Source organism: Chiroxiphia lanceolata, chromosome 2 (genome assembly GCF_009829145.1).
Source record: "Chiroxiphia lanceolata isolate bChiLan1 chromosome 2, bChiLan1.pri, whole genome shotgun sequence".
Classification (NCBI taxonomy): Eukaryota; Metazoa; Chordata; class Aves; order Passeriformes; family Pipridae; genus Chiroxiphia; species Chiroxiphia lanceolata.
In genome coordinates this window covers 50,500,700-50,789,057 of record NC_045638.1, presented here as the reverse complement: position 1 = coordinate 50,789,057, position 288,358 = coordinate 50,500,700, and the positions used below count along the sequence as shown (strand labels likewise).

The window sequence follows — 288,358 nt, the reverse complement described above, 5'->3', positions numbered from 1 at the left end:
TCATGAAAGAATTTCTAAACACAATCAAAACTTAATTCCCCAAACTTAACATTTGAGGCAGTGAAGAATTCAGTTAAAAAATACTTAGCAGTAGCCATAGTCATGGAAGTATCAATAATATTAGAAAGCGCAAGAGAAATTAACCTTTTTCATTTATCAGTATAAGTTCAATTTCAGTGTAAGCACTTCAAAATGCATTGTCAAACCCATCTACAAGAAGGGTCCAAGAGAAGACCCAGGAGATTACAAGCCCATTAGTCTTACTTCTGTCCCTGGGGAAAAAAATGGAATTAGTCCTCCTGGAAACTGATACTCTCCAAGTGAAGCAGGTGATTGGGAAAAATCAGCTCAGATTTACAAAAGGTGAATCATGCAGGAATAACCTGAACACCTTCTACAACAACATAACGTCTTCTGTCGACGTGGGGAGAGCAGTGGATGTTGTTTACCTGGACCTCAGCAAAACATTTGACACTGCTCCCCACAGCTTTCTCCTAGACAAGTGGGCAAGATACAGACTGGATGCGTGATCTGTGAGATGCATAGGAAACCAACTAACAGGCTGCACTCAGAGGGTGGTGATCAATGCTTTTTACTCAGGCTGGCAGTCTATTACAAGCAGGGTCCCTTAGGGATCGATCCTGGGCTCCCTGCTGTTCAACATCTCCATAAATGATCTGGATGGTGGGAAAGCACCCTCACCAAGTTTGCTGATGATGCCAAACTGGATGGTGAGGTGGACTTGTTGGAAGGGAGAGCCCTCTGTTAGAGAGAAATAGACAAACAGGAAGAACGAGCCAGCAAGAACTGTATGAAGTCTAACAAAGGTAAGTGTGAGGTCCTGCATCTGGGGTGATATAATCAAAAAGCCCAGTACAGGCTAGGATCTGTGTGCTGGGAGCAGCCTTTCTGTGAGAGACCTGGGGATCCTGGTAGACAACAAGCTGAATGTGAGCCAAGCAGCAGCAACAAAGGCTAATCAGGTCCTGGACTGCATCCATGAGGACATTAATAGCAAAAATAAAGATGCGGTTGCCCACTGTACTCAGCATATATTAGGCCACACCAGGATTACTGTGTCCAGATCTAGTCCCCACCATTCAAGAAGGATGTGGACAGACTGGATAGAGTCCAAAGGAAGACTGTGAAGATGATCAAAGGGCTGGAGAACCTGCCCTGTGAGGGAAGACTGAAGGAGTTAGGTCTTTTCACCCTGGAGAAGGGAAGGTCAAGGTGGGACCTCGTCATAGTATTCCAGTGCCTAAAGGGTGGCTACAAAGAGAACAGAGGCTCTCTCTTCACAAGGATCTACACGGAGAAGACAAGTGGCAGTGGATACAAGTTGCACCTGTAGAGGTTTCATCTTGACATGAGAAAGAAATGTTTACAGTGAGACCAGTCAGACAGTGTAACAATCTCTGCAGGGATATGATAGTCTTTATCACAGGAGGATTTTTCAAGATGTGATGGGACAGGGTGCTAGACCATCTCATTTAAGTTCCCTTTCCCAGGAATGGCTAAACCAGATAACATTTTGAGTTCCCTTTCTATGACAACCTGTTTCTTTAGTTGTCTTCTATAAAGACCATGTCAAATTATTTCCAGTTATATTGTAGTTGATACTATGTTTACTGTGAGAAATTGAAATACTGTTTTAATTAGATGGTCAGATGAATATCTGAAGTAGTCACCCACTGAGTGAAGATTATATGTTTTTTCCTTCCTTTGTTTTGTGTTGAGCATTTAAAATTTCTATTCAGTATATGGAGAGGCTTTGGAGTTTAGAATAAATGTTGAACATTAGATGCAAAATGAACTAAAACAGCTGCTAAAATACTTTTGTGATCTAATTTAGGGAAGAAATAGAATATTTTCACATTTTGTGATAGGGCAGACATATATATTGAGTCTAATATAGCAAGTGAATTATTTTTATTAGGTTATCTGTAGTAATTCTGTGTCAAAAAATTCTTGGTCAAGGACACTGAACCTTATCATTCTGATCATGGTGGATGCTATAAATCATGAAATCTCATTGACCTCAGTATATTAGAAACCTGAATCTCTCCTGAGAGAAAGGCATTGCCTGGTAATATGAGCTTTTCATTATGAATCAGAAATATCTTTGTTTTGCCTTACCGGACTTCAGTGTGGCCTCCAATTAGCTGGTGTGGAAGCTATCATGAATCAAAAATGGAGCATTTGTCAACAATGAAATGATGCTTTTCATTTTAGAATGTAATGGTAGATAATAGTAGGAGCACCATGTCCTTTGTTGGTCACTGTGTTTTTCTAAAACTTGAGATAAACTGGAAAGTGTTCAGAGGAAATCAAAAGAATGATCAGAGAGTTAGAAAATTTTAACTATGAGGAAAGGCTGAAGAGCTTACTGATACCGCAGTGAGACCTCTCTTTGTTATCTTTGAATGTTCATAGTGACTGAAGGAGGTCTCTGATAACTGGGAAAAAGCAGACGTTATAACCTTTTCAGAAAGTGCGGGGACAATGATACAGTGAACAATACATCAGCCACCCTTCAGTCTCAGAAGATTGTGCAGCTAGACCTCACAGAAATGGTTTTCAAGCACGTGAAGGACAAGAATATGTTTCGGAACAGACAGCATGGATTAACCAAGGCCAAAGTATGCTTGACTGATTGTCTTCTGTGATACTACTGACTCTTTGTATGGGGTGGAGGCAGTGGTATACATCGTTTGCCTTGAATCAAGCAAGGCCTTTGACACATAACAAACATGTAGCCTAGAAGACAAGATGCAGACTGAGTGAACTACAAACTGGATGAAAAACTGTGTGAAACTCCAGGCTTAATGGGCCATAGACAACAAATTGCAGTCTAACTGGCAGTGATATTCCTCAGAATTGTGATTTAACCCCAGATGGCAACTCAGACCCATGCAGCCACTCGCTTACTCCCCCTGTGTTGGTATGCTGGGGAGAATCAAAAGGGTAAAAGAAGACTCATGGATTTAGATAAAGACAGCTAAATAGGCAAAGCAAAACCTGCACATACAAGCAAAGCAAAACAAGGAATTCATTCACTATCTCCCACGGGCAGGCAGGTGTTCAGCCATCTCTAGGAAAGCAGGACTTCTTCATGCCTAACGGTGACTTGGGAAGACAAATTAATTACTCCAAACGTCCCTCTCTTCCTTCTCCTTCCCCCAACTTTATATACTGAGCGTGACGCCATATGGTGTGAGAATATCCCTTTGGTCAGTTGGGGTCAGCTGTCCTGTCTGTGTCCCCTCACAAAAGGACCTTGGGGTGTTGGTGGACAAGAAATTGAATGTGAATCATCAGATTAGAGTGCAGCCAGCAGGTCAAAACAAGTCAAAGAAAGTATTTATTCCCCTTTACCTGGCATTGTGGAGGCCACATCTGGTATACTGAGTCCAGCTTTGTGTGTCCCAGTACTAAAGTTAGTCCAGCAGAGAGGACTGAGTGACTGGGGCACATAATGTATGAGGCTGAATGAACTGGATTTGCTTGATCCAGAGAGGAGAAAGTTAATAGGGGATTACATTTCTGTCTTTGGTGACCTAAAAGGGCCTTACAGAATCAGATTCTTGTAGGAGGTTGTGGTAGTTTGGACTTGGCTCCCCTGCCAAGTGCTCAAGACCACAGCAAAGGGCTTTCCCCCCTCCCCTTTTTATGTACAGAGGGGAAGGAAAGGGAAGGAAAAAAAACTACCAAGAACCGAAATAACAGAACCAAAGCAGTATATATATATTTTACACTTATATACAGTTACAAAAGTTATATATATATAAGAAAGAGAACCCCAACACCCCAAAAAACCAGAAAGACAGATATACGCAGCCAATAATGAACTAGCAAAAAAAAGCTTAATATTTTCCTTAAGAAAGCAGAGGCCACACCACTGGGTCTCTCCTCTCAAATTGGGAAGAAGCAACAGCCTCTCAAAAAACTTACAGGCCTACACTCCCACATGAAGAGTCCAGCCACAGGGAGGTTACTTGCTTCCCCCAACTCCACCAGAAGAGATCTTCCCTCCAACTTCCTCCCCCTGCCTATTTATATTTCTGCTTATGTAAAGAATAGAATGGAATATTGGGATATGGGTACTTAGTTTCGACCTGGTTGCCAGGAAGAGGCCTAAACCAAACCACTACAGTGGTGAACAACAAAAGGATAAAATGTATTGGCCACAGGTTGCAATAAGGAAGGTTGTAACTGAATATAAGGAACAAAATTTCAGGGTGAAAATTGTTAAGCACTAAATAGATTGTCAAAAGATATAAGGAAATTTTCATCCATCGAAGTTTTCCTGAACAACCCAATATAACTATGAGGTTTCACTCTGCTGTTAGTGCTTCTAGAAGGACAAATTGGTCAATATGTTTTTGGTTTAAAAAATAAAACCTGCTCTTCTCCAGGAACACAAGAGAGGATTTTTGAGATTCTTTCCAGAACTTCACTTCTACGAACCTTTTAAGGCTAGCCCTACAAAAAATAAATTGTGTTTCACAGCAGCTAGATGTTGGGTTCTTTGATAAATATTGAAATTTATGCTTGTGACTAAGGCATAAAGAATAGGGCTTTATCTGGAACTCTGGAATATTCAGGTGACTAAAAAAGGGAGTCACAAGAATCAGTGTGTGGATGCACACTGTGAAATGTAAACAAAACATAAACGTATACATGACAGATATATCAGTTTTTAAGTTTAAGGAATTTATCCATCCTTGTCTGAACTTGTGATGTGGTCAGTTTCTGCTCACAGCAGGGATCTATTCCAAGAGTTCCATGCCAATGTAAATATTACAAAGCACATGTAGAAACTAGGTATTGAGGTGGTGTTCTCTTTCACTCTTTTTTCTTTTTTTTTTTTTTTAACGATCTGCTCAATTGTTAGTACACTCAGCAAGATTAGAGAAAATGTTGTGAGAATTAATGCCAAGTCAGCATTTCTTAAGTGCTTTGAAGATAAAAGGCAATATAAAGCACTAATTATCAGTACTAATTAGCATCACACCAAACATGACTCACCGACTGGTTTTTCAAGTCTTTAAAGAGTTGTGAATGATCTTCTGGGGAGCTTGAAAACCTTTTTCTCACAGACAGAAAGTGAGAGCTGGACAGCATTGATATAAAGTTAGTGAACAGCTCTGGGTTATCTGACTCCAATCAGAGTAAATTCAGTGTCAGGTGAATCAGAGGTTGGCCTTTAATTTGGAACCGTTCTCCAAGCCATATGGGTAATCGTTAAACAAATGTAATGAGGCCAGACTCATAATTCATACAATTCTATGAAATTAAGTATTCTATTTTCCAGGATCTATACCTAGTGAGTCTGCTCAGTAGGTACAGTTGGCTCACTGTTACAGTTGGCTCTGCCTCTGTTACTATAGACATATACACATGCTGAGGATATTTTTCTGGTTGTAATGTTGAATCTATGCTCATGCAAGTCCAGTCAGATAAGAGAGTCCTGTCTCTTTTTCATCCTACCTTTTTTATGCAGCTAAGGTAGGATACAACCTATCTCAATTTTGGGGCTGTTGCCTGTGTGTGAACTAGGTGTCTTAGATTTAATTATATTGTATTTAGAGCTAGTTATGATTGATAGCTTATCTGGATCTGGAGATATATTCAGACAATGAAATACGGGTGTGCACCCCAGCATGAGATCAATAACTTTCTAGAGTCCACTGGCTGGACTGATTATCTCTCTGGTAAACTAATAGAAACCTTCAAACTTCTCTTAAATGTAGACCATCTACGTTGCAGAAACTTAGACTTGAGTAGGTTGAATACCGCCTGTGTATATCAGGCAAGTTTATGTTAAGTGTCCCCATCGGCCTAATCAATTACAACTGAACTGAGCAAGCCTAACACACACGAGAAGAATTAATCCCTTCTCAAAATGTGAAGGACTGTAATGAGACAGAGGGTTGTTATGGATGCCTCTCCTTACTGTTTTGGCAGTGTGTGTGTCATGTGATGTTACCTTTCCATGCACTAGAGTAGACGCTGGAGCATTTGGGAAGAAGCAGCTGGTTGGCTTGAATACCATCCTTTCCCTGAGGGATTCAAATTTATACCTCTAGAGAGTCAGACTAAACAGCGGATGGTTTGTTTTGAGAGCAGATGCGTTCCTTCTAATTTCCCAAAGAGGTATCAGCGATTGTAGCAAGAACTTCAAAGTTTATTGCACCATAAAAGGGTAATTGAGTTTCTTCCCAGGCAAACCATATAACCATTAGATTGTCTTACAAGAAATGTCATTCCATTTTGTAAGGAACCTGATCCCATCATTTATTACTGGGCAGGTGTTTTTATCAATTAGCTATTCCCCGACATAACATTTGATAGCCTGCCACTTCCACTGACCTATTTCAAAAGACAGGAATTGCCACACCTGCATTTTGTGCCTGCACCTAGCTTTCATTGCCTTGGAGCCCCTGTCATGGACAAAGGCAGAGGAGAGCTTAATTGCTGGTCACAGTCAGGCTTGGGCCAAATCTGGCCTAAACCTGGCTGTTTTAAGACTGTTGCTCTTGTAGGCACACATTTAAATTCAGAACATGTGGGGAATATGCAGTTTAAACAACTGTGCAGAAACTGAGGGAAAATTATGAGAATCTCAGATTTGGATTTATATGTCCAAGTATATATGCAAGTGCTTTTTAGGCCTCTGCCCAAGATGTTATTGTAACTACTAAAAATAATTAATGACATCTGTCTGCAGGCACAGTTTTAAATTACAGCTGCTTCTCATTCATAAACTTTCACGTGTGTATGTGTGCTCGGGGTAAATATATTCTTCAAACCTTTATTGATTTCTGGGACAAACAAATCTGACAACAACAGGAGGCAGAGCTGCTAACTTCTGCAAGCATCCAAGATTTAATGTACTTTTTATAATCCCTGAGAGTGTGAAACGACCACCTTTAGCCTATTAATTATCAGCATTAACACATAAGATAGAAATGAAATATCACAGATTCACGGAATGGGTCAGATTGGGAGGGGCCATGGTGGGTCATCTGATTAAACCTCCCTGCTTAAGTGGGGTTATTCTAGAGCACAAAATGTAAAACTTAAGATATAAATCAAAACATGTATTTCATTTTTTTGTAGAAAAATAAAACTTTTGGCATTGTTTCTGAAGGACAAAGGGGAAAAAAGTGAACTACTGTAATAGGCAAAGCTCACAAAACAGCTTACAATGTTAAGACTGTACAGGCTTTGAGAGTAATGCTGTTACAGCAAAGGCTGTAGGCAATAAACACCTTAGCTGTTTAAAGTTAGAGGTCTTAGATGCTTTTAGGTATCTGTGCATATAAGCGGTGTACAAGAAAGATGGGCTAGTGGCCTGGGCATCATGCGCTCTGAAAAGAAGGAGTTTGGAGCTTCAGAATAGGAACCAATGGATCTGGCTTTGTGGAGCATGGTACTAGAATGTAGAAGGCATTTAGAAACTACAGTTCAGAAACGTATCTGAATTCCACCCTTCTCTGAGGCTCTGGTGCCTTGCACAGGCTGCATAGAAATGTCTTCTTATGCTAAACGTCTTCTATGCTTGAATTCCATGTAAAAGACAGTGTATATACCGCAGTGTCCTGTGTAGGGCCAGGAGTTGGACTCGATAATCCTTGTGGGTCTCTACCAACTTAGGATATTCTATGATATCTAATTTTTCTTCTAACAATCAAGTAAAAGTCATGTTCTATTTATAAGACGATGTAGCCTGAATTATTTTACTCTGTATTTTTTAACCCATGATTTTGGATGATATCCAAGGCCAGCTGAAACAGGAAAATTTGAGTTGGATGGATTAATCTAATTAGTGTCTTTTTATATATGGTAAAATATATGTATTAGTTTTGGAATGGCCACCAAAATAAAGCTGAGGGGATTCCTGGTTTTTGGAGCTTTTTTGTTTGGTTTTGTGTTTGTTTTGACAGGGGTTGTATTTTATGATACTGTTTTATTGTAGTTTTGAGCATACGTGCTGTATCCAAGAGGCTAATCAAAGAAGGATGAGTGCAGAAGACATGTAATTTACACAACTTCTGAGGGTTAGTGTTAATCCAGATTCCTGACAGGCTTTTTTGGGAACTGCCTGGATCTGCAGTCAGATTCCAATTCGGGATTCTGTTGGAACTTGAACAAGAGTAAAATATCTGTTGAGAAAACTGAAAGGTAAATAAACTACTTGAAAATATAAAACATAAAGTGTTACAAGGAAGGGATGGGTGGAAGGATCCTCCCATTGTCAGTGAGGCTGCAAAAGCTCATTATCAAGTATAACATTTAGGGGCAAAAATCATGATGCTAAAGGATTGTTCATTAGTCACTTGTTGTTTTGAAATAGAAAGTACTGTGTACTATGAATGGCTGCAGTCGTCAGACGTGACCTCTGATTTTATCTGGAAGCAATAACAAGGACTGATCTTATAGCAAAACAAAGCTTCTTTAAGTCATATGGAACTAGGCTGTTAAAGAATCAGTCAAAAAAAAAAATCTATGTTATGAGCTAAAAAACAAGCTAGTTGAGATATGAAAGCTAAAATGAATTTTCAATGGAGAGTGAGCAAACCGTTTACCTTTACTAAAGAAAGGTGAGATTTGAAATGGGGTTGAATCTTACTGCAAAGACCTTATAGTACATATAATGTACTTTTATAAAGAGAAAATGATGATATTTCTTTTTAGTACATTACATTTCTATATCTTAATTTTTCTACTTGGAAAATAGATCTCTTCATCAAGAAATGCATAAAAGATACTATATTGCAAATGCATGTTTATATAATTATATATATGCAATGCACATAAATATCTACCACCAGAAAGGAAGGTGACTCATTTAGGTGCTAGTATTATCACTTCTGAGCAAAAGTTTTAGGCATGTATGTCTTAAAGAATCATCATCAGATTTCACTATCTTAGCTGCTACTGCTGTCTCAAATTTCGTGTTCAGTGACTCACTGATTCAAACCAAGAGTTCCTATTTCTGAGGAGTGACCTCAGTGTCGGGATTTGAGGAGGATGGTGGCAAAAATGTTTCTTTTAAAGCTGCATGATTTACTTGGCAGAAAATAATTCAAGATTTATTATGCTGCTGAGAAATCAATAAAAGAGTGATTTGGAACTTAGTAGACTGGTTAGGACCTTGGAAAGCAGAGACTAGTATTTCAGTTACTGAATTGCTTATGGGTGCTAAATAGATACGGGCTAGTTCTTGCTGTTTATGCAAGTCTAATAGTCTTCTGAGCTGGGAGATAGTGCTGCTTAAAGACAAAGTAGTATTTTGTTCCCTTTTCTGGACTGAAGATAGAGGTATGGAGAGATAACCTACTGTGACTTGAATTAATGTAGTTTGGAAAGTTAGAACTGAGCCCTGTTAGCAGCAGTGTATTCTCCTAAGATTTCTTAAAGTGAAGAAAGTCAGGTTGGCTCCAGTAACCAAGAAACTATAATTCAAGTGTGTTTTCAGATAGCTTTAAACTAACAGCTGAAGGTGGTAACTTCTTAAACCATTGAATTTTTTTCTGTAGGATTGCATATGTCAGTCAGCAAACTTTTACTGCATTTTTATCAAAGAATAGCAAATGGTTTAATATCGAAGAGTACTGACGAAGACTTATTCAAACATCTCTCCTAATCCAGATATTGGAAAATTATCTTTTTCTTTGGTGATACATGTACACCCCAATGAAAATTAAGTTTTTTCATATGGAAAAATTGTCTCCAGGTTTCACTCAATGTGATTGCTACATTGCTTACAGCTAGGTTGGCTGCCTTGGTAATACTGTGTGCTAAGATCAATATACCTTCCTAAATAAAAATATTAACAAGTTCTGTGTCAGTTCTTCATAGGTTACAAAGAGATAAATAATATGCATTGCAAAACAAGAGAAAATACAGGAAATTGTAGTTCCATATGATAGGAAATTTCACCTTTATTAAATACATAACTATTAAATTTTTGGTTCTGAACATTATCAAGTCAAAATATTTTGTAAAACAACATCAGTATTTCAGATATTAAAAAAAGTAACAGTAAGACGCAAAAAAATTCTTTGTCAAAATTCCTTCATCAGTCAGAAAAGATTAAGGCTGCTGACTTAAGATTCCTAAATTTAAATTAAACTAAATGATATAAAAATTTAAAATGTATTGGTTATAAATAAAACAGTTTTTTAATTTTAATGTTAACTTATTTAATAGAGTGGAGTTCTATTTACTTTCTACTTTTCCTTCCTTGCTTTATGATTTTCTTCCTCTCCACTACTGTTTTTGACGTTTCATTTTCCCTTTCAGAGTCTATTTTTGAGAGTATATGTTTTCCTGCCAACCCCTCAACGCTGAGTTTTTGAGAGTACCTTTTGGTGTCATTCAAATTTTTTAATGCAAGACTGTTGCCCAGCTTGCCATTTGTTGTCCTGACTTTATTGTTACTCAGTTCAGTTCTAAACTTCCAATGACCTTGGTATATGCAAAATCAGTTCCTAAAATTAAAAATGTAAACCATAGGCAAGCTAGAACACTGGGAGAGTACAGAATAAAACTTCTCTCTGAGAATAGCAATGAATGAGTGTGATCGTTGGTAAGGAAAGGTAGAAGAAAAAAAAGCACAAGCTCAAAAGAAAAGAGTGAAATACACATTTCTCATTCTTTAAGTCAGTAGAAGGATATACAAAAAAATATGTTTAGTGCAACAATGAAAATTAATGTAGCTCTGAGAACTAGAGAACAGCAATTTCAATAAAGAAATAAAAGACTGTTCATCTGTTGTTAAATTATATTGGTACATTTTTATAATTCTGTCATGGTTTAACCCCAGCCAGCAACCAAGCCCCATGCAGCCACTTGCTCATTCCACCACCAGTAAGATCAGGGAGAGAATTGGAAGGATAAAAGCTAGAAAACTTGTGGTTTGAGATAAAGACAGTTTAATAGGTAAAGCAAAAGACGTGCACACAAGCAAAGCAAAATAAGGAATTAATTTGCTGCTCCCCATGGACAGGCAGGTGTTCAGCCATCTCCGGGAGAACCTGCCTCTGGTTATTTGGGTAGACAAAGGCCATCACTCCAAATGTCCCCCCTTACCTCCTTCTTACCCCATTTTATATTCTGAGCATGATGTCACATGGTCTGGATTATCCCTTTGGTCAGTTTGCATCACCTGTCCTGGCTGTGTCTCCTCCCAGCCTTCCATGCACCCCTAACTTCCTCGCCAGTGGGGCAGTATGAAAAGCAAAAAGGGCCTTGAGCTTGTGTAAGCACTGCTCAGCAGTAACAAAACCATCTCTATATTATCAACACTATATTCAGCATAAATCCAAAATACAACCTCATACCAGCTACTGTGAAGAAAACTAACTGCTCCAGCTGAAACCAGCACAAATTCCTGAAGAGATACTTGGGGAGTTAAATATTTCATGTATTTCATACACAGCTATAAAATAAAAAAAGACAGAAAGTCTGTCAAGCTACATGGAAGTTTGACCTGCTTCAGTTTGCATTCACGAGAATGATGAAAACCGTACATAACTTCAATGTTATGTAAAAACCAAAATTTTCTCCACTTCAGTACTTATCTTTTTAATTGTGTGTTTCTGATAACTGGTGTTCTACAAGATGCTGGTTCTGATTGGAATACTACCTAAAATGGATGTTTTACTATTAGTATATCTTTTTGAACTTTAATGTGAAATTAGTTTTTCATTTCTATTGCCTCTGTTTTCATCAGTCGCACTCTTCGTACTTTCTCACATTCCAAGTAAGACTCAGCAAGTCTTGTGCACATGTTGATAAAAATTGTTAACCAGTACTGGAATACAATAGATGTTCTCATTTATTTTTTCACTTATTTAGCCATGTTATGAGTGGAACTAGTTCACAATGTTATCATAAGTAAGACTCAGATATCTGTCTTCTGCAATTTCAGATTTAGTTTATTTTAAAATTAATACTTTTGTTTCCTCCCAATTTGTGGGAAGTTGACATATTATGTAGTTTTGTTCTTTTCATGGCCAATAGAAAAATAAAGCATGTGTGCAGAACTTCAGCAGAACTCTAAAGAAACACCCATAAATTAGATAAATATGTTGTTGTTGTTCTTGTTGTTTTACTTCCTAATTCTATTTTACTATATATGCAGTTAGGAAGCCCATTCACAGGAATAGGACAAATTGAACTATTGGTAGTTAACATAGTCCCAAATTTTTTAATAATACAACAGAATACATTCGATCTTGCATCATCTAATTGCATGATAGAATTGCATCAGGTCTATACTCTTGTACTAGAATAGGATGAGAACATAAATGAATAAAAGTATATTAAATTTCAAGTCTCTTTTTAATTCTACAAACAAACATGGAAATAGATTGCATTACATTTTTAGTTAGATAAAATTACATGCAAATCAGTGGCTTTTTTTAAAATATTATATGTCATAGCATCATTAGAATAAAAGATCTGCATTTTAATTACAGATAACTAGCACTAGTCTTTGTTGGTCACTTTGTTTTTGCAGTGATAACAGAAATTATTGGTGACAACTCCTGAAAATTAATCAGTTTTATAGATCCTTGATCCATAGAAATAAGATACGGAAAAGACCTTTCATGGTGAAACATCTAGTATAGTTTGCTGTCCATTTGAATGATTTTTTTTTTTTTTTAGCATTTTAGTGTGTTAAGTGAAGGAGTTTATAGCTGGCTCCTTTGGGAGAATATTTCTTAGTTTAAGGGTTTCATTTGGCCTAATACTGCTAATTTTATTGGCACATGTAATATGAATAAAATTATTAGGACAAGATATATTTGCTACCAAGGAGTTTTTCATGAATTCACTGTCATTACTACTCTTCAGTTTCAACTGTTTTTCTTAATCATGCTTGCAAATGGAGATATGCTTCATTAGTTACCACTTAGTGGGCTTTTTCCTTAACACAAGACATTACCTAGGCAAGTTTTGAATTTGCATGGCCTTGTAGGAGGGAGAGGGTTGGGGGGAGCTTATTGTCATTTTCCTAGGGTATGATATAAAAGGTGATTGTACAGTAGTTACTAGCTTTGAAATTATTAATTTCCTTTATTTCTATCCCTTCCCAATTTTCTTTTTCTTAACATTTATTAACAAGTTATCTGACTGCTTTTTGATGTCAATATTTTTCATCTGTACACCCTTTAGAAGCTGTGACTGTATAGATGTCCTATTGTGTAGTGAATATGACTGAAGCGTCTGAGAAAATAAATCTCTCTTGAATATTTTTATTTTTTTCACACATTCATTCTTAATTTTCTATCTAGTTTTCTTTTTGTGCCTCCCCTAGAACCATTGCTGTTTTATCTGTTTGCTCTCCTCCTCAACAAAGTTTGCAGATGACAGTATATTGCAGCAGCAGAATGAGAAGAAAAATGATGTGATAAGGCTACTGATCTGCTATTTAAGACTGATACCTGTATTGATCTCAACAGCTTTGGGAACATGTACCCAGATGACATAGTAAAAGATGAAAAACCAAAATAAAAGAATTGTGAAATAGTGTAAAATAATTTCTGAAAGTTACTTGAATTTTGAAAATATAATGGGTGATTGTGCCCACATGAGAGGTGACCTATTTAAAAAATACAGTAGGGAAAAAAAGCACACTTCAAGTTTGAATTGCTAACAGAGTAAGCTAATGAAAGGAGTTGGCCAAATAAACTCTATAAAAGCATATTTTGAGTCTTATAATTGAGAAATGATAGTTTGTTTAAATGTGGGGTTTTTTTCATTAATTTTTATTGGCATTATATGGATGGATATAATCCATCAGAAATGCATTTGGAAAGGAAAATGCCATGGACATATATCATGCAAAAGTCTAACCATTAGTATTTATGTGGTCATCTTGAGAGCTTTTTTGGAGTTCACTAATGATACTAATCAGATAGTACTCTAAAAATAGAGAATTTAAAGAAATTAGACTGATGAACATCAGCTGAAATGTTAATCTGAAATGTTCAGCTGAAATGTTCAGCTGAAAATCTGAATGAGTATTTATTGCTCCAGTAGTTCTGAGGAAAAAAGTTACAAAAAATCAAGGACTAGCTTTGATTAGCTGGGAAAAAGAGGTACAATCTTGAGGGAAAAGTTCTTGAATAAATCATGTACTATGAGTAGTTACAATCATAACAGAACAGGGAAGTGAGATCCCATTTGGGATGCACATTTACGTGCATCAGATAAAATGAGGAGAATAAATATGATTAAGAGTAGGATGGAGTAGTCAGGTGGGTAACGTTTTTCAAAGTAAGTAGGATATAGTGCTTTTTCAAGGGAGAAGAGAAAGAAAATATGCAGGAACCACAGAATAATAGTGATGGGAAGGCAGATTAATTAATTTACCAAAGTCCTGTCCTTGATAGTCTTATAAGCCCAAGTCATAGGCTGTAAGGATGCTACCAGAAGTGATCTTAGACAGGTAAGTGGCGGCATAGCTCTTGGAGCAAGAATTAAAGCTCAGCTGTAGTTCCATTTGGCACCCGTAGCTATTGATAACAGTCTAGATAGCTATAGAAAGAAAAATTAAATAAAAATGTAGAGTTGCAGATTTGTAGGCAGGGTGACCTTGTCTCATTGCCCGTGAGGACAACTGAACAGAGGTGGGGTTCATTTCTTCCACTGGAGTTTTCACTCAGGTAATACCAAAGATGAAGGAACATTTTTGATGTTACAAAAGGGAAGAATTTTAGACCAGATTAGCAAATGAGGGCAGCATAAGTTTACAGGTCAGTATTAAAAGCCCCAAACTGAAAAGAGGAAAGTTACTATGCCATAATGGTGATAGAAGGAATAAAACTGTATTGTAAACATGATGTATAATCTAATACAGCAGACTAGATTTACATGAGTAATGCAAATGATGGTCTTAGTATACAAGAGAAATAATGATTTAAATTGCTTTACAGAAAATCGGTTCACAGGTTTAGAATACTGATATAGGAAAGTACAGTGTGATTTCGAGCAGAAAAGGAAGAACATCTTGCCCTTCATATATATATATATGTATATACATATATATGTATATACATATATATATATGAAATACATTCAAGTGGTGTCATGGTTTAACCCCGGCTGGCAGCTAAGTCTCACACAATCACTTGCTCACTCTCCCCAGTGGGATGTTGAAGAGAATTGGAAGAGTAAAAGTAGGAAAACTCGTTGGTTGAGATAAAGACATTTTAACAGGTAAAGCAAAAGCTGTATATGCAAGCAGAGCAAAACAAGGAATTCATTCACCTCTTCCATGGGCAGGCAGGTTTTCAGCCATCTCTAGGAAAGCAGGGCTCCATCCTGTGTAACAGTTACTTCCGAAAACAAACATCATCACTCTGGACACACTTAAAGAACATGCCCTCCTTTCTCCTTCTTCCTCCAGCTTTTTATGCTGAGCATGATGCCATATGGTATGGCATATCCCTTTGGTCAGTTGGGATCAGCTGTCCTGACTTTGTTTCCTCTCAAGTCCTTGTGCACCTTCAGCCTCCTCGCTGGTGGAGTGAAGAGCAGAAAAGGCCTTGGCCCTGTATAAGGACTGCTTAGCAATAACTGAAACATCCCTGTGTTATCAACACTGTTTCCAGCACAAATCCAAAACACAGCTCCATACTACCGTGAAGACAATTAACTCTATCCCAGCCAGACCCAACACACTCAGAGGCTATTGACTACAGGTTATTTACTGTTGCGGTCAGGGTCTCCTCTGTAAAATAAATCAATGTTAGATATTTTTGCCTTTTTAAGGGGAACTGCTAATTGAAAAAGGGATTTTTTCGTCAGTGGAAAACTTTCAGATCTTTGGCCATCAACTTGCAAAGAGACAGAACAGATGGTTAAGGTAAGGTGATGGAGAGTAAGACTCATTTGGACTTGGTTGTGGCCAGCCGGGAAGACCTTACAGACAAAGTGAAAGTAGATGGATAAAGGTCAATATGAAATAATGAGTTTTAAAGTTCTTTGCTCTTAAGATGGAGAAAGAGACTAATATGAGTTGTTTTCAGGAAAGCAGACTTCGATGAACTCAGAGAACTGATAGATAAGGAACCATGGAAAGCGAATTTAAAGGAACAGAGACCACAAAGTCTTATAGATTCTTAAAAGCCATTTACGGGCCACAAGTACAGAATACAGCACAAAGAAAGGCTAGAAAGCATACTATGCCATGAGTTTAAATGGGATATGAACTCTTGAGCAACCTCACAGACAAGAAGGGATTTCTCAGAAATTATTAAGGGTGAATATAAAAGAATAGCATGAACTTGTAGAGATGCAATTACAAAAGTATAAAATGACTAATATAGTTATCAGGAGGCAAAAAATATTCTGTAAGCATAATGGTATTTAGAAGAGTAAAGAAAGATCTCTACACAAAAGGATAGGATATCCAATAGTAGAATATCCCGAGAATACTGGAGTGCTTAATGTCTTTACTTTTTTTATTCTTTGGTAAAATGCCTAATTGTTTAACACAATTGAGACCTGTAGAAATAGAGGAAAGAACTATTGTAGTATAAGTAAAAAAAGAGGGAAGAGATTCATGTGTAATTTTCAAATCTGCTCAGCCAAGTAAAATTCCCAGCAGAAGATTCAGCAAACTGAAAGAGACCATCTCAAAGCCGTTAGCATTTATATCTGACAACTCATGCACAATGGATGAAGACTGTAAGAGGACAAAAATAGCACTAATCCTTGAAAACTAGGTGGAAGGAGGTAAACTAAAATACTACATAGACTTAAACAACTGAAATTCCTATAAAAGCACCGTAAAAAATAAACTCATTGAAAGCAGCAAGATGTAAAGTAACAGCCCTCATCAATTTGTCCATTATAGATCATGTCAAACCACATTATTTGTCTTTTTGACAGGGTAATGAACTGATAAAGAAGGAGCAGATATGGTTTATTTTGACTACTGAAAGGTTTCAGGCACCATTTCACATGACAGTTTCATGCAGAAGCTAGGGATCAAGATGATTCCGGTGTAAGGCTGCACAACTAGGTGAAAAATAAAGTTCAGGAAAATTATTTCAATGGTTTACTGCCAAACTGTAGGGATGTATCAAGGAGGGTTGCACAAAAGCCTACTGTGGGCTGGACATGACTTAGTGCTATTCCTAATGTCTTGTATCAAGGACAGAGAGGGTGTTTTCTGCTTTTGCAAGCAATATAAATCTGGCTACAAGCACTAAGGATGGTAGGATCTGAATTCAAAGAGATATTTATTGATAAGAATCAGTCAGACTGAATTAGTTATGGATGAATTATATAATAAACAGTGAAAGGTTTTACACACTGGCAGAAAAAAATCAAGGGTAGAAATTTAAGATGAAGAAGGCTGTATTAGCCTTAATTTTTCTATGAAGCAACTGGTTTGCTGATTTGAAAGCAAATCTAATTTAAAATCATATTTTATCTGTTAATTAATTTTTAAGGCAATCATGTTAGATGGATGATAATCATGATTGGAGAAAGATATCTCTCCATGCTCAGGCTTTTAGTCAGATGCATCCCTTCCCTTCCCTTTTCCCTTCCTTTCCCTTTTCCCTTCCTTTCCCTTCTCCTTCATTTCTCTTTTACCTTCCCTTCCCTTCCCTTCCCTTCCCTTCCCTTCCCTTCCCTTCCCTTCCCTTCCAGAACCTTCCCTTCCCTTCCAGAACCTTCCCTTCCCTTCCAGAACCTTCCCTTCCAGAACCTTCCCTTCCAGAACCTTCCCTTCCCTTCCAGAACCTTCCCTTCCCTTCCCTTCCAGAACCTTCCCTTCCCTTCCAGAATCTTCCCTTCCCTTCCAGAACCTTCCCTTCCAGAACCTTCCCTTCCCTTCCAGAACCTTCCCTTCCCTTCCCTTCCCTTCCCTTCCCTTCCCTTCCCTTCCCTTCCCTTCCCTTCCCTTCCCTTCCCTTCCCTTCCAGAACCTTCCCTTCCCTTCCAGAACCTTCCCTTCCAGAACCTTCCCTTCCAGAACCTTCCCTTCCCTTCCATTCCCTTCCAGAACCTTCCCTTCCAGAACCTTCCCTTCCAGAACCTTCCCTTCCCTTCCCTTCCAGAACCTTCCCTTCCCTTCCAGAACCTTCCCTTCCCCCCCCCCCCCCATTTTCTCATTTAGCAGTGGGTGATCACTTTTTGCAAGAAATATTGTAAAATGTAAATAAGGCTGCAGTTTAATAAGGAGCTTACAAAGAGACTGTTCTTCAGTAATGATTAGACTGAATAGACTAGATAGGCCTTTCTTTAGGAATCTGAGCAAAGTAAAAACTTTGGTTAAATATTTATTTTTCGATGTAATTTTTTTGCATGAGTTACTGTTTGCCTGTGAAAGCCTCAAATTATAAAATATATGTCTATCCAGCTGGATTGGTGCTTTTTCTCTACTCTTTTTGGATTAGATGAGGAGTGGTCCTTAATAAAAATTGGTTGTGTTAATTTTGCTAAATAATTCCCTTTCACCTTTTATTTATGTAAGTTGTAGCTACAAGGAAATTTTAAAGAAAACTAGAATGCAGCAATGTTAAGATAAATTGTTTCTTATAACATCTTGTAGTTGAATAAGACAGAAGAATATAGTTACTCAGTATCTCTCCTCTATATGTCTGTTTTGTTATTTCATGTACAGGGCATATTCCTGCTGGACTAGGAACATAACAGTTAACTAATAACATCACTAATTCTCTTAAAACAATCATGGTATTAGCAGTTAGAAGAACAAGGTATGGGAGTCAGCTTTCAGGTACCCAGCTGGGGTGAAAAAGTCTTCAAGTGCTGAGGCAGGAAATTTGTGGGTTCTCTGAAGCAATTCAAACCTACATCTCCCCTCTTAGGATAACTCTCATAACACCCATCTAGAAGAGTGATCAGACCTGTATCCTGTCATAGCCATCTAACTCCTGACACTGGGTCAGAATTATCTTGCTGGTTAACGACTTGCATTAGGAATCCTTAAATTAGGAGTTTCATAACAACACCAAAGTTTAGGAACAGAGCATGTTTCAGAATATATTTTTATAGCTTCTCAAGACACCACTCCTATAGCTACTTCCTCTGATTAATTAGATAGCAGAACTTCATGAATGACTTAACAGCAGGGTAGCTTGTACCTTCCTCTAGGAAAGAGATTAATAATGCAAAAAATGCAGAAATTACATATATAAGATGATACATATTTATATTTTATGTTTCAAATCTCTGAAAATCTGATGCTCAGTTTCAGTAGAGAAGCTGAATCATGTTATTGAAATAAGACTTGATTCATTTGGCATTCCCTGGTCAAACTAAAAAAAAAAAAAAGTAACTAATAGTAGCTTATATTCAAGTACGTTATTTCCATTCATTTATGTTTAGTGAGAATTTTGTATAAAGTGCAGCTAAAAGCTGATCTTCTTTAATGGAAATCATTGATTTGGTCCCTACAGAGGAGAAACAGAGGAAGGAGGATCTTTTAAAGTGACAGCTGATTTCTCCAATCTGTTAATGATTCCCTTGGAGAGTTTTTGAAAGCATCCTGGAGACAAATGAATAAAAATTGCAGCATCAATATTTTTCTCTGGGAAAGCACTATTGCTGCAAAATTTCTTGTTGCAGGCAGACTGGGAAGTATAATCTGCAAGTACTATTACTCCCTGCTACCAGAGACCACATAATGGGTACCATATTAGCTGACAGAGCATTCACAAATCCTTATGTATTGAGCTCATTTGTCAGCAATTACTTTGTTGCTAGTCCAGTCAAGTTTAGAACATAAGTAAATAAGCAGGTGTAATATTTGTGCTTTATTCAAGCTTGCAACTAGAGGCTACCCTGCTAAGCATCTGATATGGTTTGAAGTTGGCTCCCTGCCAAGTCTCCAAACCTTACCACAAGAAGTCTCCCCCTCCCCCCCAAACCTCAGGGAGAAGAGGGAGAAAAACAACCAAGAAAAACCAAAATGAGAGAGAGACAGCTAAAGCAATATATATATGTAAATATATTTGCACTTATGTTACAGTTATATACAATTGAAATATATATATGATTTCACAAGGGAAAGGGAAGGGGGAAGGGAAAAGGAACAAAACCAAAATAGAATATATATATATCCTGATTAGTAGCCCAGTATCTAGCAACTAAAAGAGTTAGCAAAGAAAATATCCCACCACTCTCCTTGGGACAACCGAGAGTCGCTCCGGGACGATCGCCGGCAACCTCCGCCTCCCAAGGTCGGCAAGGCCTTACCAGGCCTCGCTCCCCAACCCAGCAGACTCAACAGCAGGGAACCTGCACCTCCAAGCCGCCGGAAGGAAAGAGAATGAAGGCCTTTCCTCCTTTCTTCTTATAGTCTGGCTTACGTAAAAATCGTAGGGAATACTGGGTAAATCTGGATCCTTCCTTGGTTACAAACTGGTCACCAAGGAAGGCCTAGACCAAACTACCACAGCATCTTAGAGGGAGATGAGAGAACAAGTGTGGGAGTAACAAATGTGTAATTCTGATATAATGAAAAAGTAAGACTCTTTTTCACATTCAAATGTATTACAAAGCATTTGTAAGATGTTTCAAAGACCCCTGCTAAATTCTAAAGGTCAAAACCTACAAGAATGCAAGGAATGAGATCTCTGGGAGAAAGGTGGAAAAAAAAAGCATGTCTTTGTTGAATACATTCTGGGATACTTCTGGAAGTTAAAATATGCATATTTTTTTTGCTGGAAAATCAAAAGAACTGACTTGATCTAAGAAGACATTTCTTTGCAAGCATTTCTTTCAAAGCTGTCTGTTCCTACAGCAGCAGGTTTCCTCATGCAGAGACAAAATTATAGCATTTAGCAAAAGAGAGACTCACCAGTTTTCCAGAATCTCAGCTGAGAAGAAAGCTCGATTATCCATCCTGGAGCAGAGTAGGAAATTACAGGTGTAAGAGGAGCAGAGGTTGACCACAGCCCAATCGTTGTAGAGAAAGTAGAATCAAAGTACACATGGTTATAGTTCTGTTGCCTTCTCTCTCCTTGATCTTCATGGCCACAATGTGTTTGCAAGGTTTGACTTCATGACCGCATCTATACCGCCAAATGCAGATAACTCTGATTGAAATTGTCTGAGATAATGGGAAGGCTGTGATGGGGCCCAACAACAGGATGTTTTAATGACATGAAATTAAGGTAGGCATGGTGATTCCTAAAGGTTAATAGAGGGGAAGAAAAGGCTTCAAAACCTATGGAGATAGCTTGGGGGATGGTGGGGGAAAATGGGGCCAAACTTGATGCTGCCTCACTATACTGCTTACTATTTATGAACATGGGATTGCAAGGCCCAGAACAGCACCCAGGTGTCCTGGAAAAAATGTCTATTGCTCTTCTTGGCATTTCTTTCTCCTTAACATTTCTGTAACTATAGGTGGAAGTCAGCAAAGCTACAGTATAGCATATTTCACTAGTGTATTCCACTAAGTTCACTTTAGCCTTTTAGACTCACAACAAATAGCTGTAGAGCTATGGTATAAATTGCAAGAAGCTGGAATGAAATTCATAAGTCAATGGATATGCAAATTTTCTAAGTTTAATAAATAGATTATTGCTACATCCCGCTCTTATTCATCTTCATGAAAGGTATTGCAGTCTAGAAACTCATCTGCCCATAACTCAGAGAAATGAATTGTCACCTTAATCTCATCTAGTTTGTCAGAATTAGCCCTGTGGATTTGTTACAAAGTTTTCCAGCATCAGCAATGAAACACTTGCACAGGTTTCTGCATGATGTTTATGCAACAAAAATCACCTTGAATTATGATAGCTAGTGGGTAAGGTACACATAAATAATTTCCATATTATTTTCAGCATCTTTTTCAAAACTTGCAGATGTCTTTCTGTCAGTGTTCTGCAGTCTGTTCTACAGCAAAAATTTGAGACATTTGAGTGCCCAATTTAAAATATTTTCATGTTGACATTGACAAAACTAGTTTTAAAGCTCAGCTGAAATGTTCTTTATAGATCCAAAAATCTGCTTGGGCTATGAGATGATGTGGAACTGTATAATTGAAGTAGACATTCTTACAAAAGTGGTCTTTTGTGCACTTGTATTTGGTACCATAACTCATCTGTGTAGCTTGACCTGTCTTTCCTGTTTTTAGCAGGTCTTGATGAAACCCATGTAGTGATTGCTCCTCATTTTCAGCTAGCAACTTGAACTTAAACCTTATGTAAAATATAATAACTATTTTCCTTTTTTTAATTCAACACAGACAGTAACTAAGACAGAAAACTTCTTTGTGATTGTTACTGGGAGAGGACGTTCATAAATTTATCTATAAACCAACTAACCATCTATTCGTAATTTTTCTTCTAAAGTATAGGTAATATTATTAAACAATTTGTTTATGGTTTAATTTCCAAGCTCTAACTCAACAGAGTACTGGACTTATAAGAAGTTATCAGTAAATTTAAAATATGTTTTAAATATGTAAGTCCTGAGTTGCCCTGGGATTTCAATATTCATATTAAGACTCAAAATGGAAATTATTTCAAATACTTAATTTAGATCTATGAATATTTTAAGAGACTAATTTAACACATAGGATGTAACACAGTACCTAAAGACTGTTTACAAATCAGTGAAGTTAAATGAGGTGGTCTCTATTTTCATTTGAAGTTATTTTAAAATGTAGGTAATTTCTTGGGAGTACCACATGGAGCTTTTCAGCTTATGTTTTGTTAATTATAGCATATGTATAATTTTCAGTAATACAAATTACTTAGCTTTTATTATTTTCTTAACAGACTAAACTGATGAATCATAACGTTCACATTAACTACTGGCATGCTGTTTCAACAAAAAGTGAGCACAAAAGCACAGACAATGCTCATATAAAATATTATAAGTAATCATCCATACAAACCCCCCATTTATTGACATTGACATTTTAGGAAAAGACACAAGAATAGAGGAATTTATTTTAGAATTCTACTATGAAAGCCTCAATCATTCTCCCAAGTTGCTACTCATGCTGTCAATAAATTCATGTTTATCTGTCACAGAAATTGTTAATATTACAGTCCCAAGACTTTCTTTCAAAAAAGTAGCATATAATTACTATGATTGATACACTTATGTAAAAAGAAACAGAAATCTGAAGCAAGAGTTCTGACTTGCAAATATTACAGAAATCATTACAAATTACAGTTATAATAAACAGTAATCCAGGTATTTGACTTTTTTAATCCACAACTGATGAATCCTATCAATCATGCTGGCATCCATGTACTACTGTGAATGCAAGGAAGGAAACAATGATCAGCTATGTAACATCAGCTCTTCCAGCTGCTGAACAGAGAAATTGCTGTATGGTATTTGTATAAACTTAACAATGCAATTGACAGCACTGTGCTGAATACAGCTGTGGTACTGCCTGGCTTTCCTCTCTTGGGCCAGCAAATGCTCTCCCAGAAAACTCATGGGCACAAAATGCATCAGTGCACGGTTATGATCGTGAAAACTGTTATCATGCAGATCGACCACGAGAATGTCTTCAGCTACATCCTATCCTAGTACCTCCTTTCTTTGGTCATAAACCAAACCTGACCATTTTCCGTTGTGTTTATTTTGTTCATAGTTCAAAAGGTCTGAAACCATGAGAGTACTGTATTTTTATAGTATGAAACTGAAAGTATGAATTCAAGCTGTCTTACAGTAGGCATTTCAAAATAAAGCAACTTTCCAAAAGTCTTGTGTTATACATACCAACCCAATGTACATGTGGCGTATGTCATAAAGTATTTAAAATGCTACTAGATGGTGATGATTTGGGTTTCAATTTCAAATTTTCTTTTTCTAGGGGAAAGCATGTCTTCAAAAGTGTGTTCTAAAAACTGACATACTGCACATTCTTGCTGCAATTAAAGAAAAAAAGGAAGTGAGATATCTTTGTCTTTTAAAATAGCAATGCTAACATATTTAGTCAGTTTTTAATTGGATTTGAGATATAAAAAAGAGAAAACTAATAGCTACAACCCAAAATTTGTTACTAGAAACTGCTTCTGATTACTATTTCATTTCCAAATTCCAACTAAACACTTCAAACACGAGTGCTTTAAACCTTGATAGTCTCATACCAAACACTGATTTCCTCTGCCTTTGTATTTGTACTCTAATATGAGAAACCATGAAATGTAGTAAAATTAGTTGCATAAGAATTGAATATTTTTTTGGTATGAACTGGAAAGTATACATAAGTGCACATATGTTATGTTTATTTTTTTACTCCAACTAATTTAGATAAATACTAGGGTACTATATTTACAAGTAAGCCATACATAAGCAATAAATCTTAGGTTATGAGCAGATTTGTGTGTTTGCCTTCTTCTTCCTTTCATTTGCATAAAATTTTCTTGTATCTCACAATATTCAAGACACCCTGTTCTGAAATTACTGTAATTGAAATCCTGTCATTTTTTTTGTGATAAATATGTATCACCCCCCCACCATAAAGCACTTTTAAGTAAAATCTTCCAACCTTTTTTTTTGAAATGTATATGTACTATTGCATATATCTAAACACCTACGTATGTTTTTCCTTACTCCCTAGACTTTCCTGAAACCAGCAGATTAGAAATGGTTTCATTTTAAGATGCAATACATCTAGAAGAATTTATTACTTTAGGGGCCCTAAAAATGGGATCCTTGTGTCTTGAATATCCACCAACAAAAGACTTTGTAGATTTCTGGTGTCTCTCTCTTATTTGTCTCTCCAAAAATATACTTCCTTTCTTTGTCACGTTTGTCACTTGTAACATCCAAAATTTTCAGCTGAAATTCTTCTTTCTTTGGATTTTGAAAAGTTTTGTGCACCAGTCTGAAAGAATACAACATGCTGTAGCTGAAATGTCTGTGCTCGTCCTCTGTGGTTGTCTGTAACAATATACCATGTGTACTGGTGGAATTTAGGCTTAAGCACCACGATTTCACTGTTGAGAACTGCCCTTTATGAGCAGCTTGTCTTCTTCCCACCATCAAAGACTGAGTGAGAACCAAAACCTAGGCATGTCTCTCAGCATCTGAGTCCTTTCAGGAACTCAAATACCAAAGGAGCTTTTGGAGCTGTTCCAACAAATATAATGAATCAGGCTTCTTGGAAAACATAGTTGAAAATGTCTCTTATCCTTACTGAAGGGAACTAGAAGGAAAGAAAAATGTTCTTTTTGCAATAACCTAGAAGGGCTGCCATTCATCCAACCTGTGTAATTCTGATTCAACGGTGTGTTTGAAGGAGGTAAAATCTATGAGTTTTAGGGCAATGTCTTAACAGTAGGCCCTATCTTGCCCCATGTCAAACCTGAAAGCAGTTCAGAGCTTTGGGAAGCAAAAAAATGGCAAAGAAAGTAACATGACAACACAGAAATGCCCAGAATAATCATTGCAGATGCAAAATCTGACTACTGTGCTCTAAGGCTGACATGATTTTACTTTTAGCAGTCACATAAGACGAGTCTTCTTTAGTAGTCATTTGCAGTCATAAAAAGTTCATTGAATTAAAGGATGTGAACCTAGATTTTCAAGAGAACATTATGCAGATCAAAAGGCACTGAGCTCGAGCAGTGGGATTTCAGATGTCTTTTAGTTAAGTTTAGATGTTTGCCAGCCTGTCATCCACTAGCACCCCCAAGTCCTTCTCAGCAGGGCTGCTCTTGGTCCTTTCACCCCCCAGCCTGTATTGATACTGAGGGTTGCCCTGACACAGGTGCAGCACCTCGCACTTGCTCTTGTTAAACCTTCCCATGGGTCCCTTTTCAAGCTTGTCCAGGTCCCTCTGGATGGCATCCTGTCTTTCAGGTGTGCCAACTGCACCACTCAGCTTGGTGTCATCTGCAGATTTGCTGAGGGTGCACTTGATGCCTTTGTCTATGTCAATAATGAAGATATAAATAACACTGATCCCAATATGGATCCCTGAGGGACACTTCTTGTCACTGATGTCCATCAGGACTCTGAGCTGTTGACCACTAGCCTCTAGTTGCTATTAGTTACTATCAAATCTAGTTACTATCTAGTTACTATCAAACACAGTGCAGTTTGGCCATAGATATGTAAAGTCAATTGCCTGAACCTATATTAAGTATAAGTTAATATAAGTTAAGCTCAGCACCCTTTTTAGTACTCTGAGCCATGCCAGACCTCTAGTAATCCTATGATTAAAGAACTAATGTTTTGAAATTGTTTAATTTGCATTACATTTTACCTGCAAAATGGTTATTGCAATACAGTAATGACTCCTTGGGTTTCTTACAGAGTTACTAGGAAGTATGTCATTCTTTTAGCAAGCGATTTGTGACACTGTAGTATTTACAGTGAAATATCACCAGGATAATAAGTTATTTTTCGCTTAAATGTATTACCTCATTTGCAAGTCTTTGTCTGCACTGTGACCTTGTAATGAAAATGGTTAACTGCTGTCTGTCCTCAGTCCAAACAGTTCTTTGAAGAGTAAAGTGTCTAATTTGTACCTCACTATTTATTAGTCTGCTGTATTATGGTCTCAAACTTCTTTCTTCAGTTTGATATGTGTTGTGGTTTAACCCCAGCTGTCAAGTCAGCCCCACACAGCTACTCACTCCCCTCATTTCGGATGGGGGAGAGAAAGAATAAAAGTGAAAAAACTCATGAGTAGACAGTTTAACAGGTAAAGCAAAAGCCACACATGCAAGCAAAGCAAAACAAGAAATTTATTCACTACTTCCCATGGGCAGGCAGGTGTTCAGCCATCTCCAGGAAAGTAGGGCTTCATCATGCCTAACAGTAACTAGGGAAGACAAACACCATCACTCTGAATGTCCCTCCCTTCCTTCTTCCCTCAGCTTTATATCTGACCATGACACCATGTGGTGTGGGATATCCCTTTGGACAATTAGGGTCAGCTGTCCTGGCAGTGATCCCTCTCAACTTCTTGTGCATCCCTGGCCTCCTCACGGGTGGGGTGAGGAGCAAAAAGGCCTTGACTCTCTGTAACCACTGCTCAGGAATAACTAAAACATCATGTTATCTGTCCTGTTTCATCAGAAATCCAAAATATAGCCCCATATCAGCAACTATGAAGAAAATAAACTCTATCCCATCCAAAACCAGCACAATATGTTAAATACAACAGCCAAATCCCAATTTCACCATATTTTTTATGCCTTTCTTCAGTAACTATAAATTTTTCTAGGATCTTTCTTACCGCAAAGTCTGAGTTGCCAGATAATTTATTGGGGTTTTTTCCTACCCTTTTATTAAATGTGACCAGGATTTGAATCTTAGATTCCTATCTTCTAAGGCTCCATTCCCTCAAAGGAGTCTTACTGCCAAATAGAGACAATGTAACAACAAAGCCAAGGCCAGGAGGGTTGTACTGGCAAGGCATTAAAAAAATCAACAACATTAAATCTTCAAGAAGTAAGACCTGAAATATTAATTCAGAAATGCTTGCCAACTTTTGAGCTCTTACTCCTCAATCAGAATTGTGCAGGTATACACGGCACATACACAGGAGTACCGACTCCTGTAGGTAAATGCAGCTGTAAGCCTGATGTCCAAATGCTCAGTAGAGCACCTACAGTTTCTGAGGTTTACATAAATATGCTGCTCCTAATGGGCTCCACTTTTAAAAAAAAATTTGGATTCAGAAATCTGAACATTTTCGCATAGGCAGCAAACAGACAATGATCCTTGCTACAAAGTTAGAAGTGCTTAAAATAGACCACTTTTTTAAAAAAAATACTATAAATATCTATTTAATAATAATAATGATAAAATAATATAATAGTTTATATTATAAATAATGTAAAGTTTAATTACAAAAATATAATTTTGAGACACTATAAATGCAGACAAAACCTGCAAATTTTCTTAAAAACAGTTTCAGTGTTTATTTGTGCTCTGTTAATCTGCATTCCTATCCTGGTTTTCCTCATTTTTTAGTTTCTGTTTGGAACTCAACCCCTTGGTATGATATATAACTTCCCAATATATGACTGTTTTCCTTTCACAGTAATTTCAGTGATATGTAATGCCAATTTAAATTTCTTTTATTAAAAAATAAAGAATGTATAACACTGACCTAGTGAGAATGCTTAATTTTTTTTAATTTTTTTTTTTCAGTAGGAAAGAAAGGTAAAACATAAGTTTAGTGACAGACCAAATAAATGATCAAAGAGAAGCTCCGGAAAGATTCAGCACTGCTGTAAAGGTAAAGATATGCATCATACAATTAGGAATAATTTGGCAGAGTTTCAAGACACTGTGAGGTTTCTGATAAACACAGAAATAGTCTTTTGTACTGTATTTTTCAAATAATCTAAATAAAACCAACAGTAATCTGTCAATGGTGTCCAACCAAAAAAAACCTCTATTAAATATGTTAAAATGACAGGTTAAAGATTAAAATTACATATCAGATCAAAATATATTATTGATTACAGCTGAGTTAATGTTGAGTAATTCATATAACTTGCTGAAGTCATTCGAATGAAAGCAGCTATAAAGGGGTTTCACAAGATAGTTGCATCAATTGTCAAATAATGTGAGACTTCTCATGTTGCATATCAAGTATCAGCGTCTCTCCCTCAGCATCACAGTGGGGTAGAGAGGTGAGCAAACCTTGTCTACATAAAAAGTAAACCACATTGCAAACTGGAAGTTCAGGGATTCAACTAATGGAATAAATTCTGTATGAGAAAGTTTTCTATCTTGTTTGAGACTTGTTTATGTATTGATATATATTGGAATATATTTAAAAAATTGTTAGAGGACTTACTGTTCTACTTCCATCTCAATTGTTCTGTGGAAGCTGAGGATGTTTGTGGTACAAAGCAGCCTAGGAGACACAATTAGAGAGCAGAATCAGGGTCTCATTGTGCTAAACAACCAACAGATTAGTCAAGCTGACAACTGAGAGGCAACTATTTTCATTTGAAAAAAGAGTGCAATGAATTTGTTATACTGAGGTCTTAATCCTTCTACTTCTAATCCTGCAGGTAGCTTAATTCAAGTCAATGGCATCACATGCCTCAGTAAAACAAGCAGGATTTAATTCTTCCTCAGTGCTGTGCACTAATTAAAATGAGGAGCAGAGACCACTAAAGGAGACATACAACAGGTTTGCCTTCAAGTCCTTTGTGTCTGCCTGAGAGGAAGAGAGATACTCAGAATTGCTATTTTTCCTTTCAAAGGGCAGATTGTGCATGCTGTTCTTTTTACATTTCTGTCTTTCATCATGGAGTAATGAAAGACTGCATTTTCTTCTACAAGGCTTGTTTGCACAGGGAAATTCATTAGTGCATTTATAGAAGGGTATAATCAGATCAGTGTAACAACCCATTGCTAATATGGTTATGCCAGAATAGTTGCATCAAAAATTTCTCCATTTTAGACAGCACCTTTGTTCTGAAAGTATGAACATATGACATGTGGTTGCACTGCTATGCCTACAGAAGTCCTCATCCACACTGACCGGGATTATTTCTTACATAATTTAATTGTCCTCCTGCAAACTGGTTGAATCTCTCATTGGAGAAATGCTCAATTTTATATTTTCACAGAGAGCTCCAACAATTGCCATGAAATCCCCTCTAGTTGGGCTTATCACAGGCACCCACAAAGCCTCCCGTCAATACAGTTCAGGGAGTAATCCCAATCTAACAGGGAATTTGGGGTTGCATATGTCCACCATATAATCTGGACAATTATGTGATTAGCTTTGACCTCTCTCCACTGTCATGCTTGTTAGACCTTTGCTCCCTTATTTCCAAAGCCACCACTTCCCTTCTGGCTAAGCACGAGAACTAACTCAAACCTTTTTGGCACGGACGACAAATTTGGCAGAGAAGCACATTTCAAGGAAGCTGGTAGGATCCCATGGGGACAAGAGAGGGTGGAGGAAGATCTGTAGGGCTCTAAGGAAACTACAGACAGGACAAATAAATACCAAGAGAAAAGGGGTATGAAATGCTGTGAAAAGGTAGGTCTTCCTCATTCCTCTCCAAGGCCACTGCTCCCTTTTAGGCCTTTTTCATTCGTGTGGTGGTCTGGACAACTAAGTTGCTTACAGCTTTTCACCGTCCAGAATTTCTCAAATTGTAGAAAAAGTAAAAGAGGCAAGGCTATCCCATTGAAGAAGGAAAGGATGTAAAGCACAGCAAAGCCAGAGCGATACCATACAGCTGTAAGTATATGTTCCTTGGGAGAAATAGAACACTGAATGGAAGAGACACAATTTTTCAGGGTAAAACAGCTCCATCACCAGCTCAGGAACAGACAAACCAGTCCATCTTGCCATAAAATAGCTGCAGCATAATATATCCTGGAAAGCAGCTCTGCGGAGAATGACCTGGGGGTCCTGGTAGACAACAAGCTGCCCATGAGCCAGCAGTGTGCCCTTGTGCCCAAGAAGGCTGATGGTATCCTGGGTTACTTTAGGAAAAGCCTTTCCAGCAGGTTGAGAGAGGAAATCCTGCCCCCCTACTCAGCCCTAATGAGGCCACATGGGGAGTGCTCTGTCTGGTTTGGGGCAAAAGACAAGGACTACTGGAGAGGATCCAGTGGAGGGCTACCAAGCTGTTTAGAGGAATGGAGCATCTCTGTTATGAGGAAAGGCTGAGGGATTTGGGCCTGTTTAACCTGGAGAAGAGATGATTGAGAGGGCATCTTATCAATGCATATAATATCTTAAGGGTGGATGTCAAAAAGATGAGGCCAGGCTCTTTTCAGTGGTGCCCAGTGACAGCACAAGGGGCAGTGGGGATAAACTGCAACACAGGAAGTTCCATCTGAAAATGAGGGAAAAGTTCTTAAATATTAGGATGACAGAGCACTGGAACAGGCTGCCCAGAGAGGTTGTGGAGTCTCTCCCTTGAGACATTTAAAATACTCCTAGGTGTGATCCTGTGAAGCCTACTGTAGGTGAACCTGCTTTAGCAGGGGCATTGGACCAGATGAACTCCAGAGGTCCCTTCAACCCCCAACCATTCTGCCATTCTGTGATATAGGGGAGCCAGTCCCTCCTTGTAACCAGGGGGTAAGAACTTCAAATGCAGTGGTATAAAAAAGAAAGGGAAAAAAACCCATGACACCTTATCTGACCCTTATTTATCTTCTCTACTCAGTCATTTTCCCCATATTATTTTTAACTCTTCATCTGCAAGGCCAAAAAATATCTCCAAGGCAAGCTTCACACCTGCCATCACCATGACTCTCTACCAGCTGCTTTTAATAGTCAGGTTAGGCATAGGTGGAAGAGAAAATTAGAACCACCGTTAACTGTTTCTGGGCTGTTTTGTTATCAGACATGTACATCATATCATATGAGCCTATGTGTAATATTTATTAATTTTCAGTGCTACAGTAACTAGGTTAAAAAAAATGGGCTAGCACACTCAATGCCGTTACCCAATGTGATGTCTCAGCCCTGTAATTCTAGCAAAAGGGAGGGTGAGGGGTATAGTGAGTCATTTTAAGCTGTCCTTAAATAACAGTGAAGATAAAATGCAGATTTTTTTGTCTTGTCTTTTTTGTAGTAAACAACAGAGCAAATGTTCTTATAACTTAAGTGCGAATATAAAATGGGTGCAGTATCATAGCAACAGACAGAGGTTTGTGTCAATATTTGAATGATTATGAACATCGTTGTTCAGTGCATTAGATACTGCTATGTCATAAGGAAAACCTAGTAAAATAATGCTATAAAAGTAAGGTGTTGAAGCTGAATATCTTAGATTCCTTAACGATAGCATTTATTTAGCACTGCAAGAGTAAATTCTTTTTCCCAAGAATCTTTCCTAATGACAGGAAACAGATTGCAAGAGTCCTGATATACCGGGACCAGAAATCCTCAGATATTTTTTGAAACTGTACTTGAAAATTTTCAAATCAATGAGCAAAGTAACATGTTTCAGGAATAAATTTTCATGTTTACTGTTCAAACTGGGTGAATTGTCAACAAAATGTAATGGAAAAGCTTGCTTTATTGAAGTTTATGGCAAAACCAGCATCTTTTGTAACATTGCATCTGTATTTGTCCAGAAACAGGGGTTCCGTGGTAGGCTGGATTTCGTTTTTTTTACATTATTTCCTGCACCAGGTACTTAAAACTATTTTGTCCAATTCTTAAATTTTGTGGGTTGTAACCAAGCAACATGACTAATATTTTGAAAAGCACCGAACTAGGTTCTTACACCAGGGCAAATTCACAGAAAAATGTGCTGTTACAATATGTGCCTTGCAAGGACATTGCTGTGCAGTGAAATCCCTCTGTAGCACCATGACATAAGAGCACCATGCACACTAGGAGAGATATTTATATGCCTATGTGTTTGTGTGTGCCTGTGTGTATAGAGCTAGGGCTTGGAGAATAAACCCCCCACAAGTCAAATAAAGAGCTATTACAGCTGGTTGGTAAGACGTAAGGGAGGAAAGATATCCTAAAAATGACAGTAATATAACCACGGGTTACATAAAGTACCTGCATTAAACTAGGATCCAGAGTAATGAACCTAATTATAGACCAGGCTTCATTTGTGTACTGACATTCCCTGTCACATGTTAATTGTTTTATTCAAAATAAAAAACATTTAGCAGAAAGGGTTGAGGGTATTCCCTCTTTCTGTGCTAACCTTCCTACTGTTTAAAAAATGGAAATGGTTATGAGGAACATAGAGAATGCAGTCAAAATCACCTAACACGGCTCATTAGCCTCCAACTGTATTTTAAGAAACAGGAATGATGTTTGAGACATGTTTTAAATTTGTAGGAATCAGTAAATACTTCCCAGTGGTGAATTCTGACTGGTGAGAGGCACTTGCTCCAGCTGTATAAAAGCCTCTGCTAGTTCAATCAGAAGGACAGCCAAACAAGAGTACTGTTCTTCTTCAGCAGGAAGTTTGGAGGAAGAAAAAGTGTCCCCATACTTTTGCCCTAGTAACTTTATCAGTTTTCCCTAAAAATTCATGAAAACTTGTACTCTGACCACATCAGACTAGTTAGGGCTTGCCAGTACATCCATGGTTAGCCCATGAGCACTAGTTAAGGAAGAGAATCTCAGCACTTCATCCTGGTTTGGCAATGAGTGCCAGTTTTTAAGTTCTAGTCTCTCTGAATATGTCTGTTTTGTAAAATACTGATTGCTGACTTTGGGGGCTTATTGCTGGCCTTGGGACCAAAAGGCATAGAATGGCTGTAAGCCATGCTGCTCAGGGTTAGCTTTCTCTATGGCAAAATGATTTGGGCTAAATATGTCCCATATAGAGTACAGGGAGTAGGTAATGCGTAGTCAGCATGGACAGCTGGGGTCCATGAATTAGCGGTGGGGCTTCAATGGTGTTTTAGTTCCTTCCACCTTCTTAAAATATAGTACTGGCACTTCTAAAGTGCTTTGAAAATTGTATAACTTCCCCTAACAGAGGAGAGACTTTAAATAAGGATCTAGAGTGCTGATTTTGTTTGAGCTACGGTGTCTTGATCTGGTTCTAAACTAAAACGTTGATTTTTCTAGTGATGTGGGCCAAAGTCATCTAATATGCTCCTTTATAGAAACTCTGGCAAATATAGAAAATCCAAGAGAAAGACAATAGAAAGGCTAAATAGGATCTGCATGGAATGCCTTAATTTCACTACAAGCTGGGCTAATTAACTCTAATTCCTTTTAATGAAAGGAGTGATAAATAAAGTAGTATTCAAGCTCTTTTATCCTTTGCTTGCTTCAATGTTAGTATTACTCTATTGTCTTTCTCCCCTGATTTTCATAGATGTAAGAGAAGAATCAGGTCCTTTCTTTTTAAGGAGAAAATTCTTGAAATCAGAACTCTACTCTAGCACTGAAAATCAGGACAGCACAGGAAAGACAACCACATCCCTGAGCTGGTTTCTGGAGGCACCTGAAGATGTCATTCCACTTGGAAACAGCTTGTCTGCACTGCAAGTTGACTTCTTTTGGAAAAATGGGCATGCTCATTTTTCCTCAACATTAAATTTGGCTTGTTTTAGTCAAGTTTCTTTTTCCTGTAACCCTCTAAATTGCTGTTGTAGAGGTAGATTTGTCTTTAAACTAAAATGAAGTTTCAGAGTGCCCCTCTTGTGTAATAGCAATGGATAATGGCCTTGTAGTCCTTTGTAATTGAAAAATATATGATTTCAACTGAAAAGATGCATTTTTCTTATCCTTGGTCTCTCTTCCCAGACACTTTGAAGTCTGAGAAATGATGCAGCAGATGCTGAGCCGAAAACTAGGAGAGATATATGATTTAAGTGTCAGCTGCCTGGTATTTACTGTTCTTTTAGTTCACTATGATAGAAGACCGCAGCTGTGCAAATTAAAATAGAAATCTTAAAAAGATTATAATTTTTATGTCCTTTTTCTTTTTCTGCTAGGTTTTTTTATTTTCAAAGCTATATATTCTCTGTCAATTAAAACCAATATATATTTTATTATATTTTTTTACATATTAGTTTTGTTGTTGCCAAGGGCAACTATAAAAGAAATAAACACAAACAACCAGTGTGTTCCATGCTTGTTTTCTATTTGTTACTGTGTCATGGGTAAAACATTTAAGAAGATAAACTCATCATCATAATTTTTCTCTGTTAAATTAGGTGATTATTGGTTCTATTCATGACAGCCTCAATAGAGAAGGAAGGCACAGGGGCTACTGGACTATGTTCTAGCTTGTCTCCACACGGGAATTTTGGAATGAGATGGGGTTTTGTAGTTGATGACATCACCTATATACCAACACAGCGATCACCTGTATTTTTTAACCATTGGCCATTGGCTATTGCTCAGGAATGTTTCAAAAATAAAAGTCCTAGACAGCATCAGTGTGTGGTTTCTTTTGATACTCGCCCTTCCTTATAAGGGTCACAATATATAAAGGAGTCACACATATATAAAGGAGTCACAATAAATAGTTTGTCTCTACTACAGTTAAACTGTCTGTATGTTGTATGTAAGGGAAGCTTCCCCTATTGTTATGTACTTTGATGTTTGCATTTTCTTTTAATCTGTTCTCCTAAAACTGCTATAATCCCTACACCAATATATCTTCAGTGTCACAACTCAATCTTGTAGCTCAAAAGAGAGAGTCCTAGGAATGATTTATAAAGCTGAAAATTCATGAATTTTCAACAAAATATACTTTCTAGCCATTGCATTTGCTGCTTTCCTCCCTCAGATTCTGTTTTAAGGTATAATCTAACCCAAATGCATTAAAGACAGAGTATTTTCCACACTCAATCCACCTGTTCAGATTTTAAGCTCAAACTCAACTCCAGGAATGAGCAGCCCAATAATATTTTTTGCTGATATCAGAAAAGGTGATGTCTGAAACAGCTACAAAGATCAATGAGGGTACTTTGGAGACATGACTAATGTAAAAATTACACACTATAGAAAGAACTGAAGGTACTGAAGGGAGAAAAACAGACTAAGGATCCAGTGACCTCTAAAACAAAAGGTTCAGCTCCAATTCCATTGAAAATATGTCAAAGTCATTGTGATTTTTCTGTAGGCTACAAAGAAGGCTGAGGTTTCAGTCTGCTACTTTGTAATTAAAAGTCATCCCTTCATGTAAAAATAATCAAATGTTTTAAGAAAGGTGAAATGTTTTGCAATATTTTGGTGCTCTCTTGAGGCACTCTCACATCCTTCATGTGCAGACTGATTTTTCCCTCCTTTTTTCTCATCCAATTGTACCGTGTTTTATCCATTGGGTGGATAAGAGGTTATGTTGTTGTGATGGTTAATCACTTGTAGTCAAAGTTACAAATATTACAGTGGAGCTGGAGGGGTTAAATTTAACAGGTGTGTAACTGACAGGCATGTACAGGATAAGCGCTTTTTATTCTGTACAGTGCCACTCAGTTCACAGTGTGCTCCACAAATATTGGCAAGGAAATATGTCATGTGCCAGGGAATGAGTAATAGAGATTTGTGTGAAATATGGATGCCAGAGAATGTCTAATTATAGCTCATGAAAGACCAAACAATAACTAATAACAAACTCCAACAGAATAATTTCCTCAAACCAAAGGTGGATTAATGATTTCTGACTTGATACAACTGACAATATTAACAGTCACTGAAATTCCTATGTGGTCAAGAGCCCATGGGTAAAGAAATGGCCTAGATCTGTGGAAAAGAAAGTCTGGTCATGACAGAGTGCAGGATGAAATCATCTTTACTTATGCAAATGACATTCCAGCATCTTAAATATAAAACTGTGTGTTAAGCTAGGTTAGAAGCAGAGAAGAAGCAGCTTTTCCCTAACTAAAAAAAATAAATCTGACTTGTACTTCCAACATTCAAAATAAGGCAGCAGATGGAGTTGCTAGGAGACAGAAGGCAAAGAACAAGAGCATGAATGTACTCCAGTGTCTCTACACAATAGCAGAGTATATGAAATGAGCCAGAGCTACAGATCTCACCATCAGCTATGACTGTTACAAGTGATGAAATGTAGTCTTTGTGCTAACCAGGTAAATGATAAATCTGAACAATTTTAATAAGAGGATCTATGAGAATTATATTATGTGATATTTAATGCTGCTCTGTAGGCAATCTTTGTAACCAGAAAATGACTGTATAATTTAGATGGGAAGGACCTCAGGAGGTCTAGTCCAACCTCCTGCTCAAATCACGACCATCTCTAAGGTCAGACCAGGATGCTCAGAGCTTTATCCAGTCATATCTTCCAAGAATAGAGATAGCATAACCTCTCTGGACAACCTGCTCCACCTCCTGACTGCATTCAAAGGAAGGAAGGGTTTTCCCCATATCCTGTCTGAACCACTCTTCTATTAATTCGTGCCTGCTGCCTCCCAGCCTCACACCTTACGCTGCTGTGAAACACATGGCTCCATCTCCTTGCTGACATCCCTGCAGATACCAGGGACTGCTGTTAGGTCCCTCCAGAGCCATCTCTTCTCCAGGCTCCACAAGCCCCAGTCCCACAGCCTCTCTTCATGGGACAAGGAGTTTAGCCATGACCATCCTGGTGGTCCCTTCTGAACCTACCCCATTTTATTGATGCTTCCTGTACTGAAGGCCTAAAACTGGACACAGCATTATTTGTGTGGCTGGCTGTTCTCCTGTTAATACAGTTCTGAATTATGTTATCCATCTTTGGCATTTTTTGCCAAGGTGTACTGCTGGCTTATGCATATCTCATGCTTAATTTTGAACCCCACCAATACAGAAGGTCATCAATAGCTTGCTGCCACTCCAGGGCTTTTACTTTATATTAGAGTTGGTTAAACAACGTAAGAGACAGAAGATGATGTAAGGTGGAAAGAATAATAGAGTTGTATCCAGCAGTGGTGAAATGTGAAGTGAAAGTAAAGCAGCTGTCTTGGGAAAGATGAAATGGATGAGGAATGAAAAAGTTTCAGTGGACTTTGATTATAGCACACTTAAAAAATAAAAAAGATTTAGTAACACAATAATTTTTTTGTAGGAGAATCTCAGGTAATTTGGCCACCACTAGGTAAGAAACTGTCATGGATTGGCTTTGTAAAATAGATTAGAAGTTTAGAATATAAATATTAGAAGTTTAGAATATAAATATTAGAATATTCATTGAATGCTTAAGTTCCTCATCTCCTTCTTTGTGTTGATTCTAATGAGTGAAAAAAATGAAAAAAATTGTATCCAGTTATGGCAAAATACTTACATTTAATAATACAAGAAGAAAAGAATTTATAAATTATAGTATTACAAGACCATCAAATTTTGAGACAGATGTCTGTAAAACAAAGAAATGTCATGAGCAGTATGTAAGTCATGAACTTAATTGGTTCTATGAGTAGAGAAAAATTGCCAACTAAAAAAAAAAGCAATTCCTCTGGCAGACAACAAAAGGCATGTGGTTGTGTCATGGTTTAACCCCAGCCAGCAGCTAAGCACCACTAAGCACACTCTCCCCCCGACAAGCAGTGGGATGGGGGAGACAATAGGAAAACTCAAATTCATGGATTAATGACAGTTTAATGGAACAAAAGAAGAAGAAAATAAGAATAATGATAAAAGAATTAGAATACACAGAACAAATGAGGCACAATGGTCTTGCTCACCAATTTGCTGACTGACGTCCATACAATGACCAATGCTCTGGACTGATGTTCCAGAGCAGAGAGAACTGATCAGTTTTCTCTCTAGTTTCCATACTGAGTATGATGACACATGCTTTTGGATATCCCTTGGGTCAGTTGGGGGTCAGCTGTCTTGGCTTGCTTGGCTCCCAACTTATTGTCCCTGTCCAGCCTCCTTGCTGGCAGGAAAGTATGAAAAGCTGAAAAGTCCTTGACTTAGTAAAAACACTACTCAGCAACAACTAAAACATCAGTGTGTCATCAACCTCATTTTCATACTAAATCCAAAACATGACACTATACCAGCTACTAGGAAGAAAATTAACTCTATCCCAGAAAAAACCAGGACAGCTGTGAATAGTTCTTCATTAAACCTGAGATCTGGGACTACAGTGTAAAATGGCAAGGATTACGAAAAAAGTTGAGAGGAAGTTGCTCAGAGTTTTGAGATAGAGGCAAGGACTACCTCAAAGCTTCCAAATGTACCACCCAAATTCACAAATATTCTAAAAGCAAGAAGGACTTATAAATACGAGTTAAATTAAAAGGTCAAAAGAGTAAGCTACCTCATTAACAAAATTAGAAAAGATTACTTTTTGGTAAAAAAATAAAGATTTTAATAATAACTTCAATTAATTCTGGTTTAACCTCCATTACTAATAGAATTAGTATACAGAATAAATTATACAGATAAAAGAAAATAAAATTATTGTAACAGGGATTTTACATCACACTAATGATTTAAAAAAAAGTTTGCTGGAACAAAACACTGGGTGGAAGGAATAAAGTGGCATAGTTCCTATGTGGATTTTAGTAAACTACTGGATAATTATCCATTATTATTTTAAGTATTTATTCCAAAATCAATTTACAATAAATTCTGTCACTTAAGTTGAAAAATATATAAAAAAACTATGAGGACTGCCAGTTTTGAGCTATGTATTGAATGTAGATGTCTACTAGTCTTCTGTAGAGTTCAGTACAACTACAATCATCTAATTGTAGTTGTTCATGATCTAAAAAAAATCCCCAACCTTTGAACAATGTGTTTATGTTCTTATGCAATAGGGTGTTGCAGGTAATCACAGAGCTGACATAAAGAAAAGCAAAAAAAAAACCCAATTGAAAATAAGAACAGATAAAAATAACAAAACTGTTGTCAGATCCTTGAAAATGCAGGTAAGAAGGCATTTGAGCAGAACCACAAGAAGCGCAGAAAATAGAAACAGGTATTGGGGTGAAAGTGGGCAATGAATCGGGGAGGAGTCACCAAACAAGAAAAAGTTGGCTGTGCAGCGCGGGAATCTGTACACAGCGTGAAGCCCTGGAGCAATGCTGGTTAACCAAACCTGATCTGCAGCATTCAGCACAGGCCCTATCAGTGATTGAAATATAAACAGACACCCCACACACATCCAAAAATAAAAAAAAGTCAAGTAAGCAAAGTAGGTAGGGCATTCAGTGCATGAGTGGCTGACACTAGTTCTCAAGCTAAGACTTAGAAGGACATGAGCTTCAAATAAGCTTCAGTAGCTGGCATTGCCAGACTTCTCTCAGTTGCAACTTCTCTGGTGTTGGCTTGCACACAACCTCTGTAAGGATCTACTGGGAAAAGGATGACTGTGTCTGTGCTCGTCACACCACCTGCTCTAGGGATGGATTCCCAGTTCTCCAACTAGTGAATTGTGTTCTACAACTTGCTGTGCTCCCCCTTGAGCAGCCTGACCGTATCTGTAGCACTTGGATATCACAGATGAAGCAACTGCCCCTTGCAGTCCTACTCAGAGGCAAGTCAAACACTGGTGTATTTGTGTGATGCCAAGGGTGTGTTTGCGTAAGGAGTTATGTATTATGACAGCTCACTGCCTGGTAGGAAGGGGTTCGAAGTCTGGGCTAGGTGGAGGTGATGAGAGCTGGTTTGCTTCCACCCATAATGCTTATTGGAGCAGGCCCTGAGATGGTTTTATCATTGAGTCAGTTCCAGGTTTAGCTGGGTGGATACCAAGTTTTTCCATGAAGGATCCAGCATGTCTACATGGGCAATAGGAGTAGGCTCAACTGACAGCTCAGATGTACCCAGAAATCATGTTTGCCATGTACTTTAGCTCAGTCTTGCCACCTGGCAAGTGTTCAAAGTGAAAATAGGCACATTTCATCTAGGAAAGCAAGTGTTCACTGTCTTCACTGCAGCCTGGAAAACTTTCTGCTAATTTTCAGGTCTCCTCATCCAAAGGACTATAAATATTTACAATGTTTTCCCATGTGCCTATTGAATTTAAATATGTAAACATCAAATCTGTAGAGAAACAATTTAATAAGATTCAGAGCCATGACATGCTTATTTCATCATGGCTGGGCTTCGCGAACGAAGATTTAGGAAGGCTCTATCCACATTTGTTACAAGCACGCTGGTGGCTAATGAGGCCAATACGAGACAGACATATCAGATTGCAACATGCTTATTTAACATCAGTATAAAAAAATAAATAGCTATTAATGTTCCTCATCTTATTTTCCAGTGCCATTATATCTGTTCTTTAAGAGGAAGAATTTTTAGGATGAAATTAGATAAGGAAAAACATGAACTGAGTGGTGAGAGCATTTTGCAGTGTCAGCGTGCATTGTAGATGAAACAAGTTCCCTGAGTGCTCACCAGAAGGTTCACCATGTTAGATGTAAGGGGCAGAACAAGGCTCTGCAACTTCTTTGTGTCTTGGCTGGAGGAAGTACGGGAGGGACTAAAACTCCCCTCTGTGCACGTCAGTTCAAGAGCTCCTTGATGCTTTTGCAGCTGTGCCAAGGTCTCTACCTTGGTGATGTAGGTGATGTAGGTTTTACACTACTTTCCTGAGGGTAGTAGTGATTCCCTGCACTGAATAAGCATTTAAGGCAAGACTGACTAGTACTTCATGATACAGCACCATCAAGCCAAGTACAGTATCTGAATTGGCACAGCATATGGTCTATGAGTCTTTTTGTGCCTTGCTTCTTTTTTCAAAGCTTTTTTCTACTTGTGATGCACTACTAGGAGTCATTTCCTGAAGACAGCTTTTTCCTTCACACTCTTAATTTTAAAGGTTGAAAGGTTCCCTTTGCTTTTTTGTTTTTATCATTTCATCACATGCTCAAACACTGAGAAATTAAGATTCAGATCACTACTCTGCTGAGGGATAGGTCCAACCCACCTTCTCCACACCCTAGATAATTCCTTTCACTACCAGGCTACTCTGGTTTTAGATGCTCCTTCCTCCTATTCCTTGAACTACCCTGCCAGTTGTTCATTTCTCTGCATGACTAATGCCCCCATGTTTAGGTTACCTTTTCAGAGAAGGAAAATGTGGATTTGAGTACCTCCATGAGGCTTGGGAGAAAAGGTGGAATATGTCTCAGATCCTGGTGAGTGCCCTAATATTTATATAATTTGACACAGAGTGGGTAACTCCATCATCATCTTTGCTTTTGGACGTACCTAAAGAAAAGCTACAAAATTCAATTGCTATTTTTATGGAACCTCACTGCAGTCTTATTTTCAGATCAAGTACTTGATTGGTAACTTCGTGGAGGTGAAGCAGATGAAAGGTATCAGGTTATAGTTGGTGTGACACTTGGGATGTGTATGGAAGGTCAATCCGTATAAAGGACATTAAAACCAAACAAGAAAGTGATTGGTGAGTCTATGTGATTTGGGGGATAGGAAGCAGTCAAGCAGATTTGCTGTTGCAATGTTGGATACAGAGCCACACATAATACTGCTTCTAACTCAGATCCTTTTATGTAGAAAGAAAACTGGTTAATTCTGAAGAACGTCTCTCTGTTCATCTTTCGCTTCACATAAACATCTCTGGTGTATCTGTGGTACTTGGCACATTGTAGTCTGCTGTCATTCCACAACTTGACTTCCTGTGGTGTGAAATCATTAGCCGATTTAGACTTGTAAGGATTAGCTCTGCTTAAAGGTGTAGTGGGAAGACGTCCCTGTAGAGCCGAGTTGAAAAGCAGTGTTGCCACCAAGACAGCAGGTGCCATGTTAAGTGATTGGGACATAGACTTTTCTCTCCTCTGACCATCTTATACTCACATTCAGGATATCTCTATCTAATTGACTATTTCTTGTGACTCTTGCTGGAAACAAAATTTGCTTGGAGGCCCCTACATTCCCTAAATCTGCGTATTCTACATGATGTCGTTATGAGTTGTTATATGGGTGTGGCATTTTAATGAAGATGTGGTGAGGAGGCAATGGGTGAAACAATTATTTCATAAGGTGGTAAGGAATGCTTTAAGATATTTTATCTTTCATTAGATCTAGTGTGTTATTCATTAGTGAAAAGGCCAGTGCAGAACAGGTTCATACAGGAAATGAAGAAACTTCAGCGAAAGTAGATGTCAGATAAAATCAGCATTCAATTTATCTCACTCTAAGTAAAAGGAGAATATGTACATCAGTTTGGGCTCAGGGACAAGCAAAATGTTTTCTGGTTTGGTGTTTAAATTAACACCCAACTGAAATTGTTGTTAATATGCTTTAGTGATTCAGTGTACCAAAACTAAATTTACCTTCTAATTAAATCAAATAGTCAAAACCTAGCATTTAATCTATCTCATTGAATTCCTAAAGAAGGGGCAGTGTTTAATAACCTTTTGATTTAGCTGTGGTAAGAGTGATAAAGGAAAGGAATTGATTCTAAAAGAGTTTTTTTCTCCTTTACAGGCACAATTGAAATAATCCTTATTTGTTTCAAAGTAAATTTGAAGGTGATGGAAGCAGATTTTTGACCTGGCCAATTGGATAATCTCAGAAAGGTGTAGTGATATAAAATTACCACTGCCTCTTTCTCCAAAAAAAACCAATTATTAAAATTTGTAAACTTGACTGCTTGAGATTTGATTTGACTTCTTACTTCTGCTTCAGCGGCAGTAAACCTTTCCAGCAAATTCAAATTATTAAAGAGAGTTTGTTTTTGCTACTGAACTTAATGTCAGCTTTGTCTACAGTTAGTAAATCCATTTGAAAAGATTTTAAAGAATAGTGATTTAGTAGATGTGCATTTGCTCCTTTCCAGTCTTGTTGATCAGCCTTTGATACATCACAATAGTTTGTCTAAAAAAAGTGGCAAATTTGAAGGAGTTTACTCAGTGTTTTGAATTTATTACAAAAGTCCATGACATGGAAAGTCTATCTTGGTTTGCCATATTCCAGTAGCTCCTAAAGCTGTTAAAAATAGTTGACCAAGATACAAAGGAACAAAAAAAATTTGTGTCTTGAAAATATTAAATGCATCTGCAAACACCAGGGAATTAAAAAAAAAAAAATCATTGGACTTCTAATGTCAAAAATGTGCTGGGAGGAGCTTATTTCCCCTCTCTCCTCCAAACAGCACATCCATTCACTCTACCTGCTTTCATTCCTACTCAAATCAACATTTGCCCTTAATGACTTACAGGATATAAGCTGTTTTTTCACCTCTCTAGGTCTCCTGGCCTTTCCACAAGAATTATTAATGCTAGGAATCATACTGACTTCATCCCATTCCTAGTAGTAAACACCACAACTCGTCTCATCAACACATGAGACACAAGGGCTATCACTGTTGTTACGACCCACCCTGGAAAAAAAGGGGGGAGGGTAACCCAGGTTCTTATCAATAATTCCCTTGGGGTGGATTAGAGTGAAACGTCACTGAATAATCAGTGTCTGAAAACATATATAGGTAGGGTTTATTTTAACAATTTTTTTTTAACAGGTATGTTAGCATTTTGGGTGTTGTCATCTATATTATCTATCATAGGGATAACCCCTGGGGGGAAAATGCATAAGAGAGAGAAAGGAAAGACAGGATAAGGATAAGGGAGAGTAACGGAAAGAAAAGCTGAGAGTGGACAGATGTATATAGTCATTGCCCATGGGGTCCAGTGATGAAACTTGGTAGTTGCAGCTTCCATGTCTGTCAATCGAAGTGGTGGCCTTGATCTGCTGGGGGTGAATGAGGGAAGCCCCCACACTCCAAGAAGTTATGAGTTATTATACCCATGGTTAGTGTCAAGGGCCATGCCTTGAGCCTCCAAGCTCTCCTGGGCCTGTGCAGAGTTTCTGTGTCTGGCCTGGTTCCCGCCTTTCAAAATTGGCAGAGGGGGGGATGGGCTTTGATTGGCCATCAGAGGTATAATACAAAAGTTCTGCAGAAGCCTGTAAAAGTCCCTTGGCAATCCTAGAATGCATAAATCGTTAACCGTTTCAGTCTCTGACACCTGTACTTGCAAATTCAGCAGTACCAGGATCCATGTTTCAATCCTCTGGCCAGCTGGCACGGACTAACCTTGCTCATGCTACTGAAGTCTCATAAACAAGCTTGCTACATTCCATATGTTGGGAAATAGTGCCTGGCTTTTTCTAACTCTGGATCTATGCTGAGGATTTGTTTGGGAACTTGCTAGCTGGTCAGGGCCAGAACCATACCAGGGACCTGCTGTCCACAGCAGAGAGCGCGAAATCACAGTGTCAGAGTCTGTCTCTCAGTTTACCAATACAGACATAACCAGTTAGACTTCTTTTTAAGATCTTCCTGGATCTCCTCTTGGATCCACAGTCTCCTCTGGAGCTGGTGGGGCACCTACATGTGGGGAATCTTCATCTCTCCCTGCCCAGCCTGGGCAGTGGCAGTACAGATGTGGAGGGGACTCCTCAAAAAGTATCCTTGTCCCATCTGTGAAAAAGGGAGAGAACTCTGGCTTTCGCCGTACAGGGAAAGTATCACTTCTGCTTTTACAGACAGTGGCTTTATTATTTTCTGTCCTTTTTGAGAAATCAAAAATTTCTCAGGGATCAGAGTCTGAAAATTTTTATTTAGAAGGGAAAACAACACTGCAGAGACGTCAATTTTCAGAAGATCCATTTCAACTAACACCTTTGAAAATCTGGCAAAATCTTATGTGTTTAGAAGTAAAATATAGCATTTCCTTTATTTCAGACAGGGCAGGTTAACAGCCTGGTATTTCCAACCCGATGTGAAGAGAAACTTAAGAGAGCTGAGGTGGCACTTCATTCAAGTCCCACACAAATCTGACTCTCCTTTGAGATTTATTTCTGTAAACTGACAGCCACAAGCTCCAAATCATGAAACTGAAGTGTTAAAAAAAAAATTTCCTGTATTACAGAATAACTTGCAGAATATTAAGCTTTCAAGTTTTGTATTTCTAATTTTATCATGGCCTTTTTTTTTCTAAAGTTTTTGTCACACAGCAAGAAGGGCATGGTTACCACATCCTTGCATCTTATGATGAGATATGTAAGTCAGCTGAGTCCTAGTACAAAAAAAAAAATTGTAGTTTGTCCCAAACACTTCTTTTAATTGTAGTTCATTGAATTTACAATGGGCCTGTCAGATTTGAGGCAAGAGAATAAAAAGGTTTTCAGAGATGCTGGTGGCTCTAACTGTGACTCCTTTTTTATTGAAATAGGTTTTAGTTCTGTGTGTTTGCTACAGAGTGTTTTCCTCAGTGTTGTTTTTGTGCTGAACTGAGACTTGGCAATGTTTTCCATTGGAATGAAACACTGTCATGTAAGGTCAAAAGGGAAAATGCTAGTCAGTGTTTCCCAGTGGTTGTACATACATAACATTATGTTGTTTCATTGAACTCAGCTTTTATTCCTGAGAAATAACTGTTATTTTAGCTTGAAACATGGAAGATATTATCAGGCGTAAACGTATGCAGCTTTTTATGTCTTAGGTTCAACAGTCGAAGAAAAATACCTATTAACCTTGTCATAAAATATTATCAATTCTAACTTTCCAGAACCAATTTTCCTTCCTTCCTGCCTTCCTGCCTTCCTTCTTGCGTTCCTCCTTCCTTCCTACCCTTCTTCCTTCCTGCCTTACTCTCCCCCTTCCTTCCTTCCTTCCTTCCTTCCTTCCTTCCTTCCTTCCTTCCTTCCTTCCTTCCTTCCTTCCTTCCTTCCTTCCTTCCTTCCTTCCTTCCTTCCTTCCTTCCTTCCTTCCTTCCTTCCTTCCTTCCTTCCTTCCTTCCTTCCTCTCTCCCTCCCTCTGTCCCCCCGTCCTCTTATAGTGGATTTTTTCAGGGAATGGGCAGAGGTGGAGGGGTGTAATAGAAAGGCCTAGACCTTAGACCACATTTATTCTAAGCTTTGGCAGTGATTGCTTTTCTAACTGGTTCAAGTAAAGTCCTCTCATATCTTTTGTTTCTAAAATTTTGATAAAAAATTTTTACCTTTCTCTGTAAACTCTTTGAAGAGTATCTGTATACAAATCTATTATCATCTCTGCTAGAATCCTTCCAAGTAGTGTTTAGAAGCTTATAGAGAATGAGAGGATAGGAATAATTCATTCTTTGATTTATTTTGAATCTCAGCTTCTTGAATGACAGAAATGCAATGCCCATTACCTTGAAGTTGGACACATCTGCAAATCTGTTAAGTAATAGACTACTGCTTGCACAAGCTGTAATTTAAAGGTTGAAAAATCTTGCATCATCCTTGAAATATAAAACCATAGATGCTCAGTTTCCCAACAGTGTGTTTTACAAAGCTCCAGGCCAACTCCTTAAGTAAGCCCTTACACAGTCCTGTTTAGTCCTTTTGAAAGGAAATTATCTAATTCAATGTATCTCTTTTATTTCAATATGAATTTGTAAATAAAAATAGAGATAAATTAAAAACTAAGAATGCATCTCTCTTGTTATGTTTGATACTGAATCGTCAGTGGAAAATGAATCTTCTTCAGGTCAAAGTAATTTCCCTTTCACATGTTTTACCTAGTGCTATATTACCACAGGTCTCTAGCCTCAATAGCCTGTGGGTTTATACCAGAGGTGAGATGCTATAGGACTCTAACCCTCTGCAATAATTGTGAGGTTTTTAATTCTTTCTGAAATGTCATTTAAATCCTATTAGAGAGAAAGGTCCAGCTACAAAATTGAGTCACACATCTCAATTCTTGATAAATGATCTTGATGTGATTACACTTGGAATTCAATCTCTTAAGCAATTTTTGTTGCAAGTGAAATAAATTTGCTGTAGCAATTTCATTAACCACAAATAAAGGAGTGTTGATTATTGTTTTCATTATGTTACAGTACTATGTTTATACCAAGAAAACTCACAAGTGAGTTTCCAGAAGTGCAATGGACTTGAGATGAGCAGATGTGGTCTAGTAAATAGTAAATGTATACACATTAGCTCTGGTCCTAGAAACAATAGATCTGTGTTAGCATGGCAATGGCCCAGGGTAATTATTTCTACCCCTGAGGAAGGGCTACCTCCCATAAGTGTAGTGTTACTTGACACTGTTATATAGCATTTAGTCTAAATCAAGCTGAAATATCTTTACAAAGTGAAGAATTTCAGATGCATGCATACATAGATACATGCAGCAGATAGAAATAATTGCTCACCACCAAAAGTGTATTTACAGTACAATATTGGTTAACCTTGTGTTTTTCCTAGGTTCCAGCTCCTTGTATTGCAGACACACTATTTCAGTCTGATGTGGAGCAGAGTGGTTCCTTCACAGGGATGGGGGATACAACTGAGAAGCAGTTTGCTCTACAATCCACATTATATAGAATGGACATAGGCCTGTCTATATGTCATCCCTGCAAGATAGGAGTCTTCATTCTTTGATGGGGGTAAGGAAGACAGATAAACCATGTCACTCAGCTCTATAAAATAGCTGTAGTTTGTTTGAAAGATTTCTGGATCAAGCATTAATTTTTCCATGACTTGGCCATTTTAATTTTCCTTCCTCTGCCCAAAATTAAAAAAAAAGAAATTTTTTATTTAGGTACCAAAGCAAGGTGGGTTGTTATAAATACTTTATTGAACAAATTGCAGATGGAATGCAAATTACTTTCATTCATTTGGATGGCAAAGGCTAGGGCTGCGTCTTCTGAAATGTAGCTTACAACTAAATCAGCCTCTCCTTTGCTACATTTTGCAGTGAAGTCATAATTGTGTGTTTGACATTAGTCTGTTGCCATGGATAGTAGAAATCAGGGTAGGATATGATGACATTAAAAGGTCACTTCAATCTCTAATAGCTATGGATCTGGGAATGACTAATGGCATTGTGCTGCTACAAATGTAGAGCTGGAACAACATGATGGACTGTAACTGACTCTTGTATAAGTATAAATACCTCTGAGATTTAGAAGAAAGCATGGCAGGACCGTATTAAATAGCGAATGGGTTTATTTTTCATTTTGTTTCTTTTTGAGAGAGATTGCATGCATGGTCATTGGAGGGGATCATTTCACCTGTACAAAAATGTAAGAGCAGAGTGGATGTATCAATAAATGTTATTTCTAGTATAAATTTATAATTGTATTTAAACAATCAGCCCTAGATAATAGCTTACAGGGGAATTACTTGAACTAATAAACATTACTATTTTGGCATTTTAGAAACATTTCAAGACCATTTTTAAGATGTAGCTCTTCTTGTCTGATCATCGGAAATAAGGGAAAATGTTTGTTTTCAGAAGGGCATATTTGAAGTGTCTAACTGAAACCATGGAGCTCCTGCTTGATGTGGGACAATTGGGTTTGATGTGGCAGAAGATTATGACTGAGTCATTCTGAACTGTTAACACAGCCCTGGTGGTTATGTCTCAAATATTTTAGGGAACGTGAAGGAGATGGAGCACAGATCTCTACTACAGCAAAAACTGTTAAAACAAAAAAGAAACACAGAATATGTCAATTGTGAAGACTGTTTTGTAGAATTCTGTAATGCTCTAATATAAAATTTTTATTTACTCATGCACTTCATGAGGAAAATTTTAAAAAATAATAAAATATAAAGCCTTTTCACGATCCCTCTCCTTTCTTTTTATATTTTCTTCCACTTCTCTTTTCCTTCCTTCCTTCCTTCATTCCTTCCTTCCTTTCTGCCTGCCTGCCTGCCTTCCTCCCTCTCTCTCTACCTTCTTCTCTTCTTTCCTTTCTCCCCTGAATTTTAGAAGTGAATGCATTCTATACTCAGTCCTTCTATTAAGCTATTTGTTTCAGCACTTAGTTGTAACCATTTTCTAGTTGTGGTATATTTATTAATTAACCAGTGTAGACACATATGTGTTGCTCTGTGTTTCAATTTTACATGTAGAGAAGTTCACTGCACATTTTGCATTCTTGAGAATTGTTTGTAGATGGTTTCCTTTGTTCGCAAATCCAAACAATCTACACCAAGCTGCCATTCACTACTGCTGTGAAATGGTGGTATCTCCATCTCCTTGAAACAATACTTACAGCTTCATGATAGGCCTAAACAGCTCTTTGCTTTAATGCCACTTGCCAGTTATGTAATTTCTCATTCACAGTTCTCACGACTTGTACTCCAGAGGAAAATTTCCTTCTGTCTCTGAACCACTGTTTTCCAGGAATATCATAAGAAGACATGGTGTCCAGAAAAGAGTAGAACTTAGACTGAAACCTGGATAACTCACAGTGCTCTTCTCACTGTCAATAAAGACCCTACTTTCAGCAACTGACTCATCCCATACCAATGTACTTCATTTAGGAAACACAAGAAGCTCAAGTATCCTCCAAGCTTTTCCTGGTGCTGAAGTAATCCAGTGCTGATCGTGATGCCAGTGTCAGAGTGTGCTGCCCAGCATGTGCTGACTACAATACCGTTGGCCATTTAACCTAACACATAACCCTTGGCTACGTCTACACTGCTAATAGAAGAGGGCAGGGGACCAATTCCTGACCCTATGGTCACAGACTGGCTTATGTCCCTGCTACCTGTGGCTTTTCATGTGTCTATTAAATTTACCTGGGAGACAGCTAGTTGGTGTGGTCCACAATGCATTCACGTAGAGAAGAAAAATTAAGTAACATGGGTGGTGGAGCATCCCAAGCTGAGCCTGCAGCCTCTCCCTTTCTATTTAGCAGTGAGAAACTACCTTTTGAAACTAATTCAGTGATTGGTCTTAAAATGGTAAGAAAATCAATAGTAAATAAATAAATAAATGAAATACAAATCAACACCGATAAAAAGCCCTCCCAAAATGCTACCTAGCTGTGCTGGCCAGCACATACCACTGTAAGGCTGCCTTTTGAAAACATTTTGGCAGCAAGGGCAGACTTTGCAATGTGGTAACAGCCCTAATTGGATTTTCTTCCAGAAGGCTGGAAAGAGGGCAACGTTGCCTTTATTTTCCCAGTTCTGCAACCAGTGGGAGCCCTTCAGAACCTTTTCCATGTCCCCTGACAACAGCAAGTAGCATGACACCTGCTATTGGCACTGCCTCCTAAGTAGAAGTTTCGGTATGCCATGGTGTATGCCTGTCCACAGCTTCTGCTTTATAAAGTAGTGAAATACTTATGTTTCTAAAGGAGAATTCCAAGATGCTTGAGAATGACCCTTGCAAATAGTAAATAATCATCATGAATTTGCATTTTGTTTTTAAAGCTTCTGATGGAGGTTTACCATCATCAGCTCCACTAAAAAGGAGGAGTAGGGCAACTCACAGTTAGGAGACTTGCCCAGGTGATGATAAAAGATCAGAATAGTAATCCTTTGCATTAATCACACATCTCCCCTCCTCATGATAAGTACGTGGCCATTTGCAGAGGCACTTTGCCTGCAGCAGGAGGAAGCAAAGGAAAAGTAAAACCTTTCTCTAGTCTCAAGGGCAAAGATAATTTTTTCTTCAATAATAAATTTTCTTCTAAGGGTGCACAACTACACCGCTGGAGTATCTGTCTTGTGTCTTGGCACACACTAGAGATGATCAAAGCATCAGCTTTTGTTTAAAGCAATAGAAAAGCAGGGTTTTGGAACATCCAGGGTTGGATATAACACCACAAAGCAAGGGAGAATCACAAGAGCCAAACTACTGAAATTTTTTTTTTAGCAGTTTGCCAGTGTGCAAAATAACAAGGTAGATCAAGTGACACAATTCTGAAATTGTTTAGTCAACATTCTCCCCCTTTTTATTCTCCCACAGATTCCTTGAATAGATTTTGGGCATGTGGATTTTTTTTCAGTCCAGATAATCAGTCCAATCATCAAAATAATGTTGCTATATTCCATGACAGTGAGAAACAGCATTTTTTTACCAGTATTTTTCTTTGTTTGTGAGACAAATATAAACTCTGCTATTAAATGACAATGAATAAACCTAGGCACCCCGTTAATAAGAAAAAATTCTCAAAATGAAGCAGATTTGATTCATACTAGTTCTACTTTTATACAAACATAACATTGAATCAAGCAAAACATTGTCATAGTATTTCTATACCTGATTCATTAATTTCATATCATCAAACAGTACAAAGAAGGCAAACATTCTCAGTACACAAATAATAATTGAAATACATATTTTTAGGCACCTGGTTCTTTTCAGGAACTTGAGCTCTAAAGTATTGGTTGTGAGTAATTATCAGTATCAGTAATCTGATTTACACGATTTATTAATGCCTTGCTAAAAAGCTCTGATGCAACTGTGCGGCACAATTTTCTTTTTTCTATAGGGAGGAGAAAATCCCAAGCTCTGTCATAATCAGCTGGCTTGTCTCCAATAATTCCAAATTCATTTAAGCAGTCAAGAACTGGGTGTTAACTTCTCTTATATGTCAGGAGAATAGGTAAGAAAATAAAAAGACTAATCAGTCAAACTGTAGCAGATCTTTACTCTGTAATAGTGGGAGGAGAGAGTGAGATCAGCGGTTCTGCAAAGGTGAAGTGACCACCTGACTTCTTTGTCTGCTAACCTACATGTTCTCCACTAGCAAAGCAAGAGGCAAGACATTTCTACCTGCTACTTTGTGAATAAGGGGCTTTCCCATGCAGCCACTCTGCACAATGAAGCTGTGTCCTGGTGACAGTCCTCCCGAAGACAGTTCATGCCTCCATAATTTCATTTCTTCTTGCATCACACCTGTGGAAAGAAACAGCTTAGTTAATGACAAGAGTGATGCATAGCTTTAATTCTCATTGTTATGAATATGAGCAAGGTCCCACGAGAACACTGGAAGTAATTACGTTATATTTTCTTCTGCCTTAGCTACTAGGGCTGGCTTTGTTCATAGCAGATTTTACAAGAATTTCTTGCCATTTTTAAGCCTGGCATTTGCCCTTTCTGCCTTGAAATAGTTTAGGATGTGTCATTTCAATGCTGAAGAACAGACAGAGGCATTATTGCTGAGCTACCTTCCATGAAAGAAACAATTCCCACCTCCTGGGAGTTTCAATTTTTTCTGTAGTATTAAGTATCACATGTCCATACTGCATTGTAATGGATTACTTGGTTTTGTAATTTCTTTATTTAAGAACAAAAGCAGTCTATTTCAATTTATATATAATATGTATTTCTATAATTTGAGTTTAGTCTTCTTTAGAGTCATAGAAAGCAAAGTACAGTAGGTTAACACAAAACACTATGAACTGAATTCTGAAAATACAAGTCACATGCTTCTATATATTGTGTGTAGGAAGACAAGATTCCTTTTCCATGTGCCAAATAGGCTTCTATTAAAACACAGTAATGCAAAAATGTGTTATTAGTCAAAATCCAGCTAGTTTTTAGATTGTTAATATAAAAACAATCTAAATTAATTAATCTAAATAAAACAATGAAAGAGAAGTTGTGCCTACTTGTAACTGAAAATCTGTTGTGATTTCCTCAGTACTTTGAGGAAACACCAGTCAATAAGAGTTGTTCAATAGTTCCTTTCATTTCAACCGAAAAAGAAAGCATTTCTAAGTATCTCCAGTTAGAAACTGCAGAGGGGGGCTTAATACACAGTAGTTACTCTGAACCAAGATTAAAATGTTGCTTGATAGCTCCTGGCTTTTTTTACTAGCAATTATTCTGAGTGCATGATAATACTTGTTAGTGACTGCAAGTGCTTTAAGCTCTCGACTCCTTGATATGTTCTTGAACTTCTGCCATTTTGCAAGGGGCACTGACTCAAAAGTTTTGATGGGGTGATGGAGGACTGGAATTATAAAATTAACATGTCCTGAATTACTGTCCAAGAATTACAGACTTGCAGACAGTGTATGTTTTTAGAGTTACACTCATCACTGGCATTAAATACAGTTTTGTCTTATTAAAATGCTGTTAGAGCTGCTGCTTAATGATTCGCTATGATTTTATGATCAAGTATGCTAAAAATTCTAAGAAATTTTTAGTTATGGACTAATTCAATAGGAAAGGATTGTGTCAACCTAATATATTAATGCATAAGTGGTATTTTCAGTACTGTCCATGGATTATTGTCTGACACTGCTCTATTTGATTGTATAGTATAATTGTTGTACTATAGTACAACAACTAGTATAATGCTATCCAAGACTCACAATAAAGTCATTAAGTCCATCAGTCTATTTAAATAACTTAAGACATATAAGATAAAATACTTTTGAACTTCTTAAAGTATCTTACAAACAGCTCTGCATCTAAGGTGTGTACATTTTAATCAAGTACTGTCAAACTTTTTGACAACTAAGGGAGAGACTACTCCTGTTTGCTCAAAGGTCCAATGGTAAATAAATTTTACAGTGTTAAAGGATGATGGAAAACATTCTGGGAACCATTTGAGCATTCTTCCATGCTCTGACAGTTTGATGGCCTAATTTGAGTAATGAACAAATTTTTAATTCCCTGTATACAGATTCTGCAAATACTTGTGCAGCAGATTTAGCTTGCCTGCAAAGATCTAATTTTCTGTTATCTATTATCTAAATAATAAATCTATACTACACTGTCTGATAATTTATGATATAATCCACTTTATTTGAAAAAAAATAAAGCATTCTAATATAAACAAAATTAAGAGCAGTTCAATGGCCTTTACAGGATGTCTCTTTCATGACTGTGATTCTACTATATAATAGGGACAAAACCCCATAAATATATAAGTGAATAAGCAGGTGATATATGTAGCCACTGATGGAGAAATCCTGACTTCATTGGAGTGAGTCTACTTATTTCTTTCTCTCTTCATTTCTCCTTGAATTTTCTTAACAAACATTTTGAAAATTGCTTTTATGTCTGTTTGTTCAGTTTATTGGAGACAGCAGGATTAGGCAGAGACCGCAAGAATATAGTTATATGTATCTATTTCTGTCTATGACCAACTTATTTCTAAATATTTGGAACACAAATTCCTGATGTCCTCTGCTGCAAAAGCACAGTTTCAGTTTGTTATTGAATATATTCCTTTAACATTTCATATATGCAGTTCCATTTTACTGTATCTTCTGTATCTACTGACAGCATCCCGCTGGTCACCTGCTTAAAATCCAGTCTGCCTGCAGAAGATATTTACACTGCCAAGACTTGTGCAATACTAAACCCAGGAAAGCAATTACTATCCTCATGATGTGTAGCACGAAGACATATTCTAAAGAACTGAGGCTGAACGATTCTTGCTTTAAAACAGCTATTCACCCGGAAAAAAAATCAGTGTGTAAAGATTTCAGGTTACCATATTAGCTGGAATGTAACTTGACCAAAACAAACTAGAATATAAAGGCAGCCTCTCTGAGGAAACAGTGGAAACAGGAAGGGATATTTGTCATGAGGGGTTTCCTGGTAGAGAAGGTTGGCTCTAGATGGAGAGGGATTCAAAGAAGTGGCCAGAATATTAAGATGGAAGGGAAGAAAATGGATTCTGTGGGAAGTTTGCTCCAAAGCAGTCTGCAACATCTTGAGACGATGTCATTATTCTGTTGAGATCAATGGGATTTTTCTCTTGGCTTCACAGCAGCCAGGATCTCACTCTTGATGCTTATCACTCATACTTGACCTTGCAGGCAAGGAAGTCATTACAATTTAGAGTGCCTCAAAAAATAACCTGTGTCACATGCCTATTGGGCTGAGTATGAACACAGCCTTTGTGTGTCAGAAAGGCAAATATATTTATTGCATCTAAAGATCATCAAAGTCAGATTTCTGTATCACATCACTGCATTTACAGAGCAGGAGGAAAGCTGGGCATGTCTGGATTTATCCCACGTTGACTCACAACTATCCTCTTCAGAGCCAAAACCACTCCTAGTAACACTTTCAGTCACCACTAGCAACTGCCAACCAGCAAAAGTAGATAACAGCAAACTTTCAGTCTGCTTTAACCTGAAACTTGAATCTTGGTAAAAAAGGGATTTTAGCTGTTGGAACTAGTAACTGGAGGTGCATTAGGCATCCTCTGTTCAGTGGTCAAATCATCAGAGGTTTTACAAGCAGTGGAAGTTTTTGCACCTGGAAAGCTCTCCCAGCCTACACTCTTCAGTGCCAAAATTGGTAAGTCCGTGTTATAGCAATATGCTTATCTGTGGAACTTGGAAATGGGGATTAATTTGAAATTTTAAAAAAGAAAAAAGAACATCTGTGTTTGCTTTTCAGTGTTTTCCATATAACCTCTGCTTAATTTACAAGTAGAATTTCTCCTATGCTCCTGCCATCTGTAATCTAGGCTCTGATTGTCCTGAAAAGTTCTTTTTTTCTTCTTATTTCAGCACTGATATGTTGTTGGCATCAGGAAACTGTTCAGTCATGCAGCTAGGCTGTCCTAAAAAGTCCCATTGATAAAAAATGCAGTTCCTACATACTTAGTAGAGTTGGAATAATAGGACAATTGAAGGACATGCCAGTATCTTCTGACACATTCAAGTAGAGATATTACTGAATGTACACAAGAACCTCTTAAAGATGTGTGTAACAATTGCTATATTTTATTTAGGAGTTCATACCTTTCAATTGTAAGCAAAGGGATGACTGACACTGTTTATTATGTTGCAAGGAGATTTTCTATGCTATTTAATGTGTCTTCTCTAAAAGATGGTTGTAAGGATAAGTATTGGGATAACCATCTTGTGAGGGACAAAGGACTAAATTAGATTCTACTTGTTCTATGGAATTTATTTTTTAAACTGTTTTCAAATAGCTTTGAAGAAATTTACAGTATCCCACTGCATAGGTTTAATTCAATGACAACTGTCACTGAATTCCTCAAAACCTTTCCACAGCCAAAGTTTTAGTTATAATTGCATTTATATCTTGGCCTATCTAACCTACACTGCACCCGTCACACACAAGCATTCTTCAGGAATGTGGACAGTAGGCGTTATGCACCTGATATTTGCACTTTTAGTTTAGTTCAGCATTTGTTCCTACAGAGTTTAGAAAATGTACTCAAAATCATTTAATCTAACTTACTGAATGTTTTTATCTGTTACATAAAAGGTTATATTTACTTGGATCAGGAACAATGGTCTTAGTTGCTCCCCAGGCTTCATCAGGTTTCAAGTTCAGTTCAGACTTTGACCTGCATTCCACCAGTATGAATACTTGTTCTGGCATCTGAGTCAATTGGTTAAGTCACCTCAAGCAGTTGAAATCTGCTTCAGTTTGTAAAACCGGCCTGTGATACAACTGTCTGCCCCCTTGTTGTGTTAAAAGTGGGCAAAGATGCAAGTATGCATAATGAAATAGAACAAGTTACTGGTAATCACCAATGTTTTTACTAAAAAAAAATATTTAGAAGAATTTGGAAGAAGTGAAAAAATTGCAGGAAAGAGAGTAACAGTCACAAATGAAGTAGCATGTCATGAACCCTAATTAAACCAGAGATGCCCCTTGCTCTTATAGTGGCTTCTTAAACCTAGACCTTTCAAGGTCTGCAGACTGTACTGAAGGGGATGAGGATGACTAGATCAGTCTCTGCTGAGGCTGGGTAGCTCATGCTGTATCCTCTCAATGGATGGTCTTACACTAAGACTGATCATTTCTTGGAAGTAAGATGAGAAGGCCTGGATGTCCCATCCTGACCACGCATGCTTGGACCAGCACTGCTGTTGTGCATCTCCTTCTGCTTTGATGTAATGCTACATCATTCCTCCTTATTTCTGTGGGCTTTCGCTGCAGTTTCATTCTGCATACAGATTTCCTGGAGCCAAGTTTTTCACAAGCAACATAATATATAAAATATGGGCTACCATCCAAAGCTAGATATCATTTCAGTTCTCTTTCCTGAGATGGAAAAAAAAGAAATAGAGCTATAATAATGAGGGTTCCTGGAAGTGGTTATACAGAGGAGTGAATGAAAGCTCCGATTTTCTTGCTGCATAAGTAGGTGAAAGAAAGCATTAAATTTTATTTTCTCTATTTTATTTGCTTAGAATCTATGACAATAAAATGGCAGCAGACAAAAGCAGCAGTAAATGTTCAACCTAAAGTTTTCACAACTGCAACAGTAATAGAGGAAAGGTTGTCAATTCAAATACTAATTTCCACTGAAATACTTGAACAACAATCAACAGAAATGTATCTGAGCACTCTCAATACAGGTATCTGAAAATTTAAAGCAAGTCAGCGAGGGAAGAAAATGAAAAAATCAATATGAAGAAGACTAAGGATAATATTTTCTCTTATTCTTGTGCAAAAGAAGTGAGAATGATAGAGGTCCCCCAGTAAAATGAAGCAGATTAAGCTGCCATTTCTTCCTTCTGGGATCTCAGTCATGTATGTGAAAAAAGCTCTTCCATTCGTTGTATTGAAGATTTGATAAGGGATCTTATTTTCATTGCTCTGTTTCCACCTAGTGCTCAAACTGCACATTGCACTAATTTGTACATATGTTCTAGAATCGATAACTGCAAATTGGTATTGGTCTCTGTTTGCAGGGAATTTGCATTATAAATAGGGAAGTTAAGATTAAATATCATTTTTATAAAAGCACTAGCTCCCAGACTAAAGGCTGTCAAGTTTTTGTTGCATGATCTGTTCAGAAACAGGAGTATCAGTTATTTGATTTAACTCTTAGAATCCCTCTTGTGTATGTAACTTTGTGGTAATTCCCTGTTTAACTGAAGACGAATGAATGCATGAGAATAAAAAGGACCCACACCATGGTATTTGAGAGATATTCATTACTCTGACAGGCAAGTGCATGCTCAGGATGAAATCTAGAAAGGGATAGTTAAGTCACCTGGAAATTTGAGGTGGACTTATCCGGATAGTCTTTCCCTATATATCTTGAGTTATACAGTACCTTTCAGATTTTATACAACAATCACATTTTAGTAACAGAACTAGAGAATTCAAAAACTCAAATCATGCTGAAAGAAAAGTAAAGAAAAGGACAGATTTTATGCTAGACTATGAAATTTGTAGTTTTGTCAGGAGGTTGAGGAGAACTAGAAGACACAACTGTGGATTTACCTTATAAAATGTAGCAGGGAGGCTTATGAAGAGATACACAGCATACACAGACAGGACAAGTGATGTTTAAATTTCTTTCATGTTCTAAGACAGATTTTTTTGTTATATATGCGTATAAAAAGTAAAACATGCTAGTATTGCTAATCTCAAACAGTACTTCATACAACACACGCATGGCACTAACTTCAACAGCTTTAAGAAGGGCTTTTTTCATCCATTTTTTGTAGCAAAATTGCAGCAATTCTGTTATTTTCCTGCTGTTGTAAATAGCATAAAATAGCTAAATAACTCTTAGTTGTACCACAGGATGGTTATTTCTCCTAATTCTCCCTAATATGTAGAAAGATGGAAATTCTTGTATCCACAATTTGTAGTTTGGACATTTTCTTTAGGAAAAAGGCTTTAGCTCCTGCTTTTCCCTTGTGCTTTCTCTTTAAGTGTGTGCAAAATATGAGTGAGTTAACGCCCAGCCTAAGAAACTGCAATATCCTTTGCTTAGGAGAGCACACTAACTGCTGGTTTACTAGACAGGAGGCAGCACAGCTGTTGCCACCTGGAAAAAAGCAGGGTACCAATCATAAATGCAACAGCATGTCATGAAGTCTGAATAAAACAAGAGATGCCCCTTGGTACTACACCAGCTGTGATCACATTTATTTTATAATAAAATTTCTGCAGCCACTCTGTTTTTTGAAGTGTCCAGCATTGGACTACTCAGGCAATCCCTGAAACATATATTGCACCAAACTCTTTAAGGTCTTCTGGATACTTCTCACCCAGTTTAGAACATGAAGTAGACACCAGGTTGTTTGCTTCAAACCATGCAGATACCTACACAAAGGCATACATGTACGTCACTACAGAATCCCAAATACAGTGACCTGCCCATGAATTTACATTTTTCCAGATAAAGGCAACAGGTGGGCTGAGGTTTTTTTATAGTTACAGCTTTGGACTTTCAATTTCATTTATCTGAACAATTTGTTTAACCTTCCAACGACTAAGTGCATAGGACGATAGGTCAGCATTTTTTCTAGCAGAACCTCTTGTTAACACACTATTATTTTTACCACTGTGACAATTATTGGAACTCTGAGCTACAGAATGACTCAAGTCTACAGCAGTTCTATTATGAAACTTCTTGCTTGGAATAGTAAAATCAAAATTTATTTACAGTAAAATTTCTCCTTATTTGTGAAATAATATCAATTGAAGTGCTTTTTGTGGAGGAATGCATGGAGTGAGGTTTAAGTGAACAGGCATTATCTACTTATCTATTCGTTGCTACCTGACCCCCCCCCGTTCCTGAAAGAGGGTTTCCTGCGTTGAAGCGTAGGTTTGCTTTGGTTTGAGTCGTTACATCATCCAGCAGGAAACGTAAACTAGGGAAGGGAATGCTGTGGATGTAGCTCTACAGAAAGCAGCCGTTGAAGAGGGTTAGGGTCTGTCTGTGGGGTCTATAGGAAAGTCCCACCCATTTTGAAACAACTGCTCTTGTCTTGGATCTAGTAAGGTGACGTGCTATTTATTCTCTGCAGTTGCCCAGTCAGGTGAAGATTATGTGAGTTTTTTATTACTTCAGACAGAGTGTGACTGAGACAGTGTCCTTCGAGGGGGTGGAAGGTAGGACTTTGAGACAGGAGAAAAAAGTCCTGCCTGTGTCTGACAGCAACAATCAAACTAGTGCAAGCAGAATAAATTATTTTTTTGAAAGTATGGGAAGACTCCGTATTATCCATCTAATTTAAAATTAGTACCATTCACTTCTAAGTAATTTTTTGTAATAATCTATGTAGTATTTCTGCCCTATCATCCTTCAAGATGTGCTCTTGGCAAAATACAAGCTTACTTCCTTAGAGGACTCTATTTATGTTAATACTAATAGATTGTATTAATTTCATTAGCACTATATATCCTCTTCAGACTTGTGTATATTGTCCTGTCTGTGATCCTTTGTGTTAATGAGATTTGGATGAAAATGTTTTGGGTTTTTTGAGAGAGAGTGAGGAAATTTAATCAATTAAATCAAATATTATGGTCAAAAGTGAGAGGGAATCTGGTTTCAGTATTTGTAACATTTCTATGGCAATATCGTATTTTGAATCACTCTTTTCTATTGCAAAGGTTGGTAGAAAAGAGGGCACTTCCGCTTTTAATATTTTCCATTATAGATGCATGGACACACCAGACTAGATCTACCACACCATCCCAGGCCCGTAATTTGTTTATGACAGAGCCCAAAGGAAGACACCTCAGAGGAAGGTGCAAGGACCTGCAGTCAGAAGTAAGGGCACTGCTTTCCCTTAGTATGAAGATAATAAAATCTGTTCATTAGAGCTTGAGCAGCCTCCTGAAGATTCATCTTGTGGTACCAGAAATAAAGAATAAACCCTCACAGATTTTTCTGTCTATTGTACTGAGTGATTCTGAAGTACACCAGAAGCTACTCAAGTCTGATCTTTCCTTAAAGCTTCAGTGTAACCAAATGGAATAACTGCTGTGACTTGGAGGTGCTGCATGGGGCTGGGAGGCAAAGGCAGCAATCCCACGATTCCCAGTCCAAGACCCATAACAATTCACACCTGAACACGCTAAGCAGGTTTCCTGAAAAATCCCTATCTACTGAGAGAGTAAGCAGATACTTCCTTGTGTCGGTTACAACGGAGTAATCTAACCTCTTGTGTTTAGTGCTGTTTTGTGAGGATTTCAGAACTTACACTTGTCTTGGTCTTAAATCTCAAGTTTTCTCCCTAATTTATGGGTAGAATTTACAAAGGTCTCAACAAGGAATTAAAGGAGTTCAGGGAAGGTCAGACATAACCAGAGGATGTGTGCCTCACCACAGCCAGTGAGTATCTGCCACTTACACTTCAAAGCTGAGTCAGTCTGTCTCTGCCTGCCTTAAACTATGCATGGAGCCAGAGAACCCTGAATATGGAGCCACCTGTAATTCGCTTTGTGCAGTCATCTAGGAGTGGTCAATACAGAATTACTGAGGGCAAGGGATGTCTTAAGTCTGGCTTCCAAGTGCCTTATTCTGAGCTCTATCCACCTGGAACCAGAGACAGATGGGTGTCCACTGCTCTCTCTTCAAAGCACTGACTAAGGACCACTCCACTGAATACAAATGAGTAGAAAGTTAATACAGGTGACATGTGGCTACCTTGTGATCAGGACACTCTGCATGAGCAGCCCAGGGGCCAGAACTAGGACTCCTCCTGATTGTACGGCAGCACATTGTACATGGCAACTACAGAGAAAGTTGTCATGTGGAACATAATTTTGTACATGACCCTATTAATATTGTATTATACTTACATGAAATTTACTATGGAATTAAAACTCTATAAAGTAGTGGTTAAAGTTCACTCATCTGTACACTAACTATGAAGTCTGCTTTTACTGTGTGACCATATATTTACCCGAATGCATATTCTGTACCTTGTTGATAAATCAAAGCAGTTAGGTATTTTACCATTCATAGTACTACTGCTAATGAGATACAGTACCTCTGTATTCAGATTAGCTTGAATGTTCATCATGGAGCAACACCTGTAGTACTTACACAAACTGCGAGTGACTAAATACCATTTGACTCAGTGGGAATGTTGCAATATAACACGCCTATTTACTATGTTCATCTCCTTTGCTTCTAATACGAATTTATGTTTACATTTAAACAGCTTCCTGCATATGAATTTTGGATTTTGGGCTTCTACTAGTCCTTCTTTTTGTAAACTTTTTAATAGTAATCTCTGTTGCAACACAAGAATGAAAATAAACCAGTACATTTTAGTAATTACAGTAAGTTATTTAGAAGGCAGAAGTCAGGATAGTTTACATTTAATTGACTTTTTAATTACAAAGTTGCCAATGTATGGGTCATTACCTCCTTCCTTCTTGTTTCTTATTAAATGAAGTGTTCATGGAAGCCCTTAATTTTTTTCTACCTCCCATGGCTGTCAGATATGAGATGTGGCAAGAATGGGAGAAAATGAGGAAGGAAACAGGTTAATGCTGTCCCATGAAAAAAAGACATATATAATTAGACAGAGCATGCACTTCTTTTCAAAGTTATTAATTATAGCTTGGTCTTCCCTGTGGGGAAGAAGCAATTTATAGAGTATACATGCAGCTTAGGGAGAAATCGTCTTTCATTACAAGGAGGATGGTCTGCGCTTTAGATTGTTGAATCTAGTCTAGTGAAGTCATTGGAGGTGTATCCTAGGGCTTAATACTGGGGCCAATGCTGTTCTGCATATTCATTAATGATCTGGACAAAGGAGCACAGTTCACCTTCATCAGGTTCACAGACGACACAAAACTGGGCAGACTGGCAGATGTGCCAGATGGTTATGCCACCATTCAGAGGGACCTCAACAAGCTGGAGAACAGGCCAGAGGGGAATCTCATTGACTTCAACAATGATAAAGGCAAAGCCTTATATGTGCGGAGAATTAACCCCAGGAATCAGCACATGCTGAGGACCCACTGTCAGGAAAGTTGCTTTGCTTAAAAGGTCTTTGGAGTGAAAGTTTCCAGGAAAGGGATAAGATGACCCTGAGCTACCAATGCACCATTCAAGGCAAGAAAAGGACAGCAGCTTCTTGGGCAATGTTAGTAAGAGCATTGCCAGCAAAATGAGGAAGGTGATCCTTTTTCTCTTCAGCATTGATGAGCCCACATCTGGAGTACTGTGTCTAATTCTGGACTACCCAGTATAGAAAAAAAAATATGGACTTACTGGACCAAGTCCAGTGCGGGGATGAGTAAAGTACTGGAACACGTTTGACTACTTTGGAGGTCAGATGACTTCTTTAAAATCTGCAGTTCCTGTCATTCAAATTCCATCCTCAAGTTTTATCCTTCCCAGCAGTGCCTGAAAGATGTCAAAGACCACTAATATGAAAACAAATGTTGAGATCAGAAGAAGTTCTTCCATATGGAAAAGAACATGAATTGGAAATAATTGGCAAATTATCCATATATACCAAATTATGTTGTTAATAGCCTCCCCCATATGTGTATGTGTAGAAATTTGAACAAGGCATGATTTGGAGATGAGAGGAAAGCTAGCGCAGTACTTCAAGAAACTTAGGACATCCTCTGAAAGGCCATAGATAATTCTTTCCAAGTCCTTTCAATTGAAATCCTGTGGGAGGCTTCGCTTGTATTAAAAACCCTGTAGCTGTTAAGGCAGGGAAATTATCGAAGGGAAATCAATAATAACAATATGACTGAATTTACAGAGAGGTTAAAATATTGATTTTGAGGCATGAACTGTTCTTTAGTTCAGTTGTTACTAAATTAAGTAGCTGAATTAAAAAAGCTGGTTTCCTGACTGATGTAAATCACTCAATAGCACGCTATAACAATGGAATGGTCTTAGGCTACCCTGAATATTTTTTGTTTTCCACATACTTTTCTTCATTTCTTTTGATTGTGAGACTTGTAGTGAGTTAGATCTTGATGTTTGCTGCTCTGACCAAGGCAATCTAAGGAAGTAGTTGGAGAGCATCGCCAAGGGCAGGACAGGGAAGGCACAACTGTTACTTTCAGTGGGAATGTGGTACTAGATCAGTTTAAACTGATAAAGAAAAAACCGCACCCTTGCTGTTCACTGCAAAACCTATTGTCATCACCCATTTACTGGATCACTGCACCGTACAGTAAGATAAATGACAGAGATACTCATTGATGACAATCTCTGTGGCATTTCCTGAACAGGTAGTCCCTGCAGTTAGACCTTTGACTGTTTAAGAGGCTGACACTGTAAAACCCTGAGAAAAAATTGTATTGAGAGGCTATAACTGCACTTACCCTTATGCATGAACTTCTGAGGGTTGCTTGTTTGTGGCATTGTCTTCAAATCACTCGGTTCCCTTGTTTGCAACCGAGCAACTCTTTTTTCTCATCCTGTGTACTTGCCTTTATTTGCTCCTTTTGCAGCATAATTCAGATGTTAATCTGTCCCAAACTCAAGCCATGTGGATGGAATAGCTGAGATGCCATGCGTTCTTCATTGTATAGTTCTCATGTAACATCACTGCTTATCCTGTCTCTCTTCATTTGATCACAGTTTTTCTAAAGTGTACGATTTCCAGGCAAAGAATTTTCTGGTTTTTATATGAACACCTCTACCATTGCCTAAAACCAGTAGGATACGTTAATCTTCATTTACAAGAACATCATTCTTGAAACCCTTCATGAACACTGCTCTGCAGGATTTGCATGGTCTGTATATTTCACATATTTCACAGATTTGACAGAATATTCTGAGTTGGAAGGGATCATCAAATCCAGCTCTTAGGTGAACAGCCGATACAGGGATTGAACCCACAACTTTGGTGTTATTACAGCCATGCTCTATCGAAAGTGATCTTTGACCTTTGAGATCCTTTCCTGCCTGTTTCATTGGCTCTTTGACATCTTTTTCCTTAATTTTTATTTCAAATCCTCTTCACTTACTTTGCTATCTACTTCCAAATTTTAGTCTGCCTCCACTCTGTGTCTTTTAAACAGTGGCACTTGCAAGTGACAACTCCACTCTGCTCTTTTGTGGACTATGTTTTGGTCTGGCAAAGAATGATTTCTGTGTGTGTCATGGTACTCCCTTATTACCTTTGTAAGAGGGAATTTAAAAGATGTGTTTATTCAAATAACTGAATACTGAATAGAGTCCCTGGAGAAGCATTCAGAGCATCAAGCCTTCCAGAATTCAAGAAGCATTTGGAAAATGCTCTCAGGCACATGGTGTGGTTCTTGAGGTTGTCCTGTGCAGGGCCAGGAGTGGACTCAATGATCCTGTGGGTCCCTTCCAACTGAGGATATTCTATGATTCTACTGGACTTTTGTGTTGAGTATTTTTACTACATAAAATGTTGAATAGCACTGTAAGTGCTATAGCACAATGCCACAGGAGAGATCCAAAAAATTAACATATTTACCAACACGCAGGGAAAAAAGTGATTTAAAAATGTTACCTATGGAATGAGGTGGAATCCTTCCAAACAAATATTTCAGTGTTACTTGCAATAATGGCAAATAGTTATTTGTATATACAAAAGTTTGAGTGTACATTGTGCTCAGCTAATTCTCTTCTCCTATACTCCTGACCTCTCTTGTTTAAGAAAGTTTGCTCTCATTACAATTGGAATTATCCTTAGTTCCAGTAGGATACCCAGAAGGAGAAAATACCCAGTAGGTCTCCAAGGCTTGAAACCAATTCTATGTGTATAAAAGATTTAAAATTATGTCCATTCTCCATGCAAACTTTCTGAGAAACAAAAAAATTCAGGTTCAAAATCATATGACTTTTGCCAAGGTTCCTGGGAACTTGGAGCCCAGAGTTTGGATTAGAGAGTTTCAGACCTTAAAGTGGTAGCCACAGCAACACTAGCAACTAACTGTTATACCACTCTTAGTGGAGAAATTGTTTGATCCAAATGCTGCTTGTCCCCACTGCAGCTATTTTTGCAGAAAACCACAGATTTTTACTGGTTGAATGCGATGGCATGTGAATTGAGCTCTCCAAGAGTGCAAAGAACAGCAGTTCTGACAGTTTCATTTCCCCACTCATGGCAAAAAAAAAACAAAACCAAACAAAACAAAAGACACAGAGCAAGCAGTGTGACACATAACTGCAACACTGAATTTTGTGGTATCCCTAAACAGAGAGTCAGGGTGCAGCTCAGGTGTTGTAACCACAGAAACAGAAAATGTTATTTGGAAGGAAGGAGGATGTACACCAAACCTACTATGTCTCAAACCTGACAGTGTTTCTTTAAAATGTCCTTAAACCTGTTTAACACACCCCTACTTTTCGCCACTCCCTGGGAACATGCACCACTTATAGCAACTTGTAAATCAAGAAAAACCAAACCCAGTAATTTACTCTCCAGTGTGCACTGGCTATTTTCACACACCCAGCTTGGCCATATAATTAAGCTACAACAGAGCTCACTTGCTCGGAGTTTTCTGCTTCAACCTAAAATGAGTTCAGCACTGTGAGCTTAGATGTTTCAAATATGCTGGAACAGAATCGTATATTTCAAAATTAAAATAAGAAAATTAAGAAAATATTTAGAATACAAAGATTGTGACTTAGGCACAATGCTATGAGGTTCTGCTCACAGATTCATAGAAAATGCCAAACCTCATTGATACTAGTTTGTCTGCAGCTCAGGGATCTGAACAGAGTGAATATAGACATCTACAAGTAAAGCAGCTAAACCCCCAAATTCAAGTCTTACTCTTGCTATAGCTAGAGGATTCAAATCCATAAAAATCTGACATATTCCTTCTAAAAATATAAGGAATATTTCCTTTGTACCTGTGAGTGAAAGGGACAGAACTTCCAGGAAAGCGCAATGATTTTTTTGGTTCTTTCTGTCCTCTCATCTTACAATTTCTTTATGGCAGACTCCAACATGGCCAGATTATAGTTTCCCTGTCACACTTTTGTGTAAGTGGCCACAGTGCAGTAGGGAAGCTGATTTTATAGATACAGTACTGTTGAGGCTGCAGAGTGAGCAGCTTGAATTTTGGCCAGACAGAGAGAGAGAAAGAAAAAAAACCTGCATCCTTATTTCCTTCTCCTTTTAATTTAGCAAGAACTTCTTTCTACAAGAGAAAAAATTTTATTTGAAATCCTGCTATTGCATGGAATTCATCTGATGTCTAGGTGTTTAACAAGGTGCAGATGCTACATCTGACTTGTCATTTTTAGGCTCCCTTTCGAAACAGGGGAGGAAATAGCAACTTTACAGCCCAATCCTCTGACCTACTTTAGTCATCTGCATTAGTGAGATTACATTAGAGGTGTTTTGAGTGACATATTTAGAGGTAGAGCCTAGCTTTTGATGTAGCCTAGCTTTTTGGCTAAATAGGGCCTGGATGGAAAGCCTTGCCTAGTTCTGAGGAAAAAAATGTTTGAAAATAGCTGTCACCAGTTTGGCTTTTCCTTCATGAGTAGAGTTCAAATTATTTGCTAAAAAATTAATTGGCATTTAGCTCTCTCAGGCTAATAGTCTGCATGAGGATCCAGAGCAGCCTGCTCTTGAAATTATTGGGTTCTTCACATTATGCTCTTAAAGCACTGTGGCAAGATCTGGAGCCTGAGGAACTTACTTGGGCCTCTGTGATTAAATCTAGATAATTATAATCATTCTATTCTGACTCTTTCCCTTGTAATCTCACCCAAATTATTTAGAAATCATCCCATTCCAAAGTGCAGCCTTGTTTTGTTTCACTTAACAACAGCAACAAAAACAAATGAAAAAACCCACAGCTCAATTCTTTGTGTACTGAACATTAAAACTCATGTAAAAGATTTTTTTCTGCCAACATTCTTTCCAAAGACTCATAGTTTGGAAAACAATTATTAGAGAATATAATTTACCAAAATAAAAGAAGGAGAAGTTGATATTTAAAGTGCACTAACTTCCACACATTGTAAAAGTCTATTGGCCAGTTTATATCAAAGGACAAGTATTTTGTAAAGGTAAGAAGAGAGCTCAGCTGCTTCTTGCTTCTCAGCTCATAAAGCCCTACTTGCAAATTTGTTAATTTAGGAAATGTATTCTCCTTCTTTCACATACTTTGTGATTGAAATCTGTACCTCAAATTTAGTCCTTGGAAGATGCTTGGAAATGCTACTAAACCCTCTACTTCTGTGGATAAGGGAGGACAAAAAGACAGCTGAATTCTCCAGAGAAGCTGTGAGGGGAATGTGGAGGGAAGATGACATTTCTGTAACACCATTTTCAATTTTACTCCTGCAGATTACCCATTTCAACATATCATAAATCTGCCTCGCTAATTTTTCCTGTTATTTGAACAGGTGAGCAATTTTATTGGTTTGCAAAGGTATTTATGAGTAAAAAGGTCTTAAACATGTGCTAACAAAGTAAAGTTCTCTCCATGTTTACATATATACATCTCCACATTTGTCATGTAACTAGAGAAGAAAATTCTGAAGAAATTAAGATGACAATGCTGAATGACTCTCAGCTGAGCTGAATGACAACTCCATCACTAAGGAGTGATGAAGTTTTTTTGGCTTATTTTTGTCTGAAACATCAACATTCTGAAAAAAAAAGGTATAACCTTGATTGTACTGCTAATTGTTTACTGTTAATCAAAAAATTATGAAATAATTTTAATGCAATGTTAGTTATGTGCCTTATACAAATTTTGACCCCAAAGGTCTACCTAGCCCAATGTTCTGTCTCCAACAGTTGCCAAAAGCAAATGCTCAGGAAAGAGAGGAAGCATCCAAATTGCATTCCCTAAGTGCCCTTACAGTCGATCAATTTGTTTGTCAGGGACTTTCTTAGCCCAGCGCAGTTTCTGTTTATTTAGTAAGCATCAGTGCATTTCTCTTCCACAAGCTTGTCTTGTGTCTCATTGAACTGTTTTATGTATGGGCATACACACATGCATATATAAGTATTTATGTACATGCATGCATACACACACGAGAGCACAAGTACAGATACATACAATATAAATAAACTGTTGCATTTCATAAACTATTGGAAACACATCTTCCTGCAGCAAGGACAGCTTACATAATACTGTAGGAATAAACATTTCCATTTTCTTTTTTCTTTTTCTTTTTCTTTTTCTTTTCTCTTTTTCTTTTTCTTTTTCTTTTTCTTTTTTTTCTTTTTCTTTTTTTCTTTTTTCTTTTTTTCTTTTCTTTTTCTTTTTCTTTTTCTTTTTTTCTTTTTCTTTTTTTTTCTTTTCTTTTTTCTTTTTCTTTTTTTTTTCTTTTTCTTTTTTTCTTTTTCCTTTTTTTTTCTCTTTTTTTTTTTTCTTTTTCTTTTCTTTTTTTTTTTTTCTTTTTTTTTCTTTTTCTTTTTTTTTTTTTTTCTTTTTTTTTCTTTTTTTATTTTTCTCTTTTTTTTCTTTTTATTTTTCTTTTTTTTTTTCCTTCTTCTTTTTTTTTGTCTTTTTCTCTTTTTCTTTCTTTTTCTTTCTACGAACTTAATGCTGATGCTCTTGTACTGGGGAGAATTGAAAACACTTCTCATACTGTTTGTGATGTTTTTACAACCACTTATCTCCTTCACCACACTAAAAGAATCTTAGCTGAGGCATTTTTTCCTGTGTGGAGAAGAATTTTGTATCTTCCATCATCTTTTGTGTTCCTTCTCTGAACCTTTCTAAGTTCAACGTCCATCCCTTTTGATTCCCATTTTTTGCCTTTGTCATATTTCTGCAGTATGGTTGTGGAACCACATTTTCCAAGAACTCTTCGACATAAGCTCTTTTGTGCTAACTGTACCACCAGCCAGCATCTTTCAGGAACAGGAAAAACCCTACCTTTCTTCCATGCTCATATTCAGCTTTGATGTGGTGGAGAACACGATCACAATCTGTAAGATTTGGCTAGCATGTATAGCAGTTATGTGTGCTGATAACCATATGATGCATCTGTCAAGATTTCATTAACTAGGTGGGATATTGGTTCATTGGGGTTTTTGACTGGTATAAAATTTCCATATAAGTTTTTCAAATCACAGTCAGTTCTCAGTCAACTAATTTGAGCCAAATTATAAAGAAAGAATGACCAGAGAAAATGGTGCTTAGTCCTATCAGATAATCCCGCACAATATCCAATTATCCACATAATCTCCCAGCAAGGAGAGGAAACCCAGTCTATCAGATGACTGTAATGTGAAGTTCCTCACACGGATATCATTCTATGGGGCAGATACCTCTCCCTATCTGCACCAACAAAAAGAACAGCCTGGGGAGTTGTCTCCCGTGTATTTACAATGCCTCTGACCAATTCATGCTATAAGAAATTTCAGATAGGGAGCAAGAAAAAAATTCTTTCCCTTTAGCTTCACCTCCTCTAACATGTTTTAAAAACATATCTTCCCTGAGATCAGCACAGTTGGTTCTTTCCCAGAGCTCTGTCAGAGAACATTTTTAGGTGATAGAGATGTTACAAAATCTTTTTTCTATTTTTAATGAAAAAACATCTAATCATAATTCTCACACTCCCTCTACTGATTTTAATTTCTTTACCCTCCCTATGAATATTCTTTGTTAATTCAGATATGTAACAAATTAACAAATAAGCTATTTATCAATAACATAAGCTACAAACTGGTTACAGCCATTCATCTGGTACCACACAGATGTCATTTGACTTTGCTAGATTTTCAGCACAGTTTTCCTTAAATACTGATTTTATCAGTAATCTGTGTTCTTTAGCTAAGACAGTAATGGCAGTGGTGTAAGATCAAGATACTCAAGTTTAGCATGCTATGGACCAGACTTTCAGGGATTTCTGCAAGGTATTTCACTTATTTGCAGAGTAAAGAGCTATTCAAGTTGCAGGAAAATCAGGCCCACTAACACCGTAGACTGTATGTCTATGAAATGTGTTGACACCTGCTATGAATAGAAGACACTGCTCAAGCATTTTCTGTGGCAACTAGAAAACATCAAAAGGTTTAGACATTTTGCATTCTATTTATAGAATTTTTTCTTCCTTCTTTAGTTTATGAACTTTGCCACACCTTTTGGGAGAACGATGAGCTGCAAACATCTGCATTGTGACTAAGGTTTTCTTAGCATTTAAAAATGCACATGAAAAAGCTCTGACAGTGCTCCTTCCGTACTCATAAAGGTGTGGTTTAAAAGGATTGCATGCCTTACTTTAACCTGCTGAAAGGTCTTCCCCAGGAACAGCAACTTGAAACAGCTATAGGAAAGTAGGCTGGGCTGGCAAAAATTAATCAATAAAACAGCATTATCCCTGGTGCATTATGGTATTTCGTATCAGTATTAGTGAAATGTTGTACTCACTTTAGCATAGCATAATCTAGTGAAAGTGTCTTTAGGTTCTCCCGCCCCTGCACAACAGCATGTTGCTACATGATATTATAAAAATACTCTTATATCTAGCTATTTTCACCCAAGTGATAAAATGCTGGTAAATTACAACATAAAAAGAATAAAGAGAATTCCATACATAATATCTCAATACTCATTTAGACAGTGGTGAGACCGATATCTGTGTGCCATAGTAAAAGAGCTGTAGCGTTATTCTCTCTCCAGTGAATATTTAACTTTCAGGAGTAGAAAAACTGTGGTGATTATATTCCCTCAAACAAAAATAGTAACTCAGTGGTAAGGTATCTGCTGGCAAAATGGGCTGCTATCAAAGGAGGAATGATTTGAACTTGGGTTTAGTCATAGGCTAAGTGATTTCCAGTTGGTAAGCTCTTGCTTCCTTGTCCTGATCTTTTAAAGAGTTAAGCATGTGTAATGAGTTAAAGAGCACAGTTGTCTATCTCAAACACTGTCAAGGCCACAGAAGGAACTTGCCATAAGATACCACCACCGTGAAAGCTTGGAGGAGTACAGAAGGGAGGAATTTGTGATGGGAAAGCCCTAATTCCAGGCCTGGCAGAGGTCAGGTGTGGTTAGCACATCCTGGTTAATGCATCCAGACAAAAAGTCCCACCATGGCAAACTGTGTGGAAAGTCACTGGCCAAACAAAGATCACCCCAAGTTATGGGATACATAGCATCCGTGACCACCGACAACCACGGAAGACCCCCTGAATACACCTCTGTGGATACCCAGAACCTGGACTATATAAAGGTGGTACTGTTGTCCGGGTGTTAGGAAGATAAATTACTTGTCTCTAGAACTTACTGAAGTTTAGGGTTTGACATGCTTCAATGATCTCAGACCTAGGGAGAGGTTAAAAAACCTTGGGAAGAAGGATGTACCACTGATAACGGACACAAAGAATGCAGAATTTACAGAACACAAGGACATTTGGCAGAACTCCCCAGATAAGGAAGAAACTAATAAAACCAACTCAGCAACTGTGCTGAATCAGCTCAGAGCGGGTAAAAGGTAGTTCTGGCAGGGCAAGATTGCGAACTCCAACTCACAGCCCTCTGACACAAGAAACCCACTGACTCAAAAGAAGAGAAAGACTGAGCATGCAGACTAATTAACATTAGAGGCAAGGGAATCATTTAACCAATAGAAGATAGAATACTAGTTATTAAGAGAACTATGTAACTTGTACCCAATGAGCATCAATTCCCTTATTTACTAAGTTGTATAAACAGTGAAAAGTTTTGAAAAATCCTGAGACCCCCACCACCAAGAAGAAGGACCAAGAGAACACCACTGGGTCCAGGAGTGGTGACTATCTTCTATTTGATCTCTCTCCCTCCCTCCTCTCTCTTTCTCTCTCTTTCTCCCCTCCCTCTTCTCCCTTTTCTACTTCTTTCTATCTCTCTACCTCACATTCATTGTAAAATAAAATCTATGCTGTAGACCTGGGCATATGGTCTCATTTGCAGAGAGATAAGAGGCAAAGGCACCTCTGACTAATAGGATAGTAACAGCATGTTTGGAGATGAGCCTTGCATGTGGATTAGGCTGAAGAATTCTAATTTTTGAGCATGAAGGAAAGAACAAAGTTGTTACAAAGCATCCCAGGCACCTGGCTCTGCCAGTAGTTGCCCTTTGCAAGGTATCTCAGGACTTTGAACCTTTAAAACCTAAAAATCTTAGTATGATCTAGGATGCTTACGGTGAAAGGGTCTTTCCATCTCACATCAGATCATAGTATTTTTACTTCGAGATGTTCTTCTAGGAGCAAGAGAACCAATCTTCATGGAAAGTTACAGAAATCTCATGGCGTCTAATGATAGAATGACTTGCCCATTGGAAAAAATCATACTCCTTATTTCTCCCCTCCTCTGTGTTGCTGTCATGAGTGCTACTGGGATTCATACGGCCATTTCTAGTCTGGTTCTGAGTCACACTTACCTCTTGGTAAGGTGTACCCATAGGCAATACGTTCCCTTGGTTAATTATTTTGACCAGGGTGAAAATACCTCTGTACAGAGGTATCACAGGTCCCAGGCATCAGCTTATTTTATGTAGGGCTGGACTGGGAATTTAGGGAGCAGACCTCATGTTAGTCACCTTCAAGAGGAAGGTCACCCTAGGCAAGAGCATAATTTCTTTTTCTATTTGCTGCCCTGGGTTCTTTTTTTCTATAAGTGACCCTTGCCATTTTGACTTAACCTGTTAGAACTGCTGCTTATATGTATAGATCTTAGATCAACCCTGAGCATGAAAAATGTGCAGGTGGCACGGATGTGCAACCTACTTCCCAGATAAGGTTACATTAACCAGCCATGTCTGCCTGCTAAATGCTGCCTTGCAGCTGGCCATCATCCACTGCCGTCATTTAGCCATATGTTTCGGAGTGTTTAGTTTTAGTCATCTTGTGTCATGAGTTATATCAAATACAATTAACTTTTGAAAAATCAGGTCCAGTGAGTACGACCATACTAGTTAAATAATTAAGAATAGGATCTGGGCTTGAGAAATATTCTCTGTTTGTCCATACTATTATCGTGCACACTCCTTGACACAGTTTTGTTTCTGCCAATTGGCTATCTCTGAAAAAAGACTTGGGCACAGATCTCTCTAGTACAAGTTCTGGACTGTTTTCAATAAGAGTGTGGATGAGGGCACACAGTTCTTTTTGGAAAGCAAATTTAGTGATACAGGTACAGAACATGCTGTGCCACTTGTCCTCAGGCCAAAGACTGGGCCTTGGTAAGTTTAATTTAATAAGACAAATGTAGCTGCTTTATCTATATCTTGAAAATAAAAAAAAATAATTGAGCAATACTTGCTAGGCTGTCTTCAAATCTTTTGGACACACTAGTTACAATAATAGAATCTTATAACCCAAAACACAGTAGTTAACCAATCCTACTTGGAAAGTCTGAAGTATTAAGGGACTTCTCTTTTGGAGGACTGAGTGTATGAAAAAAATGTATTCAGTAAGTATTCCTCTCCTTTTGGGAGGGAGTCACAGAATCATATTTGTCCAAAAAATTACCCTCTGAATCACTGCTTCATTCCCAGCTCTCTGTTGTGAATCTACATAAAAGCTCAATAGAGCTAGGCTACATGATGATATTTTCCTTATGCTATCTTTTAATCTTAGTAAGGATGTGGAGGTAGGACACTATTTTGCAATACGTTTTGTACTGAAAATGGAAATTCAGCAAAAACTGACAAGAAAGTCATGTAGAGAAAAATGTTATTTTACTAGCAATCAAGGGACAGACTTTGTAGAAAGTGTATAAGCTAAAGCTAAGAACACTGAACACAACCATCTTGTTCAGAAAACTATGAGAATTTAGAAATGTAATAATGTATTGCCACTGTAGGGTGCTATAAGCATTTGACTTTAATAATACTGAATAAACCATTTAAATCTAAATTATGGCATTTCTGAACTCCTTAGGTTCAGTTTTCTGCCAGTGTACTCTACTTTAAAATAAGACAACATCCCCCACTGGCAGCTTCTTAGAGGCCTTGTAAGGAATCAGTGGATGACAATAAGCCTCCACTGTTGATGAGGTATTTAAATGAGTCTGCTCGAAATGTCCTCCAAATGTGTGCTAGAAATCTAAGCAAAAGAGATAGTGCCCTCTGATTACTAATCAGTAATATGTCCCTATTGCTTGTTAATAATAATTATAAAGAAGTTTTAATGTAGGAAGGAATTCTAAGACATTTCTTGCTTTCTCTTATAAATCATGTCAGGTTAAATCAAGCTATCAGAATTATTTTGGTGGAGTTATATACTGCTAAGCTAGGACGTGGCCATTTATGTTTGTATCAATTTTTCAGAGACTCCCTCTTTTTTTTCTTGAGAGAATAGTAAACAAAAGCAGGTATTTACCTAACTTCCAGCCTATAGGTTACTGATAGGTAGATATGAACAAGTTACTTGTCAGCTCCAAAGCACCTTACTGGTTGAACTAAAAAAGATCCAAAATCCTTCAAATCGGATAAATCAATAGTAGAACGCAGCCCAATGCAATGACCAGGTAAATTGTATCTTGATAAAAGTCATTGATTAAAAGCATTGGTTGTCAGTACAGAGGCACATATATATATATATGTATGTATATATACGTATACACACATGCTACTATTCTTGCATTGCTCTTTTTGACACTATGGAAAAATGTGTGTCTAGAATACTGTCTGTTTGTGCTTCAACTTGGCTACTTTCTTGAGAGTGAAAAAACTAAAAGAAAACTGAAACCTGAACGCAGAACAGTTCAAGCAATCTGGGAATGGCTGTATTTGTGATTGATTTCATTTGTTTTACTGAGATCTAGAGGAAATGTTTGAGTTCCTCTCAATTCCTGAAACCTGAATTTCTTTAGAGTATGCAAAGTTTATTAATGGCAAATAGTTACGAGTCATTTTTACTGCATGTTATGCTGAAAATGTTCAATTCCTGATACAGGGCACTGCATCATGTATTCTTTATTCATCAGGAATAATACTTGTATGTGGTTATCATACAGAAAATGAGACAGAATGTTTAGCAGTGAGTTAAATTTACTTTAGTCAAAAAAAAAAAACAACTTGATTTTTTTTTTCCATCTTTGAAATAGTAAGTAATCAGCACAGCTAACATCAAAAATTCACCATGCGTTGAATATCCTGGTTGTTGCACATCAGTCAGTAAAAGAGAGCTGGCCCACTTTATTCTTAAGCTAAGGTCAGTACCATTGTTGGAATTTCTTATATTGTATGCATTTTCCTGTAGATTGCCTATTCTTTCACACCAGATGCCAAAGACTTAGCAAGGACTGCCTTAGAAGAACCCTTGGGCTTATTTTGTGTAGCAGAACTGGCTTGCTCTGTCCCATAATTTCTTCTCTGTGTTCAAAGGCCATAAATACAGGAAAATATCAATTTAATTTCTCCAGACTGTATTGTTTGCATCTCTATGTGTGTTTCTCAAACATTTTGGCTAAAGAAGGCAGTGCTGTGAGACAGGTTAAGTTTATCTCTGATTTACAAGCACAACTTGTCTGGCTAATGTAAAATGATAACAAATTCATATCATGTAGCACCTGGATTATGAAAAAAAAATGTTTCAAAACAAAAAGATATTCCTAGTCTCAGGTGTTGTTACTGTAAATCAAAGTTAGACATCCATTTCAAATTAAAGGGTATATATTTTTTTAAGTTAATTCCCATTTAATGCTAAATGTGCATTTCTTACAAGGAAAGACATCTGTTTCATTTGGGAGGCAACTATAAAATCTCAGTATGTCCCTAAAGAGATATATTCACAAAAATTTCTTCATGATTGCAAAAAGGTGAACATTCCAGGACCGCTTAAAGTATTTTTAACTTTCAGAAACGCCAAAGTTGAAATATACAAAGTTCAGAAATGTTTACTTCCTTGTATTCATTAACTCTGATACTTGTGGTAGTTAGTAGTTTATACTTGGTATTTTCTTGTCTGCTGCACTGCTTCATCAGCTCTATTTCATCAGATATAACTAATGTTTAGACAATAACTTCACCCTCCTAAATACCAAGCCTACGAAGAGGTAAAACATCAACAAAAATAAGGACTAATAATAAATGAATTCATGACAGAGTTTCATTTGTTTTTGAGGCGTTCAAAGAAGTTCCTAACTTTTACAGAAGATAATAGGACTAAAGGTTGCCCAGTATCTTGCTAAATGATCTGCCACATATTTCATTACAAAAATTCCCCAAATATAAAAGAAGCATGAACCTGTATTAGCTACATTAAAACCAGCCTCTGTATCTTAAACAGAAGTATGGAGTTGTATATAGTATTTCTATAAGAAAATTATTGATTCTATACTACTGTATTTACTAATAGTAAGGCAGTTCTTAGTCTACAAACTTATTTGCAGTCATTTTAAAGAGAGAAAAAAAAATAAGCGAAGGTAAGCTCTTCTCTCCTTTCTGTTTGTTGCTGGCTGTACCGCAGGAGAATGCAAACGTACACAGATAAGAGAGTCTTGCAACAAGATCTCATGGGAGGGATTTCCCCCCAGATCTTTTTGCCTCTGCCCACGTACTCAAACAGTGCAAGTATGCTGTGCAGATCAGATTCTAGTGTGTGTTCCCCATGTAACACTTATCCAGAATTTTTCTTTGGTGAAATATAGTGTTCCTTCATGTTCACCTGTGTAAATACCTGAAACCCTGTAGCTGAGAGGCAGCCCTACAGCTCTGCAACGTATATGTGGAAAATCAAAATGACTATAGCATATTTTTCCAAATGGTAATCACTTGGTTTTCTGTTTCAAGGTCTGTTAAAGCAGTTCATTCCGTGAAACCCAGCCCTACTGCACTTGAAAAGCACAGCAAGCACAGAAGCGTAACAACTCACCCATACTTTTAATTGATCTGGTATTTCTACAAGGTGCCACCCTTTTCCACACCTCCTACCTCCTCCTTAAGTGACTCAGCCTCTGAAGGAGAAATCTCTTGAGTTTTCAGACAGCTGGATGGGGAACGACAATTCAGCTCTCTGTCTGCTTTGACTGTGCCTCACTTCCAGCTGTCTCCAGGTTGACTAACCACACTGAGCCACGCTAGGACACTAACTTCTACCATACCTAGGTAAGGATGTTTACTCTTCTGGCTTTATATAACATGTATGGAAAGTCCTACATTTTCAGATGTTCTGTGACTTCCTAGTGTCCAATTCAGGATCCCACTTCAGAGAATCTGATTTTCAAGAAGTGTGGAGAACTTGCCTATGAAAATCCAGGTCTAGAAGTTTTACAGTTTAGGTGCTCGGATTTCCCAGATCTTTCTGACTTCTCCTGGCTCTACGATCTCAATTACTTCATTATTTATGTTATATTGCTAATTGCATTTTATTCTAGTGCTAATTCTCTGATGACAAACTCACTATTCAGACCACTTTCATGAATAGCTATTTAAATGTCAGTTTTGCTCTTTGGCTAATTTTATTTTTGGTTTATTCTTTCTTTGTAATTTTTATCTAAAATTAAAGAGTATTTACTCTTTTCTCCTTTCCTTGAATTTGCTTGAAGTTTACTATTTTGGCAAAAAACAATTAGCAACAGTTTGCTTTCATTTGCACCTTTGCAAAAGAAATAGCATTCTACTTCGATACAATGATTTATCGATACAATTAGCTGAACCCATGTATAGACAGGATGTGTTCTTCACCAAAAATCTAGGAAAATGAATGACATAGTTGAGTAAATAAAATTATTACCTCCTCTTCTACATTCTATTAAAAAAAAAAACCTAAACCACTACATCTAAAGCTGATCATGCATTTCTAATTTGAAAATACATACAGATTTGTGTTCTGACTTTGCAGCTGATTTTAATGACAGTTCCAAAGCTGCTTTCAAAACAGAATCTCCTCCACCCACATCTTGAAAAACCAGTTTTGAGAGCTCTTTCAGCTACAAAGATGAATGATTTCTGTCATACATTCATGTGTTCTCTAGTCCTACCTTGCCCATTCCAACCTTGCTTGTTTTCTCTTTTACACATATATGTTTTTATTTTCTGTGAGAGTTGCTATTAATTCTGTGGCCAAAACTGTAGAGTAAAATAATCATTTAAACCCAATGTATTAATTCCAGAAGTTCACAAATATATTATATGGCTATTGTTCTGATACGTAACTCTTGGGAAAAAAAAATCAATCTAGGAACATAGTTTATTATTCTTTAATGCCTGTAAAATAAATTCAGTTATTTTTAAATGTGATTTCAGCAAAAAGACAAAAAGACTAACTAATGGCAAACAAATAGAATGACCAGTGGCAATTCTGTAGGGAAGAAAGTAGAGAATCAGTTATACATATAGACCTGCACCTCACAGAGTGGACCTTTAATGTTATTTGAAGAGATCATATTCTCATCTGAAATAACACATTTGGATGTATGAAGGATGGCACAGCGTTGACTGGCTCTGGCTGTGATAGTGATTTGCAAAACAACCTTTATCTAGAATCAAGGAACACAAATTCTTACTTGAGTTTATGTATAGGTAGCCAGATTTGATAGCCCAGTCACCCCACTTTGATATCTGAGAGGGGCAATGATGGATGTAGAGAACAGCAAAATTGGTATTGACTTCCAAAGCAGAAAGATTTTACCTCACACACCTATGGATCCCTATCTAGAAGAACAACTATAACGATGTGTCTCCCCAGTGCCTTAGTTTTAAGGCTTGGAGATCTTCATCCTGTATAAAGTCAGAATTACTTTAATCAGTTGCTTGCTCACACTTACTGTACTCAAGAGAAAGGATGGAGAAAATAAAAAATTTGCTGACATGAAAGCTATTAAGTGAAAGCAAGGAAATACTGTTGTGTGTTTCATAACTGTAATTAAGACCAAATGTGCTTTTTTTTTAAAATACCATATTCTCCACAGTCATCTCACATAAAAGAAAGATAAGCCACGTACTATAGAATTAACATTAAGGGTTCAATGGAAAACAAAGCAAATGGAAAAGAAGAGCTGAAGTAAGTCTTCATTTCTAATGGAATAGGTCTAAAATTTTGAGCTCCACTCAAATAAGCTGAATGTTCAGCTTATTTCAGAACAGAATATTTCTTCAAGAAGATGAAATTTTGGTGGCAAGTTTCATATTTGGGATAAACAAAGAAAAAAGTATATACGTCTATTTTCTTTTCCATATGGCAAATATTAGATACTTTTGAAAAGCTGGAACTTGAAGGACATGTAGCAAACAGTAGTCAGCAAGCTGTGGTTGTATAGAGCCACACATATAAGGAACCTGTTAGTTCCAGCTGGTGTTTCATGTGGACACGCCAAACTCATCTGCTTCTTTGCAGTCCAGCCTGCTTTAGCAATGCAGCATGAGAAGTTGGATGTCAGGAAAATTCTGAAACATTTTTGTTTTAAACTGGTTGTTCAGTTACAACTTTTTGTATCACCCAGTTAATTAATAATACTGGGAAGTTTGACATTTTAGGCATTTGCATTTGGCAAAGCTTTATATGAAAAACCTCAGCATAAAAACAAATGTTTTGACTTTTAAGAGAAGAAGGTGTCCCTCTCACATCCCTCCTTCAACATTTACTACGTTGAATTACTTATTATACAGTATATATGCAGTGCTTCTTGTCTCTAAGCTGTGAAAATAAATATTGTTTATTAAAAAAATGCATATAAACAGAATATTTATAAATAAGGTCTTAATCACTGTCTTAGCTAGAAGCCAAAGAACATAGACTAGTTTGTTCCAACTAGTTTGGTCTGATGTGGAAAACATGAATCTTACAGGAGATGCTTGTATCGTTCTTATGTATTTTTTAAATACAACTATGCATATATGTGAAGCCTCATCAAATAGGAAGCTACAGCCAAGAGTAGAAGGGAGGCAAAAGGGATCTGTGAAGGAAGAATGGGTGTGTTCAGACTATCTGAAAACTAGACGATCTAGCTTTCAGAATTTAAGGCAGGCCTGAGGTATTCTGCTGATCAGTCACTGCAGGAGGTGGAAAGGAGATGTAGAAGTGTGAATACAGATATTTGTGATAAAAATAGGATTAGAGACCTGTAACTTCCTTCCAGGTTGAAGGGGCATTTGACTTTCCCTGAAGTTATGCCTGAAGTTTTTTCTGAATTTCTTTGGGATTATATTTGGGTTTCTCAAAAAATTGGTGAGGGTCTGAATCCAGGACTGGCATGTCTTAAAACCATTTGGGAACTGCTCACTGGACTGGCTGGGGCAGTTTTAATTTTCTTTTAAAGTTTCCTGACGCTGTTTTTAAATTCAAATTACACTGGAGCTGCATTCCTGTTTGTTTTTGTTTTGCATTCCAGCTGAGTTGTTTTGCTTCAGTGGTTGAGATCCTATTAAGAATGCCTGAACTAGATTTACTACTATAGTATACTATAGAAACCTATAACTCCTCTTTCTCAGAAGTTAAAAACTTTTTTTTAAATCTGCCTATGGGTTGAAGACAAAATGTTCACTGACCTGTGTGAACAATGTTTCACATCTTTATTAGCCGGAATTTTTAAACTAATGTGATCTTAATATTTTGTCCATTCTCCTTTCCAAATACACAGATACACACAGAGTTCAAAAAATACTTTGATGAGCTGTATCCTGCCTCTTTATGCACGAATCTTTTAATTTCCAAGATCCTAAAATTTAAGTCTTACTCTGATGATTCTTGATTGTCTGTGCTACAGACTGAAGTAGCTTTTAATTTGCATTTTAAATTTTAATGGATCAATCTTTGATATACAACTTGAAAGTTCAGAAGCATGAAGCAAGCCTTGAGGACAATATGGCAGTATTCTGTAGGACTAAAATGCCTAGGTTTAAAATTTCAGAATACCTGGAACATTTTCAGTCCTGACTGTAAAAGGGAGTGTGGCTGGTTTTTATATTCATTTATGTATACTACTTTTGGGTTGGGAGACTAGATAGCAGTTTATTCTGGATGCTGTACACACGTGCAACAGAAATATTGTTTTGCCCTTAAACCATAGTATATGATACTTTCTTGTCAGTTCTGTGAGAAATTTCAGTTTCTATTACAAATATATAGGAAGGAGGGTTTCAGTCTAACATGAAGTCTACATAGAAGTTTCCTGTTATTTTCAGTATTAAATATTTAATTGCAAAATGTGTATTTTAAACAAGATCTTTTAAGTCTTAAAATTATCTCATTTCACTTAATTTTCACAAAAGAAGTCTCCTTTTTCAAAGTTTTACAATTCATTTCCCTTAGCAAATGGCTTTAAATGTACTTACTAGAAAATAAATCCAAATTCCTTCTATACAAACTACTACTTCTTCTTGAGGAGAAGTACTAGTTCTCGTTGCTTACAAAATATTCTGAAATGTCAAACTGCCTATTATCCCAGGACTGACTGACTGCATCAGATGTACAGCTGTTGCTAAGCTGAGAACATAAATAAATCAGAGACCTCTCTACCATCTTGGGACAGTTCAGGAAAATTAATAGTGAGAATGGTCATTATCTAAAACTCATTCTTTAATAACCTACTTGAACAGTTTCTAGGAAATTCAGTGCATATATGTTTTAAACCTTCTTATATAAGTATTTTTAAAAGATATTTTATAACCAATTGCAAAATAAATACGGCTCGCCATAGCCCCGAGCAAATTTTTATTGTGTGGGAATCAGATCCAGCAGTCACATGTTTTCTACATATACTGTGCCAATGCCTGTTTGATACCAACACCTAAACTTAAAAAAAACAAGAATGTGGGTTGGAGCTTTCCAATCAACATGCCAGAATTTTAAACTCCAATGAATATCTGGAATTTCACAACTATGTAAGATACATGTGAACTTTTATACTCAAATATTATTTGCTTTTGCTAGAATCCAAAATCATCTTCTCTTCCCATCCGTAAAGAAAGAGCCACAGGCTCCAGTCTCAATCCACTCTATCTTAGGTGTGGGAGCAATACACTTTACAACTGCAGTAAGAAAAATATAGTAGCTGTGTCACGCAGAGAACTGGGAACGTTTCTGATTTTTAAGGGCTGCTGCTGTCACAAAAACTGTTTTCTAGTGCTTCTGTAAATCTTAGTAGTCTGACAGTGGAATTGGTTGGCAGCTTTCCATCTTAACATTGTTTTCTTGGAAAACACTGCTTTTTGAAAAGGAATCTACTTGCTAAAGAGGGTCAGTTTTGGCCACAGCCTTAAGTTAGTGTCAGCATTGGGGTTTTTTAACTTAGGGGAGAATTTTTTGTCATTGAAATGTCATTATGTTCTGCTTGATGCTTTCTCTAGGAAAGCTGGTATTCACAATCCAGTTTCAAAGGAAAACATGAAATCTTTTGAGTGGTTCAACTCCCAAATAATTGGTTGGGTGGTTTTTTTTGTTGTGGTTTTTTGTTAGGTTTTTTTTTTTTAAATTGGCAGTCTCAGAGGCTCATTTTTTTTAACCTGATTTGAGATAAGGGAAGAAGTCAGTGAATGGAAAACTGTTGCAGAGCAGAACTGTCTCTGTCCTGGCCCCTTGCATTAGCTGCTGATCACTGTTGCTGTTAGACCCATCAGCAGGGCTGGGTGAGCCCACCTGTGCTCCTGGTGCCACTCTGAGCCACTGACTGATACTGTTTTCCCATTAAGCTTATCACCTCACCTCATTCTTCATTACTCAGTGTGGCCCTCTGAAGGCTCTCAGTGTGTTCTCAGGGAAGATGCTCCCAAAAAGGGAAAGGAAGGACGGGCACTGTGAAAGGTAGAGGCACAAGGCAGGAGTACACATAGTCATTACCAGGCAGGGAAAAGCCACCACTGTGCCCCAGATTCGATATGAGCAGGGCTGCAGCCAGCACTAAGCCATTTCACCCTGTCAGACTAAACTTATACAAGGAGGTGGTCGAAGTGGACAACAAACTTGAGCTGGTTTTGGGGCTGATTCCTAATATCTTCTTTTTTTTTTGTCGTGTTTCCTTTTAGATTCCTAGAGAAGGACAACATACCACGGAACAAATGTCAGCTTTCAGTATACAAAAACAGTCTCCAAATCAAAGCGGTAATACCGAGTCTTCTCCATTTTCTGCTCCCAGGGCACTTGGAGGCTGAGGCGTGGCCTTCCTCCTTTCTAAGTATCACCATGCCCATCCCTCAGCTCCCTCACTGGGCACACCGCCACGTTTCAGCAGTGACAGGATGGTTATTAGTCACAGTGCGACCCGCTTCAGATGCCAGACTATTGGTGTTGTGCACAAACTGCTGCTGGCAGGGATTCAGGCCAGAACATCCCACTGAGCAGTGTTGTGTGGTGCAGTGGGGGAGTCAGGTGGTGTGGTGCAAGGTGGTGATTCCCCATGCCAAGGGCTGTGGTTGTTGTGGAAAGCCCACAGGAGCACAGCAGCTGGAAGGGCAGTGGGCAGATTCATTGATCTCAGCACCGCCTCCTTGACTCGCTCAGGGGAAATGAGGAGAAACTGAGGAAAATTAGAACAGGGCAAGGGGAGAGAAAAGCTTTTTAATCATTGTCTGATGGGATTGTTTGTTCCTCTGGAGGGACAAAACTTGAGGAGGGCTGGAGTTTGCTTTCTATGCAGAGAAATGATCAGAGGCAAACTGTAAACATGAGGATATTTTCCATTTTCCTGAAACCTAAAAAATATTTCTGAAGACCGAAAGGTTTTGAAATGCATATGGATCTGGTTTGGGCGGGATGTGCCAGGCCTAAGTACACCAAAATTAGTGCAGCCATGGCAAGGAGCTGCTTGGCTCTATTGTGTTGAGGACATAAACTTTTTACTGTCATATTAAGACAGGGACAAGCTGCATCTGTCTGTAATCATGTGACCTGAACGGTTGTATCAGATCTATGTTTAATTTCTTAGTTGAAGCTCGGGAGAAAATTCATTAGACCAGAAATCAGTACTCTTCAGCAAAGCCAGGGCCTCAGGCAGCAACAAAATGCTTGCAATATTTCTTGACAAGAAAACAGTGTATATCCCTTGGCTACTGCCTTTATAGGAGGTTTCTCAAAATTTTTGCACCAAACAGTTTAAAAAGCCATGATTTCTGTGAAATACAAATGTTTTTTTGGGTAGGTGATAACAGCTTTCTTAAATTGCTATTGGGAAAAGGTCAATATGTCACATACATGGTTAATCTTAATAGTTGGATACTTCTTGATTATATAGAAATGTTTATGTCATGTTCATGTCATTAAGGTTTTTCTTCAAGATTCTGAGGAGGTTATGGCTGACAGCAGAAGAGCACAGATTAAAATGCATTGGAAACAGATCAAAGCATTTTTGGCTAAAACTATTAGAATGAAAAGAATGCTGGAATCATTCCCACCCCTTTAGCTGCCATCAGCTATCCTTACCATGGAGAAATTTTCTCTCTGGAATGCATAAACTTGAGCTCACATTTTTCCTACTTTTGAAAAATTAACTTTTTTTTTTTCCTCCAATACAAATGATTGTACCAAATTAAAAATACCTAAATATTCATGAGAATGGAAACGTATGCATTTTTAGAGCAAACACACTTCATACGATCTTGTTGGCTAATTAAAACTATCTTCATTCTTGCTAGTGACTATGAGACCATGTTATTGTTTAAGCTGGTGAAGGTCCTTCCTCTTTTTGGTTTGCAAGAAGTGTTTATTTTAGCAGATATTCTAATGAACCACTGGAGGTATTCAGACAAGCCTGGGATGCCTTCATTTTTTGAAGTCTTTAAAGTCAGATTTTAACAAATCTTTTAGAGAGAAGAACTAGGTCAATTGGCAGTGAACAGGCTAACGCAGAAATCATGAAGTGAGGATAGAATACTTTTTGTTAATCTACTGTGACTGTTGGCACATTCTTAAAAACAACCCCTTGGATGTCCCTGGTCATTTGTCAAAGGGCTGCATCTATGCTGCTCGAAAAAAGAAAACCAAACCTTGTCATCAAGGCCAAGAAACAGAAGCACATATCTGTGCTATCACAGCTGTGTTTCTTACATCTTTGCCACTTCTCCAGCAACTCAGTCTTGGGAGAGCAAGTCCAACACAGAACCAGAGAACATTTGCAACTAAGCAAACATGATTAATGAGTCCAAGCCTTTCATTCCTTCTCTGGCCTTCTTTCATTTGGCAGTATGGACATATGTACAGTGAATATAAACAGATAAGAGCAGACACAGTTTGAGTTACAGTCAGATATACATTTTTAGACTGAATTTTATCTTTGTACTGCAGTGTTTTTCTTTCATGAGAAAAATGTATTTAAAAAGTCAGTCTTGACAACTGTCACTTAAAATAAATGTTTTGGTGCTTTTTTGTTATTTCATATTCCACTCATTGTAGCCATTTGTCATTTTTTAATGTTATCACTACAGCTGAAGTTCTTGTATTAAAAGTAAGAATTACATAAATTACAGCAGAATGCCAAAACACATCTTTGACAAATGACGTATTACTGACTGCATGTGTTTTCTGTGGAGCTTGGTCTTTCTATACACAATCTTTACAGTCAAATGTCTTTGCTGAACATCAGACAGTAATGTTTCCTGAAATCTGATGGTCTTGCACTCCTTTTGCGTGAATGCTCAGAAAGTGAGGAATTAATGTATAAAATCATGAAGGTGTCTAAAGGAAAACCCGAGAAACTCTGTATTTTTCATCATTAATTTTACTGATTATTTGGATGTATCAATAAAGGTTTTGCATATTTAATTTTTTTACTTCTCTTGACTGGAAAAACTTGGGGTAAATATTGCACTTAAAAAATGGAATTTCTATTTGGTCTGAACTTCTAGCTTTTCATTTTAAAAGGGAACGTTAAAATATCACGACAATATTTCCTCTCACCTCAAACAGGCTGATGATATGAAGCTTAGGTAGGGAATAAAAGAACTGAGAATGCTGGACAGTAGTCATTGCATATTTTTTTCTTGCAAAAAAGGGCCAAAATCCTCATAAAAGGAAACCAAAGGAGATAAACATCAGCTTTCTAATGCAGAGAGGAATTCAAAATTTCCCAAATCAAGTCAGTATCACATTGTTAGTTCTTCAATATACTAAATATTAGCATTGTTGGGCAAAGATATTTTAGGTTGTTTTCATAAGTAAATAAGGCTTCTGTGTTCATAAAGCATGTGAGTGTGCATGTCTGTCTGTCTCTGCCAATAACCCTTGAAACTGTGTACCAATTTTAGTTAAATTTGACGTAAAGATATAGATCTTAAAGGTATTGCTTTTATTAAAGTTCAGTAAAACTAAGTAGCTCATTAGAAAAGAAAGTCTGTTCATTCAGCCATTAAGGAAAAAGCTTCAGAGGGAGTCTGACATTTTGAGAAATGTGAAAATCCACATATGTTGGGCTGGGTGTAGCTGGAGGACCATGTGGTCAACTCAAGATTAGCTTTCATTCAAAATTTGCATCCTGTCACACATCTGCAAATATAAAACCCATAGACAACACCCCAGGAAACAGGATTCGTTAGTTTGACTTTCCTGGGATTACTGTGGTATGCAAATTTCATAATTCCTTTATCAGATCTGTGAAATTTGTTTACATTAAAGATATACAAAACTCTTTCATATTAAGGATGAAACTGATTTAGTTTGGTAAACTGGTTTCTGCAGTCTTTTCAAGGTTGAAGCCACAAACTTACCAAGGAAACAATCTTCACTAAACAGGTGTGATAACTGAAAATTCAATTTGTGCTAAACTTTTACATATTTTAACCTTTGTAATAGTACTTGAGGTTTCCAAAGTTATTCCACATGTTCATTTTCAAGATGTGTTTCTCTCCATTTGCAGATAAGAAGAGCCCCTCTGTTGCAATTAAAAGCAGACAACAGGCTTCTCATGATATCAATAAACGACGGACACTTTTGCAAGACAACAGTTGGATAAAGAAGAGGCCTGAAGAGGAAAGGTATGAAAAATATGAAATGCATTTCTTCTGCATTTCAGTATGCCATGTACATTTCCTTGGAATATCTATTTTTGCATGGATGGTATCAAACAGAATTAGATTAATTAAATAATTCTTATTTATTTATCTTGATGTGGTATTGATTGCCTTTTGAAAGTATTAGTTTGTTGAATATTCATTATGTTTTTCATTGGAACTTTCAACCTCTGAGCATTTAATGAGGTGCCAGGTTTCTGCTCTATGAGAAAAATCCCACATTTCACATATTTAGGCTGTAAGACTATGGTTTGACTTTTTGCAACCATGAAGATTATAAACCTTGGCAAGTTTTTTTAAGGAGCTTTAGTCAGAATCAGATTAAGTTTACTCTAATATGAACTAGGACTTGCATTACAGCAGAAAAAACACCTTGAGACCATGCCCTCATTATACAATCCATGAACAGCTTGTAGGAAGAGATAATCTTTACTCCAAAATGTCTGAAGTCTTCTACTGCAGAAATCTATAGCTGATGCAATCACAGTGGTAGTGGACAGCTGTAAAATCTGATTGAAGACAAATCTTTTCCCAAGAAAAAGTTCTCTATTTTTAATACTTCATTTTTAACTAACCATTGTTTTTCTTTCTCTCGAAGTGCTGATGAAAACTATGGAAGGGCTGTGCTTAATCAGTACAAATCCCAAGATAGCCTACACAGGTATGGTAGAGTATCTTAACACCTTTCTGAAAACATTACCAAAGAAATCTGTCATTATATCCTGTTTATAGCAAGAGCTTGCTTTGTTCAATTTTAGTCACTGTAAATCCAACTCCAGTGTCAATAATTCTTAAGTTGATCACTGCAATGAATGCAGGGTTGGATCTATTGACACCTCGATGGTCAGAAATCCTGTATGATACTTTAATTTGAGACATAGATATTGGTTTTTTGTGATGAGTTGTTTAATAAAAACAATGACCAATGTGACATTTCTAACTTTCTCTTACAGTAGTAGCACAAATGAAAAGGAAGATCAGACAGCTGTACTTGGACGATACAGATCTGATACCACCTTGGACAGGTACAGCTTTTTTCTGGATGTATTATATTTTGTGAGGTCTTAAAAATGAAAGCATGAATGAAATCAGTGGGTCTTTAAAAGTTTTGTTATTTATTAATCATCTAATTAAAAAACTTTGTATGATTCTTGCATGAATTTTCAATGAGGCAAATGGAAATGTAATTTGAGAGAAGGTTCTTTTGACATCTTGTTTTTCTTTTTTCTGTAACAATTTCTGTGTATTCTTGTCCTTATATCTTGTATCTTTCCACAGATGATAACCATTCCTTCCCAATTTTCTGTTTTTCAAACTATAAATCAAAGTCCTGTCTCCAATAGTTAAGCACAACATGGCTAAACCTCTTGTTCTTTGTAAATTCTCTCTGCCACTTCATACCATGATCAGTACAAATATAATAAGCATATGCTTTTCATGTAATTTGAATGTTCTGTTCAGCCCTGACCTCTGTTAAGACATGACCATGTTAGTGTTTGCAGATTCTTTCTGCGTTACATCTTCAAAATCCAGCCCCCTCCATTAACATCTGCAATCCAAAACATGCTGATGCTATGAGTACCTGCACATAAACACACACTGTGGAAAAAGTGCACTTGTTTGGTTGCTTCTTAGCACCATGTTATTTTATTTCATGACTCTTACTACTGCTGTAAGATACAATGCAAAATTGTTAGATAAAATTTACCTTCCCCACAGAAGGCTAGAAAAGAATAGGCTAGAAACCTGTGTGGTATCATACCCCCGTCTATTCTTCTACAGCCCAGTGAATCCTGCTATATTTGTTCATTCATCATGAGGAAGTCATTCTACAACTTCAATTTGCATATTGCTCTTCTCTGTATCTTTTATATTTCCATATTAGTCTTTTTGATCTGGGGATCCAGATCCTGATGCACATATTTAAGATCTATGCGCACCTTGTACGTACACAGAGGAGTATAACGACTTCTGGTTCATTTGCTTTTCCTTTTCTTGTACTACATAACATTGAATTTGCTCTTCACTGCTGAGAATTGAGTTTTGATTTTCATAACATTACCTATATAATTGCAAGATTTCTTTCCTTAGTAATAATAGCTCATTCAGAGATCAATTGCTTTTCTTGGCAGGCATTACTTTGCATCTAAGAAAAGTGAGCGTCATCTGCCATTCTAGAAATCTGACATATTAGCAGATTATTTCTGAAAACTTTGCCAGTTGGGATTTGTTTTGACTACCATGAATCAATGACATTGTCAAGCAACATCATCTCACTCTTCTTCTTTTCCAGATAATTCATGAACATTGGAAAAACACAGGTCTTATACAGCTCTCCTTCCACTCTGAAAACTTGCTGTTTATTTCAAATCTTTCCTACTTTTTAAGCAGTTATTTATGCATGGAAAGACCTTCTCTATTACCAATAGGAGATCAGTTTATTTAAGGGCACTTAAAGCAAATTTCTGTGAAGCTTTTTGGAAATTTGAGTAGAATATATCAGCTATGTCACACTTATTCATATGTTCATTGACTTCAAAACAATTTTTAAGGCTTAATTTTCGTGCATCAAACTCTGATTACAGATTTAGAAGTCATAGGACAGTTCCAGTTTTTACAGTGTCACTGAAGACCATTGTCCTTTCGTACTCTATATCTTTTTGGTTTATGCTGATATATAAAAATGACTGAATTATTTGAGATTGTAAAGTGTCTTTGTGTTTTCATATACACAAATATCTAACATAAAGGGTTCTTAAAATGTAAGTGATGAGAGAGAACACAAAGAAAGGATTATAGGTGTGAATATACAGTTCTGATAATTAGTGCAGAATATGTCCATAAATGGAGTGAATAATGATGCTTCTATCTTGAAATTATCTCAATGAGGAAGTTGCTGTTAAGTTGTTTATTTTTCCTCAGTCATCAATGGTCTTCTTAAAACTGTGAAATACAGCCATTCCAGGATTAATTTGTGCACACCTATTGCCAGAAGGCAGTTCTGTAAGGGGTGACCACATGTTCTGCAACTCCTCAAATTTGCAACCTAAGGCATAACAGGGTGTGGTGATGTGTTTTCACTTAGTACCTTTTTTATGGTTGAATTTGGTACTTCTGCTTCCTCTGTGAAGGATGTTCTCCACTTGGTACAATTCCCTTATTTTCTTATAAATTATTTCTGGCAAGCATAGCCATAGTACAGAAGTCTTTCAAGCTTAGTAGTAACCAGTTTGCAGAACAGCTATATTGTTTATTGCCTCTGTGAAAAAGCAGCATTCTTTTTTTTTTTTCCTTCAAAACTAAAAGACAGAGCTGAAAACAGAGCATTTTTCTGGAATGTAGAAAAAAGTTCAAAGGACTGCTCCTAGTAGGCGCTTCTAGAGAAAAATTACACTGATATTGGAGATCTGTTGGATTGGAGAGCAGTTTACAGAATTATGTCATGTTGTCTTTATGGAAAATTATTTTTGCCTAGCTAAAATTCTGTAAAATGGCAGTCTTCTATTCTGCAAGAGTTCTTTATGAGTTACCTGTTTTCAAGCTAGATACTAGAACATCTTTTCACAATTCTGCTTTGCAATTCTTCTAGCCAAGACAGCAATATTACAAAAGAAAAGGTTTTAAAGAATCTGGATGAATATCTCTTAAATAGCTAGTTTTCAAAATTACAAAATAATAATTGAAATTTGAATTAAGAAAATCTTTGATGACTATAGGAATAATTTTGAGTTCTTCATTACATGTGTAAATGTGCAAGTAAAAACATATCTAAAAGCTGTATTAAGTGCAGCCTTTTGCTTCCTGGATACTGCCATATCCATGTTCAAAAAGCGGGTTTTTTTTATATGAATTTTGCCTAACCCAGTGTTTACAAAATTCAAACATCATTTTCCATATTAAGGACCTGGGAGAGATGTTGCAGGTGACTTTATGCAATTGCACCATTGGCTGCAAACACAAGAAAACATTGAACACGATTAAGTTGTTTTCAGAAATCCGAAGATTGATGACAGTAGATGCCCACGTACTGGCATGTAGATTTACACTGCTTCTAACTCAGACAACAATTGCTTTGCGCAGATGACAACAGACAGACTTTCTGGATGGGTAGAAAAATTTTATTTATCCTTTTATTTCTCTCTCATTATTAGCAACTAACTAAGTATTTGATGAAAGAAGGGAGAAAACTTAAAAGTTAGATAGTGACAAAAATTACATTGCTATTTTTTCGAGTACTAAATCCTAAGTACATTTATAGATATTAGATCTGAATAGATAGGACTGAAGCAAATGAGACACTTTCATTGTACACTTTATTAATAATGTAATGTAATCCTTTGGAATGGTAGAATTTATCAGGAAAGGACTGGAGAGCAAATCGGAAACCACTTTGGTATGTGGTTTGAACCTGCTTTGAATATCTCGAACACTGCATGTATCATTTCACTTATGTGAAGAAACTACAATAGAACCACAAAAAAAATTAAAGAAAAAGGTGACAAAGTATGGAATAGCTTTCATATGCAGAATATCTGAAGAGACAAAGAGTCCTCAGCTTGGAAAAGAGTAATATAGGGAAAGTGAGTGAGGAAGGAGTGTTTTCTGTTGCACTGTAAGAATGGGGAGACACTCTATAAATGTTTGTGTCATGATTTAAGAAAAAAATGAAGAAGATAAGAAAGAGAACATTTGTTTTTCTCTTAATGCATATATTAATCGTGGGAGTCACCACCACAGGATACTGTGGAGGCCAGAAACATAAGCTGGCTCAGAAAAACTTAACATGAGTAAATGGACCATTGATCCAGAGATGTCTGTTGGAGGTGGCATTCTGGGTGCGAACAGAGAATATTCTTCAACTGCCTATCAGAAGCTGAAAGCTTGTAAAAGGAGAAGTTAACACTATACTTGCCAGATAGAATCTTTAATACATTAAAATCAGGAAATACAAAATTACGTAAAGCATGGTGCTGAAATTTTGAAAATACACAACGACGTGTGAAAGAAATGCTGGTTCGTTGGCTAGTTGACAATAAGGAGGAACGCTCAGGTTTTCATCTGCAGCAACACCAGCTTGTTTAGTGAGACCTCTAGTGAGCTTCCGAGTAACTGTAGCTGCCATCAGGGCAGTCAGAATCTGCCCTGACACGAGATTGTCATCTGCACAATTAAATTTAGGTTTTGCAAAAGGCACAGAGCACATGCTGGTGCAGATCGTTTCCCGGAACCCCTTGGAAGGTTTTGAATTAAATACAACAGTATTCCGTCCTGCTTGGCTGAAGGCAGGATACAAAAGGTTTATACATAATGTTAGATTATAGTTCTAGGATTAGTTATTTTGCATCTCTAGCTTCAGTTTATAGATGGGAATAGTAACTGAAATTAAGAAATTTCTATATGTAAATAAATTGTAGCTCAAGACGTGTTTCAGTTGATTTAACCAAATACTTAAGATAACCCTCTCAACTCAGCATTTGTCATCTATTTCAATGTACATCACTTTATATTTGAGTTTTTGGAGTCATTCTATTCTTACTAAAGGATATTCCACTATGGGAAGAAAGTTGGAATAAAATAAGAACTTAGGATTGCTACATGGTGCTTTCTGTGAAAATTCTGAAAGGTTTTAGGCAACAATTGTAGAATCCATAATAGGCTTGAAAAATTATGTGGTTTTTTCTTCATGTAAGTTTCATGGCTTAATGATATCAATTTAAACACAAATAATATAAGTTCTTTGATAGAAGTTATTCCTGTAGGTCATTACAATGCTTTGCCAGGGATTTTAGACCAGAATATTTTCTTACCACATTGATGTCTAAAATCCGTAAAGAAAACGAGACTGTTGCATCTCTCAAGGGATGGTGAAGGAAAGGGAAAGGCGCCAGTTCTGTGTATACTGCTTGACTGAATATTGCTTTCTTTCTAGTATTCTGGTCTAATTCAAAGGAGTTGTAATAAATTGTTAGCAACAGTGAGGCTTAATACAGTATACCTATTATTGTTTGAACATCACCTTTGAAAAGTCTTTTTCAGTGAGGTACTTAGACTCTTCAGATAATGCACTAAATTTATATAATTTCAGCTTCTGTTCTATACCTATTTTGATACTGGGAAATTTTTAATCTATACACAGGGCAAATTGATACTACATCTTTTAATTTTATTGAAAGTGAGTTTAAAAAATATGAGAGTGTCTATTATCAATAATTTTTGTGTTTCTGACAGAATTCCAACCAGAAGTGATACTGATAAAGTAAATAAGTGCCCAAGTCTGAATGATAAGCAAAACAACAGGTATGAGTTTTGGAAACATTGTCATCTAAATATTATGTATTATAATTTATCATTTATCATGCATTATCATAACTTTAGAATACATGTACATACCAAGAATACATAGAGAAATTACTTGTATGGAATATGGCCTAGTGGTTGGCTTCATTTCATCACCTGACAGCTGGAATGTAGACTCTATATTCAGATTACCACAGACTTTTATAGCCAATGAGGAGAAAAAGGGTCTTTTGGAGGACAATTCCTCTGGTGTTTCTCAGATATTTTTTTTAGAGTAAGAGGAATTTTCCTTAAAAAAAGCCTATTTCTCCACACAGATTAAAAGAGAGACCAGCTCATATTATACATTTGCTCAGCATAGTGATTGTTTAAAAATTACAATATTTTAAACACGACAAGAAGAAAGAATCAGAGTGTTTCTAAAAGTGTAGGTATGTTCTAGAGCTCTAGATCTGTCTGCACAAAGTCTATCAAATATAATACATAGTTCTGAGGGAAGACTACATGAAAAAATTCTAATCAATGTTTTCAGTGGAAAATACCATTGTACATTGCCAGTGGAAAACCTGGGTACCAAAACATAAAAAATAATTTTTTGACAGGTTGATTTTTCCAGTAGAAAACTTTTCTTTTGTCAGAATGTCAGTCTTTTTTAAACAAGAGTTTTAATTAAGAATAAGTTAGCACAACATTTTTGACATGTTCTTAAAAAAGTTGTTATGATTCGGAGGTGGTCACTTTATATATGTAATATGATTACACAACACCGAAAAAATATTTTCTAAAGAACTTACAGCTATTAACTAACTGAAATTTTTATTAAAGAAAGTCAGAAGATCAGTCACCATATTTATAAATGCAAAGGGACGAATACATTGCTTTGTGCCTTCATCAATGTCAGCAGAGTTCTATCAGTAATAAGTTACCCAAAATATATTTGCTAAAGAGCACAGCAATTCAAAAAGTCATCTTGTGAAGAGCTGAGATATTGCTCTGAAGAGCAAATGAATACCTCTGGCATTTAAAGTTCAACAGAGGTCATTCTTTCAAATTATGGTTTTGCACCAGTATGTGGTAAATCATGGTGATGATGACACATGAAGCATCATATAAACTGGATTTTATGTTATTTTGTCTGGAGATGGTTTTTTAACAGACCAACCATGAATTCTGAAGTAAGTCTTAAGTGACATTTCAGTTGTATAAATATTTTTTCCTTCCAGAGAGCAATAAAATGATTTGTAAAGCTCTAAAGCTCTATACTTCAATTACTATAATTGAGTTGTAGAGAATAAGACAATAACTTTTTGATCAATTTTATGGGAAAAATCACTGGCTTGGATATTATATAGTTTAGGAGTATGAGGAATACCATCTCCTTTACAGGCATACCATAACACTGAGTAGCTTACTTGAACAAGAAACATAAAATTTAAAGTATGAAAAATAAAGATTTTAAATATTGCAGTGATTGGAGACTAAAGCATAGGTACAGAAGTCAAGATTTTAAGAAGTCAGAAATTACTTTGGTTATCAAGTAAAAATGCAGCTGTTCTCCAAACGTCAGAATCCCTTAGTGTCCCAAGTTCTGTATTCTTTGACGTATTCCCAAAATTTCAGTTGGCATGTAGAAATATAGTTATACGATTTACCATACACAGTTGTATGATTCTGATATTTTATCTTTTAAAATGATACTCCTGTTGAAGATTAATGAATTAAGTATATTTCCTTAACAGGCAATCTTGGACTCCTAATGCAGCACTCACAAACACTGCTGTCACTTCTTCAATCAAGAAAAAGAGGTATTCATTGCCACCATTGCTTGGTTGCTAGAGGATATATAACACTGTATTAAGCCTCAGTAATGTATCACAATTACATAAAAAAACATTACCAACTTCCTCCTCCAGCCCACTCAAATTCCTCAGCAAGCTTCAAGAATTAAACTTTTGCACGCTCTGGCTTTTTCCTTGGGAGTTACAATGTTGTTTTTGTAGAGCCAGTTTTGTGAGCCCAGTGAACACGGCACAATCGGTGCTAACTCTTTGCTGAAGCCCCTAACTCAGCTATTTCAGTGTCATATGCGTTTTCAGCGTCTAAATTGAAAGCATTGTAGCTCACTCTAATTGTGAAATCTCTGATGCCAAACTTGACCCTGTGTTGCTGCAGTAAATATGAACCATGGAGTTCCCTAAATGATACACAGCTACCTTTAAAAATCTGGATTTCAGATAGTATTTTTTTGGGAAGAATAAAAACAGGGTGTAGAACAAAGTAAATTTTTAATTTAAAATACACTGCTGGTGATAGCCATATTTTTCTGCATCTTTCCCAGCTGCAAATTCTGTTAATTTGTGATTTTTTTCATATTTCATGCATAAAAATGTGATCAGTAGAATTATGAATGTAGAAATTAAAATGTGATCGTTTCTATATTAATAGTCCTGCTTATTTGGTGGAAGTTTATAGTGTTTTCAGTCCAGTAGTTCTCTTCAGGCTCTCTGAATATACAGAAGGTCATCAATGAATTGAACTATTCCTGTTGCAATTGTTTTTTCCTCACAAACAATTCCTGGATTGATATTTAGAGCGGGAAAAAAAGAAAAAAAAGGAACAGCTTGTTCTGTTTATGTAACCTGTAATAGTCTGAATTTGTTCCTTGGGTTGATACTTTACACCCTTTCCTTTGTGCACTTTATCTGATTGTCCTTTCCAGGAATGATCCATTTATTTGTACCATTCAGATTGCAGAAAAGATTGACTAGAGTCACAGAATACATTTTTTACAACAATAATAAAAATTAGTGTATTATTTCCTATTCCATTCTGTTGTATGTAAAAAAATAGTCTAAAAAGTATATACATGCAGTGTTTCAAAATGCTGATAATTTAAGGAAAATTCCAGGTATTTTTTACACCACTTCTGACATTCTAACATTCACAGTGTGCTGTTCAGCATTAAATGAATACTCAAAAATTTATTTGTTAACATTGACAGGCAATCTTGGATGCCGCCCCCTGTTTCGAGTACTAAGACCAAAACACAAGCAGTGGACACCAGACAGTAAGTTATTTCCTAATTCTTGGCTAGAGCCAATTTTGAGAGCGAGACAACAGGGCAATTCTTTGATGGACTGAGTTTGATGTCTGAGATGCCCTGCAAAGAGAAGGCATCCCATGCCTAAGTACTTGTTTTTGCTCTTGGCAGCCTTATGCTCAGTGTTGACTGAGGTCTGAGTATATGAAGTGCCAGCAACTTGAGGTTACGTAAATGGCCCCAAAATTATTCTATCATGCTTGCATGTTTTCTTCACGGTTTCCTTTTGAACTATTTTAGTTATTTTGCCTCAAGGCAAATCTGCTAAAGAGAGACTGGCCATAAGGGCAGGAATCTTTTGGTGCCATTAGGGTTGACAGACAGGGGCTAATCTTTGGCCCTTAACAGCATCAACAAAACCTCAAGATCTGCTTAGTCACCTGTCAGTTAAGTGTCTAAGAAATAGTTTAGAAGAAAAGTTCACAATAAAGTTACTTGCAGATGAATGTTTAATATTTATTTCTGAAGTTGTTGTTGCTTTCTGGCAGACTAGAAAGAGAACAGAGAACATTTCTTGGACCTATATCTAAAACCAGAATATGGATGGTTTAAAATATTAATGAATGAACTTCCATGGTATTCTCTGCTTAGGTCCCCTATTGGCTCCAACATGGCCTTCTGTTTCCCTAGTTTTAATCTGGGAAACTTCCAACATGAGTCTTATGCATAGCAATGATGAGAATTAAATGAAACAGAAATGAATGGATACATTGTTGTGTTAGGTATAATCCTTGGTAGATTATTGCCCAGGGAGTTTATGGAATCTCTGTTACTGGAACACTTCAAGGTGAACCCTTAAAACTAAGTTTGTCAATTATTTTTAATCTTATGTGTTTACTACTTTCTATCTCTTCAGCCAAATATTCAAAGTCACTCTCTATCCAGCACAAAGATAGCTCATAGATGCTAAAGTTTATTTTTTTTTAAGTCAGTCTTTACTAGATGTTTTTAATATGCCCACTGTGATGAATTTATCTGGCTTCACTTCAATACCTTGCTAAGGTCATGGTAATTTTGAAAGCTTACAATAAGATGCATCCTCTATATGCCATCCACCCATCTTTCCATAGGAAGCTGGGATTCCTCTGTTCTTCTCAACACTAATTATCCAGTTACTCCTCCAGTCTCATAGTTTAGAGAAGACTGAAATACAGGCATATTCTGTCTGAAGCTTTCATGTCCCTTCCTGGATCCTCTAACAATGATGTCATCAAGGACAGTTGGCTAAAAAGTCATGGACATTTAATGATTAATTGGTTTAACTTCTAAAAGTGCTTTTAAGATATGAAAGCTATTTCAATTGTGAATATTACTAATAATAGCCACTGAAGGAAAGCCTTTTACTTGCCTGTGAGTTCCAGGAAATAAAGTGCCTTGCATAGATGCTAATATGCAGTTTTTAAAGGTCACCATCAGTCTTAAAGACTGAGTAAAGAGTTGTGTCTTATCTTCAAATCTGGGAATGGCTGACTGTTCTGCTGTCCTCAGGAAGGGAGTTCAGCAATCATGGGTATGTGGGTTTTTTGGTCAGGGTTATTTATATACCAACATGATATACATGATAAATGTGATATGTAAACTTCTAGAGTTCTTTGCCTCAGTTCCCAGCTGATTAAGCATCCTTTACAGAACACTTAAAAGAAATTGCAGTTGGAGCTAAGACTATAAGCAGCTCACTGGAATTGACTGTTTTGGTTGTGATTGTTATGCTGAAAACAAAACACTGTGAGTCAGAGTGATTGACCGGAGAATGTCAATTGAGGAATGATTATCTTAGTAACGTGTCAAGAATATGATTAAAACTTGGTATTATGCTACTTGACCTAAACATGTATTCTGCATTAAGAAAAAAGAAAAAATATCATCTTGGAAGGAAGGAAAAGTAAAATTAATTGCTGTTGATTCACCTAAATCTTGCAAAGTGCTTCAATACTAGCATTTTGCATTCCGAAATACTAGCTACTTGGTTTCTGAAATGGTTACTGTGTTCTTTCTCTAGGGTCACTTCAGGAAATTCAGAGGCTCAAACAAGGTACGTCTTGCTTACTTTGCTTCTTAGTAGATTTAGAAATGTAACACACACCTATGCATAAACCTTGAATATTATTTTAGATTTATTTAAAATATAAACACTGTATAATTTACCTGGAAGGGTTCCTCTACAGTCCATGTCACAGAAGTTCATGAAGAAGACTTCCTTGCAGAAAAGCAATTATTTTCATTTGCTTAAAACATTTAGTTGGATATTTATTCAAATTGAAAAAACAACTGTAACTCCATAAAAATTAAAAACTGCTTCACAAATTTAGTTCCAAGGCTACATATGTTGCAAGGCACTATGAATAAAGTGAAGAAAGTGGTAAATTTGCATAAGCAAAAGCTTGTAATAGATGGTATTAACATAAGATGAATTGATGTAAAGTACTCCAACCTTATTTGAGTGTCTAATTTATTTAAATAATTCATTAATTAAATGTATATTTTATATGGTCTAAATTAAGAAAAGATTACTTAACCAACCTGCAATTTCATGGCTTATAATTAAGATGGCTACACAGCTTGCCATGGTTTAGTTGCCACGCTAATAGAAAAATTTTCTGAAGGAGCAGATAGCCCTCATTAACTGCATCAGCCACCTTTCTTATAATTTCTTATAATTTTAGTATTCCTGTGGTGCCCAATCTGATTGTTCACATAAGTAAATAAAAATAGGAAAGTGTAATTGTTTACTTATTTAGCTTTTAAAAAATCAGTACTTTGTTAGTTAAGCAAAAGTTTTGTCTTTACTAAATAAGTAAAATTTATTTATTAGGTAGGAGAAAAGGATTTAGAAGTTCCTTTATTACTAAAATAATTTTGAAACAGTAAAGAAATGGCAGTCAACTCTTACATCCATACTAGCAAAACAGTAACTCTTGGGATGCTAATTATTCAAAAGGCTCAGTGGATGTGGTAATCTAGTGAACTAAAGCCTTACATAGCTCTTTATATATTTATTTTTATATATGTATAATTCTTTATACTCATATTTTATATATATACTATATATTAAAGAAAAAAAGAGAAAAAATGTCTCAAAGAAAATGCAAACTCACTCACAATGATAAACCATTTCATAGAATCATAGAATGGTTTGAGTTGGAAGAGGATCTTGAAGAAACCCCCTGCCATGGGCAGGGACACCTTCCACTAGACCAAGTTGCTCAGAGCCCCATCCAGCCTGGCCTTGAACACCTCCAGGGATGGGGCATCCACAATTTCACTGGGCAACCTGTTCAAGTGCTTCACCACCCTCTCAGTAAAGAATTTTTTCCTAATATATAATCTGAACCCATTCTTTTTCCATTTGAACCCACTTCCCCTTGTCTTGTTACTACAGGCTCTTGGAAATAGTCTTGTACCTTCAGCATGTTTTCACTATTTCTATTGCAGGGCTGCTCTTTCATCAGAACAGATGACCCTTCAGAAATCAAAGACCGATGTGGATGTTCAAGCTATAGCAAGGTAACATAAAAACGATATTTTGATTATCATTGATAAATGTGATAGTAAGTACTCAAATTGTTTTATTACTCTATTTGATATCTCATTTGGACATGTGTGTGATTAATGCAGCATTTATCTAGTCCTAACCATTGACCTGGAAGTACAAACTTTGAGTTCCATTTCATTGACTTGCTGAGTTATTCCAGGTGTTCCATTTTTTAATCTTTTAGTCTGTCTAGCCTTCATCTTGAAAAGCAGAATATAGACAGTTGCTGTAAATGTTTGGAAACAGAAAAAATTAGAGTAGTATGATTATACAGTGTATTTTCTTTGCTCTTCAATACCTTGTGGGAGAGATAATAACTACACATTACTATGTGTATAAAAACACCCCAACTCATGCACTGCAGTGTTAACATTTTAAATAGTAAAATCCCAACATATAGATTTAGTGTGACAAAATTAGTACATTTAAACAGACGGACTTGTTCTTGTGGTATAAGTTAGACGGCATATGTATTAATCTTGGAAAGAGTATAGAATACCAGAAAACTTATTAGTGGAAAAGACAGAGACTCTTTTTAACTAAAGTTTCAGCAAATTGTACTGATGGAGATGTTATGCTTTTCAAAACAATCAGCAATAACTGCCTCACCCCTGGAAATGTTCAAGGCCATGGGACTCTAAGCAACCTGATCTTGTGAAAGCTGCCCCTGTCCATGGCAAAGGGGTTAGAACCAGGTGATCTTTAAGTTCGCTTTCAACCCAAGCCATTCTATGATTCTCTGATTCTATAAGCACTCAAAAATTTTTATTCTGTGACCTTGAACAGAATAAAAGGCCTGAATATGCAATTAAAAATTGAATGAATTAGAAACAGATTTCTAGATATGCACTGAGAATTACAGTAGCTCATTTTGCCATTTTTGCTTAGAAATATTAAATGGTTCAGTCAGTAAAATTAGTTTAAATTACCTAATTTTAATTAGTTTGACTCATAAGGTTCAGTTTAGTTGGGTCTGAAGCTATAGTTTATACTATTTGGAATTGTGTTTCCCTTGCCCAAAGTCCTCAGTACGTAAAATCAGTATAAAATTACTATGAAAGCATCCAAAAGATGCCTGAGAGCGTAATCCCTAGAAAACAAGCAATGTTTCACTGAAACATTTTCCTATTAACAAATGTGGGGCATCTTAGAGAATTAAATATGCCTGGTATTAACCAGGGGAGTCACAACCATTCTTCACTCTTAAAGGCTTTTTTTAATCCTCACCCTCAATCAGTTCACATTCATCACCCCTTGGTTGCTCTCATTACCACATCAAGCTCTGTATTCCTGTCCCTTCATTGGTGAAGAGCTGGAGGAATATTTTACTGGTCTACAAGTTTCTATGGCAACATTGCACTGCTATTTGTGTCAGTATATAAACTGTAAGTAGTCTGTAATCTTAGTGGGTAAAATTCAGCCCTCTCTACTGCTGCTATTAATTCCTTTACATTTGGCTGGTGCTTCAGATGTCATCCATCTGCTGCTGCTGTGTTAACTTCACAAAACTACAGATTTTTGTTAAACCTATGCTAACCAAAAATGTATTAATCAGCTGCCAGCAGAAGCGCTGTTTTTCTATTAAAGATGTCATAAAAATACTACATTGTTTGCAAAAGTGGTTGTGTCACACAGGGGAAGTATATATGAAGAGTATGTATGGTAACATCAATTTTTAGTAGAATACTATTTTAACTTATGCACTTTAGTTTCCTATATTTTTACTTTGAATGGTAACATTTTCAGGTCATGCTTTTAAAACTCATAATTAATTGATTACTTGTTTTCCACTCAGGATTCTGATAGGGATGTTAAAGGAATAATGAATTAATTTCAGTATAAAATAAGCAGAAAATGGTAATTAGCTTTCTATCAAACTGGTCAGTGATACAAGGAAAATCTTTTAGAAGGGATTTAACCTGAAAAGGATGTCAGATACTATCTCTTTTGGCTAAAAGTTTAAGCTTCATTGTGTAGTGTTCCATATAAGGCCTAACATTGATTCTGTTAATGTAAAAAGCAATTTTGCATTGTTTTCATGGACAACAGTTAAACGTGGCATCCATCTAAAAATACAGAGTATACAATAACATATATATCTGTCTCATGTCTAGAGGCATGGACATATGGACCTCCACCTCTTGGATATGATTAACAGAAAGAAAAAAGCATCTCGTGATTAGTTAGGGCATTTACAGATACCCTAGACAGCATAAGTAGGTTAGGACACAGAAAAAGTAAAGATAACTACTGCCTAATAATTGTGCATTTTTCAGAGCATAATAGGTCAAATCAGGTCTATTGGTATCACACAAATGCAGCAGCAGATGAGCACTACACTGCCTACATAGAGACATTTTCCTGAGTTCTTCAACGGGCCTTTTATTCATTGCTTATCAGGTTCTTTTTTGTGTTTTATTTCCACTTCAGTGAAGATCCAACCTTCTCACTCTGCATTTTTCCACTACGTAATTGTAGCAACCATCAACTGCAGGGGTCTAAAAGCCAGACTTTTTTGAAGAACTATGTTCAGTAGAAAATGTTGTTAAACCACTTCCAACACCCTGAGGGTGTTTAAGTCAATCTTTCATTAATGATTACAGTTAGGGTGCAAAAATGTGTATTTCTGTCAAATATTTTTGTAATGGGGTTCATTTGTATTCAACTGCACTGCTTCCTTGTGTATGCACAGAGCCCGTTACAGAAACCAATGTATTTGTCACAGTGGGCCATATTTATCAGGGCATTAACAAAGGTATCACCACCAAAAGATGCAGAATAACCAAAAAGACATATTTCCAAGAGTTCATAAATTATAGAAGTGATGCATTTATCTTTATTTTGCTTAGATACATCAGAATTCATGTTGGACATACTTGAGGAGAAGCTTATGAGCTGATCGTAAGGGTGGCTATATAAGAAATCAGAGAGAGATCCCACTCAGCTTGTAAAAGCATCTGTGGTGAGCGTCTCTGCTATCAGCAAATGACTATTAGTCTGCAGGGACACAAGGTATATTGTAGAAACTTTTACATAAACATATCTTTTTGATATGTCATCTACAGCAGTTAGGTTGAAGAAAATGTTTCAGCTGTGTATTTGTGTGTATGTGGGTGAGAGAGGCAATTTCTAGGGAACAGAAACAAGGAACTAGAATATTTTTTTCTGATATAATTAAGGTAATTCTATATTCTTGCTTCTGTACAGGGTTTTCCTATACTGTATAGAGTAATTAAATATCATTACTCCTGTCAGATAATAGAAAATCTAGACAATGCTGTAAATCTGTTTGTATTTTGCTCCTATTTAATGATATTCACATTTAACCCGAGGTGTGTTGTCAGTTTTCATTGTAATTGATTGTGAAGGAAAGGCAAATTATTTACCTGTGCTTAAATTAACTCTTGTAACAAGGACACACATTTCTATGTCTATCAACATCTGGAACTTTGAAAAGTGGAAAAAAAATAAGAAACAGGATTTTTTTTCCAAATTATTAAGAAAAAGAGTAAACTGTTATCAACTTGGAATTTTCCAAACCAATGGAATTAAACCCATCATGTCAGGTCTCCAAAATGAACATTTATTGATAAAACTTTTTCTGCTCTAGAGTTGCATAAAGCAGAAAAGTGAGAGAACATGTACGTGCATTTTGAGGCATTGGCCAATTATGTGTTCCCATTGCACAAAAAAGAGAAAACTGCTCTAGTGAGAGATAGTTGCTGTCCCTGAAAGTGTTCAAGACCAGGTTTGATGGGGCTCTGAGCAACTTGGTCTAGTGGAAGGTGCCCCTGCACATGGCAGGCGTGTTGGAACTAGACAATTTTTAAGGTCCATTTTCCCTTTCAACCCAAACCATTCTATGAGACAGGCAATTCCAAAGAGCCACTAGAAATGTCCTGAACAATTACCTTAGGTTGAACTAAAGTTTAGATGACCAAAATTTGAAGGCATGGCTCCCATACCAGTAATTCCTGTGTGACTTTTCCTTTGGGATGTCTTTTTATTTGCTTTCACTTTTTATCTAGACCTTCTGGAGACCTCTAAAATGTTCTGAAGGACACCTGTGTCCCTCAAAAAATGCTGGAAGCAAGGATGCTAAAACAGAAGTCATATACACTCACAATTCAGTAGCTTGCTTTGGCTACAATGACAATTGTTTCTTTATGGTGAAGTGGCTTTACACTTTCTAAATTGTTTTTGATAGTAGAAATCAATACAGTCATTTTTGATTATACATTTCAGCAGAGGGCTTCCAAGTGACAGACATCTTCTGTCTCTCAATTCTCACAGATTCAGCATTCACTGGAATGTTGGTTTGCAGCTTTTCTGCATGTTGATACAAACAACTCACTGTTGCATAGCTTATGTGGAGATCCAAGCCCATTATTCCTAACTGAAAAGTTAATACAGTGTTTACAGGGTCATACATACCCTTCAAGCAAAATGGAATAAGTTATTGTCCTTTTTCAGTAATCTTTCCCAGTCTACCTTCTATGAAACATTTTGATCAACAGCTTCTTCCTTTGTATTTAACTCCAAAATCCTCTGGGCTAAGAATTACACTGGTTTTGGCACAGTATAAGCTAGCTTTCACAGCTGACTGCAAGCTTCTTCTGTTCTTTCATCCTCAGCTGTTATTGATGAAAGGTCTGAATGAGGGCTTCTGGCACTGATCAGTGAGCATAGCAATGTGGAAGGAAATGCACCCTGCTTCAGAATAAATGCCAATCTTTTCTCAAAGAACTCCTTTATTCGTCCCCAGTTATATATGACAAAAGCCTGATACAGGGACAGTAACACGGCCATAACAGCAGATCAAAATTCAGCTGGGCCTACGATGTTAAACTTTATCCAGTAAGATGCCTGACATATTTAATATACTCTAGACCAACTCTTTTAGTTCCGAGTTGGAAGGTCCACTTGGCAATCGATTGTTTTTGTCTTCTCCTGTGCGGACATGACTAGGTCAGAAATGCCCTTATGGTTTTAGCCAGACTTGGTTAGTGTGGTCTTTCTATATTCCATCATTTCAGAAGAGGGAACCGTTGACTGGAATTGTTTGTTGGTCAACGGGGAGAGATCACTAAAGAAAAGACAACAGATGTAACTTTTTTGGTTTCACAGTTAAAAACACTATATAATCTTATAATATCATCTCAGTTATCTCAGTAGTTTTTATAATTCAGCGCAGTGCTTTTAATCAGAAAACATATGGACATCTATTAAAAATAATGTGCAAGACACCTTTAATAGTATTCAAATAGTATGCTTTAATATCTGCCTCTGGATTGCTCATGATTATGTTGATGATGACAGAGTGACTACATCTCAAACCTTACTGAGTATCCCGGGATTTGACATGAAGTGTCCAACTCATTAAAGGCAATACAGCAAACCTTCTGCAATACTCATGGTCCTTCAGTTTTCTAGTCCATAAAATGACACCTACAATATTGGTGCTTGGGTATTATGTCAACTATTGGTGTATCAGCAAAGAGGGATGATGAAATTCTAGGTAACTAGGTAAGAATGCCTTCAAGAGTTAGGAAACATTTGGAACTAGATAGAGGCTCAGCAAGACTTTTACAGGTTAAATAAGCATTCACTGAATGACTAGGGAGTTGTGGGCACATACTCCCCTGCATGATCCTTGAGGTACAAGAGCATGGCTGCAGTCTGTTTAAAATTTCCTTTCTCACTTTCTTTAGTACATATTTCCAGGATCAACTTCAATTTCACCTCAGCATTAAGGACAGTTGGAAAAAATGCAATCAAACTTTTTAAAATGTATTTTTATTGACTTTTTCTTCATTGCTCTCAGAATTTGCAAATACAAACATTAGAAAGATTTTCAGTGCTCTCACTGAACAACTACGACATCACTAAAGCTCTTTTGTAGGCATGATTCACGTGTTTCCTGCTTCCATGTCATTTAAAATTTTATCTGAATGTTTTCAAGATTAAAAAAAACCAAACAACTAAAAACCCAAAAAAACCTGTGAGCTGTGCTTGAACGTGTGGATCGGATTCATTTGTGCTTTTCTTTTTGATGGTGATCTGACTTGTCACCAGCTAAACCAGAGTTACTGAACTATTATCCACTGAAATAAGTGAGATTCACAAGCATAGTTCACAGAGCAGAAGGACTGAAAAGTATTAGATCTTTATCTCAAGTGAACTGAGTTAGAAATCAAATGCAGACTGAAAATAAAAGCCAAATGTAGACAACTCAATTTCTCTAACTTTTTGATACAAAGCATAAAAGGGAAAAAACTCATACCTTGTGGTTACATAATACATTAATTTTTACACTTTTAAAAATTACTTACTGAAAATGTTCATAGATCCTTTGTACATTAAATTAAAGAAGACACCAGATACCTAACATTAATGGAATGAGGTAATGCAAAAGATAATTTTTCTGTAAATGAAGAAACATTTGCTGATATTGATACAGGGTCAGAGATACCAAGCTTTTGAAATTTAGCTGTTGAGCTTGTCACACAAGCGTTATATAATTTCCCTTTCTGTTTGTGTCTGAGAGGCACAGGGGTCAAGATATGGCAGAATAAGAGTCCCTGGTTAAACTAAGCCATATATTTTACATGCAGCTTGTTTTGACAGCTTTTTTTAATACCTATTTTTATTTATGTTCTTTGCTAGCCTTTTATTCTACTGCACTCTCTTCATTAATTGTCAGATTTCTAATCCTATTTTACACAAGCAGCTAGAGGCAAAATATCAGATATCAGCAGCAAAATTCATGGTTACTAAGTTTACAGCATGAGGCCCACAGTGGCCTAGTTGCACATAGTTTTTTCTAACCTTCAGAGTGGGGCTTCCTTTTGGATTCACAGTGTTATTTTAAGCATTTTTCTGAAAAGTGATGTTAGAGGCAGAATAGAGTTTTTTCTGAAGGTGCTCACTTACAAACAGAAAAGTAAATGAATCAATAGAATTGTCTTCCATACTTCAGCAATGATGGCAAGCACACCAAGGTCTTAATGCAAGTCTTAATGTTTTTGTTTTAGAATAAATTAATTCATTGTTTCAATACTTGAGATCCTTTTGTACAAAAGGTGATCCAAATTCCTCTCTAGTGCTGTTACAAGTATTTTTTTGCAAAATAAAAAAATACATACTAGTTATCCTGAGTTGGGTGCCCCTAAAAACTTCCAGTCGTGTCCTGAGTTTTTATTAAAATATTTCATTTTATTGAATTTGCACGTAAACTATATATTCTCCTCCTGGCAGGCTGTCTGACCCACCTCATTCTGATCCATTTCAAAAATACTCACCCCAGGCAGAATGTTCACAGAGATGTAATGGCTGTCGCAAAAGATACTATGCTTGGAGGTGGCATCCTTTGGAATGACTTAAGAAAAATGCCAACATCTATTACAAGCCACCTACCATATTTGAAAGATATTTCCTCAAGTTTGTCTAAACCGCTTTGTATAGAAGTTTTATGCTGCTGTTTTCCATCATCATCATCTATATTTTAAAAAATTGTTGACAAATGTAAGCAGTAGGAATTCAATTCAGCCAGCCTTGGACACCAAAATAGTTTGTTTTTTCAAGTGACAGTTATACTTGCAACTGGAAATCCACAGCAGCCTTGCACTGCATCTAATATTCTGATATGCAAGGAGCCTTTTCAGTATATGAATATAGGTTAGTCTCTTTCCCACAGTAATGCTTGTCATCTCTTTTAGAAGTATTAAAAAAGGGATAAATTGTATTGCTGGTTTTTAACAACGTAACAACTGTCAAACAAAACCTAACCTGAAATTCTGTTTAGGCTCTATAATGCACGCTCACTCTAGTTTTTAATGTGAGGCTGGATTATGTGCTGATATCAACACTGGTGCTCACTGTGTGCTAACGCTAAAGTAAACGTAGCTTTGCTAACAGAGAGATTTAAAAAGTCAGCAAAAGATGCCCTGAACATAATCAGACAAATTCTGAGATATGCACCATGTCCTGTAGCTTGCCCTACTTTACATTTTATCCTTTTATAAATAACAGCTCTCAAATTTTAACTTTAGTTGATAATAACCTGAACTGTGCTTGAACCAGTAACTTGAAGTTGTGTATCCTACCACCTCTCCTTTGCACCAGCCAGCCACCTCAAGGCAAGCAACTTGAAAGATGCCAGTCCTCATTACTTGGTGCAGTCATGTAAAGATGTTTCACAAGGCTGAAAGTTTGAGAAGTGTTACGAGTGCAATAAATTAATATCTTCTAAGGGTTGTGTTTTATAGAAGTTTTGTTCCATAGTAACCACAAAGCGTAGTGAACAGGTCAGTCTGTATTGACTTCTGTGCTGTAATCTGCAGCTGCAACTGTTTTTGTTCGCTTATTAGGACTCTTTAGAGTTAAGAGTTCTATAAATCAGTCTGAAGTTGACCAGTAGTGCACATGTAGCCTTGACTTTTATTACTTTTGTTATCCCTTTGGATAACAAGTAAAATCTTCCTTGCAAACCAGTCAGTGTATTGGGACACCCAAAGCACAGAAAATAATGTATAAGGAAGTAAGAAAATGCCGTTGGCTGCAAAGTCATTATAATTTAAAGACTACAGAAGGGAACTAACTCATCTATCCTTTGAGTTGCACCAAGGATTAATATGGGCTGGTACATCCATTTCTGAAGGAATAATTCTTAAATTATTGGAAGTTTGTATTTTTTCCCCCCATTATTTCCAAATAGGCAATAGGTCTAGGCTGAACTGTTTTAGATATTTCCTCACTCTTTTTTTTTGGAAACTCTGTGCAAAGGGAACAGAGCAATTTAAGGTAAAGCAAGTCTGAAGTTATGTGGCAAAATACATGTGAAAACTTAAAAAGAAAATGTTTTAGAGCCAGAATCTTTTCCGCTGATCTTAAGGGAGTTTCTTCCTTCCCTTTTGACAGAAAACTGTTACCTACAAGAACAAGTATATAGGTGGTATAAATTCCCAGTGTTCTAAAACAAATTTCTATAGAATTATTCATTCAATTTTGTTGTATTTGATACAAAACCACTAAGATATTTTAATGTTTGTTACAAAGATTAACACAGAAAGTTCCAGTATTTGGGCCTTGTTGTGGGAGCATATTTTATCTGCATTGTATTGGACTATTTTTATAGGAAAATTTCTTCACTTAATTTATCTAATTCTGAAAGAACACCGAGGAATTATTAAAAAATATGAAATTTAAATTTGTAAAAAAGCTAATAGAATATTTTATATCTACACAGTGAGTAAAATTTTCAAACATATCTGTATTATTGAGTTAAATCTCATTAAAAAAACACATTGGAATTTGGTTCTCCAAATGCTTATATGCCTTTGAAAATCAGACACAGGAGCATACAGACACAGTGGCCTGCAGGGCACAGCTTTGCTACTGTCATAGCTTTTCTATTGCTCCATGCTGTGAAAGTCAGCAGAAATAAGCAGAAAGGCTACTGATAACCGTGCTGAGTATACTGCATGTAATCCCATGACTTCAGCCAGAATGAACAGGAGTCCCAAATCTCCTGTTCTCTATGTTTTGGGTGAATATACAACACTGAGGCTGATATATATGTGCAGGTTGCATAGCACATAAAGATCATCATTGAGGCAGCTGCAATTGCAAAGCTTGGGTAGGCTTCATAGGAGAGTTCGGATGCATATTTAAAATACCTCTAAGAACATAAAAGAATGGAGGATGCAAGAAACAAGAAGTATAATGCATATATTACTCATGTCAGATGTGCATAGCTAGGTTTTTTGGTCGTTTTGTTTGTTTTTAAATAAAATTTGCAAAAATATAAGTTAAAGGAACTACCTGAGCCCTTATTTACACTTACTATAATTTCAGTGTTGCTACCTCCACATACTGAGGAAGCAATTTGCCATCCAGTTAGTTCATAAAGGAAACGATAGTTTTGGATAGTTTTGCAAGGCTACAGTTTCAGAAGGAATACTCTGGAACTGTGAAATCTGCGATAATGTAAAGAGAATTTCCAAAAGCATATAATTTATTAAGGACTGGTTTGGAATCATAGTTAATGGCAGTAGAGTCTTCTTGCACTCTTGATAATCTCATCAAAGGAAACCCCAAAGCTGACAAACATGATCAAGAAGAAACCCGAAAAGGCTGTTGTTTCATGACAGAACAGGTCAGAACGAAAAGTCAGTAAAGAGACACATGGAACATTGTTGATCGCCAGGCTACAGAACAGGTCCTATAGGGTGGCACTGTCATATCATCAAAGGCATCATTCTTTTCCCATTGCTTTCTTTTGAGGAGTAAATATATCATTTTTTTGTAAGGAGTTAAGGTAACTATATGGTAACTTTATAGGTAAAGCTGCTGAAAAATTTTCAGTAGAAGAGTTTGAAAACTTTGAAAATGCATTTTCATGGAAATGAAGTGTTTTATAGAAATGTTAACACCAGCACAATCCTTTGAAGGGAAATAAAGGTAGTCAAAACAACACTCCATGTTTTGACCTGACAACATTAAAAGTTACATTCAAAGAGTATAAAATATGTTAATTTCCATTTCTAATAGTTATGTTACATTAATATATATTGTATCTTTAATGTTAGTATATTGAAAAAAGGAAATTAATTAACTAACAAGTTCTAATTCAAGGAATAATATTTCCCCCTTACAACAGATAATAATAATAATAATAATAATAATAATAATAAAAAATCACATCCTATCTTATGTGCGGAAGTTCAAGAATTAGTGGATGTAACTAGATCTCATCATCCCTCACTTTAAACATGAACTTTCCTGTGAGAAGGGAGAGTTTACTAGGGAGGGAGCTGGTCTAGATAGCCTACCAAACAGACAAATGGACTTTTCCATTACCTCAGGAAGAGTGTGGGCTTATGTGCATATGGTGGGCACGTGGCTGCGACTATGACTATCTTTGAATTACTAAAATGACGTATGCCTGAACTTTTAATCAGTTAATTTTTTTCTTTCATAAAGGTTGTGCCAATTATAATTTTTTAAAATTATTATTTAGTTTGACTACTTGACAGCTTGTTATACTGATTGTGATACGATCTGGGGTTTGTTCTGTTTCTAAAGGAACCAAGACCTCGATAACCTCAGCAAAGTGAATCCAAGTTCTTCCACAACTGACAAGGAGTAAGTCTTCAAAGTTTCTCAGGCCCTACTTTCCTAAAGCAGTGAGTAATTTGCAACTGTGAGAATGTCAGGAAAGGTGATGTTGCAAATCTGGAAAATGTTTTATAGATTAATAAGTAGCATTCCTTATACTGAATGATGAATACAAAAATACAGATGAATTCAGTGGCATGTGCACTATCAGTAATATCACAAGTAATATCTATGGCAAGCTTCCATATGTGCCTTATATGCTTCTGCAATTAAACTGTTAATGACATATTGTGATATAGTTAGAAAAGGGGCAATAAACAAAATACCATAGAACTCACAGATGATAAGGGTTTCCCCAACAAGGTGTAACAAAGCATTTCAGTCAGCAAGGGCAGTGATTCACAGAGAGCAGCTTGAACTTACTTTTTTGAACAATGTGTCAGTTCAATCTGTTTCAGGCCAAGTTTCTTGAGGTCTGCAAGCATCCCTTCAGCATATGGAAGGGGAGGGTACTATGCTAGTAAGAGCTATGTTATGTTTGTCACACCTAACACTGATATTCTGCAGATAAATTTCAAGACTGATGTTCTAAACAGTAACAGCACACAAATGTTGCCAACCTGTGATCATCTATTTTACATTAGACAATCTTACCTATATGCACACACATACATATATATATGTACACTTAGCACTAACCTGTAAGTTGAGTATAATTTTTTTTGGAAATGTTAACTCACAGATAATTTAATAGGATAAAGTACAAGGCTTTGAGACACTACTGAATTGTAGGAGCATCCAAAGTTTTAAGATTAATAAGCCTATCATGGATTGAACTGACCAAGTTATGAGTTTCATAGAGCTAACTGGGCCTTTTGTTTTGCCCCTATTTACCTAAAGAGAATCATGGGTTTTTTTACAGTAGTTAAGAGTGCTTTTCATAGGTCATTCCATCCTCTAATTCATGGAACCATTTTAAAATAATAAAGAATACAGAGGAGAAACTTGCCTCTAGTTTAATTGTATTTATGAAATTTAAAAAATGTTTCCTTATATGTAAACTATGTGAGTCTTTGGATGCTTACATTTTCAGTATAAATACAGACATAATCAATGCTTTAATTGTTCACCATGATGATAAACAGAGGAAATTTCTCATCATTCCAGAAGCAAAGTATGTGGAAATTTGGCCATATTTCTACATGTTGTCTTAAGAAGTAGAAGTTTCTTATTTTAAATAAAAAATTATTCTTGAAAATTATTGATGCAAACACATATTAAGCTATTTGGAGCCTGCAAATTAATTCTAAATTCTTTGAAAGTTCATGTTTCTCCTTCACTGTCTTCACTGGTAAAAACCAGTCTTAAACTATGGCATTGATCCGATTAAAGTATTTTTATTTTCTTGGATATAATAGATAATATTTTTTATTTAATTATACAGAACTTTACCTTGCTAGGGGAAAATTGTAAACATATTTTCTTATTATGTTCAAGAACATAAGTGTTTGCAAATTTTGAACACAAACATAGCTAACAATTTACTTTTTTCCTTTTAAATGTGTGCATAAATATATTTCTTTCTATTATGACACTTTATTCCTTCCTAGATAGGGGGAATATTTTAACAGTTGTATTTGTTTGTTGTTTCAGACAAAAACACCTTCAGGATCTTACTGAAATAAATACTGCTGATCAGAAAAATAAGAGGCGAGCTTGTCATAATCTTTCTCTTATATACTCATAAAATATTGATGGTTGATTGGATATTAGTATTAATAAGTTCTGTTCTGTAAAAATCATTACATTTTAATTTGTGTTCAAATGGGAACCTGGGTGACACTTTTTTAATCTGAAACAGTTTGTCAATGGGTAACATTTTTGTTTAATTACAGGGCAATTAATATACAATATTAATGTAAAATTATATTATTATATACATGACATATGTTAATATATGAAATTTATTATATGACATTGCTTTTTCACAGTAAGTGATTGATGAGCTACTAGTATAAATGTGATGCCATATAGATCTAGAGATTGTATACAATCCTAGATAACAGCAGTTGTAAGAGGAATTTGGTCTGCATATAATAATAAAGCAAATAACATATTTTGGAAGCCATTTCCACAGCTCATGGTATTGATGCCTGTACCAAATGAAATTCTGTTATAAAGTTAAAATGATAGAGCCACGATCAGTTTAGCAGATGTAGGCAGATGTACATGCTTCACCTGTAGCACGGGAACGCAATGTCACATAGTGGTCATAAACTGAAACAAGAGGGATTCTGACTGGATATATGGAGGACTGTCCTGCAGTGGAGCAGGTAGCCTGGAGAGGTTATGCCATCTCTCTCCTTGGAGGTTTTCAAGACCTAATTGACAAAGACTTGAGCAACTTGGTTTGACTTCAGAGCCACCCCTGCTTTAAGCAGAAGGTTGGACTAGAGAGCCCCCGAGGTCCTTGAATTCCAGCCTGAATTATCCTACAAAACTATAATGAACTTGCTGATTTTGAGTTGTTTGTTATTCTTTTATGGTGTCATACTAGAAAGAAACTGAAAAATATTGAAGCCTGAGCAGATAACTACTAACTGTAGTCAGGAAAATTCTCTGTGAAATGCACACAATTTTTTTCTTCTTCAACATAAATAATTCAGCCTGTTTAATATGTTTAGATTAAATAAAATACTTCTATTAATTCTGAGGTCTCTCTCACTTTCAGAAATGAGGACCTTGGTGATAACACTGAAGTAAAGTCTGCTGATGACCAAAGTAAAAAGCGGTGAGACTTAATTGGTAGTTTTCTCTAAAATTTGAAGAGCTAATATCAACTGTTCTGGCTGTTTAGTATGGTACCAGAAATTTGAACTCCTAATACAAGAAAGCAAAATTTGCCCAACATAAGTAAGATATCTGTATTATTTCTAAAATGTGACTGATTAACGAAATGTAACAATAAAACTGCGTGTATTTTGGTAATAATCTCTTGTAAGGAATGAAGATGACTGGTGACAAGATTCTCATAAGTATTTTTGTGCTTATCTGGCTGTTTTGTGAACTCAGCTGCTAGCATCTCAAACAAATATAAGTAAATGCATTCCTAGTACAAGGTTTCATTGCTACTAGGTTTCTTTATTTGCAGAAGCAAGGACCCATTTTGGTCAATTAAAGTGAAATTAGTAATATTTTTTAGCTACCATTCTGATGGTATCTTTTTGAGTCTTCCATTTAGTTGTATATCTAAATGAAGAGGAAGAATTAGCTATCTGTATACATAGGCAGTTTTTCTATTTTTCAATAGAAAATATTTTTGTCCTAGCAGTTTCACTTGACAGTCTGACCAGAGAAGCAGATACTGAGTATCTGTGGTGAATGAGTTTCTCTTTTAGTTCTGAAAGGGGGCATGCCTGGTTAGGAGTCACAACAGAGGGTGCTGCTTCATGCCACATGCTATGCATATAAAACATGACAGCACTAAGTGAGGGTCGTTTGCAGAGCTTTGGTCCTTGGCAAGCTCACTGAAACAAATCAAGCTGCAGCCCAAACATCCAGAGTTAAGGCTTGTAATCATCAAGTTGCTTCAGAACCTTTGGCAGAATCAAATAACAGTAGCATTTATCTGAGCTGCTTCGTAAAATCTTCAAAAACATTATAGCACTTATTCCTTAAATCCTATAATTTGTATGACAAGGTTTATTTTTATGTTTGTTTGACTGTCATGTCTGTGGCAGGCAAAACTGCAGAGGCAAGGTTTCTTTTGCTTGAATAATAATCCTGCTTTTTGAAATGAGTCTATGTATCTGTTTAGCTGGTCATTTCTAAGAAAAACATAACTGTAGTATATCCAAAAGAAAGAAAATTTTGGACTGAAATGCAGTAAGCCTAAGAATACATCATAAAATACTGACAAGAAAAAGTACAGTGCTACCAACCACTGAGACATTATTGTGCAGTTGAAAATCTCAGCGAGTACTTCTAGGAAACTAGAGTTCAATAAAGTTAGATGAAGTTTCTGATATGAATAAATCTGAATATATCAGCATAAACTGGAGGACTTAAAATTATAGGTCAGTGATTGCATTATTTTTCACCAGCAACAGTTTAACAACAGTAAGATAAACAAAAATTTTTTTACCTATTTTTCAAGCCCAAGCTTCTGCATTTATGGCTCTAAGTGTAAATTAAAAGCTGTGTAGATTAAAATGATTTCTGAAAAGTCTTTCTTTTCTTATTGTAAGGTTTCTTCTTTTTTTTTTTTTTTAGGATAACTGAGAAAGCATATGAGAATCCTCCAAGGGCTCCAAATAATCTCCCAGAAACAAACTACTCTAGCGACAGTGAAAGAAAGACCAGGTATTGTGGACAATCAATTGAGCATCATAGCATCTAAAGTGACATTTCTTGCAAAATATTAAGAAAAAAACGTTTTTATGCATGAAATTTCAGGGATGCTTAGAAATCTCACATTGGAGATTTGGAATCATGCCAGCCCTCTTCCAAATCTTCTTCCAGGATCCCAGGCATAGAAGCTCACAAATCATAGCTCTGGTGCACAGAGTGGGGAGCACAAAACATACCCTGTGTAGCTCTAGCCATGTGGCTGAAACATGAAATTGAGGAGAGCAGCTAAGCCAGAATTCATATATAATCAACAGAGGAAAGGCATTTCCTGTGTGTTAGATACACAGTGCTCTTATTTCTTACAAACTTACTTCTTTGTGAGGGTGTAAGGAAAACATTACACTCTTCACTCAGGTGCCTTATTAGGTTCCTAAATGGGATGAATCTGAACCCATGTATCACCAATCCAATCACTGAAACTGTGACATCCTGACTTTTTGACCAGGAACAAGCTCTTTTAAAAACCATTTATCTTGCAATACTCTTGCTCTAGCTGGATTCTGCTTCTGCAAGCACACACATTGCAAATCTGTGTAAAAAATGTGATGTAGAGATATTTAAGAGAACTAGCTATACACCAGGTGTGTTGGTAACAGGAAATAATTGAAACAAAGGAAATTATATCTTGTTCTTCATGGTTAAAATGTATTTTCAGGAAATATGACAAAAAGGTACTATATAATTCCTGAAGGAAAGACATTTTTGGATTAGGAAGAAACCTCTCCTCAGTACCAAATCACTCAGTACCCAATAATTAAACATTAATGTGGGTGGGATTGTTTAAAGACATAGCCCTATATGTAAGGTGTTGCATTGCTGTATAGTAGTTTTGAACTCCCTGAGTCAAGGCTGATGACTTGGCAGGGAAAGGAGTAATCTTCTGTTGAGCCTTACTGACAGGGAAAATAGCAGTCATAGTCTGGTACTTTATGGGAACTACGGCCAATGTCCCCATCCTTAACCTTATGCACACCTGAGCCTTGGTGTGGGTGTGAATGGGCACAGGATCTCTAATCTCTCATTTTCTTGCCTTTGCTCTAGGAGTTTGGAGTACAGTCGAAATTTATGTATTCTGAAACTTCTGCATGGCCTCAAAGGACAAACCCATAAATTGGCTGAGAATAAAGGCAAAGCAAAACAGCATACAATTTAAGACTAAAAATGAATATTCAACAGAAAACTCAATTAGCATTTTCCAGCATTTTGCACACATGCAGATTCTGATTTGTAATATTCTGATTATTTTTGAAAGTTAAAACAGAGACAACAATACAAGAGTGGCAGGGCAAAGAATGTGCTGCAATATGCAATGTTCTCTTACACTTGACAAAATTTATACCGTCTACCTGAACCTCTAATCCTAATTTAATCAATGAAATCTTATTAAATGAATGGTCTTTGTAGGTTATTTCAGGTTTTATGCAATAGATTCTACAGAGTAGTTTGCTGTGTAAACAAGTCACACCATAGCAAGCAAAGCAGTGAGTTATATGAACTGAAAGAGGGAATGTGATCAGATACACAGCTCTCAGGCTACATTGTGACTCAGTTTTCACTTAGTGTCTTGTCAACCTCTCAGACTATGAATTTATTAAAAAAGGTTCCGAGTTTCCTCACACTTTCAGTTGACAAAGTTAGAAACTGATTCTTTGGAAATATTCTTGCTGTAGCTTCATTATTTTTTTCTATACAGTAGTACAGTTATATTTTTTCCTAACTTGTGGTTATATACATTTTTGTGGTTTTCAACATTGCTGTGTTCTATGAAACATACATAAAACATTTCTCATTTAAGCTTATCAGTAATTGCAATTTTAATACAGTTCTGGTGTTGCACAGAAATCAAATAAGAAATATTTACATTAAAAAATGCAGCTGTGTAGAAAAGAGTATCTGGGCTTCATAACACCTTTCACACACGTTATCAGTCTATTTCAGGTAAAGCCTGTAAAAAAAGGTCTTCTGTAAATACACATGATTATAAACAATTGTTCCTAACATTGCTGAATATTATTCAAGAGTGAAATGGAACATGTAATAATTATCATATGCCTTATTAATTTCTGGAGAATAGGATAATTAAATCAGTTAAGAAATGTTCAAAATATGTAGGGCAAGATGACTTCTTCAGCTGTCATATATATGTTCATCCGTTCCATGCAATAAAAACTGACAGTTAAGCAACTTAGAAATGGGACTGTTAAAAAAGGAAGATTAAACTTCCCTGACACTTCAGTATATTGCTTTTTACTTCCTTTTACTCCGATATGAGGAACAATACAGTTATTGTAGTGAACACAAATCATACATTGAACAGCCTGTATTATAATGACCCTCACTCTAATTCTAGGACCACGTAATTTTCTTTGGCTGTTTGAAAGCTCTTTGAGGACAAGTGAAAGAAGCAAAGGAAAAGGAAAAAAATGCAGTCTGTCACCATTTCCTGACACGTATCATTCAGGCTGGGATATCAGCACAGGCAAACCCAATAACATCATATAATTTTGCTCAATGGGCTTGTGTGGATTTAATTTTGAAATGCTGAAGAATCATTCAACAATAAAACACAGTCTAAGGACACCATATTTCTAATTTAGGGTTTTTTTATTTGATATTATTATTCTTTATGGTTGTGAAGGGACAGAAAAAGAACTCATCACCAACTATGATGGTTTTTTCTTCACAAGCATGTTACTTTAGTTTAATTTGCATATTATCATTAGTGTAGGGAAACCTTTAAAAATATAAAGTGCTGTTTAGTAATTGCTATGCACTCTCTGCTTCACAGCAAATCATCATATGGTGCCTATGAAGAAAATATAACTGGAAATACTATTAAAACTGTTTACTCCACTTCTGACCGGTACGTACACATTAATAACATCGTAGAGTACCAAAGGACACAGACATTTGCATAAGCATTCAAGTGTTCAGACAAAAGAGAGCAGTGGAAGTCACCATTAGGCTCGTCAGACAGCTTTTCATACAGAATTCTCTTTCAGTGGGATCTTGCCATCAAATCATTACCACAGCTCAGCAGCCTAATATTATGTCAAGCTTGTCACAGCTGACATTTTAAAATATCTATAGAAACAATAGCCAATGCTTTAAGTGATAGGGTTGGCTTTGTGAGTCTGTAGTTTCTATCTCAGGCAGCTGCTTACTCTACAAAATGTCCTTCCTTTGTGAGAGTGGTTTCTGTAATTACCAACTTTATGACCAGATGTAGAGGAATCAGTTCACAATGACAACACTGTTAAAAACTATGTCATCACAACAATTAAGATATTCCCAAACATAACAAGCATATTTGCTCCATTAGTAATATCTTACCTCATGGGGAAAAAAAAGTTAAAGGATAATTTGAACAGTCCCATTACTTGGAATTACCAAATCAGAAAGACTTGTATCCTTTCCAACATAGCTGTAAGAAACTCTGAGAATGATTAAATATTAGTACGATGTTTTGTCATCGAGTAGAAAGGAGCAAGGCCAGTTGATTTTGTAATGCAAAACCAACAACAATTATATCTAGATACAGACTGATGTCATGTAAGAATGCAATAAGAGCTGAGAAAATTTTTAAAAGTACTATTGTCATAAATACCAGGTAGACTGTTCTATATGCGTGTTCACTATAACTGCCATGAAGGTATAAATTCTGTCTGACATACAGAAAATCAAAAAAGTTTTCAGGCATTTCAACAACACAGCGAATTCTATACCAGATTGATCAAATTATGGCATTTTCAATACAACTACCAATTTATTTTTGTGATTAAAATGTTAAAATTCTTGTCCTCCACTCCATTCCTATTTAGTATACATGCTCCCAGACATTCAGCAGCTTAATTCAGTTCACCAGAGAAGACCATTCTTTCTATGAAGGTGTTTTTGCTATTTGACAATTACATTTAGCAATTCACAGGAGCATGTCTATTACACTTGTCAACTAGAATGGAGGGAATACACACGTGACATTTTTGCATTTATGGCCGTTGTACAGTATACAAATGTCTTTCCCACGCAGCCTACTAAGCTTGTATGCTGAGATTTTTTTCTGGTTGAGATTTCGATGGCAGCTCTTTTTCTGACAGCTGATGTTATATTATATACACAGGAGTATAATTGGAAAAGATATATGTACATACTGCAGGAAGCCCTTGGGCATAGATGCCAAAATGATCTTAGATGCCTTGCAAATTTGCTGTCATTCAACTTGCTTCAAGGTAAGAAGATTTCACCTGGTACTAAGAAATATGATTTGAATGTAATACCTGCATTATACTACACGTATAATAAGACTATTTAAGCCTTAGGCCTTCTCCACCTTGAAGAACAGGAAGGCTTCCCATCAGAGGAAATTAATGTAGGAAATACTATCTCTCTGTTTCTCTCTCTGCTCTACACAGTCCCTTCTTCTTTCTTTCCATTTCTCTCCCTCCTCCCGCTACTCTCCTTCTCCCTGCCTCTCCTCTCTCGCAACCACAAGGAGGATAAAGGATGCAACTGAATGTATCCTGAATGTCCCACACATTTAGAAGCCTTCACTTATACACCCTTCCAGTCTGATAGTGAATTATCTTCAAATTACACTTTCTTTGTATTATAAAATTTTGTTCAATTTCTCTTTTTATGAAGTTTTGTAGATGTTCTTGATTAAGTGACATCTAAAACAGTCTTAATTATTAAAAACTAGGTATTTTTTCCCTGTTTCCATTAAAAATGAAAGCAGAGGAAATTTATTTCTGCTTGCCATTCCAAAACACAAGCCTCAGCCGAAAATTTGCTCTTAAACTTTTCTCAGGGTATGCCTGGCAGTGCTCAGTCTTATGGTCTGTTTTCTTTCTGCCTCATTTGTCTTATTTCTGCTTGCATCTACACACAGAGTTTGCTGTTCTCACAAACAGTACTCTGCAAAATCACTGCATTAGCATAGCTCATTTTTCTGCCCAGTCCTGCATAGGTTTGACTTCTGCTTCTGACAGCAGTTCTTCTACCTATTTACTGCATGAAAATTAACACAAAGCAGAATACAGCAGTAAGGTTGCTCTTAACATGTATGAAGCTACATGTGCTTTTTGTCTCATATTGACTTTCTGAGCTCTTTGAGCACCAGAAACGCAATTTCTTCCCGGGAAACCACTATGTAATACTATTATTGCAGGTAAATATAAGCTCTGGTTTGCTTCCACTCTTTTTAGATGGATCAACCCACACAGAGAGGAATGGCCTTTTCATGCAGTTAAGAGTATCAATAAGTTTGTATAAGCTGAATTATCTGTTAAATATTTATGCTTTTAAAAAAAATTATATTATTTTGCTACCTATTCTCCATTTGGGACCTTTCTGGCCAGCAAAATTCAGCTTAGTTTTTGTGTAACTACACACTTATGAAAGCACTGGCAAAAAAATTAAACAACTGATGTAGGTCTGTGGCTCATGCTTGTAGTTATGTATTTAGCTAAACAGTGCAATTTTTCATCATTAATATTCATTCAGCTCCTTACAAATACCCTGTATCCGTTAGAGATTTGCATGTAGCTGACAGCAGTATAACATCTTCATTTCCTTGTAAAGGTATATACCAAAAGTTGTGAGTAAATAATCCAAATTATAGGGGGTTTTCTCTGTATAAAAATTCTAGCCAATCTTTGTGATCAAAAGATTATGAAGACATGCCCATCCTTTTGTTGATTCAAACAAAGAAACATAAAAAAGAAGCAGATTGTTTTAATAACACCTTAATGTTAATGCTGATTTTCACTTATCAGAGCATAAAATATCCAAAGAAACCAGAATTTACTATTATTTTATTAGATTAAAATAAATAAATAAATAAATAGATAAAATTATCTGAGTATTGAGGTTCTAGTTTATATATCAAATTACCATGTTCCTTGATCCACTGTCAGCTTTCCTTGTGATCTTGGGAAGTAAGCTTCTGTGCGTACCTGTGTATTTTCATATGTGAAATGTGGACAGTGCTTCCCTATCTCAAAAATTAGCTTTTTTTAGACATTTGTGAAAGCAGTGTCCAGATTCTGCAATTGGAGACATAGTTAAGTGTTAAGATAAGTGTCTGAAAATATTTTGAAATAAGTAGGTTTAGTTTCTTTAAGATCTACTCTGAGTTGCATGATTAGGTGTGATCACGCTTCCTTTAGTGGTGAAGAAAGAAAAGGATCTCAAAATAGTGATTCATCTTATTTTAGGATAAACCTCTAAGCTAAGACAGAGAAAGTACCCTTTCAAAATGTCTCAGGGAAGTATGGGGTTGTTAAGTATAATGAGTACCTAGGGAACCAATTGAGACACTGGTATCTGATTTTTAGACGTTTAAAAGTGAGATATTCAGATGTTTAACTTACTGTTCATTAAAGCTACTCTTTCAGAGTTCAGATCTGATGATATTGCAGTCCTAATAAACCCTACTCTGGTCTGGGGCTGCCTGGTTCCTACAGTACAGCATACAGGGAATGAGTATTAGAGAAGGGTTTCATTTTAATTTTTCTTCTTTCTTTGAATTGTATGTTGAAGTGTGAAGTATGTAAGAGACCCCTGGAAGATCTAAAAGCAGGAGACAGCATTTGGATTTACAGACAAACTGTGCATTGTGAGCCTTGCTATTCCAAAGTTAAAGGTAATGTACAAGATGGCACTGAACACAAGGAAAACAATCCTGAGAACTTCATTCAAACAACTTGAATGTACAACACACAGCTGTTGCTTTTCTCATTTCTGCATATTTAAACTTTTTCAAAGCATCTAATTCAGTAAGCTTAGGATGATATCCCAGAGTCTAGATACAATTATTCTGTATCTGTGAGGGAGATTTCTTAAGGTCTCACTGTAACCTGTACAGTCCTACCTACGCAGTCAATGAAGACACCTAGAGTGAGACAATAGCCTCTTGCCCTGGAAGTGAGAAGAATAAATTGCAAGGTCATCTGAGAATCAGGTTGCTCTACTGAAATGACTAAGCCAGGGTCCAGAGGTATTTTCCCCTAGTGGAACAATTGTGACCATTAGAAAAAAGATACAAAATCTATTAAGTCATAATGAAAATATTATACTGTGATTATCATTCTTACCTTTGTGAGGAGCATAGTGAGTAAACAAATGTGCAAGGCAGGGACAAATGAATATTTTATTAATTTTTCTAGAAGTTGCAAATTTTAAATCTTGTGTCTTCACAGCAATTATTATTTCATATAAATCAGTACCTAGTACCTCTGTACCATCTTAAGACAAATGGAAATGGAGAAGAAATGCTCTGATAAGCTGGTTATCAACCACATAATTCCAAGATAAGATCATGTTAACTAAAATTACATTAAAAATTTGTTTGATTAAAATACTTTGTGTTATGCCATTGCAAAATTTGACAGGAAGAATTTTGCAATTAATCAGATTAGAAAATTAATAAGACATTGTAATAGTTACAAAACGGTAAAAAGACATACCAGGATTCTGTATATTAAGCATTATAAATTGACATGTCCTTATTAATCAAATTACAAGATAGGACAGTCAGACTTCAGAAGATATTCTAAAAAAGAAAAAAAAATTAGAGTATACTTCTTTGCTTGGTGTTTCTGACCAATATTTTCTCTCTTGCAGAAAAATGGATCTACTAATTCTGACATACAGAACTCATGATAAAGAAGTTCCACTATTCTTTAATTAAGTGTATTGGCCTGTGTAAAATTATTCATTTGTATTGCTAGGAAAAAATTTCCTAAATGACGTCCTACTGCATGGTTATCAAAGGAATTAATTTATTGGGAATTTAGATGCCCTTTCATACATACATTGCAGGAAGCAAACCGAGACATTGTTCAGTATTTTCATCAGCTCTGTGAAACTGCTAAAGTGTATGCAAAACCAATGATAATTTATTGAAATTTTCTGAATGCCAGAACATACCTACACACTTGTTATGAAGGGGCTGTATTCTCTTTTGTGTAAAACACATCTCCTCCAATATAAAGATCTGTTGGCTTAATATAGCATGAATGCGATTCATCTCATCAAAAATTAGCCATTTAGAGGTCAACTATTTGATTTAAACTAATGTTTTCATACAGAGGGAAGGGGGTTCATGCCGTACCTTTGAGGAGAGACCTCAATTTCCAGAGGAAGGTTCTTCCCAAGTAACTTAAATGGTAGTTTTGAGACAGAACAAATCATCTTTGGAAAATGCATCTCTATTACTGCAGAAGGATTCTAGACAAATATAGTTAGAGGGTTTTAAGTAGAATTATCCCACTCCATGTTTATAATTCTGTTACTATTGTATTACCATTTTTTAAGAGGTGCACACTTAATAGTTGCCATGAAATAATGAAATACATACTTTGCACGATATTATGTTGTTGTATTTATCTTTCCTACTTTATTAAACTACCTAAACACTTTGGATGGATTCCTCTTGCCTAAATTTATATACACTGTAGACATCTATTTCTGAGTTACTTGATCTATTCTGTCTCACACAGAGGAGCAGACTTTTTTAGGAAGCAATTCAATCGGTCAGATTGCAAATGTGTGTTTTACTGTGGTGTTAACCATGCTTTGAATGTATGTCTTATTTGCCATGGTTTGCAAAGGAACCTGGAATTAACAGTTCAGAATTCTACACATCTACATTAGGTCAGATAAACTCCTTCAAGACTACAGTGAAAGCATTTTTTTTCCTTTTGGACAGTGTATGTGTATAAAGTATAGAAACTGAAAGAGAAATTCATGCTTTGTTATAATATGTTGCCTAAAATATTCAATAGTTGAGTAGTTTACTGGACATACAAGGGGTTGACTACTAGTCTTTGCCATGAGACGTTTTATATTATGATTATCCAGAACAGTTTTTTCTTCCTTACACCTCAGCTTAAAAGGACTTCTTGGATATGGCCATGACAGAGTTAGTGTGTTTGGAGGCTGCCAGACCTGAGCAAGAGCTTAGAAGTGTGTGAAATGTCAAAGCCATAGATAAATATTAGACTGGCGAATGGCTGTCCCAGTCAAGCTCTCTCACCTTGACTGCACATTTCATAGTGGAGACAGGAGACATGGATGGATGTCTGTGTAATTTAAACCGTTGGGCCTGCAGCTGAATAATGATGTAATCTGTCTTGTCTGGCTTAAAGGATCTTCAGACTGACATACAAAGAAACCATGAAACAGTAGATATTTTGTTTTGTTAATTTTGTGAAAATTTCTTATGAATTAATGGCAGTAGCTCTAATAAATCTGTAATTATATATTTTTTTTTCTGGTGTGTGTCTCTTGTAGATGACATATCCTAGTTAAACTATACTTATTGTTACTCTGTGCTTCTCCAGGAAAAAATGAGACTTGCACAAGAGGGTGAGAAAAGTAGTGGCAGAATTCTAATGTCACACATTTGGTCCTGTTTGGAGACCAACAGTTATTGCTAAAGCCTGGTTACAATGGAAGATGTTACACGTTTATTTGAGCCAGCACAATTGAATCTAGGACTTCCTAGTGTTTGAGGGGATGAGAGATTTTAGTTCACTCCACTAGAGACCAGGAGCACACTCTGGATCAAAATATCTGCTACTTAAATGCTTACTCACAAAGAAGTAGCAATAGGAAACAATAAATAATAATTCTGTTCTCATTTAGTCATCCGTGCTGAACAGCCCTGGCAATTTTGCCATGTGGTTTTTTTTGTTATTTTTTATTATATGTTGTATAAGTTTCCTGAAAAGAAACACCAGGTTTGTGATTTACCATATAAAAGCTGGCATAGCAGTACTCATTAAGAAAAATCATATTAACATCTCAATATCAATGTATCAAAACTTAAATGTTTTTTGTCCTTTTTGCATATCATTAGCATGTGGTATTTCATTTCCCTCTGACTAGTGCTTCCATGAAACAATCCAAATTAACAGTTCGCTGGCAGCTGTTTTAATGAACATGTTATCTTCAATAATGCCTCAGATTAGACTGAAAAGCTGTATTGAGAGATGATGTACTAAATTATGTGGAGTTTTGTGATTCATCAGGCTCATTTTTTCAGTGTGTAATGGATACATTATTTTACAAAGTTGGGGGCATAGCTCTACAGTGGGGGAATCACACAATAAGAGGAAAGGAGTGAAATAATGCATATAATGTATATTAATGCATTTAGTTGTGTAGACTGTTTCAAAGCTACTGATATTTACAGGAACAAGGAATGTCATAAGAACAGTTTTACTGTGTTGATATATTCTGTTGTATCCTGTGTAGGTTCTTACAGAACACTCAGTCTGTTTGTCACACAGGGTGACAAACGTCTGTAACATTGTCCTTTCGTCCTCTTCCTCTTGAAATAAAAATTCCTGTGAGTTTGACAAAACAGGCTTTCCATTACTTCAAAGAGCCTCCTTAGGTAGGCTTGTAAAAAACTAGACAACATCAAAGGGGCCTTGCATTTATTCAGTGGGTCACCTCTATTCCTTTCTCTTTCGTATGGGGATGAATGTAGTGTTGGGATATAGCTTAATGTGTTCAGTTTATTTACTCGGAACATACCAGGTCAGAACGCTGCTACTCTGCTTGCCTTCCTTGATAGTTTAACATAATCCTGTTGTTTGTACAAATCCTGTTGTTTACAGTGAAAAGTATCTGCTTTCTTCCTTGGTTTTGCTTTCTAATCATACTTGCATATTGCTCATTGTAACCTCTCTGTTACATCAGGACGTGGTTTTAGCTTCCAGTCTAGTTGATGTCAAACTACGAGGGAGAAACGCAGCCTCCTTTTCTTCCTTCTGCTGCACCAAAACACCTCATTTTTCTTCACAGCAGTGTAACAGCAGAAATATCCTTCATTCGATAAAGAGAAAGAGATTTAATACTTAGGTTGGTTTCATGTGCCAAAGTCTGAAATTGTTGACCAAAACAGCTCCGTTTAGTTGCTTAATAGAAAAAGAACTGAATTGAACTGATGAGGTATTTCCTTTTTTGACTTCAAAGGCCTCCTCCCCTGTTTTCTGCTTTGCCTGGTCCGAGCAACTCAGCTCTAATCTCTGGCATCAGTAAAACTAGGACTTACAAACATTTCTTGCATTTCAGGGAGAAGAACCTGTGGATATTTTCAAAATGTGTTTGGCACACTGCTAAAATCAGACCTCCTCAAAAATCTTGGTAACTACCAGCTTTTAAAACCATGGAGATGGTGTTCTCCATCTGAACAGATGAACTTGGCCCAGAAAGCAGGAGCGCCAAGTTCAATTTCTCCCTCAATGTACCTAACCAAATTGCATAACACAGTGGAATAGGCCCTTGAGAGGAACAAACAAGATGCTTCCATTAATGTTTTTGCACCCTCACCTGTGCAGGGTGGATCCTTATGGCCCATGTTCCACAGGATAGCCACAATGCCTGTACATTCACTACGTGGCTCTTAATACCTCATGCATGACTGCTGAATAGAAAACATATAGTCCTGGGAGCAAAGACCAGTCCTGGAATCTCACCATCTCATCTGAGTGGTCTAACTAATAATTAAAAGCAGTGTGAATGAATTTCTGTTTATTTCTGTTAATGCCATGTCCCTTTCTAGCAACATTAGAGGAGTTGTCAATCAGATTTGTCTGGAGCAGGATGGTGAGGGAGTGGAATTCTGGGAGGTTTAATACAAGAGTACTAGAAGTGTTTTCATATGATGAGCTCTTTTAAGCCTTAGTATCTTTGTCTTTCCAGTCTGTGAGCTCTTTTGGACAGCAACTGTCTTCTGCTTGAGCAGTGCCCAGCACAGCAGTGGCCTCTGGGTGGTACTGCTGCACCTGTGTAAGTGACCCAAGAAAAATTTAGATTTCACCTCCCTTTCCAAGCAAGCTGCTTAAAAATGTACTATCTTTTGTGCGGGTTTTATAACTGTGTCAGCTATAAACTGACAACTACAGTCTCGTAGCCTGTGCCAAGATTTAAAACTGACTGGTTTTGTCCTGTTAGAATCAATACCTGAATATAATCATGCCAAAAGCACTTGTCCGAGTCTTGGCATTGCTGTGCAATCATCAGACATCTGTTTAGGGAACTTAGACAGCTATTGCAGTCAAAATAATAGGCAGCCAACATTTTAAAACTACCTACTCAGGAAAAAACCCCCCACATCATAATTTCTGGAATGAAAAGGTAAACTTTTTCTAGCATTCAAGCTATTTTTCCACATGTTCAAATACTAAAAGAAGCAGAAAAGTGAGAAAACATTCAGAAAAAGATGAAAGCATTACGAAAATAAGCCAATTAAGGAATTTTAAAAGTACTAGTGTTGCTGTAAATAATGGTGCCATTGAAATTAATAGTCAAACTTGGCTGTAAGACAAATATTCCAGAAAACATTGGTCTGTCTTCATATTTTCTGGTTCCTCGAGGGAATTTCTACCCATGGAACTTTGAATTATATTATCTCTGTATGTAATTCAAATCTTGGAATTAAGAATGAGAATCCAGCTGACCACATTTGTAGCATTCTAATTTCAAAGAGACAAATATTTAAACAATATTTGGGAAGTATATGACTGATAATGTATTTGAACACTGTTTTTACCTGTTTTTAAAACTGAACAATGATTTTATCCATTTACCAAAGTAACATGCATAAAAGTAACAGTAAAGCCTTTTGTACCAAAACAGCAGTTTTCTCACAGCAAAACTCTCTACGGGAGCAAGCACAGCAATTTTTACATGAATGACATCTGTGGAAAGCTGAAGAAGGAAAGCTGGGAACGAGCAGTATTTTTTCTGCCTCTTTCACTCTAGCGAGAGACATCCCAGATACCCAGTCAGATGAGGGCACATGCTTTGAGAATTCTGATTTCTAGGTTTTAATGCAGAGATCACCAGGACTGTTTAAAAAGGAGGGGAGGGAAGAGAAGAGGAGGAGAAGTGAGGCAAGGGAAGGGAAGGGAACGGTCTAAAGCATTTGAAACTCAGAGTGATTTGATACAGAACTGATTAGCTAAAATAAAATAACAATCCACTGAATTAGAGCTGTCATGTATAATTCTGTCTAGATGGATTTACAAACTAGTAGATCCTAAACTTAATGCACAGACAGTACCTTTTGATTTTCTGGAGCAATTGAGGCTCACCATAATGATGCAATTTTGGATTTGATTCTATAGTAAATCCATTCTAATAGTGACTACAATGTACTTCAATTTAATATTAATTAAATAAGGAAAAAGCCATAAGGAATTATGGTAGTTCAGAAAAGGAAACAGTATAAAAAAGAGAAAGTCAATTAGCATGAAATTAGCAACAGCTAGGAAGTCAAAATGTTTGCAAGAGACATTGAGTATGAAAAATCCATGCTGTAACTCCAAGAAAATGTTTAATTGCTCAAATACTGCAAAGCAAATGTATAATTTAACAATAACAAATTGCTAGGTCTAGGTAGTATCTATGCAAAAACTCTATGAAGCCCAAATGGGACATCGCTGAACTTCTCACAACCATTTACCCTACCATTCAAAGCAGGCTTGGTGCCCAACAAATTGGAAGCATCAGCTGGGACATCAGACTTGAAAAATACATGAAAACTGGTCTGGTGAACTACATTTCAGTTATTCTGATTTTTTATCAAGCCAATTTTTAACAAATTATAATAAATAACAGCATACAGAAGCAACTGGATATGTATGATATATTGGAGGAGAGTCCACACTGATTTTTTAAATCACGCATACTCATGAATATGAGTGTTTCTGAAGAAGTCAATATGCTTTCTGTTAAGCCAATTTCTTTAACTGGGTACACCTGGATTTACAAGAATTTTTTCACAGTCTTTCCCTAAACTATTATGACATAAGAAAACATGGAGTAAGAATAGAAAGAAAACAATGGGTTAGAAAATTCAGTTTTCATTATGGAGACAGGAAACAATGGGAGGTTCAGCCTGACTTCTGTGGGGGCAAGGCTGTATAAATTAGGGCTTGTCAGCTGGGAAGAAAAGTAACTGAGTTTTATATAGTCATGAATGACAAAGAGAAGCTGAATAGGGAATGATTAATCATTCTGTCTTTCTCAGAAAGCCAGAATAAGGGGCACCCAATTAAATTACTAGGCAGCAGATTTTAAGTAGATAACAAGAAGCAGTTTTTATAACAATACATTATTAAATTGCAGCTTTAATTGCCACAGGGTGTTGTAGAGCCCTAATGTTTAAATGGTTTAAAAATGGGACTCAGCAAATGGAATATTATTACACATCAGTGGCTATCAAAAATAAATGATCCAGATGTCCTGATTTGACAGCTTCTGAAAGATGAAGAAAATACCTCAATATTCTTTTTGTTTCTGAGATGTTTTCTTTACAAAGCTACTATCAGCCTTTGCTAGAAGCAGAATACTCGATTAGATGACTTATGCTGGCATGGTAGTGGCTCTATTTTTATAAAACTAGTTTCACAGTGATTTTTCAGACTGAAACTGCACTTTAAAATAATCTCACCAGACTTGGAGTTTACTGTCCATGCTCTGACCTTATTGTTACACATCTTTTGTATAACCCAGACTGGATTACTGCAATTAATTCTTTACTGGCTTGCCTGAAAGGCAGGTCCAGCCTGCAGCTATTGCAGCATAAAGCAACAGGCTTATTATCAGAAAAGAGCAGATGGGATTTGTGGACTTCCTGCTTCTTTGTTCTCTGCATTGGCAGCCTATTAGTAACTATGCTGATTCAGAAATTCTTACTATAGGACACTGTGTAAGTAGCATCCTGTAGTAGATTTAAGGCATATAATTTCTCTGGTCCAGGAATAATAGGTTTCATGGGCACATCATCATGTTTGGGTTTGGTGTTAGACAAATTGTATCAAAGCCTTAAAAAAATGAATGGAACCATCAAGTCTTCAATGTGCTTTGTAAAGTGCTGATGAAGTTCTGGGTTGATCAAACTCATCAGCTACTGCTGGGATACTGAATGGAGCTCATTGACAATTTACTAGTATTGCAAATATTGGGAGGAGAATAATTTGTGTTTGAAAACCCCAAAATTAGGTTAAATATTTTAATGACCAAGGTGTTCAAATCATCTTTGCAGAAGACAAGCAGACCAGCATGAACACCATGAGACAGTGCGTTCATCAACATACATTTTACCTGCCAACACCTCTATGTGAAGCTACAGTATTAGTGGAATTATATGTTAGTGTACTTAAAATAGAGCAACAAATACAACATGGTTAAATGCATTTCTATCCTTTACTAGATCCACCTGTCCAGGTAATGCCTGGAAAAAAGGGGGTTTCTCACACTGGCTGTGAGCATGGTAGTTGAAGCATGCACAAGTTTAAGCTGCTTTCTACCCATACTGCTGGATGGAAATCAGGTTTACAGCGGCCCAGTAAAGAAAGAGCCAATCAATCTTCTGTCCCATTTTCTTGGGGACCAGATGTAATAACACTGTTCCTGCCTATGCTCAATTCATTTGAACTGCCTGGAACAGCTTTTGTACCCATGTTAAGACACTATGCTCAGTCCTAAGCTTTCTCTCTTTGGGAACTCAATTCTGAAACAAGTGTCTGCATGGAGCATTTGCACAGGTGGCACAAACAGTAGATGGCATTTGAAAATTTGCAACTACTTGTACTCACAACTGAGGTAAAGCATTTCCATGGTGACTCTTCAGATCCTATGTCATGATGTTACATGCTCTAGTGTGTCTTCAAATGTGTCTCCTGGTGCATCTCCAAATTGATGTCTGCATCAAGATTTTTTAAATTATGCAATATCCAGACCATACTGTCATATTCCTGTACTGACAACAGAAAACATCAGATATCCATTTCCCATTTTTTTTGCTGGTTCACTAAATGACCTGCTTAGTTCAAAGAAAAAAAGTGATTCCTCCATTCTGAATCTCTTTTGAGTATTCCACAGAATCATCAAACTTGGAAAAGACCTTCAAGATCATCTAGTCTAACCATTAGCCCAGTACCACCATAATCACCCCTAAACCATAAGCCCAAGTGATACATCTTCAACACGTCTCTTGAACACAACCAGAGATGGTGACTCCACCTCCCTGGGCAACTTACTGCAGTGATTAACCACTCTTTCAGTGCAAATTTATTTTATAATATCTAACTGAACCTTCTCACCTCATTGCATCATCCAGCACTACTCTTATTATAAACTTTTTCTTGGTTTTTTTTTCGTTGTACGTTACTGATGTCAATAAACTCCATATCACATATGCTCCTAATTCATCTTTTAAATCACTTTGCAATCTTACTGGATGAACAATGCACTTCCAAGAATTAAGGCTAGTACCATTACTAGTGATAACAATCTTAGCCCATTTTGTCTAGGGCTAAACATATAGAAACTCAACTCTTTTACCTGTGGAAATAAATATTACAGCTACTGCAGCAGTGAAAACTGGATTTTATTACTCACTCTAATGACACACGGCAGAATTAGAGCCAGATGATTTTTACTCTCAACGTTTTTCCATTTCTTCTTCCAAAGGGACAGAGGAGATACCAACAAAAGTTTTAGATTAAGTGCTATCTGGTGGTAAAGTAGTACACTGGGAGCTGTACTTATGAAAGTTACATCATCTGGAAGTCAATGCTTTGTGCTGTGCTCTATCTTCCTTTCCAGTCCTTCTTATAAGACTGGGAGGTATTACTTGCACTGCAAGAGTGCTTGAAAGACTAACAAACAACAGTGCTGTTGCCCTGTGCTTATGCAGAAGAAAGTTTCCAGATTATAAACCAAAGAGAGAGAAGTGTGACAGGTTGGATGACTTCAAAGTTGACTTATGCCCTGAACAGAAAAATAATGTCTGTTTCTATTTGCACAAGAAATCTGAGCCAGCAAAAAAGCATGGGGAAGGCAACAGTGGCTGATAAGACTACTGCTCTGCATAAAGCTCAAGAACTGAGTAGTGACTGAGTAATAGCTATTATTAGTGGGTAGGCAAGCAACTTACGTACTTAGAATCACAGAATCATTTAGAAAAGACCTCTAAAATCATCAAATCTGTTAACCTAGCATTGTCAAGTCCCCACTAAACCATGTCCCTAAGTGCCACATCTACACATCTTTTCAATACTTCCAGGATGGTGACTCAACCACTTCCCTGGGCAGCCTCTTCCAGTGCTTGACAACCCTTTTGGTGAAAACATATTTCATGATATCTAATCTAAACCTCCCCTGGCTTCCTTGAGATTTGTTCCCAGTTTTGTATCAGCGCTTTTGGAAACTTCAAGATGGTTATTTAGGTTATGTCTCCTCTTCATATGGCTAGAGGAAATGAACTCAGTGAGGGTTGTGTGATGGCTGAGCAGTCTTGGGTAACACTGAATCTCGGCTTGCATCCTAGGTGGAAGGAAGGGACACAAGCAATGGTTTCTTACAATGCTAGACAACGAAGGACAATGTAAAGACACTACCGTGAGTGAATGTTACTCACCTCTTTTGCAAAGATTTGCATGTTACAAGTCCACCTATGTATCTGGACTGTGTTAAAGGAAGACATTTCAATACAAAGACATCTTCCCCCTCAGGTGTTCTCCTATACATCAACAATTACATAGTTAATGCAGTTTTCTGCAATGCTTGGTTACGTGTTCTTGCTTCACCAGCAATGCAGCTTCAAAAATACGTTGCCTTCCTCGCTATGAACCAAAACTCCCAGAATCAGCACGTTTCAAACACACGGGTTTTGGCTGAATTAGCTCCTTTCAAGCCCAACAAAGCCGCTACTTGTGATTCCCATTCCCCTCACACTCGATCTGCGTAATTACCATCCTGACACCACCAGGCTCTAATTACACGGCTCACGGGAGGCGCAGCGCTTGGGGCCGGCTCCAGCCCGCGGGCGGGGCGGGGTGCGGTGCGGGGCGCTGGGGGGAAGGCATTTTTGTTTAAAGACCCGGGGCTCCCCGTGGAGGTGGGTCCTGTTGGCTTTTCCACGGCTGGATGGCGGGGGCGCCGGGTGGCTCTTTGTTCCTGCCGAGTGCGTGTGCGCGGCGCTCCGGCTGCCGGAGTGGGAGGGGATCCCGCCCGCGCCCTCGCTGCCGTTAACGGGAGGCGCAGGAGCGGCGGCGGAGCGGGGGCGGGCGGGCAGCGCAGCACCGCAGGGCCGGGCCGGGCCCCCAGCGCTGCGAGCGGCGCTCCCCGGCGCTCCCCGGCGCTCCCGCCTCCCCCGGGGGCCGGGCGCTGCCCTCCGGCGGCGCGGCGGAGCAGGTGCCGGCGGCCGCGGCGGCAGCGGGCTGGCAGGATGGAGGCTGCCTTGTTGAAGCCGGCGATGATGGCGGAGGTGAAAGGGAGCGGCGCCGGCCCCGGCGTGAGCGCCGAGCTGGAGGTGAAGAAGCTGCAGGAACTGGTGCGGAAGCTGGAGAAGCAGAACGAGCAGCTCCGGAGCCGCGCCGCCGCCGCCGCCGTGACCAGCGGCCCGCCCAGCCCGCACCTGCTGCTGGCCCCGCCGCCGGCCCCCGGAGGGCTGCGCCCCGCCAGCCCCCCCGCCCCGGCCGCGCCGTGCATGCCTAGCCCGGTGCCCACCATGCTGTGCCCGCCGGAGCCCCTCGCCTACTTCAAGCCCTCGCCCGGCCTCCCGGCGGCCGGCGGCGGTCTGGAAGGCGGCGGCGGTCCGGGGGCGGCGGCCACGGTGCTGGACGAGGTGGCGGTGCTGGAGCTGGAGGACGGCTGCGGAGAGGACGAGGATACCTGGTATATGCGGCTCGGCCCTGCCCCGCCCCAGCCTGGCTGTGCCCCCCGGACCTGTGTGTCGGTCGACCCCGGCCGGGCCTCCCGCGGCGGTCTCCCGGCACTGCTTAGCATTAGCCCCCAAATCCACTTGATCTCCCTGCTTAGACTGAAATCAGCTCTTTTTTTTTTTTTTTTTTTTTTTTTTTTTTTTTTTTTTTTTTTCTTTTTTCCTCTCCCCTCCTTCTAAACCGTGCCATCGGTGCGGCCTTGCCGAGGGAAGGGGCCCGTGTACGGGACGCGGCTCAGGTCGAGTCTTCAGCCCCCGGCTCGGGGGAACAGTGCTCGTTTTCCACTCTGAGGTAGATGGTTCAGATCTCAGCCTAGTTTCAGCCTCCTGTTTACATAAGGAATTAAAAATAGCCGAATTTTGTTCCGGGAAAGCCTTGATCTGAGCAGCGCTGCCTCCTCATCCTAAAATCTCTGCCCAGTTGTCTCCCATCTTCAGGGATTTGGGAGGGCTTTTGTCTTTTAGACATTGATCTAAATTGTTGTGTATCTTAATGCGCCCACGAAGCTCCAAAAGGCACGGCAGGGTGCTAGTAAATGAAATAAATCGGAAACGCCTAGCGAATGAATAAAGCAGAAAATAAAATCAACCTGGAGGAATGGTTACGTTCACTTAAAAACAAATAGAAGGGGAAATTACAAGCTACAGATAAATAAATAAGTAAGGCAGGTGCCTCAAAACCTGTTTCAGCAACGTGGATGAACATCGTAGGGACAGTGCTGGCATACTATCTTAGCCGTGTAACCACGTTAAATGTAATTGATCCTAAATTGTTTTGAAGTGTCAATAAGAATATGTAAATTATCTATATTTAAATAACTATTTTAAGTATCTGTCAAGGCTTCAATGAAATATTTTTAATGAGACTAGTTTTTGAGTTGAGACAAAGTTTATGTCAACTGAGTGTAAAACAGCTGAAATGTGTTTAAACATTCTTATTTTTGGTAGAAGAGAAAGGGTTCAAAAATTAATCCAAATGCCATAAATGCTTCTGAGTGCTGGTTGTGTTTGCTTTGTGGTACACAATACCACAGTTCTGAAAACTGCTTTTGAGAATCATCTACAAATGGCATGGAGATTTTTGTCAGTGTTGCTTCATTGTGGGTACAATTAGTATATGCAGGGCTGGTTTGGGCTTGTCAGTCCAGACTTAAATCAGATTTTCGATTGGTTCTAACTGCTAGGTTTCTTAGCATTAAGGAATAGCAAATTTGATTGATCATGTCCTGTTAAACAAAATGTTTTCCATGTTTACATTTAAGAATGGTAGAAAGTCATTGTTGCATTGTGCCTTAGTAAAATTCCCAATTCGATTTGCTCTCTGGGAGCAATCCTAAATGCTTTTTGGGCATGAGGACTTACCTTTGTCACACACATGTGTCCACTGGCAGAATTTCATCATAAGGATTTGTTAACAAGTTTATTCCACTAAGAGTGAGTTGTTTTAGCCGCAAACAGCTGTTTGGAAAGCTAAAGCTCACTGCATGTCATAGTTGTTGATTGGTAGTTTTAGGCCTTAAATACCTTTGGTGGTTTTTGGTTTAGGTGTTTTTGTGTGTCTGTGTGTGTTTTGGTTTTTTTTATCTGCAGTTATAAAAAACCATAGAAACATAAAACAGTTGACCCTGTGGAACTGCAGAGATATCAAACCACTTTTTGGCATTGAGCTTTTTACAGGAAGATCTGATCATCAGTTGGATGTTTAGCTTTTGAAGCAGTTCTGCAGGTTAATAATGAAGCCGAAAGCTTTTTTTTCTTTTTGGTTCTTTCAGTATCATTTTTTAAATGTGTGGTCAGGCAGTGCAGGAAGTCTGGGGAAATGAGTCCTCTCCTCAGAGAAATTCCATAGTTGATGTCTGCTGGGATTGCCAAGAGAGCAGTCGCAGTGAGGATATTTATTCTTTGTAAGCTCGATTGGCAGTGCTGATTGACTTGAAAGGCAAAAAACCCCCATGGAGGAGACACTGGAGGGTGCTTGCTCTGGTGGGACTTAGGTAGCTCTTGAGCCAAAACCATGAAAGTGAAAGGCTGCTGCTACCTGCTAGTATCCCTTGAGGAACAAAATCCTGTTTATTTTTTGGTCTTGTCATTTGCCCCTGCTGTGTGCAGGCCAGATTCCTTTGCAGTCTACAGAGTGTTCTGGTGTCTGAGTATCTGCTCTGACTGTAGCCCCATGTATTGGAGGTGGTCAGGCCAGGGAGCTGCAAGATTAGATATTAGGAAGAAATTCTTTACTGTGAGGCGGTGGAACAGGTTGCCCAATGAAGTTGTGGATGCCCCATCCCTGGAAGTGTTCAAGGCCAGAACTGGATGGGGCTCTGAGCAATCTGGTCTAGTGGAAGGTGTTCCTGCCCATGGCGGGAGAGTTGGATCTAGATGATTTTTAAGGTCCCTTCAAGCCATTCCGTTGTCTCCAGCAGCCAAGAATAATTTACTTCCCAGGAGATTTGCGCTCTCCCAGGTGAATTGAGTCTGCTGTGCTTGCTAATCTGCCACAGTTGACAGCAGCAACCCAGATCTCAGCCTCAAGAATTCCCCCATGAAATCTGCTTTGGTACCTGGCTTCCTAATGTACCTGGCCATCTGATTAATTGTCTGCTCCTGTCTGAGAATAAGGCACATACACTAGATTTTTTTGCATATATTTTTTTTCTGCTGGAGTTGAATATTGAAAATGGATTTTCATTGTTCCTCACCAGATGTTTTGTAATCTTTACAAATATGACTGATACAACATTTGATTCATTTGGGAGAAGATATATTATAGAAAATAAGGTGATTATATTATTATATATAATAAGGTGATATTATTATATATAATAAGGTGATTAAATTGTGATAGGTAAAGGTGTGAAATAGTTAACAGTGAAATTGTGATTTAAATATAAAATCAAATATTGAAATTGTCTTCAATAAATATAAGTATAAAAGGGACAAGTGAGAGCACCTTTTTTTGTATGTGTATAGCACCTAATACATTTGAACTTTGGGCGGTGCTGGAATGAAGACAGTGGTAGTGATGAGATGGAAGATTTTAATGTGAAATCTTGTTCTTTGTTTTGTCATGCCAGAGCTGTAAAGTTTGTATTTTGCCACCTAGTTTTCTGAGGAGGGAAGGAAGAAAACTAATGTAACTCTTCTACCCCAGAAAGTCTTTTTTAATTAGATATCTTCTTGCAAGTCTTCGTATGTTATACATTATTAGTAGCTAATAGATAAGAACTTAAAAAAGCAACTTTTAAGTGTTGCATATTTTGCTGAAATTTTTGTGTATTTTGGTTAAGGTTGTACGTCTTGCCTACCAAGACTCACACTTCTCAAGAGAAATCATTGAATCCTCTGCAGTGGTGCAGGCGTGTTCTGGATCATCCAACTCCTGAGACAGAGGCTGCAAAACGTTCCTTATGCTTTAGGTTGGAGCAAGGTAATTTTATTCTTAGATTTTTTTTTTGATAGTTAGGTTGGTATTTTTGGTCTGGTGTTTCACTTGTCTTTGGTGTTTTTCACAATTTAGCAAGCTTTACAAATGGCAGACATGCAGTTTTTTCGTATGTATACCTAAATGTTAACAAATGTTTGAAATTTTTTTTTTCTGATCATGCAGTTTTGAAGATGTTTACCTCCTCCGTTATCAATTTTTTCTTCTGCACAACTTGTTTAAACTTGGCATCCATTGCTTAAAATAGTAGACTAAGAAGAGCCTTAACTTGACTGATAGTACTGCTCTGTTGGGCTCTGGGTTATCTCAAGTACTGGATCCAGTCTGATGGCTGTTCAGTGCCAGTGACCTTGTAGAGTTATATCTGGATGGGCTGAATTTTGCTTTAATTAAATATCAGACAGCATGATTCTTACTTTTTTTTGCCATTTAGGGTCTCATTAAGATGGTACTAAACACTGTTGAAAAATGTGATTGAGAGAATATTGTCTTAAGGTTTATAACTCGCTAGGAAAGAAGATGAAAATGAACAATACAGGAAGCAACAGGAGACGGAAATAAAGCTAATGGCAATGTGAACATATGGCTGTATAAGTTAACTACAGCCATCACTAAGAAAGACTGAACATATTCCTGTGTGCTTTGGAGGATATGGGTAGCTGTGGCTGAGTCTTATCCAAATCAGTCATTTATCTGACTCAGACTCTGAAGTTCTCTCGCTTTGTATTGCCTTTAAAAGATAGTACAATGATTATTACCCTAGCAATATTTTGATGAGCTCATTTGCCTGAAGTTACATGGGTCAAGCTGTGGTTCCTATGTTGGTAATCATCCCACCTAGCTTTAGGGTTGAAGGATGTCCATGCTTGACCACCATTGGGAGCTTTGTCTGTGAAGTCAGAGGAATCATGTGAGCTGCTCCAGTGACGAGCTTTAGGTATTGGCTGTAGAATGAATTCAGTAGCTCTCTTTTAAGTCCACTGACAACAGTGGGTGCTTGGCATTCACCTCATCTGATCACCTAAAGGTATTGTCTGTGTGGTGTTGAGCATCCAGCAGTGGAGCTGAATCTGATATGGAAGCTCCACTTAGATTGCTGCACGTAGGTACCTAGTGCCACTTGAGATGGTCTCATTTAGGCTGATATCTAGTCAGGATACAGACCTTCCATAGGTCTTGTGCCTCACCTGCCATCTTTTCATCATATCTTGGCCTCCCCAAGGGCCTCTCAGGTGGGCAAGCACATCTGAGTATGGACAACTGAATCAAGGCTGAAATGGGAATGTAGAAACAAGTCAGAGGACAGCATGACCTATTTTTTCCCTTATAAGGATTTATCTAAATTTAATAGACAATAAAGATGTCAGATTTGAATCTCTGTGGTTATCAGTTCAGTTGCTGTCTGTGCAGAAGTCACAGGAAGTAACATATATCACAGTTATGTTTACAATGTGTTGCTCTGATCCACGTGTTCTACTCGTGCTCATTTGCTCATGAATTTCCTGAGGTCTGTACAAAGTTTCTGAGAAATTATATGCCATAAATAAAACTCATTATGGGAACAGTACGTTCAGGGATACAATAGACTTGTGTTTGTACTGCAGCAATTCTTTGCTAAAATTGCTTTAATTAATAATTCAGTTAGTCTCTTGATTAACTCTCGTATTTCTTAATGTTTTCTTTAGCACCTGTGCTTTACAAGTAATGTGTAATAAAAAAATGTCATCCTTATTCTAACTTTGTAGAAGTTGGTTTCACAATATTTATTTCTGTCTCAGTTTTGCACCAGGTGTGAGATTTCTGTGAGAATCTAATGTGATTTGGTTTTTAAAGTACAAAAAACTTTCTGTAACTTGACTTTCCAGTGTTTTGTTTTGCAATGCACTCAATCAGTAATATGTGTGTATAAATAGGTACATGTAATTTATCCATTTTTAAAAGCGACTCAGTAAGAATGGCATTCTTCTTTCCTGGTACTGAAGTTTCAAACTTTGTACTTGTAAGTTGAATGCTGTTTTCCCCTTTTAGCCGTATGCTTTGCAAGGGCATTTTGGAGATGTTTGGAAAATGTAATTGTGCCTCTTCTGCTCGGCCTTGAGTCACTGGGTAACAGTGATGGACTTGAGAGCTACTAAATGCATAGTCAAAAACGTTTATAATGTACCAGTGTGTGATTTCTGGAATGGCTTATAGGTAGAATATGCTTAGTGATTTTGTCCATGGTGCATTAGCCAAAAGTTAAACTAGTTGAGTTGTCATCGCTCTTTAGGCACTGTAGCACGCATAGAAATTAAAAGCAGTAAAAATGATTTTTGTTTGCAAAGTCAACATATCTGAGTAAGTGTGCACAGAGAGAAGAGCTGTGAGCCAAAAGTAATAACAATTTTACTATCCTACTTTTGACTTTTAACTAATTTCTGTTCTCAAGATTATTAATTCTGCCCTCATTTATTCCTGCTTATGTAGATTTTTTAAATTACATTGTATCCATATTTTCCTGAAAGTTTTCATTTGTTGTCTGAAATATCCCACCATTAGGATAGCTCATAACAAGGCTAAAAGTCTTGTGAGAGACTTCTGCCAAAGCAGTCCAAGGTGATGAAATAATCCAACGAGTACTTGGTCTTTCAGGCTGGAGAATCACTTGAATGATGGTATTTTCTTTTCGCTTCGCTGTGCTCACCAGCCTGTTTCTATTTTAATGAAAATGACTGGTTTAAGTATTTCATGGTGGAAGTTAAGAATTCATCTTGGCATAAATCCTTAAGGTTTATTGTAAGCACAGTGGTGGTATCCAGCAGGTGGTTCTTCTGTGAACCACTGTGAGAACTTGGACAAGCTTCTCAACATTCCGCTGGTCAACGACTAAGTAGGTAAAGCTTTTATCATGTTTATGAGGAACTAGGCTTATTACAAGCCCTGTTTCTGTGGATTAAGCATGCTAGCTTTAAGGAGGATGAAAGTTAAATGTAACCTTTTGTGATAAGATCTTTGCTTGGAATTGTTCCCGTTTCCCATGAGCAATTATAGTATTGAGGTACTATTTCTTTGTTGTTTGTTTTGGTTGTTCTTTCTCTACCACCGTACCTGGATCACTTCTTTCTTCCTGCTCTTCTTCAGTTGTCTTTTGTTTGAAACCTTTCTGATTTGTTATCCTTGCAGCACATCTCTGTCACAGGGTTAGAGTTTCCTCTCCATTTGATTTTTAATCTTGCTGTTTGTTTTATTTCGGTAGGTCAGCTGAAATGAACAGGGCCACCTAACAGTCTTAATGGCATCATAGAGCTGCTTCTGTATTTTCTTGATAGTACTTGAAGATGTTGGAACATGTCAGTATTAAGCCCAGTGAGCAGAGGAATGTTACTTGTAACCTTCCTAGCTAGTGCAGATGGTTATAACCCCTCTGAAATTGATAAGTTGGTGATTGACACCCTGGTTGAAGATAACTTCACCTCTCTAAAAAGCTCTGAAGCAGGCAGGTGGATAAACTGAGGAGTTAAGAGGCTTAGCAAGGAGTCAGTCTGTAGGAGCTCAGCTTTTATGCAGGGCTTCAAAGCATATCTCATCCAGTTCAGCCTCCCAGACAGAAAGCTCTTCTTTCTTGTAGAATATGAAATATTGGCTAGATTCAGAGTTTGGCTTAGATGAGTTCTTATTCAGAAATGCTGCTTCAGATGTTTAAGAAGAACAAGCAACAGAATTCTGTGGGTTTTGCAGTTGGCTGCAGTAGTTTAAAGAGTAAAACTCTGTTTTGCTTCTTAAATTATTAATGTGTTTCAGGATGAATGCTCTTATGTTGTCTGTGGATGATGTTGTGAAACAGATCCATTGTAGTTTCTCTCCAATTGCTTATGATTCCACAAGCACTGAGAATCTCGTCAGTGAAATTTTATCCTTTACTGTGCAGGATCCCAATGTTACATGTTAGTTAAGGTTTATGTCCAAATATATAACATACTGAGAAGAAAAACTTATTTTGACATTACCATATTCTTTTTACCTATAAAAATAAAGGAAGCCCCAGGCAAAAGGTTTTAACTGGATGTGCAACTTGTTGCTTATGCAGAAGGAGGCAGGTTCATTCTCATTATCCTAATTCTCTTCCAATTCTCAGGGGTTCATAGGGAAATCATTTAATTTGGAGTTTACAAGATAAGGAATACACTTCAGCAACTGTTAAGAACTGTTGTCATTAGGAACTTATACGCTATAGTCTGTTTACAGCAGAAGCAAACAGAAAACACTGTTAAGTGGACAGAAGCTTTTATCTTGTATGCTAGAGCTGGATCCAGTGCTAAACCAAGGCCTAAGTGGAATTTTTTTATTTTTTAAAATAGATTTAGTAGGTTTAAATTTATTTACTGTCTGTTGATGGAGCAGAGATGTATGTTGTGGTACTCAGAACTAGATTAATAAGATTTCATATAGCTTTCTTATTTTTCATATATAATGTGGATTAGTTCCGTGTAAAATGCTTTTGAGGTAGCAAATGATAATGTGCAGAAGCTTACAGATGATTGGATTGTTGTTTTCATCATAATAAAATGTCTAAAGCTGTAGAAGGAATGAAAAAAGTGACATGGGAGGTTTGGTTTCTCTTTATGTGTGTTTCTGATAATAAAAAGTGATGAGCAACCACAGCTCATCAACATCTTAGCACCCTTTGAGGAATGTGGCATCTCAGAGGTCAGGATGTATAGCCATCTGCTGCTGCAGTACAAACTTAGTGCTCGGAGTGCATCTATACATGCACAGCAGTTATTTGCTATTACATTTAATTTATTTGAAGTAACCTGTTGTAACAGCTGCATAATTCCACGCACTTCATAGAGGTTTTGCAAATGTATTGTCTAGTGCAGCTTCTGAGGATTCATGTTTTTCAATTAGGAAAAACCTGGGTTTGATATTATACTTGCATTTCAAACAGAATATTTTGCCCTACCTCTGTAACATTTCTACTCTGCAAGTACACTTGAAGATGGAAGTGTTTGGTTTAAAACCCTTATGGCAACAAATGCATAGAAGATCAGACACTTCACTTTTTATTAATTTCAGAGATATCACTTGCCTTTTTACTGCAGCTCTTAGATGTGACTTCTACTTTTTATTAAATTACAATATACGTACTGTTCAAGAATTTAATTTCAGTATTGGGGGTTGATTGTTGTGCAGCTCATAATTATATGCTTAGAATAGACCTTAGGTTGTCATTATACTTGCAAGAGGAAGCTGAATTCTGAAACCTCTGTAAAGACTGGTAGAGAGGTGGTGTTGGGTCTTGCCTCAGTTGAGAAGATATCCATGCCATTTTAGGATATATTTTATAAATTCATGCTAGCTACTGAGCAGGGCTTATCAGCTTCTTGTGAGTGGTTAAACAGCTAGAGACATTGTCAGATTTTATGTGAGGATTTCAGTAGGTTTATTTAAAATAACTTATGGTGTAAGTTCAAAGTCTGTAATGCACTAGATGTCTAAAAGCAGTAAAAGTAGCATCAACCCTGTTTTATGCTAAAGATACAGGCACAATTAGTGTTACCCAGCAGAGTACTTACTAATCACTGGGTTTGTTTTTGAAGTATGCAAATACTTTACTGGATAGAAATTTAAAATAAAAACCTAGGTTTTAATAGTTCACTTAAGGGTGCTTGAAAGCTTATTCCCTGGAGATATTTTTTCTGTGGAAAAGAGGATATTTTCAAAACTGCTGTTCTGGAAGCTGTCATTCCATTTTTGCTTATGATAGTCTGTGTCTTGCTCATTGTGTGCTAGTCCCCAATTTATTGTTTTAGGTTTTGTCTTTCTTGCTGACTTTTTTTCACGGTCTGTTTTTGATGTCTGCGGAAGAGAGCAGGGAATAACATTTCAGAATGCAGACAAGCCTCTTCCATGGGGTTATATAGAGGCTTCTTTACTGATGTGTTGATAATTTCTGTATTTTCACTTTCAGAGAGAACTTCGGTTCTTGTCTTCATAGCATTGCATCTTTTGGGAAGCTTTGGTTTAGACTGTTTTATGCCATGATCCTGAAGTATCTTTTGGTTGGACTGTATCTTCTGGGATATAGTCCACAGTTATATGTAAATATGCCATACAGTCTATTTTACCTTTGCAACTGACTTTGCATATTAATATATTGGAAAGAAGTTGGTTATCTGCTCTTGCTTTCCCAAGTGTTCCACACTCAGCTTATATGTGTTCATATTTCATGGAAATAACACATTTACACCAGTAATTTGCTTTCAAGTAAAGGTTTATGGAAAAGTTCTTGTAATGAAATAAAACTTTTTTTTGACTTTACCTGATAATGAAATGTAGGCAGTAAGCTCTAATCTAAATACTTGTGAGGCATAGGCATTTACAGATTTGCTTGATATTTTTTTAACGTTGCAAGACAGAAAATGAGTTTGTACAAATGACAGAGATGTAGAAGTTTATAAAAATAAAATTCCTCAGCATTTTATATCTTTTTTATGAATCTCCTTTAAAATACTGTTTTCTTAATTTTACTTCTAGATTGGGATCTATTTGAAAAATTTTTAAATACAGAAAATATTTTCTTGTGGAGTATTCACTTTCAGTGGGGTCACTAAACAATTATAAAAGTCTTTTTGAATATGGCTTTTTCAGGTGCAATAATGGAATACTTCATTAAACGCTTCACACTTCAGAAGTCTGAGTGAGAAAAGTAGTGAAAATGTGCCTGTGGGACGAAAAACTACGTTTGTTAGCAAAAAATAGATGGAACCTAGGTAGTTCTTGTTTTGAGAAACATTAGTAGCAGTGCAAAGATTACATTTTTGCTAACTTTAAAGAATCATACGGAATTAAGTGGACTTCAAGTTCTTGGATATTTTATACTCTGGCTATGAGATGTTGTGGAAAACTGATACGGGATAACAATTTTTAAAATAACATTCAGCTGGTAGCATAGGCACTTATTTATTTGTTTTATTAATTTTATATATTTTTAAGTTTATTATGTTACCAAGACAAAAGAGGTATTGGGTCATGTTCACTGGTGAATTTGGACCACCATTACCACTTCTACAATGTAAAGTACCTGTAAACTGATTTTTACACTGCTGGCTGTGCTCAGATTAAGCCCAATTTGTATTGCCAGAGAAATCTGTATGACATCATCATTTTGGAAGAGCCTTTTCCTTGAAAGCAGATGGCTGAACATACTCAATCCTGTGTGCCCCTCAAATGCAGAGGGGGTCATTACACATGCAGGCTGACTTGGAACAAATAAGTTTGCCTACTTTTGGAAAGAAAGTCAGCTTCTTTGTATTTGCTTGTCTTCCCCCATTATGCAGTACCAAGTAACGATGTTGATCTTGCTGCCTGTGCTGTGTTAATTCATAGTGAGATGATTTGTACCTTGAATTCCACGTTTCTAAAATGGTTATGCAGAGAGTTAGAAGTGGATAACTTTAGCCTAGGTGTCCTCTTGCAGTCAGATAAGTTTCACTCTAAGAGTTGATGAGTTGTTCTCTGCTGCATAGGAGAGAAGATCAGTTGATTTTTCATAGTTTTATCTGCAGCTGATGGAGGACAGATTGTTTCTTTCAAATTATGATAAGGATTTGTAAGAGGTCTTTTTGATCCTAAAAGGTTATGAATAATTTCACTGAACCTTAGTCATTTAAGTTAGATACCTGGGAGAAACTTACCTGTCTGACTCTGAAGAAGCCACAGTCCACCCAACCTGTCTTACTCCATTCTTAAGCAGTGGTCTGAACTGAGTCTGGCGATAGTAATTTCTGTCCACTAATTAGAAAAAACTTCGGAGTACTTGGCATTGGAAGGATTTAGTGTGCTGGTTTAGAAGTTAAACCGGTGGGAGAAATGAACCCAGCTCTAGAGAGATTATAAATCAGAGTTACAATTTACTAGAAATAAATTACAATAGATGGAACGATACAGAGAAAAACTGGTTTTGACCCACAAAAACAGATGTATAACCCAGCCCCTGGGACAAGAACAGAACAGTGTTCATTGGTCCCTGTACTGAGCACCACATGGCCCCCCTGGGTGCAAAGTAAAAGGAAAGGAAAGCCTCTTGATCCAGACGATGGTGGCAGTTCTGTTGAGGTAATGATCACAGTCTTGTAGAGAGTGGCAGTCACAGTCCTGTTGGAGTTCTGGTTGTTCCAAAAAACCCAAAGGTTATATGTGCTCAGGTTCAGGTGGGAATGTGCAGTATCTCCCCCAGGGCAGGAAGTTTCACAATGGGTGATTTAACTCATGGGATATTTTTGGAGTCTTTGATGGTCTAGGTGTTGCAGCTGCCTATTATGCCAGTCCAGTACAGCCCATTAGCAGAGATGATCCCTCAGGCTGGGTGTGAAGGTGCTAATTCCTCCCCAGAAGGGAGTTACCACAGCTGAGTCATTAGCTGTGCCCTGGGCAGCTACTGCAAGTGATCCATTGTTAACAGTCCATCAGAAATTCCATAGAGGGTGTAGAGTACATAGTTTTGGTTATACCCACATAGTAATAAACTGGTCCTGGCCCCTGCAACTAGGACATTTAGATGGCAGTATTCCTTTATACTTCTAACAAGTTTTGAACACCCTCTTCATTTTGCAAGAATAACCCTGGTGCCTTTCATTCAGAGATGGTTTCTCATAGTCTGCTACTTCAGTCATGGCAATTCAGACCTTGTTTGTAATCATTTGCTTAGATGCCTAAGCTTATTCTCCAAAATGAAGACGCATAGGACAGTTAGGGATTTTTTTTGATGTTTTTTGCATACTAGGAGCTATCCATATCTTTCTGTCATAGGCGCAAAAAAATCAGTACCACAGTACAATCACTGGTGAAATAATTGGTGTAAATTCTATAGTATGTGTCTGCTAGTCTTAAGTGAGATACAGGGGTTATTGCTTTGTGTTGCATCTGCATCACAGAGGAAAATGTTTGTGATTGAATCTCCCTGGGAAAGATATTTTGTGTCTAACTTTCCAGAGCCAGACATGTTTCTCTTGTGTCTGACTGTAGGTACCTTGTCCTTGAGTCTCAGCATTTGTTGAATTCATAGAACCTGTAATGGCCCAGATATGTTCTAACTAATTTTAGGCATACATCTGGTATATACCTGATTTAAAGCACAATCACTTTGATTGTGATTCATTGATCTTAATGAGGCTCCTAGGCATAATTTGACATGCTTTTGCATCCTTGAGGTATCTAGATGGGCAGATGAGTTTGATACAGGATCTGCACAACAGCCTCACTTAACTGGAGCACCTCAAATGTCATTACATTCTGGTTTTAGATAGCTGAATCATGCTTCTCCTGTTTTGTGCTGAAGAGTGGGATATGCTTCGGACTGTAGGTGTTTACTTCTGTGTGTATGTAAGCGTTGTCTTTTCTGTTTAGAATTGCTTGAAGAAATCCAGTATGCACTTTATATTGGTAGAATATAGAAAAGTTATCAGCATGCAAGAAAATAAGTGCAAGGTAACTTGCATTGCTATATTTTTAGCACGTGAATGGATCTCAAGTAGGAGTAACTGCTTGCACTTCGCTTAATATCACTTGAAAGCCATGTAAAGTTTTGTGTCAGAAATTAAAGTAAGCTTTTAGGTCTAGGGGATATAATTTGTTTTATTCTTCAGGAATGGCTCATACTATATAGTTCCAATTCTTTAGGCTCGAGGTACTACCCCACTATAGCCTTAATAAAAGAGTAGAATTAAGTTTTTAGAATCTGCATTTGACTGGTGGCATATCCTTTTTTATTTTGTTTTATTTTAGAGTTATTTGGCACTTGATATGTTTGTGATTTTTGTCTTCAAGCAATTTCTTCTTCATAAAATGTCTGAAGCCTTTTATGGGTGCAGGGCAGGATTTTATGGCCCGAAGGGCGTGGGCGATAGCAGCTGTGTCATCTATTGTGTTGCTGCCTGCAAACACAGAGGACTGGGCTCAGCATCCTAACACTCTAAGGTCCTTTATTCCTAGAAGTTCATGTCCCTCATTCAGCTCTCTGAACCAAACCTTCTTGATGTTCTTCATTGTTCTTTCCTGACCCATAGGAAAGGCAGGGTAGAGAGTGATTTGTCTGCATGAAATAGGGCAAGATGGAGTGACAGAGGGAGTAATTTTGTTCCTCTGTAGTGTTACCAGTTTTCTTTCTTGCCTTTTCTGCTTCATATGTTGCATTTGTACAGTCAGTGTTCAGAGAGTCTTATGGTTATTTCTTGAAACACTGGGTGTGAAATACTTTACTGTAATCACAAATAGATCTTTATTTATGAATAAGGAAACAAATTTCAGTTTTTAATCAGGCATGTATGTTCTTATTGTGTTGGACATAGTCCAAAAAAGATTTTATTTTTGATCTATGTGGGTACTGCAAAATCTGGAATAATTACTTAGAAGAAACAAAATGGTTTTTAGGGAGAAGCTTGAAGAAGCGTCTCAGACTTTGTTGTCCAAGCCCATTTTTGCTTACTGTGGACATGGCAGGTTCTGGTGGTGGAAATGCTTAGAAGGTATTGCAGAGTACCTTTTATCTGGGACAGTAAGACAGAGGCAGAAGGATGTTGCAGCAGTGTAATTGTACTGAAGGAGCTTCTGCAATTTGTGTACTCTGACTCTTGTCTGTATGCGTTCTCATGCTTTCCCTGTTGTGCTGTGCTCTTGGGTGATATTATTCTCCTCTCTCCTCCTCTGTCAACTTATACCTGTGTTACTTGTTAGTGAGGAGCAAAGATTGCCTCTGTTAAATGCTTGTACAGTTCTTGATGGAGTGTAGGTACCTCTGGAAGGTACTCTCAAGAAGTTCACTTAAGGAGTCTCTCTCAAGATGTCTGAAATCACCCCAGGGGAGCTTAAATTTAGGAATGTGCTCCAAGTTACTGCCAGGAGACATTGGTCTCTAGGGAATCCGAAGAGACTAATCTGCTTAGGTTAAAAACTGTTGCGGAATCCCTGACCCCCTTGACAGTAATAATGGTAACGGTATTTATAGCAAACATCTGTGTTATTTAACCCATTTTCCTAGAAGTAATTATTTGGTTAGTACTTCTTAATTTGGCTCTAAGTTGGGGCTGAACCTTAATTCTACATGAGAATATGTATTCTGAATACATTCTTATATTTGGCAGTCAGTTAAACCTCTATCAGAACTTTTCTTAATCCTAGACTTTCATGATTTTTTTTCTCCATTTGGTGTTTTAAAAGTAGGAAAAACCTGTTTTACAGTAGCTTTTATTTTTTAAGTGTTTTGTATCTTTTCTCTGCTTGGGTAATAGTGTTAACACTTTCTCATAATAGGCACATAACTGTGACACTCTACTATATTTATCCAAAAACCACAGGGTTCCTGGAGGGTAAGTGCTACTTTTGACCTTGATTTGAGCCTAACTTTTAGCTTTTTCAGTCTGGCTCAATGTAGGCAGTAGGTATACTTGAGCAAAGAAAATGGAGTGTGGCATCTGGAAACAGGGTGTCAGAGTCAGAAACTATAAACAGAGAAACTCTTGCAATACTCTGCTGCCAGAGGGTTTAACCTGTGAATAAATACAGATGGCAAATAGATAGAGTTGTAGGGGCGCTATAATGTGTTTCTTGGATGCACGGGAAGTTCAGGAGTAAACAGTAATGTTAGAAAAATTCAATTTAGGGTTAATGTTGGAATAATTTTATCTTTTCTATGTTATGATAAATGATCAAGAGTTATACCCCAACAGATACATATATTTGATTTCTACCTGGTGTGTAATAAAGATTCTATATTGTTAGGTGAAGGATTGCAAATTGTCCTTCTGTGAGTCTGTTATTAACAGAATGGATCCCTCACCCTTTGTGCTTACCTGTCTTGCCAATGGTAATGCACCAAAGAAGAAAAGAACTATGTATGCTATGAGAAAATTTAAATTTAGGAAATGTAATTAGCTATATTTCTCCTCCAGTCATCTGTTCAGAGCAAAAATGCACACCTTTGATTAAAGTTGTTGCTAACATGTCTGATTAGCAGTATAGTACATGTCCACCTACAGTTGTGATGCATCCTGTGTGGCATGTGGAGATGAAGTTCTCATTTATTAACTGAATGAAAGCTGTGCCTACCTTCTCTAAAGTAGTGCACTAACCAGTAGATAATAGTTTGGGGATGTTTTGTTTTACTTCTAGTACAATGTATAGACTAAATGAATAGGATATCTTCAGCATGAGAGCACCTTGTGTAGTACCTGTGCTCTGATCTGCAAGGGGAGTTGAACTAATACCTGTTGTTTAAATCACACAGAGATGTCTTGCTCCTCATCCTAGAGGAAGCCCCTAAGCATGGACTTGCAGAGTGAACAGGCAAAGGCACCCTTCATCTTCGTCCATTTTATCAAGGGCAGCTGAACACTTCTTGAAATATATTCAACGTATTTTTTAAATAAAGTTGTTCACAGCATGGTTGAATTCTTGTCCTGATTATTACATAGTCATGATTTGGTCTTAATTTGTTTTTCTGGAATAGTACTTTTAGTATTGTCTCTTCCCATCATTTATTCAACTCCTGAGACCAAAGCTACAGAAAAGGAGAACTCTCTGGGACTGCAATGACTCAGCTCTCATGCTGAATGAACAGGAAGTTAAATACAATGCCACTGATGATCTTAGACCTACCAGTACGAAGACTTAAGATTACAAAGCAACTGCTTTTCTCTAGGGACCGAAACCAACATTTTCAAAGGAGTGAATGCACTGCTATCATTGGGGTTTTAAAACTGTTGTTGGCTAATTGAAGTAGGAATGTTTAATGTACCGTTGTAAGAGGTTGGGGAGATTTATTTCTGCACAAAAAAGTGCAGTTAGCTTAACTGGTTTTGAAAACAGGACTCCTTCTCAGGCTGAAGTTAAGAAAATACATAAGGCCTGTACTACTTTTGATATTTAGGAGGTAGCTTGCTGATGAGATGAAAGCTTCTCATGTTCTTAGTAGCCTTGAAAGGTACACTTGTATACAGAGCATATACAGGCAAGCAGAAGACCTCATCCCTTCTTCTTGTGTTATCAAAACATAATTAGACCCTGAGAGCTGATCCTGTCACTGTATACAGCGTGTCTACACCATGCAGAGCATGCCTAACAACCTGGCTCCAGTACATCCACACAGTGCAGTGCTGCATGGATAATATCCATTGGTATAGCTTGTCCCTTGGATCCAGCTTGAATGAATGTCTTGATACTCCTCATATTTCAGCTTTCAGGTCACGTCTCTCGTTAGCATATATGTCTCTCTGTGTGTTAAACATGCTATAAATGATCTCAAGATGAGATCTGTGCTACTTTATATAAACTTCAGGCTTGAAATCAGTGACTAGTTGAAAAATAATAACATCTCCAGAGCATGATATCTGTCTTCAGTGATAGAGAGGAGAATAATTGGTTAGGTAAGACTGGAGGTCACATTTGAGTATTGAAAGCTAGTTGAGGTGAATATGGATCACAGTTTATTAAAGATAGAGGATGTACTGCGTTTTGCAAAATGTTCTTCCTCTACCTCTCTCCTCCTGTGTGGCTGAAATTCAGATTAGCTTCCATACTGTAGCTCTTGTAAGAATTTTTAATCATCAAACAAAATTAATTTGCAGCTTTTACTTATGCTGTGGTATACTGGAATTAATTCTGTTGAAAACAGGCCTCCTACCACTGCAGAATTAACCTAAGACAAGAGTTAAGTGTCTCCAGTTTTATGGTAGGAGAGGCGGTAACTAAATAGCATTTTAAAAATCTTTTGTAATTACATCTGATGTATAATGTACTAGATAGAAATAGTGGAAAACTTAGAGTAGTTGAAATGTAGTAGAAAAAAGAACTTGTTGACCCAAAACCTACTGAAGTCACTGGAAGTCTATAATTTTCTTTTGGTTTATGCATTGTCTTGATGTTCTGTAAGGTATTTTGCGTACTAATTGTGTGCTTTTTGGGATGAATGTCAAATCACTTTGAGATGAGTTTTCTGCTTTATATTTGAAGTTAAAAATGTGATAAGCTGAGTTTCTGTATGTGTTTGTTCCCATATGACTGAAAACACAGTAAGTTCATGCTTCAGATTTGACTGGCAGTGATCAGTACAAAGAGTTTCAAACTCTGGAGTTTGATTCCCCAAATTCAGAGATTTTGCTTGAGGAGGCCTGTGCAAAACTTCCCCGGGTGCCATGGTGTTTTGACTCACAGAGCAAATAGTGCTGTTCTTGCCATTGTACAAGAACTGGGAAGGTCAGGTCAGTTCTGGAGATGTGAGTGCAGCATAGTTTGTTTGGTCAAGCATGTGAAAAGATGTGAATCCATGACCTGCTTTTGTAGAAGTCCCTGGTGGGTACATGTATTTGTTCTGGAAAGTTTTCCTTGAACTGATATAATGTACTTAGTTCATGTAATGCTTATAGAGTGTTGTCATAAAGAACAACTTTCCTCAGTGGTGTAAGAGTCATTTACAGGTATTACTCTACTGTATTAGGGAAATACCCCAGCACCAAGTCTTACTTGGTCTTTATAAAGTAATCCAAAGAATTTAGTGTGTGTATGGAGTAGACTAGTTTGGGGAAACAAGTACCTTTGAGCTGCAAGACAGATGCCCAAGAAAAGCATCATTATCAAAAGTACTAGCTCAAGCAGTAATCTAACAGAGAGCTAAATGAATTTACCAGCTTCTACTGCAACTGAAAAAGATTGTCACTGCAGCCTATGTGACAAGTACAAGGGTGGATGAAAGCCCCTCTGAATAGGGGACATGAAACAGTTTTGCTTCCCCTTGGATGTTGAGGCAAACTGTCCCCCAAGGGACAGAGCTGTCTGAGTGGGGAAGAGGAGGACCTGTAGCAAAAATCACATAACCAGTGTATGTACCAGATGGATTGGTAGTTTGAGAGTCTGCTTCTGAATAATAGATAATCGTGTCCAAAGAAGCGTCAGGCCATATTTCTCTCAGTTAGCATTACCACCAGATACTTTTTAGGATGTTGAAGGGCTTAAGTGTACAGATTTATGATCATGAACCTGTATTACAAGCAAACCCCCCACTCCAACATACATTATTAATTTAATATATGATACTAGGTTTCTCCCTTCATTGATCCAGACTCTTGGCTGTTGAGAGTAGTGAGTTAGAGGGCTCAGCATGCCCCAGGGGATATGCCGGGGAAGAGTTGTAGAGTTACAGCACCCCTGATCCTTTCTGTTAAGTGGTTTGCAGTCTTTCAAAATAACAGCTCTCTTAACTACTCTCCATCTCAAAGTGGAAGGAATTTCTGCATTTTCTCCTGGTTAAGGTTGTTTAATTAGCTTTTTTTTTTTTTTTTTAATCTCGGTTAGATTACATGCCTGACTTTAAACTTCCTTTGTTTCTTTATATCCGACCTGAAAATTAGTGGCAAACCCTACAAACTACCTGATTTCAGGTGAAGTTCCAAGACTGTATCTCCTTACTACTCCACGAGCATGTCATTGATCCTGTTACAGTTAAAGACACCTCTCTGTGAGACATATTCTGTGACAGTATGGCGGTTTTGAGTCAAACAGATTTATGTCCTCCTATTTTGGATAATGCCATGATCCACAGAACTGTGGTATTAATAAATTTGCACAGTGGCTATCAAACCAATGTTCTGCTGTGTGAGAGCTGCATCCTGGGCAAGCATCTCTGCTGAGGATGCTACAAGTTTTGAATTATGGCAGGAGGTGATGCCTGCAACTCCATCTTCCTCACTGCTGCTTACTTGCAGACATTCTCTTGACTGCTTCAGAGCTAATGTCATACTGGTTTGCAAAGCAAATGTTCACTGAATTTAAAAGGTATGAACTATATGGCAGACAAAGGTTGCCAGTGCTCTGCAAGCAAGTAGTCAGTGAAGAGATGTCTTGAAACGCAGACACCGTGTTTCTCAGACGTGGGGGATGCTACAAACCCAAGAGCCAGCACTTAAAGACAGAAAAGAGATTTTTCTGTTAAAAATGTAGCTGGTTTAACTATTTGTGGAGTATTGTGGCCAACAGAACAATTAAACCAGTGCTGAGTGATTGCCATGTATGCTTCCCACAGTAATCTGGGAGATTTTGCTGTATCATGCTATCACTGAAGTACAGGCAAAGCAGTTATCAAAGGTAACTAATTCAAGAAGGAAAAAAAGGTTAGGATGAGTTTCACAATGTTTATGCAATGAGCATGAGAGTTTGGATTTTTCTTATGATGACATGAGAGAATATGAATGTCTTTCATAATGGTAAGGTGCAAGTGTGTGTAATCAGTTATAGACCTGTGTTTTATTAGGGAAAAGATAAAGTCTTTCACAAATTGTGTCAGCAAAAATAATTCTCTTGTCATGACTTCTGACACAGCTCTGCTTAAATCTTAACTCTTTGCTATGCCATGGAGTGCAAAAGCAATGGCTTTGTGAAGACACTTGTTCCACCACTCATACATTAGCATGATGTAGAGCTTTTGGCAAGGTTGTTTGAACTATTTGAGATTGGGTTAGTTGTACCCATCAGACTGGGTGCAGCTAGCTGCTTATGAAGGTATGCTGATTTTGGAAGAGACTTTAGTTTCTTGCCACAGCCCTGTTTTTTTCTGGGGAGGTAGAGTAGCCTCTTCAGGGCTCTTGGATACTCTGCTGTATGGTATAAAAAAACCCCTAAAAGTCTCTTGTGAATCAACTACCTTTGGAATAAGATGATCCTCAGTTTGCTGTAGTTGGGTCTTCTTCTCATCCCTTTACATAGGAAGGTAACTAGTTTTCTCTTTGGCAAGGAGATATGTCCTGTTCTAATTTCATTTGTGCCTACAGGAATTGCTGCCTCTTCAGATCTACTAGTTGAGATTATTGGATGACTTTCTTTCCCATTTCAGTCAGTACGTGCTGGGTGAACTTAATCAGAGACCTGATAATTTACAGCCAGAACCAGCGGAAGCAGGAGGCCTATCCAGCTGGCACTGCAAGAGTTGGAGGAAGATGTTTTTGTGGCCTTAGGTGCATTGTCTGCGCATCATGGTGGTAGATCTTTACCCTTTGAGTGATATTGTAAGGTGATTACCATTTTGTTCCCTTTTTTGTTGCTAATTCTTAAAATACAATGAAGGTGCTGTTGTTTTACTCTGCACTGTATGTGCAATTGAATTATTGGTGCCAGACACTGAGTTTATCTCACCTGCCTTTACGCACATCTTGGAGGCTGTTCTCTGAAGTGTTTTTTGGAGGCAGTGTTGTCTTCAGCAGCCCCACCTTCCTGCTACTGTTCTCCTCTTCTCCACCTTTCCCTTAAATGCTCTGGTGCAACTGGGCTTTGTCATACTGCTAAAGGGGATTGAAAAACTTTTCCTTTTATAAAAAGAATTAATTAACATAAATGTCCCCTTTCAATTGGAACTGCTGCTGAGAAAGATGTTCAGTAACTTTAGTTGAATATCTGCAAGTTGTTTGAGTAGGATGGACGCAAGCATTGCAGTGCTCTAGTGCTGCAAAAGTTGTCTTTTTCAATTGCTTAGAAAAAGTGAAAACTGAATGCAGTCTTTGAAATCTGTTTTTAAGCTTTGTTTATTGTTCTGTGCAATGAATACTGTCAGAGTGAGTTTCATTTCAATGTATGCAGAGTTCTGTATTGGAGCCAGTCACACTGGGCTGCCTTTGTAGGCAGAGCAGACAAAGGGGCACAGCTCGAGTCCTTTGCAGGTGGAGGTGAGATGAATTGCACCCTGTCCTTCCTCTTGGAGTATATTGTATCTTGAGGTGACTAGGTCAGCCATCAATGTCTGTACATAAGAGCATGTTCATTGTGTCTGGGATGCAGGATCCAGTGTCTTAAAGCACCATAAATAGATAGAGAGAATGTGAGGAAATAGCATACATGCTTGCCCCGACACCATTCCAGCTGTATATCCAGTTCAGACACTGACTGAACCAGATGTGACCTCTGAATTGATGTGATTTTTTTAACCTTTGATGGATTCTTCTTTTGTGGGTTTGTGTAGTTTTTCCATTTTAGTTTTTGTATTCATGGTGCTGTTTGGTAGGAATTCCTTGTTTTGGAAGGTTCCTAATTCCTTATTTGATGCTAATAATTTGGTAGAAGAATCTGGGGCTGCATTTTTTGTTTCAGGTTACCTTATGTAGTAATACATGAGAATGAGTCTCCTGCTCAGAAAGGTTTATTTTACTTTAAATGAGCTGAAATGTGAGCGCTTGTATGTTCATGGGTTCTGGTTAAGAATTCACCAAATAGAATGAAAATGCATCAGACTGACAGTTTATATAAAAACTGGGAGCTGGGGAGGGAATAGACATTTGGGCCCTAGGTTGTGCCTAAGGCGTAATACTCTAGCATATATTTGGCCAATTTCTCAAAAAAGAGAAGTTGGGAAGCCAAGTTTGGCTGTTACTTTTGCTCAGAAAATTTGATTTTGGACCTGTGCATGCAGAGAGAGTTGTGCACGCAGAAAGAAAATGAATGCTGGGGCAGTTACATGTTTCACAAAGCCTCTGTGCTTGTCTGTTTGTGTAGCTGTATGGTAAAGAGTGTGCCTTAAAGAGGCAAATTATAAAAACACCAGTGCAACAAACGAAAAAACCCACAACCCAAGTCTCCAAATCACATAGCTAAGCTGCAGTATCCTTTTTTTGTGGTTTGTAGGAAGTAGCTCAGACCTCTCAATTCCATTTCCTTTCTAGACTTTTTGAATTCTTTGATGTCATAAAATCACTTTTGTGACAAAGTTGGGTCAGAGAATGCTTTTCAGCATGCTGCAGCTGAACAGCAGAGTGGTTGTTTTTCTGGCACGCAGTGCGACCAAAGACAATTTTCAGGTCAGTCTTTCACTGTTACAGTGAAGTACAGTAGTTGTACATTTACCTTGAATATTTCCCTGCTCACACCAATTGCAGTATGCCAAACACCATTGCTTATTGCATTACTTTGCTGTGCTAGCTGAAAGTTCTAGAAACTGCTGCAGTTTAGATAGGCTTTCTGATTGTACCTTTAAAAGAGGTCTATTTTATTTTCGCTGAGGCAGTTCCTGAGGTATATGAATTGTTGCAGCTTAATATCAAGCAAATATTCAGGACTTGTAATTGCAAAGGAAAGCTTTGAAACACCGTGTTCACCTAAACCCTGGAAGGTGTTGCAGTCCTCTTCTGAGCACAGGAGCCGAATGCCTCACCCCGTGAAGCAGAGCTAAGGATTATACATATTTCTAAGGTCCATGTGTTTGGGAGCTACTGAGGTACTTGAAATTTAGATTCTACTTCTTTGAAAACTTAGCTCCCTGAAGATCTGTTCCTGGATAGGGGCAGATACTCTAGATATCTCTTCAGTATCTAGCACCTCTCTTCTGCCTCAGACTACTTCAAGTTCTAACAGGAGCCCAGGGTTTTCCAGTGGCCCATGTAAATCTCTTCAGACTGCTGAGTAGTGGGAGCCCACGTTTCCCGCTTCTGGGCAAGTGTCCCAATAGGAGCACTATTCAGTGAGTAGTGGGGACTCTTTCATGTCTTCCTCTATCAGTCAAGTGTGTTAGACATCTGACTGCAGGAGTGCTTTTCAGACTCTGAATTGCTGCTTTACAGGGACCAAAAGTGAAGGTTGAATACTTGTCTTTGGGAGTGGGGTATTAGATAAGCCTCACTGAGGTGATGTCTCTTAGGTGGTTTAGACATTATCAGCTATGATAAAGAGAGGGGTTTGAATTCCCTTCTAGCACTCCGATTTTCTCCAGTGATTAGCGAAATGCTTGTTTCCCATGCAGGTCTCTGTGTTTTACTCTTGTGAGAGATACCTTTTTTTTGAGCGTGGCTGCTGTGCAACAGCACATATGGAGAATGCACCAGAGAAGTGGTTTGGTCTTTCTGCTCTGAAGAAAGTGTGTCAAGAGGAAAGTGCTGTGTGGATTGATAGGATTGTAAATTCCTCCAGTGCTGGCTTGAAAGAGGGTTTTGTGCAGGCTATGTAATTAGTACCCCTGTTCAAATGTCTGCATATATGCAATTTAATTTGTTTCTAGCTCGAGCTTAAGAAGTATTTTTGACTTTAACCTGGAGGCCTATATAAAACTTAAGCTAATTGAGTAGATAAAAAAGCTAGATAATGCCTCATATAATTTAGTATGTTAGTCAGTAATACAACAGGGGTATTTATGACTTGTTTTCTGTCTTTATAGCAAAGAAGTACTGTTTATTTGTGTTGCTTAGAGTGAAAGTAAGTTCCAGTTCTGACAAACGGATTTCACTGAGTTTCATAATGGAGTTAAGAAAATGGAAGGTGTGCAAAATGTGCATGTACTTTATTTGGTTTGTGGGAAACCCTGATTCTCTAGCTAATATGATCACAAAATCACAGAATGGGTAAGGTTGGAAGTGACCACAGTGGGTCTTCTGTCCAACCTCCCTGCTCAAGCAGGGTCATCTAGACCACATTGAACAGTATTGTGTCCATATGACTTTGAATATCTCCAGTGAGAGAGACTACAACCTCTCAGTGCAACCTGTTCAATGCTTGGTCACCATATGTCCTATGTATATCCCTCTAATGTCCTAGGTATATCTGATTCATCAAGTAGAGGACCTGTGTTTGATCTGCCTCTGTTACATCAATGTGACCCCTGAAAATTAAAAGCATATAATGAGAACCTATACCAGTTTTTACACTGGGTACGCTTATGAACATTCCTGTTAATTTAAATAGCAAATTTCGTCTTTGCTCTCAAAGCCACACTTCTGTATGTGTTTAGGAATTTTGTACCTATGTAGCTTAAATGAGGAATTGGTTTTAGGAAAGGAATTGCTTTAGGTATAGTACAGCATGTTGGGGTTTTGAGGGTGCCTTGTTCCTTTTGAACCATGCAATTCTGTAGATGTTTACTTGTTCAGGATTTCATGTGAAATTTTCCATCAGTTCTTATTAAATACTGATATTCACAGGAACCAGGGTAGTGAAATATTGTGTTTTATCAGTTGGTTGTATTTTTCAATAGGAGTACTATTTTCATCTGTTTTACCATTTTGATATCTCTGGGGAAGTTGTAAAATAAGGTCTTAATTTTTAAACTTTCAGTTCTCTTAGTAAATGTTTCAAGGTATAAGCAGGCTCACTTGTTGCTGATTTTATTTTTTAAAGGAAAGATTTTGTTTGATCATTATGTGGTCAGTTTGAAAGGTCCCTTTTTAAATATTGCAGTAGATATTTTGTAGCATAGTACATTAGCAGCAGTTTAGTTACTAAGAATTTTTCAAAACCAGGGAAATCATACCCAGAAAATCGGGCACTTCTAATCTAACTGTAGACTTAGATGACTGGGACAATTTATGGTTATTGTATTACAGAATATTATTTTCAACAGTTTTTATGCTTCAAGAAGTCAAATTTTAATGTGTTACATTTTTTCTGTCAGTAAATTAAATGGATTTTTGGCCTCTTTCTCTTGGTGGTCGTTTTCGATGCCCCTGTTTTTCTTTCTATGGCTGAATGTCTTTCTTCCTTCAGTGCATCTTCCATATAAGGAAGCTGCAAAGGTTAGAGATTCCTTTGTCTTTAAAGGGTACCTGAGTTTCTTATTTCATCAGCAGGCAACCGGACTTGGGGCTTTAAGAAGAAGCTACAAATACTGTAAAATTCAACACTTAACAGCTGGGCTTTAAGCTTAAAATAAAGGTCTTAACACCACTGTCTCATTCGTGCGTACTATAGTGGTGTTTTATCGTGCTAACCAGGACAGTCGCTGGTTCAGTCATCCTCAAATGACTATCCATTGCACAGTTGTGGGATTTCACAAGTTTTATATTAATTAATGTGTTTGCCTACATGTCTTTAGCACTTGCTTCCTGCATAGTTTTTTATTGTTTTTTTTTAGCGTAAAACTTCAATAGATTTAATTTCTCTGTCTTTATTAATACTGTAAATTACTCTATGTGCTTTAATATTTCCATTTGAAAGCTAATGAGGACAGTATTCTATATTTGATCCTACACAATGGACTTAATCATATACCTAAAAAATCTCTATTCTTTGCTGATGCTTAAACACTTTGAAGTTTTATTGAGGTACAGTGACAGAAGTTTGTAGAAGTGTGAATATTTTACACTGGTATCTCTAGAGATTTTGTATCAATAGCGATCAGTGTTGATAGAGTTTCTTGGCGTCTTCTATCCGTGTCTCCGTGAGAACGGAGGAGTTTGAAATTTGGTTTGCCATAAATACTAATTATACTCTTCGTGTGGGTTCTTGCTTTCACAGTCGTGATAACTGTTGCTTTGTGCTCAGTGGGCCAGCTCACAGCAATTATTGTAGAGGGTAATGAATGATGTTTATTTGTGCTCTACGCTTGACCACATCTGGGGGTGAGAACATGCTGGCAGCTAATTGGCCTGGCAGCTCATCAGGCTGCTACAAAACAGTAGCTTGTGTTAGGCAGAAAAATAAAATCACAAGGAAGTGCCATCCCTTGCTCTTCCTGATGATTCTAGTGGAAATGACAGACATTAGCTGTGGATGTGATATTGAGATCTACTCTATTGCATGTTTCAAATCAATTTGCTGTTATTAATTCCTTGTCAGTTACGGAATCAATTAGGTTGGAAAATACCTCAGAGATCGAGTCCAAACTGTGACCAAACACCACCATGTCAACTAGACCATGGCACTCAGTACCACGCCCAGTCTTTCCTTACTTAAACACCTCCAGGAATGGTACCTCCACCACTTCCCTGGGCAGCCAATTCCAATATCTAATCACCCTTTCTTTGAATAATTTCTTCCTAATATCCAACCTAAACCTCCCCTGGCTCAGCTTAAGACTATGTATGTCTTCTTTTCCTTTTGCTAACTGCCTGGAAGAAGAGGCTGATCCCTGCCTTGCTACAGCCTCCTTTCAGGTACTTGCAGAGAGATAAGGTCATCCCTGAGCCTCCTCTTCTCCAGGCTAAACAACCCCCAACTCCTCATAGGATTTGTGCTCCAGGACCCTTCACCAGCTTTTCTGCCCTTCTCTGGACCCACTCCAGCAAGTCAACCTCCTTCCTGAATTGAGGAGCCCAGAACTGGACACAATACTTAGGTGTGGCCTCCCAGTGCCAAATACAGGGTAAGAATCACTTCCCTAGTCCAGCTGACCACATTATTCATGATACAAGCCAGGATGCCATTGGCTGCCTTGGCCACGTGGGCACACTGCTGGCTCATGTTCAGCTGGCTGTTGACCAGCACCCTCAGGTCCTTCTCCGCTGGGCCACTCTTAGAATTGCCTCCTCCCCACTATGTTGAGTTTCTAGCAGACATCCAGCAGGTTACATTCTCCCACAAGAACAAAAGCTGGCAATGGTGAAACATCAGCCAGCTGCTGATAGAACTGTTCATCCCACCTCTTCACTCTGGTTTTGTGGTCTATAACAGACTCCCACCAGGATGTCAGCCTTGTTGGCCTTCCCTCTGATTCTTACCCATAGACACTCAACCTTATTATCACTCTCCTCAAGCTCTGTACAGTCAAAGACTCCCTAACATACAGAGCCACCCTACCACCTCTCCTACCTTGCCTGTCTCTTTTGAAAAGCTTGGAGCCGTCCATTGCAGCATTCCAGTCATGCACATCATCCCCACCACATTCCGTGATGGCAGCTACATCACAGTTTTCCTGCTGCACAATGGCTTCCAGATCCCCTGTTGTTACCCATGTTGTGTGCCTTAGGGAAGATGCACTTCAACTGGGCTGCTGATTTTGCCCTAACTCTGGCTTGCCACTCCTAGGCTCATCTCTGCAGAGCCTGGTCTTATCCCCTTTCACCTTCAAATCTAGTTTAAAGCCCCTCAGTCATCCCTGCCACTTGTGGGCTAGAATCCTTTTGCCCTTGCTTGATAGGTAAATCCCACCTGCCTCAGCACGCCTGGTTCTTATAAACTGCCCCATGATAAAAGATCCCAAAATTCCGATGGCACAAGTCTTTAAGCCACTTATTCATCACATGGGTTTTCCTGTTCCTAATCTCATCCCCAGGGATTTGTGTTAATTGCTAGTTTTATAGAGTTGTGTCCATCTGTGTTTGCTCTCTTTTTTGTCCTGAAACACCTGTGTGCCTTATTTTTGGACTGATCACATTAGTGAATGTTAAGGACAAATGGCCCAACTGGAATCTGAGCTGTGTGGCTGGGCATTGAGCAGTTTCCTAAGAGTGATGCTGATGCTGCCTTAGGTAAGATCTCAGACCTTTAGGTTTCTTTAAGCTTGAAGGAACTAGAATTGTAAAAAAGGAGGGAATTGCAATAATTCTTTGATGAGGGACACTAAAGAACACAATTTTAATTTTTGTGTGTTTCTAATGTGTACTTCAGTAACCTTCCACAAAGCCTGAGCCTTGCAGGTAATCCCTGTTCCCAGCAGACTGCTTTGTGCCGCCACTAGAACCAGGCAGTTGCCTTTACTCCAAGCTTAGTAGCACTTGTGGGAAGAGTAGAAAAGGCCATTTACTCCTTACAGACCTAGGAGTACATTTAAGTGGGTCCAAGCAAAAGGAGAAAGATAGCACCTCTTAGACTGGTGACAGACTGATTACTCCAAAAGGTTGCAAGGACGTAATTGACAGCCCATCAATGAGATATCCCTGCTGTCCCCATGGTGTTGATGTTAGCAAGAAGGAGGAATAAAGTTTTTGCTGTCAGGTTGAAAATACAGTGACTGAGTATTTTTTAATATCTATGAGTGTTTAAGGTGACCAGATGAACAGGTCAAAATAACACAGCAGATTTCTGCTGTTAAAGTAGCCATGTGGTGGAGAATAGATTTTGAGGGCTTTTGGGCCCTTCTATTTTGAAAACCAGTTTGTGACGTATGACACTACAAAGTAGAGCTGCTAAGCATTGAGATTATGTCCTTGATTCCAAAGCTAGGTATAGGTATGTTCCTAGCTCTCTCTCTTGTGTGGCTGTACATAACATTTCTGAGGGCAAATAGATTCTATCAAAGAAAAAAAGAGAGTAATACTATCATATGTTTTTCATATTTGCTTGTATCTTAATGGGTTCTCTGAAATTTATACTTTTAAAATTTTCCTTTACCTTCTACTTAAAACAATTTTATCATTAGTATTTATTTTCTGAAGAGCATGTGGTTGTTTTTTATTTTACCTTTTGAAGGTGTGTTAAAAATAGGCAAAACACAGGACAGTTGTATTAATATTTTTACTGGATGAGCTAAGAAAATGTAAATTAAATAAGCCTTTAGCTTTCTTTTTGCCTACTCTGAGTGTTTTGTGATAGTGCTCAGAAGACCGGATGCCTTGCAGGCTTTTTGTAATCAATATGTGTAGAAAGAGATGCCTTGTTCTGTGTTTGGTTGGTCCTGCAGAAACAGTGAAAAACAAGAAAACCATGGTTATGCAATCAGGAATTTGATACTGTAAAAGAGAAGGGAAAATGGTAGCTTAAAAGCTTGCTATGGGATTACAGTTGTTTTTAGCACTTGGTGGTTAAGCATCTTTTACTCCTGTGTCTCTAAACTCCTCTAACTGATAATTTAGCTGCTAATTCAATTGTGTGATGATTGATTGCCATGAACAATTCCTTGAAGAGCATTAAAGATTTCATTTGTGTTTCTCTACTGACTGTAGCAGTTTTTACTTTCTCTGTTATTTGGCACCAAGTGATATATGTGATGAATGTATACCAAAAGGTGTATACATAGAAAATAGTAAACAAGACATATTTGCTAGAAAAGCTTTTGGAGCACACTTACACATGTAGAAGACTGTGCTGTTCTCTGATTTGCTGCTGAATTTTCCATTGTTTTTCTTTTGTAATAAGTAAAAAATGTGTAATGAACAGATTAAGATGAAATTATTTTTCTCTCTAACAGCACTATTTTATTAATAACTATAATCTTGTTTTTTCCCCCCTCCCTCGCATCCCTAACAGCTAGCCGATGGCGGAACCTCTTCTCTACACCTGTCTCCTTGGCTTTTCCCTATAGTCCTGTTGCAAGACTCACCCCGTATACCAATGGCTTTAATAGTCCCAGCTTCTCTAAAACCTCCAGTAAAGCAATACTAACACCTGAACGGACAGGTAATGCTTATCTTTCTGTTGTTTTGTCGTGCTTACAGAGTTGCTTAATTTAGTCTAATCTTGCTAGCATTTAACAGCAGTACACTTTTCAGATGATTGTACATAAACTCACATTTCATAGGGAGATATTTTTTTTAATGACCTAAAATTTGGTAATTAACTGCAAGTTATCTTCCTAATTAATTAACTACAGGTTATCTTCTGTTATGCAGCATGTTACAGGAAAGTGATACTAGTAACATCAATAATGATTTACCTGGATATATAGTTGGTGACTATGTCAGCTTAAACAGTCCCCAGCTTTGTTGCTTATTTCTGCCCCATGGTACCCATTTCTTGTGTCTGCAGAAACATATGTGCAACTGTCTAATGAAATTGCAAGGAGACTTTCTCTATAATAAAAATAACTGTCAGAATCATGGCTGTTTTCAAACTGGTATTGTTGCTACTATCTGATATTTATTTATGTTTACCACTGATTTTCAGGGGATGCAGAGTTCTGGGAAAAATACAAACTTTCTATGGTCTGTAAATTGCAAGGATTTGCATTTTTCCTTCTTCAGTGCAGGTATCAGGAGTCAGTTTGTATCTGTGACTTCTCTTAAGCAGCAGTGGCAGTGAAGAAATAATCTCCTGGGAAGATGCATTAGCATTTTATTGCTGATGGGAGCAGGCATGGGCTAAGGAAGTTAGTATCAGTGTCACACAGATCTGAGTACAGTTTTCCTTACAACTCATAAAATCACTGCAAAAAGCCTTGTTTTAAGGAATATGGGACTGTGGGTGAGATGAAGCTCCAGACTGAATGCCTGATGTAGGTGTCTGCATGTGAGTGAAATGTGTAAGCTTCCCTATTCAGTGGGATGAAATCTAGTTCCTAAATGATAGCGTCTCATACTATTTGAGATACCCTCAGGTATCTTGTCTAGCTTCCCACTGCTGCTCCAAAAGAGCACAGCTATTACTACCTCTACAGAACCTCAGGGACTGCTGTAACTTGCACATTTGAAAAAGCAAACAGATTTACTCCTTACAATCCTTCCAAAGCAAAGTAATCCCTGCTTGTCCTTTTCTTTTGAAGGTGTTATAGAGAACAGCTGAATTTAGGATGAATTTTAGGTGGCTGCTCTCAACATTGCTAGAGGATGCAAACACATCTGTGACATAAGCACAGCTGGTGAGCCAAGTCACAGCAGTTCTTGCCTTGCAGGCTATGGATCTCTGGTGGTCCAGAGGATATTAGAAAGTGATTTACTGTTTTAGTTGAAGGGTTTTTCTTTAAAGTGCAACAACAACTAGATCATGCAACTAATTGCAAAGTAGTTTGTTTTGCTATAATGCAGGGAAAAAGTGGAATCTGGAGCTTTCTCCAAAAGGTAGCTCTGTGAAAGAGGCAATGCTTTCTCTGTTGCATAATGTTCAGTCTTAATTGTTACTGTCATTGATTATCTGATAATTATAAACAATTTAAAAAAAAGAAGAAACAATAAAATTTAGCTCAACGGCTCTGATATGGCATCCGAGTACTGAGCAGATGTTGGTGACACATACACGCTTGCGTTTCAGAACAGAGCAGGAAGAATCACAGTCCCATACGAGAGATTCTAATTCAGATGTGGTTAGGCTACACTAACTGATTTCAGCTCTATCACAACTGTGTTGCATAAATTATTCATTATCTGGGCTATTCAATGCTATTTTGGGAACAAGCAGAGGAATTCATGATCTATTACTACACTTACTACTACTCATGAGTATCAAAGCTCTCTGCTAGTCGTTAGTGAATGGAACTACACTTCTGAAAGTTTTTATGTGCTGTACAGAAAATATATAAGCTACTGTAGTATAAAGAGCAGATGATCATGAAGGAAGGATGGCCAGACATATTTGCAGCCTAAAGTTTATTTTTTCTTGCATAGGTTACATTTCTAGGAGTTCCCCTTTGAGTCCACAGTCATCAGTAGACAGTGAACTGAGCACTTCAGAGCTGGAAGATGATCCATCTCAATGGGGTACAAGCTGCAGGATCTCACTGATGTTCAGATCATGGCTCGTCTACAGGAGGAGAGTAGGTGGCTTTTTTTTTTTTGTTTTTATAATAGTCTTAAGGAAGATTTCCTGTTGCAGTTAAAACTGCTCCAATCTGGTCTTAGTCAAGTGGATCTTTCTTAACGGTGTTGCCTCTTGAGTGACAGGTGGGAAAAACTCTTCACCTGCATGGAGAAGATGTGCACATTGTGGGTTCAGGTTAATCTGAGCTGATACTGGATCTCTCAAAATTTGATGTTTGTATTTTTCTGAATTCAGACTGGTATATCTATATATGCTGAGTACATTAGATTTAGAGGATTTATAATGTCTTACCACATAATGAGAAAGGCAAAAAATAAGCAGCTCTTGTCACTTTCTTTGCCTTAAGTATGATTTTCTTAATTGTCAGGTGAAATTGAAATTAAATCCCCTTCGAATACTGAATTGGGGCCTCTAAATTTAGCATCTTGTTTTGAAACTAGTGATTATCACAAATCTGAGCCCAAAGTCTTGTTTGACAAAGGTTATAGTTGGCTAAATAGTAATTTTTGGAAAATTTATTCATAAATAAAGGGCATTTGTCTAGAGGTCACTGAGACAGTAATCCAGTGTCTTCCTTGCTTCCTATTAGTATCAAGCAGACAGCAAGGAAGAATTGGTGAGATTAAAAGCAAGAGAAATTCACGAGGTGGGGCCAGAAGGAAAATGCCAAATAATAAGTGATATATAAAACAAAAATGTGAAGAAAAAATAGAGCAGTGATCAGTCTGCAAGCACCAGACTGAGCAGGCAGAGTGATCACTTGTCAGCAGTCAAACTTGCTGGAGTATTTAGTAGCACTTATTATGTTCAGCAGAGAAATTAGCAAGTGTTTTAATTTTAAAAAGAAAAAAATTATGACTATCAAATATAACAAGGATTGCATAACTTAAATGACAGCTGTGCTCATCTCCTTCAGAGTGAAGTTTGAAAAATATTTCAGGTACTTAGCTCTGAATCAGGTCACTGGCAAACTGGAAAGAAAAACACTGGGGTTTTCTTCTAATCTGTGTCAGGTGCAGTGGTTGTATCCATGTAGTAGCAGCTGAACAGGATGTTTGAGCACGTGACAGTTGTTGTCCATGTAATCCTGTGGAAAGTGGTAGTTCTATACGTGCATTGCAGGCACGCTCTCTTCACAGCCACAAATAGAAACTCCCACTCGAGGAGGGGGAGAGGAAGCATATTAAGAAGTTTCTATTATGAAGCAAAGACATCTGTTAAAGCTGAGGGCTTTTTGTAAATCTAGGAAAGCTGTTTTCTGCAGCTCTTGGCAGAGCTACTTGGCTCCTGGAAATGTGATATACATCCCCTTTTTCCTGACTACTGTGCAGCTAGGGAAAGGGGGGATGTGCAAGGGTTGTGAATATTTCCCTTTCACTTGACCTGGAGCAAACAGGCTCTTCTGGGGTAGTGCTAATAGCGAGATGATTTCAAACCTGGTGTTCTAAGAAAGGGTGGTAGGATTGTGTACCTACGTAAAAGACCGTTGTGTTACCACTAAGCCTTGTCCGTGAGACCAGATGCTTTCAGGAACTACTTCTGGTTCAGAGAGGGTGGAGAGCCAGAATATTTACATGGATTATAAGTTTAAAAATGTCAAAAACTAATGTGAGTGTAATTGCTCTAATTAAGAGTATTTTATAGTTAAAAACCTAGTACTCATGTAGTCTTTTATTGGCATAGAACTAGGTACCTTGTGAGGGGGATTCATTTTCTGTTAAGAGAGGCATCTAAGCCATCTTTTGGAGACACTGGTATTCTTTTTCAATTTTTATTAAACAGGGATCTTGAGGGAAATAATTTGGGCTTAAATGCCTAAAAGGTAGAACTGAAAATTAGATCAGATGAATCCTACGTCAGATCTTCAGCCTAGTTAAGTCGTAAATCCAATTTTTGCTGTAAAATTATGTCTACTTACCTGCTTAGTTTTCAAGCTTGAAGTGCATATTAAGAGTTAATCACTTAGCAGGAGCTGAATCATCCTCCTCTTGGAATTTACAGGCCTTAGGCAAGATTATGCTTCGACTTCAGCATCTGTGTCAAGGCACACTTCCAGAGTCTCTCTGCATGCGGGAAAGAAAGGGACATGCGGTGACCAGGAATATGATCGCTATAGTCTTGAGGACGAGGAAGAGTTTGACCACCTTCCACCTCCACAGCCACGTCTGACTCGCTGTTCCCCCTTCCAGAGAGGGATCCCTCACTCACAGACTTTCTCCAGTATCCGGGACTGCAGGAGAAGCCCTACTTCCCCACAATTCCCTACAAATACTTATCAGCAACCCTACTACTCTCCTCAAGCCCAAACTCCAGATCAGCAACCAAATAGGATTAATGGAGGTGGGTTGCATGCTTTCCTGAGAAGTGATCTTCTCTCTGTGTCAAGTGCCAGTTCGATTCTGTCCATAAATTGTGACAAATAGTTTAAGCCTGTGTGGATGATTAAAAAAATATGCTATTGTTAAGCATTGTTTGCTACAAAATGTAATCTGTGACCTGGTCCTGAAAGTGTTGCTTTAATCTGTTTTAAAATGCTGCAAGCATGACCATGTGTGAAAAAAGAAGAAAAAAAGGAAAGAAGAGCATGTTTTAGCAGACTATTAGTTGGTTAGAAGAACTGATCGTGTTTCAAGCTTGATGTATGCATGGCCATCGTGGATACAGTTACATACGAATCAAGGGTTTCAGATTTTCATTCTCTTTCTTATTCCTGAGCTTGCTGTTAATGCATCTGTGCTGTGAATCCAGGGGGAGGGGTCGACACTTTGCTCCTGTTCTAGGTCTGATAGGGCTGACCGTTAAAGTGGTGGGACATACTGTCACTCCCAAACTATCCTGAGACATTGCTGCTTTTTTGCACTGCATTTGAAATGTATTCCAGAGCCTCTGGAAGATTTGTCTTTTGGTGCTTACTCATGATTTAAGTTTCCCTACATTGTTACTGTTAACTACTTTTCTTTCTTGTTACGATCACAATTTTCTTCCTTCTGCTGTGTCTTACTTCCTTATTTCTTCAGTCTTTCCTCCAAGCTAATTCTAAGCAGTCCATTTCCAGCCAAGGTCTGTTTGTAACATTACAGGTTACAGCTCACCCTTGGGCAAGAAAATAAACGTGTTGTTCAAAACAACACACAGTTGCTATTTATAGTGCTACAGGTACGCATGTTGCTTTTCTGACAAATAAGACATGACAGGTTGGTGCCAAAAGCACTTGCATTCAAAGTAAACCGTGTCGTGGAAGTATAATTGACAAGTGGCAGTATATAAGAAAAGCTGATGTTAGCAGAGGGTAGAGCAACGTGGGTGTCGGTTGGTGCAGCATATATGCCATATTAATTTCAGTGTTATTTTTCTTGCTGGTGAGTTACAAGAATGGGACAGCATTGCTGGGCTTGCAGAAATGTTGGGAGATAGAAATGGAAGTTATGCAGCATTTTGTTTCAGGAAGGACAGGATGTGGTTTTGCGATTATTTTTTTTTTATTCGTTTTTTTTATGTGGCCCTCAAATGTGTTTCGAATGATTTTTTCATGTTCCATGTCAGTGGAACTTAAGCATTGGATTCCTACATGGAAACCTTTAGGGCATTAGAAACACTCTCAGTTTATTAACTAGCAAGTCTATTAATGTAGAAGACCATCAATTTTACCACCTGGTTGACTTTTTTCTTGAGAACTTTGAGGTGTTGGATAATGTGTTTGGTGTCACCCAGAAGTTGACATGTGTGATTTCAGTTACGTGCTTGAAGGAATGGCAGACAGTCTTATACCACTGTCTTTAGAGGGGAATTGGTCTCTTCAGTTCTACACTTTCAGCCGCTGACTTATGCAGCTCTGATCCATATAAATGGCAAATATTGATGGTGAGAACATTCTGCTTGGCTGTGTTCTTTTGACAGACAAAGAGACAAGGAGTAAGTATATGTGGAAAGTATGATCCGTAATTAATAAAGACGTACATACCACATGCTGCTAGTCTTGGCTGTTCCAACAGTCTTCCTGAATCTTCTTCCTCTCTCTTCCCCCAAGAGATCACATGTGTTCTTGTATATGCTGTCAAGGGTCTGGCCCCTGTTTCATCTGGTCATTCACAGAGCTCTCCATAAAGAAGAGTAAGCAGGAAGTAACTGTTGAATTTTGACACTGTCCGGAGTGGCAAAACAGTATTTAGCTTTGACACAAAGTGTCCTCCAAACTAGTCTCCGTGTTTAGTTTAAGTATGATTTTTTGCCTTTAGGCAAATGGTTGTGACAGATACTGCCCTGCCTGCTTCTAGTGATGTTTGTTTGGTATGTTACTCTGGTTAAGTACTTAATTTAATTACCTGCACTGTAACAAATATGCTAAGGTGTGATAAACATGGAAAACTTCCATAATTCTTTTCAGAGTATAATACTGGTTGCCTGATGAGAAGCTGCTGCATTTAGATTCTGAGATGTGGGTGCCCATCTGTGTATGAACGGCCCCAATTCCACTGTCCACACAGCGCTACATGAGGTGCTTTTATGCCCCCTGGCTTCACCATCGCCCTGTGTCAGTTCTCTTTAAATGCCATAGACAACCCAGGATTTGTCAGATGTAAGGAGGGTACCTATACATAGACACTGTGCACTAGTTGTCTAATCTCTCCCTATAACCAGTGGTGTGTTTGTTCTCCATCCACAGGTTTGTGTTTTAGGTAGCAGAGAAATTGTTTACAGTTCCTGGCACCCTGCTAATCTTCTGCCTTTGCTTGGAGTGAGAATAGGCTCACAGATGTTTTCCAGCTGTGTTTGAAGCCATAATTTTGAGCTCACACATGTTCCTGCCAATGTACTATAGCCAAGTGTTTGCCCCTGCTGTAATTTTGATGCTCTGCCCTGTTTAAATTGCTGTACAAAAAAAATTAAATATATACTTCTGGTTTAATATAGCAAAACATTTAGCCCACGCTCTCAGGCCCAGGTTCTTTATCTTGTCTTATCCCACCCATGTCAGAGTGAGTGGTGCCAGTCACGTTTACTACCAGTCCCCAACAGCTTGCTGTATTGAAAGAGTCTTGGTAAACAGTAGCATAAAGTGGCAGATATGAGAAATGTGTATATATTGTGAAATATGTTACGATGTGTTTAAAGTGTCTTTGGGGCCTCTTGTAGCATAGACAGTAGGTGTACCTGTTAACCTCTTACACAACATTTTGCAGCTGTTGCCTGTAAAGTGTGTATGTTATCTTTGCTTTCTAATAGGTTTTATTTCCAGTTCTGGCAAGAATACACTAAATAGAAAAGCTTTGTATGAAATAGGTTTGGGGGGTTTTTGTTGTTTAATTGCACACGCTCCCTAAATCAGCCGAATTGTCTATAATGATGAGTTACATCAGAAAATTCATTTGTGAACTTTTTAAGGTATCTGGTTTTCAAGAATTTTGTAATCAATTAGTGGGTCAGTAATAGATCATTTAAAGAAGATCTGAGAGTGGAGGTGAATAGCTTTTGAGTATCTGTTGTAATTAGCTAAGGTGAGTCCATCTAGTTAGTTTGTGTCTTATAATTTGATAAAGCTTTTAATATGTTTGCAATGGAAAGATTTATGTTTATATCTCTCATTTCTCTAATTTGAAGAAGTTAATGGTTAGGAACTTAAAATGTCGCTATCTATTAATATCAAGAATACATATAGTCATTTTCATATAACAAATGCAATCAAAAGTCATAAAACTAGGCTCTTTTCTGCTTCATGTTGTCCGTAAATATGCACTTCTTTTACTTACTGTGACACAGACCTAATTGCTTTCATTTTAACTTTTAACAAATATAATTTATTTCTATTAATAATTTTTTTTTTAATAGATGTTAGTATTTATGCCTTTTTATTACTTCTGATTTCTGAAACTAGAAGTAACAGAACTATAGTGCTGTGAAATCATCAGAGTAGTCAAATGCGGGATAGACAAGTTACTGAAAATGGGATTGATTTCTTGTCTTCAGGCCCACTTTTCAGCTCTTGAGATCAGCTTACTCATAAACTTTTATCCTGGAAACCCTTACTTCTGTGCATTTTAAGCATCCATTTTTATAATGCCTGAAAATTGGCAACTTTGTATTTTGGACAATTATTCCTGGTAAAGAAAGAGTTTATTATAATACAGTAAGAAGGGGCAGATGAAATACGTCATTCATGGAGTAGCAGTGCATTCTATCTGGTTACTTTTAATATGTATTTTCCATTACCTTTTTGTGTTGGTTTTTCAGTTTCTACCTTGGCTTATACCTCATAACAGGCCACAGATTACCATTCACTTGAAAAATTTTGCTTTTATTTTCCAGAATTACTAGTTATGAGTTAATTTCTTGCCTACTCTTCTGGGGAGTAACATTTCTCAGGCAAAAATTATGAAACATTATGGGCTGTTGCACCTTTCCTCATTTTGAAAGATTGCAAATGTGGTTTCTGTTTGTTGTTTAGGTTTTTTCATAGCAAACTGCAGGCAGGTATAGAAGAACAGCACTTCAGGGGCAGTAGATTGGTGTTTAGATATATATCGGTTCAGTGCAGAACTAACATTGATTTGTGTGTTTGAAGAGGTGGGAAAAGTCTGTTCTTACTAATTTATGGAGTGGTTTTCTGCTCGTAACCTCTCTTGTTCAGTAGAAACGGAGAATTCTTTTTAGGAAATTGTTGCAGACTTTATTAAAGAAAACGAGAAAAATAATCTTACTTTGCTACCTTTGAGTTACATGAGAATAATGATCAGTGGAGGAGTCATGGAAGGATAATGGAAAATCTTTAATGACTGTAACTGACTGTGGTGGCAAACATATGCATGTGAAGCCAGGGTGAGATAAGTAATAGTTTTGAATAAAACATTCTACATTAGAGAAATGTAGGTATTGGCAATCATAAAGAATAGCATCGCTCACTTAACTTCAGGACTACTTTTAGTTTTTAATCCATATTTGCATTTTTACCACTGTCTGTATTGTATCAGCTGATGACTCCACAGACCATTAATGAGACTGTGGTGTTTTGGGATGTCATAAATGTTATAACTATAACAAACGTAATGCAGGTACTGATCTCAGGCCTTCCTTACATCAGCTTGTTTGTGCATACAATACAGATAAGGCAAAATTGAATTTGCAGGGTTTATGTAAAGGAATTAATAAGTGTAAGAAATTGCTAACGTAGGTCGAACAGTAATATATTGCCAATAATAATCTTATTCATTGTATCACATTCCTTAATGATACTGCACTTTTGGCAAGGCTCATGAGTCATTTTGTTCAAATAAAACATTGCCACACTTGCAGAGAATAACAATGAAGGAATAAATGTGTTTTAAGACACTTCACTGTAGAGTCATCTTAAGCCCTCCTTGCAAGGAGAGCCTCATTGGCTGAGATATCTTGGCAGATAGAAGATGATCTTATCAAGAACTGCTACAGAAGTCCCCATCTGGCAGCCCACCTGCACCTCTTCTGGGGCAGATTTGCTCCGAGGGCAAGGTTTGTTTGTGTGCTGCACGGACATAATCTGCGGCTGGTGATAGTATTAGGTCAGGGAGGGGAAAAAAAAGGCAGCAGTGGAATGGGGACGGCCACCAGCGGTGCTGGGATCAGAAGACAGAAGGCAGGTGCTGCCTGTTCTGGTCTCCTGCCAGGAAGAAAGCTGGGCCACTGATCCCAGTCTGACTTCAGAGAAGAGATAGCATCAGGAGAAGAGCTTCCTGGGAAAAGTCAGAACTGAAACAGCTGAGTAAGAGGCCACTGCTGTCTTCACTGTAATTTTGTGGAATGTTTTACAAAACAAGGGGACACTTCTGCCTCCTTTTCAACCTGTTTCTCAGGAGTAGTGAATATGATCTGTGCTGATCATGCACATTTTCCGTTGAGGCCAGATGATCCTGTATTTCACAATTCCCAGTTTTCTTGTGCTGTAGACAGTGGGCTAATTCAGCATGGATGCTACATATGGGAAAAAGTGTAAACATGCAGTAGGTGATTTTGGTGTTTCATTCTACTGCAAATATGTGAAACAAGGCAGTGTATGCCCCCTAAAGAATGCTTGTGAATTAACAAGTGCATGTGTATATGCACGAATTATTATGAGAAGGTGATAGTAACCAGGAATGAGTTTATTAACTCCCCTTGCATAACCTATTCTGAATGTTCTTCACACTTCAGATATTTCATTAATACAGTGTCTGTACGTCATGCTGTTATATCTCAAAGAAGGATGGGAAAGGTGAAGATGCCATCTGTGATGCTTTATGTGGCTTCATGGTACTTAAGAATCATTTTTGTTTCGGCCTTTGTCATAGTTAAGACTCATAATGGGTCACAGTAACTATGGATGCTGTAGAACCACAGAATCATTTAGGTTGGAAAAGATGTCTGAGATTATCAAGTCCAGCCTTCGACTGATCACCACCGTGTCAACTAGAACATGGCACTAAGTGCCACTTCCAGTTGTTTCCTGAACCAGGTGTAGGTCCTTTGGAGTCCCTAATCCCTAGTGTTATTATCCACATCTTCCTAACAGAACAAGCTGCAAGGAACTGATCTTTTTTTTTAGGTTTGCCACTGAACCAGATAAGTGCAGAAGAGGTAGGAGAAACTGTAGCAAATTTCAGCATTCAACATAAACAGGACTACTTGAGCAAATTATTTCTCACCTGCGAATACATCTCAACTCTACTCCTTCACTTCTCCTTTCTGTTAATTTTCTCATCAGTCTCAGGAGAGCAAAGGGGTCTGGAAAGGAAACATTTGCTACTGGCAGCTTGGAAAAATATTTTTGTTTTCTTATATATTTCCAGCAAGCTTATACCTAGTCACATCTCTGTGGCCTGAAATAATATTTAAAGCACATAACTCCTACCTTCTGCTTCCATATATTAAGCTCACAAGTGCAGTATTTCATTTACAAATAAAACGTCTGTAAGACTATTTCCACAGTTCTTAGGAGGGGAGCAGGTGACAGAACAAACTTCAAGAAAGAGATGAAAGAAGATGCATCATCCAAGGAGATGAAAGCTGCAAAATGCCATCAAGGCGAACGTTTCTGGGTTTTCCCCAAAAACAAAACTGACCTGCTATTTTCATTGCTTTTCAGGGCGATTTATCTCAGCAGACACAAGGACCCATCAAAGAAGTAATGCAGCTGATTGATGGATGAGAATTTGCAGGTGCAGCAGGAATCTGCTGCCTGAGGACTGAATGAATCAGCAGCAGAGCAGACTGCTGGAACAAGGAGGGACTAATGGAGAGGAGGCAAAAGATGTGGCCACCCATGACATGGAGGAAATCCAGGCTACTTTTGTACCTATTTATCTACTGTTGTAGCTGCATCCACTGGACAGTTGAAGGCGCAGATTGTGCCTGGGGTGGCTAATGCAGTCCCTGAGTCGAAGAGCATGTAGAGTCTAAGAACTTCTGCTTTACAACATGATATTAGAAAAGCTGTTTTATGCAGTGCCATCTTCCCTACCACCATCCAGCTGCTCAAACCTTTTTGCCAAGTGCTGTAGCGTTGACCTAGGATTCAGGACCTAGGACTTTAAAGGGTAGGCTAGAATTAACGGTAGCTACAGACATCCCATATTCATGAATTTTCTGCCACTCTGGGCAAGGATTGCATCACAGGAGGACAGTTCCCTTTTCAGTTTTGCAAAATCCATGAATATTTTGGAAAAAAGAGACATGCAGTAGCTGTGTGGATGCCACTGTTGCATCTCCAGGACAGTTTTGGAAGCCTGATAACTTTTATCAATGTTTCATCAGTGATATTAATACTTACCACCCGACTGAACCACAGTGGTAATCATTTTGCTAATGTTCATTGCAATGCCGTGACAGTTTCAGTCTGCCAGTGTCAGTAATTAGTCACTAAAGTACAACTCTGACTCTTTGATAAAGGATTACCCTTTAAGTGGTTCTTTATTAGGATTGGCCAGGGATTCAGATCTTGCATTCCTTTTTCTGCTGGAGATGATGTAGCCTTGCTGTGACACAGTTTGCTAGATTTACACAGGCAGCACATATGTTGAAGTTACTGTTAGGACTCCTGAAACCTGCATAGATAGAACTGTACTGTCACTTGTATTACTTTTCACTTGTTAGCAGCTTTAAGGATTAGAGAAGCTCATGATGGTGCCTAAATAGGTTATGTATTTATGTGGATGATCAACAGAGATTTCTGAATAATCTGTTTTTTCTGTGGACTGAACTTGCCCTGCGTGAGCTAGGAGGTCGACCCATACCAGCAGTTCCAAGCAGTGTCATGTATTGTTCCTATGCATGAAACCAAACATCAGTCTGGAAATGCCCTGCTTGCTATTGGAGAGAGCAGTTGTAGCTGCCTGTTATAAGACAAGCATACCCCTGCTTTCTGCTGCAGTGTAAGAACTGAGGACAAACATCTGCCAGGCACTGGAACCTACGTCAGGAACAGGAGCTGGTGACCTCTATGCTGACCATGGTACCAGGAAAGACATAGCCACCTCAGCAGGGCATACCGCTACTCCTCAGCCTGGCCAACAGGCAAACCCTTGGTGGTGTGTTAATGATAGTTTAATGAACGACCCATTATTTCCCCACAGCAGTCATTTACTGAAGTCTGTCATGTCACAGGAGGCAGTTCAGACCAGGTCATTCAGTCTGTGCCTTTCTGCCCCTGCCAGTCTCTTCTGATTATACAGAACTGAATCATCTCCTTTTGGCCTGGCAGCAGAAGAGACCGAAAGAGCTTTACCTCATTACCTGATGCTGTTGTAGTTGGGAAGTCTTGAGATGTCAGACTTGGTTTCAGCTTCTCTCTCTCCACATCAGTTAGTGTGAGTGGAGTTGCAGATGTCTTCTGACCTCTTAAGACGCTTGCCTTAGCTGTTGAACCTGTCCCAGAAACATTTGGGGCATTTGCAGCTTTCTTTTTGTGGAAGGCCCTACAGACCTATTCTGAAAATACTTACCAAATCAGGTACCACAAGTGAGGTAAGGGAGAGAAGCATGAGATTTGAAAATTCTGATGTCAACCCAGTGCTCCAGGCAACTGAACAGCATGAAGACTTCATAGGTTTTGGCACGTGGCCACCGCAGAAACTTAACATGCTAATAAGGTTAGGTTCTGAATGGAATTTTTAGCATCTCATTGGCACCTGAAAGCAAGACTTTAGTCACTTAGGATGGATTCATCTCACCAGTCTTTAAACATCCACAGTGTAAATTCCTGTGTCTGACTGTCACTGCAGCCTTGCTTTTGTATTCTCTGCGAAGAAACGCGTCTGACCTACTTTACACATCTGTGTGAAACTTACCCTTATTATGACATTTTATTGTTTAAATCCTTGCAATTCTGCAAATGTACTGCTTCTTGGTGTCTTTAAAATTACTTGTGAATAATCATGGTGTAAAAATAGTCAGAAGGGTTCAATTTTTAGACTGTCGGTAACATTTTCATATTACTCCCACAGAACAAACCTCTCTTTGTTTTGAAGTAATTTGTTATAATTTTGATTTTCTGCAGAAATTACTTGGAGGCTGCTTGTGTTTGTTGGAAATTCTGACCTGACTTTGGATGTTGTCTTCTTTTGCTTCAGATAAACTTCGAAGAAGCATGCCTAACCTCACTCGGATGCCAAGTACCCCCACCATTAACAGTAATGCTGGCTTTGCTGGTTCTCCTGTCACTGTAAGGAACAGTCAGAGCTTTGACTCCAATTTACATGGAGCGAGTAATGGGATTTCAAGGATGCAGTCAAGTAGTAAGTACCTGTGTTTTTAGGCTACATGCAAGGAATTGATGAAGTGGTAAAATACACGTCTCAGTCACTGATCCTTTGTTCTGTGAAAAAATTAAAAGCAAACTATTCCTTTTGCATCAGATTTTAATATAGCTCAGGATTTCAAAATTTCTGTTGTTGAAAGCAAATTTTACCAGTCTTGTTATTGAGCATTTCTTCACCTTTTTTTTTTCCTTTGCCAGTCATCTTGTGCCAGCTTTAAAACTGAAATTTTGATAATAAGTAGTAGTAGTAGTATGGTAGAAGCACCAATAATCCAATTAATTCATATAAGTTTACATTTTTAGTTTTGGTGCTACAATTAAAAACTGCTTTTTTTGATACTTTATGCAATGTTGGGTTTACAGTCCACTGTATAAATACTATCTTAAAATACATGACCTCTCCCCTACTGAACTTGAGCCACTTTCTTCCAAGCAAATGTATCTTCCAAGCATTGTATCCTTGAGTATAATATACTTGTTGAGTGGGAAAATTAAAATGACTGTAATCGGTTTAATTTAGGTGTCCTCTTGATGGGGGGAATGAAGGGAGTATTGATCTAGTGGATGTTGAATTATTAATGTAGAACGTGAACAAAATGGATCAAGATCCAAACCCATCTTTTCTAGCACAGTGCTTGAGTTACTCTGAGAGGAAATGGAAAAAGTGTATTTCATTGGACGTAGGCAGAGGAAAGGATTTAACCTATGCCTTCCATGTCCTGTGAGATTTTGGAGGGAGAAGTTGGAAAAAACTTCAGGTGTTTTCTTTCAAATTTGAGCAGAGTTTACAAATGTCTTCAAAACTTTTAAATTACATCTTTTCTGGAAAATATTCTTTACTGATGGATTTATTTTGTTGTATTTTTTTCCTGTATTTTTTTCCTGTTTCAATAGGAGAATGGAAGTAGTTCAGGTTCCCACATGAATTTGCATGATAGTGCATTGAGAGTTTAATTTTATTTAATATTTTAGAAATCTCTATTTCTCTGTGTATTTATGCTCTTATATATCTGTGTGTATGTAAAATGTAATTTTTCTGAAGTAATTTTTAAAAAAACCCCATTTCTAATAAGTGGCTGCACTGAGGTATTTAAGGAGCTGTTATGATCAGAGTTCCTTGACAATATATTGCCAGTATAGTTGAATTGAATCACAGCCCTGAATTTTCTGCTAATTTAAATTTAAATGATTTTAAGATGTCCTTTTTCAAAGACTTGAAAACTGATTGCTCTAAACACGGTGTGTTAGTTTATGTGCTTCAGGCTTTTGACAGTTTGCTTTTGATACATGGACTCTGAAACTGATGCATGTCAAATGTACACCAGAGGGCAGGATTGGATAGAAAAATCTATATATAAAGCTTCTGGAACTCAGAGCATTGATTTAAAATGATAGTTTACATAACATCAGCCTTGGAATGTGCTGCTACATTCAAGACCTTTTTATAGCCTTTTTATTGTTTTTATATAGAAAGCTTAGACTTCTCTGATGTTTCATAATGCTTGAATGTGGTTCTCGCAAGATGTGGTTCTTGCAAGCCACCTTCCAAAAATTGAAATGATCTAACAGTAATTAATTAATTTATACCTTTAGCAGTTTCTCCTGCTTAAAATTCTGATTGTGTAGATGGATTTAGTGTGCTTATAACAGCTAATGAAACCTCTTTGAGGGGAGAAAGAAGGATGAATATGAGCTGGTATTTTTGTTCAGGATGGGGGTGGAACACAGTATTTTAGTTCAGTGCAGTGTTACTGGATACAGCATTGGATCCAAGGGGTTTTTGAACAGTTTGTAGTCAGTAAGTAAATGGTACAGTGATGTGTTTATCCCTATTCCGATCTATCTAGAAATGAACATTACTACTTGGCCTTATTTGTTGCATAGTGACCTTCTTACTTCCTTTTCTATCACTTTTCACAGTTCCATCACCAGGACAGCTTCAGCACCGAGTTCACAGTGTGGGACATTTTCCGGTGTCTGTCAGACAGCCTCTCAAAGCTACTGCCTACGTAAGCCCAACCGTACAAGGTAGTAGTAGCAGTAGCAGTAGCAGTCTTCCAGTGTCCAGCAACTCGCAGTTGTATTCTAACACTGGCATCCCAATGCCAAACAAGACTGCCAGTCAAGGGCTTGTGGGGCGCAGTGCTCTTCCGAGACCATCGCTGGCCGTCAATGGGAGTGGCATTCCCAGAAGTAAAATTGCACAGCCAGTTCGAAGGTAAGAGTTAAACAGGCCTCTGTCCCTGTGGGGATGGCTTAGGCTGAAATTGTGGGATTTTGTTTTCTTCCTGCACATGAAGCTCTAAAACGTAAGAGTTTCTGTCTACCAGTGGGGAGTCACTGAATGGGCAAAGGTTTCTTGCCAGAAATAGTGAGGGACAGTGCTTGCTGGTAGCCCTTAGTAAACTATGATAATTGATATTGTGCAACCATATATAAATAAGAATGGATTGCCACCCATCAATAAGAAATCAAACCAAACAGAAACCTCATATCATGAACATATGTGGCTTACCTTCTTCCAGACATGTGCCGACTGCTATTTCAGTGTTACAAAATGAGCAAATCATAGAGTACTCAAATAGAAAGAATTGCATCCCTGTTGTTGTAAATGGCAGTAGACTGTAAAAATATGAGTTGTGACATTACCCATTGTGAGGAACGAAATATCCTGGGTAGTACAGTCTTGGGTTGAGCCACCATCTTTTCCATTCTAGCTGGGAGACAAAAGGCAAACGGAATCCTGGAGTATCACATACAATGAGCCGTACTGTTAGGCAAATGCATTTTTGCATTTTTCCAAGAGAATTTAATCTCCAAATGAATTATTTTGAAGTCAAGCAATAAAATAAGCTTGAGGAAAGAGACTATGTTTTAATCACCTTATCACAACTGGGAGTTAAACTCTAGCTGCATGTTCTGTAATTAATAGGTGATGAAGTTTCTCAAAGAAAACCTCTGTCAACTTGTGTTGACTCTTCCAACTGTTTCTTCCCATTGCACTCATCCGTCCTCTTGTGAGGGCCTGCTGTGTGACCACCTCGTTTTCTGTTGGATGAACTGTCACTGTTTAGCTCTCCTCATTTTTATACTTTTCACTACATACTAGCTATATCCAGAATAAGCTCAATTGTTCACATTCTCTTTGGTTGAGTTACTTGGGGATTACACTGATGTGATTGACAACAGATTTTGACCAACTGCAGTGAAACTTTGATAAAGAGCTGTCAGGTTTCTTCTTTGATGAAGACTGTACAATGAGATTTCTATTATAACCTCCTTTGCTCTCAGCTGGAACTTTCTCAGTTAGAGTTCTTTATAGTAGAGGGTTTTCTTTCCTTTTTTCTTTTTCCTTTCCTCAACTTCATGTTCTTCTGGAGAGCTCTTAAATCTTTCATAGCAACATATGAGAAAGTCCCTTGTTATTTTGTAACTTTTCAGACAATATTAAAGAAAAACAAAATTAAGATGTTTCAGTGGGAGGGTGAGACACTGTACTATCAACGCTGTTTTTATTAGAAGCTGATTCAAATCAGTAAGAAAGCTATTTATAGTCCAAAAAGTCTGGGCTCTTGTCTTCTTTCCTTCAAATGTACCTTAACAGCATCATATGTTGCCATAGAGCCAAACCAGCTATCCTTGAAGATGGATGGTCTTTGCACTATGGGAATGACAAGTTTATAGGACTCAAAAAGCACAGGTAGATTGGAGCTCAGCATACAGTTCTTTAACACCCTCATTTAATTTCATTGATGCATGTGGAAAAATACAAGTGGTTTCAGTTCATGTGGACTTTCCTTGGAGGGCATTCAGCCATCAGGCAGATTTTCTCCCTGTTGGTTTTTATCTCTGTTGTCATTTCTAAGGAATGGTATTTCTGATTATCAGTTCAAGACTCTAACTTCTTTCGGAATTAAACAGTGTTTTTAGTCATGACTTGATTAAAAGTAGAACAGGTCTTTTGAGTTTTTTAAATAAATCAGATGTTCAGGGAGAAGTGCACATTCAGAGCACATTTGTGTCTTCTTACCTATGGCCAGACTGTTAAGTAGCTATGTTACTGGTATTCGAGATTCTTAAAACAGAATACAGATTGTGTATATATATAGAGAGAGACATTATATATATATATAGACACATTATATAGGGGTTACATTAGGGAACTTCAGTATTTACTGCATAGGATCAAACAAGGGATGAGGGAGTGCTTTTAATAATTTGTAAAATAAAATTATAACAGCCAAGATAATTAACTTGGCCAAAAAAATTTTCTCCTTGCCATCAGAGATTCATGCACCCACAAGTAGTGTAAAGAAATTGTGATGGTAACATCCATCTCTTAGCCTTACAAGTGAGGCAGCAGCTTTTTTTCCTTCCTGTTAAAGTGGATCCACACAACCCTCAGCCTTTTCCAGCTCCATGCCTGGGGCTTCTTGCAGACCCCTACCTTCCAGTTCTCCACTTTCTAACCTTCTGCAGTGTGAGAGGCAGCGGAGGCAGCTTCTCACAGGGTAAGGTGAGCTGGGACCTGAGTGGGACACCTAAGGCTGCCCCACGGTGCCCAATCAAAAGCAGCGTTGGTGGTGACCAGGGTCAGCCAACAGTCCCAGTATCCAGATGAGTCCACAGATGAGACAGGGTCCACCTAAAGGTAGGAAGTCAGTCAGCAGCTCAGGGTCTGGATCATGCCAGATACCAGGCACAGGTGTGGAAGTAGTGTAAGTACACCTGTGGAGTCAAGGCTAGCTTGTTCCTGCTGCCTTGCACTGGAGTCAGTCACTGCAATCCAGCTGGTGATGGAAAAGTAGAAATGGACTACAGACCCTCCAAAACTGTTGTCTCAAAGCACGTGACATCATACTGACACGTTGTGCTTGTTTAAAATGGTTTTTGATGCTGGCACATTTTCCTGTCCAGTGCCCTGTAGCAGAGATTCAGCTCTGGATACATGGAAGTATTCTTACAGCTGTTTTGAACTCAATTTTTCTTTACTTTTGCCCTCTCTGTTTTTTGGTTGGTTTGATTTTGTTTGTTGTTTGTTTGTTTGGGGATTTTTGTTTGGTTTTTTGTTTGTTTGTTTGTTTTGGGGTTTTTTTTTGGTGAAGATAATTAAACATAGTTGTTTTTTTTTTTCTGGAAAAAAAAGGCAGCAGTTGCAGAAAACAGCAGAGGCAGTTCTATGTCTTAAGTTAACTGGATTTATATCAAAGATAAGTGATGCTGCAGCAAAGTGGAGCTACATGAAAGCAGCTTGGCTGAATCTTAAGTGTAACTAACTGTTTTTACTTAAGTGCAATGTTTTTACCACTAAAAAAGCAGTTGTAGCAGAGAGGCAAGAAGCTACTCTGCTGACTGCCTGCCTGCCTTACAACATACCTTTTGACCTTTTTAATGCCAAAAGCATTTGGAAGGGAGAGGAGGCATCAGTAGCTTATAGCAAAAGCACAGTAATGTGAAAACAGGGCGCAGGTTTGGTTTTGTGAGAAATAGTTTCAGCCAATTCTGGTGTAACAGAATTATGGTTGTGGCAAATTAGAGATAGAACCTGCCTTGTCATCAGTGAGTTGGCAGTTGGATCAAATCAGATGGTTTTTTTTCCTTTTTTTAGTCTTATTTGAAATAATTACCTCAGTACCTAGAGGGTTTGGAAGATGGTCAGCAAGCATTTTGTAACTCCTCATTGATGAGTGAGAGATGCAGCCCAGGTGTGAGGGTGGGGACCCAGAGGACAATGAGTTCCCTGCAGGAATGGTAGTGCTGGAGCTGGTGGCCCTCTTGACTGTGGCTGTGGAATGGAAACCCATCATTATGTGGCTTGGATAAGAGGATCCGGAGCAGAACTTGGTAGAGTTGTTCAACTGATAAAATTCTTTAGTGCCTGCATAGTGTTTTTATAAAGTCCTGGTTTTTCATGAGCATGCTGAGCACAACAACTTTTTGGAGAGAGTTTCCCATTAGGTGTCAGCTGCCCATAGTGACAAAAATAAGTTTTTATTGTCTTTAGCCCTGAAAAAACAAATCTTCCCATTTACAGGCATCTCATGCATGATTACAATTTTTCTCCTAATTCCTTTTTACAAATCTTTTATGCTCTTAAGACCATTAACAGTGATGGAGTCTTTTTGGAAGTGACCTTTATTTTGCCGTAGATCTTTACATGTGCATTAACGTGTAACCAGACATATACCAGAGTGATGTCTCTAAGCAAGCCCCAAAGCCAGTGTCACTGCAGAAGTAAATTATGTTTGTTACCTTGATCTTTCACATGAAATATGACTTGTTTTGTCATTTTTTTTTCCTATCATTTGGTTAATACAGTTTTCTTCAGCCTCCAAAGCCACTTTCATCACTCAGCACAATACGGGATGGGAACTGGAGAGATGGCTGCTATTGATGAAGGATGCCCATCAACAGTGGAAAACAAATAATGCAGATTTCATTACCCAGCTGGCTGGGTAACAATGATTTGGAAAAGGAGGGTCGTACAGTGTTATGTCCCCCAGGATCTTAATATGTAACCATCTACAATGTAATGTCATTTTTAAAAATGAACATCTTATCAAATACTAAATATTGCACTTAATTAGTTACCCGAACAGCTGCATTGTTATCAGATTAACAATGGCAGCACTGGCATTTGGAACTGAAGAAAGTACTAAAAGTGTGCAAAGTACAAAAATATTTCCTTGGAAGGAACTGGGAGATTATGCTTTTGGGCAGCTTTGCCATACTGAAGTTCTGAGATAATTTATTCAGTGTAAAGGCATCATGCATTTTATTTTGAATTTGGGGGTACTTATGTATGTGCTTGAATTTTTTTCTAGTGTTTCCAGTACATTTTATTTTGTATACTTAAGTTCATTTTAACTTGCCTGAACCTTGAACAACAGAGAGATAATTTAACTTTTCTGTGCCATAAATAATATTTTTTGGGCAATGTACTTTTTTAGCACTAGGAACATATCTTACAAAATCTTACCATTGGCAATACAAAGCAGTATATTTATGTTGCAGAAGCACAAAAGAAAGGTAGCATTCACTGGAAATTGTCATCCGGCTGGGTCAGCATGGTTTTGTTGGTCCTTTACCATTTGTTCAATTGTTAATTTATTGTCATAGTGTTTTGTATTTAAAATGGCAGCATAAGTCACATTGCATTTACAAAGATACAGTGATCTCTAAAACTACAGTTGATTTTCAGTACTTTATTACAAAGAATAAAATTGTAATGTTTTATTAACAGTTGCTTATGGAAAGTGAGTTTTAATGTGAATAAATCTTTTTGATAAACCTTTTACAAAATTCAATTGCACTAATCAATGCTTTCTTACAATGGCATATGACCTAATATTTGATTACAACTGTGTATACTGCTGTTTTGGAATGTTTCAGGAAATAAAGAATCTATTTCAGCAATAATGCTCTTCTTGAGTATGCAATGTAAACATTGTCAGAATTTAGCAACCGTCATCTACTTAGCTCCTGAAGTTTTTACTTACTTTTTATCAAGATTATACTGGACTTTTTGCAAATAGTAACTGAGTAATCTGAAAAACGTTTGGGTTTTTTTTCAATTGTGTTATGAAGCCATGGTATGCCTAGAAAACAAATATGTATTATTTTCAAATCAATCTTATTCTGATCTTAAGAGTTTTTTTCAATTTAATGTTTAGATTCTGCAAGTGCAAATGTGACTTGCAATGGGAAACAGAGATTGTGTACCAGGTGAATCTATTACTGTGGCTCTGAATTTGCTTGAGGACCTGCTTTTCTTAAAAGGACAAGCTGAAATAAAAAGCAAAGGGGAAGTGTTTGGTGGTGAGTATTACACTGAGAAGTGATGTATGGTAGTGCGGTAGTACCCCTGTTCAGCATAACATTGTTCAACAGAGATAAAGAGTTAATTTTTCATACTGTAGTTCTTTTAATCCAGTTAAAATCTTCCCCCCCCCCCAAAAAAAAAAAAAAAGCAGAACTGTTGAAAAGGGTATCAAGAAATATTCCAAAAAAGAAATTATCTCTGCAGAAGTAAGTATTTAAGCAGAAGTATGCCAAACTTGTCATATTCATTACAAGCTTTAATTGGAAGAAATTACTGATGGTTAAAGCAGTCAGTCATTTGTGGACAGTCTCTGTTGTCTTGAATGGTTTGTCTCACAGACTGACTGTGGTAGGGTTCAGAGCCAGCTTGGGGGTGCTTTGCATTTTGCCTCTGAGGAGGAGGTCTGCAGAACCTCCTGAACTAATAAGCTCTCCCGGTTTCTGGTGCTAGGGATTTAACATGATCTTCATAAAAGATGGATGAAGACCAGCGGCAGTGATTAGCTTCTTCTCATTGCCAACAGCCCTGGTCTGAACTGTCTCTTCACTCTGTTCCCTCCTGCCAGGATTTTATTGCTGTTCCTCCTTTATCTGGAACACCACAGCACTACGTTATTCTCAATTTTTGAAATAGGTATCAGCTGTTGGAGGTAATACCGAGTTGTACACAGGAGGGCAGTATATACTTTGAAAATATTTTCTTTCGGTAGCTAAAGGTCTTCTCTTTTCCAGGCTCTTGGTTTGAAGCCGGTGCATATGTTTTTTTCCAGTGTTGTCTATGTGTGATGGATGCCATGTTAAAGGAAGGTGCTCGAATGTGATTTGCATTTTTAAATTTCACACTACAGCATGTGTCATGAACTGGAGAGTCAAGCATCTTGGATATTATGAGCTCTTTGAGAAGATGCAGTTGTTTTGCTTTTTTAATTATCCCGTTCCCTTGCGATACGTCATGTCAGGATTTGGTAACCTTATAGCTTTGCTATTTTAAGTGTTTTTGTCAAGTGTCTGTCACATGCCATCCAACTTTAGGAGGAAACCTAAGGTATGAGCAGCTTGATCTAAGAATCGACAGAATCACACTTGTTTCAGCTGTGGGCTGTGATACTGCTGCTGTTTGCCTGTAGCTGGTGGAGCTGACTGTGTCCCCTGAGATTAGCGTCAGTGAACCAGATACTCCTGCACAGTGTCACGTATCTCATGACAATCTCAGTGGAAGCAAACTGTGTGGAATATGCAACACAAACCCACTTCTGTCAGGCTCAGTTTTGTGAGAGGCAGAATCCTCTTCAAGGCAATGGGAAACAGCAAGATCGCACAGTTATCTTTAAAAATAAGGACTCAGACTTATTTTTCACAATGAAAAATTAATGTCTAAGTGTAAGAGAGCATTTGAGAACTCTCTCCCTTCTCTTTGGTTCTTCTCTTTTGGTCCATGAATGCATATCGCACTGCTTTCTCCTTGTTGCTGCATCCCAAAATTTATCTAACTCCTTCTGTCTGGACTGTAGTCTTGGGCTCAGCTCTTGAGATACTGCTTGAGTGTTAACAACCTTTTTCTCAAAGGTCTTTCCCCCTTTTTAGCCACCGGGGATAAAACCTCTACATATCCAATCATTCAGCCCCATAACTTGTGCAGTGTCTTTGACTTTTCTACAATCTCATATTCTGCTTAAGTCAAAGTCCTGCATTATAAATTGAAGAAACGTGTTTCTTTTTTCATCCCTATAGATGAAATTTGTTCGTTACCTCCTCACCTGAAGTCATCTTTGGCCTTATAGTGGCTTCAGCCTGTGAGATCTGTCCAAATTGATCTGATAAGATAATTTTCTTGTCTTCCTGCTTTGACCATGTTACTGCTTTGACCACTTCTTGTGTATTGCTACTGATTTTCCCCCTTCTGTCAAGAAGAATTGAGTTGTGATCTACTTGTAATCTTTTACATAGCCATGGACACTTTCCCATCCCACTTCTAGTTTCTCATTGAGTGTTGAAGTGAATTCCCATATCAAAGTCCATGATGCCAACCTGTCTAGTGCCTGCTGCAAGCAAATCACCTCTTGGCACCCTTCTGTGTTGCCCCTCACTGTAGGGGACCCCTACACATCTCCATTTTTAATTCTCCTTCTTACGAGGCTCTTTCTCTGATACACTACCACTTAAAGCAGGACAACAGTTAAATTGCCAGTGTCGTCAGCTTCTGCTTTTGAGCCCACTAATTAATGCTGCTTCATAATTTTTTTTCACTGGTGATTTTTGCTATACCTAAATTGCAGGTTGTTGGAGACACGGACTCCTGTCTTTTTCCTTTGTGTTTTTACAGCATGAAGCCTGGTAGGATCTCAGGCCCATCATTACAATGCCTGTATGATAACACACATACTAAAAATTAGCATTTTTATACAGAAAAACACTACTTAAATATCTACTATGAATGATTGGTGAGATTTCCTAATTAAAAAGAATCAGAGCAGTAACACACTCTCTTGGAAGCAGATCTGTGGTGTTTAATGCTCAGGCATGACTTACTTATTCAGAAATTCTGGTTAAAAAAAGAAATTACTAAAGCAAGATCACTTTCTCTGTCACCATTGAGGTGAAAAGGGTATATTCTGACTAGTCTAGTTTAATTTTCTTTTTCCCATTTGACCAGCCCATCTGCTCAGCCATCTTTTCCCCGTCATCTATGCTTCTACGTCTTGAATTCCTCAGATTCACACCTTTGTTGTAACCTCTCTCAGTGATTACACATGCTCGTTTGGTTTGTGCAGTTCTTGTCCATCCACCTGCAGATCCCACCCAGCTATTCTTCTGCTCACTCACCAGCCTGGGGAGCAGGTCTTCAGTGCATCATTGAGACTTACAGCTGTTACCTTGCCGGGTAAGAAGTTATACTTAATCCAAATTAATGTCAGTGGAGTATGGGACCCCTGCTCTCAGGTCTGACCAAGCTGCCCATTAGTTTCAAGGGCAATTCAAGGGATTGGCTTTGACCTAAAGAGGCCCAGGAGATTATCTTTCTACATGTACAGTTCAACAATACTTTATATAAAGCATCTCATGGAAGGAAGGAAGGGAGTGATTAGATAGGTTTATTCTTGAAACCTCATTCCCCTTTTGTATAAGCCATAATCAGTGTTACAAATCCCTTATCCATGAACAAACAAAGAAGAGTCTTTTGGTACCCAATTGCTGATTTTGGTATAATCATAGGTTGACGTCAATATGTCTTTCCTGTGGTGGGGACCCAAAGCTGGATGCAGTACTCCAGGTGGGCTCTCACCATAGCAGAGTAGAGGGGCAGAATCCCTTCCCTTGACCTGCTAACCACAGTGCTCGTGATGCAGCCCAGGATACAACTGGCTTTCTGGGCTGCAAGTGCACTTTGCTGGATCATATCCAGCCTCTCACCCACCAGCACCCCTACGTCCATCTTGTCAGGGCTGCTATCAGTCTGTTCATTCTCCAGCCTGTATTGATACCAGGGGTTGCCCGAGCCCAGGTGCATCACCTTGCACTTGTTAAACCTCACGAGATTCTCATGGGCCCACTTCTTGAGCTTGTCCAGGTCCCTCTGGATGACATCCTGTCCTTCAGGTGTGTCAACTGCACCACTCAGCTTGGTGTCATCTGCAAATTTGCTGAGGCTCCACTCAGTCCCTTCATCTGTATCATTAATGAAGATATTAAATAACACTGGTCCCAGTACAGATGATGGCATCCTGGCTTGTATCAGAAATAGTATGACCAGCAAGACTAGGGAAGTGATTGTTCCCGTGTGGCACTGGTGAGGCCACACCTTGAATCCTCTGTTCAGTTTTGGGCCTTTCTCTACCAGAAGGACATTTTGGTGCTGGAGAGTGTCCAGAGAAGGGCAATGAAGCCAGTGAAGGGTCTGGAGCACAAGTCTTACAAGGACCCAGCTGAGGGAGTTTGGGTTGTTTAGCCTGGAGAAGAAGAGTCTCAGGGGTGAGCTTATTGCTCTCTACAATTACCTGAAGGGAGGTTGTAGTGAGGTGGAGTCGGCCTCTTGTCCCAGGCGATGAGCAACAGGACAAGAGGGGATGGCCTCCAGCTGCACCAGGGGAGGTTCAGGTTGGACATCAAGAATAATTTTTTTACAGGCATTGGAACGGTCTGCCTGTGGAGGTGGTGGAGTCACCATCCATGGAAGTGTTCACAAAATGGATGTGACACTTAGTGCTATGGTTTAGTTGGCATGGTGGTGTTTGGTCAGAGGTCGGATTCGATGAGCTTGGAGGTCTTTTCCAACCTTCATGATTCTATGATTGTATGATTCTTACTACATTTCTTTAAAGAAGTACTAAGCACATTTCTTAATTCATGCATTACCTTGAGCAGGGTATGGAATGATTGGAGGCATAGATACTTGTAAAAGCAACTGGTAGTCTTGCCTTCCACTGGTTCATGTAAACAATGGACAGATGTACAGAATTGGCTCTTGACATCTACATGTTAAGAAGTTTGGACATTGAATGATAGTTGAACTTCAAACTTTTTGCCGAGAAATACTTTAAAAATTAATCTGTATACTATCTGTCCTGACTTTTTAGAGGTGAAGAGAGGCTTGGTATCTAACAGTCAAAATATGAGCACATTTCCCAGATGCAGCTGTCAAAATTTTATGAAACTACAGGTAGATAGACAATAGATAATGCTCATAAACCATTAAATGAGTCTTACTTGCAGAAAAATGTGACAAATACAAAAAATGAAGGTAACTGTTACTACCGTCAGCTCTCTCATTAGGTATTTGCTGCTGCTCTGCTGAATTCAGGCCTCTTTGCAAAGAAGTTGAACACCTGAAACTGATTGAGCTGTGTAAGTTGTTCTTGTGGCTGGACAGAAAAATCCCCTTGTGACTCCTAAGCACGGAGTAGATTTGGCCATGCAATGTGGATCTGCAGTGCAGATCCGTTGCTCTGCAGCAGCCCCATTGCTTTCCAGGAGCACAATACCTGCTGCACACCTGGTACCCAGATGCATATCCATGGCTATCCTCTGCCCTTTGTGGAGGTACCAGTTCTTTGCTTGCTAAGATGGAATGCTTAAAAGAGACTACTTACTGGGGCAGAGTCCAACTAGATGATACTCAAACATTATTTTTGTTCTGTGAGCACAGACAAAAGATAGTATTTTGCCTTTTCATACACAATCTTTCTGCTCTCTAGAGCTCTTTCCCTATCCCCATGCATTTAGTATTGTATTTTTCTATTGTGACTACTTTTTCTAATTAGAAGAATGAATATAATATTTCTTCTTTGTTTCTGTTCACTTGCCCCTGAGATTTCTGTTGTTTCCCTGGAAAAATAAAATATTCCTTTGTCTTTGGGGCCAGACCTATAGAAAGAATGAGCCTGTGGCCAAATTCCCAAACTGAGCTCTGGTAATCCAGCCAACCTTCATACTTTGCAGTCTACACACAGATGTTACTAAACAAGGTATATTAACTCTATCTGAGACAGAACTTTTCGATAATAGAAGCAGCAGAAAACATGATGTGGATGTCAACTATAATACAGCTAAACTGGAATTTTTTGAACTATTTTTTGCAGTAATAGAAAAGAGAACATACTGGTATGTTTCTGTGACTTTGCTTTTCAGCCCTTCCTGCAGGAGGTTATACTAACTTTTTGGATAGCCTTCATATGTGCTTTTTGCTGTCTTCTTATGAATTTCATTGAGTCAGTACAAATGTGTTGAATTCATTTTAGCAAAATGTTTGGAAACTACTGACCTTTTTAAGAGACTTACACTGTTTCTAAAACTGAGGTATTCCAATGCCAGCATCAGGATATAATTCAGTTTCTTTACATAATGTTGCTAATACCCCATTCAGTTCCTTTAAAAGGTAAATAGTTGAAATGAAAGAACTCAGAAGAAAAGAACAATTTAGAAAAAGTGATTTTTTTCAAACCAAAGAAAATGTGTTTTGATTTAATCCATGTTTTTCTGGGCAGTCCCTGACTGCACTAAATTATGCAGCTCTGATTATATATACATATTCAGTGGGAAGAATTTTTCTATATATGAGAGAAGGAAAAAAACAACAGATAAAATAGAGTGTTGCTCTTCACTCGATCTGAATTCATATTAGACAACCTACTTCTGCCTACAAAAAAGGAACACTTAGCACCTGATCTTTTCAACCAAAGTGAAACAGCATTGATGATATACAATGGGCTCATCCCGTTTAATTTACAGATGCAGCTACTTGGGTGAGTGCAGATGGGCTCGAGTCCTTTTAAGTATGCTCTCATCTGATTGATATAAGTGAAGTCTGATCCAGAAGCTATGTTGAGTGTTATTGGAGCTTATCTTGCTTCTTAAGATACCTTATTACTTTGGCTAGTCTCATGCAGATGGAGATATGTGGTTGGGTGGGTTGGGTAGAAGGAGACCATGCATCTGCCTTACCTAGTTCAGTACTATCAGCCTGGTAATTGGTGGCTGATAACAGATGTGTGGCTTTGTTATCCGGCCCTGTGGTTTGTGAGTGAGCTGACTGATGCTCTTTGATGAAGAGCCAGATGTAGTTATGCACAGTCTGACAACATGGGCATATTTTTCTGAAGCATTGAGTACTTGCAGCTCTCATTGCATCTAGCTCAAATTGTAAGACTTTTAGCACCTTTGAAATTAGACTGGGAAAAATTTGTCTTCCTGATACTGTCTTACCAAGGTCCCATTTAATGTGATGTTTCATTACTGTCAACATCTTGAAGTCTATTCAGAAAGCAGTTTATACAATGGCATTGAGTGAAAATGGATTGGAATAAAATTCTCTGTCTGGGCATGGATATTTTGTTTTTTTGTGGAATTCCAAACTCACTGCACAGAACATTCTGTTAAAACTAGTGGTTTAAATTGTTTTGCATTGTCGATGATACATTTTCCAAAGAAAACAGGAAGAAATGTTCTATTTATTTGACAAGCTATTCCAGACAATTGGGATGATCATTTTCCCTGACACCCAGTCGCCTTATACAAAATTGAGTGTAAATACCAATATTGATTGAAAAGTCTCAGGTATTCATAAAAATACAAGTTAACTTTATAGTATAGCATACAAAAACGACACTCGGGGCATTTACGTTATGGAGGACTCCATCATGGAAAACCTTAGCATCATTCCCAAGAGTAGGCTTATTGCCTCCATACAGACTAAACCAACAGTTTGCTCAAGAAATTCGTGTCCTGCTTCAAAATACAGATTACAGGTGCTTCTTGGGTTTACATAAGCACAAGTATATTTCTGAGAAAGAGATGGAGATGTGGAAACATTGGAGCATTTCAGTAGTGTTCTGGAACATAAGCTACTAAAAAGAGCCTTGTTTACTTCTGCATCATTTTGTAGCCTCACTTGGTATCCTGTCTACTTTATATTCTCAGTGTGAACAATATATGATAAGATGAAAGGCAGTTTACATAAAAGCAGGCCAACTTCTTGAGGAGAACTTATGTATATTCCTTTAATCCTTTGTGAAGCAGTAAACTGCAGTTTTGCCCTCTGTTTCAAAACTTTTCCTTAGTTCCACAGAGCAGTTAAGTTTTTTGTGAAATAGTTTGCGGGTTTTTTCCCTTTTCCTCCACAAGAAAAAAAGATATGGGAAAAACTCCCACGGCATGTGTTAGCCTGCAGACAGAATCACAAAACAGTAAAAATGAACGTGTTTTCTTAAAGCCTCAGTACTACCAGAAAGCGTGCCTGACTTGCCCACACTTGAGTAATGGGATTAAATGTTTTTACTGTGATAATGTCTGTGGGCTTGGAAGCAAATTGGACTTCATGGAATAAAGCCAGAAAGCCTTGTCCAAAGCAACTGGCAGTCTAGGTGAGGGGATTGCCTGAGCTGTGTGCACGTTGTCATATGAACAAAGCTCTTCTAGCTGCAAGAGAATTGCAAGAGCTGATTCCGAGACAGGAGCAGTCAGGATGGTAAACTGGAAATCAGAAAACCTGGATTGTTTTCTCCAAACGCTTTCTTTAGGGCTGGTCATTTTTGTATTCTTTCATGATTGAGTTTCTGCTTAAACAGTCCTTGCTTTAACGAACTTACCATATACTCCTAGAGCCTGGCATAACGGAGTTATTGTTTAGGTTTTATGGGAACCTCAGTGAAGCAAATAACTTCTGATTCTGTTGAACAGAGGTAACTATTTAGCAATGAAGAAAAGCAGTGAAATAATAGAACTTCATAATTCAGATTTGAAAATAAATTTCTGTACAGATGTCATGTCATGTCATGGCTAGGCTTCGCGAACGAAGATTTGGGAAGGCACTATCCACATTTGCTGCAGGCACGCTGGTGGCTTATGAGGCCAATACGTGACAGACATATCCGATTGCAAAAGGCGCAGCAGAAAGACTCCTTAGATGGTGTATTTTGCAAGATACGGTTCTTTCTGCGTTGCCTTTTTTCCTCGAGAGTGATCCTCCGTGAGTTCTCAAAGGAGACAGCTGCGTTATAGATGGTGTGTCTCCAGACCTCCCGATTTGAGGCCAGAGTAGACCAGTTATGGTGATCAATATGGCCAAGGCTGAGATGTTGTTTCAGGGAGTCCTTGAATCTTTTCTTCGGGGCTCCTCTCATGCGGCAGCCGGTGGCAAGTTCACCATAGAGCAGGATCTTAGGGAGGCGGTGGTCCTTCATCCTTGAGACGTGCCCTGCCCATCGCAGCTGTGTTCTCATCAGCATGGCCTCTACACTTGTGACTGCTGCTTGCTCTAGTACAGATGTATTGGTCACATAATCTGACCAGCGGATGTTAAGGATTGTACGGAGGCAGCGCTGATGGAAGCGTTCTAGGAGACGCAGGTGGTGGCGGTAGATGACCCATGATTCGGAGCCGTATAGGAGAGTAGACAACACTATGGCTTTGTAAACACTGATCTTGGTGCTTTTCTTTAAGTGTTTATTACGCCATACTCTTTTGTGGAGTTTTCCAAAAGCATTATATGCCTTAGCTAACCTGTTGTCTATCTCTCCGTCAATCTTACCATCTGAGGAGGTGAGGCTACCAAGGTAATTAAACTGTTGGACTGATTTGAGCTCTGATTGGCCAATGGTGATGTGGGGATGATGGGGGACTTCCTGAGGTGCAGGTTGATGGAGGACCTCTGTCTTCTTTAAGCTGACTTCCAGCCCAAAGAGCTCAGCAGCATCTGTGCTGTGTAAATGGGATTACTTTGTGTTATCAGTGCATTTAGTCAGTGAGCAAAGGCTTGGTAAAAGTTTAGGTATCCATAAAGAAATAACTAGGTATGGCTTGTTAAATTTTGTTCTTTGTTCTGTATCCTGATGAAAGTTTTGTATCTTTGTGTCATGCAACACAATAAGAGTAACACAAGTGAAAGTAAAGGGGAAAAAGAGAATCAGAAACAAAGCTTGTTGAAGGAAATAGTACTCATTTGAAGACAAGGAGACTTCTATAAGAGGTACTGAACTGTAATATGCAACAACAGTCAAAAAGCCACAACTGTGAGCCAATTTATTGTCCCTATGCTGTTTCCTTTGAGCTGTAAACAGAGAGGTAGATAAGAAGATATCCAGATACTAAATGCACTATAAGTGGTCTATATATCTCATCCTCATCTCACACATACTGATTCTTATCCTGAAGGACAGTTGACTTTTTTGGGATGTTAGAGAGACAAGATCACAGAATCACAGAATATTCTGAGTTGGAAGGGGCCCACAAGGATAATCGATTGAGTCCAACTCTTAAGTGAATAACCCATACACGGATCGAACTTACAACCTTGGCATTGTTAGCACCATGCTATTAACCAACTGAGCTAATCTCAAGATGATACAGGTATGACCTGAATTCAGGTAGTAGAAAATTTTAGCTTAAAATGAAAAATTAGTGTCCTTTAGCATCCACTCATATATGTGCCCTCTGCTAATCCAGCCATCAAGATTGAGGGAAGGAGAGAGAATGGTAGAAAACTGGGACAGTTGTGGTTCATCTGTATTTATTATTATATTACATTATATTATGGTGGTTCACAAGTGTAATAGTGAGCCAGAGCATCTGGGCTAGAGCACTTGATGTTCTGATGGTATATGTCGGTTATGCATGCACTTTCCTTTGCAATCCAAACACTTGGGTATTTTTGTGTATTACAATAGCTGTGAACAAAAATATCATCCTCTTTTCTGATATTCAGGGCAGTGTTACTGCAGAATTGGGCCTGTTGTTCAGCTGTTGTGCACATGGCATTGATCAGGAGATAAAACTGGATCAAATCAGGAACAAGTCCCTGCCTTGAAAAGCTTAAGAGTCTGAAAAGCAAGTTAAAAACCAGCATAATACTCAACAAAACAAACTGTGTGTACTTTTATAGAGCAGTTCAAATATGTATTTGAAAAGGAAAGGTCTCTGGCAACTTTTTTTGGCATCCTCCTTTTTTAGATTTACCACAGGAGCTGGTCTTGAAGTATTAGTTCTGAGATCAAGGACTCTGAGCCAGCCACCACACAACTGTTGTCATCCCTGAGCTGATGTTGACCCCTTAAAGGGGAAGAAAGAGCAGTAGTTATAGCATCTATGGTGACTTGAAAAACAGCAGAGGAAAAGGATATTATTTGGTGTTTTAAAATCTTGTGACACTCTTCTTTTTCCTAGTGTGTGAGCTTCTATCCTTCCTGGGCTCTTAACCGCTTCTAAGCAGTTCCAACCAGGAAGCTTCTGTTCTTCGTCTAGATTTGCATCAGTAGAGACTGAATGAGCAGAGGTTAAGTCTAAGCCTGGTGAAAACCTCTAAAAGAAAAACTCTTTGTGAAGGAGTGTAGGGGTGAATCTGATTGTGGAAGTGAGTGCCTGCATGGTAAAAAATGCGATGTCTACCTTTGGCATTCTCGCCCTCCTAGTTGATAATCCAAAATACTAAGTAAAGTAAGGAAGCATCCTAATTGCTAAGGGAGAGAGAAACACCTCAAAGGAATGCTTCCATTAGGGCTAGCTAATAAAAAATGCTAATTAAAGCCTTCCCTTTTCCTAGACTGTAGGTGCTTGAATTAAGTCTTCAACAGAGATGACTCTGCTCACTTGGGATTCACAACCACAAATCCTCTAATGAGGTTTGACACCCACATATGTTCTTTGAAGCGATGTTTACGCTTCTAATTAAAAAGGGGCCATGAGCCAATCCCTGACCTCAAAGCCAAATGAGACAAACTGCCTCATGGCTGCACAGCTGAGGGGTGGCTTCCTGTGGAACTAAATTTATCTTGGAGAGAGTTATGAAAAGGGGTGTGAACTAACATTTAAATGTGGATGATTTGTGAGCTTGCTGCTTAACCCAAATTCTGTCTTATTTAGCAGTAAAGATGTGCCTTGCAAGACCTGGACAGAACTACCAGCCTAAAAGATAGCCTCCAAGATAACAACCTCTATGCAGCTATCAATGGTACCAGTGCTTCCTGAAGAAGTATTAGACCAGGTTTCTAGGTCCCAAAGGAGTGCCACTGTCATGAAGTTTCCTCCGCCTCTCCAGTTAAACTGGACAGAAACTACTGGAAACTTCAGGCCAGAGAGAGAGAATAACTGGTGCATAGCTTTGAATGCAAGTAGTTAAGGGAAAGGAAACACTGTGTTGGTTTGGTTTGGTTGTTTTTCTCTTGCAACTATTTCTGTATTTTAGATGAAACAGTTCTTAAATGCAGGAATTGTCATGTTTAAATGCCTACAGTCCTCTTATTGGCTCTATTTCTAAAAAAATAAGCTTGGAAAAAATCACCAAATATTCAATTGTAAAGCAGTCATGACAAATGTAGGTACAAAATGTGTACAAAATGTAAATGCAGGCTGTGTATGTATGTTGTCACCGAAAGGATCATGTTCAACAGGAGAATCTGAAATGCATCTGTTGTAAGAGACTTTTTGATTGCTACTTCCCTGGAGGAGGCTGCAGCTGTTAGATGTACTCAGCATAGCAAACCTTTATGCAGATGGTAGTAACTAGCATCAGCAGATAGAACCTGTGGTTTCTACCTGGATTTTTTTTTTGCTGAGCATATCTTACATGAGTTATTATTTCAAAATGTAACGAGAAGAGGGAAAAAGGAGGGGAAAATCGTGGTCTTGAATCTTACTATTAATTGCCTCGATTTTAAGGCATATGCCAAACAAACACGTTCCTTTCTATTGCTCTGCAGATGAAAACTGGAATGTAATAGCCAAGGGCAAATAACATCCATCCACAAATATTTTGCAAATTCTTTAAGGGAGTACCTCTTTAAAAAGATTGTGCTCAGTTTTCAGAGGCTTTCAGTGTGCATTAGTTTTGAAAAATTTCCAGAAAAAAAAACGACTGCAGTTTCTGTGTCCTGGAAGAAATCAGGGAGCGTTTTACTACCTGAAATGATGCAGAGTCACTGCTGCATCCAGATCAGGCCTAATGCAATCGAGCTGTTGCTGACCACTGCTTTTGTCATCTAGCATAATCCCGGTTCACTCTTAACATAGCCGTTATGTCACTCTTAACAAAGCTCTACTTTGTACAGCCAAAATACCAGCTAACTGTTTCAACAGCCAAAAGAATTAGGAAAATGAAAAGCTTTTTCCTTTTTTTCTCCATGGTTCTGACACCACCATGGCACTGATAGGACATCAAGAAACTTTATTTCTGAAAAGTAGAAGTTTCACAAGTAGAAGGAAATGGAATTAAAGTTGCAACTCAAAATGGTATGCGGTGCAATATAATTCTTCAGTTTCTAGGGAGTTCCCATTAAAATTAAATAAATAGAAACTATATCTATATTGCACACCATCCTAGAGTCTCTGGTGTCTGGGGTATCTTTCATAACTTGATTGGTCTCTTCCTTTCTGGGCGGGACTTTACATACTGCACATCACTGGAGTCACTATTGATGGAAAAGGCTCTCTGCCCAGTGAAGTCTTCTGATTCAACTGATAGAATTCAGTGTGGCTTTAAGCTAATTTAAAGCAGTACTACTCTCTTTTGTTTTTTATTTGGCTTGGCTTGCTTTGCTTTTATGATTCCTTGTTGATTTAAATCTTTCCTGTTTTCTACAAGTTTACCCTCTTTTCTCACCATTGACCTTTGTGTTTAGCTGAATCTCCAGGAAGTTATCTAGTCATGATTTGGAGTGCTCAGGAGAGAGAAAGATATAAAAATTCTTCCTTGATAAAGTTTTCTTTTGCTAATAGTTCTCCTCACTGGAAAAAAAATGTGCCATCATTTTATCATTTAGGAAAAATACTTCAGGGAATTTTGTGTCCTGTGTTAGTAATAAAGACAATACAAATCCTCAGATTTACCAAAAAAGGTAGGAGGAAAACTTTGGAAATTAACTGTAAAATGCCAGTAACTAGAAAGATGAAGAAAATGGATGTCCAGCTCAATAAATTTGATAGATTTTTTTAGTGGTAAGAACTGGTAAACTAGGAGTATCGTGAGTTGCTCTGAGTTTGTCATATGGCGTGTCCTAACATCATCAAACATTCTTTGCAGTATTAAACTTCCGTAGTTCAAACCATTTTATCAGACACACACAAAATTGATTTGCCAGTAACAAGGGGAACTACCCTAAGGGTATGTTTTTGAACATTTTTTCAAGATGTATTTTGACTGCTGTTTCAGCTTTCATTCTTAGATATTGGCAGAAACATTATTGCTTTTGCTGCAGATGGGCAAGGCTCTTTAACTGCTCCAGATGCCAGGGAAATAGAACACTATGAAAATACAGTTGCAAAAATAGTTTAGAGAGTTTGTAATCTGTGAAATGTGCATTAAATAGATATTGTTTCACTACACGCAGGGGACATGAAGTTCTGTTTTGAAGCCTCAGAAACAGCCGTATCTATTTGATTGTTTTAATAACTGCAGCTGGAAAATGACTGAGAAAGCTCTTAAACAACACTGGTATTGCTCCTGTTCAGGAAAGTATGAAAATAGGTGCCTAACATTAATTGCAATGTAAATTTAATAAACAAGCCCTTGATTGCAAACTCTGTACGGGCTGTTCTGAATCTGAAAAGCCAAAGTGCTCATGTATTAATTTCCAGCCCTCAAATGTTTTAAATTAAAATTATGCTTCTTAAAAACTGTGGCCCATATATTTTACTGAGGTACATCCAGTTAGTTCAGCAGACTTTCTGCCATTCTGAGGATCTCATTCTGTGTATCTTAGTGGTCCTAAAATAAAATTTCATTTTCTAAGATGGAATCAGGCCTCTGCATTAAGATAGCTCTTTTTTCCATGTTTTTCAGTCTCAAAGAATCGAATACTCATGCTGTGAGAAAGCCTCAGTGTACTTTATTAGCAGTGATTAGTTAAGCTTTTTAGCAGCCATTCAAGGGAAAACAGTGGTAGTTCTTACCCTTTTACAAAAGAGGTCAAAGGTACAGATGGTAATGTCTAAGGCTTATGCTAGTCATATGACTTTAGGGTCTGTGCCAAGTGCTTCTGCCTTCTGGAAAAGCTGTGTCCACATCAGAAGTCGTCGTCAAATAGTTGTGCAGTGTCTACCTGTGAGCCTAAATCAAAAACCTACGCTCAAGAAATACTCAGTCGTCTCTAGCATGTGTGCTATATTAGCGTATGGCTTTTTCAGCACTAAAAATAATTATAGAACATTTTCCTAGCAGTCCCAATTTTTCTTATGCAAATATCGGTTTGCTTAATCACATGCTGGCTTCATTTTTGAGCTATGAAAATGAATTTTGGAGTGGAAGTGCTGCAACAGTGTATATAACTTCGTAATGGAAACAAGGTGGCTTCTAATCACATAGACATGTGAAGAGCTGTAGAACCTCTGTTGTTTTGCTTCTTGTTGTACAAAGCTCTGCTTTGCACAGTATATGTTGCTAGTTACATGGTGGGGAGAAAATGCATCACTGCGTGTACAGTGCAGCACAGCTGGGTCTGTTTGCTCCTTGTTACTCTTACTGAATGCAAAAAAACACCTAAATGGGGACATTTGTGCACAGCTGTCTAGAATACTGGAATATCTTCCCCCTTCCCTGCAGGAAATATAAGTGTATCTAAAGATACATTCTAAAACCATTTTAAAATCCAGAACCGGAAAAAACCCTCTTTTTCTTTCTTTGAATGACAAAAACTTGCTTGAACTTACCTTCCCCCTCTCCCTACCCTTTGTGAGCTATAGAAGTTAGCTTTCAAAATCATTATAGAAAATACAGGAAAAAAGACCCCATCTTGGATGGGGTTATGAGCAACCTGGTCTAGTGGAAGGCCTCCCTGCCCATGGCAAGGGGATTGGAACTAGATGATCTTTAAGAGTCCCTTCCAACCCAAGGCATTTTGTTTCTATGATATACCACAAAATAAGATTTATTTACTCTGAATACGTGCACAAGGTCACCTGTGATCTTCCTGTTTATTTTATGGAACCCATTCCTCAGAAAAATCTTTGAGACAAAAGAAGATTATTTTTTGGAAAAAAAAAGTTGCCATAAATGATTTCTTTTAAGTACCAAAACCTGGGTATTCACCATCCCCAATTTTAAGTGGGTTTTGAAAGAAAGAACAAGGCTTTGCAAGTTATCTTTTCACAGCCCAAGGGGAAAGCTCCCTCCCTTCCTTTCACACTAGCTATTCTTGACTGCTAAATTGTCTTCCTGCTTCCTCCCTCTTAGATTTCGTGTTTAAAGCTGCAAAAAGTTAAGATAAACAGCAGTTGTCACACTAACATATGACTCAGTAATATTGCAAAGCTTTGCTGTTTGTTTTGGTTTTGTTTTGGCTTTTTTTTTCACTAGAACTAGGACTACTAGTCCTGCATAGGATAATGGTGTATTTTAAAAAAATATAAGCAGTCGTCAGTGGATGTTTTAATCTTTACAGTCTTACTCTTTAAGTAGACGGCTGTCATAATTTACAGTCTGACAAGCTATGCATGATTCTCAAGTTTTACTACCTTCCTTATAGCTTACATTTATGTGGTCTTTCAAATGATCCAAAAGCTGATATATGTATGTATGTATGCTACCACAGAAGAGTAGCAGTCTGTTGTTGGCAAAGTATAAAAGAAAAAGGGCCTAATTTTATGATCTGTGTCCCAGGATCAAAAATGTCCACTCAGAATAAACAGGAACTTTTAATGCTTTGTGCATGACACACACACCCCAGAGCACTGGTAAAATGCACTGCATCTAGTTTGCCCAGAGGATAGGAGGGAGAATAAACATTCACAAGTTTGAAAGTTTTGATTCTGATATCATAGGATACTTTACCACCTAACGCTTAAACTGCATATCCCCTTCCTTCACTAGTAAATTTCTAATGTAGGGGAAAATGAAAGCTATACAGTTTGTAGGGTTGTGGTATTCCCCCTACCTTTATGGCTCTGCAGATGGTGAAATTTGCCTCAATGTATGTCTGCAGATCTTTCATACTTGAAGAAGTAAATCACATTTCCTTTAGAACAGGGAGTATCTTTTCAGACATCTGAGCAGAATAAACTGTATTAACCCAAAATTATATATACCCAAATGGTACTCAAGTGACTCTAATGAAACACATTTAGTCCTGAGCAGTAACAGCCAAAGTATACATCTATTTTAGGGCACCTAACAAATGCTTTTCAATACTGAGTGACACTAAGAGATGCTCAAAAAACAGAAACTGTGGCTTGTGGTTCCTTAATTCCAGTTTAAGGAGTACTCTTATAAAAAAACTACAGGAAAGGGGACTTGCTTTGTTTTTTTATTTTTGTTTAATAAAGCTTGTCTGCCGTCCTGTCAACTCATTGTTTTGAAGAGTTTTTCTTTACTATGTTAAAGGGAACTAATTTTTTTAATTCCAATCTATCTTTCCCGTTTACTGGCTATCACAAATGATTTTTCGGTTACTCTAGGATTGGATACAAATTCTCTCACATCCTTACATTTTTGCTTTACTGCAAAACAGTACATTAGTGCATTCAGTGCACTCTCTTCCATTTCTTTGAGAAAGAGTTTTGCTTAGAAAATGTCTCATGCATTTCTCTTTTCTTCTTAATACCACATTTCTTTCCTCTTGTCTTGTGCTAGTGACTTAGATTTGGAGCACCTGACCACTGCTACAGCTCTCTAGCTCTTCCAGAGCTGGAGAGAAGTTGTAGCACGGTGCAGCAAGAAGGACTGCAGGTACCTGTGTCAGGTCTGTGCTCCTCTTTCCGAAATTCTGTCTCCATTTCTACCCCATGCAGTGGGACTTTTCCACTGTCTCCCTTTCCACAGCATCCCTTCTGAACATTAAGTAATTTTATGCTAAACCTGTTGCAGACAGTTCTAAAACTCATATAACATCTCACATCCCTGTGTTCATGCTGCTTCTTGCTACATCCCTTCCTGACAAGCATTTCTCTGTACTGACTACTGAATTTCAGGTCGAGGAAATTTATATTCAGGTGCAAGCCTGAATTCAGGTATGGATGGATGTGTTGCTTGCTGGTCAAGGAAGACAACACAGTCAGTTGGAAAAAGTTCTTTAAATTAGATGGTCATTATTTGTGTTGGCTTACCAAGGGTTTTATTTGGTCTTATTTGCCCTTGAAAGACTCTAAAATAATCGTAAATTGTTGTGGAAATGTTTTTGACTTTTGTGCCTCAGGTATAATCTGAAGTCAGCTCACAAAATCAAGGGAGATATTCTATTTTCAAGGGGATTGCCTATGTGTTTAATTTTGAGCAATGATCTAGCCACAACGATGTCCTTTTTTTTGTTCTGTTGGGCTGTGACATTGGAAAGCTCTCTCAGTGGAGATGCACTGAACAGGCCACCTGGGAAATCAGCTAGAGCAAAACACAGCTGCTTCATTTGCTGGACAGGGATCCCATAAGGGAGGACCTAACACTTGGCCAGAGCACGGTGCTCACACATAACTCAGTTCTTTCAAGTTTGGTTGGAAGTGAAGAAGAAAGTGGTTTACAAAAGTGCCCTTTGATATCTGGGATGTCTTTTGGATGTCCTGCTGCCTGCTCGCAATGGGTACTGTTCAAAATGCTTGAACTGCTGTACCTGTTCTGGACACAGGGTTTGGACAGGGGAAACTCACTGATTTTTCTGGGTCCAGCACTTGTAGTAGAAACATGATTGAGTACGAGGACTTACAGGTCTGCAAAACATAATAGGCAATTTTTGGTTTAACACAAGCTATGTGTTCTGCATTTGCAGTGCCTTCTATATAAGCACTACTGGATGTGAATAGCCTAGAGTTTACAAGACACACAGGAAGATGGGAAATTCATTGGTGGAGATAACTTGGTGCTTATTGTCATTACTTCCATGTCTTCTAAGGTTCCTTGAGTACTATTTGTTTTTATTAGTTTTAAGTATTTTACATGAAACAGTAGCTAAATTATACAAAGCAAACTCGGAAGGCAACAAAGGCAGTTGGCCAATTTTAAAACATAAAGTGTGGAAAGGAAAACCCTTCTAGCTTTGAGAGGGTAGCCTGCCTGTACATGACTGCTAATACAGTAAGCAAACTGCAACAGCGCTAAAAAAACTAGACCCTCAGTTTAAATACAGTGCAGGTTTTCATCAGTATGTATTAGCCCATTCAGTTCTGCAGACCAGGTGTGAATAGCTTCCTCAACGCTTTGACCTAAATCTGTCAGTATGATCAGCTTGCTGGTGAAAATGCAAACCATTTTAGCAGTTGCCAGCAGTAACATCTGAATGGTAGTATGGCATAATCTGTCTAGTCAATATCAGACAGTTTCCAGCAGCAAATCTGTCTGTATTAAAATGAAATTTGCTTGTGGAATATAGTTGAAATACAAAGAGGGTCTTTCTCTTTTGTTCAATTTGTAATGTTTGCCTACTGTATATGTCTGCTCTTTCATTGCTTTCATGTATTCACAGTTCAGCACCAGTAAAAGCATAAAACAGTACAAACAAGTAATAAAACAAGAAAGGCGGTTTGGGTGTTTTATTTATTAATCTAAGTGGAGATAAAAACTGGCAAGTGGAGATAGAGAACAACTGTGTCATACCTACCACTTGCTCCTGCTGGGCCCACTGCCGTTCCCACTGCTTCAGTGCCCTTACAGGTGTATCAAAGTTGCTCTGTCATCTGTTCTTCACTGTTTCTGAAATACAAAAAATATTTCTTCCCAAAGCATAATTTCTAAAGGTATGATTTATTTAAACTAACTTTAACCATATAGGATTTCCCTATATTCAATGAAGAAAGATAAGATTGTCTTTGAAGCAATTTTTCTTTTAACAAGACCTTTATTAAGGTCAGCTTCCCTGTGGAAGTGTCAGTGGCTCTCTCTCCATTAAAGCAGAGAAGACCTAGGCAACTAGATTGGACTTCGAAGAGAGAGGAATCCTGTCCCCAGTCATCCACATCCCTGTCATTTCCTAGGGTCTCTGGGATGGTTGCAAAGAGTATTATCCATGCTTTCAAGATTCCTGCCAGTGGAACACTAAGTTTTATATTAAATGAATTAAAAGACTCTTTCATTGTCAAAGTGCATTTTATCCAAGTGCTGCTTCTGTTCTCAGTGGATTTGTTGGAAGGTGTATTTATACATTTAAAATAAGTGATTCAGTGTCATTTGATATGTGCCCATGGGCAGCTTTGGAAAAACTTAAATGGCACTGGAAGATAAATTTTCTCTGTCTTCTTTGTGCATGTACTCACATATAATGTTTATACTGCTTGTATAGTAAACATTTTATGTCTGAAACACCCTGATTGCTAAGTTACTCTAGACATTAAAGCAAATATGATGAACAGTAACTGGTCAAGTAACCACTGGAATTTGTGCAGAAATAAGGTGCTGATAGGCAACAGGGGAGGCACCCATCACATTAATTATGTAGCAATAAGTCACTTGTCCTCAGATTTTTTATTTCATCGTGTTCTTGCTTTCAGTGCTCTGCAAATTATGTTTCTTATCCTTAAATGTCAATTTGTCATCACTTACTGCTGTTCTTATCCACTATGCAAGTATGCTTCTCCATGGTTTCTGCTCACAAATTGTTTACTTCTGACTCCTGGAGTTTATGAACCACTTGTTTCCCTGGTAGTTAAAGTCATTCACAGTTAGTGCATTCCTAAACAGACATAAATGTTAAATAAATCATCTCATGTTGATGTCTAGTGGCTTTGCAAAGTAACAGCTATGTACCAGAACTAGTACTCTCTTAACAGATAACAAAGAAAATCAAGTGGTCTGTCTTTTGTCCTTATTATAAAAAAACAGTTTCCTGGAAATTAAGTTTTCATTTTTACTAGAATTCAGTACACAAAAGCTGTTCTCTATTTCAGAATTTCATTAGAGGGAGAGCCAGGACAATAAAGAGGTTATTGATATTAGTAATACTCCTAGGAAATTATGCAAGATTTAATTTTCTGGGTTTTACTAAAGAGAATTTTTTCAAATATTTTAAAATTTTTCCTTGAAATTCAAGGCTTGACACTAATCACACTAGGTACCTCAGCCTAACAGCAGTACATTCTCTTTGTTTTTACTATAATATATGCAAAATAAATAGAATTACATCCACAAGATATTCCTGGCTTTAACTTGACCATTTGGCTTTTTGTTAAAAGTATGGTTGGTTTTTTTTCTTGAATGTGTTCTCATGAAAGTCAGGAATCTAACTACAGTATCTAAAATATGAATGTCCTCTTATTTTGTCAATAGAAGGAAGTACTTGGCAGGATGATAAGCTTTACGAAATGCTTACTTCTCTCCATTGACTACAGCCTCAGATATTTACAGTTCCTCACCAAGATATTAATAGCTATGGAGAATGAATCTCGGCTCTATTATTGTACATTCAGATTTTATGTTAAATGACACCTTCTGACAAAGTGCTGGATCTAATGCAGACAAATCATGACGAGATGAGGAAATGAAAAGTGTAGCAATTATATGCTTTGAAAACTCAGAGCATTCAAAGCAACCAAGAGCAGATAGGACTTGAGAAAGACAAAGCTTGCAGAACTACTCTTCATTATCCATAATGTTGCATTGATTAAGAGACTCTGAGAATCAAAGGGAATCATCTTTAGGAAGCAGAGAAGTAAAACGAAAACAAATTCTTCGTCACAAAATTGTTCCAGGGTGGGAGGGTGGCCCTTGAGATTTGACTTATAATTTTATTGACTTATAACAATAAATTTTTCATCATAGTAGGAACAAATGAGAACTGTTTGATTTTTAGAGCAAAGATGGTGCTGGAATTTTAACTCTTCTTCAGAAGACTGACTATAAAAAATGAAAACTCTTGGCACTGAAGTTGAAGCAAATTAAAAAAAACTTAATCTGGAAACGGTGTCAAGATGCAAAACATAGGTCCAACACCAGCTTTCCTGGAGATTAACTCAAGATATTAATTATTGGATGAAAGAGTGATTTTTGCTATGATTTTTTTTTACTGTGATTTTTACTGTGAAACCCACAATTTTCCAGCCCACTTACCTTGTTTTTCATGGTGGTTTCCCATGAAGGTGAGGAAATGTGGAGACACTTTCAGTGTATACAGACATACATTATTTCCCCATCCTTGTTAACCTTTCCTTTCTGATACAACACAGCACAAAACCCATCTTAATAAGAACGAGTTCCTTACATGAAATTCCCTATGACACATGTAACTTCTTGCTGTTTGGTGGTGTGGAGTTTTTGTTTTGAGTGTATTAACATTCATTCCCCAGGGAGTTCATTTCTTTCTGAAATACATATACTTTATTGTTAGACTTGAGGTTTGGAAACTGCAGTCTGCCCTGACCGAAGACCAGGTTCTTTGAGGTGAGATTATACCTGGAGAGTACCTGCACCGGACATGCTGTAGGGCCAAGGAAAACATGAAGGGCAAGCAGTAGTACAGGAGCTTTTGTATGAGTTGGTAGTCCATGACTACTGACACATGGAAACACTGAAATGTAGCTGGAAACTGTACGCTTGATATTGTTTTCTCTCTCCAAGATGAGCCACAGATAGGAAATCACATTGTTTCTTTCCTTGTTTTGTCTTCAGGGTGATAATGCACTTTCAAGACAGCATATCTGTCTCTGGATATGCGCAAAGACTGGGCTGAACTTCACTTACTTAGCTCCACTATAGGATTTTTCAAATGGGAAAAGTTCATCTTCCAGCTGCTGTTGAGTCACCACTACAGTTACACAAGTCATGTGCACTGGGATTCTCCTGCTCAGCTTTGATACCTGAGCTACCTGCTATTCCTTCTCTATACTCAGTAGAGAGAAGCAGGCACTTCAGTGATATCGTTCATCTCATCTGAAGGTTGACATGTGGGAACCAATCCAGTTACCAAAACATATTTGCCTGCTGCCATAAGGTGTCTTGAACCATCCCTGTGGGACTGGTAGATAAAGTACAGCACTTGTGGGAGGTCTGTGTGCTTCCCTAATAGAAAGCAGGATGCTCAGTGTGATGTCCTGTTGTAGTTAAGCTATTCAACAGAGTCCTAAATTCTCAAGTTTTTGTGACTTAAACCATTTAGGAGTGGGATTTAGTACCAGACTGTAGATGCCTGAAAGTATGCTTGCAAATGAACTGCACATCCAAGTTCCCATTTAATTACTAGTGTCAGTGGTATCTGGAGAGCTATGATATAATTTAACAGAACCTTTTCAGAAAAAAAGATTGACGATTATGATAGGTTTTGATCTGACTTGTAGAAGCCAAATTCTTCCATTAGCAGGCATATGGTAGAGTGTTTTAGTTGAGGGCAGTGGAATTATTTATTAAGAAAACTTTTTCAACCTACCTACAGTTGCCAGACCTAGGCCTTGATTTAAAGTAATTGATCTAGCACCAGTTAGATAAACATGACTATGTTAATACTAAAAAACAGTGATTTGTGGTTTATTTAGCTCATAAAACCTTTTTTTTTCATGCTCACTTCATTCTCAATTATTTGAATTTTAGGTGGTATGTTATAATGAGTACATGTTTATACATTTTAGAATGTTTATATTAAGCTATGGAGTGCCTGAAGCAATTCTACAGGACAGACACACTCTGTACATCAATTTATTTTTACTGCTAGTCAGATGGTATTCTGTGACATGACAGTACATGTTGTACTTGCCAAAATGTTTGTAGAAAGGTAGTGCCTGAAGACGTGATGAAAACATTATTTAAAAACATCTCTAGATTGTGTTTGTAAGAGGCATGAGAAAAATTATTTTTCTGTCACAGAGGGCAATTAATAACATCTGTAAGAAGTGTGACCAACACATTAGAGTGGTCTGGGTTTTATTTTTTAAATGGTTATGTTCCTGTTATGTTATGTTCCAAAAGAAAATACAACAGGATACAAATTTACAGCTGACTGTTCATGTAACAAAATACCTTTGGAAGCTTTTGGTCCAAAAACGTGCTCTGTCACAGGCTAGAAGTCCTTTGGATGCTCTGTAGTGCCTGGAGCATTTTAAAAATCTATATTAAACCAAAAGAGCATGACTATCAGGCTTTGAGGTGACAATTCAGTCACTTCCTTGCCTTGGCAGAACAGTTACTCTTAAAAAGAGATTACTTGGATAAACAAGCCATCCATCAAAAGGCAACCTGGAAAAACATGCAATAGGACTGTTCCAAACCACCTCTGGGCAGGGTGGCTGACAATCTTGAAATCCCTAATCATAAAGCCCTTCCAAAGACCTGTCAGCACTATCCCTGCTAACAGCTAGACTCTGGAACTTCTGTGTTGGTGTCAGCTTCCGGAGAACTACTTGTAGGAGATTCCCTGGGACTTTGTTATATGCCCTGTGAATGATGCAGCACACTGCATGCAGAGGAGTAAACTGTGGTGCAAACCGTCTGACACATAGCTGGTTAAAAGCCATGTACTAGGATCTCTGTACAGGTAATACCTTGGAATAACCAAAGCTTTCTGAGGAGCAATCCAAAACAGTTAGCAGAGTTACCTCTTCTATTCTGTCCTAGTTGGAGTGACTTCATCTGCTTTCTTGAGCTACATTACTGCACCTCTTTGCAATTGTCATGGATGCCTAAAAGTGGAAAGAGCTCAAAATTAACCTTTCCATATTGCTTGGACAGACTCTTGTCTCTCTTGCGTCTGGTGTTGCTGGATTTGCTTTGGTTTCTGGTTAACACCTTCTTGGCTGTGCTCCCTCTCCTCTCTACTTTTCTGTCCTGCAGCACAAAATTAACCCATATGACTCAAACCTTGTCCAATCCCCTGGCAGGTGGTGACACCTACTACCCAGGTGTTCCTGAGCCTCCTCCAAAAAGGTATAAGCACTCATTAGTTGTATATCGGTGCCATTGCAGTTCCATGGTTGATATTGAAAGGTGAAGGTAGGGCTTGGTCATCAGTGCTGAAGAGAAGGGAGCTGGGAAAGAAACTCAGGCACTGTACCCAAGATGATCTATATCCCTCAGTTCCTAGTTCGTTCCCTGTCTTTGTTTTGGATTGCTTCAACTAGCCACCACCAAGACATGTTTCTAGGAGATTAGTCCTAAGCCAGTTTGAGGTAAACATGCTGGTGCCAGCCAAAGTGGCATGCTTTGTTGAGCAGTTTAGAGGTAACCTCAGGGTTTGTGATAATGGAGCATGATCATTTTTGATCAGTGACACAGTTTCCAAGATGAACTCCTTAAAGGCAAGGTTTCATACCCCACAGCTTATTTTCCCAGTTAAAACTTAGTATTCTTTTTCTTAGGCCTTATTGGCAGCACAAAAAGCCCCAGAAATCTCTTTACTAAAACAGATTTGAATATTCACTTAGAAACCTGGGAAAATAAACCTGGTTTGTCTGGAAAAAGTTTTACAGATATTTGTGATGAACCAAACAAATGTATAGATTAAACAGTGCTTTGCAGAAAGGAGGGAAGGAGGATGGGAAGGATAGGAATCAAAGAAACAGAAAAAATGTACAGCTTCTTCCCTGAAGTACACAGCTCCTAGCTTGAGTCCAAGAACTTCAGAGCTCTGGTTACTTGCTTCTTACTTTAGGTTATATCTCACTCACTGCTGGAGCATCCAGGTGTCAAGTCCATGGATCTATTATATCTCCCAGTTTAGGATGGACGATTAGGAGGCCTTTTACTAGAGTTGCAATTACATAATATTTTTCACAGAATCACAGAATATGCTGAGTTGGAAGGGAACCACAAGAATCGAGTCCAACTCTTAGCTCTGCCCAGGATCATCCCCAAGAGTCACACCATGTGCCTGAGAGTATTGTCCCAACGCTTCTTGAACTCCATAATATTTTTAGGTTTAATATGAACTTTTAGATAGATATACAACATGAAATGAACACAAAACATATCTCAGCATGTTCCTTTGTACACTACTCCAACTTCCCTACTTTCCCCTGTCTGCCAGGAAAGCAGGATAATCTAAGAGAACTTCCATGCACTCAGAGCATGATCTTCTTTGCTCAGTATCCTGACCAAAACACTTAATATATTAGTCCTTAAGCTACATGTATTGGGCTTGCTTCCAAGGTGGTTTTGACTGGTCTGTGGTGTGACAGGTCCCTCTTGAAATATCATAACTGTTTCTAATAGGAAATTGTAAGTAGTTGAATATGATAGTATTAAGGACCTGGGGCTTAGCTGTCTTATCTATTGTAACAGTTGCCTAATCATGACTAGAAAAGAAAAAAAAAAATCAAACTAAATGACTATTACCTGCTCTCCTGAAACTGAAGATAGCATTTTCTATTGATGGCAATCTCATAAGCATGTGAACAATAGTATCATAGTCAGACTGGGTCTAGCCACAGTATAAATAGGAAAAGGTGAGGAATTGGGGAAATTTGCTCAATTGTCATATGATTAGGGTGCATGACATGATGCACTTTTGATTGGACTTTATGCTTCCTCCATCTCCGTTGTGTTCTGATCATTAATTTCCATCATGTGCATATACAGTGCTTCTAGTCAAGGGATTGCTGATAACTCCATGACCATCAGATCATATTGCATATAGCTGTATTTATACTTCCACAAAACTCTGACATCGACTTCTATCATCAGTAAATGCATTATAATTCTCCCCGTCTACTAATACAAATACCTACAGGTGGCGACCTGTATTTAGTTGTTATACCCTGTAATTTAATTATAGTAAACTTTTTCAAAGTCACTTGGATTATGACTAAAGGCACACTAGCTGTAACTTGTCTACACCCAAACTTCACAAAATACTGCTTCTTAGTAAACTTAGTCCAGAAAAAAAGTGCATTTATTTTCTTGGCCAATCTAAACAAGTCTAAGCCTGTGTTGCTCCAAGGGAACAATTTTTCCTATGCCACCAATAGGGGCTCTTTTGCTTGACTTGGCTTGTTCTTCTGGCATATACAACACATCTCAAAAGTTTGCTCAATATCTCTGTTCAGCTGAGCCAATATAAAGCACTTCTGGTTCTCTTAGGTTTTTCAGTCCTTAAATGACCTGTATGGTCTTTTTTTATATAAGCGGGAGTGCAAAAATGACCCTTTTTCTGTCCAAAATTCCATCTGGGTCCACAATTTCCCCTTAGAGGACTGGTGGGGCCACCCTCTCCTAATTGCTTTTGTTATTCTTAAAAAGTGTTATCCTTAGCTAGTACATAGCCTTGCTGTTCACACTCTGCATAGGCAATCAGTGCTTAAAGATTCTTGTAATGTTGTATAATTTTCTGAACTAAGAAATATGAACTAGGAATCACTAAGGCTATGTCTAAATAACCAGGGTTAGAAGTGCATCTAGGGCTGAGATGATGAAGTTTGCACACCTTTCCTAGTTTGCATTGAAGTGAAAGCTAGGAACAAAGGCTGAGCAGAAGTTACTGTCCATGTCATGTGGACATCTGGGAGTACATCACTGCCCATCTAGACAGTAAATTGGACAGAGCTCAGATGTCTTACTTCCCTTGCCATACAGGTTTTAAAACCTACAAGAGAAGCAGCAGACCTGAGCCAACCAAGGAGTAAAGCTGACAGAGCCACTGCAGAAACTGTGGAAGCTGAAAGCATTAAAACAGTGATGACTTCAAAAGCTTATTTCTGCTGTCTTAACTCCATGTAGCCTGTTGTCCATACAAATTTACTCTCACAGATTTACTCCTATCCTTTTGTTTTTCCACCTACCTAATTCCTGTCAGAACTCCACTGAAAACATTTAAGCAACAAATGAAGCCAATAATAGCAATGCTAAAAGAGCTGATATTTGCTACTACCACTTTGTTTACTGTGCTCATGTTCTTCCTTTGTTCTGTATCTGTCTTGTGTATGCATTTTCTGACTTCTGTGGTCCTGATTCTTTCTCTGATTGTATATTTATACAACTGTGGTAAATTCCACATTCCTTAGTGGTTCTTAAGGCACAGTATGAGCTTCTATTAGGTCTTCATAGTATATGCACACCAAATATGTGCATCTCAACATCCAACTTTGATGGAGAAAGAACAGAGTCAGAGATTGTGATGACAATGTGAGTCAGCATTTTGCTCTGTTTTGGTTGCCAGAAAGCTGGTTTTTTGATATGGTTTCTTGTGTTTGGACACATGCGGTTGCACTTAAGATATCACTATTTGGCCTCAAAAGACAAAACAGAATTTTATGTTTAAGTTTACAGATATGTGCATTCTCCTTTGAAAATTAGTCCAAGATTTAGACTATCATAAAAAATTTTAATCTCATGCTACATATATTGTTTTTCAGAATGTATCTTGTATAGTGGGTGATTTACCATGAGTGAAAAATGCTATACATAAAAAGTAATTTGAAAATTGCTCCATGATATTTGTTAAATATATTCTATTTTTCATGTATGTAATGAAGTCAGAGAGAAAGACAGTATGTTAAGCCTCTAAAGAACTTTCAAGCTTTACACTGTACTATCTCAGTTGCTAGCAATGGTTTCATTTGGACTGTACATGGGTCTTCTAATTTAGGTGATTATTTTTTTCTTACAGTTGAGTGTGATGATACTGTAGCATAAATATGTGTTAGAATCACTGAATCAAAGAGTAATTTAAGTTGGAAGAGACCTCTTGATGTCCTTTGATACAACTCTGGTTGAAGCAGTGTCAGCTGAGATTAGGTTCTTCAGGATCTTGTCCCCTTGAGTTTTAAGTATCTCCAGTTCTCTGTATGACAGAGACAGATGCTTAACCTCTTATTTGGACCTGCTACATAATTTGTCTATTGGTATGGCTACTCATGTTGTTAGTGGCAGTGTTATGCTTTTGACTGGGAAGAATATTTTAGGTTTGTTCACACCCCACGTGTTGGAATAAAAATGTCTAGCAGAGGATGAGTAGACCTTGGCAAGATGGTCCCATCTCTGATACTATCAGACAAGGCTGTTTTGACTGGGGCATTACCCTTTAATTCACTTTCTCAGGAGGGCAGACTTTGTTATTGAGCGGTAATTTTTGGTGAGGGGGGTCCCTCTGATTGGACCATTATATTTTGGACTTGGGATGCTCAAAGTACCTCCAAAACTTTAAGGTAGGAATGGGAACACATGAAGTTCTTTGTGGGGAGTTCATTCCTGCCATGCAGCAATAATACATCATCATCAGAGCCTTTCTGTCATGGACAAGAAGTGGCCCTGGCGGGGGCTGTCCACCTCAAACCAGTTTGGAAAGAGAAAGTTCCCTGCCAGGTAATTCAGAGGAAGATAAGGAAGATAAGGCCTTCTGCTGACTATCGATGTCCATTCATTGCTTTGCTCTTGGCCTTTCCAAGCAGTAAATGCATCTTCACACTGTGCATATAAGACACTAAAGGGACACTTACTCCCAGATTTCCCAGTGCTATGACCTACAACTGTGTGAATTGGTAGAGGCATCACACCCGGATTCTACAGAGCATTGATGGTCAGTGAGGAGATTCATAAATGTCATGACCATGTGCCTGTCCACTTATTCCTAGGGCCCTCATCACCATGGTTACCACCATCTGGAGGCTAATCCTGTGGGATGTTGCACAGCTGGGGTCTGGGTAGTCTGGAGAGGCTGAGACACAGACCTATCTCTTGGACTCTGGTATCTCTGTATAGGGCTTGTCCTTAGCACATGGGATCACAGGCATGTTGCATAGCTAATTCTCCACCCAAGTTGTTGTGCATACTTTGGAAATACTGAAACGTCCCTCAAATTCCAGCTTCTTTCTTTGGCCCCAGATTATGTTTTCAGAATTTGAAGTGGTGAAACCATGAGTGTTGATCTCCTCTTGGCTCCAGCTGCCACTTTTTTAAATGCTGTTTAGCACCGTTCAGTTCAGCAATGGACACAAACAAGACAAGTGCCTTACAATCTAACACAAGAATGTTTTGTAGCATGGTGCCAAGGTTAAGGCATGTTGTTTTGGTCTATAGCATGAGAACCAGGAAGGGCACACGAGGCAATGAAGCCTGCAGGCTGAAGAATCTAGATCTGCCAGGATTTATTTTTATATTTTATATAGGAACAAAACTCTGTCATTTGCTGTTTTCCAGTTCATGCTTGCACATTTTTTTTCACAAGGAAACTGTTTAGGTTCCAGTCCTTCTGACACCACCCCACAATGGAATATATATATGTGGTCTGGAAGATCAAAGGACTAAGAGTGGAGTGTGAAACATGGGATACAGCAATGTGATAGTAAAGATAGGACACTATTTGGAATTCTGCAATGGCCAGGACACCTCTATATTCAGTGCTCTTTTAAAAGCACAGAAAACACGGGGCCTGGCCCAAAATTATCTGAGAAAAAAACTGAAATATGGGTGTGAAAAGATGTGGAAATAAAGCAGAACTATGAGACAGTATTATCCAGCATAACAAGCATGCAAGCTATCTCCCTCATCATGTAATAGATTGAGGAAAATTTCCTAGTATTAGAACATCCTGTGTGAGAAACTCATGCAGAGACATTTTTGGAAGAAAACAAGTGAGCATCTCACACTACTATCAGTGCAGAAATACTGGCCAACAAATTAAAAATTTTGAGAACTTGTCTGCAGGAGTGTGATCTGTTCTGGCAGAAAAAGAACACTTCAAATGAAAAAATAATAGCAGCAACACACGTCAGTGATAAATATGAAACAGAGAGAATAGAGAAGGGCTGAATTGTGAAGAATCAGGAAAATAAATGTTTGTATGGAGAAGACAGAAAAAAACTCACCTGATTTCAAGTGGTTAACTTCAACATTTAATGAATATTAGTCCAGGAAAGCCCAACTCCCTTTACAAGAGTCATTAGTAGAGTGAATTGCTGTCAAAATCCAGCATCTAATACCAAAAGGGTTAAGTTTTCTGCTTAAATCAACAAATAAATCAACCTACAAGAAGTTCTTTCTACTACTTTTTTTTTTTTTTTTGGAATGACTCACAAATATATTAATGGCATGAGTTCTTTTTACTTGAGTCTTTTGGAAGGGCTCCTAATAAAGTAAATAACATAAAGCTCTTTCAACTAGTGTCTTTTGGAATGTTTCCCCATAATATTATTGTCATTCCCTCAATTCGTTCATCTTTGTAACATCATAGTAATTACACATTCATTTTCCTATATATTGAATGACCTTTCTTTGTAATAAAGTAACATGTTAGGTAATTAAACAGCATTTTGATTTTAACTATATTCAATATTAATATATGCAGTGTTTACAGCCAAACATAGGAACTGAATTAGTAAAACAAAAATTTCATTAAACTGAAAACTTGAAATTTTCAGATGCAGAATATGCCCTAACAAGCAGCATTATGTAGGATGAATTCAAGTATGCAGAATGAAATGCAAAGAAGAATTTTTCATCATTTATCTAGTAGAGTTGTCAAGCTAATTGGCATAATAAAATGGTCTGTCTTCTTTGTCTGGCTTCTTCTTTCTCTGGCTATTGTCTTTTCCTACTTAGGTCTAAGCAGAAGCATTGTGTGCTCCTCTGACCAGCTGAGGTTTTGGCACAGCTTGGTTTGGTTGCTCAGCTGGCTGGAATGGGCTGTGATTGTACAGGATAGTTCATGGCCTTCTCCCAGACAAGTCACTTCTGTAGCTTTCTCTCACCCAAACCTTGCCAGTCATGCCCACTACACCTTCCTAGAATGGGTTTTGGCCTAGTTCTGCTCATACATGTACACACACATGCACACAGATGCAAACACACTTCTTCTCGGCAAAGCAATTCTCTGCTCACACATATCTCAGACATACCTGTAGGCACCTGGGTCAGCCAAAATGCACTGCTCTGGCCCTGCTGGCCACACTATTTCTGATACAAACCAGGATGCCATTGGCCACCTTGGTCACCTGGGCACATTGCCAGCTCATGATCAGCCAGCTGTGGACTAGCATTCCCAAGTCCTTTTCTACCAGGCAGCTTTACAGGTTGTTGTGACCTGAGTGCAGGTGCTGGTACTTGGCCTTGGTGAACCTTATACAGCTGGCCTCAGCCCATTGATCCAGCATGTCCAGATCCCTCAGTAGAGCCTTCCTACCCTCCAGCAGATCAACACTCTCACCCAACTTGGTGTCTTCTGTGAACTCAGTGAGTGTGCGCTCAATCCCCTCATTCAGGTCATTAATAAACGTATTAAACATGACTGGTCCCAAGACTGAACCCTGAGGAACAACACTTGTGACCGGCCACCAAATGAATTTGACACCATTCACCTCAGCTTTCTGAGTTTGACTAGCCAGCCAGAATCTCCATCCAGTAAAGGCTAAAGATTTTCCTTAGCCCTCCTTTGGTTGCTCATATATTTATAGAAACATTTTTAATTGTCTTTCATGGCAGCAGCCAGATTAAGTTCTAATTGGGCTTTGGCCCTTCTAATTTTCTCCCTGCATAACCTTTCAACATCCTTGTCTAGACTTAATTGTTTTTACAAGCCATATGTAATTCAGTGGTGTGGACTTCCGAATAAGATATTTTATGAGTAGGAAGGGTTGGATTGTTTGGAAACATGGAAAAGACATGTAGGGCTTTTAACCTTAAGGTCATTGGTTTGAGTTTGGTCCAGCCTGATAAGAAACCAAAACCATTAAATCTATATGTTCACATGCAACTCCTCCAAACAAGTATTTCCTAAAGTATAAGAGAGAGGTCATTGCTGTTGATTTTCCCTCTTTTTCCTGCTTTCCCTTCTGAGTTCAAACTTGAACACTGCCTGGTAGGATGACCTCCTTCTACTTTTAGAAGAAATGCAGCAGAGAATCTCTTCTGTAGAAAGAATTTTTCCTTCCCTGCTACATATTGTATATGAATACTATATAATTACCCAGTTGACTTCACTGAGACATTTAAATAGACTTTCTGCTAGATATTGTTCACTGTGAACAGCCTTTTGTTCAGGTCATATGTTCTGGATTTATTTCACATAGATTCAGGTACGTAGGCAAATCACGTAATTTATGGGAGGGTTTCTCTAAATCCTATCATGTTGAAGAGAGAAAAGCACCAGGAGAGCATGTCTGAGGTTTTATGTGTACCACCTTCTCTGCAACAGCAATGCATTTCTGCAATTTTGCTTAAAGCATTTTGAGAACAGGTATAGTTTGGGATTATGCTTAAGTGCAGCAAGGCACTCTCGGTGTCAAATTAGAATGTTCACTCTGGGATTTGAGATGTATTCAGCTGGATTCAGACTGAGTTTTGATAACAAGATTCAAAAGAGAAATTAAGGATATCTGCAACAGATAGCTGACAGCCCTTGAAAACCTCTAATTCTATTAGACTTGCAATGCAGGGTTCCCTGGGAGCTGCAAAGGCAGGATCCTACACATCCTCAGAATTTTTCTGATCTAGACCTGTGGGAACCTGAACTCCTGAAATTTCTTCTGGTGGGAGCTGATTTAAAGTGATCAGACTGATCAGGCACATGGCTCTAATTTTACTTGAAAACACAAAAAGAAGATGGTTGCACTGCATAGACTCTTTGATGCTGAAGATATCCATGGGATTTGGGTCTTTTTTTTCTGGCGCTACTGCCAGCTTCTTATGCTTCAGGTGGCTTCCTCTCCCTTCGCTATGCAATCCTGGGTTAAACATCAGTACAGGGTTGAAGCAGTGCTGCAGCTTTCTTATTTGCTACATGCTTATTATTCAGGGTCTCAGATTTCCTAAGATCCCTATATAGTGAATGACATTACAGAGGTAATTGTCCTTATCTTTATGATTATGTAGATGTTTCATTTTTGACATCTATATGAATGTTGCTTTTTTTTCATTAACAGTGGGCCATATTTTTAAATTATACCTAGGGATATTTCACAGTGATTATGTTGTGTATACTTCTTCTTTCTGAAACAAGTACTGTACACACATCTCATTTTAGAAAAACTGTTCACCCTGCTCCTGAACATCAGTTAGACCTTCTTATACCAGAACTAACCACTGCTTTGATCAGTCCTGCTAAACTTCAAACCTGTTTCCCTGTTTTTCCCAGCTGACATTCAAAATACCAGTACAGAGGGGTGACCAACTACTCAAACTGCTTGTGAGCCCTAATCCAATTAAAGCCTTTGAGGAAGAGGTTGTCAGCAGTATCTAGCTCTTCAGTTCCATTTGTTTTCATGGTCAGCAAGCAGCATAGGCACAGTGCGGATGTGAGTTGATGCTGATCTCTCTCAATCCAACTTGTATCTCCATATTGCTCAGCTGTTCTGAAGCAGCTGATTGTGTCTGCACTATTGTTTTCCTAAAACCATGGGAAGGCACTAGTTTTATACTCTGTAAAAAGCCTGTAGCATTCAGCCGGCCTCCTTTTGTCATTTTAGCAGTTGAGTGAAGGGGAAACAGAGTGAGGAAGAGTGTTTGAACAGTCACGTGAATGGGGTGCGTGTTACTTACAACTATCAACAACAACAGGGTACTGTTGATGTTACCAGAGTCTGTGGTATTTTCAGAGTTCTGAATATGACATTTTGTTTTCAGCAGCAGAAATATATCATTTTAATTAATTGCACTTTCCCACATAGTTGGAATGTTGCTGATACAAAGAGGGAATAATCAGCTTCTCCTGGGATTTGCAACCGTTAATAGCTGAGCATTCAAACAAATTTGCTTGTGAGCTTTCCAGCATTGGTGGTGCCCAACTGGCATTGTATGCAGCTGTGAGAAAGGTGGGGTGGGCTTGAACTGGACATGGGAGAACAGCATCAAAAGCCCTGTCTGTGCAGCAGCCTTAGGCTATTTTATAACCCAGTTAGAGCTCTGCTTTGGATGATTGTAGTATGTGTCTGTACCTGCCATAGCTTGGTCACAGACATTGCAGATATACTTGAGCCATATTTTGACCCTGATCACAGTACCGAGCAATTAGTGCATTCTATAGCATTACTTCCATCTGCGTAAGCATTCAACTTGCTACCTGTATAGGCTGCATAGCAAGTTGTTCACACTGGTTGCTGTTTATACTTGAGGTGATTTCATATGTATAGTGTTTTGAATGCTCTTTTTGTAATCAAGTCTTCATGCCCCTGTCCTCACATGGAAGTATGGTGGTGAGTATACAAGAACATTTTTCAGCTGGAATTGGCTGCCAACACTCACTTTTCAGAACTTTAAGCTGTAGCTCTCAGTCACAAAATAATCTTCACATACCTGTATGGTCATAGGAATGGTTCAGACAAAGTGTCTGTCTAGCACAGTACTCTGCCCTAGGAGTGTCTCGACATGAAGGGAAGGGAAAAAGTGTATCAAAACATTGCCAGTTCCTAAATTCTTTCTACAATGAAGGCATCAAGGCTGTAAACAATATTTATTCAAGTTGTGAATGAATGATGGATTTAAACAATGACATAAACATTTTCCTGTCCTTTTGGTTATCCTTCCCTAATGTTTCCTAATGTTCTGCTTGGAGTTGGTGCTTTCACAGCACTGTCTAGCCTAAGCCCAAGATCTTGCTGCAGAATACCTCTGCTCATTTTATATGTAATCACCTTTTTGCATGCGATACTAGGTCTCTTTTTCCAAATGTTTTCCCCCATGACTTTACATTTATCTGCGTTGAATTCCACCTGCTGTTTCACTGCTCAGTCACTTAGGATGGTTCCCTTTGCTTACTTTACCTTGAATGACTTAATTACATCCACACGCTTCACTGCAGCACTGTTGGCTCTCTTTGCCAGGCTGGTTACAAACATCTTGCACTGCACACACCTGACCAAATTTGTGCTCGGTCTGAGACTGTTCAACAACTTGAATTGAGGAGGTTGCTCAAACCCATCCAATAGCTGGAAGAATTTAACCTGTAGGGAGAGAGCATCCTCCAGTTGTTTCCTGTGAACTAAACCAGTAGACCTGCACTGCACTGTTCTTGATATGGAAGATTTAAAGGCTTCCTTTATATCTATATGCTTTTATTTATTTTTTAATCATAGTTATGCATTACGGTTTTCTTTTTTCAATGCTAAAATTGTCTTGGAAGGTTCCTGTCCACCCACAGCTGCTTACTCCCTCATTTCAATTTTTTAAAAAGTCACAATAGATATTATCTTCTTGTTGTTGTTGTTGTTTTGTTTGTTGCTTATTTTTTTTAACCCTAGATCATTGAAAAGACCTGGCACATCCCTGTGACCCTTCAAGAGCATACTGTAAAGCAGAGAACCTCAACAGGGAGTGGGAACAGATGCTAGAAGTGAGTGGCACTTTTCAGGAATTAATTTTGTTGCCAAATAAAATGGAACACATAAACAGTGCTCTAAGAAAAATATAGGTTAGATAATACCATTTTCTGGATAAGCTGCACTTAAGCAATCTTATCTTTAAGCTTCAGCATTCAGATACTCTCAAAATTTCATAGGCTGAGAGCTCTTGACTGTCAAGAAGTCACAGAGATTTTTAGCATATAGGCATGACGTGTAACACTGGCTTCCATGTTGTGAACTCCCTTTTTATATTTGTGTCTTTTTGTTTTCTTCATCCCTTTGTGAAATTCTGAGGTAACAGAAATTTTCACTGAAAGCTAAGTGACTCATTGGGCCATGATGGAAAGATCTACAACTTCCTGCCCTGAGCATCAGTGCTGGATAGTTGCCTATGATTCATACTGGGCATGGTCCCAAATTCATCAAAATATTGCTAGAACTGTAAAAAGTGGCAAGTCACTGTGGGGGCCTGGACCCTGCCAAAGGCTGAACTGAGGAAGCTGAGGCTCAGCTAGTGTTGAGTCAGCCTGACTGCTGTCAGCAGTACAGCGATCCCATTTTACACCAGCTGAAAACCCCATCACAGCTATCAGTTTACAGACCCAAATGTGATAGGACTAGAAGAAATCAGAGCAAATTACTGCTTTATGCCGGACAATCGGGGCTCAGCAACGGATGTACAATGTGCATAGGTAGCTTGGAAAGAGTTAGGCAGCAGAGACAAAAAGTAAAAATATCCACTAGACAAAAAGATGATCATATCAAGTTATCAGGTAATATATCTGCATATTACTGAGGTTTACTTTCCTTTGTTGAACAGCAGTTCGTTGTACAAAAATATTGTTTGGCATGCAGGAATAGTTACTGTCTCGTACGCTGATTTGGTTCTTTTCAGGGCGAGATTATTCTGTCTGCCTTTTTGAAATAATTTTCTGTCTAATATTGAAAGAGTCACCCTGGATCTGGATTCATCCATCTTCTGGTGAACATGATGAAGATCTGAATGAACCGAATAAAAGACAAATTGCAGCAGGCATGTAACAAGCCCTGCTTCTTTCTGTTAAATCTCTGTTAATAATGTGTGAAGGAGTGATAACAAAGAGCTTCTGTCCTCTTTATAAAAGACCCTTAAGGGCAGAGGCAAGCTGTAAGAAACTATTCTTTTGCTAATGATAGCTGAATTACTGAGAATGCTCAGTGTTAAAAACCCACGACAAGGATCTTGTACATGGAAAGGAAGTATTTCCTTGGACGACTTTCTAATGTCTGTCAAACATTTGCAGCCATCAGACAAAAGGAAGCATTGTAATGACAAGGCACACAGCTAGTACTGTGGTTACATCTGCCGGTTGTGTAGCTGTGAGCTGTAAGCACTCCGGTAGTCCCATGAACTAAAAAATGACTCCTGATTCTGAATTTTCTTTACTTCACTCTATCTACTTTTTTTTTTTTGGTTGTTTTTTTTTTTTTCCAAGGGTAGCTTGATTGATCATGATTTTACTAGAAGGGTCCTAGAGCCATTCAACCACATGCAGCTCTTTCTGAGTTATATAAAAGACCATTTCATACCAAGTTGTTCGCTTTTTCAATATCTTTAGATTTCTATGTCACCACAACTCTTTCCTCAGCTCAAACCATACCCATTAATATATGTGCTATATGTAAAACTTAGTGGCTTGAAGAATATTCTTGCTCAGAGTATACATTTTCGATATGACAAAGGTTTATGAATTTTCCAGTGTTTAGTTTACAAGTGGCAATTTAGTCCTAGTCATGCATTTTTTATACTTTCAGAAAATCCACAAAAAACCTGACCTGTCTTTATTCGATTGTAACTAATATTTTGTGGTGTTTTTTTTTTTCTCAAATATGAGGCAGAGAAAGAACAAGAGAGTTCATGGTTGCATCATGTACAAATAATTGCATTACATATAAAAAAGCAACCTCATCATATAGTCCACAACTGAGCTTTCATAATAGTAATTTTTTTATTGCAATAATTTTTGGCAATAACACAGTTAAATAGTGAGGAGGAAAGATCATTCATACAGCTCGTCTTGCAGGGTAGACTTAAGCAGGTCTTATACAGTTTTTTTCCCATCACTGTGATAGCATCAAGGAACAGAATTTTGGGGTGAAACTTCTATAAAAACAAAATGCTTGAAAACAAGGCAATATTTCTAATACTGGTGTAAATGTGTAACAGGAGAGTAAATGTGTTTGTTAGTGGAGCCTGCCAAGTTGTATCCCCAAAAATACTTCTTACTGGAAGCTATGTGTACATTAAGTTTTCTTTTTGTTTGATTGCTTTTTTTTGTCCTTAGGCTTTGTAAGCAAGCTTTTAGGTATGGATATGATCTATGATGGAAAGTTTTTCTGTCAGTATGATGTCTCAGCTGAGCTGGGGAAAAACCATCACACCCCCTAAACTCGTATATCTGTCTACACAATATGCAGCTCTAATCTTGACTTAGCGAGAATGATTAAAGTAGGCGTGGTAGATGCACTGGTGGAAAAACTCCTTTAGTATCTTGTTTTGCTAAAATAGCTTTGCTAGAAGAGCAAATTGACAGAATCTCTTCAGTGGAGGGAAACAGGTTTATAGTACGGCTAATTATGAGACACTCATGGCAGGAAAAGTGAATATATTACTTTTCAAGGATATGTGCCTTGAAAAGCAACATGGCTAAAAGCTTTAAAGAGTTTCAGTGAACACCAAATTATCTATGTGGTCCTAACATACTGTTGTGATTAAAAGGGCAAATGCAAGTCTTGAACATATGGACTGCAAACTATTAGAGAAATTATGAAGTTCTACCAGAGCTGGAATAATATGGTTAGTAGTAAGGATGACTAATTATAGCAATAACCTAACAAGAGATGTGATGATGTCTCTGTAATTCAAAATATGTGTATAAAACCAGTTGTTTCTAGATAAAATATGTATTCTACTTTAAAGAAAAAATTGTTTTTCAAAACCAGCATCTTATGCTCCTTGCATCTAGCCTTAGAAATGGAACTGAACACCATCACAGTAGAGGTGAGCTAACTCTACTTTCCAGGTTTAAAGGGTACTTCTTACAGTTTAAAAAAAAAATCCTATGAGGGGTGAAATACATCTGCCTTAACTGTAGAGAGCTAAAAATCAGATATCTGAGTTATCCATTCAACCTTCCCAGTATGATCAGTGGCAAGAAATAAGCATCAGAAGAAAGTTGTTCATCTCAGCTTAAAACATACACCTAAGACAGATCAGATGAATTGCCCTCTGGAGGTGACTCTTTTTTGTCCTGTAAGGGAACTTGAAGGATTAGCTTCCAATATTTAGGCAAGTTCGTTAATGCAGGCGAATCCCTTCAGAGGTGTAGACTTGGTGGAGTGAAGGGCTTCAAGATTCTACAGCTTAAATATTTGCTTTAACTTTTCTTAAATTATACAATATTTTCTGCTCTCATCAATAAGAAAGAGACACAAAGATATTTTTTTTTACAGTAAGTTGCACTGATTTCTACAATTCACCTCCCATTGCAGCAGTATCTACATCAGGAACCCACATTCATAATTTTCTGTCTGTGGGTGACACAGAGGAGAGAGACACTGAGGATTAAAGGCTTGATTTAAATCCCATTAAAATGGGAGAGACTTGCATTGACTTTAATGGGATTTAGATTGAGTGCAGAGAAGGCTGAATGCTGAACTTCTGTCGGGTTTGAAGAACAGGGGGTATTAAAGGGCAAACTAATAATGCTTCTGTTAAATGTTAAGTACCATTCTTCAGAGAGACTTGCCAAACTGGTCATTCAGTCTCATTCGTGATGACTAAAGTGACTCAGTAAGCAATAAACAAAATTATTAAAATAATTGCTAGTTGTCTTCGTGTCTTCTAATCTTTGTTACATTCCAATAAAGTAAGATAAGTGTTTAAGACATGATGTATTTTCTAGATACTGTTAACAATTTATTTTATAGGGCAGCTTTTGCCGTCTGCCAAGGAATATCTGTCTTCTATTGCTGCATTACTTGATTCATTTACAGGCCAATGCGAACATGTAGGGCTACATTAAGCCTACCAGTTGTGGTACCTAAGTGGACTGTAAGCCCCTATATGTCTAGAAAGTCCTTAGATACCTGTGTGAAATGAAGATAAAGCCAGCTGCAGTTGACAGATGCCTATGCTCCACTGAGCATATGGACAACAATTGGTTCAGTTCATTATGTGGACAGAGGAAGGACATGAAACTCATGAAATTGGAAGTGGGAGCTTTGGTTTTCAAGTCCTTCTTTTTATAAAGGGCTTTGAATCCTTTGTTGCTATTTTATATAATTATTGCCAAAGTAGAGATGCAGGGACAGTCTTTCTTTGCTGTTAAAGCTGAATCACTGTGCGGGGGTGAAGGTAAGGGGCAATGGACACAAACTGAAACATCAGGAAACACCATTTTTAATGTGAGGAAGACTGAGCACTGGAACAGGTTTCCCACAGTGCTTGTGGAGTCTCCCCCTTTGGAAAAGCTGTCTGGACATGGTCCTGGGCAAACAGCTGTAGGTGGTCTTGCTTGAGCAAGAATGGTGGACCAGACGACCACCAGGGTCCCTCCCAACCTCAACAGTTACGTGATTCTGTGATGAGTGGCATAGTCCGTGAGGTAATGGGGGTGTCAACCAGGCCCCTGCTTCTGAATCATTTTGAGAAAAGAAATTCGTGGAAGGAGGGCATCCATTCAAGCTCAGTTCTGCTTGAACTGCTCAACCACTTTTTATTAATAAACCAAGGGATTACACCAGTGCCTGGTGCATGCACCACAACACAAACTCACCTGGGGAGCCTTTGTTTCCGTGATCTAGGGAATGTCCTAGGAAAGTGGGCATTCCTTGTGTCCTAGGAATGGGGGAGGGGTGGGGCAACCACAACTCCTCCAAGCAACCTGTTCCAGTGCTTCACTACTCTCATAGTAAAGAATTTCTTCCTAATATCTAATCTCAATCTACCCTCTTCAAGTTTTAAATGTGAAAGTAAATATGAAACGTGCTGCATATGGGACATGTTCTCAGTGAACCTCCTGTGCAGTTGATCTCCATGCTGCAATGGTTATGTAGAGAGGAGATTGGAATATCATTCAGCATTTCCACACTGAATATTGGATGAATATTTAAAATTCTCTTAAATCTACCATAATTAAGTTTCCAGGCAGAAAATGCAGCCATGTGGAAGCAACATGGCCAGTGATAACTCTGTATTTTCAAGAACTTTGAGGAACAGTAAACATCCAGCATACTTTTCCTCTTGCTGCCTGGACCAGGCAAAAGCTGTGTGTAATGTGTAGTCTGGGAAGTAAAGGTCCTCTGCCTTGGAGTAGGAATGCTGCCTGCTTGGTTGTGAACTGCTCTGCGTGACCTTATTGATAGATGAGGTGCCAGTGCAGACAGGGCATTGCTGGTTTTACCAGCATGGTGATAAGAGTGTAGTTTCCCTTGGTTGCTGAGGCTAGATTTTCCAAGAGTTTCCGCATGATGTTCTGCAGAAATGTGCACACATATGTATTGACTGTATTTGGAATTTGAGACTGAAAACACCCGTTATGTAATTATCTTAAGTTAATTATTCTATTTAAAAGAGCCCTGTATATGAAGAAGACATAATCCTCTCCACAGTTCTTTTAAAAATGTTAAATAAATTTACTTAAAGAAAAAGAACCCACATGTGCAATTCTAGGCTTGAAATCTAAGACATGTTTTATTGTTTGTTTAGAGTTGGAAAGGAGAGTAGATGGTACTGGAAATTAAACTGAATTTAAATATTTTTGTAGAGGCCCAAGGTATTAACCACCTCCCCAACATATTTTAGAAAATTTTCTAAGTGCAGAAGAACAAAAATACATGAATACAATGAGAGAAATCCCAGATTAGCAAGGCAATCTTTCACACTGGCATTCAGGTAGACTCAGTCTTATTTACAGTTTGTTTTAAGAGATGTAAAAGACTTTTTCCACCAACAATTTTAAATTTGTGTGTATCTGTGCCAGTGTTAACACTGATGTGTCTTTACTACCTACGCTACACTAAAAAATCCAAATTTAGAAATAATTCCTAGCCTGTCTCACAAGTTGCAACTGTGTTTCTGCTCTTTTCATATATGACAAGAAATACAAATAGCAATCCAAAATAATTTGATTTCTGAATTAAATACTTTTGCTGACTGACTTGTAGTGACCTTACTATCCTTATTCTAAACAAATACTCGAATAGATCCTGCTTAGTCTCAGAAAACAAATCCAGCTTTTTCATGATGACTTTTGAAATGCGTTAATGAGGGATTCTCTCTGGTGAAGAAAGACAGATTTCATTGGGTTTTTTCTTCACATTCAGGGCTTTGCATAATTCAGCAAGAAAAGAAAATCATGAATGCACTCAGTGCTCATGCTAGCTGATGGCTGTTTCAGGTCAAATGAAGAAATTCAAGTAGGAACAAGAAGCCCACATTTGTGAATGAGTGTCCTAGTTGCTGGAGAAGAGTAATAAGTTTTCTGCTCTTCTCCAGACACATCAACCTTGGCTGCACTTTTGATTTTTGTATAATAGCACAGATGAACAACAGGGATGAATAAGCTTTGCTTCGTGTCGTAAGCAGCCTGCAGCCTAATGTCTGGTACACTTTTTACAGGTGAAAAAAGGCAAACTGACATTTGAAAAAAGTGTTATCATCCCCTACTTTTTAGAAGGTACTGTGTCTCTTGAGTTAGTATATAAAGGGCTGGAAAGAAATAAGACAATTAATAACTTTTTTTTTTTAATAGTAAATCCATTCTTTTGCATAGCAAATACCTTAGTTTTGAATTCTAGAAGGAAGGTGGTTTTGACTGCTGTATTCTTCATGGAGTTTGTGCCTTAGAAGTTAGTTATGTGTGCAGTGAGTCTACCTGCCAGACTGAGTTTCTTGGAAAAGAAGCATAATTTAAAATTCCAATTATGTGTAAACATATGTTGAGCTGCTCAGCTATGCCAAAATAGTATCAATCTTGTGAGTGCTTAGAAGCTGACTATCACAGGATGTTCACTGGTTTAGATGTGGGACTGTATCCAAAATGTCACTAGGAATGTAACTAACAAGTTTGGTCATTTACTGCTGGCTGAGGGAGGGTGGATGGGGAGGGGATCTGTGGGAGATGACGCAGAGACCTTAGGGAGGCTTCTCACCACCCACTACATTGAGCACATCAACTGTGGTACACAAAAGGATACTGGGGATAGCAGGCAGGACACCTCCAATTATTCCAGTCACAGGTGTTCAGGCAACTGAAAACCACCACTCGGGCTTTAGCATGGCTGATACCATTAATCTGTGTATTTTGTTCCTGGTTCCTAGCACAGGTCAATGTGCCAAGTTATGCTATGTGTACAAAACCATGGATCCAGATTTGGCTCTTGGTCCTTGGTCTTGTAAGTTATTTTCACAGCTTCTTAAAACAAATGGCTTAAAGCCCCTGATTTTAATCTGATTATTCCTATGTCTAAAATGATTCATGTTCTGAAGGCTTCCTACAACAAAACATAGTCCTAGTCTGACTTGTTCTTCCTCTTTCAATTTTTCTTTTAAGTATTCTAAATGATGGCTGACACTAGAACCAGGAATGCAGACACATTGACATCAAAAGCAATCGTAATATGGATGTGGCAACAAGGGTGGGGGACAGTGGAAGGAAGAGGAGCACTTTGAAGATGTCATGATAACTCAGGCATGTTTAGATTCAGTAAGTAGGTGTGCCTTTTTCTGTATCCTGCTCATCTGCAAAGTAGGATGTTTGAAGAGAGGGAAAAATGAAATGTTATTTCCAGTAAAGGGGAGGAGACTTAACAATGGCAAAATTGTTAGGAAAACACAAACAGTGGAGAGAACATTAGAATTTTTAGCCAAGGAATAACTGGCTATACAGTGTATGTATTTGAAATAGAGAGGAAAATTGCTGCCTTTTCTGTTTTTCAAAGCACTGATGTTTATAATTTATTTGTTATTGAATTTTATAAAACTGTTGCAATAAATATAAGGCTAGAACTGAGTAATATTTTCCCCTATTAGTTTGGTTATTTGCCAGAAACATGATTAAAACTATTTGTAAATTCAATCTGTATTTGTAAATACAAAATTTGGTTAGTTATTTTTTAATTGGAGACTAATAGATCAGGACTATGGCCATCTCTTGAAATTTTGGCGGAGGTAACTCAAGGAACCCATGTGCTGAGGTGGCCTCTGGGGTATCACAGAACCAAACCCAGGGCACCAGACATTAAGTCTCTCCCAATGTTTGCCTAGCATGCCAGCACTCACAGTCCTAATAAACTGAGACTCAGATCACTCATGACAAAGATGCACCAACAAGGTTTTATAAAGGCTCTACATTGTTTCTGTTAAGAGTAAGGGAGAAGCCATTTCCCAAGTGGATCTCAGCCTAAAAAGTTGCAGTGGTGGTCAATAGGACACACCACTCAGAGACACATTTTTAACCATAGAGTAATGGTACATTGAAGGCCAGGAACTGTGATTTTGCACAATAACAAGGCCTATATGTAACTGCGGAGAGCTTCCAGCTCTACTGTTCTTCAAACCTTGCAAGCCTGCTGGCAAGATGAGAACAAACCAGAAGTCATTCCAATCACTGCTGGGGCGGTTGTGCATGTAGATCCAGTGGTATGGATATTCAGTGGGTCTACAGGGAAGGAGTACAATTAGTTCAACACCACTTAATAACCAGAGTAGTTTTTATTTTGCAGATATTTCAGGGCATTATCCATAAAAAAAAAAATAAATTCTACTTTCTACTTTTTTTCCCTTGAAAGTTGAATATATAATCCAGATCATGAAGATGCGACTTCAAAGTATTAGCCTTGTCTGAGATGATCTTGAATACTGCCACTCATTTGGGCTAAAATCCATGTTTGGAATTATTATCAGAACCTTTCATTCTCACAGGTGAATTAATATTGAAATATTTAAGAGAAAACATTAATAAGAGTGTTAATAAGAGACATTTAGAGAAAGTGTCAAACTACCCCAGGTCTCTACAGGTACATAAGGTATCTAAAATATCAAAATGAATTTAAAATTCTTAGTTCAATTATTGCACATATATATATAAATGTGAATATAAATTTGTGTATTGGGGGTTCTGTGATATAACTTGAAAAGTACTTACTTTGATTGGTACCAGATCAACCTTTCCTAATTTTGCTTTAAGTATTGCCAATTTGAGCTTTTGAAGACAGATTCACTGACCTTCAGTGGTCTGTTTCCCTCCAGATGTTCGTTAGCACCTCTATGCTATTTGCCACCCTATATCCAGCCAGTAAAGCAATTTGTGAGTACTCCCTTAACTCATTTCAGGGAAAATTAATTGGATTAATTTCTTTTGTTTCAGCAGTTTACCTGGTTTGCTCTGTCTGAAGTGGATTAGGAAACCCTAATATAAACTGTTCTTCTAGCAGAATTGTAGAAATGCTGAAATCTTTGGCAGTGACTTCTGCAGCAAGGCCTCACTCAAAGGAGCAGGGCAGGGCAATGATCTCCAGGGACAACTCCTCAAAGCACAAGAAGATCATTCGGATATGCAGGAAACAGCAGGTGTGGCAGGCAGCCAACTTGGCTGAACAGGGAACTCCTGGCTGAGCTCAAACACAAAATGGAAATACACAGATAGGGGAAATGGGAATCAGCTAAGGAGGAGTATGGAAATTATTGCTGGAGCTTGAAGGGGTAAAATTATGAAAACTCAAACCTGGCTGGAGTTTAAACTGACTAGTGATAGGAAAGGCAATTGGAGGGACTTCTGAGTACATTGGGAGCAAAAGGAAGACCAACAAAAAATACAGATCCACTGATGAATAGGATGGATGACTTGATGATGAAGGATATGGAAAAGATAGATTGACTCAATGATCTGGTTCTTACTGGCAAGGTCTCCTTTCCAGCTTCCATAATCTCTGTGGCAGAATCTGGGGGAAAGAAATGTTACCCCAGGTAGGGTGTGTTGGAATTAGAGACCACTTAAGCAAACTGGACATATACAAAACCATGGGACTGGACAGAATGCATCAAAGATTGCCAACGGATCTGGTTTATGTCATTGAGGTTCTCTTCATCATCATCTTTGAAAAGTGGTTGAGAATGCAGGAGGTTCTTGAAGATGTGAAAAAGACAAATGTCATGTACATCTTCAGAAAGTGCAAGGAAGAGGATCTGGAAGACTACAGGCCAGTCAGTCTTACTTCAGTCTGTGGGGAAGTTATAGAGCAAATCCTGCTGGAGACCATTTCCAGGTACATGGAGGAAAATGATGGGGTTTGCCAAGGGCAAATCATGCCTAACCAGGAATACCTGTAGAGCCTTTAAGTTCCTTGAACCAAATATCATAGAATCATAGAATATATTGAGTTGGAAGGGACCCAATGGGATCATCAACTCCTAGTCCTGCACAGGACACCTGGATAATCACACCATGTGCCTGAGAGTGTTGTCCAAGCAATTTACTATCTCATCTCAGAAAAGGTGGCAGTTATGCCAAACTGCATTAAGCCAATTAAGTTTTACAGTCAAAATGATTTCATCAAGCATATAGGGAAGGGAGAAAAACATTGCACACTGGAAAAGGTTGGGAGGTAAAGACTGCATTATTTTCCTTTAGTAACCACAGGGTATAAGTAACTGAGGCCTGTCACTATTTCTTGTACCTCTCACATGAAATCAACAGAAGATCCCATATTTGAATACATTTGGTCTCTGACATTGGTTACATTTAGGGTAAAACTTAGCTTGAGAAAAACTTTCTTTTCCTTTTCCAATTAATATACCTTGCTTTCAATTGATTTAGAGGCAGGTTTTCTCCCTTGGCCTTTAAGGTTAATGAAAGATAATGGTTATTGGTAGTCTTCCTGTGGAAAGATCTATAAACAAAGGTTTTCACTGCTGTCTAGGAAAAACAGAACTCCCAAATGTCTCTAAATCTCTTCTGGAATTGAAGACCAAGAAGATTCAAAGCAAGAACACTTCAGCTAAGAGCACTTGGTTTCTATTTTCACCTGTCTCTCCAAGAAGTACAATATTCTGTAAGAGCTCAAAAGATATTCTTGGAGTGCCCAATACAGGGGAATAACAGTTTTTAAGAACATGTACATCTGAGCTATTCCCTTTAAACTCTTTTTACTGCTAAAGTGTCATTTTATTGTTGGAAAATAGTAGACCCCCTGTGATATTCTGATACAGATCTCCAAAATAGTTAAAATAGATCTCAATTTGAGGGTGCCTCTTTTTCTCCACTGACTAAAAAGCAAACCTAGCATGATTATGTAGGTATCTGTTCTGCAGTCATTTAGAGTTAGTGGAGATTATTTCCACCTGGCACATCTGGCCTCTGGTCTGACCATGCTGATCTACCATGAAAGTGGTGTCATGGAAGGCTAATTGGAAAAACACTAGTGCCACACATCAAAAGAACAGTTGGGATTTGTAAGGCTTGATATTATATTTGCAGAGGTGCTACAAGAAGCATACGTGCTGGCAGCCTAGATATGTGGAGCCAAGAAAAAGAATGAAATTATACTCTGCCCTTTCCTGGGATCAGACAACAGAGTAAGTTGTAGCCTTCATATATGTGTCCAAACATGCACACTAAAGCTTCTACTTACCACAGCCAAAGAGAAACCAACCCAAGCACCGTATGAGGGATTTTTCTTTTTATTTTTGTTGCTTCCTGTCGTTGCCTCAAAGCAGGAATAATTATAAAAAAAGCTGCCACTTTTTTCTTGCAGAGGTGAAAACATATTTTAAGCATGCACAAACAGTACACATTATTAAAACGATCATCAAGGACTGCAACTAACTTCTAAGAGAAATGAATTTTTTTTCTATGTCTGACACTAGTCTGGTATATTCTGTTATGAAGATGTAGCTGTTGAATGCCATGAGAGTTTAATTCTTCAGTGTAAGCAAAACTTTTCTGTGTGTCTTTGTCTTCTTACATGATGGTGGTACTACTATCTGGGGATGGGAATGCTTTCACTACCTTCTGTACAAAGCAATGGTAACCAGATCCTTCTGGGATTCTTTGCTCCCATTAAGCCTGCACTGGTCCATTGCCGGATGGTCAAAGTGGCAGGATGCCTGAATCATCTGAGAGTGGCAGCCTTTTCTATTCAGTCTGCATCTCTTAGTTGTATGTGCAGTACTGACTCTTATCATTCAGTATGATACAAAGATCCAGTCCGAAGAAATAATATGAGAAGAATTATGAATAACTAGGACCTACTTAGAAATATTTTACCAGATGATGAAAAAGTGACAGTATTCCAAAGAAAACAGAGTGTTTGATCTAAGAAAAGAAGAGGTTTTAATGTAAGAGAAATCAGAACAGATCAAATAATAAAAAAGAAGATATATTTATGAGTAAAATCATGGATATATTTATGAGTGATATCAGTGAACAGCATAGAAGCCAGCACATAAAGAAAATTAATGAAGATTAAGGATTGGAAGTGGAAGCCTGTAACCATCTGGGTCAAAGAAAAAGTGTTTTCTGAGTAGATCCAAACAAAACCAATACTAACAATAATAAAGGCAGGATGACACTAATAGAATTGCAATAGCTGACACAGAAAAGGCAGTCATAAGTGTTTCAGTTCTGTATTATGGACTGAGGAGAAAAAAGAATAATGTCTTCTTGTTGGGTGATGCTGATCTGATATCCTCCAGTGGTACTAAGGATAGGTACAGGTGCAAGACATCACATGATCTTAAGTTAGCAGTTGCAATCATCTTGCAACCAAACCCTTATCAAGTTTAATGTTGAGATTAGTGTAAAGAACCTCTGGTCTTGATTTTCAAGAAGCCTTGGAATTTCCAGAGGACTGGATAGAAGCTAATATTGTGCCATTATTTTAAAACAGAAAAAAACCCAGACCTGGATAATGCAGGGATAAAAGCCCTGCAGACCTGGATAATACAGGCTTGGCAGTTAGAGTACAGTATTAGACAAATAATGGATCAATATACATATACTGATTAAAACTACTAAGAAATGTTAATATCATTATTTCAGTCAATAAAATTGAGAAAAATTTATCTTGGCAAAGTTACTGAATATTTTGAATGAAGATCCAAATTTGGTTGGAGAACTGAGGAACTTCTGGTAGAGGTTTGACTTGGTACTGTATGAGATCATTAATACACTACAGAAAAACAGGTCAATGTAGCACATATTACATTGATGCAAAACTGTTTATCTCCATACATAATTGTAACAAAAGAGGGTTTCTGTGTCTTTTTTGATTAACTGTGTTTTCCATGAGATGCCAGAGGGACTATTTTTTTGCTCTATGTCATTGAGAATTTTTACCAATGATTAGGCAAAAGGACATAACATTCTGACAAAATTTGGTGATGACGCATAGATAACAGGAGTGAAAAAATTAAGAAGAGATGGATTAACAACAAAGAGTATCCAGGGACACTGTGTAAGCAAGAATAGACAAAAAATTGTCTGTACAGCCAAATAGAGGGTCTAACATATAGGAACAGAAATGTAAGCCATAAAAACAGGAGTGAGGACTTTCCTATGAAGCACAGATTCTGAAGAGGACATGTCATAACACTTTATTGGGATCATATAGACAAAAAAAAAAGGCAAATACTATCGTTAGGTATATCCACTGGACAGAAGTGGAAGGTGAAGTCATTGCCACATTTGGCAGAGAAGCAATTGCTACTTGGAATAGAGCATCCAGTTCTAGTGCTCAGAATTCATGATGGATGTGAATAATTTGGAGAAGGGTCAAAGAAAAGCCATGGGAATATTAAGGACCTGGAAAGTCTCCAGCAGTGCAATCTACTTAGCTTATCAACGTGATGACTTAAGGATAACTGGTCACGGTACACAAAACAGGACAAACAGCAAAGAGCTGTTCAGTCCAACAGTCAGAGGTCTGACAAGCTCCTCTGTCAAAAAGGTGAAGCTAAAAATTCAAACAAAAATAAAGGTACTTTTTTTCTTAGCAATCCATTACATTAGTGGATATATTTACCTTTTTCTTAGGCTATATTCTTAGGCTTCACCTAAGAAGTGTGGAATTACTGGCAGTTTTTAAATCTAGTTTGGGTGTTTCTCTAAAGACAAGTTTAATTTTCAGTGGGACTACTTATCCTGAAGCAGAAATAACCCTGCGAGACTCTGTAGACTCTGTCATTGGTGGGATCAGACTGGATATTTGAGCCCTTCTGCCCTTTTTCTACTGTATAGATATGCCCATTCTTCAGTATGCTCTGAGAGAGCTGGTATCTGTATTTATATGGCGTGACATGGGGATGATGCTACCTTAGATCTGATAAGCAGCACAGCAGCATTATTCTGGTGATGAGCTCAGGCTAATTAACCATGTCCTGCACAAGGGCTAGTCAATCATCTGTGGTAACATGACTATGCTGCTTTCCCTTGTGGAGCTGGCTGTACACAATCCAGAGTTGTGCAGCTGTTTGATGTATGCATGGTTCAATATAGATCCTAAGCAAGTTTGTTTTCATGTACTAAAAAAATGGTTGCAATAAAGTGCTTCTCTCTTTAATGAAAGTAAAGTCATTACTGTAACTTGTGGTATTTTAAACTGTTTTGTGTATTCTGACACCAGTGATAGGTCAGACATTACAGGGTGTCTGGTTCTCTTAGCATATTAGCCACACTATGACACACTATTCCTGGTTTTCTTAGCTGTTTTTTGGCTCTGATGTTCCTACTTGTATCATTTAATGAGAAACATTGAACAGAGGATTTATTGTGACATTATTTATATTGAGAAGAGGAAATAGATGGTGAGGAAGTGAATAACTCTTCTGTGAAAAACTATGAAATTACAAAAATCTAATGGAGTCATTTTTACAGTTTGTAATTGTTTACTATATCAGTCAGTAGGTGAGTCATTGCACCAGAACCTCTCTTACTTTTTATTTACTCCAAATAAATATTTGCAACATGCAAGTAATTATTTACATTACTGAGTCTCATCCCTGGAATTTTCCAGAGACATTCTCTGATTCCATGATACCTGTGTGGGCTAAGGATATATATTATATACTCTGCCTTACACAAGGGTTCTCCTACATGTTTTAGTCACTTGGAACTTTACAACATCTTTCTAAAAAGATTTCCCCAAATAAACAATCACAATACACAAATATGTGATGAAAACTTAGAATTAAAATTACAGCTTTCTCACTAAATGAAAGTATAGAAATACTAATAATCTGAAAAATAAATAGAAATCAAACAAAAAAAATAGAGAGGTGAGAAGGCTGAGAATAGCTATAAAAACGGTGAACACATATATAGATTAAATCAAGATAGGCTAACTGTATGAAAAATTTAGATACCTCCTGAATCATTCTTCCTTAAGTGCTTCTGATCTTGTCTACAGCAATTTGGTTCAGAGCAGTAGAATGGGTTTGTAAATAAACCCCTCAATTTTCTTCACTTGCTGGGATTTGGTTTGGTTCTTATACCAGTTTCAATGGTTTCAAAGTAGATCAGCTTTGGAAGAAACAAAATCTATCTCCATCTGAATTGTCCTCCAACATCTGTGTGAGCCTATGGAGTCCACATCATGCCCAATGCAGATTTAATAGGCATGTGGCAGTACAAGGCCACTGAGAAATCCTGTGTCATTCCAGTTTGGGTTTTGTGCTATATTAAGGGTCATGTGCCATGACTGCAAAGGCTGCTGTGCCTTTTAAAACCTGAGGACCACGAGCTGTATAATCTACATAGTACCTAGCTGCATCAGAAACTATTCCCTCTGCCTCTGTCTTTTTTTGTTCAAGAAAGTATTTCTATTACAGTTTCACCGAGTGAGCTGCCAATGTGGCAGCCCTGAGAATAGATTTTAAAGCTCCCTTCCCTTCCCTGATCATAGCTCCATTGAATACTATTCTGTTCAGCATTGCCAATCCTGTCCCTTGCACACAAACAAGAAACCATTTCTTCAGGCCCAGAATGTTGAATTGACCGTGCTCAAAGCAGTAGCCATGACAAGGACACCAATTCTGCTTGTCTTCTGCTTCAGAGAAGGGAGATCCCAGAGGGTAGGTCTTTAAAAGAGGCCCCTGCAGACATAGAATTAAGTTTCCATTCCTCCCCTATCGTGTTTCAGAACCCATGTTGTCCAAACTCAGAATGGGAAGGTAGTTTTGGCAGAAGGCAGCACAGAATCACTTGGATACAGCAGGAACATGAACAGAAAGAGGGATCTGTTCAAGAGTGTCTTTACATGCAGTGGTAGTTTGGACAATGATGTGTTTGATTTACATGAGACAGGAATAAGGACTGACTAGCTTAGAGGTTGGACTTTGACTTTTCCCTGACTTTGTCATATAGGATGTCCTCATGAACACCATGGAGAAAATTTATCTAAAAAGTAACCACTCTAATATTGTCCTAAATTCAAAATTTTTTAAAACCATCCTTAAACAGGAGCTATCTCTCTCACATTGGTAGATTGTTTCAAGCAAGACCTTACATTTCAAGTAAGAATCATTTGCGCATGTCGTTCTGTTCAGTACTTTTGCAATTGACTTGGACTGGTTATACACAGTGTACACTTAATGGATTACATATGAAATAGAATATGGAAGCACTGTGTGAGATGGTATTAGAATTCAAAACTGCCTTGATGAATCAAAGACCACTAAGGTGGTCTGCAGCCATCAGTGTGAAACTAGGTAAAGGCTAGTAGTGTATGCTGCTACAAGCAGTGAAGGTCAGTGGTGGTAATGGGCCAATATGTAAAGATAATTTAGTGCTTTTATCATTGCAAAAAGAGAAAAATCTCATTCTGGGACATACTCAAAGGAGAGTCATATGTATGACAAATATTTTGTAGAGTTCCAGTGTGAGATAACTTTGATTTTAACATCTTTCAAATATTGTGCAGTAGATTTTGGTGTGTATTTTGTGCCTATTACAGCAAAACATCACGATCTTAAGTACTTACACTGCAGTTGCAGCTGCAAATCTATAATCCTGTGTTACATAGAAGTCTGGTGTAATTTTTAATGTGGTATACATTTTAAAGAGTAATATAAAAGCATATTTATAAAAATTAGGTGAAGGAACTGACAAGCCTTTTTAAGCAAGGAGCCTTGAAGAGAAAATTCCTAATCAAAGTGGACAACGTGTTCCCTCCTTCTGCTTAACTGCTGTTAAGGAATGCATCTGCTTATCTTCATTAACTGTACTTGACATCTGTATATATATGATGTGTGTTTCACAACTTCCTTCCCACTTTTCAAGAAGCACAACAAAGTGAAAGGTTTCTGAGCAACAGAATTACCGCTTCAACATCACTTGAAATGCATACAATTGTTTATGGGACAAAATGGAGGAAAGTGTATACAGTAGCTCTAGTGTCACCTTACAAATAAGATATTCCTTTGCTTCTTACCCTCCAAAAGAAGCAGTAGTTCATATTATTTAATCCGGTTATAGAAAAAAATATTCAGAAAAACAAATTCTTGAGAGATCAGGGCTTCATACTGGCTATACAGTGAGTTAATGCAATGAGAGGCCCAGTCATAACTTAATCCCTCTTGAAGGATATAAAGCGGTAGACAAACCCCAGATATGCTAGTCTACGGAAAGAAGACATGTAGACTTTGAATATTTATTTAAAACTAAAAGTAAACATACCTACCTAGTATTATTAGCACTATATCTGATATGCATTTGCCCACAATAAACTGAACTAAACTAAACTGAACTAAACTAAACTAAACCATTTTCTAAGAAAGCTCAACACATCTTTACCTGGCAAACTTCCATTTATTTCAGCTGTCCAGCTATCTCACAAGGAAGACAGTTTTGGTGCATTTTAAGAGAAACTTTCCAAAATATCTACTGAATTTTGTAGTTACAAGTACAGCTTTTCTTGCTCAATGCTATGAAAACATCAGTTTTTTATCTATAATCTCACAGTATATTTTTAATGATTAATTAAAGTGATTAATGAAAAAAACTTGACCAACACTGAAATAGGAACATGGAAGGGAAAAAATGGAAACTTTTTTTCTGTTGCAGTAACCTGTCTGTCTGATCTCATGTCTATTCTCTGACAGTGGCAGTGTTTTTAGGTCCAGATGGGACTTACACACTTGATAGAATGGACTACATTTGAATCACTGAATTGCTGAAGTTGGCAGAGACCTTTGGAGATCATGTACTCCAACACCTCGCTCCAAGCAGGATCACTTACAGAGGAGGGTGCACAGGGCTGTACTCTGCCAGGTTTTCAGTATCTCCAAGGATTAAGGCTCCACAGCCTCTCTGAGAAACCTGTTCCAGTCTTCCGCTACAGAATGTTTTTCTTATAAGTGAATTTCCCTGTATTTCAATCTTTACTCACTGCCTCTTCTCTGTTCACTAGGCATCACTGACAGGTGTCTGGCTTTGTTTTCTTTACTCCCCTGTCAGGTACTTATATGCATCAATGAGATCCTCCCTCAGCCTTCTTTTCTCCAGGGTAAGGAGACCCCGATATCTCAACTGCTCCTCATCTGTCAAATCCTCCTGAAGTGCATTTAAGTAATGAAATACCTTAAAACAAATATTGCCAGTTCTTTGTTGATTCTTTCAAACAAATGCAATCAAATGTATTGGAGAAGTATTGGAGAGGGACTTTTTACAAGGGCATGTAGTGGCAGGAGAAGGGGGAATGGCTTTAAATTTGAAAGGACGGGTTTAGGTTAGATGTTAGGAAGAAATTCTTTATGGTGAGGGTGGTGAGACACTGGACAGGTTCTGAGAGAAGCTGTCCATGTCCCATCCCTGAAGTGTTCAAGGACAGGTTGGATGGGGCTTTGAGCAACCTGGTCTAGTAGAAGGTGTCCCTGCCTATGGTTCCTTCCAACTCAAAGCAATCTATGAAATTTCTGAATATAAGCAAACAACCCCTCCTTTTTTTTTTTTTTTTTAATACAGCCAATAAATTACGATGAACTTGCTATATTTGTACAGTCAAATGGTTCAAGTACTTAGCCTTGCTTTTGTAAGCAGTTACATATCACTTAGGAGCCACCTGCATGACAACAGATGGACACTAGCTCATTCTACCCAAGATCTTAGTCTGCTTTGCTCTGGAAGCAATTAAACTACTTTAGCTTGAGTTTGGAGCACACGGATGTCTGCAGCTCATGGCTTTCTGCACTCAACCTTGTAGACATCCTTAATGCTTATTCAAATAATTGAGCACTATTTAATGAATTCCAGATTATAATAAATCTTTCTAACTATACAACTAAAAGATACACAAAGATTTAAAAGCCTTTTAAAACATGTTTATAAAACTTAACAAAGTCAGTTAAAAAGGGGTGATTTAGATCCACTTAACATTGAGTTGACATATGCTTAAAGAAACTCTGAGTGTTAAGATACTGATTTTACATATAAATTCTGCTTTTCATCCTGAAACACTCCCAAATACCCTAAACTGACAATGGATTTGGAAGGCTCCCATTTTCTAGTATTGAAATGCACTTTCCTCCAGGCTCCCATTTTCTAGTATTGAAATGCACTTTCCTCCAGTGCAAGACACAGCAGATGTTTCCCCGCAAAGTGTGAAACTGCAGAACAGGGCAATATGCTCTGCTAACTCATGCATTGACAGGAAGAGAGAAGAACAGAGGAAACAGATTTTTATTTGTAATTATTTAATTTGGAATTTGGCCAAGACCCCATAGTTGGCAGTCCTGCTCTTCTGTAGGAGTGCCATGAAATGTGATTCTACTGTGGGTTTTGCAACTCGTTGGGAAGACTGGAGTAATCATGGTCAGACCTTGAACAGTTGGAAAATTTGGTTACTTCTATGAAAGCTGTAAGTTCTTCAGTTCAGGCAAAAGCACAGAAGTCTCAGTAAATTACATGTACTCAATTTTTCTGGTATTTTTACTCCCAACTATACCTTCTCTAGTTTTTTCTTCTGCATCTTTTATGTTGTGGTCAATATTTTTGCTTATGTAATATATGTATATTTGTGTATGTACGTACACGCAGAGATAAAAATGCATTATGCATAGATATGTTTATAAATACAGTAATTTATAGGTATTTGACTTGTATACTAAGTATTACAATATCAATTTATTCTGTCAACTAAAAATAATTTGATTTCTCTCATAAACTGAGTATATACATAAACAAATATTAAATGATCTCACCTATATGTGACAAATAGATCTTCCTATGAAGACATTTGTAAGTGAAATACATCAACTAAAGTATGAACACTTTTATAAAGGTCAAATGCTTCTAAGATACTTAATAATGAGTTGCAAATATTAAGGAGCTTGCCATATTCTTTGTCTGTCTGTTCTTTAAAATTTGGTCAAACAAATTTAACAAGATTGTTTTAGTAGTTAGTTCAACAGGAAGGATCTTCATAACCTTTGGAGGTGCTTGAAGTGGAGCATTAATTTCACAGTCTGTTTCCATCTCCTATGAAAATATGAAGTTCTAAATTTTTTTTGAAAATAATATTTTTCTGTTGTCATAAAATGGCCAGGAAAGTTACAAAATTTGATTCTATGAAGAATTTTAAATTATAAATTCTTAAAATGACAAAATTATAAAATTATTTCATAACCAATTATCTTTGGAACTTATTAATACCAGTTAATAAAAGTTTAGACATATTTTCATTACAATTCATAATATAGCCATGCAGTGTGAGTAGTATATGATTTGTCAGTATTTCAAATTTTTATATCCACTTCAGAAAACAATAAAAATATTTCTGTCAGTGAATAGTTATTTTTATTATTAATGCTAATGAACACATAATTTAAAAATGCAAGAGATTAGTCCAATAGTTAGGCAGACATTCATAATTTGCATATGTGACATACCTAACTTACATTAGTCATATTCTGACATGAATTAATGTAAAATTGTTTACAAGTCTAATAAAAACTCCTTAAAATCAAACATCAAAGTTATAGAACACTGTAAAAGTGGCATGGTCAGATTTTTTTAAGAAGTCAGTGGACTACATTTTGTTCAGATTGATATGGTTTTTAAAAAATTCTTGATTTCATTGTAAACTTTTTCAGATAAAACTAATGAAAAACATTCTGTATACTACACATTTTATATTACATAATATGCAATATTACTCGTATAAATATGCATCAAAAGTGTATGCACCTGGTTACTGTAGGTGTCACATATTCGATTTACAGCAGAAGTGAACCCTTCCTGCTACATCTATGCCAGGACATTAAGAAGACCAATGGGGCCAAATCTGTAGGACATGCTACCTGCTGCAGGTGCATTTCAGGGAAAAGCTTCCGGTATCTTTGGCAAACTCCAGTAATTACCCATGAGTAATTACGATGTTTGTTACAGTTTCGTTTATGAAAAAAAAAAAAGGAAAGAAGAAAAATCCAGTTTGCCCCTGAATTCTGCCATCTCGCAGTTCAAACTAAAACTTACCAAATCCTCCAGTTTTGGTTTTGTCAGCTTGGCATGTTTCTTTCCTGCCCCTGCAAAGGCTGAGCATGTTGGGGAAGATGTGAGCATCTTGGGGATTTATCATTAACCTTTTTCCTGATAGCTTCAAATGAGACCCATTGTCTGACTCCCTGGATTTCACCATTGATCTGTTTCTTCAGGGTAAACAGACTTATGAGCGCCTTGCACAAACTGGGAAATGAAGGTCATGAAAAGGTAAAATGGCAACAAATGCTTCCCCCCATCCCGCTCACCCAAGAGTAAAACTAGTAGAAGCAATTTCTGGAGGATGTGGTTTGCGAAGAAAGTATGGTTACCCTAATTTTTTATCAGTGTTTCAGGTTTTACTGGGTTTCAGGATTTGACTCCCGCTTTTTTCCAGGGCACTTCTCTAGGGTGACTATAGGGGATGTGAAGTTTTATGGCAATACTGAAGTCATAGTTGTAGATATCCACTGATGGGTATCATCTAAATATTGATGTGTTTTCCATATTACTGTTCTGAAAAATTTTGATGCAGGCCTTACATGCCACAAATTCATAGCCTTATGCTGAGGTGTATGACCTGACTACTTACCACATCATACTTTAAAATTCCTTTCAGATACTACCTCCTACAATCAGGACACCCTTGGATTGTCACAAAGATTTAATGGAGGTTTAGGACACTGATTTACTAAGGTAAAATATTAATTTCTGAAGGTTTTACTTTTTATTACAGTAGATTTTTCTTGCTGATAGTTTTATTTTTCAAGAGAATGAAAGAGGACTGGGTGGGGGCTGTGCCCTTTCACTGGTAAGGGTGATCTTTGGGACCTCCTTCACAGATAAATAAGAGTACATTAAAAAAACTGGCAAGACCAAACAGATGTCAGGGTTTTATTTAATGTTTTTAAGCTAGCAATTGCAAGCCAGTAAATCATGTGACTACTGCTGTTATATAACACAGTACTCTTACCACTGCTGACTGAGAAGAAAAATGACCAGCAGAACATATAAGGTTAATCTTGAGTCCTTCTCTTTCCTTTGGTCTTCTAATGTGTTCAGCAACTTGGCTTAGAAATTTAAACAGAGGTGCACAGCACGTACATGGAGAACTCTCGGGCCTTCTTGAGCAGACTACAAGAAACCAGTGGTCAGAGCAACAGGCTGCAGAAGACTGCAGTAAAAAGTGAACCACTCTATGGACCAGACTCAGGCACAGGTTGCCAGTTGGATCATCCTGCTCCACCAACACCAGAGTGCCAAATCTGCCCTTCTCAGGAGGGGTCAGAGTGAGCCAGTGTTTGAAGAACATAAGCTACATGTATATGCATGTTGCTGGGAAAGTTCTAGTGTGTTTAGGAAACTGTCAACAAGCTGCAGTTAATCTCCCCAGCGAAAGAGCCAAGACCACAGTAGATAAAAAGTTAGCTGGGCTGTGAAGACTATGGCCTACCTGTAGAAGGCTGTAGGATCTTCAAAGAAATATGCAAAAAATGCTTCTTCATAGTGAGTGATTGGTGAAGAGCTTGGATCATAGGACAGGATAAAGGGAAAGGAAGTGAAGAGGCCAGGAGAGATATTAAGTAGAACATTTACTTGCAAGGTATCTCCTCTCTACAGATGCTTCTGTTCCAAGCACAGGGAAACTTGAAACTATGTGCTAAAGGTGCTGGGACTACAAAAAAAGACAAATTTACATGGATGCAGCAGGCCACCAAGTAAAGAGAAGGAAACCTAACTATTAGGAGCAAAACAGCAGTAGTATCAAACAGATTTTGGGATGTACTGATACTGCAAACATCTAGTTATATATTTGACCAGTTACAGCATATTTAGTCTGATACTGTTTTCCACTGCTTTAAGAAAGGTAAATGAAAATACGCACAAAATTACACTGTCAGCATACAAAGGTATGATGCTTTTCAAATGGCATATTCCACCATCGAGTGCATACACTTCTAAGTTAATGAACTAAAAGCTTCGTGACTTTTATTTGTGATGTCCCTAACATAAGAGAATTTGTGACTATATATGGGTGTGTAGAGATTGAGATGGACATTTTGAGCAAAAACAAACAGAGCAAAGATAAGCACGATTGTTCCAATAAACATTGGACAATTTTGCAATGCATATGCAAGTCTGAACTCTTTTCAACTAGCTATATAAAACCATCCCCCTCAAAAGCTTTGATATTTAGTTCTGAATTGCTTACTTCTTTTTATATCTCTGTTACTTTTTAATAATTGAGACCCCCCGGAAGAAAAAAGGCCAGACATCTTTTTGTAATGAATCAAAACTACAAATATTTTATTGGTAATTTAGTATGTTTACACTGCCTGAACCACAGAAGTTCCTATTTTAAGTGAACACAGAAAATGAAATATAGAATTATTTTACACAGCTATACAGAACAGTATTAAAAGATCCTTTAAACATTATTTCAGTTCATACGACATTTTCTTGCTAAGCCACCTACGTGTTGATTAAGAGCTGTTTGGGACACTGAAATGTCACAGCTCACAGCAGATGCTCCGTAACTGTCAAATTTTGCATTCAATTCTCTGAGTACCAGTGTTTCCATTCAGTTTAGGTAGAATTCAGAGCAGCCGGGGAACTAAAATCAAACTACTCTCTGAAGGCCAAAACCCAGAGCTGTGATGTAGTTTCTTGCAAGTTTTTTTTCATCTTGAGCTATTCTGTATCAACTCATCAGACCACTGGGACAGATGACTCTTACTCTGTCAAACAACTCTCTGCAAGCACATCGAACTCCTATAAAGAAGGCTGTGCCTCTCTGCAGTTGTTATGCTACCCCTGTTTGGGGCTTAGAGAGCCTTAGACTGGATGTTTTACCCCACAAGCTTATTTTACCCTCTTTTCCCACCTTTCCTAATCAACTCCTTAAAAACCAAAAAATTAGCTTTTTTTAGTTCAAGGTAGCAAATGTCAGCTAGGTTTTTCCAAGAGCTATGTTCTGCGTCCCTAGTTCTGCTCCAGCTGAATTGAATGGTTAAACATTCACTGATTTCCGTGAATGGAGGCATAGACCTATACTGAGGATTTCAGAAAACACCTGTATTGAGTATTAAGATATTTAATCTTAGCTAGAACTGTATAGGAGCAGAAGTTTTGAAATTTTTCATTACGGGAAATGAGAACATAACTAAAAATACTGCTTTGAATAATACTGAAAAAAGGACAAAAAGTGCACTAATATTTGTATATTTAATTTGTATATTAAAGGGGGCAGTATATATTGTCTTTATTTGCAAAACCTAAATATCTGACTTAGCAGGACTTGTCTTAACTAAGAATTAGTCCAGGAAAAAATGAAACGTATGTTACACAATTGCCAATACAACAGCTATATTTTAAATAAAAATAACAATAATATAAATGTACAATATTGTAACGATATAATTTGATGAAAATAACACTGATCAGTATCAAACTTAGGATTTAACTGATTATCCATCCTTAACAGATGAAATGCATTTCACAGAAATAGATGCAGGTAGGGTGAAGTAATATTCACAGCTTACTGTGAGAAAGTTACCGTGAAAGTTAAGGTAAAAATGTAAAGAACAAAACTTAGAATAGAATTATATTTATAAAAGTTCAGCATTATAGCAGTTGAGTGCATTTGCTGCAGAAAGGTGGTAACAGCAACCTAATGGTAAACAACATACATGCTTGCACACAATACTCACCCACACACCCACACACCCATGTGCCCATGGTCAAATGAATGTGCATAGGTTCTCCTCAGCTTGATTATACAAGCATACACTTATTAGCTTTTGATGGGGGCAACACCACAACGGGGTTCACCTCCCCTGTTATTAGCTGTCTGCAAGGTAGCTGTGGCTACCTAAAGTCAGAAAATCATCTAAATTAATATCATCAGTTGAACATTTTAATGAAAGCTGTTTTCATGCAGAGCATATTTAAAGCACTTTATTAAAAAATTTGAAGTTAATCAAAATTGGAAAACAAGGTAAAAATCCTTACATGAGAAATTTGGAAATTTAAAATAAAAAAGTTCCTGAGTTTTGATAAATATTTGTATTATAATAAAATACCAAGCCTATTGAAAACAAGTATTTTATAAAAGCATGTTGTATGACAATTTTTCCTGAAAAACTCATGCTTTAGTGCATGAAATACATTAATAAGTCTTTGGGGACATCTGTAACAAATTAATAGGAAACGAAAAGCCAAAGAATGACCCGTCATGTATGTACAAAATGTGCATTGCTCCTGGCAGCACACACCATGTTTACGACAGGCATCTTTATCTTTCTGTTTTCTTACAGGGTCCTGCCCATATCTTAATACTTTACAATTAATTATGTTTCTCTAAACTATTTACAGATGCAGAAACTAATCACACGTCTTCTTAAGCCCATAAATATGGAACTAGAGAAGTAGAACATATTTTAAAACAGTATGAAGATGAGCATGCTACATAGTACTGTTCTCTAGAAGTACAGTTCATGAATTATTTTCTTTATTAAGATTTAAATCTAAATGAAAATAGCAGTTCCAATTCTCTCTCTGTTTTTCTTGGTTAAATTTTTTTCCATCTGATCTTTCTAAAGCATTTTTCCCCAGGACAGTATTTGGATTGCAAAAACAGTTGTGAATTGTTGTAAAAGTATCTCCAGTAAAGAACCATCAGGCTCTCAAATGCCCACTTTTTACATGGAATACAATCAATTTGTTTTCAGCTAAAAATAGCTGAAATATCAGCCATTGTTTGTATGTTTCTAGTAGTTACAATTTTTTGGTTTTGGTGTGTTTTTCTCTCTTTTGCTATGAGTAAACACAAATACTCATACCCACAGTGCTGCCAAATGCCCTAAACATGCACAGTGGTTACAGAATGGTATTTATAGAATCCTTGGGAGGTTCCTTCTAACAATAATAGGTAAAAACAATCATCAAAGTAAAATGCACTTTTGACTTCACTGCATCCTTTAATATTTTCAGTAGCTATCTCTATAGAATCCCTGATAAAAATTCTACTTTTTTTTTTACATTTAAACATCTATTAAAAAATATTTAATGTTTTTTTAAAAAAACCTCACAATAGTGATGGTGGTTAATCTGTTTTATAAAAGATAATACATTGAGTTATATATAATAATGGCTTTGATCCAATTAACTTTATATTATACTACTTAGTAATTACTGTGACTTCAGTTCCTACAACTGTTACAGAGAATACAAATGACCGTTTAATGTACAGGAAGTGGGGATCATTTGGAAGTGCTGATTCAGAAGTATTCAAGTGCTAACAATGACTCGTTCTTTCTATGCTTTTCTTCGCGTTCCATAAATGACGATTTTATAAATGTCCGTGATTTTCAATGTGACACAGTTTTAGGGCAATTTTTTTTCATGGTCTTTTTTTGTGCAAATAAAAAACTATATATTTCTGAACATTACCATCTTGTTAAAAGTAATTACCACTTTTACTTAAAAAGGCACCAACTTTAATGTAAGAGAATATATCTTTTATGCTTGTTTTATGAAGAGCTGTACTTGTTACTGGAGCGGAAATTATCATATCCGTGATCATTAGCTTTGAACTTTAAACAGGACTGCCTTTCCTCCAGGGACAACAGATCTTTAGATTGGCACCAGCAACACAAGCAAGACTGTTAAAACAAAAGGAATAAACATATTACATCACCTTGTTTTGCACGTGTGGCAAACTGCACTGAAAAGCTGCCCTTCTTCAGGGGTACAGTAGGAAATGGCAAATGTACAAGCTACTGTTTTGGGATTACAGTGTAAGCAAAGAAATGGGGTTAAACTCTGAGTTGCTCAAATGGCCACTACTAACTACTGGGATGCCCCATTAGCAACTTGAGTGCTGGAGAGCAGGAGGAGTTATACTGAGTTATACCTGATAGCAGCCACACATGTACCCTTTCAAATCTGGTCTGCATTTCTAAATGCACCTGAAAATAAAATTAAGACTTCTTGTTGTCCTTTCTTTGACAATCTTTCTTGGGAAAAAAATGTATGAGCATCTATACTTTCTAAGCAAGATGTTGTATTTAGTTTATTTTTTCAGGTGCAAAAATGAGAAGTAGAAGAATGGTGAAAATCTACATACAATTCATACATTCACTAGGAGTACTTGCAGAACTTTTAATGACCTTTGATGCTACTATCTGACCTTTGGGTGCTGGAATTATTCCTCACACCCACTTACTTCCACACTCAGGATGCTAGCGACCTCTTACATGCTCTCAGCTCAAGTGACTCTTTCAGGGAGCCAGCAGCATAGAGAGGGAAGACAAGACCAACACTAAAACATCTGCAACATGTGCTGTCACAATTATGTGGGAAATACATTAACATTACTAGATGTAGGGCTGGCTAGCTTCTGATTGAAAGATATAGCCAGTAAGGAATTCACACAGCCAGGCAATAAACCTAGCAGTGGTCAGTGGTTAAATGCTTGTCAAGAAAAGAAAAATCTGAGAATTTGTCAATGTAAGAACTCTGATACAGTGTCTGAAGATGGTAAGAGGCCACAAAAAAGTCCAAATCTGGTCATTTTCCAAGCAGACATGAAGGCTGAAGGTCCACGTGCAATCTAGAGCCTCAAATCCTGTGTGGAGAATTAGTGCCCGGGTATATTTAGTCAGACCAGGGCAAAACTGTGAACAGGTCTGTCTCATAAAATGTTGGCATTGCAAAGGGACGAGTGGATACTCGCACCCTCTGCCTTACAAAACTGTTTTAAGTGCTCAGGCAGGAGGGGGGAACCCAAGGTCAGTGCCCTCCTAAATGGGTTGCAGAGGATATGGCTACGTGAATCTCTGCAGCGCGGTCTGAGTCTGCTTCGTCAGTGCTCTGGAAGCGGCCGAGTGCCAACTTCAGTCAGGAAGTGATGTAGCACTGATTAGCATGGTACTGAGAGGGTTTATTATACACTCTGCTCTTTTGCTTTCTCTTTTTGTTCCCATTAAACCTTAATTCCTTTCTATGTAACTTCAGGAGGACAGGGAGAGAACACTTACCACAACCCAGTTAAAATTTCAAGTCAAATTTAATGACCATTTGAAACGGTTTGTTCATGTTAGGGAATGAATTGTACTGCTGACGTCATCTTTTAACAAAAGGAGCAGCTCCCAGCAGCCTCTTACCTTAAAGCAGTTTTGGAATCTTTTGCTCACCAAATACAGGGCTATCGGATTGATGCAGGAATTCAGTGAAGCCATGTTAATACCGATGTAGTCCATCACAAGAAAAAAGCTGTGTGGAAATTAAAGTGAGACACTTCTCTTAAAAAGCTCAGTAGAAGTTTACAACTATGAAAATTCGTCTCAGCTTCACTCAATCAAGATTAACTATTAAACGTAATAGTAAGGAGTCTTAAATCAGCAGTATTAGCTCATGGTGAACACAGTTGTGGTCAACATTAAAGTCTGAATCAGTAGACTGTTCTCATGAAAGTAAATTCAGAAGATCCAACCACCTTAATTTGTGGAAGAAAATGTTCATGAAGTTTTTCTGCACAAACTGAATCCCAGTTGTTCTGTTGAAAGGGAAAACAGGGACAGAAATCCCTCTTCTACTCTCAAGACAGTAGTACAGTCCCAAAAAGGATCAGGAGTAAGACAGGGAAAAGTGAGGGAATTTCTCACAACTTTCTTTCTCTGCTACTGGAGTGAAAGCAGAGGGTCCTGGATGAAGAAGCAGGGACAACTTCAGAACTAACACAGAACTAAGTTAGTTCATTAGGAAATCCAGATACGCATATGGAGAATGCCAGCGTGTTTAAGCATTTTATTTTTGCAGTCTCACCTTAAAAGTTCACATCTGTTGGGATCCTTCTGATCATAAATAGTGAGTTTTAATATTCTGCTTAAGTGAAGTGGAAGCCAACACAAGGCAAAAACAAGTACCAGACAGAACACAGTTTTGGCCACCTCACGTCTCTGAGAAAGAAAATTGGACAGAATAGTGTTATAGTTTCTGATTCTCTCTGGATTATTGTTGTTTTCTAATATCCAAATGTTTAATAAACAAGATAAAAAAGCTTATCAAAACAGGATTTAAGAGAACATCAAATACCTTATTTCCTTGGAATATGTACTTAATCTTTTCTATTGTTTTAGATGTCTTGTACTGAGTCACTGTATCTCTTACTTCAAAAAGTATGAGTAATAATATGAAAAACCAAGGTCATGAAAACAGTAATTTAAATTAAAATTAAGAACATATTTGTCTTCCCAATCACTTTCAAATACCAGTTTGTTTTCAATTGCATTTTCTTGGGCTTTGATCTCAGGTCTTATTTTAAATGCCCCAAGAGATTTCAATTACAGCTTTAACAAGGTAAGAGGAAAGGAGCATATTTATGCATTATAGTACAACTGCAGTTTAATTCTAGTGATGTATGATATTTGTGTCTGATGCACTAATAACTTGGAATGTATGCTGGAATGTGTTTTGTTCTGCTAACATTTACTGCTAACCTCACTAGAGTTTAGCAAGAACTTGCTTCAAAATAATTAACAGTTTCATAGCACCACCTTCTAGCCTATAGCATACCTTCATTACAAAATACCCAGCTCTAATTATTGTAAAGAAGAAATAAAACTATAAAACCTGAAGCATTAAAACCAAACAAGAAAGAACAAATTCTGTAACTATCAGTTAAAATCTTAGGTTTCTGAGGGCTCTGATGCATACACATGTATATGAGTTCAGCAGCACCACTACTAGGAAACTTCTCTTTTCTAGTAATCATACAGGAAGAGAAAAATGATGTGTCAGTAAAGGCATTATTGTTATCCTGTCTACAGTCAGCAGAGTTGTCAGGGATAAATGTTTACCTGTTTTAAGTGGTCATTTAAAGCAATCTGCATCCCACTTTTCTTTCGTAACATCTCACAAGTCATGAGAGTATAGAAAAACGCTGTGATAGCCAGTGGCAAACAGAAGTAAAAGCTGAACAGCCACCAGTCTTTAGCTTGCTTGTAAAACTAAAATGAAAAAGAACCAAAGCAAAAACATTGTTAGGAGTTGAATGCTGAGCATTTTGCTAAGTGTGCTATAACTAGTTCATCGGTCTGTCCTGAAAAGCATCTTTGTAAGGTGTACATTACAGATGAGAAAACAGGACAAGACAGTAATATGTTCAAAGTCCACAAAAAGTCAAATGTTTCTGAATGCTCTTTTTAAACCAATATATTTAAGAAATACCAGTATTTCATATGAATGCTCTCTTTTTAAACCAATATACTTCAGAAATGTCAGTATTTCATTTAAGCATTATATTCACCTACATGTCACATACACCTGTGACCATTACAATCCACATAACACTGAGAAGATCCAAGGAACTGCTTCAGAGATTTTATAAATGTCAGTGTATTACCATCATAAAGGATGTTTTCTGTGTGGGGTGGAGCAAGCAGATTCTAAGATCCTTTCCTCTATACTCCATCTTAATCATGTCAAATGCAATAGCTTCTGGAACAGCCAGTATCACTGATATAATCCAGATCAGTACAATTTCAACAGCAGTCCACTTCGGCACTCCAATTCCTTTAATGCGACTCCAAGAAGCAACTGCTCGGTACCTGAAGCAACAGCACACATTTACAAATTAAAAATATGAGAAAACCCACCTGATTTAATGGCTTAAACTCATCTTCTATTATATCAGCTGAGTGGAAAGGTGAATTTGAGCCAGTGCCCGTATAGAAAGGAAATTACAGAGTTTGATGAAAAATGGGTCTCACCTATCTATACTGAGGGCACACAAACTCAACACTGTGATGCCCACGGATGCCTTTTGAATGAAAGGTACTAATTTGCACATTTCCACACCAAAGGGCCAGTCCTCTGCAAGCAGCTGTGAAAAGAAAACAACAATTAAAGGTGAAATATTAAAAAAAAATCCCTAAACTGAAACACGGAGTTTTGTCTAGACTGTTTTTCTTTTCCACCATGTCTTGCCCTATGAAGACACACTGAGTTGGGTTTGTTCAGACTGGAGAAGAGAAGGCTGTGGGGATACCTTGTAGCAACTTTTCTGTACCTAAAGGGGGATTGAAAGAAGGCTGTGGAGGGACTTTGGATAAGGGCATGTAGTGATAGGATAAGGGGGAATGGCTTTAAACTATGAGGGTAGGTTTAGGTTAGATATTAGGAAGAAATTCTTTACTGTGAGGGTGGTAAGGCACTGGAACAGGTTGTTCAGAGATATTGTGGATGCCCCATTCCTGGAAGTGTTCAAAACCAGGTTAGACAGGCCATTGAGCAACCTGGTCTAGTGGAAGATGTTCCTGCCCATGGCAGAGCATTGGAAATACATGACCTTTAAAGTCCCTTCCAACTCAAACCGTTCTATGATTCTATGTAAAACTTAGTCAAGAAGAACCTTTTCACAAGGGACTCTCTGAGGTGTGTGTCCTAAAAACTAGACAGTAGCTTCAGAGTTACTCCTTGGCGGGGCAACGATATGAATTAAGGCTTAGTCCTGACTTCTTAAACCCACAGACTCCACTCTTTTTGCTTTTATCTTCATCATCTCAGTCTGATGCACCTGGGCAGGTGAAGATCTTCCTCATGTGTATTGGCTTTATCTCCCCTGAGTGTTCATTGCTTTTCATACATGTTCCAAGTAACCCATCATTTACTAGAAATACAGAAAATTACTTCAGGCTGATCAGAACAGGGACAAAGCCAAAAAGTGCACATCTGGGATGGGATTTATTTGAAGTTTAGTGTCTAGGCTCCATTAGCTGAGAAATCAGGCAACAATGGAGAGAAAATGTATCTCCCATAGTTTTTAGCTGATCATCTGATAACAAACAAAGAGGCCCACAGGACACACAGGGAGCCTAAACAGCTAATTTGATCTAAATGTTTCACAGCAGGCAAAGACAGACCTGATGAATCTCTCACTAAAGATCTTTATTGACCAGTTTTCCAATGATTCTGTATTACAATACCAAAAGGACTATCTGCACATTCAATATACCTATAAGTTCAACAGAATAAAAAAAGCAGCACAGTGAATTTCAGGTTGGTTCAATTACACTTTGAGTCATACACTTTAATGGAAATTTTGTCACATACCCAACTGTACATTTTATGTGATTTAGGAGATAAGACTTACTGGACACGGGAAGCACCTTCCTCACAGCTGCTGTTTGACTGTAGCTTCAGTTTAGAAATATTTAATCTTTGAACTCTGCTGTGAGCTGCTCTAATGCCTCAAATACACCACAGCAGCAGCCAAATCTTCCAGGTCTCATAAAAACAAGACTCTCCAGAACAAGGGTTATGCCAAGAAATAGAGATGCAATTGTTATACATAAGAGTAAGGCTTCTGAGTTTCTGTAAGTAGTTAATCTTAGCCCATTTATGTTTTCCTAACTTTCTTCAAATGAGGCCTTTTGGATCTGCTGCAGATAGAGGGCTACAAAATGCAAAAGGAGAGGGAAGAAGAGTGATGACTACACAAAAGAGACTGAAAAATCTTTCCCTTGGTTCAAGTCTCTTCAAACATCTCATTTAACAGTGTTGTAAGAAAAGAAGAAATAGCTCATCATAGTGTAGATTTTGTTTGGTACCAAAACGAGGGTACAAATGCTCTACTGACCATCTGGACAGGCTGGATTGATGGGCCAAGGCCAACTGTATGAAGCTCCACAAGACCAAGTGGCAAGTCCTGCCCTTGGGTCACAACAGCCCCATGCAGCACTACAGCCCTGGGGAACAGTACCTGACTGGAAAGCGGCCGAAAGGATCTGACAGAAAACGACATGGGGGTGCTGGTCAACAGCTGGCTGAACACAAGCCAGCAGTATGCCCACGTGGTCAAGAAGCCCAAAGGCATCCTGGCTTGTATCAGAAGGACTAGAGCACTAATCATCCCCCTGTACTCAGCCTGGTGAAGCTGCACCTTGAGTCCTATGTCAAGTTCTGGGCTCCTCACAACAAGAAGGACATTGAGGTGATGGAGCATGTCCAGAGAAAGGCAATGGAGCTGGTGAAGGGTCTAGAGAGTAAGTCATATGAGGAGTGGGCGAGGGAGCTGGGGTTGTTTAGCCTGGAGAAAAGGAGGCTGCGGTGAGACCTTATTGCTCTCTACAACTATCTGAAAGGAGGCCGTAGTGAGTTGGGGGTTGGTCTCTTCTCCAAGTAAGAAGCAACATGAGAAGAGGAAGTGGCTTCATGTTGCACCAGGGAAGGTTTAGATTGGGTATTCAGAAAATTCTTTGCTGAAAGGGTTGTCAGACTTTGGAAGAGGTTACCTAGGGAAACATTAAAAAAAAACATACATGTGGCATTTGGGGACATGGTTTAGTGGAGAACATAGTAGTGCAAGGTTGATGGTTGGACTTAATGGTCTTAGGGGTCTTTTCCAACCTTAACAATTCCACGATTCTGTAACTGAAGACTAAGAGAGAGTTGCCCGCTCACATCGGTTTGGTTCAGCAAAGTCCTTATGCACAAATAACATACGCATCTAAGGATGAATACTTACATGGTCCACAAGAGCTTTTTGAAAAGCCCTGACATAATTTAAGTATCATTTTATTTAAACACAAAGGGAGTTTAGTACATTTCATGACAATGGGCTTTTGGAAATCTGTGAAGTGCCCACTAGTATTTTCAGATACCAGAATGCCTCCAAATACCTGCTTTAGCCCTGTGCTGTGATGGAGTGTTTAAAAGAACAGCAGAGAAACTGCAACATGGCCCAGCTTTGATTTATTTCCTCAATGATCTACTTAAGTAAGACAAAGAACATGATGCCTCTGTAGAAATGAACCAGAAAGATAAATTCTAAGGATTTATGTTTCTTGAGAATTTTATGGAAAGTAATAAAGCAGCAGAAGCAGGGATGAGGTTGTAATAACTATAAAGTATCTTTTTCTTATGTGATGTGGGAAAATAACTCAGTCTGCAATTAAAAGTATTTTCAGTAAAGCCTCTCCCTGACACTTCTCCTGAATTGCTGTGAGGGGGTGACAGTAACAATCATTATTAAAACTGCAATGTGAATAATTACAGGTGTTCTAAATGTTCACTCTACAGAATCAAATGACACCTACTTTAATTTATATAAATCAGGCAGTGAACCTCCAGCCTATCACATCTAGTTGCTCTAGAAATCAAGGACTAGGTAGCAAGTATATTGTATACTTGTTTATGGTACCTCTTGTACATGTGTGTATATTAGACGAGAGATGACATTAAAAAAGCAGTTGAAAAGTAAAATATTTCTTTTCTTTGTAATTTAAATTCAGAACTTTGGTCAAATCTCTGTTGGCAGATTCTGTTGAAAACTTTTATCTACATCTAGCTGGTGTACATGCAAGACACTCCCCGTCTCTCCTCCCTAAAATCACAATATGTTTCTCACAATTCAGCCATATGTTGGAGATTTCCCTGAACTTATCTCTCAGGTGCAGACAATCATACCTGTGCTCCAAGCTGACTGGATTGGAGCCAGCTCCAGTTTGGGACCCATGTATCTGGATTATAAAGGGGTGGCACATGAGTGAACACATTCATGTGTTCATGAAAGGATGCCTGGGTTTAGCATAACATCAAAATATTACTTGCATTCAGCCAGCTTAAATCAGGGCAAAATGGACATGCAGCTGTCTGCAGTGCACTGGGAAAACATGTCCTTTATCTCTTGCAGCTGACGGATTGTGCAATTTGAGCATTTTAATGCATGTCACAAGTTTCTCTACCATGGTATTGCAAATGGTTAATGATATGCTTTACACCAAAAGCTTGAAAACATTAAGAAAGTAAAAGGAAAAAAAAGTAGAATGCTTTAATTGCTGAACTGTGTTTCCTCAGTTTCTGTTTATTCTCTGTATTGCCATCTCCTCCAAACACTGCCTTAAAGTACAGTGAAGATCCAATGTAAAGTATTCAGGAGCATCACTTTTGTGGACAAGAGCAATGATTATTCTTAGTGAAGTACAGATGTAGTGTATTGCAATTTTGTATGAGTACAATGATTTTCTTATGATTCACAATAGGGTAGCTGTAAAAAGAGCGTCATTTTATAAATGATAAACAACTTAGAGCCATGAGATGAGATACTGCCAAGTGGCAGCAAAGAGGAAAATAATGTTGTGTTTTCATCAGTAAAATGCCAAGAGAAGTCTACCACTGGCTACATTCCAAGTGACCTTTTCCAGTTTCAAAATTATGTGAAATCATACTTGAAAGAACCAATACATCTGATGCACTCCTAATCAACACTTTCTCAGATCAGACAGATCTGAGCCTAAACTGATACACAAGCTGCACAGCTATGAAAGTAGCCCCAAGAGATGTTGTGACTCAGAGAGACACCTGCGAATCACAATTCCTGCTCTGCTTCCTCTCGGTTGTGTAAGAACTGAAAGATGTTCACAATCTGCTGCTGGAACACACCAGCATGCAAGCACGATACGCTGCTCTCGAGGGCTCAGCTGCTGTGGTCAGCAGCCAGAAGGCTGACACCAGGGCTCCAACTGGTGACCCGCTGCAGTTGAGCAGGAAGAAGTGGCAAAGCGTGCGAATATTTATGTCAGTGTTCTAGTCCCGAGCAATGAATGTACATGGGAAATGCAGGGCAGGAATTCATATTTCCTCCTAGCTGTGTACTCACAGCAAATCCAGTTCACAGGAGAGAAGGATGTGATTTTCATCACTATGAACTGCACTTACAAGGGAAATCAGATATGTAATGGTGCACCTAATTCACAAGCAACAGTTTTTCAATATATCTGTGAAATGACTAGCAAATTTTCACCTGATATTTTTTATTTTTTTGACATGAGGAGGTCATGCAGGTAAAGTATTTTTCAGTATTTTATAGGACCGTTTTTCAAAACAGAAAATTTGCCCAGGAAATTAAGCTTATGGTAACGGATAAGTCACACAACATTACAAAACTTATTAATATTCAGCTATAATTATGTTAGGGTGAGGATCTTCCCTCTAGACAAGAACATGTATTTCCCGCTTTCTAGTTAACTTAACTATCCAATAAACTATATTGGTCCCATAAACTGTAATTCTTAATATGAGGCATGCAATTAGTTTCTTGTATTTTTATTAGTAACTTCTGCTAAGAAACTTCATTTAAAAATACTTCATTAAGATAAAGGAACACTATAAGACATCTTGAAAATTACAGAAACCTCATAATGTGTTGTCAAAACATTTCTGCAATTTCACAACCCCAGTGAACAGACTGCATCGAAAGTAACCGCTTAGAAAGCCATGCTGCTGTCAGATTGGGATATATAAACACAGGGTAGAAGCAAAAACCAAATCAGATGAAAACTTTTCAAATTTGTCACATGTATCTTTTACGTGAATGTATACACAACAAATGTATACATAATGAAAAAACTACTCCCCTAAGTTTACAAATCTATATTAGTATCATCTAACTTAGTTTGGAGATCCATCATGAAAACTACGTATGTGTACTTTTAACAACATTCAGACATTTCCAGTAGTCCATATATTTGACTTCAGAGTAGATTGTTCCCACATAACTACAGAACCAAGTTACCTTGCCATTGCCTGCAGAGTCCAGACAGGTTCCTTCACTGGACAATTCAGATCCTTTTTAAGTGCCTATAAACCGCACTTGTTCACCAAACAAACTTCTAGCTTGATATGGCCAGATATCAATAAACTTTGCATAAGAAATTCTGAGATGAACTTTGCAAGATCCCAAGTAAGTGGTTCAGAGGTTGAAAGAAAGGAAATGATGCATTTCTCCCAATTAAATGGCTGTTATCTTTAACATCAAAAGAACCAGTGGCCAAGAGTTTTAATATGGAATATTAGCAATGTTTTCTAAAGACAAGCACCTTGATTTTTTTTTTTTGAAAGTTAGGCAAGGGTTGGCTTTATCATGATGCAGGTAATAGCATTACAAGAGTTAGTAAGATCATCACAAACAAATTTCCATGGAAATCTTGCCTTTTTCAGAGCATTGCTGGATTAACAAAGGAGCCAGTTTGCGTCTGCATGGGATATAGAGTCCCTAATCTGGTCTTTCTTGTATTTCCAGTGCTTGATAATGCTACATGTTAACCATAATTTTTACGTAATCCTTAGAATACATTGCTGAAAAGAAATCAGTGCCTACAAAGCTGAGTCTGGCCTTTGATCACCAACTTGGATAAAGACCAGATTTTTTTACTTCCTTGGAAATTTTTTTATCCACTTTTCTATTGTCCTCTGAGAAAAAGGAACCTATGACAATATTACCAGGTAGATATTTTTCCTCAGTCATCTGTGCTATAGCAAGTTGACAGAGTTCAGAAAGCCACACAATAATGCGCAGAGGATAGGTTGGTTTTGTTGTTAAAAATCCATGGGACATGACAATAAATTGGATTTAACATGAGAGAATAAATATCACAAAACGTGAGAGTGAGGTGTTGTTTATGTATCAAAAGAGAAAGCATGTTTCTGTGCTATTTCATTATAGCTTTTTAAGTCTATGAGAAGCAAAGCTAATGTATGTTTGGAATTTTCAGTCCTGATGTTTTGGTGCCTTATACATGGCACTTAGCAGCTTTATTGACTTGGGAAACTGAGCATAAGCCTTCCAGAACTGCAGACCTGTGTTGTCAGGCGTACAAGCCACCATTGTCTTGTCTTCCAAAAATTAAGTGCAGAGAAGGACATAAAAAGCTCACTGACCAGCTACTCTTTCCTTCTGCTCCTTAATTGCTGTTTAAGGCCTCAAATTAACAAAGACATGCTAACTTAGTCTGTTTAGTGAAGCAGTTGACCAGGCACAGGACCACCTGCACATCCCATTAGTAACAATCTTGCAAAGTATCTACGCTGCCACAACATTACATACTGCAGAACGATTGCCTCAGACTTTCATCGGCTTGCCATTCTGCAGTTTGGAGGTTCAGCCCAAGCCAAACCACTTACCAATGCTGAAAAGCTCTGCCAGGTTCTGCATGCTGGAACTGAACGCCCCTCAAGCCCTCATTTCATACCCAGTTGCCTGACTGTGTGACAGATTCCAGATACTTTCCATTTTCTACTGAAAGTATTGATTGATATTCAAATTTATGAAGTGCAATGGGCTAATTAGCATCTTATGCATTGGACTGCATTTGCCTCACAGTCTAGATAACACCTGCTTTTCTTTAGATATTCTTGATTTAAGAGACATCAATTTTCATTTGTGTGTTTTTTTCCAGCTACTTACATATTTACTTATGTAGTCACAGGGGATATCTTTTGCAGTTATCACTTTTAATACCTAATAAAAAGCTGCTTCTGGTGTGGATTCTGGATTGTGTCCTATGGGTCTGTCTGGAAAGCATTCACAGACACTTTCACACTTTCTAGGACAAGTGTTGTGGAGTGAACTGCTGGCATTTTATTAACACGAGAAATTCTCTCACTCTCTTTTTCATGCAGTTGCCTAACTGGAGACCTGGCAATTCTACCCCTGGATCTGTTTCATCCCGTCTTAAATGGTTTCAAATTGCAACTTTCAACTGTTAAGCATACTTGATTTACTAACCAAGCTTTTGCTGCGTGATAACAGCTAGTTTTTGATTGCATTATTGTATTTTCCCTCAAAATATTGCTCTGAGGATGGAATTAAATGGGATGTGGAATCAATAAAAAGTTAACAACTCAAAACACCCTCAAACTCTTGATTAAATAAACACAGTATCTGATGGGGAGGGGTTGTTTGTTTTTGTAAACTTACATTTATTCAAAAGCCCTGTCTTAAACCAGTAAATATTTAATTCATTATTATAAGGGATAATATAAATTGATTATGGGCTCTTCATTAAGATGAATAGCAGCATGGTAGATTTAGAACCTGAGAACTACTGTGCAGCCCCTAGCATTATGAACAGCACCATAAAAATCCTGGACTTGCAGCTGGTGTGATATTTATCGGTTTGCAATCTGACCTTCTATTCCTCCCGCTCCAACCTACTCATAATGATATACTTGATGACATTCAATCGAGATAAAAACTGAGGTATATTATTGCATGCTACCAGTAATTAAATTTTGAGATAGTATCACTGAGATTGCAAAGTCTTGTACTGAGCAGTTGTTATTGATACAATCTTTTTGATTTTTCTGAGAGTAGGTGAAAAAAACCTTTTTGATCAGTGTATGTTATTACAAAAACACATTTTTAAAGCATGTTAAGGGTTTTTTGTTTTTCACCCTCATTGAGAAGAGTCACTCCTCTATCGAGAACTAAGATAAACAGTATAAATAAAGATATAATGGGTAAACAGTAGAGTATAAAAAACATTTAATTTCAAATCTAAGAACTGTCATGTAATCCAAATTAACTGGCTCATGAATTTAACACAGTGATGACATTCCCTGCATTGTAATACTTCAATACTTTAAAAGGCTGAAGATAAAGGATTCTTCTATTTCAGCAGCTTCTGAGAGTAATCATTATGGATTCAAAACCTAACCCTTTGACATGGCTTTCTAAAGCTAAAAATAACAATTCCCAGTTTACAATCATGTATACAAAACTAAGAGAAGATGACAGATGAAGGCTATTTTGTCCACTTTATGAAGTAACTGATAGGTGCTTAGGGACCCAGACTGCAAACTTTCAAAGCAGAAGGAGCTACGTTATTTCCAGTATCTCTTGCAAGAGTACTGATTGCAGCTAGAGGCTGGATTCAACTTCCCAACTTATTCCTAAGGATAAAAGGACTGCACAAGCTGGGTAGACAAGACAGGGGTTGTACTCCTTCCATGGCAAGTCTTATTACGTCAACGGACAGCGTAATGAAGGTTCAAGAGGAGCAAGCTCCCTTTCGGCTGCCCATGGTGCAACACTGGCGAAGGGGGGGAAAGCGTTCACGGCTCAGAAAAGCATCGTACCTCCCAACCGCTACATGCATAAAGCCGCTCAGCTGAACGATCTTGGTTTCTTTGAAAAACCCCCATGCCAAAACCGACTGTACAGACGTGAAGTATCATGACCAAGCCTGCAGCAGCTGAGCAGGAGGGACCAAGCGGTACCCACAGGAAAGGAGCTTCTGTCTATCCTCCAGTCTTTGCGGGAAAAGAAGGAAGTGACAAACGCGCTGCGCATTATCTATTGCATTTATTTTCTTTATCCCTGGGACAGCACCTGTTTCCAGGGGATTTTCAGAGCCTGGCCACCCCCATTCTGACCCATTCCCGGCCTGGAACGCTGAGATGGGACTGGGGCACAGAGAGGGTACCATTTGCGACAACATCTGATCAAAATACCACCTTCGGGCAGTATTTGGCGTGAGGCGAAGTCCAAGGATGACTCCTAGACAGGAAGGGACGCGTCTCCCCGCGGCATGACTACTGCACCCCCGCACCCGCTCCCGAATCCATCCCCGACCCCTCCTTACCTTGTAGACATTGATGGGGATGTCGATGATGATGTGGAGCAGGTCGCCCAAGGCCAGGCTGGCGATAAGAATGTTGGGGCCGTTCCTCATGCACTTGTTCTTGTAGATGATCCGCAGCAGCGTGGAGTTGCCGATGATGCCCAGGACGAAGACCAGGCAGGACACCACCGTGTTGATGTACTTGAAAGTCTCCTTGATCTCCGTCTGCCCCGTGCACATGGGGGGTGAGGCAGGGCGCGGCCGCCCTCCAGCCACCCGCCCGCCCTTGGGTAGCGCATCCGGGCGGGACGAGTTGTGCTCGGCGCCCCGCACGACGGGGGCCCCGGCCGTCGGGGTCGCGGCGTCGGCTGCGGCCGGAGCGCTCTGCCTGCCCGGGCCCGGCCGGCGCAGGGAACCGTCGCCCTCGGCGGCGGCGTGGCAGCTGAGGAGCAGCAAGAGGAGGAGGAGGGCGGCGGGCATGGCTCCGCGGCACGGCCGATTCCCCGCCGGGCGCCCGCCGCCGTCAGCGCCGACCTGCGCGGAGAGAGGGGACAGGGCGTCAGCTGCGGGGACACCGCGCCCGCCGCTCGCCGCCACCGCCCGAGGCCGAGCCGGGGCGCTGCCTGTCCCCGGGCGGTGGCGGCAGTGCGGGGGTGCAGCCGGCAGGGCAGCGCCGGGGCGAGCAGCCCCCTCCGGCTGGACCGGCTCGGCGTCGGCCCGCTCTGTGCCCCGCTCCTCTCCCGCTCACCTCGCCCAGCAGAGCCGAGCCGATCCTCCCCGCCCGCCGGCCAAGCGAGGGAAACGCGCTCCGCCGCCTGTCGCCGCGCTCCGCGCCCCGGCTGTCTGTCTGTCTCCGCCCGGGCCGGCTGCCGCCGCTCGACAGCGATTCCCAGGGAGCTCCCCGCCGAGGAGGCGGGAGGGACAGGCGCTTGCGGCGGAGCCCGGGGGCCGTCAGCCGCGCACCAGACCCCGTGGCTAAAGCCTCGCCGGCGGGGCAGGGCCCCCCCTTTTCTAAAACATTCAGCCGCATCTGGCCCATCACTCACAGCCAGACCCCACCCGCGCCCTCCTCCCCCCGCGGAGCCCAGCCCAGCCCCCCCCATCCGCCAGCCCGCCGAGCTTCCCATCGCAGCGGTCAGGAGTGCCCTCCGGGCCAGAGGGCTCCCCACCTCGGTACCGACCGGGCGACATGCCCTGAGACCTGCCCTCTTGTTTTATACTAATCTGACTGTGGCAACCTAAAGATGTAACTCTGCCGGCTTTGAAACAATTTTTCAGATCAGAAGGGTTGTTACAAGAGGTTTGGGCATTACTGAAGGAGAATTGGGAGAAAGAGGGCATTTCCCTGCTGTCCTCTCCGAGGCTAATTCCCAGTAGTGGGTACGGGGTTCTCCTCCCTGCCGACAGCCCTCTTACAAGCCCCGAGGGGCACACACACTGGAGAACCTGCTTGTGCAACGCCTACGAGATTAGTGCCACGTTTTAAAGAGCTTCACAAACCGGGGTACTTTGTATACCCTTCTTACATCAGAAATGGCATTTTGACTGCTCTGAAGTTGCAGTGATCCAGTTGGGTTTTCTGGTTGGTTGCCACTTTGCGCAGCCTTAGCAAGGCATCTGATCTCAGCTAGCTCGTTCCAGTCGTTGCACCCTTCAGTGAAGCGTAAGGAAAGGCGCAGAGATTTGTACAGGATTCTCTGGAGACTAAGAACAGCCTCTGCAGGCTGGAGACTGCTGCATGTCTAACTAAAAAGAGCTGAATTTATAGCTGTTTTCTGGCACCTCTAATCTTATTTTTTTTTTCTTTAATCATGCTGGATGCTAAATCCTGCATATATACATGCTCCATTACAGAAGTGACCCACTGACCTATATTATTGACATACCCATAGGGGAAAACACTGAAAACAAAATGCTTTTCTCAAAAATTGGTAGGCTGATCTCATCTTTCCAACATCTCCTGCTAATGTTTTCTTGAACTACTGTAGCAGACAGGCTTTTCTCATCCTCATTTAGCTCCCTTTTCACATATCAAATACCTTTTTTATTTAATCATTGTTGATCCATTTCCTAATTTATGTCACACTGATTTTTCATCCCATTTTAACTTGTAGTGTTTGTGGAATAAAGGCACCAAAGTCACTTCTAAACTGAGTAAGGGTAGCTGGAGGCTGACTGCACACCAGCTGGAAGACTGATCTTTCCAGGTTCAGGCTTTTCGAGACTGTGTTTTGCAGCATGATTCATTTTGCAGGACTGATTCCTCTCCCAGAAGTATGAAGATTGAATTCAATATTATATTCTGAGCCCTGGGGATTTAAACAAAGTCTTTTCAGTTTTTACTTCTGTATTTTCTCAATTTCCAGTTCAGCAATCCACAAGTGAACAATGTTTTGCTAAATGCAGTATTGATTTTTATTAGAAAGTCTCGCCAATTAACATAGCATTAACTTTCATCTCAAATGCTTTTTTACTTGTAAGGTTCCTGCTAAGTCTCAAAGGCTTCTGTGCTGATCCTGACCATCAAGAAATAGATCGTGACTACACTGAGATATATTTGCTAACAATTTTGTTAGCACAACTCCACGAGATATGTTAGCTGCTGTTCAGTAGCAACACCATTACTGCCACTTAGCTTCAGCTTCAGAAGTTTTAGTAATAGCAATTTAGCTTCTGAAGTGTTTAACATTAGTATATACATAACTTTGCGGTGGCTGTTGATACCTGAATCACATTACTCTCTAATATTTCACAAAATGAGTCTATTTGACAAAGCATCTAAGTTGTCTCTGGCTGCAACTAGCTTAATTTACCACCCTTTTTGCTGCTAGTAATTTTTTTTCAGATATTTGAAAAGTAACAAGAGCATATGCTGTGACACAAGTCTGTTTGAATTAATGAAAATTAAAGGAAAACACAGTTTCACAGAAATTTATGTGAGGATTAAGATAACACTGTATTAAATACTGAGAGCATAATGGGTACTTGGCAAATTAACTGTAATTTAAATGAAGATCAACTAACAAGTTTAATGTGGATTAAACAAGAGAAAAACATCTGTCCCTTAAGCTGCCTCTGCTAATTAAGTGAATGAAATACATTATGTAAGATTATGCAAACTGCTGCTAGTGTATCTGGGGTTTTTTTCTTCCTAGGCAGAAGAAATACTCCTTGTCCTATGTAAAGTTCACTTTTGTACAAAATAGGGAAAGCTGGACCCCATTCTCAAAGATCTTCCAGACTGGCTGAGATTCATTTTATTATATTCTGCACTTCCACTGCATTCCATCCCACCAGCTATTAACAATCATATGAATTGTAGCCAGTCACTATTTTAATGACTGATGCAACAGTCAGATGCAACATTTCCATCAATGACTGATAACGTTCTGACTTTTTTTTTCTTTTCTAATTTGAGATGTCATACACAAAGTAAAGAGATTGGATAAACTGTAAGCACCACCAGAATGATTTTTAATAACAGAAAGGCTTTAAAGATTATTATATTTTATGTAATATAAATCATGAGAAGTGGTCACAATTATGGCATCAAAAATCCTTTTATTAACAAGCTCATAAAACATACCACAGGATTGTATACTTTAATTCCTGTTATTGAATCAATGACAATTTTTTTATGAGTTTGCAGGTACTTTTGCAAATCTCATTCATTTTCTATTTATGTAGTTCAGCAACTAAGTGGCCTCAGAAACCTGCCCCCTCCAGCCTGCTTTTCCTTTTGTTGAGTCTGGTAGAAATTTGCCCGCTAACAGGGGCAAGTCTGGGATGAATAGAAAGAATAGCAGTCTCAGTGTGAGCCACTCATTAGATGCATGAGCTGAACTGAAGTCAGAAAATAGTTTTCTGTGTTTCAGAAGTTACCATAGAAACAATTCCAATGGCAACTTTAAAGGAATAAATGTACTTTAAGAAATCGTGATATTAGGATATTGCAGTTTTGTAGCTGCATATGTTTATATACTGGACAAATGACAAAGACGACATTGTCTGTCTCCTTTTTTTTCTTAGTCTAAATTTATGCAAAGATATGAAATTCTTTTTAATATGATGTATAGCTGTGCTTTGTCTCTTCTTCTCCAAAGCTAAGCAACATCCACAAATTATAATGTTGACTGTCAACTGCAGTGTGTTGACATTATACCTAATTCTTGAAACAATGAAACAATATTTATTTTATCATAAAAAATATAATAAATAATAACGGTAGATACCACCATTATTAGATGAAGTTTGCATGCAGATATCTCTTTTAATGTAGATTACATTGTAAATGGTTCTTTATTTTAACTTAAAACTACAAAATGCAAAACAATGAAAGACAATCAAATTTGTATTAAGAAGAAAACATTTGGCTGCCTCTTATAGTCCTTCTTTATAAGAGTTCAAGGATTTTTATATGGAATAAAGTTCAAACCTTTGAGTCAGATTGATTGCAAACTGAAATTTACTTTTCCATATAACTCCAAGATTAAAACCAATATGCCACATAGTAAAATTTACTTCTCTTGTTCTTCCTACTCAGCTACAGCAAAGGAAATCGCAAGGTAAATTACAATTCTGAAATTGATATAGCAGCATGTAAATAACTTGATGTATAAAATACACTGAATCATTCTATTAAGGGAAAAGTTACTGAAATGTATTTGTGAAAGTGGCTGCAGATTTGAAAGAGCAGCATTTCTGAATTCTATCGAAATTATTAAAACCACTTCTTTTTTTTTTCTTCCCATGCTACTTCAATAGAATAAAGATGAACAAGTTTACTTTTAAATTTCAGCTGTAGTAGGAGTTTGGATTAGAATCTTCCAGAAAGCCTAGATAAGATCTGTTGTTAAAAAAAAAGTACATATTTCAGCTGCTGGGAAATGTATGAATTTGTACAAAGGAGGTGATAACTGACCATACATTGTTTACGTTATCACGTAGAGATCACTCCAGTCAAGCCTTTCAAGTCTGGATTAAATTCATTTCCAGACAAAATGTCTGACCTCAGCAAGAGGTGCAGTGATTCACTCATCCATGGTTTTCTGCAAGTGTGTCCATGTAATACAAACACAGCATTTATCTGGATTTAACGAAGCCGCCACCACATTCTGACTTTAAAATGTACTGTCAAGCTGTACACCAATAAAGTCACACAGTTAAAAATCATTATAATAAGGAAATCCATGCTGGAAAGAAAAAGAGTGCTAGGGAGGGATTTCAGGTGCAAGACAGCTGGCTGTCCACAGCCTTCTTATTTGCTTCATGCTTATACAGGGTGGTTCCAACTAGCTCCAAATGAAATCTCTTACTGCGGGGCCAGCCCGAAGTAGTGATGATGAAAGCTGGTTCTTGCCACGAGGCACTGTGGGGCTCCTTCTGGGCAGTAACATGGCTGCAGTTCCTAACAACTAAAATAGTCCGTGGGATCTTCTGCTTGGGTTGGAGAGGGAGACACTTCCATTTCTAAAGCGGAAGTTGTTTCCTTGAGGGGACATAAAGATCTTAAGCCTCTTTTCCAACGCAAGTGATTCTATGATTCTGTGACTTTCACCAAACTGCACTGACAGACCTAGGGGAATATGCAAGAGGTAGTGTTTAGATGCCATATATCCCAAGAGGTAGGAATATTCTTTATGTGGTTGACTGGAAGCTACTCAGATGCTCAAAGATCTGGAAAAGGCTTTCTACAGATTTACATCATGATCTTGGGCTCTAACATTTTCTCTTATGAGACCTAAAAAGATTTTATATGTGGAAGTAGGTCTTTATTGATCAGACCTTTGAAGAAGTTCTTCACTTTTATTTGGACCAAATGTTGGATGTAGAATGAGAAGCAGTGCTTGGCGATTTTCTCAGTTTGAGATGTTTGCCATGGAAATAGATTGGTAGGTCATCAGCTCTCAACCCTGAGAAGGTCAGAGCACTCTCTTCTCCAGGTCAGCAAAGACTGAAGCTGGCTTATATCTTTTAGGAAGTTCCTAATACTACTGGTTCTACTGGACACCACATTTTTGGTAAGGAGGTACTTAAGAGGCCCAGATCTAATGAACTGAAACCACACTCTTTCAAAACAATGCACCTGCTTGATGAGATGGCTATTTAACTACATTTTTCAATAGGTGTTGCTGAAGGATTTGTATTCTACACAGACATTCTGTAGTTACTATAGATGCATGTCTTCTCAGGACCTCAACAAACACCGTCCTTAATATATTGAAAACAGGCATGTGTTGTTGTTACCTTGTGCATTTTGCAACAAAATCTAGCCACTTAAAAAAGTGGTAGTGGAGAAACATGTCTTCTCCTTTTATGTAGTAAAGGCTCAAACTGTTAATACCGGTTTTTACATACATCTATATTTAGTGCTAAAAGATCGTATGCTGTCCGTGAAGGCAAAACAGGAATTTTGTCTCCAGATGCTGTTTTATTTATAGAAGGTGGCCTCTGGAAGAAGCCTTGACATCTGACATTTTTATTGATGTTACCAAGATGATTCTAGGTTCAAAACCTTTCTTTCCATTACAAATGTGTTTTACATTATATTAACAGTCTGAGGAATCTGAGCTTAAAGGCCTAAGTGGGTTCCTTTGCTCAGGTGCATGGTCACTATTAGAATAATCCTTTAACCTAACCCATACAGGTATTGACCTGCAACCTCAAAGTCCTCAATAAAAGACAGAGCACTCTGTTTCTACACAGTGGACTCTTTTAGTTTGCTGTCTTTCTTTTTTTCCAGGTGCATTGGAGTTGTTTTATTTTGTTTTTCTGGAACCCATTTTGGTTTCCAAATACTGTGATTTTTGTGTGACATTTTCTTTTGCTGTCTTTGGTCCTTCAGTTGAGTAGGTTTGTTAGCCACAGGTACTGTTATCACTACCAGAATCACATAATGATTGAGGCTGGAAAGGATTTCTGGAGGTCATTAATCCACCCCACCTGCTCAAGCAAGACCAGTTGATTCTATAGAAGTGAGTCCAGATGGCTTTTGATGGAGACTCCACACCAAGGTACGTATATACATTAATAAGGTCCACCCTGAGCCCTCTCTCTGCAAAGAAAAACAGTCCCAGCTCTGTCAACCTGTCCTCATAGAAGAGGTGCTCCAATACTTTAATCATCTTTGTGGCCCTTTGCTGGTATCTATCCAGTACTTCCATATCTCTTTTGTACTGTGGAGCCCAGAACTCTCACACCCAGATGGCACAAGTGTGTTCTGTGACACTCAATCCACTTGCAGGCGTTAACAGAACATTACCTTACTTGTTTCTGAGTTCGCAGATCTGCGATAAGCTATAGATGCTCTAGTAGCCTGGTCACGTATTTGTTCTTAGATTAACCCACCATTCTCTGAAGTGGACTTCTTTGCTCCCAACTGCAATCTATTTTTTATCTCCAGGAAATGGAGTATTCATGTTTGAAGAGGAACTCTTCAAAGCTACTTCCTGCTCAAAAATACATTTTGGTTTCTCCAGGGAAAAGATCACCCTAACTTGTTTTTAGCTCTCTCCCCATCCTTGACTTTTAGGTACCATTTTATTGTGACCTCCCCCTCATGACCCTTCCTTCTTTCTCTGCTTTACTAGAGAGAGTACCTGTATCTCTTAAGTTCCCAAACCAGCAAAATCATATTCTTCCCAATATCAGACAGATATTAACTCCACGTTTTTAAGCTGGAGACTTTCTGCTACTGCCATTCATTTTTCCCAAGCAAACTACCCTATTATGGCACTATTTCAGTGAAAACTTCATTTTCCCTTAGTTCTCAGGGGGAAAAATGTAGTCTTCAAGGTTCTGCTCTATCTCTTTTCCATTTTTAACTGTTCTCTAAAGCTACTTTCTTCACTTTTTCCTGATCTTTTTGCTATTGTTTTGGTCCTTTTTACCATCCCGGCATTGAAATCCTACTGTTGGCGTATTTCTTTCTGTAATATCTGATATATGTTCTGTAATCTTCCCACAGAAGAACTTGAACTTTAGCAGCCACAGCCACAAAATACCATTTCCTCTTAGAGCAACCCTCTGGTTTCTTCTCCAACTATCTCACTTCAAAGCTTCTTAATATGACATGAATGTATCATCCAGAGAGACCTTCATATTAACAGATTTGGAGCTGAACAGCATGACTCAGACATCTGTTTTGACAAAACTGATATTCAGACATTGCTGCTATCATCTCACCTACCCTTCACAGATTAAAGTTGCTGACACTTCTTCTATGGTTTCATTTTTTAACTTTGGAAAATAGATCTTGCTCCGTTTCTGTTTGCAGAGACTTATACCTTCTCTGAGTCCTTCATAAAGCCAGTATTTTCTTATTGGCATATTTATAGTCTTTTCACTGTAGCTAAATAAGGGCTGTGATTCTGTAGCACGTGGGCAAAATGTGTTTAATTCTGTGCTGAAATATCAGCTTTAGGCTTCAGAAAGTCTTTACAAATGGGCGAAAAATTCGTAGAAAGCTTATTCCAAACTTAGCTACAGTCGGCATGAATATATCTTGATAAAGACACTTTGTCAGAAGGGAATAAATTCTCCAGGGTTTTTCACCTGCAGATAATGAAAATGTTCTTAAAATAAATAAATATTCAACATCTTGAAAATAATAAGTAGATGTTGTGGTTTTAACATTCTTCTGCATCATTCTCACCATTCCAGGTTTGTAATGTTCATTCTCATTCTCCACTGTGCCAGTCTCCTGGTGGCCTACAAATCCAACTATAGCATGTCTTTGTCTTCTCGTGTTCATTAATCTGCATGGTAGATAAAATGGATCACAGATCTACTCCTATGTCCTGTGTTCCTCTTTGGTGTGTTGACATTTGTATGCAATTGTCTTTTAGAATGGGACCATGTAAAATGTGCAATGTAATGGAACAGAAATTCACAGGACTGTATTAACTCATGTTAGCTGGAGTGTGCATTCAGCTTGGGTTAGCAAATGCAGCTCTGGGCACTTTTTGCACTTTTAGCTAGTGGGTTAAAGTTAAAGCAACTTTAACCCACTAGAAACTCAGTCTATGTCCATTTCTAATTATTTTGTTTGTTCGTTTCTAGTCAGGAATGAAATCATACAATAACTATCTTGCTTTCTCATCACTTCTCTTTCTGGTTAGCAGTTGAGGAAGAAAATTAAATGACAACGAAGAAAAGTGAGTGCAAATATTGTATCTTCTAAAAGAGTAATTATAATTTTGGCGAATTGTCAAGGAGAGTTTCAATATATCTGAGCCATTTCCCCTATTTCTGTTCATAGTCAGCAGAACGAGCTTACTTCTATTATGTTAAAAATAAAGTACCAAAGTTGCATTTTTAGGTTAAATATAAGAGTATGATAACCCATTAGCCCATGTCCTCATACAGATTCCTTGGCTACCTACTCTAATGACGCGAATGAGGATTATTCCTTCCTCTATTTTTAAACACAGAATGCCTTTGCAAACAAGACACTTTATTTTAGTGTGAATTTCCTGGTTAAATACAAGTTACATCCCTCAGACATGATTCCTATGCATTTAGATTGATGCAACCCTTCCTTTGAAACACTTGACACTTTGAAACACATAGCTGTGTTATGCCAGAAGTCCAGATGAAAAGAGCAAAAAGCCATGAGAATTAGGGCAAAGATAAGATGCCATAACATTCAAGAATGCGATTGTAATTTTCTCTAATGTTTGATAGCTTGTGTAGTAACATCCAATTTGCCAAAAATATCTTGTCAGTACAAATGTAAAAATGTCAAAATTAATTTCTACTAAATTTAAACTCTTTTTATGGACTGATAATGCAGAGAGGCAGATTTACTGCTGCTTACTGGTGGCATAAGACAGTTGGGGTTAGTTAACACTGCTGTGCTTCAGACCAGCAATGAGCTTGCCAGTGTATCTCTGTACTTGCCCTCACTGTTAAAAAAAGATGTGCTCCACTCCCTTTCTCATCATTCCTTTTGCAGCTGCCATTTTAAGCTACCCCTTTGCCCCTTTTAATATTTTAAATCCCAGCAGGCTCAGTAGGTGAAACATGAAACTAGTATATATGTCTTGCATCCGGAATAAAAAGGAAGGGAACAGCTAGAGAATCGGTTTCCTTCCCTAATTTTTCATATTAGCTGTAAATATGTAACCCGTGGTTCCTACCACATACCAGCAGCTGAGTGATGAATATGTTCTTAAGAATGTAAGTCAACCACAATTTCTGAGGGCCTCGTGTCCCACTTACTGCTTCCCCCTAGGCAGGTGATTTGCTTCCTGAACATGCCAGCCTATTGGGCACCATGAGCAGTTATGGATCTAAACATTATTGTGCAAGAGCAAGTCTTGGGAAATGGGAAAGTATAATTCCGCATATTTCCTATTAACTGATGAGTGGATTAAATTCACCACTCTTCAGAGAACCAGCACACAACAACTAGAGCTGCCCTGGATAATGCCTGTGCGTTATGGGGGTAATGCATGATAGAGACTGTTCCAGAAGAAATCTGGACACAGCCACTTTGTTTTGGTGTGTATGGGATGGGGTGGGTTGCAGGGAAGAGGGTTTAGATGTATGCAAGAAAGTTGCATTGTGCCACTGATCCTGGAGCTCCTGACTAATCCTATTTGCTGATACAGCCATATCCTGCAAGTTCCAGGGAAGCCTTGAGGACAGGTTTACACTGGACCTTGGTGTTGCCTTCTACGCAGGGAGGAATGACATGCAGTTAGTGAGTCACTCCAATATAAGCAAAGATTCAGAGCTGGATCCACTTGTAACGCAGATAGCGGAGATGAGCAGCTGACGGAAAAGGGTCATCTGGAAAAACAGTGGGACATTTCAGCCTGAACTGTAAGGGAATTGGCAGCTGTGGAACAGGGAAGAAAAGAACCCATCCCTTTTTAAAGCTAGGTGGAGACCTATCTAAGCACCTTAATGAGTCTGTGCAGATTGGCCATAGCATGTCTAAAGAGCAATTCTTCGGAGTTAATTTTCAAAGAGTATGAGGCAAATAAGACCTTCATCAATGACTAGACAATAGTGGTTGTTTTCTGGCTAAATGGAACTCTGTTTTTTCTGATCTCCTTGTTTACCTACAAAAAGTATGCTGGAGGCTGTACTCTGCATTAGAACAATTTCTGAGCTTGGCATCTGCATGACAGAAGCTAAACCTGAAGCAGCTTTTATAAGATTTCTTTGCATTAATACAATCAGTTGTCTCTGAAGGTGATTAATTGCATTTGGACATTAGGGCATAAACTTGCTCAGAGGATTTGACTTCTGGGTAATCTACTATTCTGTCTCCTTTAGGTCTAGTGAGAGTACAGTGATTAGCTTGGATTTAATTTTCAATCTTTTAGTTGTTTAAAAATAGATGAGGTGAAGCCTGGTGTCTGAGTTTTATCTTGAAGAAGGTTTAAGATAGGATAAATAAGGTAAAAAGAAAAGCTTTTTCCTACATCTGTATGTTGAGTTTATTGAGATTTCTTACATTTCTCTGTGTCTTGTCACATAAATTTTAGATCCACTCAAGGACAAATGATGTCATATTGTCTCTTTTATTATTTATTTCTCATCTGAACATGTTTCCTAACCAATTGTTTCTCCATGTCTAACATTATTCACCATTTAAGCCATCAGTAAATTATGATATCTTTTTCTAGACAATGGCTTGTTGCATGTTCCATATAGTTTTCATTTCTAAAATCACTGAGTGTAACACACATTTTGCTTCAATGGGTTAATATTAATGATAAGGAGGAAACATTTCCGTTATCTCTATTTTTGGCATAAAGCACTAGCCATAAGCTCAGATGAAAACAAGCTTTTTCTTGGCATTGATTCAGATAATTTAGACCCAAGTCTACTCTTCTGGAAATCAATAATAGTACTGCCGTTGGTCTTCTGGAGGGACAAGACACTGGGGGTCAGTCACAATAAATATATTTGGTGAATTCAATTATCTCAAAGTTAAAAACAGTGATACCAACATAAATAAATTAGCCTTGCCCTGCCTTGCCTTGCCTTCCCACCCTACCACATCTACCTATCTTTAAAATACTCAAGGGATGGTAACTCCACCACTTCCTCAGGCAACCTCTGCAATGCTTGATAACACTTTCAGTGAAGAAATTTTTCCTAATATCCAATCTAAACCTCTCCTGGTGCAGCTTGAGGCCATTTCCTCTTGTCCTGTTACTGGTTCCTTGGAATTAAAGATGGACCTCCACCTCGCTATAACTTCCATTGTCACTGGAGAGATTGTTTCAGATGTGCCAGAAAGTTAGCACTTCTTGCCATCCCAAGAACATCTAGTTGGGCCTGTATAAGTAAAGTAGACATTCCCAGAGCACACAGGAATTTGGAGGTCCATGCTGTTAAAGTGTGCTATAGCCCATGGCATGCACAACTCTAGCGACTAGCTATCACCCTCCCAAACAATACTTGGGCATGCTTCCAGAGTTATCAGGGGCAAGAACTGTTCTCTACAAGCTGTTAGGGTGTAGCTATTTTGTCTTGGAAACTGACAGTTGAACTGTATGGTGCTTGGCTGTCCCAATAGCTCAAGCCTACTTATTTCGAGCCTGCTTACTTCACTGTTATAGATGTGGCCTCAGTCCAGGAACTAAAAATTGAAGTGACCCTTCTTGTCTTGTCTTAACTATACAGATAAAGTAACATTGCAACAAGAAACTGCTTCTGCCATTCCATCATCAAACTGGCACCAGCATTTGGCCATTCCCCTTTAAGTGTACAGCTATAAATTTTTTGACCAAATGGAAATAGTAAAGAATTGGATGTGAAGATATGTAAGATCTAAACCCAAAACAGATGACTGCTGATACTATGCTGCCTTATTTCTCTTAAGGACTTCAGAGTTTCTTGAAATGGAATATATATAATATCCATAGGTTAATGGAGAAGCACCACAGAGAAGCTTGGGACCATTGCCCTTGTGTCTTTCCGTCCCCATGTGACTACTCCTTCATTTATGTTTCCAAGAATTTCTTATGAATTGCAGCCTTGAGGAGGAACTGGACTGTGTTTGAGAAGGCATTGGGATTGCAGGACTTTGGGAGTCTGGATTTTTGTGATATTAATTTGTTAAACTGATTGGTTCATCCCATCCTTACCCACACCATGCTTGGCTTCATCAGGACTCTCAGCCACCAATTTGCATGAGCAACGGGACTCTGCACCAACCAAAGAAGGACCTATACATATATAGTATGATTTAACATGTAACGACATTAATGCAATCCTTTCTAAACAAAAATGGATGCTTTCAGAGGAAAAGGAATGCTACAGCTTGATGGAAGTTTAACAGCAGCTCTTTGTGACTCAGAGTAGATTTTTAGCGAGTGTTGAGAGATAATTACCCACTGGCCTTAGCTAGAATAGGGGATAAGCATTTCACTTAAGATTTTGTTGTCATCAGTTCACTTTAACAGTGTAGTGGCAGAAAGGAGGGAAAGATGCTAGGAAGGAAATTATGAATAAGTGTTTTTGCAAAGCTTGACACATCACCACTTTGGACTGGCTGAAAACTTAAAAAAAATATTATGATTATCACAGCAGAGTGTGCTTATTTTTTAATTAAAAAAAAATGGGACATTTTTTCACTTCTCCACTACACTTTCTGCCATCTCATAGTTTGTTGTTTATCTTGATTTATTACAAGTCTCTCTAGCTCTGTGCCTTTCTAAATAAAAAAAAAATAAATTTTTCAGCTATACCTCACTGCTTGTGGATGACCCCAAATATGATAACCTTAGGCATATGTTGTCCGTTTTCATCTCAAGCAACTGATTCCCAAAGTACAATGACAGGAATTCAAGTTAGTAAGTAACAGGGCCTTTATTTCCCCAGAGATACAAGTGTGGAAGTCAAGGGAAATACAATGACGTTGTTAATGTTGTATTTATAACCTTAGTAGTCCCACCCTTGGCTACATTGTCTGAAGTGTTACTGTTATTTTCATAAAAAAACACAGCAGGCAATTTCTATTTTATACAAATGATTTATTTCTACACATGTGAGGAAAAAACCACTTATTGACTGTGATCTAGTAAAAGAATCTTGTCATAATGTTTTATGCCATAAAACACTTTGATTATATGAGTTAGTTATTTACTGGGCAGCTTTTTGAAGGTGTAAGATTCTGGCCATTAATTTTCATCTCACAAAAGACATTCTAACTTTAACTGTTACTTCTGTGCAGATAAATATTGTGATTAAAGATGGAAAAACTGATGCAAGCCATCATGAGAGTTTGCTTACTTAGCATAATTGATTACCAGTTGCTCAGTACTTTTACAAAATAACTTACTTCGTAAAAAAGAAGTAAGATTATAGGAAGCACAGTTAGACTCATCATTTAGAATACCAACTGAATTGACATAAAGACTTTTCCAAAGAAATAAAGACTTTTCCAAAATCAAACAATCAAATCTGGTTAACTTTGTTTTTAAATAGTTACAGGGCATCATTTGCTGAAGAGTCAGATATGCATCTGTGAGCATATTTTAAGAAATTACAATTTTTGTGTATTTTTGGCGCAAGCAGAGTTAGCAAGTATTTGAGATAAACTCATCCCGTGAGGTTGTCACAAACACAACTTATTAAGTTCAAACTACCTTTAAATAATCATTTGGACATCTGTTGGTTTATCCAAGCTTTCCAAAGTTTGCCTGTGATTTTCTGTATGAAAACACTTCCCTAAGAACTTAGTCAGTTACCAACTGAAGTGAATGCGACCTGACAGAAACATCACAAATCTTTGGCATGTGGTTTTAAATATCCAACCACAGCAACCTGAAGTGAATTAATAGCAAATTGTGTGATTAAGCTGCTAATCAACTAAACTGTTATTTAGAAAAGTAACAGAACAGTGTTTTGCTTTTATGGTGTTTTGCAGATCAAGCAAGGTATTTCCTTTACAAGACTGCTTAAAATAAAGGAAAACTTTAGGTTCCATCTCAAATGACTCCTGTGAACTCCAGTGAGATGAACTCATGACAATATTATGAAATATGGCTCTTTCTTGAACTTACATATGAATGAAGGATTGGAAGATTTCTTTGAGTGGTATATGAAGATGAGTACTTAAAAAATAACTAGGAAGTGGAAAAAAGCGTCTAAGGTATTTTACATCATGCAGATAGAGACTACAGAGATTCCCACAGATATCCAGGACTGAATACAGGACGATTCTGTCTGAAAGGCAATCAAAGAACTATCTTAATAAAAGAGCTTCTTGAGAACTGTGGAGCAAAAAGGAGGATTATATGCTATAGAGTGAAGAATTCTTCAGACTTTCCTTTTCCTCCCAAGGCGCTAATCAATGCTGAAGGAAGGAAAATTTGGCTTTACCAGGGAATGAAGTTAAAAAGGAGAAGAGGAAATCTGAAACAGCTGCTGCATCCGACATCAATAGGTAAATCTCACTGCTATAGAGGCCCGGAGTGGCCACTTTTCAGATATTTTTGTGGGGATGTTCTTAGTGTCTTTCATAAGGTTTCCACACTTTTTGATAGGGACCAAATCACAAAGATACAAGTGTAACATAAATGTGGCAGATATTTCATTTTGAATGTGAGTTTTTTTCTGGATTATCATGCAGAAGTCCAAGCAGTCTGTTCTGCTGTGTCTTCACTCAATTATCAGAAAAAGCAACGCACATGACTGAATTTCAGCAGGCTCATGTAGCAAAATATGTAGTGAACAGGATAAGGTGAAGAGTTTGTAAAATGTATCAGCTTATAAACTGATAAGACGTAGCCTGAGATTTCTTTTCTTGTTAAATATTTGAACTTATGCAAGTTCCCTTTCTGTCCCAGCTTTCTTTTTCATACTTAGCCAGTTCCATATCCTCCTTTCTTTCAAATTTTACCTCATAAAAATTTTTTTTTGGTGTAGAAGATTACACTACCACATCATCAGGTAAACACTGAAGTTGAAAGGGACCTCTGGAGGTCATCTGGTCCACTCCCCTGCTTAATGGGGCCATGTGCATCTGGTTGTCCGTGACCATGTCCTGGTGACTTAAATATCTCCAAGGACAGAGATTCCACCACCTCCCTGAGCAACCTGTGCCAGAGCTCAGTCATCCTTACAGTAAAAAAGTGTAACAAAGTGTTTTCTGGTGTTCAGATGGAACAGGCAGAGATGCAGGGAATGATCTAGATTGCATGTTTGCGGTGTCTGGAGGTAGTTAAGGAGAAACCTAAGTGACATGATGCAATCTCATTATATATGGTTGTGCAATTTTCCTGTGTGCTGAGAATAAGCTTCAATAAAAGGCTTCTACCCTACTGAGAGGCTAGAAAATGAAAAGCTATTTTAGGCAGTTCAGCAGTAGGAAGTTACTATCTGAACTAGAATTAGGTTTAGTCTCAATATATGCAGATATGTCGACAGAGTGGAATAGGTGGGAATTATACTAATCCTAGTAAAACACATTTATGCTGTCACTGCAGAGATAACCCTTAATAGGTACCTTTCACCACAAGGTGCAGGGTTCTGTGCAACAGTAATCAATTTACCGTTGGAGGAAAAGTCATACAGTGACAAGTGGCAAGTTTGGAAGACCTGATAGATCTTTTCCATGCCCACTGAGATCACACTGCTTTTTACCTAATACATTCATGGAAACCTTTTCTTCCACTAGCAATAATGCCAGTATTCCCTTACATTGTTACTGTTAAAATCATGCTAAAGTTGAATGATAGTTGTCTAGGGGACTTGGTTTTCCTCCACATTACTGATGATCTCTTAAGCATAAAATTTCACTAGTTCATTATGCAATACTCTGTGTCAGTAGTTTCTTTTTGTTTCCACTCCTAAACTTCTAAGCATATTTGATTCAGTTGTGCTTTCATTTTGTGCTAAGCTGTTTTTTCCTTGGCTGTGACTGAAATGCAGAAAATAACAAAATAATTATGAGCCCAAAATAATTAGATATTGATAATTTCTGAAGCAAGAAGGGCATGTTAAAATGTGTTCTGATGGTGCCATGTGCTCCATTCTTTACCCTTTGAAAGTGACTTGGGTTCTCTGTGAGACACCCGGGGTCTCAGACAATTTATGTGTTTCCCCATGTGTAATTCTAACGTTTTTTTTTCTCCTGTCTGTACAATAACAGAAGAGAAAGCACTGCCTTTATTCTTCTATAGCCAATCCTGAATGCTTGCTTGTTCCAGAAGTGTAATGTACATAGTAACTTTAGGGGTTTCATATAAGGTTTTTTCTTATTAAAATATCACACAGGTGGACTTGATCTGCCAATGTGCTGATCACTCTTTTCCTGACTCAGTAAAACAGTTAAACAAGTACTCCAGTGGATTCTGGTCTGAACTTCCCTTGACTAAGGAGGGTCCAAAGGCAGGGCTAAGTTCTTATTTACATTATACTGATGAGCCCATTTCAAGGCTTATAAACAACTGATGCTCTCTTAGCCAAGGAAGAATAAGTCAAGCAAAAGAACAAATGAGCAGCTAGTAATCTGATCCAAAACGTCCCTCACTGGTGTGAAATACCGAGTACTCTAGTGTTTTTGGTTATTTATCACTAACTGTTTTGAATAAAAAAGTCCCAAAAGATAGCAATAATCTAAAACCAGACCACAGAAATATTTGGAACAATTTTTGTGACAAGCTGTAATTTGTTCCAGGACAGACAATAGAATAGAAAAGCATTCTTAATTTGAGTTGTTTTGATTGTCTCTCTTATATTTTTCCTTTTAAGTATAATCCTTTCTTTTTTTCTGCCAATGCTAGTCTGACTTGCAGAGGACCACTAACAGAGGACTAAGTTTCTGTAAGGGATTGATTGTCTCATGAGAATCAAGACCATGTCATGAGTGGAAAACAAAGCAATGATGTTTTTATCCAACTTTTTTTCAAGACTTTAAAGAAGAGTTCGTAGGAATTTGCCAGGAAAATCCTGTGGCAAACTGCACGAGCTTTTTATGGTTTAGCCTGTCATGCACACTGCTTTTGTTATTGCACTGAAAGAATGAAATTTACTGGCTACTAGCTGCTCATAAACCAGTGCAAAACAGGCAAGTCCGGGGCTTAGTGAAATTAATTTTGAATTTTTTTTCTGTCTGCTGTGTTTCTCAAGAAAGTCTAGCCAGCTAGTATGTCAGAATCATAGAATCGTAGAATCAACTGGGTTGGAAAAGACCTCTGAGATCACCAAATCCAACCCTTGATCCAAAATCGCCGTGGTTACTAGACCATGGCACTAAGTGCCACATCCAGTCTCATCTTAAAAGCCTCCAGGGACGGTAAATCCACCACCTCCCTGGGCAACCCATTCCAATGTCTGATTACTCTCTCTATAAAAAATTTCTTCCTAATATCCAACCTAATTTTCCCGTGGCAGAGCTTAAGATTGTGCCCCCTTGTCCTACTGCTGGTTGCCTCAGAGAAGAGACTGACGCCCACCTGGCTACAACCTCCTTCTAGGTAGTTGTAGAGAGTGATGAGGTCTCCCCTGAGCCTCCTCTTCTCCAGGTTAAACAACCCCAGCTCTCTCAGCCTCTCCTCATAGGACTTGTGCTCGAGTCCCTTCACCAGCCTCATTGCTCTTCTCTGGACCTGCTCCAGCACCTCAATATCCTTCCTGAACTGAGGGGACCAGAACTGGACACAGCATTCGAGGTGTTGCCTCACCAGTGATGAGCACAGGGGAAGAATTACTTCCCTGGACCTGCTGGTCACACTGTTCCTGATAAAGGCCAGGATGCCATTGGCATCCTTGGCCACCTGGGCACACTGCTGGCTCATGTTCAGCTTCCTGTCAATCCAAACTCCCAGGTCCCTCTCTGCCTGGTTGCTCTCCAGCCACTCTGTGCCCAGTCTGTAGCACTGCAGGGGTTTGTTTTGGCCAAAGTCAAGGACCCGGCACTTGGCCTTGTTGAACTTCATCCCGTTGGAATCAGCCCAACTCTCCAGTTTGTCCATGTCCCTCTGCAGAGCCCTCCTGCCTTCCAGCAGATCAACACACCTCCCCAACTTTGTGTCATCTGCAAATTTGGTACACTCAATCCCCTGATCCAAATTATCAATAAAGATATAAAATAGAAGTGGGCCCAACACTGATTCCTGGGGGACACCACTGGATGCAGCACCGTTCACCACCACTCTCTGGGCCCGGCCCTCCAGCTGGTTCTTAACCCAGCAGAGAGTGCTCCTGTCCAAGCCGTGGGCTGCCAGCTTTTTCAGGAGAATACTGTGGGAGATGGTGTCAAAGGCTTGCTGAAGTCTGGGTAGACACATTCATAGCCTTCCCCTCATCCACCAGGCAGGTCACCTGATCATAAAGGGAGATCAGGTTGGTTAGACAGGACCTGCCCTTCCTAAACCCGTGCTGGCTGGGTCTGATCCCTTGTCCATCCTGTAGATGTTATGTGGTTGCACTTAGGATGATCTGCTCCATAACCTTACCAGGCACTGAGGTCAGGCTGACAGACCTGTAGTTTCCCGGGTCCTCCTTGCAGCCCTTTTTGTGAATGGGCGTGACATTCGCCAACTTCCAATTATCTGGGACCTCCCCAGTGAGCCAGAACTGTTGGTAGATGATGGAGAGCGGCTTGGTGAGCTCTTCTGCCAGCTCCCTCATCACTCTAGGAAGGATTCCAAGTGGTCCCATAGACTTGTGAGGATTCAAGTGGCTCAGCAGGTCATATAGAGCCACCTCTCCTACCTTGCCTATCCCTTCTGAAGAGCTTGTAGCCACCCATGGCAGTGCTCCAGTTATGTGAGTCATCCCACCACGTTTCCGTGATAGCAACTACATCACAGCTTTCCTGCTGCACGATGGCTTCCAGCTCCTCTTGTTTGTTACCCACACTGCATGCATTGGTGTACATGCACTTCAGCTGGGCTGCTGATATCACTTCTAGCTCAGGCTTTCCACCCTTAGGCTCGTCTCTGGAGAGCTTGGTTTCATCTCCTTCCTCCTTCAAACCTAGTTTAAAGCCTTCTTCATCAGCCCCGGCAACTTATGGGCTAGAGTCCTTTTGCCCTTGCTAGATAAATGAAGCCCATCTGACTCTACCAGGCTAGGTACCATAGAATTTTCTCCAAGGTTGAAAAAACCCAAAATTCTGCCGTGGCACCAATCCTTTAGCTGCCTATTGATGAGTTTTCCTACTCCTCTCCTCATTTTAGTCCTCTGCTAACCTTAAAAAGACTCATGTCCTTCTCGTGGGGAGAAGAAGTTAAGCATTTCCCAGGAAAGTAATTTTTATTAGAAAACTGTAGTTGAAATCAAAAACCTTTGGAGAAATGTACTGTGTTAGTTTAAGATTTCATAACAAAAGATTTCTCAAACCAAAGACAGAACTACTTTTGGCATGGGTTTTGACATGCAGCATGAGCAATTCTGTTTTGCCTAAGATATTTCAAAAAGGTCAGTTCATCTGCAGTTATCTTGCTCTTTTGAAATTACTACTTTGAAAGAACTCCTGACTTTGGGAGGCCAAGTCAGATAGGAGCTGTTTTCCTAGTGCTGTGTGACCAGTCCTGTTCTTATTTTATTGGTATCTACCATAAAGAGAAATGAAGAAAGAAAAAAAGAAGGAAAAAAGCTGGCATAGTTACATCAAGAACTCAATGACAACACAGGAATTATGTAGGTAATGTAGAGTTTAGGCTAGAATTATATGCATACAAATAAGACTACATTCAGGTATCACATAACTTGAGACCTTGAGACACTCAAATATTATAGAAAATTCACTCTCTGACTTTCATGTTTCCAGCCACATATAGGATTACTCTGTTTTTAACAGAGCTGAGCATCTGAGCCTAGCTGAGTTGGAATCTGGATAATGAATATTCCTTTGCTATGTTCCCTAACAGGCCCAATACAACTAATATATTCTGGGAATGTATAATACACTCTTACAGGTTTGGCTGCCACTTCTTTCACCAGGAGTTTTGCTGTGTTTAATTTTATTATCCATGCACTGAGTAAACTGGAAACAGGGGTGGGAGATTTAAGCTCTTCTCTTGTCGCTGTTTCTGACCATTTAGCTAGACCATCATGCTGCTTGGTATGCTTTTCCTTTCTGGCCTAAATATTTGTCTGCACAGAGTAGAAGTATTTTTTTATATATAAATTATTTTTTTTTTGGTAGGAATCCAGCTAGCAGAAGGAAAGATTTCATTTTGGAAGAGCAGCACTCTGAATGCACATAGACACAGTGACACAAAAAGTACCTTGATTCATTCTCTGCTTTGTTGACTCGCTTAGGGCCCATTTTAATAAGGACATACCAATTGGTGTGCCAATTCCAGAATGTATTTTCCCTGCCTAAAGCTGGGAACTTTTTGTAAGGAAATTGTAACTCCTTGTCCAAAGCAGAGGGCAACTAGTTACCAAATAACACTGAGCTCTTTTAACTGGTACTTTCAAAACAAATGTAATATTTTTGGTTTAATAGCTCTTTGAAATCTTCTGAATTATAATAATGAATTTAAGGTATATTAGAAATTGTTTTAGCCTGTCAGCTTAAGGCAATTATTCTTTTTAAATGTTAACTAACTGCAGGAATAACAATTTGAAAATAGTGACAAAAAAGAAATGTTTTACACCTGTCAGAATTGACTGTGATTCTTTGTTGTTTTTTTTTTCTGTTTTGTTTTATATTTTTCTTTTCAAATTGTCTCACATTTTGCAATATCTTCGTTCAAGATGCACTACACTATTATTATTACTACTATTACTATTTTACACCATTATTACTATTATTATTCCTCCAAACGAACCTAGGCTCACCAGAGAAAACACAGTTGGACCTAAATGGCTTTTCCTTTTGGGTGTTTTGCCGCTTTACAGCCTTGTGAGTTTGAAAATTCTCTCACCAAAAGTGTTAAAAAAAAGGTAGTTGGAAGGTTTTTTTCCGTATAAAGGAAAATGGTATGTGTAGAGAAGGAAGGAACGAGAAAGAGAAAGAGGGAGACAGGGAGAGGAGGGTGAAAGCCCCAAATTCTGTTCTCAGCCACATGTGCAGAAGATGTGATTGTTCAGGTCTAGAGAATGGTCCAGTGGAGGGCCACTGGAATTGCCCTTTAGAAAAAAACCCAAGGGATGTAGGCTTGTTCAGCCTGGATAGGAGATGGTTGAGGGGGGATCTAAGAGAAACGCCCCCGTACGGGGCAGTATTCAGGAGACAGAGACAGACTCTTTGAGGAGTCACATGGCAGGAGAACAAGAAACAACAATAGTACATTGGAATAGAAAAGTTACAAAGTCATACAAACCAAAAATAAACCCCAAACTGGGCACTTTGGGGACAGTCAAGCAGTGGAGCATGTTGCTCAGAGAAGTTGTGCTATCTCTATCAGGTTTTTAAACTCCAGAGTACACAGCCCTGAGCAATTTGATCTGACTTCAGAGCTACACCTGCACTGAGCAGCAGCTTGCATTAAGAGACCTGCCAAGGTCCTTTTTCACCTCAACTATCCTGTGATCTCGTTATCCTATGTCTACTTCCCAAACACCGACACCATGGTTATAGGTGAAACATGGTAATGTACATTTTCAGAAAGTTGTCCAAGAACTTGATTAACTGTTGATCTAAGTGGAAACTGAGGTACTGGGTCATGTGTGATTTCTAGGACTTCCTTCCTCCTTTTCTCAGTATGAGTTTTATTTTCAAACTTTCAAACACACACATCCAGTGACTAGATTTTACACATCACAGGTTATACCCTCTTCTACAATAAACCTTCAGAAGAGCACAGTCAAAGGAAACTGTGCCTTTTGACCTGAGCACCAATCCTGGCTGTTTTATGGTCTAGTACAGATATAGCCTCTGGGTACAATCATTCACTGCATGTTAGCATAGCACGCTCAGGGCAGGGCACACATAGGTGGACTCTTGGCCCATGTGGTACACATATGAACATGGGATATTCTGAAAGAGGAGCATGGTCTCATGCTGCTTCTAAGATGTTTGTATTGAAGACAAACAGCCACAGCTATAGTAGCAAAGGCTGAAATACTTGACAACATTTAATTAGCTTTGTAAAAATCATGCAAAAATACAGGCTTATAGGGGAAAAGATGACCACATCCTCGGACCTTTGTGAAATGAGGCCATTACATTCTACCAATCTCTAATTTATTATCTCTCTTTCAGACTGCTCTAAGAAAGCATAAGCTGCTAAATTAGCACTATGAAATACCTATGAAATAAATTTTCTGTGGAAGAAGAACAGAATATACACAAAAGAAGTCTGTAATTCTCAAAATTTTTTACAAGCAGGGCCCCTTTATGGCCTCATTTGTCTCTATGTAACCTTTGGTTGCCTAACTAGCTTTAATTGCTGGCACTATTTGAAGCCCTGCTGGGCTGGAGAGTTAAGTGACAAATGTAGTATCTGGCTCTCAATACAAATGATCTCTCTCCTGCCCTAGATTACTTGAGTTGCTGCCAAATATGTTGGCATATTGTATTTGTGTTGGTTTTCTTGAGAATTTTCTTCTTTATGTAGGTAGTTAGTTTGATCCACTTACTTATTTAAAGCAACTAAAGCTGTTATCCATAATTTGGGAAAAACAGAATTATATTCTTGATCTTTTCTATCACATTAAGCAAAATAATGTAAGTTCCATAGTTTTACAAGTCATGTTTATAAGTCATTCCTTGGTCACAGGACCATTCATATTATCGTAATATCTCTTGAACCATTGGTGTACTAGCAAGGTTTTCTTCGAAATAGAATGACACACAAAAGAAACAATTTTACTTTTTTTTAATAACAGCAGAATCCTTGTCAAATGTAATAGATGAGTAACTGCCATTTCATTAAGTCTGACTATGGAACCAGGCATAGTCACTCAGGAATGTGAGGTTAAAAAGACTTTTGTGTGTTTCCATGTCTCGCTAAAGAAAGAAAGTCTCTCTAGGTTCATCAGCCATTGTCTTTACATCTTCTATGTGGATTTTTTTAAACCCTGCTGCAGAGCTGACTTTAACTTTGGATCAATAGTGCAACTTTATCTTGCTGACTGTCACTTAGGTACTTCTGGTTTTCCTCTTGATAAAATAACAGTAAAATGCAGATATAACATACTTCAAAAAAAAAAGGAAAATAAGAAAGGGAAGAAACCTATTCCTCCTAGAAAGTTTTTTAGAAAGTTTTTTTCCTCTACAATTATGATTTACTAAATTCTCCAAAATACATTTATAAAACAAAAAAAGGAAATTGAATTATTGATTTTTTGTACACTTCTTTCAGGAATGTGCATGTTACTCCAGTAAACTTCATTTACCCAGTCATCTGAGCTGGGCTTGTACTGCTTTGCTCAAACTGTGCCAAGCAGCCAGGACTCCACAGAGAATTGGGCCATCTACATGCTAGAAAGTCAGCGTATGTGCTGTTACTCTCTTCCCTGGGTGTCTTGGAATGTTATTACTTGGCGCAGCTTAAAAATACCACTTGAAAAAGAAAAAAAGAAATGTGATTTAGGGCCAGATTCACTGACACATTCCAGTTGCTTTGTGCTTGTCTGGTGATAGAAAACAGCAGTAAACTAACAAGCTAAAGTGGATTTATGATTGCTTTGCATATCTGACATGGCATGGGGCTATTAGAGCATACCAGAGGGAGTGCTCTCTTCCTTAGTGATGAGCTGTAGATAAAGGGAGTGTTTGTTCTTGCTTATAATAGAATTCCTGGTGGTATGAAATAAAAATCATAAATCTAGTTTAGTCATATATTCATGGTATTTTAGTATCGATTAGATTATCTTCTCCTGCTAGTTATCGATGGATGCTGAGACTGCCTAAACGTCCCTTTAGGTCTAAAGTGGAAATGGAGTAGCAACCCACTGATACAAGAAATATTTGAAATATTTTTTAAGGAAAGACTGTGTGTGTATCACATGGTAAACTGTGCATGGTATGGGCTTCATGTCCTTCTTGTTCACATAACTTTAAATGATCCAGCCTAAACAAGAAAGTCCATTGCTATCACGAAGGAATGTCACCAATGTCATACAGAGCAGACACGTCTGTCTGACATGTGACATGAAAGGTTTCACTGAGCCCCAACAGCATGAACTGCACAGTGGAGGGCCTTTGTCATCTCAGTTGAGGGGTGCCTTAGACGTTCAATTGGCCTCGGCATCTGACACGATGATAAGCATGCAAAAATATTTGTATATTTTTCCAGGCAATGGATTTCTACTGATAGCTTCAGTGTGTGTGCATTATCAGATGCTGTTAGAATTCCTCCATTAAGGTTTTCCTTCCCTGCATTTGGAGTGTTTTCCTTGAGACAGTGTCACTGCTAATTGAGAACCACAGATTTATGGATTAAGAATTTTATACTCTGAAATGGCTCTTGTGTGACACTTGCATAGTTCCCTATGAAACAATCAAGTTCTAGGACTCGATATGGAGAGCTATTCTGCTGGCAGCTGGATGAAGTGAATCTATCAGCTGAGAACGTATTATATTGAAATGTTTCTCAAAGTAAAAGGGACTGAACTTACTGTGTATAGGAGCTATACATACCTAGAAAAGGTGTAAGCGTGAATGATACCTGCTGCATAAGAACTGCAATCAAAGCAAGGAGAAGATGATGTGACTACATGCTCAGCTGTATTTGCTTGGGTCACAGCTCCCTCTGTATCTGTATGCTGTCAGACACAAGATAAATTTTTTACTTTGGTACAAGTCACATAATTCCTGGCTGGATGGCATACCCAACTCTTCCCCCTGAATGTCTTGTTCAAGTAAGGGCTATGTACATGAGCCAGTATCTCCAGATGAAACACAGAGAATTTGTATTTTCCCGGTGACTGTCTCCACTAGTAACTAAAATCAAATAAATTTTAAACCCTGAGACTCAAATTTGAACACAGCTGCCCTTAGTAAGGGTTCAGT

General features: G+C 38.1%; 3 protein-coding genes and 1 long non-coding RNA gene across 12 annotated transcripts; 2 read left to right on the top strand and 2 right to left on the bottom strand.

Annotated features, from left to right (window-relative positions):
• Positions 1 to 77,511: 77,511 nt before the first annotated feature.
• SCEL (sciellin) lies at positions 77,512 to 125,347 on the top strand. 4 transcript variants are annotated; one of them, XM_032680790.1, is made up of 18 exons: positions 77,512 to 77,793; positions 83,650 to 83,725; positions 87,471 to 87,588; positions 88,223 to 88,285; positions 88,581 to 88,649; positions 93,853 to 93,921; positions 95,661 to 95,726; positions 96,923 to 96,988; positions 99,021 to 99,053; positions 100,454 to 100,525; positions 111,639 to 111,698; positions 113,325 to 113,381; positions 114,403 to 114,462; positions 115,944 to 116,033; positions 118,870 to 118,944; positions 120,202 to 120,310; positions 122,622 to 122,724; positions 123,705 to 125,347. In XM_032680790.1, exons 2-18 carry the CDS (start codon positions 83,683 to 83,685, stop codon positions 123,719 to 123,721), a joined length of 1,170 nt encoding a protein of 389 aa, XP_032536681.1. In that variant the 5' UTR covers positions 77,512 to 77,793; positions 83,650 to 83,682; the 3' UTR covers positions 123,722 to 125,347. The 4 variants fall into 4 exon arrangements, with proteins under 4 accessions (XP_032536681.1, XP_032536682.1, XP_032536679.1 ...); XM_032680788.1 differs by having other exon boundaries at positions 77,515 to 77,793; positions 88,578 to 88,649; XM_032680791.1 differs by lacking the exon at positions 99,021 to 99,053 and having other exon boundaries at positions 77,513 to 77,793; positions 88,578 to 88,649.
• Positions 125,348 to 126,387: 1,040 nt separating this feature from the next.
• Positions 126,388 to 134,156, bottom strand: LOC116783324. The gene is made up of 3 exons (XR_004355629.1): positions 133,525 to 134,156; positions 131,702 to 133,430; positions 126,388 to 126,433 (listed from the first exon to the last, which is right to left on the bottom strand). It is a non-coding gene; the product is annotated as an uncharacterized LOC116783324 (long non-coding RNA).
• Positions 134,157 to 134,245: 89 nt separating this feature from the next.
• On the top strand, positions 134,246 to 229,606 carry SLAIN1 (SLAIN motif family member 1). 6 transcript variants are annotated; one of them, XR_004355627.1, is made up of 7 exons: positions 134,246 to 134,783; positions 138,114 to 138,253; positions 164,168 to 164,317; positions 166,237 to 166,385; positions 168,392 to 168,730; positions 175,482 to 175,932; positions 177,964 to 178,057. XR_004355627.1 is itself a non-coding variant. In XM_032680793.1 (7 exons), the coding sequence occupies exons 3-7, from the start codon at positions 166,325 to 166,327 to the stop codon at positions 184,543 to 184,545; spliced, it is 939 nt and encodes a 312-aa protein (XP_032536684.1). In that variant the 5' UTR covers positions 138,114 to 138,253; positions 164,168 to 164,317; positions 166,237 to 166,324; the 3' UTR covers positions 184,546 to 185,570. The 6 variants fall into 6 exon arrangements, 4 of the variants coding, with proteins under 4 accessions (XP_032536684.1, XP_032536686.1, XP_032536685.1 ...); XM_032680793.1 differs by lacking the exons at positions 134,246 to 134,783; positions 175,482 to 175,932 and adding exons at positions 180,072 to 180,369; positions 184,470 to 185,570 and having other exon boundaries at positions 177,964 to 178,128; XR_004355628.1 differs by lacking the exons at positions 168,392 to 168,730; positions 175,482 to 175,932 and adding an exon at positions 180,072 to 180,186 and having other exon boundaries at positions 177,964 to 178,128.
• A 15,744-nt stretch (positions 229,607 to 245,350) lies between these two features.
• Positions 245,351 to 263,461, bottom strand: EDNRB (endothelin receptor type B). The gene is made up of 8 exons (XM_032680787.1): positions 263,222 to 263,461; positions 262,495 to 263,007; positions 252,841 to 252,953; positions 252,474 to 252,678; positions 251,929 to 252,078; positions 250,895 to 251,028; positions 250,234 to 250,342; positions 245,351 to 248,730 (listed from the first exon to the last, which is right to left on the bottom strand). The coding sequence occupies exons 2-8, from the start codon at positions 262,951 to 262,953 to the stop codon at positions 248,599 to 248,601; spliced, it is 1,302 nt and encodes a 433-aa protein (XP_032536678.1). The 5' UTR covers positions 262,954 to 263,007; positions 263,222 to 263,461; the 3' UTR covers positions 245,351 to 248,598.
• Positions 263,462 to 288,358: the final 24,897 nt, after the last annotated feature.

Bases quoted from the DNA above. Each gene is read 5' to 3' on its own strand.
- SCEL (XM_032680788.1), top strand. From the start codon at position 83,683: ATGTCAGCTTTCAGTATACAAAAACAGTCTCCAAATCAAAGCG. The intron at 88,286-88,577 runs GTATGGTAGAGT...TTTCTCTTACAG, and splicing joins TCCCAAGATAGCCTACACAG to TAGTAGCACAAATGAAAAGG. The intron at 88,650-93,852 runs GTACAGCTTTTT...TGTTTCTGACAG, and splicing joins TCTGATACCACCTTGGACAG to AATTCCAACCAGAAGTGATA.
- SLAIN1 (XM_032680793.1), top strand. From the start codon at position 166,325: ATGGGGTACAAGCTGCAGGATCTCACTGATGTTCAGATCATGGCTCGT. The intron at 168,731-177,963 runs GTGGGTTGCATG...CTTTTGCTTCAG, and splicing joins ACCAAATAGGATTAATGGAG to ATAAACTTCGAAGAAGCATG. The intron at 180,370-184,469 runs GTAAGAGTTAAA...TGGTTAATACAG, and splicing joins ATTGCACAGCCAGTTCGAAG to TTTTCTTCAGCCTCCAAAGC.
- EDNRB (XM_032680787.1), bottom strand. From the start codon at position 262,953: ATGCCCGCCGCCCTCCTCCTCCTCTTGCTGCTCCTCAGCTGCCACGCC. The intron at 252,079-252,473 runs GTAATACACTGA...TTTTCATTTTAG, and splicing joins AGAAAACATCCTTTATGATG to TTTTACAAGCAAGCTAAAGA. The intron at 251,029-251,928 runs GTAAACATTTAT...TTTCTTTCTCAG, and splicing joins TAAATGACCACTTAAAACAG to AGACGTGAGGTGGCCAAAAC.